A 230,635-nucleotide genomic window follows, 5' to 3' on the forward strand; every position below is an offset into this window, starting at 1 on the left:
TTTTTAATTGGAGACCAAAAATGTTTTATTCAAAGTTAATATTTTGAAGTTACTTGACAGTACGTCGTAAATATCTACGTCAAATAAAAAAAAATGGGTAATTTAAAGCGCAATTGAATTCTATATGAAAAAAACTCGTGTGAATTAATCAAAATACAGGCTACGCCATAATTTTTTATCATTTACATTGGCAAGGTCTTTTTTAATTAGGTAATTCATATATTTCGGACATTATGAAGTTTTCCTTATACATGTACTCGTACGTGACATTGTTATTTTTATGAATTCTTAAATTACGAAAACAATTTGCAATAGCTAGATTGATTTAATAATGTTCCACTTAGGAACTCCAAAGTAAGCTTAATTGTTATAAGACCTAATTGTTTCATTATTTGTCTAATAATGTAATATCTGCTGTATGACCTACATTTTATGTTTGCATTTATTTCGTAAACGCTGCATAAATTACAATAGACTGAAAATGTACTTTTGATGAATAGTTGAATTTATTGAAACCGATTTTTGGCCAATTTTACTGCTAAATAAACATAAATATTTTTTATTTCTCAGAATTCGTAATCGTATATATATTACCATTTACGTACAATTAGATTTCTATAGATACGTGCTAAATATTAATTTTTGAAAATCTTTGACAAATGTGACCTGAAAAAGAGTTTCATACAAAATTTCGTCTAAATAGCACGTACTTAAAATTACGCACTAACATTGCAAATAGTTTATTGGCGTTGCATCCGTATGAACTTGAGTAAGCCTCTGTGAATGTCATCTAGTCTCAGTGCCTTTGCAGTTCTGTGCACGCATGCACGATCTATCCAGCGCGCCATTATATAATCAACCTTTTTGCACGAAGAATTCGAAAATTCAAAATTGACGTTGACGTTTCCCATAAAAAAAATAATTCCCGCGCTAAACGAGCGAGAGGGACGGTCGTGTTGTCGCGCTGCAGTGACGTCGGACGGTGCAAGTGCATAGCGAAATAAAATAATGAAAAGTGGCAGTAATTTCGTTGTGTTTACGCGCGTTGCTAGTTTGTGTCGTTGGGTTTAATACCTTTTTTTCGCATCGACCACCGCGCCCTCTACATTCGAACAGTGAACACATGGCTTATTCACGGAGCTGTCAAAACATGATAGTCAAGTGTGTGTGGGTTAAGTTTTTGGCGCGGTAAAACTGTGCCTAGTTCAGAACGCGGAAAATTGAAGTAGCGGTGTTTTTTTACTAAACTTAACCTACGACAAGATTCAGTTGCGCGCGAGCTGCCCCCGCACGCGCGTCGCTTCTTCGCAATAACAACCCGAAAAATGCGAAAAGACTCAACAAGAGTGAAAATAATCGAATTTTATCACCGAACTGTCGAAATTTTGAATTTCGTGTGCCTTCTTTGACTGATGTTCGATGACCTCGGACGAACATTGTTGCTCAATATTGTGATCTAGACCTTAGACCTAGTGCCTTACGTACAAACTAATTGTGATGTCATAGTGCAAAATTAGATATAAACTAGTTAAGTGTTAGTGAACTATATTTTTGGAGCTATATAGCCTTTTGTGCAAGTGCATATGGACTACGGCTGCATTGCCTCTATAAGGTAAGCTATCCGTCGTATTTCAAACGCGATTTAATTACAGTTATAGGTAATTTATGCTATTGGAACGCCAATCTTAATCTATGAACTTGATTGCACTGTACTGAAGTTTGACGCGAGTCGCTTGCATTCCTAGATTGCGCGTGCACGGTGCATATTAAAGTAGCTAACTTCTGTGCGCTGAGTACTTCGAGCGATTGTCGTCTTTATGATCGTATGTTTTTATTATTTTTATGTGGAAATTTCATTGAACATGTCAATTTCGGGTTGACGAACTAGTTCACTAGTTAGTGATATTTTTGTATTGTTCATTCGTTGTTCTTATGAGGTTTATCGTCTATTTTCATTCAGTTTTCTAGGTTTCAGATAGGAGTTAATATTTCGCTTATTGTTTTCGTCACGCAAATTTATTAAGAAATTTGAACGCTATGCTATTATAGAAGGATAATGTTTTTATGTAATGACTGCAAGTGCTATTAAAGGGAACTATAGTTTATGTCAGTGACTTTACTCGCTATAAATACCTATATACTACCTAGAAGAAGTAGATAAGGTTTTAAACACTACCTTCAGAAAAATTTACTTCTTTTTGAGTTATTTCCAGAGTTAAAGCCATGATCATATAAATTATAACTCTAATTAACATTATATAATTGAATATTTAGTATATCATTACAACAGAGCGTTTTCTTATGATTAACTTGTACATTGTAATTTTAATATTTTTTTATCAACAAGTTACCAAATGATTTATAAAGCTGTCAATCGATATTAATAAAACATCAAGGTATGAAAAGGCATATACCTAACAACATACTTTTCTACCGAGTTGGGTCTGTACTCGTACTAGTCCTTGCACACCTTGGAGGATTCTACTGGAGAATATTATATAATATACACTACTATTATTTTGATGAGACATCCTTAAACGAAGGATTGCTTCGATTTGGGTCTGACTTTCAACCTACCTATACTACCTCTTAGGGTGGCGCAATAAGTTATGAACCTTATCCTGACTTTTTAATAAGAACATATCTCTTTTATAATAATAATAATTTATTATTTAAAATTGATAATAATATTAATGAGAAGGTACGTCCTATAAGGACCCGCTTAGGACTTTCTTAATCATACCCAAAAATTTCTAATTACCGATGCATATACTTTTATGAAATAGTTCGGATATACAGTCAAAATCTGTTATAACGACATCGAAGGGACTACTCATATTTGGTCGTAATAACCGATAGTCGTAACAGCCGATGACGTTGTTATTAAGAACCTAATAAAATAGAATTCAGCCGGGACCTTTGAATTTGGTCAATACAACCGGTATGTTGTTCTAAACGATGTCGTCGTAAACGGTTTTGACTGTAAATATAAGATGTTAAAGATACTGCCACATTGTTAACATAGGATATATGCTATTATCACCTTGATGGCTGGAAATCTTCCACAGTCCTTTTCACAAGGCATTTTCTTTTGCGAACTAGCGAACTGTGTAATCGACTCACGGTGTGGGTCTTCCCTGAGAGATACGACATCCAACTATTAAAAGTAAGAGTGTAGATCCTCCCTCAAAAGCCGGCAACGCACCCACTAAAAATGGATGTCCATGGGCTGCTATGACTGCCCTTTTTGGGCGTCTCGTAGGCTCGTCTGCCCCGCTATTATATAAAAAAAGATATATATCAATTTATACAATATTTAAAAAAAGGCCAGCCCGTCGAATTTTAAGTTTTTTTTTACTAGTTGAATTTAGTCGTAACACAACAACACCAACCCACTGAATATGGGACTATCATCATGGACTTTAGCGTACGACCTGCCTTGCGATTCTGTAACACACTTTAGAACTCTCACACAATAAACTACAAGCTCCCTCATTATCAGAATGCCGAATCATGCCAAATGACTGCTTCACGACTGATTTGAGCGAGACCGCCGCCGAACCGCTGTGAGGGTTCTAAAGTGATTTACAGAATCGAAAGGCTGAGGTGGTGTGTTCGAATCACGGGTATGGGGCCGTTCAAGTATTACGTAGGCAGATTTACTGCAATTTCATAGCAATTCGCAAAGCATAGACAATTCGAATCTCAGTTGTGCACCAATGGACTTTCTTTCTATGTGCGCATTCAACATTCGCTCGAACGACGACTTGCCTTAGACCCAAAAAGTCGCGTGTGTCAGGCAAAGGAAGCTGATCTACTTGCCTATTAGATTGACAAATGATTATGATACAGATATACAAGTGGCCCAGACCTAAAAAGGTTGTGGCACCACTGATTTATTATTATAAACAAAATTACTTCACGCTTCATAAATATTCTTTAGCATCATTTCCTTGTTAGTATCGATCGCTTGTGGAACATTCGGCAGGACATTGGTCGATAGTCACATGACATGCCATTACACGTAATTGCTTTGGGTTTCAATTCACTGCTTCAATTTTTAGAGTTCATGTATAGAAGTATCAAATTGATTAGTTTTTAGATTAAAATATAACTACGTTTACATTCGTATCCAACTTTAATAAGATATTGCCTATCGTCATATTTATCCCCTTTTTTATATGTTAATTTATATAAAAGACAAAATGGTTTTTGGTAAAAAAAATCATTTGCAGGATTGACTAGGTCCCGATTATATTTTCTATTGCCTTCCCAAAATGATAGATGATGCACTGTTTTTCGGCAACGCACTTGATTAAAAAATCTTCAACTCACCGAAACTAGTTAAGTATTAAATGATATGTGAATTTTAATATCAGTAATGGACTTTATAATCTATAATATCAGTCATATGGACAATTAACCGTTGAAGTTTTAAGTTTATTTTTTTAAATTATATTAAATATATTTTTTTTTTTGTTTATGCACTTCTTGCACTTTACCCATCATATATCTTTTAGTTTTTCCTTACTAGGCTTGCCTAGAAGAGATCGCTTGTTCGGCCGCCCGTCGCATCCCGTATAAGTTTTATGCGTTACCTATGTTATTTTATTTTTCTATAAATGTAACGTAAAGTGTAAATAAATGAATTGATTTTTTTTTAATAATCATATTTTTTCTATATACCCCATTATTTATTATACTAGGTTCGATTAGGTAGATATATTTTTAAATTAGTCAGAATCTTCTATTACAAAAATAATAGATAATATATCAATAAGAAAAATGATATTTTTTGATAATCTATTAAATTACTCAAAAACTTCGGATATCCAATAAAGTATAGCTTTATATTATTAAAGTATTTTTGGCTCGAAATTAAACTGTTTATTTTGCACCGTTAAGTTATTTTAAGCATTAAAATTATCAAGGACTTTAGCTATTTCTGTCCGTATGCAAAATTTAAAGGCCAAAACTTAAAATTTCCAGCGGCCGTGATAAAAACAACGATTATTCAAGAATATGGCAGATGAATTTTGCTATAGTATTACACACTATAGCAAAATATATATTGCAGATCAAAAACGGTAAACGAATGGACTGGCCCAAAAGGACTAAAAGAACGATGACGACCACATTGAAAGGGTAGCTGTCAAAAAAGTTGGAGAAGGCTCTTTCTCCCGAAGGCTCTTTTCTTCAGTGGCTGCATCAGTAATAAAGTATATACAGTCAAAACCGTTTACGACGACATCGTTTAGAACAACATACCGGTTATATTGACCAAAATCAAAGGTCCCGGCTGAATTCTATTGTATTAGGTTCTTAATAACAACGTCATCGGCTGTTACGACTATCGGTTATTACGACCAAATATGAGTAGTCCCTTCGATGTCGTTATAACAGATTTTGACTTAGGATAGTATATAAACAAAAGAAATGTTTGGTTTACGAAATTTGTTTAATAGATACAGCCTAATAAAAAAATCAATAGTATTTGCAAACAGCGAACGGTCGGCCATTTTTAATTCGATAACTTAATCACGTCGACTTGTGTTACAGTCTATGACAATGCCCTTAAATTTAATTTACATTTACACTGCGAAAACCTATTTTCCTGGGGATTAGGTTTTAAATAGTGCGTCTAGGTTTTCGTTTTAATCGGCCGGAGACCTTTCACAAATCATATAACATTAATAAAAATGGCGCTTTAGGTCTAATTTCTGAATCAGTTTCGAGAAAAAAAAATCTTAATAGGCAAGTAGGTGATCTGCCTTCAGTGGCTGACATACACCGACGTAAACCGGTTTCTTTACGATATTGTTCTTCGGCGTTCGAGCTAATGTTAAATGCGCACACGAAATTTCATTGGTGCACACCCGAGATTCGAACCTACGACCTCAGATTTGAGATTCGCACGCTGAAGCCACTAGACCAACACTGCTCTTAATAACATTCATACATAAATTATGGAATAAAATATGCATTTGTAGGTAGTATTACAAAATAAAAAGATTTTTTGTAGGTATAATGTAATAAAAGAAGTACCTACCTACCTACCTACCTACTGAAGAGAGCGATTAGGTTCTTATAAAAATATATTATAATTTTTAATCTATATTTGATAAAAAATATACCTACAGTAGCAACTTAATAAACAATTTCGAGAAAACCAAGTTGATTTTCCGATTTTAATTTTATAGCTTTTATTTTAGTCACGTTATCTTATTAGCAATCGTATCACGAATTTGTGACATACATGACTAATTATATATTTATAGTCAACAGTAGCGGCCCACCCAGTATATATATTGTCTGTATGAAAAAACAAAAACTAGCCTGCATTTTTTGTTATCGATTTCAAAAAATTCAAAGAGATTAGTAGGTATTTGTGACATACATCACTCATTATATATTTATAGTCAACAGTAGCGGCCCACCCAGTATATATCGTGTCTGTATGAAAAAACAAAAACTAGCGTGCTTTTTTTTTATCGATTTCAAAAAATTCAAAGAGATTAGTAGGTATTTGTGACATACATCACTCATTATATATTTATAGTCAACAATAGCGGCCCAACGAAAGTATATATCGAACCTTCTAAGAAACCGTTGTATATTCGGTCGCTTGATATGTTTGACAAGACAGTAGGTGAACTGTGGTTCCCGAATGTTTTGGCGACGAATTCTGGCGAAGTAGTAGGTAGCTGTCTCGAATTGGGGAGGACTGAACATCTACCTGTTTGTAGTGAAACTTCTTTAGGCGCATGAGGGTAAAAAATTTAAAAAACGTCACGAAGATGTGCAGCGTTTTTGTTGAAGAAAAGGGAGAGAGCGACTAAGACCGATTGAGAGAGAGTGAGAAGGGTGAATTACCTTATAGAATTCTATTTATAATATTATAATTTCATAAAGAGAATTTATGAATTAGTAGTTTATATTTTATGCAAAATTTATTGAAATCTCAAATGACGAATTGTAAATTAAAATGCCAAGTGTTTTTATTGTCGAAGAAATAAATTTAAAAAATGAAATTTAAAATTTGTTTGAATTTTCGACACTTAATTTTTTAATGACAATTAAATTCATTAAATTCCTAACATATCTTCCTTTTTCAAATTCCCGGAAAACTAAAGTTTTATATTGGTATAAATATGAATAAGAGTTAAAAATTAGTTTGCAAAATAATTTTCACTTCTGACATGTGTAGACTGTAGGTACTTTTTTTTATATTATGAGTCTCTCCTGATGTTCATTTATGCCCGGGTAGGTACACTCACTTAGCCAGGAAGCTTGCAAATGTGTATAATAATTATATTGTCGAATAAGACGAATCTCACCTGTAAATAATAATTATCCCACTTTGATAATTTTTCCAGGAAGCTTACAAGTGTGATGCCGGTCTTTTAAAGTCGAATAAATCGAATCTCATCTGTAAGAAAAAATATCAAAGTGAAGTGAGTCTATACCTATATATGTATATAGTGTAAAATAATACTACACAAATTAAGGAACTTTCCTTATTAAATAATTTTTTATAGTAAGTATGTGTTGTATTGTCTTGTCGATTATATAGCCAATAAACAATAACACAAAAATGCCAAAGCATTTAAAGTTAATTTAATTAACATTTCCTTTGTTTTTTGATATTTGACGTAACATTTTCAAAATATCACCCTTCACTCTGACACGAAGGTGAAACGTGAAAGTACGATTTCAAGTGTTTTTCTAAAATAAATTTCTAAGTTTCAATTGTTTTAATTGTATTATCTGTATTATAACTTATGCTCTGACTAATTTATAAATACAAAGCCACAGTATCAATACAATTTTGACATTTAATGACGAATAAGGAAGGTTTTTGGATTACGATATTGAGGTCAAATATTTAGGTAAGTTATCGAAATTGTTTTCGGGGAAATTAAACTTTATAAAGTTGATTTAGAGTTCTTCAAGAAAAGGGAGAACCAATTCTTATAAGGCCGGCAACGCACTCACGAGTTCTCTGGCATGAGAGAAATTGAGAATTTTTATATGGAAAAAATGTATTAGAATTTCATTTGAACATTGTATTAGTGAAATGGTTTATATTAGTTACAGATTACAATTAGATGCGCGTAAAACTTAAATGCGTCGAAAAGCCTCCTCCAAGTTTTCGTCGGTTAATGAGTCACCGGTATACTCGAATATTAATTCCCCAGCTCTTGGTTAACAAAAGCTTCCGTGACCGAAGCCAATATCAGTTTTAAAAAGCCCCAACGTGTCGCACCGCCGAAACGATAACGAATGTTGCCAGCATGGCATGCCTTTCAAATTATTTTTCCCCGAAATAATGTAAAAATCGCGTTTGTATTAATAGGTTTTTAGTTTGTAACCTAAATGCTATTGTTACGTGATGTGCTAGTATTTATGCGATTTTGTTTGAAGAATTTTGGGATAGAACCTATGTTTGTCTAATAATTCTAATTCAAAGATTTCTCCAACTAGAAAAACGAAAAGCATAATTACCTAGTAAATTTACCTTATGTGGCACCATTATTAAACCAAAATAAAATCAACAAAGACCAAGCAATTTAATATCTGTCATTTCTAAATTTCCCCACCAAGCATTGTCTTTCTAAACTTTCTGTGAAAACTTTCTACTTTACGTTCCAAATTCACAAATTCATTGATCATCTAAACGAACAACGACAATTTATAGCGAATAAGCAGTGAAAACTTCTTACATCACATCCGTGTATTAAAAGCAAGAAAAGTCATCATCCGATGTCCAAGATGGCCGCTATTTTTTGTCTATGCTAACGGCCGAGCGAATGAGAACCAGTTTCTTTGCGTTTCATACTTAACCTTGTCATTAGGCCCGACTAGTCATTTTTGAAATTCGAACGCTCTAACTGATTTTAAATTCAATCTATTCGCGCTCTTATTTACTGATAATAAAGGCGCTTTCCGACTGACGAATGGTTTAACGTTCGACGTTTTGAATTTGGCGGTAATTTTCGTCACAGACTACATTCCCCTATCATAGATAGTCAATGACATCGCGCGAAAGTATGTTCTATTATTTTGCTTTATTACACACATGGAGGTTTAATGTGCTTTCTTTTTACGTAGGTAAATGATTTTTAGAAAATTTCGTTTTGTACGAATTAATACTATGTTTCTAATTGCTTTTTAAGGATTTTAGTAAAATGCCAAATAAATAATGCCAGACGAAGTTTGAGTAATAATGTTCCTTAGTAGCTACCAATACGCGTCTAAATAAATCAAACGTACCCAATCTGATCAATTACACTCCCTATCTCGGTTCACAAGTCATTGTTATCAGCGCACTGTCACGCGGCCAACACAAATTGACCTCTAAACAACTACCAATAGCAACCATTATGTCATATTAAACAGTAACAGCGAGGGAGGCCAATCTGAATTTGTCGATTGCTAGGGCGACCATAATTATTTAATAGAGACATACTTATTTGAATCTAAACAGCCCTTTTTTATTTAACTGTCAAAGGTCAAAAGGCATCATTTATTTCTTTATTTGTTTATCAGTATACCCACAGTTACTTATTATACAACATTTAAACATCATCATTATACACAAAAGCCAAAGTGGAATACACATTCAAACATTAACATAAAACACGGTTAAAAATTATTACCTTTTTAACAAAAAAAATATAATAAAATATATATTAAAGATGCAATGATCATTATAATATATTCAATATAATAGAGGAATAACTAAATCGTTAGATCTACTACAGAATGTTGATATTAAACAAATTTTTCTTACGCTAATGTGATTTTTTTATATTTTTGAACGATTGTATGAAGTGCTTCTTAATTTGAAGATATCAGTATTAATAAAGCAAAAAATCATGTAAATTCTTTATTTGGTAAAACACTTTATATACATTAAACTTGAGAAGATCTAGCAAACTTTTAAATTGTTTTTATTCCAACATAATGTCCAAATATCGTATGCCCTATGCTGGAAATTTAGAAAAGAGATAGTACTTTTAGGTTTATTTTATTATTTTTTTGTGTTTTAGGTATAATAATATACTTTTTGTCAAAATAGGGCATATAAAGTCCGTTAAAAATAGTTTAGGGGGACAACCTACTCAGCGCGCGAATAGACGCGAGAATGCCCGAACGTAACTAATATGGCGTCGTCACGGTTTTGAGGTTAAGGTTTGACATTTACGTTCTAACATCCATCATAATCGGAGCCATACCGACTTTTAATTGCACTTGTATTGGCTCAATTATAAGGTTGTTTATCCCTTGTTACATGGGTCAATGTATTTTGGTTTATAAATGGCGCGCCACTTGTCATTTTCTTCGTAATAAAGGGTCTTGATCTTTACATTGAATTCTGTCTTGTGCGTTTGTGCGTTTTTCTCACGTTTTATTACTTAATGATGGAGGGTCTATGTACTTTGTATTTATATGGTAAGGCTAATCACGTACACGTAGTATTTATGAATAGGTAACCGTAATAGCCAGTATGGAAAGTAACCCACAAATAGCAACAATTTTAGCTTAAAGATTGTTAGATTTATCAATAAAATTTATTAAAAATATATGTATGTACAGTCAAAACCGTTTATAACGACATCGTTTACAACGACCTATCGGTTATTACAACCAGATTGTATGGTCCCGTCCGAATTCCTATTAAACTATTCAGTAAACAAACCGCTTATAACAACATCGGATACAGCGACATATCGCTTACAACGACGAAATTTTATCGATATTCATCGGCTATAACGACCAACCGCTTCTTGTCTCAGCAAAACAAAACAATACAAACGATTTTAAATCTTATTTATAAGCATTGAATGAATATTTAGGCATATTATTACCTACGCACTTTCTCCCAACGAACAGTTTCAGCCAACAACGATTTCCGAGGCTCTTAAAAAAATTTGTTGCCTTTAAGGAACAGTTTGATACTGGTGATACTTATACCTTGAGGAGTATGAAACGTAAAATGTAAAAAATATTTGAGACTGGGCTAAAAAAAACAGAATGACTGATTACTTTTGTACCTAACTATTTCGTAATAAATATGTTTGTTTCTTTTTTGACTCGTTTACATATTAGAATATTAACATACTATATAACCCATACCTACCTATTCTAGATCGATAACTATGATAATATAACTATGTACATACATATGTACTGTACTTGTGTATATGACATTGCTTATAACGACTATCGGATATAACGTCGGCAACTATACGGTCCCTTCAATGTCGTTATAACCGGTTTTGACTGTACTTCTGCTTTTTTAATCTGTGGCCCAGTCCCAAAATTCGTCTGACGTAATCGAAAATCGACACGTCCTAAAACAATGCACTCTTATCACGGCGCTTATGGTGGCAATGTGAGATGGGGGCTTTAAAATGCCGCATTCTTTTAGATGTTCAAAATTTGAAATATTGTTTGTAGCAAAGGCAAATGAGAGGTCTGATAGAATATAGTTAAGTGTGTATAGATATAAAAGAGATAACAGCCACTTAACATAATCTATATTGTCTATATATAATATACCTTATTTGCGAAAAAAATATGATTGAAAAAAAATTATACGATTTTTTATGACTTATCTGAAGATTAATTTTCTAAGATAGAAGTACGTAATTAATTGGGAAACGTTTTCGTTCGAGTTATTTATCTAGATTTATTTATGTATGTACTCTTATAAAATATCATAATAAACAAGTTACTTATGTTTAAAAAAATAAAAAGATTCTAAAAAAATAAGATTAATTTCTTATTAAAAACGCCATTTTAGCGCTGCTACATTTGCTTTCTCAATTTAAAATCCATTCGGGGAAGACGAAAAGATAACAAAAATTTCCGCGCCAGTTCCATAGAAGTCTATTTGAGCTGATGTTTGAATTCAGAATTCATTCTTCGAATACTGGCCACTTCCAAAGCCGAAAAAGTTTTTACTGTGACGGTTCTTAAGTCATTTTTTGAATTACAATTTTGACACATGTCTGTGTTTTATGAATGAAAAAAAAACGCGTCTGTTTTAATTAAACATATTTAAGTAAATGCGTCTACTCAGTACTCACCCTCTGTTTCGCCGGGATGTGTGCACTCTGAGTTTGACTTGATAGCGCTAAGTTTGACTCTCGTACATCAAAAACATATTTGACATTCAGGAGTCTTACTAATCTCTGGACTTACCCTAAGCTATGGAGGCTGACATTTCTATTTAATTGAATAATCCATAAAATATTTTATTTACACAATGCATGCCGTTTGAATAAAACTATTGTTCGTCCCGTCATTGTCCGTTTGTAGGAAATTAAAGTTCCGTACTATTTTAACGTGACGTTTAAGTGACTAAGGTGTTACCGTTCTTTCATTTATGATTTTGTGTATTATAATATTATACCGCAGAAACATTTCATATTAAATATTGATGTCTATCGAACCTACACCAATTGAAATAATGAATTCAGTTTTTGAAAATTCAAATTAAACATTCATAATTTTAAGAATGCGCCAAAACGCTTCTCTAGCTTGATGGCGTCATTGGCTACATACCAGTGGCGTAACAATAGGGTAGCAGGGCTGGCAAAATGCCACGGGCCCCCGACCCAAGAGGGCCCCTGCCCAAGAGATATTATGTTCTATGGATCAATGTGAAGTCTCCAATACGCATTGGGCTAGCGTGGGGACTACAGACCATTCCCTCTCGCCTAAGAGAGGAGGCCTTTGGACATTAGTGGGACATATACAACGTGTAATTGAGTACGCTGAAAATCTCGAAGTTTAGATATTAAAATTAAACTGAGTACAACGTGACGATTTTTACTGATAGGGCCTCATCAAAAGAATTTGCCACGTGCTCCAGATGGTATAGTTACGCCACTGCACTACCATTAAACACAGTTTGTTACGGGTTACATTTTTAAATTACACAAATACATATCTATATTTCGATCAAAAACAGTGTCCGATGAAATCCAAGAGTCCAGACTTTAGGTTATGACAGGTGAAAATATTTACAGGCATGTCGATTGTCGATTTGACAAATCTGTGACCGTTTTGACACTTAAAAATCTACATTTTTAATCATCAATCTTTTGATAATTTTATGATTCTATACAAGTTATTGTAGTATATTGAGTAATTATTTATTCCTTCAGTTTTTGAATTTTACATATTCCATAACAATTATACCTAAGAATATTGATAAGATTTAAAGACACAATACTCCCAGTTAAGAGGAGTCAGGAGTATTGTCTTCTTGTTGAGATACGACCCCCAAGTACCTATATGAAAAAAGATCGTACTGCTCCCTCAAAACTGGCAACACATCCATTATCATGAGTGTCTATGGACGGTTATTGCCATTTATGGCTGTTCAATAATCGTTGATAAAAAAAGTATACAGGTACCTAACAATTGGTAGTAAATTATTATTTTATTACAACAGTTGTTTTTTAAACACAAAAAGGAAAAAACAAAAAATATCCATGTTGACGTAATAATATTCAAACAAAATGTGTATTTTTTTCGGTCACTTCAAGTATTTAAGTTACGTAGCCAAGTGTAGGGTAAACGTACCAATTAACTAATTATAACGTCCCATATTTTAGTTGGTAAAAACTAAAAACTCGCCGTAATAGGTATGCAAACACAAAAGCACGTGAATTTGCGGACAGTGACGTCAAAAGTGGCTCCGACTCGACGGAAACGTGGAGGGTTAGCAACGACAGTTTCATACACATTTATATAAAGTTAAACTAGTATATGCTATCGCTTTGTTTCCCTTAGTAATTTTGGACTCTTGTCTTACGTTTATTAGACACAGGACCACACACTTTTTTATGTATTTTACTTTTTTATACTATTTGACGATTTGCTATTTTAAAAGAGTACCGAGAGTTTTTAACGCCAGCTTTTTCTCTCGGCCTACACCTTCTGTCTCCTTTGCCGATGAGTAGGGATGCCTACAAATTCAAATTTAATGACGTGGAATAAGTGATACCTGTATCTCATATTTCATAATAAACATTTTTATTTTATTTTATACAATGTATTTATAAAATTTAATAATCATGAATACGCTATTTTGGAACTGGTCCGTGGGTTATCTTCTTCTGGTGCCACTATATTCCTAAAGGCTGTTAACAACTTGAATTGCCGGATATCTTGCACTTGTCTAAAAATTTCTTCAGCGAATGTGATGCCGGTCCAATGACGTACGTTCCACAACCTCCTTTCGGTAGAAAGGAGCCCGTCTCTTGCTTTGAATGTGCCCATCATATCAACAGCAACAAGTCTTATCGGACCGTGATTGTCAACAATGAAATTTGCGATTTACAAATGAAAGAGTGATAAATGAACGAATGAATGAATTCAATTGTGCTTTTAGTTACGCGAATGAGGTTTTTCGAGTGACGTCATCTACTATTTATTATATGTACTAAATACGTAATAGAAATGTAAACAAACTGCTGACGCTACGTAAATGTGCGACCGGCGTCTGCAGTCAGCGAAACCTGACGAGATTACACGGAATCGAATCCCAACTAGCCGACACCTTTAGGACATTACTTTTAACTATTACTCTTTATGGATCTCAGTTAGTCACGCGTTGGTTAATTGTTTAACCAATTAATATAACTGAATAAAACATAGTTTACTGAATTTAAATTAAATTTAAAATCATTAAAATGTAATTTTTAACGAACCGAATGGGAAAAGGGGAAAAAATTTTTTGACGTGATAACGTCTTTAAAATCGTTTTAGTCGGGTGACATGTTCAGAAACTTGTGTCACACCAAAACCTCACGAGCGCGATCGCAGGTATAACGAGAGAGAGACGGACCGATCTCCCGTCTCATCTCGAGCGCTGCCAGTCATTCCGTAAATGTATGAAGAAAAATGTATATCATAGTCGAATAAGTAAACTTGTCATTTTACACCCGAAATTTATCATCAAAAGTGTGAATAAAACGAAAGATGTAATTTAAAATTTGAAAAAATTGTTATCTTCATTAATTCCTTACTTCCCAAAAACTTATATCACCAATAAGACGTTATCACGTAAACATCTCGATCGTAAACCTACTTTACAAACAACCAATATTTTTTTTTACATCTCTTATTTTTTTTTTTGTTTTTTTTTGTTTTTTTGTGTGTGTTTTTGTTTGTAATAAATTATATGTCTATGAATTTAAACTTTCGTTTTTTTTTTAATTTTATTAATAATACTCTTCTCTCCATTGTGTTCAGGGACTTTTTCTATCTCACAAATTTTTACAAAAAACAAGATACGTCTCGCGCTTGAAGCTTTCGTATTTCATACATTAATATTACATTTATGAATTAGACAACTTTAAAAGTGTTTCCGAACCAATACGACTTAGCAATGAGCGTAGATAGAGCGTATAAATTCTTAAAACGCCACATTCGCGTGCCCTGAGAGTGAAGAGGCGGCATCGGGTGAGCCTGTTTGTCCCTGTTCTATATAAAAAGAGAAGAAAACGTGACAAATACAGGAGATATAAAACTAAATACGATCAAGTAAAGACCCTTACAGAAACCATTCCAATAACATGTATACTTTGAATGTCAGCGCCGCGTTGCCAGAAAAATACTTCTCGATTATATTATTCATTTTCATATATAATAACGTTTTTCTATCGTTATTAAACATGTTTTATTGAAATATCTTACCCTTTCGTCCAGCCGGGTGTAGGGAAACATTTCGTACAAGCCTGAAATTTTCAGCATAATTACGGATAGTGCAATTTCACAGCGGGTTATATTTAAACGGTAAAAAAGGGCGAAATCGTTGAGGGCCGAAATAGAGCCTCGTCGTGCGTAATGACGCCCGAAATAACCACAGTACTAAATTCTTATAGTGTGTTTAGCGAGAGTAGATTGTGTCATGTGGAACATGGTGTAATGGTTGCAGCTCCGTACAAACATTGTGTAACAAAAAACTTGGCGATTATAAAGAGTAACGGAGAGTTTATTGCCAGTTCTTCTCTTTCGTTCTACGCCCTTTATTGAGAACTGGTAGTAAATATAAAATTAGAAGCATTTAATGTGTATTTCTTTTTTGACGTTCATAGGTGTATACTTATGAATATGTGTGTGTATACATTATGCTACCTATATCAAATAAATGATTTTGATTTTTGATCATAATGTTAAAACTATATTTACCCAATAATTAATAAATAGAAAATAAAAATAATAAAAAGTTTAATGGCGTGTACCTTTAATGCTGGCATTTCCTCGCTGTATTGAGATACTTATTCGTTGAGCGAGGAAAGCACCAGCTCTGGGGTCACCGGTACTATCTTCCAGCCAACTTATACCCCCAAGGCTCAAGAGCCTCTACTCCAACGAAATCAAAGTTGGAGAAAAGACATATTTTTGCCGTAATATTTTCCACCATCTATATGTCATCCTTTGTGCTTGTGATGTGTTATTTATATTATTACTATGTAGCTACTATATTAATTTAAATTCCTTAATATATAAAAGGATAGCTATTGATAAAGCACTATGATTTTCTTATATAAGCCAATTCACAGACCTCTGCGGCCCAAAAAGTGTATCCTTCTAAATGAGAAACAGCCAGCGCTTTTTGTCGTGAGTCCTCCTGCCAATTGATTTCAGCAGGTCCTCCACTTTGTCCATACAGCGGTAACTAGGCCGAGTTAGATAAGCAAATTTTAAGTATTATTTTTGTGAGTTAAAAGTTACAAGCCTAAATCGGTTTATAAAAAAGTTTCTGTAAATAAACAATTAAGTAACGAATTGAACCACTGCATTTCCAATAAACTGTGGTATCAGTACACAAAAAGATTCGGTTGTGGTGTAATTATGCGTGTCTTTAGTGTAGTACCTTTTGCATGTCATTAACATGTTTTTTATATTTTTCCAAAGCTATAAGGTACTTTATAGGATAGGTAACTGACCTGTCTGTCTGGTTAAAGAACTTAAACATTAGTGTTACAAGGTACTTAAAAGGCCGGCAACGCACTCGCGAGCCTTAACATCAGATGAGCCTCTCACCCTGTTCTTTAAAAAAAATAACACATTCATATCTTTGTAACTTAATAAGGCACATTACCATTATTTGGAGGTTGTAGATTCGATTCCCAGTAAATTAAGTAGTAGACCAAATCAGCTTTAAAAAAAAATCATGCGCTTTGAGAAATTCCATTGCTTCTTTAGTAAGGCATTCGTGAAGAATTTTAAATGTCAATATTTAAGGATGTGAACGCAAAAGAACCTTCTAAAAGCCTCAACGGTGAGGCTTAATACCAATGGAATGATAAAATCCCAATAACGGCAGCCACGCGATGTCGTTTTTTCCATCGATTCCATTCTTTTTTGTTCCAGTCTCGTTTTTCGTATTAGCCTTCGTTTTGTTTCCACGAAATTCAACATTTTTCAGCACAACGCGATTTACTGAGTGAAAGACTAGCGGTGGGATAGAGTAGATGTGCTATACTTTTTAAAGGTTTAATGTGTTACTTTTATCGAATATTAAATAGATAATTTTAAAATTCCTTATTTTTTAAGTATAATGTGTAACTAAATAAAACTGAAAGAACAGTGTTGGCCTAGTGGCTTCAGTGTGCGAATCTCAACTCTAAGGTTCGATCCCCGACTGTGCACCAATGGACTTTCTATGTGCGCATTTAACATTCGCTCGAACGGAGACATCCGTGAGGAAACCTTCGAGACTTGTCTTAGACCCAAAAAGTTGATCACCTGCCAATAAGAATGACCATGATCATGAAACAAATACATAAATCTGAGGACCAGACCTAAAAAGGTTGTATATACCGCCACTGATTTATTTTTTATAATGTGTAATCAAAATCATATCACTTATTGAAGTAGGATTAAATTTTTTAATATATTGAAAAATAACTAATTGAATTTTTCTTTTTACAGGTATGTAACACTAGCAAAAGTTAAAATTTAAACAACAATTGACATGGCAAGTAATTTCTTTATTACGTCACATATTTCTAGATACAATAAGATAGATTTCTAGGCTATGGAATCCATGGTAAGATATATTTTATTCATCTGAGTGAACTCCAATAGAAAAACATAAACTATGTAGGCTTATTTGGTTATCCTCTTACTTAAGCATAATATTCACGTGAGGTTCAAGTGCACAGGCGCTAATTAAAGATTTAAGTTGGCACCTGGTAGATGGTGCCGGTGACCACAGAGCTGGTGCTTTCCTCGCTCAACGTATCGCGATCAAACTTTTAAAATTTGTTTTTATTTTCTATTAATCCATGTTTACTTATTATGTCTATGTATATTGTAACTAATTATATATTTGTATTGAATATAAAAGGTTTATATTCAAATGTTACATTAAATATTGGTAGTTCTAACTATCAAGGTATTCCCGAATTATATTGAAAATCCCGACAACTGCTTACGGGACTTTTAGACTCTGCTATACCAAAATAATATCACAAACACGAACATGAGTGTGTCTTCCAATAAAAAAAATAGAAAGGAGTCTCCATAGATATCTCTGTTCGTATCCATTTCGGCTAACTAGCAATAGCGTTGGACACTGCGTGATGTTTTGTTCCAATGACGTCAACGTTTAATAGTCACGTCAAGTGCGATGCTTTTAACCAACTGTGATAAAAGGAGAATGGATTAAAACAAAAATGTGAGCGTATTTCACGTATAATTTTCTTAACAGAGCGTTATAAGGTATTTTCCGCCCACCATGGAGATCCAGCTGCACATTTAAGTATTTTCAAACCAATTCGGATCCTTCAAGAGAAGAGCGTAACGATTCTTAAAGGGCCAGCAACGCATTTAAGTACTTTGTGGCCGTGTCAATATCCCCTAACAGCAGATGAGCCCAATAGATTAATGTTGTCATGGTTACGATATTACTTCCATATAAAAATAACGGTTACCATGGTAACAAGTATTGTACTAACTTAAGTTACTTTAATGAGGCTGAATAGGTGTTTAAACCCGTATTTTTCCAGTTAAAGACATCCCCTCAGTCATAGCAACAGCTAGTAATAGTATAATAAATTTCTTTAAGAATACATCCCCATATGCGACATGATATTGACAATTGTTCCATGTGCCTTGTAGGAACACAAATCATCTACGTAATTCGCCAATGTATCGGGTTTTAGCTAACTACAATACAATTTAAGATTTAGACATTTTCCACCTTACCAGAGAGTATGTGGAAATATTTTGAAGAATTCCCGTTCTTTGACTTAATTTAGCAGTAATAACAATTTCCTTTTTCTTTAAAATATTAAGTTTGTTTTAAATATTTAATTTCAGTCTTCTTTTATCATGTACTTAATTGATGTTTTCTGTTTCGTATATTTTGTTTAACAGAGCAGTGTTGGTCTTGTGTCTTCAGCGTGCGACTCTCATACCTGAGGTCGTAGGTTCGATCCCCGGCTGTGCACCAATGCACTTTGTTTCTATGTGCGCATTTAACATTTGCTCGAACGGTCAAGGAAAACATCGTGAGGAAACCGACATGTCTTAGACCCAAAAAGTCGACGGCGAGTGTCAGGCACTGAAGGTTGATCACCTACTTGCCTATTAGATTTAAAAATGATCATGGAACAGATTCAGAAATCTGAGGCCAAGACCTAAAGAGGTTGTAACGCCACTGATTTATTTTATATTTTGTTTAACAATGTAATCTGTTTTGGCATTGTATACCTATTGTCTAAGTGTTCTTTATAATGTGTAAGAAAACTTATAAATAAATACAACATATTTGAAGCGAATAGTAAAACTAATTTTAACCTTGAATAAATATAATAATCCCCTGAATCGTAGCTGTTAAAATAACTATAAAATATGTTGACTAAAAGATTGTAGCTGATCTGGTATGTCCTTTGATAAGTTGCAGTAAGGTCATCATATCTAGGACAATGTTTTGGTACCAACGTTCTAGGCTAAGCACTTAAATAGAAAATTATTTTAACTTGTAAAATTTTATTATTATGTCATGTCTTATTCATGTTTATAATAATATTCAATAATAAATAAATGAATAAATCGTAAATAGTGAATAAAAATAGGACGTTGTACATTTAAATCGATTAATTATAAAAATCCGCACAATTAGCCATATAAAAATAGGCATGCAAATGTCATATTAATTATCATAATGTCATAATAATAAGTTAACTTATTTATAATTGTTGTCAAACTTATGGTCCAAATACTCGCCCTCTCTCTCTCTAAAGGCACCTGGCCTGTAAAAAAATATCTATTACTTCTGGGAAGGTGATTAAATACATCGTTATTTTTACAATATTTTTACAATAGTTTTTTGAATACATCGTGATGTGGTGGTTTTTAAATGCAGGCACTCAAACCTGTGTTAGATCCCTTGGTATATACAGGCAAGTTTCTTTAAATGTTTTGAACAATTTTGGAATCTGTATTACTAATACGTCAAAGTGGTTAGAATTACCATTTTGTTTATTGTTTAAATAAAACCTCACAATATGAGTAAGGAAGTTGGAACGTATTAAACAAATTAATAATAATTTAAGAGTAATTTGGGTGATATAGTGAAATAATAATTAAAAATATGATAGGAAAGTGAGCGAAATTAAAAAGTTTGATGGCATTGTTTAAATGTACATTTTCTCGCTGTATTGCGATACTTATTTGTTGAGGGAGGAAAGCACCAGCTCTAGGGTTATTGGTACTATCTACCAGGCACCAACTTTAACTACAATTAGCGCATGTGCACTTGAACCCCACGGCTTAAGAGTGTCTCAAAGAAAACAAAATGAAATACTCTTACATGCATAATCATAATTCTGTAACTTTTTTACATTTTGAAAAAAATAATATTAAAAATCAAAGTCAAATTATATTACAAGGAGTTTTATTTACATCAAGAAAGAGATAAAAATAAAATTACGTCTATTCGATAGAAAAACGATTAGTAGCAAATCAAGCAATACAAGCAGAAATTTTAGTACCTAATCATATTATTTTTAATTCGTAGGAATAGTGCGACTATCAAGTACCTAGTAATAAAACCTTGTACATTAGGCACAAGGTTGCACCTGCATGGCGTTTTCGTGAATAAAACCTCTCTTGCCAAGGTCTCCATTGTTTAGTAGTTCACGCAGTGTATGTTATAAAGCTTAGAATACCGGAAATACCATTATTTGTGCAATCAACCCCAATACCAAAATCGTTTGGTAGCTTAACGGTTTCTTCAATTGCCCGGTCATAGGGCATTAATATGTACTTTTTGACCTAATGCAGGCAGTGTTGGCCCAGAGGCTTCAGCGTGGGACTCACATCCCTTGGGTCGAAGGTTCGATCCTGGCCGTGCACCAATGGAATTCCTTTGTGCGCATTTAACATTTGCTCGAAGGAAATCATCGTGAGGAGGCTTGCCTTAGACACAAAAAGTCGACGGCATGTGTCAGGTACAGAAGGCCGATCACCTACTTGCCTATTAGATTGACAAATGATCATGAAATAAATACAGAAATAGATAGACCTAAAAAGGTTGTAGCTCCATTATTTTAATAAATAAAAAACCAAAGATCGTAATATTGCCTTAGCAATTCCCTGGGACCTTTAGTTGGAAGGTCTAGATCAAACCTTGAGAGCTTTTATTATTGAGTAGACTATAATATTCATTTAGAAGCCCTAAGCTCTTAAATAATAAAAAAATGTGTGCGTGTACTAGGTGTACCTACACACGTAAGAAGTGAAACTTCTTTATGACCTTATTTTTCGAAAAATGATCTACTATATGTAACTTAACGAAATTGGTTAAATAAAGTTTAACAAAAGGCTTTTATTATCATAGACATGAATACAAATACAATTATTTCATTGTACCTTATTACTACTAAGATTATTACAGAATTTCATTAATTGTAATAGAATTATTACTATCATTGTTATCGTTATTATATATTTTTGTTATTAATGGCTTCGAATCTTTTCGGATCAACCGTGGTAGGTACAAGAAAAGGATGGCGCGTAACCGAAAAACGTGACGATTTGCTACAAAATTTCTCCCATACGTCGATAAAAAATTCATTCTAACGCCGATAAAGAAGTTTGACTTCAAAAAGCAACATGGCGCGTAACCGAAAAACGTGACGATTTACTACAAAGTTTCTCCCATACGTCGATAAAGAACTTTCATTCCAACGCCGATAAAGAAGTTTGACTTCAAAAAGCAACATGGCGCGTAACCGAAATACGTGACGATTTGCTACAAAATTTCTCCCATACGTCGATAAAGAACTTTCATTCCAACGCCGATAAAGAAGTTTGACTTCAAAAAGCAACATAGCGCGTAACCGAAAAATGTGACGCGTAACGAAAAAATGTTACACTAAATTTTTTTCCAACCCCGATAAAGAAGTTTCACTTCAATAAAAATTAACGTTTTATATATGGAAAGCGAAACAGACAATCTACATTTTAATACATAGAACAAGATCCTCCATATCGTGTTTCATGCGAAATTATTTAGACTACTTTTCTCACGCGGCTCTGCGTTATTTGATTCAAAGGAATTTTGTTTATCTCGAAAAATAAAATGCACGCAATTGCATTATATAATATTGATAAAGAAAATATTTATAGCGCCACGCTACGTATTAAAATTAGTTTTTATGTACATCGAAGTATTTTGGCGTTTTATTTACCATTTTATATATATATATATATATATATATATATATAGCCATATCGAATAAGGAATATCAACTTAGTTCTTGTAAAGTGTTTGTATAGGTCTCAAGTACCCACGTTGTAAGTCAAAATTACCAAAATTGGGATTCTAAGCAAAAAAACACTTTGGTAGTAAGTATAGACACATAAATCTAATAATAAAATAATATACATTGAAATAAATAACTAAACTTAACATAAACTAAAATATATCATTAAAAGGAGTCCCTTTAGGCAAGGTTCCGAAGATACTGGCAGCGTTCCCCCTTTGAATTGCTAGACTAATTCTTTGTCCGAGGTAGCTGCCAGATCTTCGGTCTCCTGTGATGTCGACTAACCTTTTTGAAATTTCTTTAAAAAGCCTTAAAGCGCTAGGACCCCACGGACCAAGGGTCTCGACACCGAATGGGACAAAATCATATTCAGAGCCCAGACCCCTGTATTAAAAAAAAAAAAAAAGATCATTATTATTTTTATTTTTTTTAAGCAAAAAATATGTTTTTAATAGAAATATCTAAATACTCGAATACCGAAAAAATATGTCGTTTATTCTTTACTATTAGCTGCCCCCGCGAACTTCGTTTCGCCTTAATATGATTTTTAGAACATTTTACTATGCTACCTCATGAAGTTTCCAATTTTTCTTTCTACAAAAACTTCCCTCAGAGTTCAAGGAATAATGGAATTGGCCCAGACGTCTTCGAGTTTTACGCTTAGCAACATAATTTGTGATTAATTTTTAAAGTATCGAATTCGAAATTTAAAAAGGTGTTTTAAATTTCGAACACATCTTAGTTTCAAGTTTGCTGCATCCACTTGTTGAGAAAAATTTGACAGGTCCGCAGATATGTCAGCGGTATTAAACTTTTATATATTTGTAGGTCAGTTCGTAATATATGTAAAAAAAATGGGGTGTCCTCGAATGCAGTTTTGTCTAGACGAATATTATGCACTGGATTTAGAATTTGCATCCCAACTCTAAATTCACATAATAAGAAGGCAATGAATTTTGATTTTTGTTATTCCATTATATTATTTTTATCACTTTTTTTTAAAATTTAATCTCCGTATTCGTTAATATAAAGGAAATCTCCCAAGGATCCTAAATGCATCAAAGCCTAACTTTTAACCTTATAATACCCGTTGGGCCAAGGGGCTGGGTCAAAATATAGATATTTATCCGATACCGATATTTTATAAATATATATTTAACTAACGATATATACAAAGCCAAGGTGCTGGACACTGGAAAGTGTGTATAACTGTAGTACAAATCCTAAGTCTTGATAGACACGATTGAAAGAGAGGAGCAGTCTCGATGGAGATTTTGCTCTGAACGTCTAACAGCTCTCAACACATCTGCTCATAGTCTAGCTGACTGATTGCAAGATAAAGACTTATATAAAAAAAAAACTGTAGTCTACGAATTATGAATCAGTTAGGACAAGCAAGTAAGATGAGATTGTTTTAAATTTTTAAATTAATATTAATTTAAGCAATAGAATCCAATAAGTGTGTACAATTTTTTTTACGTTTTTAATGTAATAGATAAATGATGTTACGAGAAGGCCCGTAAGTGCCAGGTTAAAAATTGGTACCTACCCTCATTTCTGGATGGACCCTAAGTCGAGTTACGACTGCCTTTGAAAATGCGAATTCTTTTATAACCATTTTGTAATTAGGAAATTATTTGTTCTTAAAAAAAAACCTAACTGACGGCTAATCTTCAGTAATATAAGGCAACCCCAAGAAAGCACTCTTCCCAAAATAAGTCCGGGTTATTTATCACGGAGCATGACTCCATGCTCATGATCAGTGACCTAATCTAAATAGTACTGTAAATTGGAAACGGTATTATGACGCACATATAAGTCAAGTACGAAATATTTTAAAATAATGATAATTTTATTTCTGTTCACACCTTAGACCAGAAAACCGTTTATAATCTAACCTTGCTTACTTATTCAATAGCTTGACCCAATATTTAACTTCAAAATCAACATATTGAACACCATTTCCTGCATTTAAATTTTGTTAAATGTATTGCCATATTGGCTATAAGAAATCTGCGGCTCAAACGTGAACTCCAGTATTTTTTTTACAATTTTTATTTAAAATCATAAATTAATAAGTAAAATAACGTTTATTTCTCTTCAGTGTTGTAAGGATAACCATTTAATAGCTAATTAAAGTTTATGGTACGTGGAAAATACATAGATACCAAATTAATAGTTAGCTTTTTAATTTAATAAGTAAAGCTATTATAATATATGCTATTAATAAGTAAAATGCTGTTTTCTACTAAAAATAAAATTTTGGTTTTCACACCAGAATAACCCAAAATTCAAATCTATAACCCCTATTGAGAAGAAGTTGGCCCTAGCAACGTTTTCCTGTTCTCTGTCAGCAATTTTGCGCTGATGAAGAGGTAATTGGCGAAACTATAGCCTATTTTAAGGCTAAAGACAACATCGTGCTATAAAAATGGTATCGAAAAATTATATGTAACAACGGTTATAGCGGATAATCAATTGAATCGCATATTGAATAATCAAATCAAATTCTATCAAAAAAAGATTTTTTCTATCAGCCTACGAACTTTTCAGAGTATATCAGTTACATATAAAATACTTCACAATAACCCCAAAATCTATACAAATGACGGATTGTATAATATTTAGATTTAACCTTCCAGTAGTATCCTGAGCCTTATGAATCAAGGGTATGACATAATATTTATAACTTTTGACTATTCAAATGGATATTCTCACAAAGGGTTTTGAAACAAACGGTGACCTTCGTTATAGAATAGGTTATGTTTAGAATACTAAATTCCTATCTATTGTTTTACCATTACAATATGCACTTTACAAAACTCATAATATTTATACATCCGGCGAACAGAATTAGTATTTTTCAATTTAAGTTATTCCTGAATTATACGCTCTCATGTGATGATTCAACTGTACGGGCCAAGGATGTTTGTTCACTCAGCCTTTCTTAGTTTTAAAAGCGTGGTGATTACCTAAATCGTTGAAGTTACACCCCCAGAATATAGCCAGACGCAAGCACTATCTTCAGAATTAATTACGATAGCGTAACATTTAATTTATAATTAATTATCTTAGGATCAACACCATCCCACCCAGGAACCATACAGTAGCGTTTTTCTTTAAAATTATTACGTTATTTAAACATACATTTTCTAATATTTCATAAACAACGAATACATAGTGATGTTAAAATAGGATTTGACTTCTATTGACCAAAGGGAAGCCATTTCGTTCAAATAAAATCCAATAACGTAATAAAACTATTTTAATGCCTTGTTACAATGTGTTTTTATAGAAGTTTGGCCGAAATACTTTAAGCGAGCGTTTTGTTACTCAAAATGGATTATTTGGATAACCTAAATTCTTTATTACATACAAATAGGTAAATTCCTTAGTACATTTGTTTATCTATTAAAATCATTATAAGAATCTGAGAATATTATTTTCCTTTAATAAAGTATTTTAACTTTAAACCTTTATTAATTAATGTATCGCTCGTTTATAAAAGAAATAAGTTTGATTTCCCCAATCATTTAACTTAAATTACGTATCTACGTATCTATGGTATCTACCAAAGACATCCCGTCACCCCAGTTGTCCCTATTTTCAGACGAACGCGTTTTGGTCAAACCTCACTAATATCTAACTTAAGGACCTATCCGGACGCCAAACTCCAAAAAAGTACATTGTTTCTTTCCATTTTTCGTCATCGTTTCTTGAAGTAGGGCGAATGGCAAAAAATCTATGGTGGAGTTGAGTAGTTTATGTATCCATTTTGAAAGATCGATACACGATTTAAATGACTTTGCTCGATAGAAAAAAATATCTAAAATGGCACTTTGAATTCATTTTATGACGAAAATGTATACAGAACATGATTTTGAAATTTACACGATATATTTTATCGCAAGCCAAGTAATCCATTTCAGAAAAAAATTATAAAATTACATTAATTTAATGTTTTACTGAACTAATTATTGTTATTACGCCTCAGTGCTCCAGCTCTCCACTGCGCCCCGCAGTCCACCCCGAGACACTGACACAGCAATTCGTGCTGGGATAGGGCCTTAAGCATCCTCATAACCAAGCTCACAATTTTCCTTTAGTTTATTAATTTAAAATCGTTTTAACTTGTATTATTTTTCTTTATATGTATATCAGTGTGCCAAGCGTTGACTAGCTTTATAAATAAAATAAAAAACAAAACCTTAATGCCTTCATCCCGTCGTTCGATTCGCTGTAACATTACGAATTGATTAAATATCCCCTTTTCAAAAGTTGAGTATTGTTGGCGTAGTGGCTTTAGCGTGCGGCTCTCATCCCTGAGGTCGTGGGTTGGCTTCCTGGATATGCACCAGTGGACTTTCTTTCTATGTGCGCATTTAACATTCGCTCGAACGGTGAAGGAAAACATCGTTAAGAAACCGGCTTGTCTTAGACCCAAAAAGTCGACGGCGTGTGTCAGGCACAGGAGGCTGATCTCTTACATGCCTATAACATTGCTAAATGATCATGAAACAGATACAGAAATCTGAGGCCCAGACCTAAAAAAAGTTGTAGCGCCACAGATTTTTTTTTTCAATAGTTATGTGAATTCACAATTGGAAGCTTACTTAAGTTTGTAAGATACCTTAGAATCACAATACTACACAGTAATATATTATAGGATTATAGAACAATATGAATTTAATATCAATTGGAAGGTCCACGTACGAATGTAGGTTGAAACGAGCCGGAATCAACAAGTAGTCGCACACACCTTTATTATTGTTTTCATGGCAATATGTCTTATACATAGCAACTCACCCCAGTTATATTTGTATAGAATTTATTTCTAATTGCCTACGTAATAGGTAAGGTTATAAACAAATCTTAGGTTTCTTCGCAATAAAATTAACTGGGATATCGATTCGAAGATTTGCTTCCAAAATGAGCAGGGTAGAAATGTATCAACCAATATTAAAAATGTGGTCTATTATAAATTATAAATATGTAGTACCGGTGACCCCAGAGCTGGTGCTTTCCTCGCTCAACGAATAAGTATCGCAATACAGCGAGGAAATGCTGCCAGTGTTAAAGGGACAGAAACTAAACTTTTTAAATTTGTTTTAATTTTTTATTTATTAATTAGTTTTAAGAATATTGTAATACTGTATATTTATGTGTCTATTATAAATTAAATATTATACTTTGTAGACCACGTAAGATTTTTACCACATATAATTATGTTATATCAAAATTCGGGAATCATGCAAATTTTAAAATGAGAAAGAGGAAACTGTTTTATCTAATTTCACAATTACATCAAAATCGATATGTCGTTGCCCGATCGTAGAATTGAACATTTCATTTATGGTTTACTGTTGTTCAGTGTTATCGCTGAGTCCATCGTATGACGATATAATCAACGTTAGGTCACTACATGATACCTGTGGCCAATCTTTAGTGATCAAATTGTAAAATAGTAACATTATTCACCGCTAGAGGGCGTGGATTTCATTATGTTAATTTCCTGAAATTAAAACAGGATATTCAAACAATACAGATCCTACAGATAAACGCGAAAGTGTGGATGGATTTTTGTTACTCTTCCACGTTAAAAGTACTGAATGTATTTTAATTAAACTTTACAGTAATATAACTTATACATCAGAATAACACATAGGCTTCACTTTATAAAGATATTGTGTGAATTGTCCAAAATATCGAGTGAGTAAGAAAAAATCTACCATCTGCGAGCTATTCTGGCGTGCGCTGCCAAAACCGCTATAGTTACACATATGTAATGGATGATGGAAATGTTTATCTTAAATTGTCCTACAAAAGAGCCCGCCAGAGTATATATTTATATCTTATGTGGAAGCCATTATAGCCAAAATAGTGAACCATTATAATAAAAATGTATAATTTATATCAAATGCACATTTGGTAGTAATAAATTGATTCCTAAATGAAAATAGATACTTTTATTGCTTCTGGTATTTAAAGTAGATAAAATATGTCTTTCATTTGGACAAATATTATTTTAATTCTGCACAGACGAAGTCGCGGGCACCAGCTAGTATATAATGAAAATTACGTGTCTCCCGCAACCTAACACCCAAATAACAGTTTTTTTTTTATAAAACAGGGGGCAAACGGGCAGGAGGCTCACCTGATGTTAAGTGATACCGCCGCCCATGGACACTCTCAATGCCAGAGGGCTCGCGAGTGCGTTGCCGGCCTTTCAGGAATTGTTACGCTCTTTTCTTGAATTGCCTAAGTCGAATTGGTTCGGAAATACTTCAGTGGGCAGCTGGTTCCACAAAGTGATGGTGAAATTGTGTAATTTTTAAACTCCATTAAGTGAAACCATTGAGAAACGTATTCATAAACAGACAAATACCCGATGTCCACTTAGAGCCCCCCCTTCGCCTCAAACCCCACCCCGTATTGATTTTCTTCGCCCCACTAACGGCACTTTTGACGAGACAATGCTTGTCCAGTTTTTTTGTAAACTCCTTAATTTCGTCTAGACAAACCAAATATAATTGATTTCTGTTTGATATTAATGAAGATCTTGTTGATGATACAAATTAATCTGTTCGCTTTTTGAATAATTGAGAGTAAAGATTTTATCATGTTATGAAATACAATATATACTAGACCCGGCAAACGTTAGTTTTGCCATGTATATTATTTCTAGGAAACATTTTTTAGTTCAATAAAAGAACTATCTACAATAATAAAAAATAAGGGTTGATCGTAGAGGGGTGAACATAGGGTTGTATGTATTTTTTAATGCCACATAATAAAAAGTTAACCAAAATATTAAAATTGCGGTGGCTATTATCACTTAGGGGTCTGAAAGATGGATAGTAGCCGATTCTCAGATTTACTGAATATGTATAAAAAATTTCATAACAATCGGTCGAGCCGTTTCGGAGGAGTATGGGAACGAACATTGTGTAGATATGATCTACATTTATGACACTTGGTTTTGTATATCTAGTCGTTGATTATTTTATTCATAGGCAAGAACAGCCTTTAGTGCCTGCCACACATCGTCGATTTTAGTTTCCTCACAATAAGAAGTTGTTAGCAATTGCGTCATAAGAGATACTCTACCGAATCAAGGCAGTTTTATAAGAGTAAACACTTAGAGCTAAATAAACTAGAAACAAAATGATGGTGATCTTTTTACAAAAAAATATAAATTCAAATTATATAATAACCTAATTTTTAAATTAAAATTATTCAAAAAATTCATTGTTTTTATTAACTTCAATCATTGTCGTTGCTGTTTCTTTAAATGATTGTGTTTTATTTAATTTCCTATTTTGTCTGATTTGGATATGACGTGCATACTTGTCAATTATGTAAATTTATGTTCCGTCTTCAGTGTAATATATTCTTTGTGTGTATCTGTGTGTGTGCCTAAGAATAAATAAATAAACGGGTCAAGGTTTAAGGAGAGCGCCCTTGACCAAACATGTTTTGTGCGTAGAGCGATTATTCTGATTTATTATGTAACGTACTTCGTCCAGACTGGAGAACTCTTATGAGCAAAAAGGCCGGTACTATCGCTTTTATCTCTTTATTTGCAGTGTCGTTAGATGACGTCATAAATATTGGAATCGGCATTTTGTAGCATCGATTCCAGACAATTATAGAGTTAATCTGTGGAATTAGTAGAGTGTGTGTATTCAAATACGTATTGCCTCAATTATACGAAAGATATTTTTTAGAGATAAAGATAGAGATTATAGAGGTTTTAAAGGCAACTAAAATATCAAGTCAAATGGGAAGATTTGTTCTTTGTTTTAAGAGTCATATAGAGCGGTATTGGCCTAGGGGCTTAAGCGACACTTAACATAGAGGTTGCAAACTAATCACGGCAATTGATTTTTCTTTATGCACAATAACACCTGCCCTGCGATTCTGTAACTCACTTTTCGAACTCACACAGCGGTTTTTGCATCGGCGGTCGCTCTCAAATTAGTCGTGAAGCAGTCATTTTATGATTTGGCATTCTAATAAACAATAAACTACAAGCTCCCACCTTTTCAGAATACCGCTGTGTGAGTTCGAAAAGTGACAGGACATACAGAATCGCAGGGCTGCACCTACACAAGGGAGACGTCGTAGGGAAACTGGCGTGACTGAAAACCCAAATTTATATGTCAGGCATAGATGGCTGATCACCTACTTGTACATAAACGTCTAAGTAACGGACGATATCGACATTATTATTTGTAAGATACATTATCATTTATAAGGATATATTAAAGTAATTTTGTATGCCTCCAGAAATTAGTTAGGAGTCAGTCGGTGGTTAAATCAAATCCCCTAAGATTAAAAACAAAATACTTTAGATACAACTGCAAAGAGGTCTCACTAAATTATGTGAATACTAATATTATTAAGAGGAAAGATTTGTATGCGTTTGTAACGAATTGGCTTAAAAAGTTCTGGACCGTTTTTAAAAATTCTTTCACCATTTGAATGCTACATTATCAATTATTAATATAGCTTTTTAGCTTTTAGTTCCAAGAAAATTCCATCCCATTCCATCGCATCATGATGGCAAACCGCTGCTACTTTGTCCTTCGCAGATATTTCCAATCGCGACTTCTCAGAAAGAATACCAAGGTTGTTTTGTACAAAACTCTGCTGCGACCAGTGCTCACTTATGGTTCTGAAACCTGGCCCCTTAGCAAGAAAGACGAGATCTCTCTCCTTATTTTCGAGCGGAAGATTCTTCGAAGAAACTTCGGTCCTGTTTGCAACGTTTGGCGTATTTGCTACAATGAAGAACTTTATAACATCCTAGACGACGCCAACATCGTCCAATTCATAAGGTGCAACAGGCTCAAGTAGCTGGGACATGTGCACCGAATGGCGAACGACAGAACTCCAAGGTCCTTACTAAACTCACCACCCGGTGGCAAAAGAAAACCCGGTAGACCGAGGCTGCGTTGGTGGGATGGAGTTGTCAAGGGCCTCGAAACAATAGGGGTTCGCAATTACTAGATAGATTGCGATGGCGAAGTATGCTGGGAGGCTAAGCCCCACAAGGGGCTGTATAACCATTGATGATGAGTTCCAAGAAAAAAATGAGTATCCCTACTAAAACTACAATGATGTGTACAAAAATGCCTATAAAATATCTTTCATCGCATGCGCTGCGAAAACTATTGATGATAGAAGAAATTTTTTACCACAATATTAAAGAACTTATACTCTACAAAATAAAAATAAAATGTCCACCCAAGCGAAGATGATATAATTCGTCAATCACGCATTTATTTTTTTTATTTTATTTTAAAAGGCACACTAACGAAACACATACAAACACTTACAGAGAACACATAACATAGAAAACAAGATACATGCATGTGCATCAATAACAAGTGTGCACAACATTTAAAGGAAAACATTACAATGAAGAAGAGAAAATAACTTAAACATTAAAAGTAAAAAAAAAACAAACTAGATTAAAAATAAAATATGCAATTTACAATTATATATAAAAAAAAACAATAATTTTCTACTTGCAATAATCACTATTGGTCACGGATCAACAGTGGCTGCATCTTACGCCTGAAGACATGGAGGCATTAACTATTATTTAACTGACATACATTCCATACTTAGAGTAAACTTTCGACGATGATTCTTAAGACTTATCTCATAGTCAAAGTCGAGACTTAACAAAGCTATTTAGAGAATCAAAACGAATGATTTGACTCAGGCGTTTATCCCAATACATGCGTAACTTAGTGTTAACGGAGATGTAAGAAGCCTTACTAACCGTCTCAGTCGCGATCGAACAAAATCAATACAATACAAGTGTTTTAGTCACGTCTGTCTGCTCCGAGCCCGTGCAACAGTTAGCGTACACTCACGTGCGAAAGTGTACTTCTGAAGCTTTTAACTGATTTAGAGAGGAGTATTTTATAATGACATTACAATCACTTATACATCTAATATATAAAATTCTCGTTCGTTCCCATCCTCCTTCGAAACGGCTCGACCGAGCCCTAAATGTTAAGGGTCGTCCACTCCAATATTTTTTAGACAATTTTTTTATTTTTTTATTTTTTGACGATACAGCATACAAAAATACACACAACCCTTAATTTTGATCTACCCTCTACGATCAACCCCTATTTTTTATTATAGTAGATAGTTATTTTTATTGATCTAAAATTTTTTTCCCTAGTAATAAGCAATATCCGGGTCAGCTAGTTTAAATATATGTTGGTATTTCAGAGCTTAATATAACTGATAGGTGGAAATTGTCACGTTCTCCTGGAATGCGTGGCAGTGGTCGAGGTCTTTCAAATGGCATATGATAGCCCCAGAAGGGTTCTGAACTTCTGGAAGTTTCCAGGTCATCGAAAGTTCAATATTTTTTTTATATTCGCTCCACGTTAAAATCACAAGTCTATTAAAGATCTGTCCTCGTATCTGTGGCCGTTTTGAAATTTAATTAGACCTAGATTCACTTGCATTAGCATTATCTCAATGTGAGCGACAAGGTTGGAGTAAGGACACTATAACCGAATTTCATTGCTCCTAATTAATGGTATATGGTCACCCTGGTGCAGTGGTTAATGGTTTAGTTTTTTTATTCAAGTAGCAACATTAATGATTATATGTATGTGTGCTTACAGATTTCTTTTTTTAAATTTCCAGCGGGATTAAGTAAGCAGATTTACTGCAATGTCCCCCCTCCCCCCCTCCTCTTGTCTTAGTAAGCAAAGCTCTCAAAAATAATAGGTAGGTAGTACAGTACATAAACGAAGTAATTTTTTGTAGGAATCCTCGAAAATGCATTTTGTTTTCAAGCATAGACAATGTGTGGGTAATGTGTCTAAAAAGTAAAAAAATTACTGTTGACGTAATCACCAAACAAGAAAATCAATTCCCCCCCCCCCCCCTCCTTCCCCCAATAGTGCTTACGTAATACTTGAACGCCCCCTGTCTGTCTTGGATGCTGGGAAGCAAAATTTCACTACCAACTTTAAGTTATAGTAAAACGGAATAATACTTGAAGTAGACACATAAAATATTTGTCAAATAAATTTTTAGCCTAGATATCAGAATTATAATCCTAGGTAACCTTGTAACATATAAGAATAGTTTGACTCGCAAATGCTCAAGGCGAATCAAAGGGCAGAATAAGGACAGTTTTTGCATTTACAGTTTATCATTTAAGGACACAGAAGCTTCTAGACAAAGGTCGCATTTGTTTTAAAATACTACCTACATAAACATGTTGACTTCCAAATACACTGGATCATCACATCAGTTCGATAATACTATCGGAAAGCAAATATTCTTCTTCAGTCGCACTCTTCATTTCTGAAGGTCGCGTTTGTGCCCACAATTTCCTCCACTCTCCCCTGACCTCGGCAAGCTTCTGCGCGGGTGATGGTAAACCTGTAAGGATTCAGTACTTGATCTGCTCAGCGAGGTCTGGTACCCTCCACTCTGCCAGTTACGATGGGTTTTTCTGAACTTTCTGAATCCCTTTGACATGTTATTTTTTTTTTACCTGTAACCGTCTTAGTCACACGTTTGTTTCCTTATTACAGCAAGAATACCCTTACCTAAGTTGGCCTATTAAATTTCCAGAATTCCCTCTATTTCCTGTATTATTTAACGACATGTCCAGGCTAATTTCCTAAAGCCATAATGTTGTTAGAAACTAAAAACTTTGCTTTAATTAGTCCTACTCGTTGCCCGAAGAATGACGGGGAAAAAATGTCCTGCCCTGCGATTCTGTAACTCACTTATCGAACTCTCACAGCGGTTTTCGCAGTGTCGGTCTCAAATCAGTCGTGAAGCAGTCATTTTACGATTTGGCCTTCTGATAAACAATAAACTACAAGCACCCTCCGCTTGTCAAGACGTAATGTGAAATTGCTTAACAGAATACCATGAGATTCCAAAAATGAGGTGAGTGACGAAGGGAGCGTTGTTAGTGCGAGGTGAACTCACGGATTAACAGAATCGCACGGCTGGAATGGAGGCCCAACACCAGTCGGTGAAGCATTGGACGGATTACCATTAGTGGTCAGTTGTTCTGGTGAGTGTCGGGTAGGCGTCGAAACTCGTTGTAACAAAATCGTGTTTTGTAATTTTGTAAGAAATAAAATTTTCCTGAAGTAAGAGAATAATTTAAATAAAAGCGCTATAATAAATTGAAAGTTCTATCAATAGCTTATTAAGCATTCATTACAATTAAAAGTACCTAAAAGGAATAAATTCGAAATGCTTTTACATAGTGGGAAAGTGTCACGTGGTTTTAAATAAGTAATATCATCAATAACATCTTTTGTTCATTGAAAGTTGCTTTTTGTTGTTTATATGACCCAGTTAGGCGCGTAATATACAAGTCTAACACCATTTTTCTTAGGAAAAAAATTAAAAACAAATGGGCAGGTTGGGCAGAATGGAATACTGAATAATATAGAATAAGCTCGTGAATGTCATGCCGGCCTTTTTTATATCTATTCCTACTAACAAAGAAAAGATATATGTACCTATTATGTTTGTAACGAATAAACTCAAAAAATATTGGACCAATTTTGATAATGCTTTTAGATACTACAAATCTAACGCCACTTTTCTTAGAAAAATCATCAACAAATGGGCAGGTTGGGCAGGATGCAATACGAATAAGCTCGTGAATGTCATGCCAGCCTTATCTATATATATTCCTACTATCAAAGAAAATATCTATGTTTGTAACGAATAAACTCAAAAAATGTTGGATCAATTTTGATAATGCTTTGAAATACTACAAGTCTAATGCCATTTTTGTTAGAAAAAAATTCAAAACAAATGGGCAGGTTGGACAGGATGCAATACGAAAAAGCTTGTAAATGCGATACCAGCCTTTTCTATATTTATTTACACTTATAAAGAAAATATCTACGTTTGTTGTGTATGTTTGTTCAAATAAACTGAAAATCTATATAAATTTTGCGAAGATAGCAATATTAATATAGATTTTCCTGATACATAGTAGGTTCGCACATAAGTAGGTTCATGTGAATATGTTTTCCCGTCAGATTATCAAATCACGTTTTAATATTAACTTAATTTATACAAATTAAAGTTTTCCAGTAAATAGGAATTACTTTTAGTTAAATATAAACCAATCTCTTCGCTGACTGTACTCGAGGCACACCACCTGTGGCTTCGTAAATTTAGTCTATTCCTTACTCACTCACACACCTACACATCCAATATATCTGTCTCGTTCCAGCATGTTTTCTCAAATAAGTTGCATCCGAAAACAACATACAGAACCTTTTATTAAGAACAAAGGATTTTGAACTCTATTGTTTGTTTATAAAGTTTATTTTTTAGTCAGCTAGCCTCGTCTCTTTGTAGACTATGAAACTTTCAGGAAAATACAGCACGTTTCATTCTCTGTTTGTAATATAACGCGATTTAAAGTAAATAGTGATGCCTGGAATAGTGCTTCATCATATCGATTAATGAAACTATCGATATCGATATAAAGCACCACCTCTATGTCGAACCAGCTGCCCACTGAAGTATTTCCTAAGCAGTTCGACTTCAGGTCCTTAAAGAAATGAGCATACTAATTCATAAAAAACCGGCAACGCATTTTCGAGCCTTCTGGCAATGTGAGTGTCCATGGGCGGTATCAATTAACATCAGATGAGCCTCCTGACCGTTTGCCTCCTGTTACATAAAAAATTTTTTATTCATTTTTAATAATCATTAATATTAGTAGAAAGACAGTATTAAATAAAATACTGTCTTTCTACTATGACAACGTATTTTTCATATAATGTAAAAGCATTATCTCAGTAAACCATATTTATGTACCTACAATTATAATATTTATATACAATTCACTAATCAGAATCAACTTCATAAATATTTAAAATATACCAGAACTATGTCGAACGAGTCAACCATCTTGTCGATTAAAGATCTGAAGGAGCTGTATGGGAGATTGTTTTGTTATTTATTCATATATCTATGATAAATATATTCCTTTTTCTGTCTATAACTTTTTAATGTTTTAGACAATAATCAATATATTAATATAAACTATAATCTTCATCCAGGAGTACTATATTTCTAATTTTGTTTTAGTTTTCCTTATGTTCGAAAAAGTCTATATACAATTTAAAATATTTAACAACTATCGATGTATTTAGCTCAACACTAGTACCCGGGTAAGTTTACCAGTTAACGCAACCGGGCCAAACCGGGTTACAAATTCACTGTCTTGTGTTTTGGCAACGCGATTCAGCGTAAAACATTTAACTTTTCACTTTTTAAACCATTGTATACGCTTAATTTTTATTTAAGTTTAAACATCTTCATTTTGCGGCTGCTTTTCCTTTCTCGTTTTTCAAATTCGCGTAATTATTTTCATTGCCCGACTTCATTTGAAGGCTTAAAGTATTTGAACAACAAATATAGTCACAGAAAACATTTAAAGGATAGAACCTTAATGTTTTAGAGGAGTTGTTCGGATTAATACCGGCTGCTGACTTTTATCATCGGACGTGGCAGAATACGAAATTTTACGCCTTGTCCGTCCGTCCGTCCGTCGCGTCGTTCCTACTAAGCGTTTTTAAGGCAGTTTTTGCCACGCACCACTGCGATATATAAGTATAAGGTCCGATCTCTTTGATTGAAAAAAAAAAAGCTTTGACACTTAGGTCATCTAGTGTGAAATTAAGTGGCGGACGTCAAAAATATTACCACTGCCTTCAAGATTTCCTCACACTTTAAGCTAAAGAATTATTATCCAAAGTGATAACAAATATTTAGTGAATTATATTATTGGTGAATCACTTTAAGTAAGTACATTAGGAAAACGATCTTCCTAATCAAAGTTCTTCCTAACCTATCCCTTTCATATCTTGTCTTATCCAGAACTTTTAAATTAATCAAAAGCCAAATATTTGTCTATTCGTTTGTAGAACTAAAACTCACCGACTTTGAAAATCTTCCACAAGCCAAATTACTCCTCGGTTGCATTTATAATTTAATAAGTAACAGACAAATACAAAATATCATATTGTATACACAAAAAAGTACTAGATTTTAAATGAGTATGGACGAGAACACCCAACTAATATTGTCTAGACAAACACTTATAAGCATTAAATTAAGTAGTATATTGAGAAGATAAATTGAATCGAATCCAAGACCGCAATACTATAAACAAGACGAAACCCTCAATATTCGCTTAATTCCTGTGTACATCCCTAGTGTACATTGGGACATCCCTAACCGGTTAACCGGAACACATTTTATCCGTGCTTACGGAAACCTGCGCGGCTTTAATCGCTTAATGTCTACTGTTTCGAATTTCGAACTCAAATATTCGATATTCAAATTTCAAACTTTGTATGGTAACAACTTGTTGTGAATACCTCTGTAGTGCTGTTAATCGTAATATGTGGGGCATGGGGCAAAAATTTAATCAGTCTGATCTAGTGACCTGTTTTTATATAAATTAATTAATTGCTTTTAATTATAATTACACATTCGCATACGGCTGATTGTGCGGTTTTTTATTTCCTCCATTCTAATATCGCTTTCGTGGCAAATATTAAGTGGCAACATTTATTTATTGATTTATCTACTTAAAACATTGCTTCTGAAATCTAAATAATAATTTTTGAAATGTCAACACTGCCCATTTATTTATTGGCTTTATGAGAGAACATGGTTGCAGCTCCTTAAAACATTTTGTTAAACAAAATACTTATTCTAAAAATTTGCGGAGAGTTTATGGTAGGGGAGCCCAAGAGGGGATTTCGGGATTTACTAAAGCGCGGCAGATTAATATATAGGGGGATACCTTGTACCCGGTTAAGTACCTCCACAAAATATGAGGCCCATATATAAGGCCGCGCGTGAAGGAGACAGGATCAGATTAGTAAAAAAAAATTGACCATCAGAAATTCCCGAGCGCGTCAGATTAAGGTAGGGTGAGTTAATTACATCCTAAAATGTGTATATTCCACTAATCTGACAATTTGAGAGTGACGGAAAAAAAGGGGAGGGCAACAAAGATGTAAAAAAAAAACGTCATCTCGACATTCTCGAGCGTAGCTAATTTTTTTTTTATTTTGAAGGAAATAATTCAAGAATAATGAAAAATATATAATCTGACGATTTCCGCAAGCCGCAAGCAACAAAAATTCGTCGATAAAGTTAAATGCGTGCAGCTGCGTGATGCCTACATTTCCTTAAACCGATCGGAATCTACTAAACGGCGTTCTAAATATTTCCCTCAAAATTACATTTCCTGTGAATTTGAACCGATTCGGACCGATAGATTTTGAGAAATTTTGAAAAATCTTAAAAAAATAAGAAATATTTTTTTTTAAAGTGGTTTCTTTATCGATCAACTTCAAAAACTAATCCGCCTTTGAGCTTGAAAAACCACGTTGATCACCACCAAGCTGGTCAAAAGCGGTTGATTCGTTCGAGAGATATCGTGAACGAAAGAAACCCGAAAAAGTGTTTTTTCGGGATTACTCCGAAATTTGTAGTTCGATCAATTAAAATTGCAAAATTACTTATGAGGATGATAAAACTGCGTCGAATGCCACCCACCGCGTGAAAATTGCTTGATCCATTCAAAAGTAATTGCGGTTTGAAAATTCCAAAAATAGTGTTCTATGAAACTTCTATCAGACTTTCGAGCTGGGAGAGCTCAAATGCATCGAAATGTTATTTCTTTGAACTCAGCGAGCTCAAAATATCAATTTTAAGCGCCAAGGAATGGAATTAGCGGGAAGTTGCAGGGATGGCCCTTTAGGTGAACCGTTTTTCTAAATTTTTTTTGTCAGATCAGGCGAATCCCTCTAGATAATCGTCAGATTATGAGACAGTACGTTTAGAACATAAAGATGAACCACATATATCTTAATCTGACGCGCTTGAGTATTTCAAAATTGCGATTTTTTTTTGCAAATTAAGAAAATGGCTGTGGGTTTGCGTCCCATCGAAATCGTCAGATTAGTGAATGAGAGCTTTTTTTTGGTGCACTTAACACTCCCTTAGAAAATCTGACGCGCTCGATAATTTTTTTTTTTTGTCATTTTCAACCCTTAAATACAACCACCCGCATCATGCAAACGATCAGATTAACATACGTACATTATTAAAAATACGTAGGGCATAGATGCTATCAATATCTGACGCGCTCGAGGATGTCCATGCAACAGTTTTTTTTTACATATTTAACTATTTATAGCCGCTTCCCCCACCGATGAAAAGGAATTTATCATATAACATTTTTTTCTTCTTTTTATCTAAGCTTTGCATTCCAATAGGTCTCTACGACGCTCGAGTAAATCCCCATTTAGCATCGTGGGCTCCCCTACCATTATTGCCAGTTCTTCTCGTCCGTTCTACGCCCTTGATTTGAGAACTCGCAGCAAATGTAAAATTAGAAGCATTTTATATATATTACTTTATTGACGTTCATAATTGTACATTGTGTTACCTAAATTAATAAATGATTTTGAATTTGAAATATACTATCTCCATTTCATCGTAAAATTTAAATAAATGAATTAATAACATAGTAAGATATTTTATATAAAATAAGCAAACATAAAAAGTGATTTATTGAAACAGCGTTTAACGACCCATAAAAAATTACTTAAGAACACATGATGCTATCTAGCTTCTTAATGAGTATTTGAATATATCCTTATATTCTAATAAATCATCAGCTCAGCCATCCGGTTACCAATATATATGAAAGTTAGACTTTTGACCTTAGAAACTTGTGTTTGCTAAAATTGATAGGTACCATATTGAATTGTTGATAGCTTATTTACTTAGACACCTAAATAGGTAAGCCAAAGCTAAAGTTAGAAAGCGTTTCCAATTAGGTTTTCCCTGCCAATAAAAGTGTACATTTTTATTTGCAGGGAAAAAGATAGAACAAAGGTTAAAAAATAAATTATTGATGATTGACACCGTATTTTTGCCGTAGTTAAAACAGATAACAATAATTCCGATATAAGGCCAAAATGATACTTGTTAATTCAAACTTATAGAAAATATGATTACGTAAGAAATATTTAAAATACTTAAAACAAAGAAACTTCTTACAAATAGTTAATATTCTAAAAAAGGACCGGCTCCATCATGGCCGATGCAAATAAATTGCGTTCTAACGAGCTAAATAAATAACCATTCGTTTGAAAAACACACCAAACCGGTCATCTAATTATCAGAAACAATGACATCGTCTGCGCGGGCGACGGCGCCATTTTGGAAATTCGTCCAATCAGCAGCGGCTGTCAAGGTCACCCGCAATGTCAAAACACTTCCTAGTAATTTGTCTAGGCCACGCACGCTGTTTCTATGATAGATAACAGTTTGGAAGCCATTTTGAAGTCCCCGTTTATCTACTATGATAATGTGTATAAATATGAGCTCTAGGAAGGTCAGATAAGTACGAAACTAGTGTTAAATGTTGTTATAATTTAGTTTTATACGTAAGAACAATTAATATCAGTAGCAAATAAGGCAGAAAACATGTAATTTATTGTTTAAATTATTTGCATATTGTATTCGAATTTGCTAATAAATTCAGAGAAAATTGACTTCTTTCCTACAATGTAAAGTCATTTAAGTATAACATTACCGTCTCTATTAGACGTAGGTAGTTACGTAAGCTAGGAGACTAGCCCAGACACAGAACTCTCGTTACCTAGTAAGTTTTAGTTTGCACCGTGTTTAGGTCCCAAGAGTTCATGATAGATAATTATTTGAATATTCTTAGTCTATTTTTTTCTGTAACATGAAAGTAGATAGTAAAATCGTTTAAGAGTAAACAAAAGCAGAAAGTCCGTCGAAAATCTATTTGACTCGTCAGCACTGAATTATTTTTTCTTCTATGACATGGATCAGAAAACTCAGGAACATTGCGTTGCGATCAGCGCTGTGTGAAAAACCGAGTAGCTACTATCGATTATATTACGTGCTAATATGCGTACAACTTCTGTTCTAAGCGAAAATATACTTTAACTATATCCTAAAACTTTAATTATCTAGAGTGTAAACCACTGAATCAACACACTAAAGAACACAATTCAAACGCCAAGAGACACCGAAAAATTGCATACCCAATCTAATTAACTGCACCAACAAAGAATTTCTTTGCAACATCTTACGTCCAGGCCAGAACGAGATCGCGAGAAAAACCCCCTCCACCCCCTGGGAACACCCGCCGGGGCCAAGGGGGGTTGTATACATTTTTTCTTTTCCTTTTCTTAAGACGAAAATTTGTTACGCTTTTTATACTTATGCCCGGGGTGGTTCAAGCGATCGATAGCTTTTCTCCCCACGCCACCCCTATATCAATTTTTGTGCTGTTTTTGTATGCTCGTACATAATTAATTAGGTTTTTAATGTATTCTATATTGATTTTGGTTCGGTTTTACAGTGTTTAATTAAAGAGTTGTGTTTTGTTTGTTGCTCTTTGTATTGGGTGAGATTAGTACCGCATATTAAAGGATAGCTGTTCTGCTGCTGGGCGAAGTAGGTTATGTCTTAAAAGAGAAAAACTATAATCTGTGTACTTGTGTTTAATAAATTAAGTGAAACACAAAGTTCACAGTTCCAGCTAACAATTTGGATGTACCCTTATGTAGTCTGTAAACAAAATATATTTAAAAATAAATGTACCTACCGCTGTTTTAATGAGTCCATGGCTCAGTGGTAGGTAGCTATTGAAAGTCTAAGTTCTCCTCCTGAAACTTTATTATTTTTGGTGAATATTTTTAAAGGATCCCCTATTTTCCCATAAAAACTTAATGAATTATACGCAAAAATGTGTTGCCCATTGCCTCAATTAAGGATAAGCGAATCACATTTGAATCGTAAAATACACAGCATAGCTGACTGTGAAAATAGTAAATTTTCCAAAGTCGGAGCCGATTAAAATCTAGATGTTTTTAATCTAGAATTAAAAGGAAATCAATAGATAATTGCGAAGCGAAATTCTCACGTGCTCTTGTGTAATCAAGGAAATATTACGTAAGCTGACCTTCATAATATATCTTAGCGATAATTAATGTTTGTCACTCAAATACACTTGTTTAAAATCATTTTAGTGGCATTCTAAAGTGGTTAATTAAAGGCTTCAGGCATTTAGTATATACGACAATGTTATAATAATAATATAGACGTGTCTGTAATAGAATACCTCAAAATATGAACAATAATTTAAAACATGTTCTCGTTTGCTATGTGACCTGGTTAACACTCTTCACAAAATGAATTTTAATTTTATTTTTCCATATGTAACAGCTACAATTAACATTTATAGAGGTAACATGTGTAGCGAAGATTCTGGGTAGGTACAAGGACACTGCTACAAGAAAAATAAAATCATTTTTTTTATGTGACAAGCACTTGAAGGAAAATATACAATTTTAAGATCAATGTTTATTATTTTGAAATGTTTTTAATTAGAATTGATTTATTACGTGTAAGGTATATATAACTTTAGGCAACTATTGATTGGGATTTGAACCTAACTCTACATGATCATCAGAACTTGCTAACCACTAAACTTGACAGCTTTGTTCTTTTAAATATAAAGATGTTTTTGTCTATAATTAACGAACGTTTGGAGTGTTCATATATCTTATGATGTACTGATTATTAATTAAATTCATTACAACACGAAACCTACGCACTGTATTAATTGCGCTACAGGTTACCGATCGTATATAGTGAAAGATCTTTGAAGGTTATACAAATTTGTAAGAAAATCCTACTAATATTATAAACGTGAAAGTTTATAAGCATGGATGGATGTTTGTTACTCTTTCACGTAAAAACTACTGGATTTCAATTAAACTTTACAATAATATAGCTTAGGCTAGGCTAGGATATTGTATGAATTGTCCAAAATATCAAGGGAGTAAGAAAAAATCTACCCTTGCGAGCTATTCTGGCGTGCGCTGACAAAACAGTCATACATATGTAATGTATGATGGAAATGTTTATCTTAAATAGTCCTACAAAAAAGCTCGTCACGGTATATATCTATATCTTATGTGTAAGCCATTCCAAAATAGTGAACCATAACTACAATTAAAAATAATCATTTATTTCAAATGCACATTTGGTAGTAATAGAAAATAGATACTTTGATCGCTTCTGGTATTTAAAGTAGATAAATATATCTTCACGCTACATCATTTGCACAAATATTAATTTAATCCTGCGCAGACTGCACTGATAGACTTCTAATTCATACTCATGCTTTTTGCTTGGTGGTCGTAAATGGTCAAAAGCTTGGTGATTTTTAAATTTTTCAATTATTCTTTAAGGAGCAAAAAAACTAATGTCGGAACGTCAATCACAACTTAAATCTAGTTCCAGTAGCTGTAAAACCGTTTCTCTGTTTGAAGTTTGACGTATTTGTTAACGGTCAAAACAACATTGATTTAAATAATATTTAATCATGATTTATAGAATAAAATACAGTTTATATATAACATAACAATAAAACTTAATGAAAACAAAAGAATTAATGAAGATGAATTGTTTGTCCCCGATTTAAATCATTGATTCTATTATTACTTATACAGATAACTATTATTAATTCAAGATGTTATTAATTAGTCACCTCAAATGTGTAAATGACATAAAGTAGATAGTAAAATTACAATTAAAAAAAATCTAAGATACAGAAGTTTATGTCACATACCTACTTCTCTATCTTTGTTTTTTTTTCAATTGCTATAAATATGGGCTAAATTGATAGAGGCAAATTCAACACATATTTATTTAAAAATAAAATGTTAAACATACTCGATAAAATAGTAATAGACAATTCTAAAAACCGAACCTAATATAAATTAAAAAAATAACAACATAATTCGAATAAAAGTCTTTATTTATTTGTACATTGGTTTTACTAAGTGTACCTTAATGATAAGAGTATAAGACAAAATTAATATACCTAGTTTTATCGGCCAGAGCTCAGGCTTACAGAGTTCCTTTACTATGCAGCGCTACAGGTGATCGTATAGTTGAAAGCAACTTAGTGCTAATATTTATGATTCAGTGCTACTGACAGATATATTCATATAATTACGTTCAATCTAATACATCTAAATCTTTGTGATATAAATTACAACCGATAATTCAAACATTATTTAAAATGGTTATATAAAAATAACCATTTTAAGTAGAGCCTGAACGTGTCATTTTCTGGTATGATTAATTCTAGTTTTTATAAAAGATTATAGACCCACAAAATTAGGCAGGAAGATTTTTGTTCTCCTATCAAGCCCTTACCGAGTGATGTATAGCACTAATATCTGATTTCTTTTTGGTTATTTTTTTTTTATGTAATAGGAGGCAAACGGTCGGTAGGCTTACCTGATGTTAAGTGATACCACCGCCCACGGACACTTACATTGCCAGACGGCTCGCTAGTGCGTTGCCGGCCTTTGAGGAATGCGTATAATCATATCGTCTCAGCGTGTTTATATACTACTAGCTGGCCTGGCGAACATCGTACCGCCTAACAGTCGATTCTTTATTTTTTAATACTTATTCTGCAATTCGGGACACCGGTCTAGCTAATAGGATAAAAAAAAGGAAGTTGATAAGACAACAAATACATCATGTCAAAAAATAAAAATTTACGTTCCCGGAACCCCTCCACTAACACTTGAACTTTATGATATGGTATTAGATCAAGGCTTAAGGTACCAACTTAATACATTTTAATATTAATTTATCGGAAAGTAATACCGGATATTAAAACGACAAAAACTTATCTAAAAACTCATGCACACCAAGATACCTAACACACACAAACTAATAATTAATCATCCAGCGTCTTCCACCCCCACCCGACCCCACTTTTTTCCCGAAGCATGTTTTCATTTTGTTCGTCTGGAAGGAGTTCCTACGTGTAAATTGAATTTTGTGGTCTGCGAATATTTTAGAACGTATTGGGTTGCTCTTCTATTTTAATTTGTATCTTTGTGATGGTTTTGTTTTGTCTCTGAAGCTTTGCAGAATCTGCAAAAAAAAACGTGCAATTTTTATTTAAATTTCTCTTGAGGCGCGCATAGCTAGTACACATTCTTCCGTCTGATTTATTGATATTTTTCTAAGGCACATCTAGTAGGCTAGTTTTTTGCTATGTGAGTTGCTACTAAGCCTGTACATTATTAAATTGTCTACACATGTGTTATTAGGCACAAATATTCTTAGTCAAATGGCATAAAAAATTACGAAATCGTTAACTACTGTTTAAATAATATATATAACTTGCGGACCCAACGTTATCCTGAATGATATTTTAAACGATTAGGATATTAAAAAAAGCCGGGCTGATTTGAATCTAAGCCATCTAGGGTGCCACCCAAACGCATACAAAAAATGTATTCAAATCGGTCCAGCCGTTCAGTGTTCAGTGACATACGCACGTACAGTAGAATTTTATATATCAAGATATTGAAGTATTACTTACTATACTGGGCTAATAAAAGCTTTGTAATTGCGTACACTAATTATGTAGAACAAACAAAGACTAACAGGTAGGTCATCATAATTCAAAAATAGAATAATCGGTTTCAATTTTCGTTTCGGAGGCCAAGACATTTCTGGGTTGCAGACTCAAACGAGTGAATAAGTGGGATTAGTTTTTAAAAGCTTTTATAATAGTCAAGAGAGTGCGTATCAGTAAATTAAGCTATTAAAATAAAATGTCAATAAAATAGAAGACAAACAGACTCATAAAAAAGACGTTAAAACAATCAGTTTCATTTGCTACGTTTAGCGGGTTTTGTTCCGTAAGCATCGTTAGGGCTGTCCGGTTGATAAAAAATACACTGAATTTAATTCGGATATGTATATAGTTTTCGAATAATTTATTATAGAATCTTAATTTAAACCGTATGTACTTGAATTGAAAAAAGTTTGGTCCCTGTGGCAGTGTAGCCAATAGCCATACTGCTGGCAACATTCTCTTGCTTTCATATTTATTCATTATGCGAAAGCACCAGCTCTGAGGCTACCTGTACCACCAGGAGCAAATTTAAATCATATATTAGCAATGTTTTTTTTTTTTTGTTTTTTTTTGTTTTTTTTTTGTTTTTTTTTTTTTTGACAATTCACACCAATTGACCTAGTCCCATGCTAAGCTGGTGAAGCTTGTGTTATGGGTACTAGGCAACGGATATACATAGATATTATAGATAGAAAGACATATAAATACATATTTAAACACCCAAGACCTAAGCACAACACCAAATGCTCATCACATCGATGTCCGTCTCAGCCGGGGATCGAACCCGGGACCCATGGATTCGCAGTCAGGGGTACTAACCACTAGACCAATGAGTCGTCAAATGTATCGTACGGCCTAAGAGGTGGCAGTCAAACTTCGATATTTTTATTTATTTAGGCAGTCAACAGCGTATATAATAATAGAATAATAATATAATAAATAAATCATTCATTTCATTCAAGCGTACCAATTCCTAAACCGCTGGCAAGGCACTTACGAGTCTTCTAACAGTGTGGGTCCATGGGCATATCAGGTGAGCCTCCTGCCCTCGCCCGGTTCTATAAAAAAATAAGAAATACCAATAAATTATTTCATTAATGTACTGTCTAATAAGACAAAAGAAAATACGTAAATAATAACTCTAAATAATACTTCCAACCTACCTATAAGTCTTTGATACATGTAATAAATAAAAACAAAAGAAAATTGTGGCAACCCTAGCTCCCAGCGAGTGGGTTAAAAGGCCACCGTATTTCTGTGACAGACAGACGAGACATTTGTATAACTTGTTCCATTTCACCTATATTTAGGGTAGATTGGGTAGATCTTTGTTTTGCGTTATGTTAAGGTTTTTATCATACGCGATAAATTTCAAATTGTTTGATGTGTCAAAAGGAATTTGACAGTAACAGCATTTTAAAATTTTTGACAATATTTTAAATACAGCAACATATTCAAGTTACACCGAAGTTAAAAGTCCGTTTAAAACAGATATTTGAAGACGTAAATTAAAGAAATAATACTCAAATAATGAAAAGGAACTTTGTTAATTAATATTCTTTATACATCAAAATGGCGGATATTTTATGATTAAAATTATAACAAAGTAAAATTCAGAATATAAAGCTCATGTTTAATTTATGGTTATTATTTTAATTTTTCTTGAGCTAGACGTTGTTCTTAGGGGTACTATACACGACTTATTCTGCGTGGTTTGTTGGATATTAATACATTTATTAGTTTGTAATGCGAAGAAGCGTACTTAAAATAAGAAAAATACATAAAAAAGCGAAAAAAAAAAGTCGAAGAACAAAAGTGATAGATGCCTTACATTATGCCCTAAAACAGAAGTGGCAATAGGTGGAACTTAAAGACAACTGTATGAAAAGTACCAAGAGGAAGAAGGAGAAGGTCGCCCAAAAAAAGTTGGATAGAAGAAATAGAAGCGGTAGCAGGAAACGAATAAAGAAAGAGAGCCATAGACAGAGTCAGTTGGAAAAAGCTGGAGGAGGCCTTTACCCGTGAAGGGGTTCCGATCGACGGTACTGAAGGAAGCTATTATTTATTTAAAAACATTACGGTATTCCTACCATAGGAAGACATCACATCAAACTTTAACAACATATATGTGCTACATTATTTAATTATTATCCAATTTTTGTATTAAATAATATATTGTTTTCATGTACAAAGTTTATATTATATGATTAACATTAAATGTATTATTATAATAGTATTTAAAGAAATATAACGTGACAAGTGTACACTCTCCCTACCAACTCCGTCTGCACGTTTTGTCTTTTTCACGGCACCAATTTAAAATTTTATTTCCCGCTTGACCCCAAAGGGGGTGGGGGGTTCTCATTATGACCAATTTTGCCCCACTGTTTTTCCTGCCATTGTCTTGGTGATGGCTCATTTCTATCCACAATTCACTGTTTTGTCGTTCAAGTTGACAATTTTCTTAGTTTCGGCCAAGACTTCGCTGATATTGTTTGAAAATATGCATTTCTGTATTGTCTGCTTTCTTAGTACTTTGTATTACAGTCTCAAGATGCCAAACATTTTTCTATGAAGGTTTTTTGGTCATTTTAGTTATGTTTTTGTATATAGATTGAGCTTATTGTAGATAAAAAACAGAGTAAAAAAACTCACGTATAATCTGGGTCAAATAAAAAAAATTGTATGTAAATTTTTGGCCTATTAGAGTTTATAGGTAATCCGTAAAGATTTAAATGTAAAATTAATAGTTAATATAGTTCGAGTTAAAAAATATTATATGTACCATACCCCAATAACTCTCTAAGATTTTGTAACTGGATTATGATAAGTATTACCATTATATGTTATTGTTGTAATGTATTGAATAAATATTATGTTAAATAAAGCGGATATGAAAATAAATAAATAATATCGAAAAAGTTCATATGCGATTCGTTTATTTATAGCGATTTTCCGAACCAGTCAAGGACAGAATCGAATCGAGATCAAAACAAATTCCGGTGTTATCCAGATAATATTACTCATATTACAGGTCAAATATATAGACTTATAAGGTACAACGTATGTAAGCAAGAATTATGCAAGAACTCTGTAACCCAAGTCGTAAACAAATCTCAAGTTAGTAACAACTTATGAAAATGTTGCTTTGTTTTAAATGCACCTGTTCGAGCTCCCACAGATAATTTTTATTTTCAGTCTATGACTACGCAAAGGGTGCCTTGTCTGTGGGTAGCTTTCAGTAGTAGCTTTTAATTGTAAAATAGCATTGAGTTAACAATGTAGTAGTCATTAAATAAAGGTATCTAAGTCAAAGTCAAAAATCATTTATTCATATAGGTAACACAATGTACATGAACGTCAAAAAAGAAATATAAATTAAATGCTTCTAATTTTACATTTACTGCCAGATCTCAAATCAAGGGCGTAGAACGGAAGAGAAGTACTGGCAATAAACATATAATACGTATTAATAATTTCTTAGGTAATTTATTTATTTATTTAGGTAATTTTCAACGCATTAAATAATCATATCTGAAGTGGACTTGCAAGTGTTTTTCATAAGTAATTATTATATGATTCATCAGGTTTTGTACCTTCCAATTTAAATCAGGACATTTCGACACGTCAGGGAAAGGTCATTCTTGAAGACACAGAAAGATTTTGACTGTATTAGGTACTGTCAAAATCTTTTTCAAGTTTTACTTAATTCCTAGGACTAAGGCTGTAACCATGGTTAACTTTTAAGAATATATATTAAATTGTGTATGTGTGCATTTTATGGCAAATTTCAACAGTTTTTTTATTTGAAACTTTATTACCCTTAAACACTATTACTATGACGACCAGACCACTATTGGCACTTCAACATTTGATCAGTTGTATACATTTCATAGATAATTTAAATTTCTAGATTTCTAGACGCAAGCAGCAATTTTCTTATGTCGTACACACGCCGAGGAATTTTGATTCACGTATGGGCTCCTATCGGAATACCATAGTCGTGTGCCTAATTCTGTTAAAACATCTCCGCAAAAGAGCTTTTGGCAAAAAGCACTAGCGAGCTTTAGATCTCGGCGTTTATACGTAAGGATGATCGATTAATGTGATTAACGCCCCGTTTTAAAAACGAATCGTACATTCTTCAAGTGGATTTTTATTTATTTGACACTACTGAAATCTATTCCACGATTGATTCTCTATAGGAAAAATAAGTAAATATAGAACTACGCAACTGAGAGCCTTCGTTGCTTACACCCATTATCATTCCACCTCCCAGAGTCATTAAGCCATACGCTGGTTGCTACTGCTAGTTGATAGGAATCGTAAAAATTTTCGACGATATATAATTTATAGAAATTACGAATCGAATTTTAATTGCACATGGTGTATATAAATCACAGATTCGCAGAAAAACGTTGTTCTTGAAAAATTATTATTATTAAAGAAACGAGTCGTAACTTCTAACATACGCCTTGACCTGTAGGTCTTTAAGGACCCTAAAACCAATTTTAAACATCAATTATCCCAATTGTTTTTATAACAGTTCAATCAAAATATAATCCCGAAGAAACCCCCCCATAGAGGGGGTTATGAGGAAGCTGGGGCAATTTAACGTGCACCGCTGTATTGATTCCTTGCATTCTTTCACACAGGCGCGGAGGACACCCCTCCCTAACCCCCCCACGACTTGGGATCAACCCCTCCCAATCCCGGAGATTCGGTTATGGGCTAATGAAATCTTTATTTATTAATGAAATTCTTAATATAACAGTGTGCTACGTATGCGTAATTTTAATTCGTTGAGAGAAACTATTTTGGCTGTTGAGTTGATTTTGTGTTATAGTTTTATTAAATAGTTTGTAAAAATTCAAATATTTTTACATTTTTTTCATAGAACAAACGGACAGCAGGCTCATCTGAGGGTAAGTGAATCTGCCCATGGACACTCTCAATGCCAGAGGGCTCGCGAGTGCGTTGCCGGCCTTTTTAAGAATTGGTACTCTCTTTTCTTGAAGGATCTTGAATTTAAAAGGAAATCGTGATTCGGAAAAACTTCGTGGGTAGCTGGTTCGACATGTTTCTATTTCTGAACCATTTCGACTTAGGAGCCTTAAAGCGCGTCACTTTAAAGGTCGGCAACGCATTTTCAAGCTTGTAAGCAAGTATCCATGGTCGTCCTGCGTCCCTTAGAAATTATGACGTTGACTAGATATTTTGTATACATTAAATGTAATCTTCTGTAATCGTATAGCCGGGAATTGAACCTCAGATTGGAGGAATCTACTAAGCCACGAACGCCTATTGCAATAAAAAAATTCTAATACGATAAAGATGGATGGTGGAACTTTGATTTGCTTGAAATCTAGTTGTGGACACTGCTCAAATAATCACAGAGACGTTCATTCTACTGAAATTAAGTTCCACGAACAAGCTAAAACTGCAAAGATATATACACTCTGTATATACAACCTGTTGCGCCGACTGCGCTTTGTTTTCAACTAGTTTCAAACTAACTTCGCTCGTGTTATCACTTTCCTATGAAAAAGTTTGGATTTTTGTTAGTTTTTTCTGTACGAAATACTATTCCATTGTTTCACCTGACGTAATATATGAAATACTTGTACGCATGGCAGATACATTTTCATGTCAGTTTTATATTTTACTACCCACGCGATCTTCGTTTGATGATAAGAATTTACTCAGCCTACCTGTTTAGTACATACCAACATACTGAACATTTTGCTACCCTAGAGACTGTTTGGTTTTCCGGACTAAAGACAAATAAAATAAAATAAAAAAAACAAAAAAATATAAAAAAATAAAATAAGTAAAATTTTTTTTTTAAATTTCTCACATTTTTTTCTCTTCGAGATTTGCACTTAGCAACATACTTTGCGATTCATTTTTATTTGTATACATTCGAACAAGAATCATTCATGTTCCCGACATTCGTAGTTGATTGGGCCCTTGCAATGTTTTGAAGATATACTTCTTTTGGCGTGGGAAAAATGATGAGAGTAAATTTTTACCGTCACAAAAAACCGACACCCTGAAGTTAGTTAGTCAAGATTTTAGTTTTTTCTCCTGTTAGTGTCGTAGGAAAAACGTAGAATAACATTTTTGAAAAGATTTCTATCTTATTACGCCAAAGAAGTATAACTTCTAACGCGTGTACATAAGTAGGTACACACACGTTTTTTCTTTACCTAAAGAGAGACTGAGACTGTTCATATTCCTTTAATGAATTTCTGCATCTGGACTAATCCTACCTGGATCAGAAGGCATACTTACCTACGGTATCATTAAAAATAAAAATAAAGTACTAGCAAAAAAGAAGAATAAAAGCCTATATCCGAATAAATATTAATAAGGCAACGTCGAACTAAGTGTTGTGTTCCGGATTCGAATCCAAGCTTTTACATAATGAGATTACATACCTATCTATACTATAGATTCTATAGTGATAACATTTCCAGACGACTCCAATTTTATTGACGTGTATGTTCTAGACATGACGAAGCTCCGACGAAAGTCAGTCTATGAAAGGAAGAAGGTTTTAATCCCCGCAAAAACAATAATTATAAATATCTTGGATATAAAGATCACGCGTGGAGTATTTATTGAAATTCATATATTAAAAAACCAGAAAGAAAGTCGCAGACATGAGTTAGTATGATACATACATACGAATCTACTTGTCACAAGATTCACATTGAAGATATAACTTAACCAAGATAACCCATGTGAGCGTTGACGCGCACAAACTGCGAACAATGCTGAACTCCGAAAGTTTCCAAATTCAAATCTGACATCTGTCATTTAAAATTTTCAAAATGCCGCGAAAACTTCCATTTCCCGCCTATTGAATGCTCGAACAAAGGCGACTTTGAGCGGGATAGTTTTACATTTTGAGCCAACTTTCGCGAAATTGTTTAACGAAACGTGCATTCAATTAAAGTTCAAAACCATGGCTTGTTCATATTTAAATGGCTTTTGTTGAGCTTTCAACACTAAATTTTTTATAATATTTTTAACACTTAAGTCGTTGACAATGACAATGACAATTACTATTTTCGCCTGCCACTTCTAAAGAGAATGACACGATTTTTTACTTGAAGGGGTAACTTCCATAGACAAAGTACAACTATAGATAAAGAATGGTTGAAATAAAAGTGTTTGTTCATGAAACAACGCGTTTGTCAATATTATTAATATTGATAAATATTTTATATAATTTCAATACCGTCATCATATAATGTCGGCAGAATAATACCAATATGGCAAAATCCATTATAACTTAGGATACAGCAAAAACAGAAACCACATTGAAAATAATAAATATATGCGACAAACCCTTGCGAACTAATTAAAAACATCAATTTCGCCACAAGGGAGCATCAGACACACATAGATACGTCTCACACACACACCGATTAAAAATAAGATCCGGGCCATATCCGCGGGAGAATGGCTCTACACTCCCGACGAATAAGGTAGTAAGTAACATTGCCCTAGGTCATGGCTAGACTAAATGTCAATTGTCAAAATATACACAAAAAGCAGTTTTTTAAGAGATTACAGATATAACAGATTTTCTTTAGTTTGTTGTTATAATGGGCGAAATATGTCGTTCGAGTTACAACAGATCCCAGAAATATTGATTGCTTAGATTAATGTGTAATTTAGTATTCCTATACTTAGTCATAGTTAGAGTAAATACTCTAAAGCACACGAAGGCTAACCCATAAAATACATTATTTCATTATAATTTACAATTTCACATACCGTGTTATTCGCGTAAGCTGTACCAGTTCTAGAAGTTATCCTGGGAGACGGATATAGCCGGGTATCTTAAGGCGGAGCGGGACGGGTATAAATTGATCCGGGGGAAACAGGGAGACCGAAATTTGACAGCGATTGAAATTGCCGGGAAATTATTGGCGATTTTTTGTTATGACGGACTTTTTTGGTGAAATTAGCATTTGTCTGCGTTCGACGATTTGAATTTAGAATTGCATGAAAGTTCGATAATTTAAATTTCGAATTTTATTCTTTCATAAAAACTTTATGAGTAAGAAAGAATCTTTTATTATATCGCTTGTTCATTGTAATACTTTATTAACATTTAGCTGTCAATATTTTACGATGACTTTTTAATTTTTAAGTTTAAGTCTATTTTTAAACCACAAAAAAAATTTTAGGCTCGTTAGAAACGCGGCATTTTGGGACACTTATTTCTACAAATTGAATCAGCTGTCCTCTTGTGAGTTACGGGGTAAACATATTTAATATAGGTTAGTCGGTGAACAGCCTCCTCACTTAGGATTATACGTTAGTAACAAAGCTAAGAATACGATAAGTTGATGTGCATGGTTGATCCCAGTTTGAGTCTCGGGAAAAAAATTCAGTCTGTGTAGAACGATACACGTGCCTTTTAAAAAGTTACAAGACAATGCTGCAATTTTAAAAAAGCTCATAGGACTATAGATGCGTGTTATAAAATCCCAAAAAAAAATTTGGGAGGCAAAATCAAATATCTGGGCAGAGAACCTAGGACCATACCCATATGGTAAGCTTTGTGTGGTGAATGCGTAAAAGCATTGGCTATCAAAAAAGGTGTGGTTACGAGGTTTTTAAATTTTAATATTTCGACATTGAAAAGGCTTTCCTTTACTTCCCATTATTTTCTCACTAAGATTATAAAAAGCGCCATTTAACCCTTTACTAGATACGGGTTATTTTAGTTTAAGCTTTAGTTAATTAACACTACGGGTTTAAGACGAAATTTACTCGAAAATTTTCTCTTGGCTAATTTTCTTATTTCGTAAACGTTAAAAATTAAAATGTTTAATGTCTGTGGCCAAAATTTATAAAAGGATTTTGTTTATAAATATAATTTAGGTAAAACATAGTTTTCTCAGTGAAGAAGTATCTATGGTTTAAACTTCAACTAGGCATTTTTCTAACGAAAGTATAATTAGTATTTAAATCTCTAACATTATAATAATGACACAGGGTATAACAATTTTTTAATAATAAATTAAAGTCGGAATAAATAGCTAGCTGGATTAAGTATTATCAAAATTCAAAGTAGGAATCTGCGTTCAAAGAAACCACCCAATAAATTCAATATCTTGGTCTTAGGACGTGTGTGTAACGTCTCACACACACAGTCTTAACGGAAACCGAACGCCTCGAGCGGTTTTAAAATAAGAATATCATAACTGGCCAGCGCCGGGGGGAGAGGGTGGTCTCCTGTCAAATTTTTAAAAAAGGAACGCAAATGTCATCGATGAGTTGGTCTGGCCGGACCACAGATAATTATATAAAATCTTTGAATTTCAGCTATCTATGGAAGGAAATTATTTGTTATAAAACATAGGTTATTTTTGCGTGGGCAAGAAGTTCAAACATTAGCTTACTTCGACCAAATCAATTTAGCTGGTGCTCTTGACTCTTTGCCCTTAGGTTGAAAATTTCTAGTGTTACCAGATTGCTATTAGTTTTTAAAAGTAAAATACAATTTATTAAAGTACCTAATAAATTCAATTATTATTATGCTGCTGTTCTAGTTCGGTATTTTAGATTAAGTCGTAACAATAAACGGCTCGTTATAACGTTGAAAGTTACAATATCGAAACTTAAATTATCTATTGAAAGGAATGCGACCATCCAAAAGAAAAACCGAACCATATAGAAAAAAATAAATTTAAACTCTATTCATTTCGAATGGCGTTTTTAAATTCGCTCGGCTATGACGTCTTGAATAATAAAATGAAGTAATTGTTGGTGGCCAGCAACGGGTGGATTTCGGAAGCGTTTGCCCCCTCCCCCACTGAATTTAAAAAATAAGAAAATTTCGGTGGAGCGTGATATTTTTAAAATAAGAATCTCCGTGGCATAATTCCGTGGAGATTTTAAAATAAGAATAGTTTCGCGATACCCGCCTCCCCCGTCTGGAGTTTGGGATTGAGGCGCGTTTGGTTGCGCCTTTGCTTGGAATTGACTCGACCGCTGACAGATTCTCTATGAATGCAACCATAGACTATTGTCTGCAATCTTTTCCTACATAGCACCACAGTTAAACGTTTATATGGATTGATTACAAGTGTTTACATCACAATATCAGAGTAATCAATAAAAATACGTTTTTGTATTGATTTCATATATCTACTCATTTATAAGTGCTATATTAATATACTGAAAATTAGCAGTTAATTATCAAGCAAGTAACTCGCCCTTACAAACGGTTCAGCAAGAATTCGGGGGCCAGATTTGGGGGGGTTCGGGTATATTCGGGGGGTGGTTCCTTGATGAGAGAGGTTTTTCGCAGGATTCCGTTAGGTCGGGTCATTGACCGGCGCAGTCGATACTTTCTCAATGTAATTGGATCTTTTAAAATTCCATTAATGGCTATTGACATCGAACGTTTCGGTTTGAATTTAGAATGTGTGTCTTAAGGAGGTCTTAGTATGGCATCGGAACTCTTTAGTTTATAGCAGTTTGTATTTGGAACGATAAAAAAATGATTATGAATATCAAATTAATTAATGGAGGTCAATCAAAATAACAAATAATATTTTATCATCCTGTTGTAGTTGTCTAGCGGAAAGGTCTATGGTTCGACTTCCAGAAAGATATTGAAAATATTAAGTAATGATATCATATACCTAATATGTTATCAATTACAGTTTCAAACCCCAAATTTTTGAAACATATATCTAAACACTATTTTAATTAATTACAGAGGTCCCACTTCAATCGTTTTATATATGAAATCTAAATACTTAAATACACAAACTTTCAGGGTTGCCGTTCTGTCATGGCGGAGTGCTCATTCGCGCGCTGTCAGCAGGAACGACGAGCGATCCGCAAGGAACTGCAACGTTGGACCAAAAACATGGTTTATATACTCGGTGAGTCATATACCTACTACAAAAAATTTGACAACCCTAATTTTGACTTCAAAAATTCTTAAGGATTTTGACAGCCCTGCAGCACGTGTCAATAAGTTTTCTTTGATATAAGGTTTCATAAGGATCTTAAACTGAGCTGTATGAAAATATTAAGATATTATATTCCCAGAATAGATAAAAACAATTCTCAGTACTCATTACTGGCAACTTACAGCCTTTATGAAAAGCCAGGAGTGAAATTATTATATTCTATAGTAATAAGGAAAGGTTTATTTTCGTATGAATGTAACGAACGCACTCTAAAACTAGGTATTCGAAAGATTTGCAAAATTCTTTCAACATTACAATGCTACATTATCACTGATATCACATTTTTTTTGTATCTCCGTACAGCTAAATTAATCATATTAATAATTCCTTCCTATATTATTTATTAACATAATAATAAATACAAAACGATGTTCTTCTTCAGATCCGTATAATAATATAACTTGGTTGGCACACCTTTTTTTTTATTTACACCTTATTACATATTATATGTAACACAAATAAAAAATACGGTGTACACAAAAATACCATAAACCAAACTTTACTACCACACCAAATACAAAATAATTAAAATGACATATTGATAAAATATATAAATTATTACTGCCACTGTCATATCTGAGGTCGGTGTGTACCAATGAATTGTATATCCTCTTAACACGCGCTTGTACGGTGAAGGAAAACATGGCGAGGAAACCTGCATGCCTGAAATCCAAAAATCGACGGCTTGTACAGAATAACGATCGCCTACTAGACAAATAAATCATCAAAGAAGTGCATTCAATCTGAGGCCTAGACCCATAAAAGGTAGCGCCAATGGACGATTATTATTTATTTAAAGACACGTTCGACACACTAATACATTAGTGTTTAGAAAAATAAAATACAATATTTAAGGTGTCAACAAACACGAAAAGAGAAAAAAAAATTAACAAATAAATTAAATTATAAAAAACTATAGGAAATTTGATTTCAAAGTGTGAGGGGAGCTATGGATATCCAGACCTAGTTTATCAGAATGCTCAATCTGGATATCGGTGAGTTTTGGCCAAATCGTGTTCTTCTGAAAGGAGGGACAAATGATATGGGTATGTATAAGGTACCTACACAAAATTTAAATTTAGTTATAAGGCAAAAACCTGATTCTTAAATATAAATGCAAACGATATATCAATTAATAAAAAAACGTAGTTGTATTGAACACAAAATAAAAGTGTCAATACAATACCTTTTCAATAATGTTAGGAGTACAACCTGACGGGCACAGAAATGCGTCCACAGTTAGCGAAAGGCAGGAGTTATTTCATAAATTCATTATGCAGTCTGAATAAACAGCGCTTAGTGTTGAACTTGTTCGAATTATATTTGCGTACAGTTTTAGGGATGATATAAAAGTATTTAAGCCACCTTCATACGGTTTTATTTGTTTTCAAATTTACATACCTATACTATGATTGCATAAGATACTGTAATTTAGTGAATAATGTATATTATGAGTAAATAATAATTTAAATGCTTCAGCGTGTTTGGAACGGAACTGTTCCAATTTAGTTAGTTCTAAAAATGCATGTCAAATGGTATTTATTTCCAACACACTAATAGCCTCTTAATTCAGATACTTTTACATTTAAACGTTTCTATCTCAATCTTCTTGTGCCCTTTTTTGGCAAAGGCCACCTCCAAATCCCACTATTCCTCTCTGCACTGTGCTACTATCTGCCATGTACCACCTGCTGTTTCTTTATCCACCTTCTAAGTTCTCTTCCCCTTTTTCGTTTCCTGTATCTTAGGCACCAGTTTTGTACTTTTTCGCTCCACTTTTCTATTCCTCTTGCCATGTACCCGCCTATTTCCACTTTAATTTATTTCTATATAATAGCGCACCACCTCTATCTGGAACCAGTTCACCACTGAATTATTTCCTAACCAATTACCAACTCTTAAAAGGCCAGCAACGCAATCGCGCGACCTCACAGAGGCACTGAGAGTATTCATGGGTGGTATAACTTAACATCAGGTGAGCCTCCTGCCCCTTTGCCCCGTTCTATAAAAAAACGACATTCATATAGGAGAATAAAATTATATGGTCGTTTCTTACACTCATAATATTTTGTTTTAACATTTAGCCATTGTAAATTGGACTCTAAACTCTACTACATTGAGTCTAGTATAGTTTTTAGGCTTTGTTTAACTTAAAATGGAATTGGACCTAAAAAGTCCACGGTGTGTGTCAGGCACAGGAGGCTGATCACCTAATTGCCTATTAGATTGACAAATGATCATGAAACATATACAGAAATCTGAGGCCCAGACCTAAAAATAACATTAATACCTCTATAACATTAGTTTTCCTGTTTAATGCAGCCCTTAAAGCATATTGCGTAAAGCTGCCCTAGAGTGAAGTTCGGCACTGTCGGCCTGAAGATGGCAATAAAACGTAGTATTACTGTTACAAAGTTGGAGAGCTGGCTTTAATGTCTGATTTAAATAAGTTAATGTTTTTAAATTAAGAATTTCGTATCACGAGGATGTTCTAAAACCAAAAGTTTTTCCTCAACAACTCAGAATTTTTCTCTATGGCGCGATTAGTAGGGTAATAACGTTTTTTTTTATAGAACAGGCCGCAAACGGGCGGGAGGCTCATCTGATGTTAATTTCCGCCGCCCATGGACACTCTCAACGGCTCGCGAGTGCGTTGCCGGCCTTTTAAGAATTGGTACGCTCTTTTCTTGTAGGATCCTAAAGTTGTACATTTTATTGTCTATAGTCTGTACATTTGGTTAATTCAGGCTTTTGTAGTTCTTAAAGCGTGGCAATTACCTAAATCGTCAGAGTTACGCCCCGAGAGTATAGACAGACGCAAACACTCTTTAGCACAGCATGAAATCGAATCATTTAGCATTACTATATACTTGTGTTATGCGCAAGTGATAATAAATAGTGTACATCACATTTCTACATTGTTTGAAGCATGTCCCTAACCCAGGAACATTTTGGTCCTTCGAGCCGGATTTGTATAGTAATCTTAAAATACCAATTACACAATTTGATTAACAATAAGTGTCTCATTTAGGTTCGACTCTGATTCTTTCTCTTAATTGATAGTATTTTGTCCTAAAACTGTAATTACTATAACCTTATTTTATAACATTTAACTCGCTATATATAAATTAAATAAGGGTATTACTATATTAATAACTAAGACACTATTTTTTATGTATTACATTTATTATCTCGTTTTGACATAATTTGTGTAAAATAAAAATAAAACACTATTTATTAATATAAAACATTGTGTTAATAAGTTGAGAAATAACGTTTGGTCTAAGAACATCCTACACTCATTTAAGAGCATTATTAAAAATTTATAATTTTGTGGTCCACTTACGAACGATTAGATCAAAGGCACTGCCAGTGAGACCTTAATTTGATTACTATCGGACTTGTGGTGCCTCCAAAGCCTTTTAAAGGTTTTACGGTAACGACAATATAATATATTAAAGTTTTAAAATGCTCTAATCATGAAATTTAAAGGTCAATTTATTTATTTATTTCGTTGCATTTCAATATAAAAATGGACCAGTATTAAATGAAAACTGGCGGCCCTATAGCTTTCGAACGATATCTTCCAGGCAACCACTGTGAGAAGAAAAATGTATTAAATTAGATATACCTTATCTACAAGAAGTGCAAAAATAATTATTAATTTTTTTTTACATTTGTACTTACATTAAATAGAACATAAAATATTGTTAACATACACTATGCTACGAATCGTTGAGATACAATATTCATTGTGGTTAAGATAGTAGGTACATAAAGTTATAGACGACTCATTGGTCTAGTGGTTAGTACCCCTGCCTGCGAATCCATGGGTCTCGGGTTCGATCCCCGGCTGAGACGAACATCGATGTGATGAGCATTTGGTTTTGTGCTTAGGTTTTGGGTGTTTAAATATGTATTTATAGGTCTATCTATTTATAATATGTATGTATATCCGTTGCCTAGTACCCATAATACTAGCTTCGCCAAATTAGCATGGGACTAGGTCAATTGGTGTGAATTGTCTTTAAAAAAATAAATAGTTATTAAGAAAAAGAACTAAACAGGAACAAAAAACAAACGAAACAGATAAAGGATACATGAAAAATAAAACGTAAAAAAAAAAACTTGATTTACCTGAAAGTGGCCATACATGAGAGGCCTGACTGTATGTGGGGTAAATTTAATTTGTCGTCGTCAGTGCGGTTTCGAGAAGTTTCGGCCGATATCGAAACTTTGGCTTGGAATAATTATCTAGAAATTTCGATGGTCGATTGTTTATATTAGTCATACACATGTTACTTTCTCTTTCTATCAAATTGTATTTACGCTGTGATGGATAGAGACGGTGGTATATACATGAATCTATTATAAAGAAGTGTGTAAATCTCTGGATCTACTGAACCGATTTTGAAAATTCTTTTTTTGAGTCAAGGTTTTTGGCTCGCTGTTTTGATTGTATCATTTGTATATAATTTTAAATATATTAAACACAGAAGTAACCCATTTAAAGTATCATGCACTGGTCCTAGGATTTAATACGATTTTAGATATTATTACCTGAACAGAATGAAGTACTGAATGATTAATATGTATATGAAGTTTATTAAACATAGCTAGATTTAAAAATGGAACAATTAAACCATAGTGTTGTGCTCGTATAATATAATAGTAGTAGTATATATAATAGTTCGATCCGGCAGTTAGGATTGCGTCGCTATCTATGGCTAAGATAAGGCTTGCGACGAACCTAATTCTATACGATTATAGGGCAAAAGATGGCTGTTCTACAATGACCGCAAATGCATTTTCGTTTTACTGTGAAAATATTTATTGTTTGGGCAAATTGTAGCTTGTATCTATAAATGCATACAGTGTATATACAGATATTTTTAACTAAAAGTCATACATTATCTTAATTTTTACTAACTACCTAGATATAGTTATGGAATCACAGTGATGAGGTAGAATAGACCACGTGACCACTACCTACTTCTGTATAAAGTTTCATCAAAATTAATCCATCTCCGCAGTAGTAACATCACAAATGAACATGAAACACGATATAACACTTTTAAAATTAGTAATTCTTGAGCCATTGTTTGTTGTCTTTAGTTAAAAATCTAAATTATATATTTTCTATAATATATAAAAACAGTTTCTTTATAGTATCAATGTATGTATTTTTATTGAACTCCGAACATTAAACGTTACCTCAACATCAATCAACTAACGAAAACTATTTATCTACAAAAGTACTGTATTCCTCTGAAACGCTAAAGTTTTATCGCTTTGGATATTTCGTTGCCCCCACTGTGGCGGAGTGCATCGGTCGGCGCAGCGCGCATGCGGCTCTGCTATCCTCGGCCAAACAACCTGTTGCAACTAGGCCGGCGTGCACTAATGCAACTCCTCCGCTCCTCAATTACTAAATTCTAAATTCAAAATTTCCAATCAATTCACATCCGGTTCGCGATTCGGTCAAATTTTAAAAACGTTCCACCCGTTTACACGCCATTTCCGTTATAATTTTCCACGTTTTCTTACAAGTAACGCTCAAGTGTCCCCGAGTTTTAAGACGTTGGAAGTGCAGTGTTTGATTGTCGAGATCGATATATTTTGTAATTGTTAGTTATTTGATAGTTTTAAACAGTTCCTGTTCATGTTCCGTATAATTGCGTAATTAATTTAGGTTAAGATTCGTAGTGAAGTTTGGGGCTGGCAAGTTGGCGTTCAACAAGTGGTCGACGGATGCTGTTCCCGGTAAACTGTTGTACTTTGCATGCTCGCTTTGCGGGATTATATCATTCTACGTGTCCCGGTCCGGGAAAATTCGAATGAGTTTTGTTTACGCAACGTTTTTTAAATGTCAATGTTTGTTCTGCATTGTTTGAGGATTTAAACTGATTCGAACGTTCTTTTTTATTTTTTTTTTATTTTTAAATAGTGGGTGGGGCCGATCACTTCTTTTGTTTTAAGCTTCCGGTAGCCATCTTAGATCGGCGACAAAAAAAGCTGTCATGGCGGCTTCGTAAAAATTTTCTAGTTTAAGACGCTGCATTGATCTGAAAGTTTTCAGGCGCTTTTTAATTTTTCTTAGCTTTTACCGCTTATGTTTAAATGTTCTTTTAATGTTTTGCATTTATTTAGCGAATGTATAGAGTGTTTTTATCGCTATATTTGAATGTAACGTTTTACAGTGACCTACATTTGAAACAACGATGCTTTTAAGTTTTGTAACTCAATTAAGAACTAAAAATTGTTCTCTTTACAATTTTAATATGTTTGTTTCATTTTAAAACGGATTTCTAAGCTATATTATACTAGTTTTCAACATTTTAGCTAGATATTAGTCATACAAGTGTTTTTTTTAATAATAATGTTTTTACTGTTAATGGTAGTTTTGCAATAAATATTTTAGTGCTCATTTAAAAAAACCTAATTTGTATATGAGAAAACCCATTTGAATTTTTAATTTCGAACGACGTAAAATTAAATCTTATAAAAACTATTTTGTAAAAATACCAGTTGCATAGACAATAATCCAAAGCTATACCGATTTCCAACTATCCGAAAAAAAAGAAAAAACAGGCTGTTACAATCGTGGACGAAAATAAAGCGGATTTAACATTTACGGGCGCTAGCCGTGTCATATTTTACCTTTTTCCAACCGGAAAACGATTTAGTAGCAATACAAGCTTTTAGGTGCCGAATAAAATTCGATCGGCCTAGTCGATTTTTACATCGTAACCCAGAACTGAATACGTTTGCGTATAATATATGTATGTATAGATTTGAAATTTCGCATAATATTGTCATCGTACAATAAAGTAAACTTCAATAGAAATTTTTGCGGATCAAAAAGTGAATACTCAAATTATTGTAGAATGACGTGTACTCTACTTATACCGAAATGAAGCACCCGTGACGTCTTTCCTAGTTGGTTAAGGGAATTTCTTAGGTGTAGGTGTAATATCGATTTTTAGGTTAATACGTAAATAGAATCTGTTATATCGGATCATAAATCTATGGCCAGCTATCGATCATATTATAGGTTACGTTCTTATATTGCAAGTAAACCAACGAAACAGACCCAAATAAAATATATCTCTTTTAGGATTTCGAACCTTCAAACTAAAAAAAAAATAGATAATTATTAACCAGAATAATGTGTATTTTAAAAATCTACATTATGTGTATTTAAAAAAATTAAATGATTCAAAATTTAACTATTTTGTAAAAATTTATGTATTATATTTGTATATAATTAAATATTATATATAACATCAAATAGTATAACGTCAAATGTAACTTCCGGATAATTCGTAGCGCTTGTAGACCTACCGTAGCACATCTACGTATAATTAGATTTTAGGTCCTATACATCGCTGGCATGCCTTCGCCTCTTCATTTTTGAATATAGAAATTCATACATACACCATTGTTTATTATATTCTGAGCTATAATATAACGTATATATATTAAGAATACCTTACTTCTGTTCACACATACACACTATCTATTGTTCTAATTTATATGAAGTGTCAATGCTAGTTGCTTTTTATAATAACTGGTTTTTTGTTCTCATATTTTTATTAAGTTTTTGTTTCGTGTTGTAGTTTTTATCTGTTGTTATTACATCATCATTTTCCAATATTAGAGGTAAAGGGGGTAACGGGTTTAAATACCTTTTATAACAAATTGTTCCATTGATACTGTGAAGATTAAAAATCATACTAAAACTTCTAAATCTAATCTTCTAATCTTTTTTTACCCTTTTTCTCTCAATGCCAGAGGGCTCGCGAGTGCGTTGCCGGCCTTTTAAGAATTGGTACGTTCATTTGTAGATACTCCTTTGTTTTTTTGTTGAAATATATATGACATAAGGTGTTTGTTTCACAAATTTCATAATCACCTCGTGGTATAATTGATGTTAAATTAAGAGTAATATAAAATGTGGCCAAAAAATCTATAATATTATCTTAATGGGAAGGTGGGATGTATATTTGATAATAAATCAAATGTATTTTCAATGTATAATAATTATTATAGCTTGAGCTTTAAGAGAATAAGTCTGAGTAATCCAAGAATAGGCAATATCCCGCTGGGGGACATGACTGTGTACTTAGACTCAACAGTCAATTTTTAAATCTTATATCACGTAAATACATAAATATATGTTTTTGAAAGACATCTTCGGAATGACCTGTATTAAAGGTCGATCCTACATCATTGTTATTATGTTAAATAAGTCAAACAACTTTTAATCAAATTAATTTCTCATTCATAGACCTGAACCTGAGCCTAAATCAATAACTTGTTTATAAAATTACAAATTTCTATAACAGAACACCGGCCAACCCTAAAATTAAATAAAAAAAGACTATAGAAAAATATTGACTGTGCCTGACATGTTCACTCGACCGGAAACTAAACTCAACTGAAATATATTTGGATATGACGTAGTGACGTTCTTTTTTTGAATTATATTCGACATTTATAATATTTTATTAAGATTCGAATTCTACCTGTTTTTACACGCTTTATATTAGCTTCACCTGTATATATGTATGTATGTAATCGACTCCTTCGGACTCGATTTTGACCCACTTTAAACAGATTTAATTCAAACTTTGTACACTTATAAAGAATCAGCGACAATATAATAATTTCATAGGTTTATCTCGAAAAAACAATTAAATTTTTTTAAGTCCACAAAGCAATACGATTATATTGCTGCTAGGACTAAAAAGTGGAAAATAAATATAGTTTAAAAAAACTATAAAACACGCTTTTAAAGCACATCAAACTAAAAAGTGAAAAATAATTCCTAATTTAGGCTGAAAATGGTAATGAACAAAAAATACTGGTATAATTGTGAAAAAGCGTGGGTTGCTCGATAGCTCGATGTAACTTGTAAGTATTGACTCTCATATATAAGGTCGTAGGTTCGACTCCCGGCTGAGCACCAATGGACTTTCGACTGATGTGCATATTACCACACGTTTGCTTAAGACTCAAAATACGTCGGTATTTAAGGCAAATAAGTGATCGATAATCACTTATTCTCTTTTAAGAAAAAAACTAATGATCACAAAATAGATACATAAATACATTTAAAACTGTATATCTAAGTTCTATGTAATAAAATGAATAAAATAAATCAGTAGTACCTCTTTAGGTCTAGGCCTCAGATTTCTGTATCCGTTTCATGATCATTTGTCAACCTAACAGGCAAGTAAGTGCCTGACACACGCCGTCGACTTTTGGGTCTAATGCAAGATAGTTTCACGATGTTTCCCTTCACCATTCGAGCGAACGTTAATTCGCACATAGAATGTCCCGTGCACAGCCGGGATCGAACCTACGACCTCAGGGATGAGAGTCGCACGCTGAAGCCACTAGGCCAACACTGCTCTGAGTTATATGTAATTATGTAGTCAAAATTTCAACGAACTAACTATTAATCTTAAGAAGTCTTAAGGCGGCCTTATCACTGACTTGCGATTTCTTCCAGGCAACCCTAGTATGGAATAATTAAAAAAGAAACACCTACAGAAGGTAGAGTACAAGAAGTACATAAATAATTAACAAAAACAACATAAAATAACATCTATGATTTTTTGCATATGTGTCTTAATTAATACTCAGTTCATTACACCCATCATACGTAAGCCTCCATGGATTAGTGGTTACCGCACGCGCGTGTACCCGAGACGGTTCGATCACCGGCGAAACAATAATTGTTAAAATCAAAGACAGAGAAAATTGATCGAACAGTTATCTTACTAACTTAGTAATATCTGCCCCATTTGGGGAGTGTCGAACTTCAGACAGTCGTAACTCCTTTTTTTTTTAATTTTTATTGATCACTTAGTAAAGAGACCAAAAGCGGAAAAAAAATTTTTTTTTACTAATCTTCAAGCATCACCAAATTTGGTTCAGTAGTTTAACAGTAAAAGCCTTTAATTTGTAAAATAATAACAATCAATAGAGAATATAGAACCAAACAAAATATCAAATGTATGAAAACTCATCATAATTACCTAATTCATCAATTTATAAGTCGTAAATGCTGACATACTCTAAAGCGTCTCTTTGTTAGCAATATATAATTTAATTAAATTGTTTTTATAGCTAAACAAAGAATGATAAACTTTGCTAGATAAAACGAAGGTCAAACACTATTATTTTTTATTTCCTGAATCAATAATAAAACTAGTTTTAACGTTACTAGCAATGAAACATTTTCTAATGTAAGTCTAAACAACACCGATGGGGCATGGAGCGAACCTAGTTTTGAGACTGTTTAACAGGTACTACAATTAGACAAGCGATCAGTCTTTTGTCTTAAAACCTTAGGAAATCGAATTCAGGACCTTCAAGTTCACGGCACAAGACAATAATAATAATAATAATAATTTATTTTTTGCAAGAATATGGTACAAAATGTTAAGGTGATACAATTATTATTATTATTATTTAATGTAAATTATTCTTATACTATCTAGTCTATTATATTATATACATTATATCACGGCAAGTAATGTTCAAGACTTAATAATAAAAACCGTTCCGAAACCCGCAAAAGTTACAGGACAAACAGTCAATAAAAGTTATTTTTATACTTTGTTATTTGCGTTTGATAATGACGACATAAAAATTGCGAAACACAAATCTTTCACACCAATTTAGCTCTGAAATTGTCGTAAATAATGGTTACACTTCTCTAATTCAAATTCTCCGTCACAGCGCCATCTATATGAATTCGGACAAAATTTTTCACCAAACCTTTTCTTACAAGAACGGCGCACACATACAGCACACACCCTCACCTCGACACAATCGAACGCACTCACACCACAAGAAAAAAACGATAAAAAAGCACACCACAAAATTACTTTGCACACACGCGCGGTGACGATACGAAAAAAGCATCACTTTTAATTTTTCCCAAGATTTTCGTGAATTTATAGCTGACTAAAATTGAATTAAGAAGTTCGGATAAATACAAAGGATAAGTAAGTAGAACTAAATGCTCAAGGTTCATACAACACACACAGCGATGCACTTCGTGAATGACGTGCATTCTGCGCATGTGTGCATTTTACTGCATTCGATTAGTATTGATACTTAGGCTTACGCTCTTAGGAACTTCGACGAAACATACCAATTAAATTCAAAATAATTATTTGGAATTAGTTTTAATAACTGATCATTTGTATTATTATAAATTTGGTTTGTTTAATTATATATACTTCCGACCTTTTATCATTCGGGAAAACTACTTAACAAATATTAATCGCCTTTATAAGAGACTGAGGTGAAGTTAATCATTAATATATCAAATATCGAGATAAATGATGAATTCTTGAAGAGTTTAATAAAATTTTAGTGATATTTTGTATGAATTTTCGTTCGACGCTCGGAGCGTCGTGAAATACACAAAGTATCAAGGCGATGCAGTCCGCTGCACTCGGCAGTAAATACAAGGTAATGGCTAAGTACGCACGCGGTCTAGTAGTACTGTGTGCGCCGTCGGTGCAGTCCCGTCTATGCACAATCGGCAGAGAGTCGCATTTCCGCTCCCTACCATCACAACACGCGGCAACCGCTAAAAACCTCCAAAAACACGTATACTAAATAATAAAAGAAATATTTTTTTGTATAAAAAATTTTTTACTCATATCGCGCGACATATTTTGGGATTATAGTGATTTTACTGTGCGAAATGTACACATATCATATCGAAACATAGGACCCGAAACTATTTTAGAAAAGTTATATATTTTTGTGAGAATATGTGCGTCAAGTGACAGTGCGAAAGCTGTGTTGATGAGGTGACCGAGATACGAAATTGGAACCCTTTTTGTTTTTTTTTTTTTGCGAATTTTCGTTTTACTTTTTCAAAAATTACCACCGAAGTGTCAAACTGGACCGAGGAGGAACAGGCCACCTCTGACGCATGTGAGTACAAAATAAATCAAAATATGTTTCGACCCTTCGTATTGTGCCCTTAATCTTGTACTAGTATGTTGGTGTGCGTGTGTGTACACGATCGTAGTGTGCGTAGGGTTCACGCACATTTTTTGCGTTTTTCTCACTAACCCCCACCATTTCGCCCCACCTTATATTATCTGTCCCACTCTTTTTCTATAACGAAGTTTATGTGTATGCGTGGTTTGCGCGTGTATGCGTTAATAAATTGCAACCTATATTTTGTTCGAAGGCCAATGGCGATAGAAATATTCAATAACGTATTAGAATTGCAATTTTAAAAGAATGTTTCACATATTTGAATTTAGAACTTTTATTTGCATAACTTTTTGAAAACAACTTTCATTCATTCCATCATTTAAATTCGAAATTAGAATAAAATTTGAATTTTATTTCACAAAAACTTGTTACTTCAACACTTGTCACTCTACACGATGTATTATTTATGGTATTATTCTAATTTTGATTAAAACTTGGAATTTTTCTGATAATTTTGTCATGGCCGCTACGTTTTTGTAGAGTCGTAGGCTAAAACTTACCGACGGAACTTTTTACGGCAACGAATTTTTTCAATAATTTTACTGTTAATTGCATACGTCGTAATAAAAACGTATTACTTTAATAAATCATTTATTTCGATTTCGTCAACGTGACAGTAGGAATGCGAAATAATTTGTTATGTTTAAATTGTTAAAATTGTAACTTAAGGTTTTTCAATAAAAAAATAATTACTGTAATTAATTTCGATTTGGTTTTTAAAATGAGATTTATAATGAGGTTAGTGATAAAATTATACTGATTTATTGATAATTACAACCTAATTTATTTTATAATTCAAGCACAAGTGAATTATAAGTACATACAGTACCTACCTATTTGACTCATAATTTTAATGTCCTAATCAAAAAGACTTTAAGGAAATTCCTATTGATATTATAAATGAATAATTTTATACAAATATTTATTGTAACAGAAAAAAACAAGTTATGGTTATTTTTAACTTTTTATTTTAATATTGACGAAGTGTAATTCTGATAATGAATATATCCGGAAGATATCAGTTTAAAAACATTAATATTTTCCAGAAATAAAAGAGATTGTAGGAATTTGAATAATTAATTTATTATTAACATTTTTGTAATTGATAAATATATTTCATGACCGTATTGACGTCACAATGTAGCTATGATAAATATAATATTTTCCTTTAAACAAGGAAAATCTTTAAAAGGAATTAATGTTTAACCACTTTAAACAAATTAATGAAACGTTTTATAATTGATATATTTCATGTTTCAAACTATATTTGTTGTTCCTGTCAACAGGAAATTATAAAATTTATTTCAAAATAAGAAAATTTTATCTTACTAATGAAAACTTTTAACAACGTAAGATATCTATTTCCAATACACAAATATATAGTATTTACAATATTCTTAAAGTTATGTACGTTACGTAATAAATTTAATAATGAAAAATTAATAAATAGAAAATTAAAACAAATCGAAAAAGTTTGGTCCCTGTGGCAGTGTACCTTTAACGCATAGCCTTATTGAAAGATAATTTTCATCCATTTTGTTTTATAAAACATATTAAAATGATATATAGAAGAAAAGCCTAATTATTCTTATTTCATATGTGTTTTAGCGTATTTATGATACGAAGAGACTTTTCGCGGTCGCTAAGTAGATATTACTTAATTGAACAAACTTGTGTAGAGGTTGCTAGCAAGCATACTAAGTTCAAGTTTCAAGTTTGCGCGTGATTGCACAGTGCACTAGACACAGAGTCCTTGCGCGTGCGCCGGCCAAGGCGACGCGACTGTCAATGTTACTATCTGTCAGTCCGCCATCTTGGTTTTTAGAAGCACGTTCTAATGTTGAGGTTATTTTTAGTTTGTAGTTTAATATTATATTTTAGTGTTTCTAATAAATGATATTTGCTTATTATAACTGTTTCTTTTAATATAATTAAGTTTTAATAAAATTCATATTATTTAAAGCTCACTCAGTAGTAATTTATCTAATAGAACTTGCTAATAGTTTAAATCATTTGAGTTTTTGTAATTAATAACCTTTTAACCACTACTATGTGGAACCAGCTGCCCACTGAAGTATTTTCGAAGCAATTCGACTTATAATTCTTCAAGACAAGAGCGTAACAAATCTTAAAATGCCGGCATCTCACTTGCAAGCTTTCTGGCAATGAGAGTGTCCATGGGTGGTGGTATCACTTAACATCAGATGAGCCTCCTGCCCGTTTGCCCCCAATAGGAGGCATGTAATAAGATAAAAAATTCTTCTAAACCCAATGCAATTTCAAAATCACCCGGATTTTATCCATATATACCTACTTATAATATTTGCGGCAACTTTATCCATATATTATATAAAGCTTTAAAACCGGTTTAAAACAGGCTCGTACATCTAAGCCATCGCTGCACACAATTGCCAATCTTTGTAACTTAATCTTCTCTTAGTTGTACATATACTATCGACACGCCCTGACTTTGTCCCGGTCTCTTCACATTTAATATTTGTTTAGCAACCGAATTTAATTAATTTAGACATTATATATCTATTTTTTCGTTTAAGATAGTCAAAATAGGCTCCGTTAAAAGCATATTTCCTTAATAAAAAAGAACTCAAGGATTTTCTCAACATACAAAATATTACACAATATTACTTACAATAGGGAATATATTCATAGATAACAAATTCTATAGCTTCGTTCGGTCAATGCTAGGGCCGCCATTTTGTATTCTGGTTTACAGATCAGATCAATCGTTCAGTGAAACACCTGTTCTTTAACTGTTCTACATTGTTCCTTTCACGCCTTTACTAACTGTGTTAAAAGGAGTTATGATTTTAATCCTTAGATTGAAAGTTAGTTATATAAAGTTGACTCGCTAATATAGGATTTCCTTTTTAGCATATTCTGTTTATTTGATTCAGAGATATTTGTATGTATTTTAATTTCGGGTTTGTAAGAAATTTCCGCTCATACGTATTATTTCGTACCTTGTACTATAATAATAACAAAATGTGTTTTGTTTATAATAACCATGTGTACTTGGGAACCCGTTTAAGTAAAATAATAAAAATTTAACTATAATAATATAGCTATGACTGTATTATTCTGTACAATAATGTTCTCAATACTTAAAACACTCAAATTTGTGTTCTTAAAATTAAAAAAAAAAACAAAAGTTGTTCTTTGTGTGAGTAAATAACCGGCTAAAATTAGGTCGCTCTGATTCATGCCAAAAATGACTCAAGGATATGTTCAATTGACATCCGCTTAAAATCTCTTTACATATTCATTTTGGACTTTGAACCCACAAATTTTTAATTTTTTGTGAATTACTAAGTAAATATAAGAACTACAGTTGCATATTTTTAACAAATACTTATCTAAAGCTTATATATTTTAAATTATTAAAGATTTTCGATTCACCGATTTTTTTTTACCATTTGACTGTATTTCCGGAACGGCTTAGTATGAAAGTGAATGTGTTTAATAATGATGTACTAATAGTCCACATAATAGGTGTGTGTTGATAAATTAACGACATTTGTATAATAATATATATGTACTAGGAAATTCAAATAGTTTCGTCTTAAAAGAAGTACGCAACATGTTGAATATTTATTATTAAACAAACGTTTTTTACATAAACAGTTGAAGAACGTTTTGATGTCTCATTTGTAATAAATTTGTGCTAAAATTTGATAATTTCTATGGATGTATTAAGACATATTTAGTCAATAATAGCTCGCCCACAATCTAGACACAACATGTGGAACAAAGTCTAAAATTTAATGATACAAATCGAAAAAATTAAAAGTAACCCCACCGTTCCTTATTACCGCTTTTCGTCAAAATAAAACAAGGAAGAAACCGAAATGAGGTCAGTCAATTTCGGCGGGAGACGAGACGGCGAAAGTTGTTTTTTTTTATTCATTACTTTCGTCTGGAGGCCGCGGTCAATGTATTGTCCTTGGTAAAGGCCTGTTCTTAATGGTGTGTATTGATTGCAACTTCAAGATACGTTTTGCGTATTAAACACTAAGTCATATTAGTCACATTCTGAATAAATGTTGTCTTTATGAAATAATATCTTGAGACTAAGGATGACATTCAGAAACGACACTAAGTGCGAACTATGATATGAGTCAAAGTCCTTAACATTTTTGACGTACGGGAGTCTTGACTTAACATTAAGTCTCATTTCGGAATCTTACGCTAAGTAAAGGCGTAAGAAACCAGTATAATATCACTTTGACTTGAGTATATTTATAAAATATATTCTTTCTAAGAGATTGTAGGTTCACGTAATTTTTTTTGATTAAACACAATTTATTTCTCAATCTATATTATGACTATATGAATCTATATATGACAGTTCTAATTCTAAAAGAAACCATACAAAATAATGATCGCAAAAGGCTTTAATTAGGTACAATGAGGTTTTATGAACCTAGTTTATCTGCTTTATCTTTCATTGTTAAGACAATGCGATTTTTATCAAAGCGTTGGATGAATTAGTCGCAAAGTCGTATACCATGCTAAACACAACTTAACGGGATGTTGGGAGGCAGATGTTTTCATTATAAATTGAGTTATGAGACGAACACACACACGCACATTACGCTTTTGATTTAAAATTCGGTTACGTGACGTCACAGGCCTTCAGGCGAGGTTCCCATACCTTATTGTTTTCTGGTCTGTGGTTTATGACTGTTGTTTTAAATAATTTTTGTAAGAGATGTTTTTTCGAAATTTCAAAGGTAAAAAACCGACTTTACCTGTATAGATAATATTCTAACGCCGAAGGAAGACTATCACTTGCCTATAAACAGACACAGAAATGTGTGCAGCATGTCTCACGGGACAATCTTCATACAACCTTCAAATAAACTACAAGGTATGGCTGGTAGCCTAAGTCCGCACTTAGATTTATAATCAGTCCGTTGAAGAAAAAACTAGATGGTATATAAAGTTAATAATATGCCTTGTATATGTTCTTAATATCTTCTTAAAACACAAATAATTTACGATGACTAATGATAATATAAACAAAATGTGTGTCGCATAGTACGAGAATGTTGCTTCCGTGTCAATTTGTTTATTTCACCAATTTTAAACAATCGTGACTAAATATTTATTGTTTTACAATTTTTAATGATTAACAATTATTTTATAATGTGTCATATGTATTAATAGATAACAGTATTTTATATTTATAATTGTCGAAAATGTATTTACCTCATAACATAAAAAGGAATGAAACCAAAGAATCTTTCAGGTTATAAGACAAAAAACAAAAGATTGTATAGTATTACCTAATACAGAGCAGTGTTGGCCTAGTGCGACCCTCACCCCTGGGGTCGTAGGTTCGATCCCCAGCTGTGCACCAATGAACTTTCTGTCTATCTACTCATTTAACAGTTGCTCGTACGGTGAAGGAAGATGTCGTGCGGAAACCGGCATGCCTTAGACCCAAAAATCGACTTTGTGTGTCAGGCACATCACCTCATTGCCATGATCACCTTCTTGCCTATTAGAAATGATCACGAAACAGATCTGAGGCCCAGACCTAATAGTAATGACAAAGTCATCCCAGTGGTGCTTGTAATAATAATAATTATTATCAATCTGTTGAGTTTTCTTTAATAAATGACACTACTTCTTAAAACAAAACACAGTATGAGTATTATATTTTATTAAAGTATTTGTCATGTAACCGGTTTCGTTATCTGTGGAATTAGAAATAAAATTCCCCCTATGATATTATACATGATTCATACAGTTGAATAGGCAATATTGTTATTTACTCTTAAAATGCAGATTACCTACTTAAATGACACTAATTTAAATAAAATTAATTAGCAATAATTTTATAATCTGTGCCTTACGCCTTGTTTATGATTGTCTACTTAAATAGAAAAATAAATGATTATTATTTTAATTGAAAGCCCAGAATCTCCGAGTTCTCCATGCACTCCGAGCAAAGCTTATCGTATGCTATACATGGATATGTAATATCATTTTGTTTGCCCTTAGAAACTGATGATACAAACTATAATTCCAAGTTGCTGAGCCAAAATGGCGTAGATCAGGTTGAGGGCAAATAAATTCCACAGAGTAAAAAGTGATGCAACTCATCCGTCTAGAGGTTAAAACGAGAAATAAGACGCGACAAAAACCCGCCATTTCTAAGGCTGGCCATTTGTTGCCACCATTTTGTTTTGTCTATGCTCCGTTTTTATTTTTTAATTTCCTTTTGATAGAGTGGCTGCGGTTTTTGTTGCAAGATTTACGACTTGGATTCTAATGAAACTTTTTTGTTTTTTTTCTATGACAGTCGTTTTTCAATTACAATATGTGATTTAAAGTTCGAATTTCTTCTACGTTTTAATATTTAAATTCAATTGGAAGAAGGACGAATACTATGAGCTTTTCTGTTCTAGAGATAAAATTGTTCATGCTATTTTAAAGACATGTTATTTCCAAAATAATCAGTACCATTTTAGCAACAGTATTTAAGACGAAAACATGCAATAAGATTGTTTATTTGTCGATTACAATAATAAGATAATAATCTACACACAATCTAACAATAAAGTTGGCGATAGCTATCTCGTTTTTAAATCTTTATGTAAAGACCAATTCAAAACTTGAATTCATTGGTCCAAAACGCTGACCCTTAGAATCTAATTCACACATCATTGGTTCAAATTATGCAAAAAACATAAACGTGGGAACAGAAAAGGTTTTACATAATGTAAAAATTGCTTAGGTTTTTTTCTAAACTCGCCCCAAAGCTACCGAACCCGAGGAATCCTGTTACGGACCCGTTTGAGACGTCAGATGCGAAAGTTATGCTTTATATATTATTCAGGGTTGACTCTTTATAATTATGAACACTTCGTAATTCACAGTAGCTATGAGTTTAATAACGAGTTATATGGTATTATGGAAAGTTTGCAAATATAAGTGCAAGTATTATATAAAATTTTATCGGATTCTAATGCTATTTGCCATTGTTAAAATTTCAAATTAGGCATTAATTGTCATTATATAAAACGTGCTATACAGTCACTGTTATTGAATGTTTAAAGGACTATAATTGATAAGTTATATATGTATCGTGATATCTGCTGTCGAGATTTTGAATCGATTGTAAATGTATCTTAATTTAATATAATATCTCATTCATCATAGATTTTCTATTATGCGTCGTTGTGTGTTATTAATCGTATTTAGAGTTAATGTCTGCCTAAAGTTGTAATTGTCGTTTTAAAATATAATTTTGACAGTGACAGCCCTGAGTTATATCTACGCACTTGTGTGCATTTAGTTTGTATGCGGGCAAAAAACAAAATAAATGTCCGGTTAACGACCCCACGCTGGCCGCGGTTGAGGCAGGGCAGGTTTCGCGGGCTGTCAAACGGCTTTGAGGCGTTCTCCTTTTGAATTGCTGTCATTTTTTTGCGATTACCATAGATAATGTTCAGGCAGATAAGAAATTGGCTTGATGACTCGCTTTGCGTGATTGAACTTTAATGTTGTTAAATTAATAACGCGAGGAATGTTTTGAAAGGTTATTACATTATGTTGTATGTTTGAATATAACAAATATTCTCCCAGGCGAATTAAATAGTGTCTTAAACAAATACATCACACACACATACACATTAAGTTACAACCCCCAATGTGCTAGTGTCAGCCAAGGAGGTGATTAATTTTGCCGGAAATTAAGCCCTGGACCACTGGTTTTCACACCATGACAGAAAGCCCAAGGGTAATAAGTAGTCTCTAGGGCATTTTTTAAATTCATAATTTTTCTTGACAAAACGGTAGATAATTGTGATAGTAGAGTAATAACATAGGTACATGCGTACATAGTTTGAATGTATTTATTATGAAGTTATAAGGATTTTTGCCTTATATATTCAACGTGCTAAGTAATAAACGTGTTAAAAATTCTAGTAAGTACCTACTTCAATACAGCATTTTCAATTTAATTCGAATACAAAATACGTAAAACCTATTTAACTCTAAAAGGCGTATATTAGAGCTAGGGACAATTAAATTTCAAGACGATATTGTCGATGTGTCAATCTTTGAAAATTGTTTGCTTCTGACAGCCCTATTAGGTTTTTTAGAGCAAAACTTAAAAATATACTTTATTATATTCGATTAACCGAGCGGATCTTTCGTGCTCGATTGATCTATCACCATGAAAATATGGCTAGCAATTCGGAATTTAAACTATTACTGTACAGGCAATAAAAACATTAATTGGATAGAAGACCAATAAAATTATTGAATTCTATTTTCAAATAATGTTTGCAGTACAGTTACATATCATAGATTAAAAATAAACATAATGTCACAGTCGCCTAAACTACAGATTATAGAAATCGAATACAGATTTTGTTTTACATTTTAAAGATACTTTAATGCACAACGAACTGATTATATTAGACTTGAAATTGGTTCAGATAATATATTCAACAGATAAAAATTAATTTGGGAATATTGTATTAATCAGAACTGGTTAATTACTTAAGGAGAATTTATTGAAATTACATTTTAGCAATACATGTCGAAATAAATCAAGCTCAATAAAATAAACAGATCAATAAAACAAATAAAAATTATTTATATAAATTTCGCCATTTGTGATATGTTATCGGGTCATTATACTTTAACTTTTGCAATAGAAAAAAATATTGAGGTCTTTGCACTTGTGTTTATCATTAAATTGCTTCCTAATATCATTTAAATTGGACTTTTGACTTATTTATTGCATTATTTGTAATATATAGTTTATTATTATTGTTTATATAAAGGATTTTACGGTTATTAAAAAAATAATATAGTATATTATTATATATGTATACATAGAAAATTTACATTTAGTTTGCATCAAAGAATAATTTTTTTAAATGGTTTTATTCATCACCTTTGTATTAAACAAAGATTCTCTGACGTAAGTCATTATCCCTATAATACAAGTCGTTAATAGATATTCAATTATACTTTGAATTTGGCAACAGAAAATACATTGTATAAACTCTGTCTGGACATCCAGGGCGACGACCTTAAGTTTTTATTGACAACCAATCTATTACCAGAGTTCATTGACCTTGCTGTTCTATTTTCAAATATCAAGACACCCACCTCGATTTAAATGATTTATAAAATTTCCACGAATATTAAAGAAGCTTAATATTATTTTGTAAAATTTTCCACGAATATTAGAGAAGCTTAATATGTTTAGAAGTTTATTGAATTAATAGATAAGGTCAGTGAACCAAAAAGTATTCTATTTTCGAAATAATTATGCATTGACAGCTCATAACGGTGCATTGTTTGTAAGTAGGTCCTTGTACCTACTAACCATGTTCGTTGGTTCAAGGTAAAAGCCAATGACTCAATATACTTGTGATAATAAAGTATAAACAATTGTATAACAGCCATTATGAAGTATTAACTTGCTGGTCCTTTCAAAACGTTGGTATTCAAGGTTTATGCATTGCGTTTCCTTACTAAAATATTTGGTATTGCAAATATATAATGTGACAAATTTGTCTTAATCGAGATATAAATTTAAAAAAAGAATTTTGTTTTTCCGTCTCCGATTTTATTCAAATATCGAAAGTTTATGACATTTTGTTTTTTAAGGACACACACGCGCAAAGGTTTTATATATTATTTTAGTTTCTAGCATTAGTTTTCGTCAGTAATATTTTCATTACATTAGATAGATAGTATGAATAAGATGTGTCATAATGTTACCTATCCGTTAGTTACGTATAAGAACCCAAACCAATGTATCGTGAACCCGGCGGGATGAAGTTTTTAAATAGGTTATCGGTGTTTTTAAGACAAAGAGCGGTTCGGGAGGGATCGATAGAGACGTAGAGTGGACGTCGCCACGACCTATAAAACTGCCAAGACGGGGGCAACGCATGTACTAAGCAATGGACAAGGCGTCTTCAAACTTATACTAGCGACCTCTCTCGGCTTTAAACGCCTGGCCTTTTTTATAGTAATATTGGAAATAAAACCTATATTACTTAAAGTCTTAGAATTAATAAGTTATAGATAAAACTAAAAAGGCACTATTGTCATAATGATTATAGGTCCTGGATATATGAAAATATGAGCTATTATACAAATCTGGGTTTTACGTCGAATACTTATACATGTCATTTTGAGATATCATTTTGACTCTATGACAAAATTATGACTTTTAGACTAAGTCTAACTGAACACTGAACTAAAGGAGTTTTCCGTCTCTGTCTGTCATTTGTATTTACGCTGTGGTAGATAGAGACTGAACAGTTATTGTCTTGATCTTAGTAAAAACGTAATAATTAGACTCATTGATTACCGTAATTATAAAATAATCATTTGTGATGCTGCTTATATTTCTGAAGCTATATTTTTTGTTACTTAATTGTGCAATCCCTGAGAGTTGTAGGAGTATGGTATGAGTGGAGTGTGAGGAAACCGATATGTCTTAGACCCAAAAAGTCGACGTGTGTCAGGCACATTAGGGTGATCATGTACTTGTATATTAGATTCACAAGTGATCTTGAAACAGATACAGAAATCTGAGGCCCGACCTAAAAAGGTGTAAGTGATTTGTAAAATATTCACTTTAAAATGTTACTAGTCACTAAGGAAGGAAGGAAATTATGACTCGTTTTGACCGCGAAAACTTGTCTTATTCACTGCTTTACGTTTAAAAATCTACAGCGTAGTTGTACCTATACTAGAAAACTCGAAGGAAAATCAAAAATATAATTCGCACTGAAAGACTTTATAGCAATTGCCTTGTGATGAAATTGAAACAAAACAAATTTATTTACTTTTTTATTCCGTCATCATAGCTAACAAATAACAAAAAACAATTACATTAAAGATATATAAAGATGGTATGCATAAAATACAAAAAGGTTTCAAAATTTACGAAAGGAACAATCAATAACTATTACAAACATTTAATTAAGTATTACCTAATTTGGCTGTGTATGTGGAGAGACTTAGATTGAGATTAACTTTAACATTGTTCCTTAAATTTAATATGAATATACCACATCCAATATTATGAAATCCTATCGTAGACGGTCAAACATCCCTTCGGGAAAATAACCGGAGCGATGCTGCACGCGTATAAGATAAATAGATTGAAGATTTTCAACCTTATTACGTCACATTTTCCCATGACGTTGTTCTTATAACCTAAAGATGCATTGATGTTCCACAATTTGCTAGAGCTCTTATAAAATGCTAAGTTTTTTGTAAACCCTCAATGTTTAGTTGTAGCGCAAAGTAAAATAATTTTACTATAATTGTTGAAAAACATCGATTTTTTTTTCTATGTAACAAGGAGTAAACGGGCAGGAGGCTTAACTGATGTCAAGTCGCCGCCTATAGACACTTACAATGCCAGAGGACTCGCAAGTGCGTTGCTGGCCTTTTAAGAATTGGTATCTACGGTATTGGTACTTTTCTTGAAGGACTCTCAGTCGAATCGGTCCGAAAATACGTCGGTGGGCCAAAAGGTCGATGTCATTGTAATTTTTTTTTACATAAACGTGCATACGGGACGCCTAACAAGGGCAGTCATTGCAGCCCATAGACACCCATTTTTAGTGGGTGCGTTGCCGGCCTTTGAGGGAAGAGTACACTTCAATTTTGAATAGTTGGAGGTCGTATCTCTCAGAGAAGACCCCCACCGGGAGTCGATTCCACAGTTCGGCAAAAAACTATCTCTTGTCTTTACCTAATTGAAATGAGTCTATCAATAAATTATCATTTTATATTTTATCCTAATAAGTAGGGTTAAAATATCTCTACGCATTACTTAGACATGTGCTCTTTTGTGTGTTGAAAACTCAGTTTTAAATAGCACTTTACTGTTTTGCCATAGCTGAAATTCTTAATTAAAAATTCAACTATTTTAAATCGTACAGGTGTTAATAAGTATAAAACATAGTATCAAATACACCTTGGCCAGTGGAGCAAAAAGACGCAAACGCGTTTCTCACAGATCGTGGCTCCATTCATATAACTGTACAAGCGATAAAATTCATCTCAGTTTCACTCTCGACTTGGCGACGATCCAAGTAGGTATATGTTTGTTTCTTTTAGTTTTGCACCTGGTATTCAAGAAGGTAGAGATATTTAAGATATCGCCTTAGTTTGTCAAGCGACATAGTATGTTTATTCATACTAAAAATTAGCGAAGAAAGTTCGACACTAATTCGACTTAAGGTTCTTCAAGAAAAGAGCGTACCAATTATTAAAAGGCCGACAACGCACAAGTGTCCATGGGCTGTGGTATCATCAGATGAGCCTCCTGCCCATTTCCCCCCTGTTCTACATAAAAACTTTTCTTTATCATTTTTATCACATAGGTAGGTTATAAATTTCCACTTTTTAGAAAAGAAATCCAATATAAACCGACTAAAGTATTTGAATTGTTCTCTTTTCGGGCTTTCTTAAAAGTATTAAATCAAAATACCAAAAATTTTGGACATATAATATGTACCTATTTAAAACACATTTTTATATAGTTACCCCTTCTCGAACTTTGCATAACAGTCATTAAAATAAAGCGACTTTTCCCGGCGTCGTAAGTCATTATTTTTAAATGTTTTTGGAAAAACTATAGCCTAGATCTTTCGAAATTGGTAGAGTAATATTTGAGTTCATAGATTACAAATAAGTACACATTCTAGACAAGTTGCTATTTATTTTTATAACACTGATAGATTACAGTTAAATATATTTTTATTAAATTCACTAGATCTCAATCAAAGAGGCAGGTGAGATACCCGTGAGAGAGGAAGTTCCTGAAGGCATAGCGGTATTTTATTAATTTGAACCAGTTTTTTAATGACCATACTAGTTTAGTCCCGTAACTGGGCAAATGTCTTAGTCAATATGTATTGGCAGTCCTGGATTCGGAACTCGGGGAGTAAAATAAATAGAAGGCTGTTAAAATACTTTCTATTCAATTTTATTTTTTAAATAATATATTTAACAGTTAACTATTACTTATTCTATAATGGTGAAAAATTATTAATTTTATATTATGGATTTTTAAAAATCCTGTAGCCTTTCTGTATATAATCTACAAATCAAATTATGGCATTTGGTATAAATCCCAATGTGTATTATCTTAATGATGAGTCCTTACATTATAAATAAGTCTTAAAAATAAATATACTAAAGTAAGCAAAGACAAAGTACTTTATATTACACTCTATCATTGAAACGACATCAGTCATCATCATCAACATTCCGGAAGAACCAAAACCGAAATTACACGGAAGTCATCGAATGTCGAAAAAAAACAAAAAGTCATTGTCTACATCAAGTCAGTGGAATTGACAGGCTCCGCCCGCGCGCGCCATTGGAGGGCCGCGGTTCGAAATTTGAACAAAAACCCCAACCTAGTTCCGCCTTCTAAAATGTTTTTAACGAACCAAAATGGCCGACCGCTCTATTTGTTTATAGAACGCTAGATTCGCGCGCTCATTGTTCGTTTACTCGGATTTTATTCATCGAAATTGAAATTTTTCATTTATCGACGCGCAGTTTTGCGTTTGAAATTGGAACGTATGGGATGTTAACAGATAACAAATTGTTTTGGCCAATCAGGAAGTCGTACTGAGGTCGTTAAATTTATCGCTGAAATATATGTGGGATTATAAGCACAGATAACGATGTGAATTGGTTGATAATGAAAAACTAGGAATAGATAAGTAACTATGTTTTCAGTAGGTTAGTCTATGGACTCTTGTGTATATATGTGAAATCTTAACTCAATAAATAAATAGCAAAAGAAAATCTTATTGTAAAATATGTAGAGAATTTTGATTGAAACTCAGTTTTCATGCTATTTTAACATATTCAAAATGCATTTTATAGCCCGAATTTCGATACAAAATGTAATTTTAAGGTGAATTTAATTTTTGTAAGGACTGGTCAGTCCTTAAATGATGAATGTTAAAAAAAGCTTTTATTTAGAAATAACGAACGTGAAAAGCATCACCAATTTTTATTTAAAACTAAAACTTAATTACGTTTGCAATTTGCATCAATAAAATCTCACTACATTCGTACGTACTTGCACGTTCCAAAAGTTTCTTAAAAACGAAACTAGATGGCGCTACATGCACCATGGTTGTGATTTTTGTTAGTCCAATATATCCAATCCATAATTTAAATAATAACTAACATAAGTTTAAAAAAAGGAATTCTTTTTCGTTGTTTATAAATAAATAAAATCCTCGTAAGGAATTGTATATTGAATAGCACCTTTCATTAGACTTTCATTAGCAAATCAAGTACTAACATTGATCTAAGCTGTAAAGCCTTAGAAAGCTCCATAATGAGATTAAGTACTCAATGAATCAAAGAAATCTGAAACACCTTTAATGCTTTCATGTTAAACTAAATGTTTTTAAAAGATATTTTTTTTATTACACATTTTTTTTCTATTCAAATAAACAAGGTTTAAATAAGAATCGTCAATGAAACATACATATGAGTAGGTATGTCTCTTACCCGATTGCTGAAGTTCTGTTTTACATTAGATAATAAAAAGCTTAAATCTGTGTTCAATTTTAAAAAGCAATATCAATTTCGTACAAATAATTATCAAAGCAATCAACAATTAATTCAACTTTTAAATATTTTTCCTGATTATCATTATGTTTAACCCAAATTGAACTGACGATGAATTGAATCTAAAAATTAACACCAAAAAATATAGAAATATTATAAAATAAAATAAAAAATATAATTTGAATTACATAATTATAATCGTTTCTTTAATAACCTTATCAGCCAATAAAACCCTTGGGTTTTCCTTTCAGATTCTGCATCTATTTCTTGACCTTATTAGGTTAGTAGAAGAACAGGCCCACGTGCCTGACATACGCCGACAATAATATACATAGAAATAAAGGTCCATAGGTGCATAGCCGTAAATCGAACGCATGACCTGAGGGTTAAAAGCCTTAAGCCTCTTAGGCAACACTTAACAATTAGCCAATCTTCAAAATCTCATACTAAATTTGTATGAAAATAGTTGCGTGACAATCGTGGGACAAAGTCATTACCTTTTTGCGTGACAGTGGGCCATGCTTGGGAAAATATGTTTCTGGTCTAAGATGAACAAGCACAGGAAGTGGTTTGAATTTTCAATATTTAAAAAGTCTTACTAAGAATTATCTTTATATATATAATTCTTCTGTGAGTGTGTATGTCACTGAACTTCTCTCAAACTACTGGACCGATTTTGATGAAATTTTTTGTGTGTGTTCAAGGGGATCTGGGAATGGCTCAGATTCACAAATCAGCCCGCCAGATGGCGCTGCAGTCGGTACTTTCATACTTTGCTTTACTAATCGCTTGAAATATCATACAGGACGTCTGTCGGGTCCACTAGTAATATTATATATACATAGTGAAAGAATCATCAAATGATGGTTCAGTCATTCCAGAGATTCCTGAAAACATTATAATTTATAATATGTATACGTTAAACTTTAATAGCGATATTGAATAAGGAAAAGTAACCCATGAGACCCAATAATCACACAATTTTATCTGTGCAGAAAAATCCACGATCCGTAGCACTTACGCCTGGTATTTTAAATAGCAACCCAGCGTTGAAAAGTCTACAAAAAGTCAGTATAAAATGGGTGTATAATTGAATTCTAAAAGCTATAGCTCGTTCACACGGGTGTGGTCCCACAACGCCTATATTTACCTTGTGTTTGTCATGTGGCCTTTATCTTAATTGACACGATTAATGCTGCATTAGATTTTTAATTTAACCTTATCTAATGTACATATTTTGTACAGTGAAGACTTCAAAGAAACTTTGGAGTTCCGAGTTAGAATACGGTGACAAATTGTCGCTGTCGATAAATCGTTTCTTCGTGTAAATTTTATCACCTAAAAAGAACATTTTAGATGGCATTTGTTTCATTAAGAAACTATGATACCGATGTTTTGTCTGCTTTATAAGGGTCACAGTTTGACAGTCAACCAGTCAATATGACATTTCATAACATATTTGAAAACATTGAGTACTATTTCTCTGTTTGTCAGCACCAAGCTTCAAGTAATTTCAACCACACACAGAGAAAATGATAGAACAAATACCCGCAATTTCTCTAATCTAGCAATTCGTCAAACAAAAGAGAATCCACAAACCGTATCGAAAAGCGTCATTATATCGAATTACTTTTAAAAAAGACGGCAATTTCGAGCCGGCGTAATGACAAAATTAAGAAGCATGTGTAACGCATTACGCACACAGAGACGCACAATGCGTACATGCGTGCACGTATACACACGCACGTATTCGTTGCGAAGGACACGCGGCGAGGTCGTTAACCTCATGGTTTTTTTGCGAACGGTCGCTCAGTACTGCGTAGGGTATTGGACGGCGATTATTTTTTTTTCCTCAAAGATCGTTCACTCTTGTATCAAGCTGTTTCGTGGGATAGGGATGATAGCGTTTTTCTTAGAGCTATCTAGAGTTATAATCGAAGTACTAGTTTTTTTTAAAATCTATTAAGAATATTAATTTATGAGTAGTTAATATTTCAATATTTTTCTATGCTTATAAGATAACGTTGACGCTAACAACTGTACTCATGGTCGTTCATTAAGAGTTAACAATTTCCTAAGCAATTAAGTAAAAATTACAAGTAATTATTAAAGAATTTTCACTACCTTTCACAGTACTAGGCTACCTTACATCGTCAGTAACTATTCGCAACGCACTTTAAGTAAATATAATACCTATTGCTATATTGTATATATGTGGTTATTGTATATATATTTTTTTACCTACAATAAAGTTATGACGATATTTCTACAATAATAATGAATTGCTTAAACTAAGGTAATGTTCATAAAACGTCTTAGTATTCTATAATGTTTTGACTATGTTCGTGTGTCCGAACCATGTGTAAACGTTATAATAAATATGGAATTAAATTTATAATAATTAATAATCAATTTTATATTTCATTTTTCAGCACCGATAACTAATAAGATTCTACTCGGGTATATTTAAATTTACCCGACTTATGTCAATTTGACATATAATTTAAATGTCAAATTGACATAAGTCATATTATGCATATTTAATAAAAAAGAGGTTTGTTTTGGGATTGTAAAGCTTTCTGGCTAAAAAAACTAAATTTAATTAATAGTTGACTTTCGCATAGGGTAACTTATTACCGCAAGTTCAAATATTAGCTCTTTACAAAGATTTGTATTCGTTTCGACAAGTAATTAGATATGGGAAGACAAGAACACTAGGAGTCAACTAACAATTTAATAGATCACATTTAGATGCCCACCGTACATAGCGGTAAATAAAAAGTAGATGTAAACCAGTTTGAACTGGTTAAAACAGAACAAGGTTGCGCCTTAAAGTGTTAGTTGGCATTGACTTGAGATTAAATCAAGTTAAACGTTACATAGATTTGTCAACTATTATATAACCTGTAGCACTAAAGTAGTATTAGCTTATTACGCGCGACTGCGTTGGAACTCCAACGGCAATATTGTTATCTATGGTTTACGTTTTTGGCAAACAGAAGTCATACTTCGCCCTAAGTCCTTGTATTTTTATGTAATAGGAGGCATGATATACTTGACTCAAGAGCAGTGTTGGCCTATTGGCTTCAGCGTGCGACTCTCATCCCTGAGGTCGTAGGTTCGATCCCCGGCTGTGCATCACTTGGACACTTTAGGACACTTAGGGTGACGGCGTGTATCAGGCACAGGAGATAAGAAAAGGCCTCAGGTTTCTGAAATAGATACAGAAATCTGAGGTGATCTTAGACCTAAAAAGGTGGTAGTGCCAATGATTTTTTTAATAAGCGTCATTTTAAATGCATTTCATCGATTTCCAAATCCCTATCCAATATTATTTTCATCTAATTTATTTAAAATATATCATAATGTTTGCCTTAAATCTACTTGCCATTTCAAGAGAAAATAATAATTAAATGATTACGTAGGTATGTCTTAAGCTGGATGCTGTTAAACAGTGAGCTATTAAGAAAAATCTATAATCCTTTCTAGCTATAATCTAAATATACATTTGACCTTTGATCTATAAAATGGAGTTAGTTTTAGCTAGTTTATTTACATTCCGAAAGTTTCATTGCCAACGTGAATTAGCATTGGCATTTGTGGCCGTGATGTAATTGAGATTTTACATAATATTGCTTGTACTACGGAGATTATATTATATTGTTTTTATAAGACAATTCACACCAATTGACCTAGCCCTAGGTACTAGGCAACGGATATACATACATATTATAGATAGATATACATATAAATACATATTTAAACACCCCAGACCTAAGCACAACACTAAATACTCAGCCGTGGATCGAACCCGGGACCCATGGATTCGCAGTCCGGGGTACTAACCACTAGACCAATGAGTCGTCGTATTGCCGCCATAGAAACAAACAAAGCTTCGTTGTCGATATCTCCTGATGCTGCACTGCACGATTTGGTTCGTTGTTGCTTATAAAAACAGCAATAGAGACTAGAGTGGAACTCTTTGCCCCCTTCCCTACGCAGTATGATATGGGTTTATTCGAGCGGTGGTTAAACAGTAATCTCCTGGCCCCCATTAGGCTACATCTCACTTTACCTCTTTCCAGTTCTGCCTTGCGATTCTGTAACTCACTTTTCGAACTCTTACAGCGGTCGCGCTCAAATCAGTCGTGAAGCAGTCATTTTATGATTTGGCATTCTGATAAACAATAAACTACAAGCTCCCTCCTTATGCTCCTAACCGCGGTGAGAGTTCGAAAAGTGAGTTACAGAATCGCAAGGCTGTATAAAAATCTAAACGTACATCGTATTAGTCATGGTTTCACGAAACCCATAACCCTTTAGACTTATTTAATCATACAATTTTACATGTCTTAATAATTACGCACAGCATTCATGTATATCGATGATTGAAATTTCTATTTTTCATTGTGTATAATACTTATATAACAAAAGCGTAAATAAAGGAGAAAAGATGTGTACAATACAATCCGACAATGTCCCGGACCTAACTCAACATTCGGCCACCCCAATTCTGCCCAGACCTACCCCAATCTCACGCACAATAGCATCTGTGTGTGTAATACAAGAGTGTGCGTGCTTTGAATTGAGACGTTCGATTTGACGTGTGTGCGTCGAACTTTTAAATTTCGAACGTTTCATTATACATTTTGTTTTGTTTAGTTGGTTTTTTATGACGTAATTATTGCAAATACGATTTCATATAAAAATAGTTCCGTAGCCACATGTGGGGTGACGAACTCTTTATTCTGTCAACAGAGTAGACTTTTTGGTGACCATTCTTCATTTACGACACAGAAGAATAGAGGCAATTATATAAATAAATGTTCAAGAAAGTATTTTTAATTTCACATCTCAAATTAAATTATAGTTATATATAGCTTGTAAGATTACATTTAAAATGAACCAGCACTTGTAAGATCTCGTACGATTGCTGCGGTATTATGTTTATTGCTAATTTCCTAGTACTTCATGCCTTCATAAACAAATTCGTATTACATACATGGGGCTTGTAAATCTATAATCCGATTTAAATATACAGGATGTTTCGTGACAATCCTTTAAGTATTAAAGTTTTACATCTTGTATGCATGGAATTGCAATTTTTTGGATAATCTTTATTTTTTTATGTGTTATAAAAAACCTGTTAAGCTAAATGAAATAAAATATTGATTATCGAATATATAAATATGTATATTTTCGGAAGGTTTGGAGACATCATAGACAAGCCAAATGACGGTTAGCCAAGCAATGGTTTGTTTGGTTGGTAGCCCTGAATAATCCGATTTAAATATATTGTCTTCAAACGACTTTATGAAAGCGTTCTTTGTGTTTGTGAGCCGACCCATATAAGGTGTGTATGTGTGTGGCCCACAAATACAAAATATTCAATTGGTGTGCGTTTTGTGTGTGTGCGTGGCTTCTTCGCGCGGAATTCCAAGTTTGAAATTGGAATGAATGACGGGTGGGTCACTGACCTACCGCAATGCTTTTTCGATTACGCCTTTTCTTACTTATAGGTTTGGACTTAAGTATCAATGTCCCGTAGCTCGTGGATTTGAATAAAAAATTTGTATTCCATTTTTAAATCGCTTTCACAAACGAACTAAAACCAAACAATGTAGACAATATATTTTAGTGTTGAATTTTAACTTTAATTTTTTTAATGAAACATTGCTTACGTTTGGAAGAAGAAAAATTATTTCCAGTAAAATGATGACGTAGACAAGGCCTATAACTAGTTTAATGATAGGCTTTGATTCATTATACTCGGGGTTTTAGATTTTTTTTTGAACAAAAGTTTATTTGTCATTCGGAAAACATCGTGCATCGTTTTTCAAGTTTTCTTTTATATTGTATAAATTTTGCGAGAGACATTTGTTGGGAAGATGCTTTGTTTAAAAATGGATGAGAGAGAACGGTTTATTTTCCGTTTTTAAGCTTTAAGAGTTAATTTTATACAGTTGTTTAAGTTTGTTTTTATAGTTAAATGTTTTTAAAAATATAATTTAGTAAGTACCTACTATAAATTCTCGATATGAGTTACGGAGAAATTTTTGAACAAACATACATAGGAAACTTAGCAGGCGCGATTGAAAGCCTTTATTTGAAATCAATTAATGACGTCGTTAGTTGTATTATGACAATTTAAAATTGGTAATGTTGGCAACCGTATTGACTGCGTGACGTCGTGACATAATTTTCAGTTTTAAATATTCGTCCGAAACTGAGTTTTTTAAAATAAAAAATATTGTGATTAAATAAAGAAGAAATTATTATTAAGTATAAAAACATGTTAGTCAATTGACTATCTAATATATTCATTTAAAAACATGTAGGTACTTACATTTTTAATTTACTGCGGTTTTAATGGGTGTCTCATAAATAAACATTAGTACCCTTTCGATTTCTAATATTTTCTATTGGCCCCTAATTTGCTGATCTCAAAGGGGCTTCCCCTAACTAGCTAAGTTTCGCCCTATGCCCCATGGGACATAAGGTGTTATATTGGAAATAGTTTTGATATTACATGCTGCAATTACTGTAGATATGTAAATTCTGATTAATTGAAAAGAGAATTTTTGTTAATTATCTAATATGTGGGTATTTCGAAATTATTTTGTTAAAAATTACATTTAATTAAAATTTTTAGGTTGAATTAACATCGAAATTTAAAAAAAGCTTGTTACATGTAAAAACCGACTTCTTAATAAGCAGTGTAATTAAGGCTAAATTATTTTTTTATCTTAATTAAAAAATATTAAAAATATCTATCGTTGGACGAAAACCAAATTGGTATATTATAATTTGTGTTAGATTTGCAATGAAATGTAAATTATACGGGCATTTGACGCATGAGTAAACTACAAAACCCCGGGTTCGTCTCCCTTGCGAAATAGACAAAAACAAAAAGGCATCTAAAAATAGGAATAGATTTATACCTTTCCGAGTGAACCCCAAAACTAATCACCATTTCGGTCGCCCCTCATTTTGTTAATTAAAAAAACCTCCCGGAAAAACATTGTTTCCAAAAAAATACGACTTCCGGTAATTATTACAGAAAAAAATCAGATGGCTTCCTTTACCTTCCGGAGGCGGTTCCCCATCGTGCGAGCGAGACGGAGGGTGCGTGTGCCTAATGAGTGATGAGGACGGATAGAGGGCGATGACCTCTAAAACAAATCGTTGGTAGAGAGGGTTCGGTTTTGGTAGGGACAGCAAATTAATTATAGTCTTTTTGGTATCGAAGTTGTCTGTCTATATACGACGGAATTTCGTTAAGTTTTATGTTGGATTTAAAGGATTACTTTTGGTTGCTCTATAGTTTATGGTCTATCATTAATAAATTTATAAAAATACAGTTTTAGAACATGTTTATGGTTTAAACAAAACATTTTATATTTTATAAAATTATGCAAATTTTATATATGTAAGGATATAATCTCATTTCTTATATATAATTAATAATGCCTAATAATGGATGCTGCTTTTTGCTGTAGTTTTTATATGTAATAACATAGTATTGAAAATAACACCATGCTTTCTTACTCATTTTAGAAGATTAGCAGCCCTAAATTAAAAAAAAAACAAAGTTCATAGTACAATTCCATAAAAATTACTTATTCCTCAGTCAGTAAATGTAATTAAAAATGTATTGTTCTGCTGACCCTACATGATCTAGGCGCACCCTAGGTTCGTTACAAACCTAGACAGGGACCTAGGCGAAAAATCGCAAGGGTCTATCGCGTAGATAAAGTATTTACATATGTGCGTAAGTGCGTGGGTGTGGGTGTAGAATTTCGCATGTGTGCCCAAGTGTCAATGTGTGCCGAAAAGATTTGAATTACGAACGTGCGTTTTTCTAGAACCCTTTTTTAATCGATACGCGTGACAAAATTTAAGCGTGCGTGATTGACAGCGCACAGATTATATCTGTTCTGTTTACGCGCGTTATTTGTGGCTTTATAGTTTCTGGTTTGGGATATTAGTTCATTATAAGGACATTCGTTGTTCATTATAAATAAGACTTGATTTCTTACAAACCCTTATACTAAGAACGTTATAACAGTGTTGGCCTAGTGGCTGCAGCGTTCATTCTTGAGATAGTAGGTTCATTCCAACTGCATCTATCTAACTATGTGGCATTTAACATTCGTACGGTGAAGTAAAATATCGTGAGGTGAAACTTAGGTACATATATTAAACTCAAAAAGTCGACTGGACAGCTTTGCATATAAAAAAACAAGGCTAATTTTTTTTTATTCGTTATCTCTTTATAACAAGGGCCTTACGCAACCTTTATGAATATAACTTAATGCAAAAAGAAATCTCTAGAATTCTATCTTAATATACATATATAAATTACGTGTCACGTTGTTTGTCCGCTATGGTCTCCTAAACTACCGAACCGATATCAATCAAATTTGCACACCGTGTGTAGTTTTATCCAACTTAAAAGATAGGATAGCTTACATCTCAATTTATACCCGCAATATTATTTTTTACAAAATATTTGTTAATTATTTGATAGTCACAATTCTAACAGATGGCGCTGTGTTGAAAGTACCAATGTTCACATAACCTACAATTTAATGGTGGTAATAAAGCATGGTGGTCCCCATGACTGGTGTTCTCCTACTGTTTCCCTTGAATAGTTTGCTACTATTAATATAACAAAAACCTTAGCCACAGCAACGCTTGACCGGTCTGCTAGTAGATATATATAGAACAAAAATTAGTAATATTACTTAATAAATCATGCATAGCCTTCCTCGATAAATGGACCAATACCCGTATCACCTTGACGTCCGCCGTTCCATAACTGAGCGTTTTTTAAGACAGTTTCTGCCGCGCACCACCATTATGTGGAACCAGCGCACTGAAGTATTTCCGAACCAATTCGAGTTAGGGTCCTTTAAGAAGAGAGCGTACAAATTCTTAAAAGGCCAGCAACGTACTCGCGAGCCCTTTGACAATGTGCGGCGAGATCACTTAACATCCGATATGCTTGCTGCCCGTTTTTTTTGTTCTATAAATTTTTTTTTTTAATCGGAACCAGTAGTTTCTGAGCTCGTCGAACAAAATCTTCAGCGTATTAGTATATCACCCAAGAATAGTGCTAGCCAGTTGGTGCATTGTTCCAAATGGCCTCTGAGCAAAATATATTGTTATTTTTATTGGATTTTCGTATTTATTTTATACATATCGTCTATGGAAATTATACAAAAAATAAACATTTCCGCGTGTGTGTTGACACAACGTGTCCATAGCATATCTATTAAAGATCAATGTATTATGTTATTACAGAACTATAATTGTTTTAAATGAAGGCTGTTTTAGATCTGTAATTTTTACTTTCAGAAAGTTATTCATAATAAGCTTAACTTAGCAATTTATTCAAAGTGACAAAGATTCATTTCTTTAATATTAAGTTTATGGTAACTTTATGAAGGGTGTACTACACGGGACTATATTTATTTAATATGAAAGGTAAATGATAATTTATAGATATCTAAGCTATATAATAAGCAAAAATACACAAATTTTTTGTTAAATCTTTAAAATGCAATTATTAAATGAATTCCCGATAAAAATTCACGATATTTCCAAATTAAATAAATACAAAATTAAAGACACTTTCTAAGCCCAGAAGAATAGAATTAAAACTGTTGTAGATACGATGGGTCATGCATATCGATTTTTGAATAATGTTTAAAAATCGAGTGTACTCCTCCCTCAAAGGCCGGCAACGCACCCACTAATAATGGGTGTCTATGGGCTGCGAAGACTGCCCTTTTTGGTCGTCCCGCAAGCTCGTTTGCCCCCCTATTTTATATTTAAAAAAAAAACTTTAATAAGCGCCTGTGTGAACCCCACGGCCCAAGAGTCTCTACTCCAAAGGGAAAAAAAAAAGTTGGAGGAAAGACTATATTTGTTCAAAAACAAGCAAGTTAATATTGGTGGACTGGGTGACTATGCAGCAAACATTAAGACAGTGATATAATTTCATTTAAATCAAGTATCAATAATAAATGAATTTTTCGTTATAGATAGTTTTTGTGTAGGTATTCTATTGTGTGAGATTTTTTAGAATTGCTATTTATTGAATAATTATTGTAGTAAATGTTTTAATAATAATGAATAGTAATGATGATTCATCATTAAATAACATCCTTAAACTAGTAAATAACTAGGAATGTTCTAATGACTCGTTCCTAGAATTATTTGATGGAAAATTAACTTTTTGATTCATCGGACTTAATGATTTCCTTTAATGAATGAGTTTGTCATTAATTTTCGTCTGCGGTTTTGTCTATTCGATCATTGTTTTTCCGAAGCTTAGTGCATCTGAAATATAATATTAATACTGATATAACTGTATTTAATTCAAAACGACAGAATAATTCTTGCGGATATTTGTTGGATTTTTTTAAATAAAGTATATTAAAATAAAAGCATGCTAAAGATTGACTGATACAACTGATAGAATTAAAACAATTCTATAAAAAATGTATAGCAAGAATTTGACCTGTTGTAGAAAAGCAGTTGAATCTTTATAGAAAAAATAAAAGGTCAGTATTTTTTTAAATTTAAAATCGTTGCTTTCACATAAGCATTAAATATAATTAATTAAATATTAGTAATTTAAATCGATTCACTAATAGTTATTTTAAGATGTATGTAAGTATTTTTGGAGGGCTTTTTTTTATACCAGGGGTCAAACGGGCTTGAGGCTCACCTGATGTTAAGTGATACCGCCCATAGACTCACATTGCACGAGGGCTCGCAAGTGCGTTGCCGGCATTTCAAGAATTGGTACGCTTTTTTCTTGAAGGACACTTGTAGTCGAATTGGTTCGGAAATACTTCAGTGGGCAGCTGGTTGCACCTTAAATAACGCTCAGTGATACGGGTGGAATTTCGTATTCTGCCGCCCGATGATGAAACTCTGTCTCTCTGTCTGTCTGACCATCAATAAATTTAGAAGTTAGATTTAAAGAGCTGATGCAGCAGAGAGGGCTGTATTAGTTTTCACCGTCTTTAGTCCAGCCTAAATAATCCGAGCTTGTAAGAAATACGCTCGAAAAAGCACAAAGCTCCTTTATCTTACAAAATTGGACTCCTTTGATACAGTTTTCGTCGCGGCACAAAAGAAAATTAAGACATTTTTACTAATTTCGCGTTTTGTGCGGCTACATAAGACTAGCCTTTTCATTATCCAGCGTCTTACATTTAAAGGTTACATTTTTATTACAAACTTCACTGAACAGAGAGGAGACAAATCACAAAATTCTTTTGTGTCTGAGGTTCTGTATTTTGGAGGAATTTTGCCGAATTTATAATGCCCAGCTTTGTTTCTTGGAGATTTTATTTGTACTATAAGATCTTATTTTGTAGTTATTTGTGTTTCATTACAATTTTATTATTATTAACTGTAAAAACAAATTTGTATTATGAACACATGCTTAAACTATATATTTACCTGTACCATTTTTATTTTCTTGGATCGTCTTGAAAAGATAAACTATTTAAATATTGGAAAGATCCATATTATATAAAATAAAACAACGACATTTGCTTCGACATTTTCCTAACGCCATAGACAAGAATAAGTGTAAGATGCCATAGACAACTTTTTGAGTCTACTACTAGGTAGGAGGCTCACCTGATGTTACACTCACATTGCCAGAAAGCTCGCTAGTGCGTTGCAGCCTCTTTAGAATTGGTAAAGTCTTTCCTCCAACTTTGATTTTGTTCCCTTTGGAGTACAGTTTCTTCGTGGGGTTCAAGGCCACAGCTAATAAAAGATTTAAGGCGACGTCTGACAGTACCTGTGACCTCAGAGCTGGTGCTTTCCTCGCTCAACGAACAAATATCGCAATACAGTGATAAATGCTGTCAGCATTAAAAGTACACGTTAACCAAATTTTTTAATATTTATTACTATATAGGTTAAGAATACTGTATATTTGTGTGATGGAAATAAATATTTATTACAGCCATTCAAATCACTAAAAAAATATCATTGTTCTATTACATATGACTTATGCAACCGAACCACAATTAGAACCCTTATTTAGACCAATTTTATTAAATGTGCGAAATCTGCGCTGATCGGTTTCGTATCTTGCATTTAAATCGTTGCATTATACCCCGTCCCGTGCTCGACTCTATAGAATTTGCATTGATTGCCTGTTTAGCGGTAACGTGTGGTAATGATTGTATTATTCTTTACATGTTTAACGCATATAGAGCTGTTTTTATTGATTTGTTATGAGGTTTCATTTGAAAGGCATTTTTATATATTATATATTTTTTATGTAACAGAGGCAAATGGGCAGCGGTTCACCTGATGTTAAGTGATACCGCCGCCCATAGACACTCACATTGCCAGAGGGGTCGCAAGTACGTTGCCGGCCTTTAAAAAAAGGCTTTATAGCTAGACCCCGGTGTATCAAAGGTAGAGGTAGGAAAACTAAGACTTACCTTAGAGTAATTTAAAAAAAATCGTCTCATCGCTGAGGTCGTTGGTTCGATCCTCGGCTGTAAACCAATGAACTTCTTACGTGCACATTTGACATTCGCTCGAACGGTGAAGGAATACTTGAGAAAAATCTTAACCTTAGACCCAAAAAGCTGAGAGTGGGTGTCAGGCACCTATGACTGTTACATTGACAAATAAGCATGAAATACACAAATCTGAAGCTCAGACCTAAAAGGTTGTAGCGCCACTGATTTAATAATTCTGGACTATTATAAGAAAATAAAAAAAAATAAAAAAAATGTTATGACATAAAGCGAGCTATACAACCGTGTCAACCGTTTTTGACATGTGGAAGTCATACTTAGCGAAGTCTTGGCTTTGAAAGTTGACGTTTAAATTATGTCCAAATTGATAAACTATAATCTAAGATATAATCTACCGTAACGTTAATGAGGCAAGATACATTTTGTTTGAGTTTTGTCGTCTACCGAAATTCAGTTTTTCACCAGAAATCAAACCCAGGAACAGTACTAAACAGTATATAAAATAAATGATATCCGTAAAGTTGTACAAATTAGTTTTGTGTCGGTTAATTCGAAAGCGCTAAAAAGCGAAGTGAGGAAACTTTGCTTTTTGCCCCAACATCGAGATATATAAAAATGTCTGAAGAAAATGAACTTTCTTAAAAACTAAAAGTCGGACCTACGAAATTACTTCCCGCGGACACTGCAATAAAACTCTTTGGGGATCATGTGGGGCTGTTACATCCGCGATTCAAGCAATTAGTAATTTTATTGTGGTATGGAAATCGTATTATTTAAATTAGAATAAAAAATATTATAAATACATTATTAATTGTTTATTGGTTTCTATAACTTCAACGTTCAATTAATTAATATAATTTATTTTATTATATTCCTAACCTACAATGTAAAAATAATAAATTAAAAATAGAAAATTAAAACAAATTTAAAAAGTTTGAGATAAATAATATGTGATAGAATTATAGAAAAAGATCCCTGTGGCAGCGTACTTTTAACGCGAGTAGCATTTCCTCGCTGTATTGCGATACTTATTCCATGAGCGAGGTCAACACCAGCTCTGGGGTCACCGGTACTATCTACCAGATGCCAACTTAAATCTTTAATTACTTGAACCCCACGCCCCAAGAGTCTGTATTTAAATTAATGTTTACAGCACTATACTTTATTGTATAGTGCTGTAAACATTAATTAAAAAAGTAAGTTAACAATAATAAAAAAGTTCAACACTATTTGTATGCAACGAAAACTTTTTCAAATACATATAATTAATGTTAGCCGAATATTGGTTCTTATTAACTTAATACAACCATAATCCAAAAATATCCAAGAACATAAATGTAAATTTGAAAGTGATTATACAATATCTGTTTACGATTTGACCTTAATTTTGTATCGCCATTTTTGGACAATTATTACTTAATTTAATAGCCGTAAGAAATATGATTTCTGATAAAATTTTAATCTTTATAATCATTTGTATTTACGGATCGATAAAAAAATTCCAATCAAAAATAGTATTTCGTCATATTTCAATGATTTTAATGGAATAAAGTTGTATTTTCTACTATTGATTATACTTTTAATTATTTGTTATTTTAATAAAAGGTATTTAATTATTTTTAATTTAGTATTGGTTATTCGAAATTACATTGCTAGACTAGTTAGTTCTAATACGCGAAATACGAAACCGCTCTTTCGCTGGCCACACAATGTGAGGGTGGCAAGGAGTAGGAAGGCGAACGAGGGTCAGGCGGAGGTGGGGGAGGGGGGAAACGTAATTGGGACTTTTTCTTTGGACTTTAGCCTTTTGTTTTGCAAAGTGACTCCTTTCTTGTCTCGCTGGCAATCGATTGAGGAAAATGAACTTCTTTTCCACAAAATTGTACTTTTAATTAAACTTTTAATAGGACACGTGGGTAAAGGTGATTTTCTACAAATTGACAAGAGATGGCGGTGTTCTAAAGGTTGTCATAATCGACAATACTCTCTCTATTTCCAGCTATCATAGATTATGTATAAATAGAGTCGGATAAAACCGTAGTAATTACTTGTAATATTATTATAGTTTATCGTAATTCTAAATGTGATTTACATTTAAATGCAAAGATTTTTTAAATATAGGGCAAGTATTGGCAAAAATGTCATTAAAATCTTTCACCTATAAGTCTGTGGCCTATTTTATATTTCTATAATATTTTTACACATACGTAGATAAAATATTATTGTAATATATACAATACTGTTCTTGATTGTAAATATGAAATATGTTTCATGAAGACATTATATTATAGATGTTTTAATTATAATATTATCTCATTGTAATATAAAACGTTTTCATGAATATTTTAACACTATTATACAAAGTTTATTTAAATATAGTTATGGACAAAATTGTCATTGAAATCTTTCACTTATAAGTCGGTGGCCTCCTACTAATATTTTTTGACAGTTTCGTAGATATAATATACATTTGTCTTAAAATAAAGGCCATAGATAAATTTTCCCTACTGCTACTATTGACGTTCTGTACACTGTGGTATTAAACAAAATAATATGTGAGCTTCATTAGGCATTATCATACAACATTAGACGTCGCTCATAAACCGGCTTATCAGTTATGATAACAGTCAAGTGCAGTTTTGTCTAAACCCAAAATGCACAAACACTCTTTGAAATTAAACGGTGACTATACTTTTATAGGGAACGGGATAAAATAAAAATAAATGTATTTTTGCAATTGCATTATGATTTGTGAGCGGAGTTGGCCTAGTGGCTTCAGCGTGCGACTCTCATCCCAGAGGTCGCAGGTTCGAACCCCGGCTGTGCACCAATGGACTTTATTTCTATGTGCGCATTTAACATTCGCTCGAACGGTGATGGGAATCATTGTGAGGAAACCGGCTTGTCTAAGACCCAAAAGTTCGACGGCATGCGTCAGACACAGGTGGCTGATCACCTACTTGCCTATTAAGTTAACAAATGATCATGAAACAGATATATAAATCTGACGCCCAGACCTAAAAAAGGTTGTAGCGCCACTGATTTATTTTTATCATTATTATTTGAATAATATATTAAGTGTTTTATTAACGATACGAAATAAATATTGTATCGTTAACCAGTGAAACGCAGTTCCGTTAGGTAATTGTCGCGACTATTAATAATATTTATTAATGGTATTGAAACAATTTACGACATGATTAATCGTTACGTGATTAACTTATAATTTACTGTTATTGGACCTGATCAATTTTATACTTCCATATTTAACTGAATATAATATATACATATAAAAGGAAGGTGGTATAAGTTTGTTAGGAATCGTTGTCAAACCACGCATTTTTTTAATGTTTAATAATAATTTATTGAATGAAGTATCGCACGAGAAATACTTGAAATCCAATAGTTATAGTCATCGTAAGACATTTTTGACTGACTATTAGTATTAGTTAAAATTAATTATTCTTAAATACTTGACATATATGAAGAACATAAATTGTAGGAAATAATAAAAATATTATAGTTTTGATTATTTACCAGATGGACGATTAACAACGCTTTTTTTTAATTGACCTGCCCACTACCGATTATATCCAGTACGTAATAAGTAGTAATAGCAGTAATTTATATGTTATTTTTATATAGGAACTAAATTAGCATACATTATTCAAATAACATTCGTATATACAAATTGTATATCAAAAATATTTATCCCTAATAAAATAGATATATGGTCACCATCCCTCAGCGATAAAAAGCTTACATTTGTAGTGCATTGATAACAAGTGAGGTCGGTTTGCAAGGTTAAATAATTTCATTTATTTATTTAATTTTTCAATTATACATTTCCCACTTTGCCAGCACTTTTCTTAATATTGTGTTTTTTTATTGCGAAAGCAGTAACGAAAACGTTGGTGGATAGCTAGTCTGGCTATCTGAGTAGCAAAGAGGTTTTTATGTGTGAGTTGAGTACCATAAACCTTCGTAGCTTTCGGCAAGGGATGTGGAAATAAAACCTCCTTTCCGAACATAAAAAAAAAGAATGAAAAACGATTGTATGTCATTTAAATTAAGAACTCCTTCATGTCATAGACTAAAATATAAATAGATACATCCCAAACTTGAAAAATGTCATAATAAGTAATATATCTGTCAGACAGCTCTATAAACCCAATTAAATTCCACATGAGTGTCGTGTTTCTATTAGAAACGCGCACAATTCAGTAGAAAATAATTGGAGCGTGTACTGTCGCCAAACTAAGTGGCTTTGTGAAAGGTACCTACGCTCGCCACCAAACTGGTCATTTTGAACTTACGGTTAAAATAATTACAGCGAATTAAAACGATTCTAACGTTTGTTTAATACATGGACGCGACTGTGTGAAATTAAATGAAGAGCCTTAAGAATATTTTTAATTTGAAACTTTAGTATAAATATACTAAAGTCCTTATAAATCGTTTTCTTGACTGTATATAGAAAGTTATTTTAAAGCTATTGGATAAATTTTAGAACATACTTTTGCAGAAAAATCAAACACATGCCCTTCAAGCAATAAAATATTCCGAGAATAACACAGCATTCGAATGATCGGCGCAACTATTTGCTAACCTCTACCTAAAACACTGTGCCAATTCCTTAGAAGCCTTCGAACAACTAGCAATGACCTACTCACGAGCAGAGCTCAACTTATACTGGTCAATGATCTAGCTTATAATTTTTAAGTAATTACATACATTTTATATGCATTCGATTAAGTTTAGGTTACACTGAATTTATTACTATGGTTTAATACTAAGAATTATTGTTTTAAATATTTATAACATCTTATTAAGGTTTTTAATAAATTGAAAAATCTATCTTACATTTACATGTGCATGAATGAATTATTTAATGTCGAACTGAAACTTTTTATAATAAAAAATTAAATATAAAATAATACGAACGCTATTTTGCAAACAAACTGAAGCGATCTGAAGGGCATCTGCAATATTAGGTTTTTTGTGACAAAATTGTCCATCCAAAATTAATTTTACAGTGACAGCGCCGTAAATACATTATCTTCTTTCAACGCCATCTAGTGAGCAGAAGCGGAATTAGTGCTCACGCTCATGGTAATTAGCGTGGTGTGTTAGTGTAACGGTTCATTGGTTCAAATCCCGACGCGAGCAGGCGTGGTTAATTGAAACATGTTTGATCATTGCGTTCAAGCTAGGTTGATTACAAGAGAATTTTGCTCAGTCATGGCTTAAATCGTGTTAAAACGATTATCACTGTAGGGTTTATTGTTTTTTATCTATCTAATGACGTTTAGCGCGTCTGTATTTTTTTACTCTGTGGCGTTTGCTTTTTAATTTATAATAATCTGTGTCTAAGCGCGGGAAATCTTTGACACGTTTATCTTGTAGGTTGAATGACAGCGACAATATCGAGCAACGTCATACTAAACTTTCAAATAAACGTATTCAAAAATCATAACTGTTTATGTCTTGTTGAACTTTAAATAATTAGAAATGGTGGACGAAAGTCAAATTGATAGTAGCTGAATTTGTGTTTTTCAAATAATAAAATAGGGATCGTAAACATGCTTTGAAATACTAAATTTACTTCTGATATTGGCAAGTTTAATTGTTTTATTCATGAAACAAATGACAACTTTACCTTCCCTTGCAACTTAGCCAGTCTAGAAATTAGACAAAAAGCTGTATAAATGAAATTATACCAAAAAAGCAGCTCTTTAATTAAATTCGTTATACTGTTGTTTTACAACTTTGTTTTACTTAGCCTACCTTTTTAGTAGCTACATATGGAATATTTTGCTATGCTACCCCAAAGAGACTGTTCGCTTTTCTGGAATAAAAACCTAGTAAAACTATATCTTTCCAATTTTTCTCGCCATAAAATTCCTCAAAATTCAAGGAATAAATAAAAAAAGGTATTACGAATTTGTCCAGCCGTCTTTGAGTTTTGCGCTTATCAACATATTTTGCGATTAATTTTTGTAAGGAACAGGTACTTAAATAATTTTGTAAACATGTTCACCTTTTGAAAATATTTATAAATTTGATTACTCTTAATCACTTTATTAATAAACTGATGTAATTAAGCGTACATAATTACGAGGTGACATAAAATTATGTTAATAAATGTAACTTTATTTATTGAGGGTATTTGTTTTTGGATCTACCTACTCTTTAAATTTCAATGTTAATTATAATTTGAATAAATATTAACTGAATGTCACAAAGTATAAATAGTGTGGTTAAAATATTTCTTTACGTTTAATATAAGAACTAGTAGCTTCATGAAGATTTTAGGATTTTGTTTAAACAAATTAAATAAAATGGGTAATAATAATCTCTACAGAATACATTACATACGACAGAGATTTTTTCTTTCTATGAAGGCAATCTTGGATCTCACAGAAGATTTTTTCTAAAGGAAGAGATTTTTGCTCAAGACATAAACGTATCAATTCTAAAATGGCCGGCAACAATTTTATTCAACTGAGTCCAAACGGGCAGGAGGCTCACTTAATGTTAATGATACCACTGCACATGGACACATTATCAAAAGGCTCGCAAGTGCGTTGCCGGCCTTTTAAGAATTGGTACGCTCTTTTCTTTAAGAAGTAAGTCGATAGTTCGGAAATACTTCAGCGGGCGGCTGGTTTCACATAGTGGTGGTGCGCGGCAATTAACCTTACCGAACCTTCTGGCAGTGTGTGTCCATGAGCGACGGTATCACTTAAAATCAGGCCTCTTGCCCATTTGTTCTATAAGAAAAAAATAACAAATCATTTGCCTTATAACAAAATAGGTTGTTATTTCAACATGTTTACATAAAATTGCTATTTTCCTTAAAATAATCGGTTTACAAAGGTTTTAACGTGTACTTAGCTATTATTCGTTTCCTCGTCTGCCGTTTGACTTGGTACTTTAATAGGGTTATAACAATTTATTCTTAAAGAAAAATACGAGTTATAATTGATATCATTTTGATGGTACTCTATACCATCAAAATGATATTATCTTGATTTGTGTTTTGTTTAGTTTACCTGCTCCAAACCTCAATGTTTTATTTTAATCATAAATTAACTTACACAATAAGTAAAGCAAAGAACGCGTATATTTTTAAGTTAATTTTAGTCTGTACCTATTCTATTTTTAAGTATATATTAATAATTAATCGAAACAAGTGTTTTTGCGGAAATCATAACTCGACATCGAATAACTAAAATAAATCATACTCTTTTAATATTAAAAGTGTTCAACTGCTTTTGCAATGCTTTGGAAACACATTCTTAGTAATAATGTTAAAATAAGTGCAATTAGATAATTATTACTACAATTATTTTGAAAGAAGATGTTTTTTTATTATTTGGTTGAAATTAAGCAATACAAAACAACCACGTCAAACAAAAATATGGTAAATTTTCATTACAAAAAATAGGCTCAATAACTTTGCTTTCTTAATTTGACTATTTTACAACGAAATCATTTAAAATAAATTATTAAAACGCATTATTATGTTTATGTATTATAAACGTAATAATTCATATTTCAAATTATTGTTTAACAATTTACACAAATTTTACTTTTAAAATATATACACTAAAATTATCCTTTTGCAACGAAAGCAAACGATTTGCTTCATCTATATTCAGATGCCATTTACGATATTTACCTATGTTTATATACTAAAACAGAGTAAATTTCCAACTTTAATCAAAATGCCAAACAGATCTGCGGAAAAATGAGAGATCTAAGGAAAATCTAATATTCTACCCATATACAAGGTGACGTACAAGGCTACATTTCCGCTTGTATTTTATTTATTTGCGGAAATTGTTTTGTATATTTTACAAGTAGGAAATCTTTCAAAATTTAAATTTGTAACTTAATTAGATCCGGGAAATGACACAAACTGAATCTGGAGTTAAAGGTTTAATAGGTTTTATAATAGATTTATTCAGGAATTTTCGGATATCTATATATATCTATATCAGTATATATATTGTGTTTCGCTGTCTTCCTAATTAATTAAATAATGCTTATTAAACATTCTTGCGTCTGTTTTTCTAATAAGAATTAATTATACGCAGTCTCTCAATTGAAACAATTACTTTATGTTCAAAACTAAAACCTCGAGCGTGATAAAATACGAGCGAACTAAGTAAATTTTTATAATTGTTCTAAATGTGTTCGATATTTGAATTCACATATTATCTACTTGCGTTGACTGTACCCAAAGTCACAAGTATTTCGCAAAGTGTTATCACAAAGCAAACAGATATGGCAAAATTATCGCGTTATAAAACTTATATCAAACATTTATTGTATGGATGTATGTCGGATTATGCTAAATATTGTTAGACATAAGTACTGTTAAATAAGCCTTTGTAACTCGTGTACAATTATGACCTTCAAACCTATGCAACACATGTCGTGGTCACAATTTTGATAGGGATTATAAGTAGTTGATTTGAAATAGATGGCGTTAGCTGTCAGTCATGACATGACATTTATTACCACAGTCAATAAATACCGTGTTTACAATCTCTAAACACGAATTTATTTATTCAAAATGTAATGATTACACGGATTTAATTGTGAAAAGCAACCCAGTATTAGCTGATCGGTGTATCTGTGATCAATAGGGATTTAGAAGATCCTGGCAATGCATTGGCTGCGATGACTGGTCTTTTTAGGCGTCCTATAGACTCGTTTGCCCCCCTATACCTACTATAAAAAAAGATGAGGTTGTATTTGTAATTAAAAGGCCTACCAAGTTACCCGGATGTGGTCCGTATCCATTTGGGGTGTCATTGGCGAAACTTTAGTCGCTGTCGGTACTCTTAATAAAAATCATATTATTCTCATTCGCAAACGATATTTAACTATCATAAAATATAGCGCTCTCGGACTGGTTTTAACGGAAGCAGGTGTTTTCATAATTAACATATCTTTAGCTATACGTAGCGATAACCAATCTGTTTTTCTAATAAAACAAAAAACTAATTAGCGACCGGATGTGGGTACGCTAATCTAGAAATTTGTTTTTTATTACAATCATTTATTTTTACTATTTTAACAAATAATTTGATTTGAAACTGAGAAATCCGTGTAATAATAGGTCTCTTGGTAGAACTAGAGTTTTTGTGGGTTTTTTTTTTAATACTATCTAGCTTATAGGTATCCCTTTGAGTTTGAGTATTTATTATGATCTTATTTTAATAAAGCACTAATATAGGAGATTGGAGTATGACAAATATGGAGCGTTCTATTCTTCGGTTGAAACTTAAAGACAAAGTTAAAAACAGGCAAGTGGAAATGGTATTTCCACATTGTCCGTATTTGTGATAGCAGATGAGTCAAAGAGACCCTTTAATGCCTAGTGGGAAGAAAAAAAAGAGAAAGGAATAAAAGGGATAGCGGGGAAGGATTGGAAAATGGTAGAGAGGGTGAGAGACAAGTTGAAGAGTTTGGAGGAGGCTTTCCCTCCGTTGGAGGTCGTGTACCTACTTATGTACATGGACTTAATGTAATCCTGATAATGTAGTACTCGAATACGGGCTATTTTAATTTAATGTTATTATGCTTTTTGTTATATTTGTGTAAAAAGGCATCTAACCCAAAAATGATTATGTGACATAACGTAAGGATTCAATTAAGATTTAATCTTTGATATCTAAGTAATATAACGAGTAATACTGAAACTCAAACTCAAAATAACTTTATTCATATACGTAACGAAGTACACTTATGAACTTCAACAGAAAATATGTTAAATTAATTCTAAATTTACATTTACTATATGTTCGCACGTCAATGGCGTAGAGCGGGCAAGAAGAACTGGCAAGAAACTCTACGCCACTCTTTAATAAAGTCTTCACTTGCTAGTTGCGACTTACCGAAACAGAGAGAGAAAGAGCAGGCATTGATAATAGCATACCTAATAAGGTTACATTATTATAAAGGCCTCTTTAGGCTTCATGGAAGAGATGTTGAGACACCGCATATCTCTGATGTTACACTGAGTTAGGTAAACTTAAAATGTACCGTTTGTAGAACATAGATACTAATCAGTCAATACTGTTATTAAAACCAATTACAGATTTTAATTGCAAGTACAGAAATTGTTTCAAACTACGGAATTGTCGCCAATTTAAAATGTTTTAAATAATTCATAGAGACTAAAATCGTGTGCATTCGCTACAACAGGTCCCGAGTATCAAATAAATGGCATCGTTGTCTAGGCCGCGCTAGCAAGGTCACTGTTGAGTGGTAGCCATGATTTGGATACTTTAAGATAAGACTTTTGTCTGAAAATTTTGTAGCTCGAAACTTTCTCTTTAAAGTTGTTTCTTTAGATTGCATTCGATTATTTTTTGTTCTTTTGATTATTGTTATTCTTTCTGTTCAAAGATTTCGCCAAAGCCATATTTCGAAATCTGATTTATTTGTATTAGAAACGATCAGATGATATCATCTAAGAGTGAACTCATTCAAGCGTTTGATAGACTGCGAAGTCAGATAGCTGGGTATATATGATAATGAAAACTTTTTTTACCTCTATACACTGAACGCATATGTATTTGATAAATTTCAATCAAGTTTCGTTTCTACCAAAATCATTGTCACCAACTGCGCCCGCGCATGTTCTAACCTAGAAACAAGCTAGATTTCGTGACATTGGCGCTGTGTATGTGTGCGTGAGTTGGCTAGTGTAATTGAAGCTCTATGCCAATGGAATAGAGATGTTCACGTAATTCTAACCCGCGTATGGCATTGGTCGTTTTCGTATACAAATATGTTTGTATGGGCGTAGCAGAAGACTAATTTGTGGCTTGTTTGTGTGCGTTTTAAAAATATTCAATGTGGATCAAGGTTTTGCACATGTTTATGTCAAGTATATACTTAGAATTTCAGTAATTATCGCTTATGCAGTTTTATAACTATTTTGTAAGTAGGTTTTAGTAGAGTTGATTTTGCAGGTTTTAAATGCAACGTTACATTTTGTGATAGTACGAAAAGTGAAAATGTATAAGTAAATTTAAAGAACAGCTTAAGATTTTTTATGTAACAGGGGGCAAACGGGCGAAGGCTCATCTGATGTTAAGTCATAATGGACACTTACATTGCCAGAAGACTCGCAAGTGCGTTGCCGGTCTTTTCAGAACCGGTACGCTGTTTGCTTGAAGGACCCTAAATTGGTTCGGAAATAAATAAGAATATCTCAAAAATTTATTTAAGTGGTTAAAAATTAATAACCTAAATGACAGTCTGATCATATGTACCTAAGTTAGCAGGTACTTTTACCACTGCGTATCAGCTACCTACGCCTTACATCTCCAAGACTCAAATTCACCTGGGCCTTGATTCACGAGATTGGTGCCCCGATTAGTCCAAATCTCAAAACAGTGGAAGATTTTCTAAAGAAAAACTTGTGTGATTTAGGGAAAACATTGCGTACATACAATGAAAAATTTGTTGAGCATCGCCGTGATTTACAGTCTCTTACATACTCGTATAGTTCGCTCAAATTCAGTTTATGTCACTGTCACCGTAAAATTGTAAACACCGTTAGATTGTAATCTATCTCGCGAGATTATAAACCGTCGAAAGATTGTGAACCTCAACGAACTGCTTACAATTTAACGTATTATTATTCGGTTGTTATATGAAATTGTTGGAAAGTAAAATTAATCTGTAATTGACCAAAGAAGTTTGAATGATAACTAAGTTAGTGTAGTACAATCTACCGAATAATAATACGTTAAATTGTAAGCAGTAAGCTGAGGTTCACAATCTTTCGACAGTTTATAATCTCGCGAGATAGATTACAATCTAACGGTGTTTACAATTTTACGTTAACATCACCACACTAAATACTGTACTAAATCTTTGTAGTCCGACGAATATGAAAACAATTCTCCCCGCTAAACCTTTTTTCCCCTTTTGAGTTCACTTGTTGAGTCCTCTATAAAATCACAGGAAACCGTGTTATGTATTATGTTTGTTTAGATAAAACAACCAGTTAAGTAGGTGCTAAACGCGGCGTGAAGGCCACGCATTTGTTAGAAATAACACTCCACTGTGTCAATTTGTATAGAAGTTCTGACTGTCGACTAAATACTAACGAGCCAAGGTTAACATATATTAGTTCAATTTCAAAGCTTTTGCATAATATTGTGTTTATTATTTAAACTTTTGTTCTGAAGTTTTATTATTTTGTTTTTTTTATTTGATGTCATGTGATACACACATTGCCAGAAGGCTCGCTAATGCGTTCCCGACCTTTTAATAATTCGGACGCTCTTTACTTGATGGACCTTTAGTCGAATTGCATTTGTAGTTGTATTTTGTTTGTATTTTAATTTATCTAATGCTTAAAATACCCGGGGTAGCACAGCTACATCACGGCATTGCTGGCAATACCCGAAGTGGTTTAGTGGCTATCACTCACCCTGACTACCTCGAAATTCCAGAAGAACTCTTCATGCCTTGAAAAGTACAGCGATATAAAACTTCTCGTCTTCTTGGGCATTACAATAAATCAGACAGATTGTTTTGGACAATCGTAAATTGTTTTTTATAATCATATTTACGTGACTATAGCAAAGCTTGTGATTTTGTTTGCAAACAGGTCAAATTCGGTTCATAAGTTTCGGAATGTTCCATTTATTTCTAACGAGACATCGCTTTTGTATTGACCCAATTACAAATGTCAACCCTAACGAGCCCGCGTGATTAATGCCCACTAATTGTCCCGGCAACAAAAATATTAAAAATATGACATGACATATTGTGGGGTTAATAATACTAAGGGTTAGATGAGTGGATGGGGCTGACAGGGGTAAATATTACAATTATTAAGGACCTTAATATGGTCCAATCCATCAAGGTACATATTTATGTCAATTGGTTTCGATAAAGGTGATTTTTGTGGGACTAAAATGTTCTAAAATTAATATAAAAAAGAAATCAGTGACGCTACAACCTCTTTAGGGCTTGGCTTCAGATTTCTGAATCCGTTTCATGATCATTTTTAAATCTAATAGGCAAGTAGGTGATCAGCCTCCAGTTTCTGACACTCGACTTTTTGGATCTAAGACATGTCGGTTCCCTCACGATGTTTTCCTTCACCATTCGAGCAAATATTAAATGCGCACATAGAAAGAAAGTCCATTGGTGCACAGCCGGGGATCGAACCTACGATCTCTGGTATGAGAGTCGCAAGCTGAGCCAGTAAGGAAACCACTAGGCCAACACTGCTTTAAATAATTATAATATACCTAATCAATCAAATTAAAATTATGACAAATAATTCGAATTAATTTGCTAATATAGCAAGCACTATTTACTATCAAATTATTTTTTAGATTTATAATGTAGATGTTCTTTACTGAATTGCAATATGTTGTGCGGAGGAACCGCTACCTCTGGTGTATCTGACACTGACGATCAGATGCCTGCCTGCTTAGTGCTTTGAACTCCGAAATAAAGCACTATAGGGCTTCCAATTCTGTCCTAAACAAATAGTCAAGTGTGAATAGTTTAATTACAATAAACATTGTAATGTAACCGAAGCTGGCAAGGCCGCGGCCTTGCTCCAATATTAATGTCCACCGAACGACAATAATATCTTCCGATGTATGAAATTACAGATAACAGATTTATATTTTTAAACATGTCTATTTATTTAAGTCTTATGAAATTTCCATTAAAAAATTAAGTCTTTGGTTACGTAATTTAGAAATAAGTTTCTATAGTGGTGTTATGACTCACACCATAGACTAAACAACACAGATCATAAACTGCTAAATCGGGATGGTTGCACAGACGATAATTAAGTGTTATAGTCTATTCGATTTTCAAATTTGGGCTTCCTTTTTTTATTGAGTAATTTGTCAGTGTGTTATAACTTGAGTAAAACATGGAACTGTTATTCAAAATGTGACTATTGAAATAGGTAGTGTTTCGAATACCGGAAAATCGGTGTGACCTTGTATGACCACACGATTTAGGATGACGCACCGAATGATGCGGTTAACGCCCATTCTGAATACTTCGCGTGCTATTGGTCAAAATTTTCGACCAGATAACGTTAATGTGTGATAAATGTTGTTCGGTAAATATCGTTTCTAATACCACTGCGATATGTTGTCTCGCATGTTTAATTTATCTAAATAATACCTAAATTGAAAATAGTATGAAGCGAGAACAATATTGCTTTTAGTGTTAAATGTGTCTATTTATCTATACCTAATAAGGAAAAAGTATTGTTTAATAGAAATTACAATTATTTTGTTCTAGAATACGTATCTTTATAAATGTTTTTGTCAATTATCCTTGTAGTTGGTAAACGCGTATTTTTTACGGTATAACAAATTCTTTAAAACAATTGGTGAACGTGTGTGACTTGTAGTGACGCCATCTAGTTACGCGACATAGAAATTAATCATAGAGTATTGTCCCGCACTTTTCCATAAACAACGTAGACATAATTTGATTTTTAAATTTGGATTGTTTTTAAATTGAATTACAAAGATAAAGACAATGTATTTTTCACAGATAATAAATTACACAGACTACACTAAACTGCGCTTCTCACCAATGCAATGCGTAATTCCACTGTTTAGGTAGAAAGTTGACCTTTGTGACCTCAAATTCTAGCATCTGACATATTATTATCCTATAGCTAGGTAATTTATCAAAGTAAAGTGGTATTTTACGAATGACAAAGTGAAGAATGTTCGTCAATTAGGTACAACATTATAGTATTTATTTAACTGCGTATTTCTATAATGACTTGTTTATATATTAACTATGACATCGTGTATTTTGTCTATTAATGTGTATAATTTAAAAGCAAATTCACTTATCCTCATCCATAAAATAGCGGTTATTTAAGCATTGATTAAATTATTTACATCAGTTTTAATTTTTTGATGATTATTTGTTTACGGCCTGGTATTAAGCGCATTTAATTTGGTTTTAATTAATGTTGTCCTTTCTTGTTCGGTATATTTAAGATGACAGAACTACTTGACCGTCCTTTGGTAGCTTAAATATGTGTTTGTTTAAATTCCTATAAAATTTCCCCCTGCCGCTTTGCCATTTTTGTTTGCGCGCTAAACTGTCATTAGCCAGTGATGGCAACATTACGAAATTACAAGTTATGCTCGAATTATTAAATTATAGGCACTTGTTGTTTTGTACTCTGATTGTAGACATTTAAAAAGCCATTTGGTCTGTGAAATGTTTTTCCTACTGAATTGTTATTAATAGAAATTGGTGGTTTCTTTTTAATCTACGAAGTTGACAATGATGCTCAAAATTATATGTAATTATGCTATCGAGTGGTATGGGATATTTTGCTTTTTCACTGTGGCTTAGTGGTCATCGTATGTGACCGTATCCGAAGCTACTGGGTTCGATAAAAAATGTTTCCGGTTTATAGATACAGAACGTTGATCGCCTCTTTGTCGCAAATAAATATGTACCTACCTAATTCAATATTTTGTATATTTTAGCGATGCTTTTTTAACGTTTATTAAATTTAAATATAATATACAAATTTACCATCCTATATAATAATGATTTTAATTTATTTGAAAGTCCTAAACGCTCAAATTTATTCACTATACATATTCAAGAATATTAAAAACATCCTTAAAGCACGTAAAAGCTTTTAAATGATACAAAATTATTATAGTTTTATTTACAAAGAGAGTTCGTGACAATAGTTTAACTATTTCAATCAATTCTGTTTTACATAGTTTTGCCTGGAGCACACAAAAGTTACACAAAATGTCCACTTTATTAAAATAGTTCGATCAGTCTGGCGATTCAGTACATAGTTTAGTAAACAACGTATCAAATATCAACTAAAGTTTTATAATCTGTGGTGAAACAGATTAAGTATACATAATTTAGGAAAATCAAAGAGGCAGTGGCGGCCAGAGGTAATATGTTGGCTCGTAGATTTGCTCGTTGTAGTAAACAAGTGAAAATCATCAAGGCGTTTTGTCAAAACTTTTACACGAGTAGTCTATGGGTCAACTGTACTGTCAGGTCGCTAACTGCCATGCGTGTTCAATACAATCATGCGTTTAGGATGCTCTTGGGACTGCCTCGTTTCTGTAGTGAGATGTTCACCCAAGCCCGTACAAATGACTTCTGACTATTATTAGAATTAAAACAAGAGCTCTGTTAAGCCGGGTACGAGGCTGTCGGAACAGCATCTTGAAAACTGTGGCATATAACCTGCCTTCGCCTATCATGAAGCATTTTGTGCGTACACTTGTCGGTTCAGGGGGCCTACCATGAACTTTCTTAAAACGATCCAGTTGAGATGCAGTTGAGTTTAGGTACCTAAAGTGAATAGCATTTTTTCGTACCATGACCGCCTATAAGCTGAAACGCATTTGCATCGCAAGACCGAATGAAAGAACGATAATTTTGTTTGTGGTTTCTATGTAAGTTTAGAAATTTAACTGTCAAACTTACTTCGACTGATGTTTCTATAAAAATAAATAAAATATAAAATTATTTTAAATAATTCATCAATTACAATAAGCTATTATGTCTTAATAAATATATTTATTTAATATAAAACTATTCTTTTGATATATTTTAAATGTAAAGTTTTCTGGTGCTGTGCAGTTGACACTTATTATTTTTAAACGTTTCCTTCAAATTTTGATAGGAGCTTTCAATATATTTGGTGTTTACAAAATTTCGGTTTAATAAATATAGTTTTACAAATTGTTTAACTTATAAAATAATATGATGGGGTAAGTATTGTTCAAAAATTGGTTTATTAAAAATAAATATCTATATCGAAGTGAATTCCTGATATTAAACTCTTTGCATAAGATATTACAATCAACCTATTACTCGAAAATTATAAGTAAATAATGATAAAAATTGATTCCTTAAAATTGTACAAATTCAGTTTATACGTTAACAAATTCATATAATATAAATAATTATATTTTCTTTACAGCTTAAACCTGACAAACTCGCTAAATTGAGAGAATGAAATATATAAATGAATATATGTTTATATCCAATTGAACATTTCCTGATTCAAGACAAGACAAGACAAGACATCTTTTTCTATCTTGATGGCTTATTATTTACACATTATAAATTTGAGAAACACCTCTGTTTTTTTAAAGAAAAAGCAGAGGAGAATAATACAATTCATGAACATAATGAGGAAAAATTTAATTATAATAAATATCTACTAGTGATATGGCATTATTATTTATTGTAAATATGATATATTGGGAAATTATGTTTTTGTTAGACATGCCTAAATAATTAATTGAATATTATTGAACCATGTGCAATTATTTGTAGGTACACTGAAATCTTCAATGAGTCAAAGTAGTTAATCTATAATAAATTAAAACTCAATATCTACGAAGTCGGTAGAAGGGCATTGCCGTCTTGTTTTTCATCTCCGTCGATATTTTAATAATTTATTTATTATCACTCTCTAAACTCAAAATACCCCAAAATATAAAAATTATATTTTTTTTCATATATTAGCCATATAACAAGTTTTAATACAAATATTGAATTTTATAAGTTCTAAACTATTATTTGGACATTTCGATACAAAAAAGTTGAACAAAAAGTAACTTTTTTAGAATCGCTTATTCTGTCATAGTTGGAAGGCGCAACTGTCAAATTTCGGTTCAGCCGAGCGGTCATGAGTAGTATGGATTCCCGGGCACTGCCTCACCCACTGCTTCGGTAAAAAAAGCTGTTTCGGAGGCAGCGCCCGCCTAAAAAAAAAAAAAAAAAAAAAAAAGTTTGTACTCTAACCCCACTAAACAGGACGTGCGGAGTCGAATGCACTCACTCCTGAACTGATAGCTCTAACCGTTCCAGAGATAGCTTTCCCAAAACCTTGCTAATTACTTACTAATCACCACCTTATCAGTTACTATTTCCTGCACGAAATCCCCACTCATTATCTAATTACTTAATGACTCAGTACGAATGCATCGTTATCTACTTTCCTACATTCACTAACCCGATCTATGGCTCTAAAAGAAAAATAGAATAATATAATATAATAAACTATATCTAACCTAACCTTACCTACGGGTCTAAGCAAACAACAATAAATATACCTACATTAACACCATTATCTATAATAAAATTAGATGTAAGGGTTACATATTTAAATAAAACATTTTTATTCCAGGTATTATTCTTTTATTTATATGTCCATTATATTTCTATACAAATTTACTAGCACCGTATCATTGTTCTCTGAGTCACACGTAAAATTTCTAAGGAAGTCTTCTAATCTCATCCCCCTGAACTTGTAATATATGTATACCAAACAGTACTCTCCGCACACCGCCGATAGGTAATCCTGAACCGTAAGGTTATTGTATCTCCACATGCAACAATTCCTCCTTAAAAATCCTTCTATTGCTTCAATAGGTTTACGTCCAAACGAATCAAAGTATTCCCCAACTCTTTCGACGTTTATATGAATAGCCACCCAATGAGACCCCGGCTGTGAATCAGGGTCAAGATTGCATATGATAAGTGCTGGCACCTGAGCATACATCGGCAATCGATTTGAAGGATATACGTTGCTCTGGAGGCTGGGATGTATTCTACGAAGACTCATTTGCACTTCTAGTGTGTTCATACTTTAATACGCGTTTACTCCCCTACTCTTTCACTCTTTTACTGACTACATTTATTACTATCAATTCATATTTATACCAATGTATTTAAACACACATAATATGATCTCAACATAAGTAATGAGTCTCTTTGTAAAAAAAGTAATGAAGGTAAATAAAAACCATGTCATATTTGATTACATTATATTTTATTATTCTTAATATCATAATAATTACATAAGTGATTGCTTAACTACTATAATCCACACATACATTTCTGTTCTTATCTATTTCTATAATATTTGAAAACTCTGCGTAAACTACACAGTTAATTGTTTCAGTCAATGCGCTCTCGAATCTTACTTCCATTCTTACACTACCATGGCGTACAAGATTCCAATGCACATTAGAGTTAGCCGACAAGTCAGGTGTTAAATCAAAAGCTAGTAAACAGTATCCATTTGAATATTGTTCCCTCGATATTCCATTACCTTCGTTAAGAAAATGTATACCGGTGCCTGAGTACAGGGTGTGGTATGCGCTAGTAAATACATCGTTTGGAAATGATGGTTGTAACGATTTTGAAGGTATCTGTTGACCATCTATATATAGGCTAAATGAGCAAATACCAAAATTTTCAAAGTTGAAAGGATTTTTGACATAACTACCGTTGAATGCTGTATTATTCACAAAACCTATAATACATCTCTTAGGAACCTGTCCTAAAAATATATTGTCCAGTGTTTTACCCTGCACACCAGCTGGTATGGTCAGGACTTTCACTTCACCTCTTGTAATAGGATATTTAGCCGTAGTAGTGGCAAGAACCTTTTGATGAGCTATTAGTATTGATGGATTAATTTTTGCTCTGCGTATTATTAAAGTTGCATCTGTTATACAGACTTTGTATTTATTATCTGCATTCTGTGACATGAGGTTAAATGTTTCTCTCGATCTAACTAATTTTATAGATAATTCGACCCCGTTCATGAGGAATTTATCTTGATTGAATATATCCCCATGTAAATGCCCAATCATTTCAACATCCTTTCCATCCTTTGAAAGTTGTTGTCTTTTGTAAAAGCCCTTGTTTGCCTCATTAGTTTCATTCATTTTACCAGCTGTATCCTCGTACCACAAACCACATGTCAAATGTGATTGTTTGGCGGATGATGAATAATTTAATAGAGTTTCTATGAAAGCGCGATATGCATAAGTATTATTTGGGGGTGACACAAGTTTTTGGTTTAGGTAAACATCCAATTGGTTAAATAAAGAATGTAACCAATTATTGACTGGTGCCACTACATTAGCTGCATTAACTGCAGAACCGTCTTGATTTTTAATTTGAGCCTTGAGATGGAGTAGTGTATGCGAAAGGTCTATGTAGTCATCTCCTGTACCAGGTACTTGGAATTCGATAGGTCCATCATCACTTAATGAAGAAATTGGTTTGTAATGTATCCAGTGTCCATATTCGATACTTGTTTGTGTGGAAGGAAGAGCAAACAGATCCAATTCAGATTTAACGCACTCACATGAATGATTATGAATAAATGACATTATGATTAGTTTGAAAATATATCCTTGGAAATATTAATATTTTTGTTCCTTGTTTTCTTTGAAGCGCCTTTCACTTTGAGGGGTGAAACTCGAATGAGCTCATTACAATATTTTCGTCTCTTATTAACACCCGATCCAGTCATAAGTTTATCAATTTTGGTATCAACTTTGCGTTTAAGGTTAGAACTAGCCTCTTTCAATCGATTTTTAATGGATTCTTTAATAGGACGACTAGCTACAACATCTGACAAAAGCCCAATACCGCTGTTAAGTGCTTCTTTTCCAATCACCTTAGCACCACTAGTGAGTAAAGGTAGCACACTTCGAAATAAACCCCCAAGAAAACTTCCGATACCATGACCACGTTGATGTAAGGCTCCTTTGTAGATTACATTTATACCAGACCCAGCTTGTTGCGAATAATAATGTTCATAAGGACATATAAAAGTTTCTTGAGGTGTATACATTTTAAAAAGGAAATATAGATTATATTTTTTTAAAATGAAGTTTCACACACGATGTACCGTATTGAAATGGTACCGCATTTCCCGTGGTTGTTCTTATATCTATCTCAATAACATCAAATTCTCTTCTCATTACCGGTAAATAATGTGGTGGTGAAAATATATGCATTTTATTTGAACCATATATGTATTTAGCAGGATCTAAGGGTATAATTCTCAATAGGGGTGTCATGACATCACCAACAATTTGTGGTTCTATAATATCGCAATACACAAATAATTGTGATGGTAACCCCAAATGTAGATTAGCAGGGCGTTTACCGATATTATGATTTACTAAATTGGTATCTGGCTCAAATCCAAGTTGAAAGCTCAAATTAGGTGATAGAGATAGTGAAATTATTGATGGATCCTTTATTGCAACAGAGACAAACTTTGATACGGTGTCCTGACGAAAACTAACTTTCTCTTTCGAATTTAAAGCAATAAGAATATTTTGTATATTATCATAGTTGGTGGCTGGTATATGGTTCTTATACATTAGTGTGGTCTCTTCATTATTGATGGTAGTTTTTTTACTTATGTATATGATATTTTCATGTTCTTGCACGGAGAACATAGTAGAGGGATATTGAAACTCAACTATACCTACCATCCATTCTCCTTCTAATGTAATGGCTTTAGGTAGTTTTGTAGAAAAATTTGATGTCATATTTCCCGGGAAATATTGTGTGGAACTATTGCTGAGTAAAGTTAAATAGAAACTTTCCTTCATTGTAGATTTTTAATATTCGACAGTAAGACCCAAGAATTAAATTTGTTAGGATATCCTTTCCATTTAACTAATACTTCCTTTCTAATACCGCTTTTACGTGATCTGATGATTTTATCAATTTTATATTCGGAAGTGGGGGAAAAAGTTATTTTTTGTAATTCTTTTTCATAAAAAGTTCCTGTTATTGCTTCATTTTCTAAGTCGTTTAAAGTGTATACAACCCACGGGGAACGATCTATAATCGAAGTAATGATAAAAATTTCATTACTCCAATTACTTTCATAACCTTTTTGAAAAACATGTTTGTATTTTGTAATTCTTACATAGTCACCAACGTTAAACTTAGGTACTTTGTTTAAACTTGAAATATAAGTCTTTTCATCATAATATAAATTCCGCCAAACTTCCATAATGTTTTCCATTTTAACATCACATGGTTTCATCTTGATACTAGAGTGCACACTGTGATTATAAGAACTAACCAAATCTTGTAAAATATCTATATAGCGATAAGTATTCTTATGTGTAAAATAACGCCACATTTTCATTTTCAATGTTCTCTGAAATCGTTCTACTATACTTGCCTTTATATCTGGATTATTTGTAGTGTAATAATTTATATTTTTACGTTTTAAATAAGTTTGGACATCCTTAGATACAAATTCCGTACCTTTATCTGATTGAATATGTCTAGGAACAGTTTTAGCTTCATCAAAGATGCTAGTAAAACACGTTTTTATTGTGCATGAATCCTTCTTTTTCATTGCTCTAACATAAGCATACTTACTAAAGGCGTCAATAACACACAAAATATATTTATATCCATCATTATATTCTATGTAAGTTCTTAAATCACTTAAATCAGCTTGCCACAATTCATTAATATTTGATAAAATATATTTATTACGTGGGAATTTTTTTATAACCGGTTTATGTAATGTATATGTTTCTTGAGACTGCAACCATTTTGAAACGTCACTTTTTGAGATTTTTCCATTCATTGCCTTTGTTAACTTATTGACACTGCTGTAACCAGCTGGATGTGAAATATCATAATAGATGCGATGTAACTCTAATACGGGGTCCATTTCTCCCAATCACTTTTGTTTCTCAATTTATTGATGTGTTTAGATTGTGTTGGAGTTGGGGAAACCTCAGTTTGTGATTCTTGAATCAATGTTTTATCTTTACTATTAAGGTCAGATATATATTTGATTCTTTTCAGATTACCAATGTATGTTAGCGGTGTATTTATATCATTTAAAAACTTGGCGAATATTTCCCAACCGATTGGATCAGATCTCTTCGAGGGTCGTAAGATGTCATTCACTAAATCTATAATATTACTCCCTGGTATTTCTTGTCCACTAATGAAAACTGTTCCATTTTTATTCCATTGCAATTGATCTGTTTTATTTACTATTGTATCCATCAATAATTCACCCCTCCTCATATAAGTTTTGGGAATTAATTTTAATATTTCTTTTGGTTGTAACCCATATGCGATGTCTTCACCCGTTGGGAGTTGTTTAACATTTAGCATTTTTTCATTTTCACTAGTAGTTATATTATTGATGTTCCGGTTTTCATTAGTATTATCATTTATTACCTTTTCAGTTATTGTTATTTCTTGAGGTTGACGTTCTTCCATGGAGTAATGTAAGTATCTTTGTAAAATTTGTAGATAAAGCGCCCATTTTTCGCGATCATCCAATTTACTTGATATAATTTTTTCCATTTCTAAATCCAATCTACTTTGCGGTGTTGCTTTATTTTCATTCTGATGTTTAAGTTTATCAATAAAGTCTTGCTCAACAAGAAGCATTTTTTTTGTGTTCATTGTGATTTATTAAAACAACTTACAAGGGTACTTAGAATTGTACCCAAAATTATGGGAAGAAAGGACCCTCCTTTTTGTATTAATATATTTTTCCTGTATTCAAAACTTTTTCCTTTACTGATCAGATTACGTAAGAGATTTTTAATTTTTTTTAATTTTGTTTTTGTATTCTCTTTTAAAGGTACTTTTCCTTGTAAAACATTGTGAATACATTCACATATACAGTTAATTTCTTGATTATTACAAGACTTCAGTAATATCCTACGATGTTTGGGTTTTAATTTATGTAAAGCTGATAACAATTCCTTATGCGTTGTTATTCGTTGATACATGGTTCATTACTGACTTAGAGTGGCTGATTACAAAGATACTTATACCTTTTCATAGGAACATATATTGTACAAAAATTACTAGATTCAAATATTTTAGATTTTATGCGGCGAGCATCATCAGTGTTTTGTTTCAAATCAATCATTAAATAACCATGAGCTTCTTTAGTAGCATCGGTATATGAATCTTCAATAAACTTCGTGTCTTCCGGTGAAACTTGTCTAGCTAGAAATCGTATTTGAGTTTTGTCACGGGGATTTTTAAAATAAATAATATAACTTGAATTAAGTGAAATGTCGCGCTGTCCTCTTCCTTGATGAAATAAGTTTTGGGTTATGTAAAAAACACTCAAATTTCTATGGTGACTACCTTTTGTAAATATATCAACAACTCGACCATCAGATTCCCTCATTAAGTCATCTATTATAATCAAATGTGGATTTTTACCATCAAACATATGCAATTCCGGTAGTCCTTGGTGGTAATTTACTCCAGGTATATTATATAGCGGCTGCATTTCATCATAACACCATGTTATTTCTAAAAAAATCTCATTACATATACTACTTTTATGCTTAATGAAATTTGCAACAAAGTTAGATTTTCCACATCCACTAGGTCCTGCTACGATGGCAGCAAAGGGATGAATAAAATGAATCATTATTTTTTGACTTCTGTCTTCTTCAGGGAAAGGAATAAAACTAAGTTGATATTTTAAAAACAATTTATTTATATGAAATATACAAAAAATGTAAGTGTTATATCACAATATTAATGTACAGTACACGTTTATACATTATACATGTACAAAACAAATTTATTTTACATAAAAATTTACAATTTGTTATATTTATAATACTTAATTACATACTATTGATTTGGTAATGACCTATAGGTAACGTATCGATTTTGTTTGGTAAAATGTACCGCTTTGTGTCATTAAAAGATAAACACACCTTATTTATTTCCTGTGTAAAAATTGTATGTTTTAATGATCTAAACCGATACATTTTACAATGCTGTACGTTTTTATTAAACAAACATGACTTATAATTATCCAACGTTAATTTTTTAGTGACACATTTGTTAACACCCTTCGCCTTAGTAATAATTTTATCATCTACCTGTAATGCATACATTTTTGATCGCAAACCCACAAATTCTGTAAAGATTTTACCACAATTTTCATCTTTGAAATAACCTAATTTTTTCTTATTTACTTGAGGAAAATTAAAAACATTGTTTGGATTATAATCTGATGTATCGAAATGTGTACAAATGTCTGGCTTTATATCATTATAAAAGTTACTAGTAAATATTTGATAAATTAGACTGTCAGTATCTGTATACAGTAGTTTCAGATTTGAGGTAAATTTCTCTTTCATGTAATTATAGTGGAAATCATACATCAGCGTTTTAGATATATCTAATATACAAAATCCGAGATAAATAGGTTTATTATAAATTAATTTCATTTTGTTTAATTGAATTGCAACAAGACTATCAGAAAATATTGAAACACTGTGAAAATGTGGTTGAGCAATTAGATCCCCAGCCCCCAATACTTTGCCCCTATTTTCCCAGTGGGTTAACAGTTTAACGTTAACTCGTTTCTCAATATTTTCCATAGTCTTACCAAAAACTGCGTTGTTCATGAGTTTATAGAAATCTTTCTCAAAATCAGAATTAGCTCGAGTTCTTAATTGTGTATTAAGGTCTATATAGTTCTTTAACCATGGACTCTGCTTAAATTTTAATATTCTATAAACTTTTAATAATTTTAAACCCATTTTCAAACATTGAATTAAATTTCGATAATGAATAATATATTTGGATTTATTTTTTAAGTTTGGAATCAATCTAATTTCCTTAGCGTCCCCAACTGGTATATTTTCTGGACAAAGAGGTAAATCTGAATGTTTATCATGTAAATCCACCGGATACTCCAGATCTACTTCTAAGATAAAACCTATATCTGATGAACAACTAACATTAAAATCTGTATCAGCACTAACCCACTCAAAACCACCTGTAGGTAGATATTGTGACATTGCCCAACCATATAGATTATTGGCATCGAAATACATTAAGAATGACTCTTTATCTTTCGCATTATAGTCAGACATGTAAACATTATTTGCTTTTGCATAGCGAGTGCTACATTGCGAAACACCACCACGAATTCCTGATTTAATAAAAGCAATCATATCTATATCAGAAAGTAATTCAATCTCTGTTTTAGTATGTTTTAACATAGCATCCCAACTTAATCCAGGTGCTGTATAGTAATGAGCCGGGTCTAAATCGTACGTTTTAATGCAAACACGCCTAAAATTTTCAAAAATATCTGCTAACAATAAAACATCAGTTTTTAAATAAAGATTTGAATAATCCAACATATTTTTACAATTGAAATGATTCCAAACATCTTTGGCATGGTTGTAATCTTCATTAGAAATAATGGAATCTGTGAGACTACTGTAAAAGTGTGGAAGATCTGGAAGTTGATTGTAGTTTAATGTATCAAAATCTTTAATAAATTCATATGGAAATACACCTTTTTTAGTCAGCCGTTTAAAGTCTTCTGAATTGGGAAAGCATTTTGATAATTCATTAAAATTATTTTTTGTTAAATTTTTTGCTAAAGTATCTAAGCTACTGGGTAAAAATTTTAGGGAATCCACAAAACGTAAAGTTACATTACTGTTATTGATTTTAAGAACCTTTGAAAATGATATGTATTTTTCTTTGTTTTGTGGGAGAACTTCTACCTGACCTTCATCAAAGTTTAAGGCATGTACGATAAAATGTGCATCATAATGGCTTAAATTGTGCAAGAAGACTGGTATAGTGTAAGGTACTCTAAATTTTTCTGAACAAACTTTATGTATGACCCCAACAAATTCCCCAGTAAACCAATCGTGGTAAATCATTGAATTCCCACACAAAATTTTATTACAAATATAACAATGAATAGATTTGCTAACTATATCTTGCTGAATTGGTGATATTTTATTAGCAACTTTTTGGAAACCAATTTTTTTAACAATTGTTGTCAAATTATCTTTCAGGGTTTCCATAAATTTTAAAGCACAGTTTTCACCAGTATATGTTACATATTTAGACAATTTATCATCGTATGAGCATTTAATGTAGTACCCAAAACTATACACATTATGTTTTTGTACATTTATTGTATGTGATTTTGAAGGATCGTTTGAACATGATGCTAAGGGACTTAAAAAAGCCTCAAAATCCGCATATATAACAAAAGGTAACATCAATTTACGTTGAAATTTATCAAAACTTAATTTATTTTCAGATACAATATCGCCCCACCAATTTTTTTTATTTTTATCTACGCTTGGTATTTGTGTACAAATATGTCTGCAATCATTTTTTTGATGGTTATTTAAACGTTCAGATGTTGAAAAATATTGTAAACAAAAGTCACATAGATATATAGCTTCCTTGGATTTCGAAACTTGACTACTTATTAATCGTGACATATTTTTTATATAACAATAATGACCGATTTTACCCTGTGTCAAATATAGTAAATTTATATGAGTCTGCATTTTATTCTTTGTAAAATACAATGGCCCAACAATACAATGCTTTTTTCTTTGTTCATTATATTCTAACCCAAAAACATTAATGCTTACATTATTAAGACTTTCAATTTTGTGTATATCCTTTAATTTGACTGGAAATTTAATATTACCGAACTTTAATTTATGACTGTATTTGGTGTATGATGATACTCTATCCGAATTTTTATGAATTGGAAATAAAGCAGATAACAGTGCCCACTTAAAACAGGCGTCATCAGTGTTTTTAACATTTATCACAGCTTTTTTTATTTTTATATCATGTGGTAACTCAATAAAGGATTTTCCTCTTAAAGGGTTAAATTGATTTAAATTCATATCCAAATGTAAAATTTTTTTCAGACTCCACCCACTATCCTTTCTCTCGAATGAATTTATATAGTTTATTAGAGATTTCGTGAGAGTTGTATAAAATATATTTAAATCATCACCAATACAAACAATAAAATTCATTGATTGGAAATCAAAAGTGTTCTTAATGTTTTTTGTCTCCTGAACAAAGTCACCATATAAAATGAAATTTATTTTTAAAATTGTATGATCTTCTATAGATTTATTTATTATTGTAAATATTGTATCTTTGACAGATGCAAGAAATAACTCTGGTGTCTCAAACTGTAAATCATTTTGATTTTCTGAAGTTACTCTATAGGTTATTATTCTATTACCGAACGCAGTCTCAATTATCTTAACATTGGGTTTTATTGAATGTTGTTTTTTATTTACATTATTTTTATGTGCATTGCTCCTTAGATGATTAGCGAAATATTTTTTGGAAACATTTCTATTACAAATACAGCAAAATTTCATGTTAAAATTATTACCTTCATTCGATGTTGATTGCTCTTGTGAAGACCGTGAAAGATCCATGTTCGATCCAGATTTTATTCTTTTGATGTCAGCAGAGTTAATATCAACAGCTGCTTTCCTTTTAGTTCCACGACCCATTTGATCAACCCTGTCGAATAAAATTTTATTATATTTAACTGTTAGAAATGCGAATAGAGAAATAAAAAAAAAATTAAATATACATAGAAAATATGATTATTAAATATACTCACAGTTTCCCATCGAGTTCATCACATAGCACCATCATTCTTTGATCATAAAATGGGTGATTTAAATCATTTCTTTCTATTTCCTCACAAACGTTGAAAAGTTCAATTGTATCAATGGATAAGCTTTCAAATTCATGATCCATTTCATCAAAAAAAAACACTAACACATTCTTGAGACATTGTATATATGTATTCGTTTCACAACTGTTTTTTGTCTCACACTTTTAACCTTAATGCGCAAAGGTCTTCAACAAAAAGCACAATGATTGACTTTGTACAATGCAACATAGTATTTATACTAGTGGAAAACTGAAACATTACTTAATTATATAAACATATGGTATTAAAATCTGAAGCATGAAGAAACTAAATGAAACTAATTTTTAAAACTGTAACGTTTTACACTATCTTCCTCGGATATCCCCTTTGTTATGTTGTATACAATATCCTTTATCTGAACATCAATGTTGGAATCGTTTTTCATATAATATTTAACACGAATATCTGCATTTTTCCAATGTTGTGCCACTGGGATTTCTTTTAACTTTTTTAAACTATATAATTCCATTTTCACAAGTATGTCAGCGTCCATTCCATCATCTTTATCAGTCGATATATATGAAATGCTTCCCTCCTTCCCTGCACGGCCAACACTTGAAGAAAGTTTAGTTTTTTTCTTCTTCCGGTCAGGTTCTTGAAGAAAAAAGTCATCTAAACGATTGGTCTTCTTATTTTTATTTTCTGTTATGTTTAAAACCTCTTCTTCATCATCAGATAAATTATAATAATTATATGGTCTGAAACATTTATCCACATCTTTCAGGTTGTATGAAGACTGAAATATAACATAAACAAATCAAAATGCGTTTCAAAAAATAAATAGGAATTATTAAAGAATTTACTGAAACCAAATTTATAAAATTTAAATAACTTACCTCCATTGTTGTTTATTATTTCAAACTTTCAACCACTTCACTTTTGTCGAACTTAGAGCACAATACTAAATCTTTCTACAAGTATCGGGTTATATAGACTGGTAATGGATATCATTATCTAGTTACGATATTCAACTCGACTGCATGTTTGAACAAGTATCCATACCTATCAGTAAAATGTGGATAAGAAATACAAAGGGCACTCTAAATACCCTTTGCAATCTTAATAGTCATTGCATTTTTAAAATATTTTTGAAATAGATAATAACAGAAATGTGTGTATCTAGTAGTTTAGCAACCACATATCCGTATAATTATTATAATATTAAGAACAATAAAATATATTTACGAATATGAAAATATAAACGAATAACCTTATCAGGTTTTTATTAACCTTCATTACTTTTGAAGTATATTTTAGGACAGGTTCCTAAGAGATGTATTATAGGTTTTGTGAATAATACAGCATTCAACGGTAGTTATGTTAAAAATCCTTTCAACTTTGAAAATTTTGGTATTTGCTCATTTAGCCTATATATAGATGGTCAACAGATACCTTCAAAATCGTTACAACCATCATTTCCAAACGATGTATTTACTAGCGCATACCACACCCTGTACTCAGGCACCGGTATACATTTTCTTAACGAAGGTAATGGAATATCGAGGGAACAATATTCAAATGGATACTGTTTACTAGCTTTTGATTTAACACCTGACTTGTCGGCTAACTCTAATGTGCATTGGAATCTTGTACGCCATGGTAGTGTAAGAATGGAAGTAAGATTCGAGAGCGCATTGACTGAAACAATTAACTGTGTAGTTTACGCAGAGTTTTCAAATATTATAGAAATAGATAAGAACAGAAATGTATGTGTGGATTATAGTAGTTAAGCAATCACTTATGTAATTATTATGATATTAAGAATAATAAAATATAATGTAATCAAATATGACATGGTTTTTATTTACCTTCATTACTTTTTTTACAAAGAGACTCATTACTTATGTTGAGATCATATTATGTGTGTTTAAATACATTGGTATAAATATGAATTGATAGTAATAAATGTAGTCAGTAAAAGAGTGAAAGAGTAGGGGAGTAAACGCGTATTAAAGTATGAACACACTAGAAGTGCAAATGAGTCTTCGTAGAATACATCCCAGCCTCCAGAGCAACGTATATCCTTCAAATCGATTGCCGATGTATGCTCAGGTGCCAGCACTTATCATATGCAATCTTGACCCTGATTCACAGCCGGGGTCTCATTGGGTGGCTATTCATATAAACGTCGAAAGAGTTGGGGAATACTTTGATTCGTTTGGACGTAAACCTATTGAAGCAATAGAAGGATTTTTAAGGAGGAATTGTTGCATGTGGAGATACAATAACCTTACGGTTCAGGATTACCTATCGGCGGTGTGCGGAGAGTACTGTTTGGTATACATATATTACAAGTTCAGGGGGATGAGATTAGAAGACTTCCTTAGAAATTTTACGTGTGACTCAGAGAACAATGATACGGTGCTAGTAAATTTGTATAGAAATATAATGGACATATAAATAAAAGAATAATACCTGGAATAAAAATGTTTTATTTAAATATGTAACCCTTACATCTAATTTTATTATAGATAATGGTGTTAATGTAGGTATATTTATTGTTGTTTGCTTAGACCCGTAGGTAAGGTTAGGTTAGATATAGTTTATTATATTATATTATTCTATTTTTCTTTTAGAGCCATAGATCGGGTTAGTGAATGTAGGAAAGTAGATAACGATGCATTCGTACTGAGTCATTAAGTAATTAGATAATGAGTGGGGATTTCGTGCAGGAAATAGTAACTGATAAGGTGGTGATTAGTAAGTAATTAGCAAGGTTTTGGGAAAGCTATCTCTGGAACGGTTAGAGCTATCAGTTCAGGAGTGAGTGCATTCGACTCCGCACGTCCTGTTTAGTGGGGTTAGAGTACAAACTTTTTTTTTTTTTTTTTTTTTTTTAGGCGGGCGCTGCCTCCGAAACAGCTTTTTTTACCGAAGCAGTGGGTGAGGCAGTGCCCGGGAATCCATACTACTGTCATGGTACGGATTTTCATACAAATTGAACGAACGAAATCTGATAATCGCTAAGGTCACGTGGGAACCTAAACTGTCTCGTTTTTTCGATGTCATGGTACGAATTAGCGATGCATCTCAGTTGTAGGTTGTCAATAGGCTCGCAATAAGAGCTCATGGTAGGCCCCCAGATCGACGAGGGAGCTAGTAGTTGATTGTTTATCAGAATGCCAAATCGTAAAATGACTGCTTCACGACTGATTTGAGCGCGACCGCCGCTGCGAAAACCGCTGTGTGAGTTCGAAAAGTGAGTTACAGAATCGCAAGGCTGACCTTTGCTCGCTCACCTTATGTTAGATGCGGCCTATTGGAGCACAAGGAGGCTATTGAGCCCACGTTTGAAAGAGTTCATTCTGACTCTAGGCTTCCCCAGAAAGGGATTCTTTATAACGAAAACAAACGGGCAGGAGGCATATCTGATGTTATGTGATACCGCTCATGGACACTCAATGCCAGAGGGCTCGCAAACGCGTGTGTTTTAAGAATTGGTTCTTTCCTTAAGGACTCTAAGTCGAATTCATCAATACCCTTGTGGGTCTAAGCCTCTTCAATTACACTTTGCCATCGCAATCTATCTAGTCCCCGTGTCCAATTGCGAACCCCTATTGTTTCGAAGTCCGTGACAACTCCATCCCACCAACGCAGCCTCGGTCTACCGGGTTTTCTCTTGCCACCGGGTTGTGAGTTCAGTAAGGACCTTGGGGTTCTGTCGTTCGCCATTCGCCATTCGGCGCACATCGATATATCTAAGTCGCATTGGGTTCGGAAATACTTCAGTGGGCAGCTGGTTCCACACACTCCTCTTTTGCTATTTAACAAGAAATTATCGAAATAGCTATTATCGCTTAATAGCATGGTTATTTACTAACTGCTATAGGTACTTAATCATGGTGACATTACGCAATCGACACCTGTTCATTATTCATTCATTCACCTATGTTTATGATTTCAATTCAATATTTTTAATAGGTCATAGATAACATTCATGAATTTATTATACATAGTGATTCACCTGATTGAGACCAGTTTATTTCAAAACCGTGTATAGTTTTTAGAAATCAAACAGTAACTGTTACAAATCGTTTTTCAGAATACAATCTAGTTAAATGTATAATATCGGTTTGTCTTTGTACAGTTTTGGGAAAGATATTTGTACTATTACTGAATCGAAGGTAATTTTATCTTTAAACATGCTTATGCGTGTTTTCCCAGCATAAGCTTAGAATTAATAAGCGCTGCCCTGCGATTCTGTAACTCACTTTTCGAACTCACACAGCGGTTTTTGCATCGGCGGTCGCTCTGAAATGAGTCGTGAAGCAGTCATTTTATGATTTGGCATTCTAATAAACAATAAACTAAAAGCTCCCACCTTTTCAGAATGCCAAATCATAAAATGACTGCTTCACGACTGATTTGAGAGCGACCGCCGATGCAAAAACCGCTGTGTGAGTTCGAAAAGTGAGTTACAGAATCGCAGGGCAGCTTAAAATAAATAATTCTAAAATTACGTTCATTAGGTAAGTGCCTTGTAATCCGGTAAACTGTACTACATGTAGTGCATGTAATCATTGTTAATAATTATACTAAAAACTGTTTTATTACTGCTATAAATATTTACTAAATGTTAGTTGATAAAAACGACACTGTTTAGTTTTAAAAGGTTTTTTTTAATTAATACTTTAACAAGAATTAATAATAAACCTAACACATTTGCAACGGGCGAGTTACTACTAAGCTATCCACGCAAGCCTTAAACCCCTAACTCCCTCAAAGGCCGGCAACGCACCCACTAAAAATGGGTGTCTATGGGCTGCGTGGACTGCCCTTTTTGGTCGTCCCGCAAGCTCGTTTGCGTTTGCGTTTGCGTATTATAAAAAATAAAAAAAACTAAACTTGGCGCTATAGCTTTTCGGTCTGGGCCTCAGATTTCTGTATCTGTTTCATTTGTCAAACTAATAGGCAAGTAACCAGCTTGGGCCTGACACACGCCGTCGACTTTTTGGGTCTAAGGTTTCGGTTTCCATACGTTTTCCTTCAGAGATGAGAGCCACACACTGAATCCACTAGAGCAACATGCCAGGCAAGCATAATCAAAGAAAATATTGAACTAAGAATATGAAACTAACCTCAAACTGTTGGTATCGAAAGAAAATATTCATTTCTTTCACAAATATATCTTCGTTATGCTACTGTAACTATGATGTTATTAAAAGCCGTTATGACAATCTATCAATAAATCAAGTATCAATACAAGAACAAAAACGTATCCGCTGCTTGAGTAAAAACACAGCCTTATTGGGTATGACGCGTCATTGATCGCTGTGAGATTTTAATGTACTATTCTATGTTTAGTGGTTAAGATCATGTGTTCGAGGCTCAGTTGTGTACTAGAGGTATGCCTATAAAATATGTAATGAGGGAATTAGGGTGAGATTTAGAAATGAAACGCGTAGTATTCGGGTGAGAATTAGGGTGAGATTTAGAAATGGAACGCGTAGTATTCCGTATTATATATTAGCCGTCTAAAATTCGTAATATTAGCGCGTTTAACCAATTCAAAAGGGCATTGAAGATACATATCAGAATGAGTCTGGTAGACTAAAATTAGGACGGCTAATGGCGACGTGTATCTCGTATATATTAAGTTTCTCATGTAAATATATTCATTTTTTTGTAATGAGAAATAAAGTTCATTAAACATTGTATTAGAATTCCAGAAATATAATACGAGGGATAAGATACTATTGATGAATATTCATTTGGTCTATTGGATACTTAGCGCTCAATTTAAGGGAATGAAGAAAATTTTATTAAAAAGAATTTTGTCATTATAATGAGATTTTTGAGACTGGTCTTTATAAAGGGACTTTGGTTCTATGTTGCACCGATTATCGTAACAAATCAAAAAATTTTCATACAAAATTTATATTTATATAATACCTATAGAGATAATTTTAGTACTATTAAGATACACTATTTTTGTATCGGGTATTTATAGATTTGTCTTTGTTTTCTTTAAAATACAGTTGTTATTATTTCTTTGAAAATTATTAGATCATCATGGCTTAGTGGTGTCTCAGCCGGCTTGTTAACTTTCAACCAATAGAAATTTACGTTAAGTTTTTGGACGTCAAAAACTGACCTTTTAGCTTGGGAGATGGGTAAAAAAAAAATACTAACAGGTTACAACGAACTCTGTGTAAAAACATCCTAACCGACACATAATTTAACTTGCAAATTACGTTCTATACCAATAATCTAAAGTACACATTCAAACAACCATCGACCCAGCAGATGTTAGCGATACAAATATTAGGGGAACTAAGGCATAAAAACTGGTCAGCCAATCACAAAGCTCGATTATAGGCTATCTCATTCCCGCATCGATCGCACTGTTCTTCTAATGCTTTTTTTGTCATCTTATTCTAATTCCTCATTCAAATGGTTTGAGTCGGATTCCAGAGGCGCGTAACCTTTAATTATTTATTTTCATTTATGGCAATGCTATGCAGTTGTGAATAATCAGTGTCGGTAATGGTTCTATGTTCTCATGTGATTATTTTGTACAATTATTGCTCTTAATTGTGGTAATAAGAGGTACGTGCTTTAATTACGAGCGGTTTGGTGTGATTAAAAATTACTGACTTTGGATATAAATAGTCAGTGCTTTTTCTTAGTATTTTAATTAACCTTTTTATTTTATTTAAATTGTGAAAATTTACATACAACGTAATTAATTGCACTCATGAGTAACGTAGTATATGTAGTCATCAAGGCGATGTTTACTTTTTAGAAAAAGCATATAGATAAATATGTAAATGGTAATAATTCTTAAAATCAAAAAACGTTATCGAATAGTCAGTCAGGTGTAAAAAACAAACATGCATTCAAAACACTTCATTAGTGATATCAGAATAAATGCATCTCTTAATTATCGAAAACAATTATTTTGACAGCTAAAAAATATTTATCTCAAAAAATAATTTAATTATTAAGTTTTTAATTAGTTAATATTATTTGTTACTTAAACGTCTATGGTTGGTATACACACATTACACATTGAATAGAGGTAACGTTATTTAATGTTCTACTTTAAGGCATTAGACATTTTATACCATTTATTAGACATTTTATTTATAACACTTATTTATACGTACTAGGATTGATTTTTTTTTCTTTATTTGCTCAATCTCAAGGCACTTTCTCTTGCGAACTAACAAACTGTGGAATCGACTTCCGGCGGGGATCTTCCCTGAGAGATACGACCTCCAACTATTGAAAGGTCGCTAAGGTCGGCAACGCACCCGCTAAAAATGGGTATCTATCGACTGCGTTGACTGCCCTTTTTGGGCGTCCCATAGACTCGTTTGCCCCCTATTACAAAAAAATCAGAGAGAAAGAGAGTTACATATATTGTTTTTTCTATGTCTAGTCTAAAATATTGAATATTTACTGCGGTATGGCTCTTCAGGCACCAAGGTTTCTCATTGATATATTGGACCATGTATTTTTACGTATAAGTTTTTTTTAAATGCAAATTTTGGACACTTGACTGATTACAGTGACAATCAATGACAATTTGACTAGACGCCTTAAGACTATTTAATAATTTGTCTGTAATATGGAAAAGTCTATATCAAAATGTCACATCGAAACAATTACGCGGGCAAGTCGACAGATGACATTGCCATTTCTCAGTAATTACAAAGGTTGATGATCTCTGTAACCGTTATCACACGTACTGAGGGCGAACAGCTGATATTACAAAATGGCGGCCGTAAGACGTCGCATCCGGCCGGCCTTGGCTTTGATTTAACTGATTCTGTGCGTGGGTATTCATTTAATATGTGGACACAAGGTATTAACATCCAGAAACAAAAAATAATCGCAAACAATGTCACAAACACTACCAGATGTATTAAATTCAAGATTAAAAAATAGTCACCCAAAGTATAAAACTTTGATAGCTTAGAACATTAATTCAATTGATATTGATTAAGTAATTCCAGTTCTACTCTTCCGTTCTACGCCCTTGATTTGAGAACTGGCAGTAAATGTATATTTCTTTTTTCACGTTCATAAGTGTACATTGTGTTACCTACATGAAGAAATGATTTTTGACTTTTTAATGGAAGAAATCCTGATGAAACTTTTTAATGACCATCGCTATACTATACCACACTTAGGTCCATATTCTTTGTATCTCAAATCACAGTCTTGAGCGCTGTCAAATATCTTGAAAGACATTCAGAAAAAATAGTTTAACATCTCTTAAAACTAGTCATGTTTGAGTAACGTCCTGCAATATGGCAACTAAAAACTATTGGGAACGGGTAATAACGAAGTTTTTACTATTGGATTGGAAGTCCTACCGAAAAGTTCTTGCCATATAATAAAATTTACTAAAAATGGTGTCTTGATGACGTACTGACGTGATTGGTCGATTTTTAGAAACAAAAATCTTTTATTACGGTACATTTTACAATGTATAAGAGTGGGGCGTTTCTAATAACCATAATGGTATATTCAATTATTATAATTCGATATTTTAAATGCAAATTAGTTTGTGTTTCCTGTATAAAAACTGCAATTTCGTAATAAAGCAAATATTTTCTCATAGCCAAGAATGGAGTCAGGCCATAAATCTAAAAAATCGCCTCAGAAGGGCATTACTTAATAATGATAATTAAACGCTAATAACACTGGCAATTCTATGCGCATATTTGAGATGTGCCAAACAAGGACACGGGTGTTTCCGTATTGAATCATAGTTGTGTGGGGTAACTGATACGCGGTCGGCGTTTTAAAACTTCAGTGTAAAAATGTCCTGTGTGTTCTGACCGTTTGGATACTTTAAGCAATCTGTCTGTTAACTTTTGCATAAAAATATATATACTAACCTTAAAATTACTTGCTATGTTACTGACTTAGCAAGTGATGAAACATTTGCAAAAATGTAAAGTAAAGAATCAATACGTGTAACGAAACGTTTAAGTAGGTATATATATTATGACTGAGTCAAATAAAACGTTTCTTATCAAGTGTTTTAATTAATATTATAATAAAGTGAGCAAAATTAAAGGAAGAGTGCCTGACGTGTCTGACATGACTGGCGTAAGTGTCTGACGATACTCTCGGGGTGACGATTTAAGTAATCACCAGCTTATAAAACTAAAAAAAGCCTGAGTGAGCAATATGTACAGCCTTGGCTCGTAGTCTTGCTTGATAATGTATAAAATGTAAAATACAATCGTAACGATAATTACGCAGTTATTCTCATTTCCAATTGAACTTTAATTACACTTAAAATTGCTGTAAAAGCTACAATAGAGCGTTAAACTTTAGCATTTCAAAGGGATATTAATATCGCAAAAACTAAAGGACAATACAACAAAAATTATACAGTAAAATACTACTTAATGTGTACAAAAGAGGATGAATCCACGTCTCTCTGGAGGTGCCGAGTTTCGCGGCTCGACTGACAAGAGCTCTTTGAGAACAAAAGATTAGCTTATCGCGACACTGAGTGAGTAATTTAAAAACCGTGTGTTGTGCCAAATGATTTCATTTATTTTATATATTTTAATGAATGATAAACAAATTATATACAAAATTTTATTACAACCATTATTGATCTCAGTGGTGATGAAATACATATTCAATCAAAATGTGGCGCAGACACTGGTTTACATTAAACATTAAAATTGTCTTTTGATTATAAAAAATATTTATTTTTACCCTAATGGTTTAAGGCATTGCTTATAATATATACTTCTTCAATTGGAATTTCGTTTCTGTAATTGGTTATATATAGACATTTTTAATTTAATTAACTTAATAAACATAAATTATTTAATAATGCTCTGGATACAGAGTTTTCTGTTACAATGTAATTTTTTATGATAATATCGTCTTCAATATTCACTCGGTCTTCACAATATCCATATACTGAGAAGGACACAGGTTTCTATATATTACGAATACTTTAATGGACAATAACTACAGCCCTTAAATCGCTTAAGTCTATAACTTGTTAACCGTTAGTTTGAGTCAGCGGCCTTGACGCAGTCTAATCGCAGTTTCAGCCAATCAGTAGGCAGCGCACGTACGTCCTTTGTATACTGTTGTTATGTTATTTTGACAATAAATTATTCAACTAGTATATGTTACTTCTATTGCGGTAGCCAATCAGCTTCGAACTCGGAAGTTCGATGTTTGAATTTGACATGTTAGAACTAAAACTTCCTTCATAGACAATGTCATCTGTCAGTTTAACTGGCGTTGGATTTTGATAGCATTTTGTTTATAACTTATTTTCGATAAATCAAGTGGAGTTTATATTATGACTGCCAGTATAATTGGAGATATAAGTTAAAGCTTTACGAATTGAATTTATTTAACAATTTCCGCGTAATAAGTTCAACAGTCGAGGTGTTCGGGTTAATTTCCTACACATTGACAGATGAATTATCACCGTTTCCCGAAATGAAACCTTGACTTGTGACCACTTCCGTAGAGTCAATTTTGAGCCAAAAACGTGTGGTGAAATTTAGCTGTCAGACTTAACGACTACGCTTCCTTACTTTTAATCATTAAATGCCTATATTTATTTCTTCTATAGATTAAGCTCGCGCAACTTCTTAAATATGGTAGCGTAATAAACATTTTTGTTTTAGTGTGTAAAGACTTGAATCCTTCAAGAAAATAGGGTACCAATTCTTAAAAGGCCGGTAACGCACTCGCCTTCTGCGGTTTGACCCCGTCGACAAAAAAAGTTATTAGATAATATACACATCGCTACTGTGAACTCACTCTCGGAACATATAAAGATGTATGACGTATGACGATAACGTCTTTGTTAGCGGACTTTGTTGCAACAGACTGTTTTGGCCTTTGGTATCGCAAACAACCTTGGTCTTCACCGTCGCACATATCCCATAGGTACAAAACCAAATTCTTGGAGAGCACTTGGGTTGCTCACCGTTAAATATAATATTTATAACTGTAAGTCCCATGTAAAATATAAAGGTGTTGTCAATTGGCTGTCAGCGAGACTAAATTCTTATTTGTAGCCGTTAAGATAAAAATGGAAAGGTTGGTCACCTCTGACAAGCCATTAACAAGAAAGCACAGTTAACGCTCTTCAATGCGACTACGAATACGTAATGTGTAATTATTTTTTTATTACAGCGTGTAGGTTCGTTGGCACTAATTATAATATTGAACCAGCGGGTGTTTTGCTTCAGTTACTTCTTGATCATTTTAATATTCTACGCTTTTTGGTAACGAATCTTTTAAATTACTAGCATTTGAACCAATACGACTTAGAGTCCTTTAAGATAAGAGCGTACCAATTCTTAAAAGGCTGGCAACGTACTTGCGAGTCCTTTGCCAGTGTGACTGTCCTTGGCTTGAGCGTACCAATTCTTTAAAGGCCACGTACTTGCCAGTCTTTTAACAGTGCGAGTATCCATGGTATGAGCGTACCAATTCTTAAAAGGCCAACAACGTACTTGCGAGTCTTTTGAAAGTATGAATGTCCATGGTATGAGCGTACCAATTCTTAAAAGGCCGACAACGTACTTGCGAGTCTTTTGAAAGTATGAATGTCCATGGTATGAGCGTACCAATTCTTAAAAGGCCGACAACGTACTTGCGAGTCTTTTGACAGTGTGAATGTCCAGTGGCGGCAGTTTGACATAACAGACGAGCAGGAGGCCGGTTTATTTGTATAAACTACTTTTTTAGTAATAAATAAATTGATCCCATAATTTAACTTAAAGTAGATACTTATTGTCAAAGCCAAACCCATAGAAATTATACTTCCATATATTTCTTTATATTCCTTCTTCATTAACTACCATTATTTATTCAACACCTTCCAAGAAAAATTTAAATGGCAACAAATTAACGACTAAAATTAATTAAAATAGTAAATTCCAGAGGTAACCAACCTAAACGCTTGCGCAGCTGCGAAATTAGCCTTTTTACAAACATAGATGGCGCTGATGACATTTACCGACATAGGAAATATTGTAATTGATCTGCAATCATCACATCACCTGCACCTATATGATTATACCTTCACGTTTTATTATTACATAGTGTTTTAAATACACATAAATGAAAAAGAGGTTTTAGGGGGTTATTTTACTATGGTGGAAATGCAATGCAAAGATGAAAAAAAAATGCTTTGTACAGGAACATTATTAAAAAATCCTGTTTCCATTATTTTCAACAAATACTAAAAAGTCTAATGGAGGCGATATAAGTTAAATTAACTAAAATACATTGTGTTTATTATTCACTTACAGCATAGAGATGCAATCAAAATTTACCTATATCGACAAACTTTTTTCACCTTTGAATATATAAAACTGGTCATTCAAAATAGTTGACTAATATCCAAGATAGGAATTGCGCATGTATTTTAGAGTGAATTTCATGTGTTTTGGCATTTTTTTACAGCTCTTACAGTAGTATTCGTTATATTTCAGTCAATTCTTATAATTAATTATAATTATACACCATAAGAATCACACTATTGGTTGGTATAAAGAATAAATTGCATACATTTTGAATTGCATCGAGACATTCAATCGTCACCCGTCAGCGATATCTTCGAACTTATCTCCATAAGAACCTTGACCGTTGGGCATTAATTACGAATATAGTACGCAACTTATATTAATAAATATTAGTAGGTACATAACTTGGCTACCAGAGTTCACCCTGTGCTATAAATTTAATCAGTTTTTTACTTTTTAAATATAAATAAACAAGCAATTGATAATATAAGATAGTCTATTGGCTTTTGTTGATAATAAACTACGCTTTTCCAGGTTTACAAAGCTCACTCATTGCATGTTTCAATTATTAAAAAATTGAAAATTTCAGCAAATTTTAAGAATGAAAACTACCATTTTTATCAATAAAAAATGATGTCACTGTGTTCTTTTGTTTTAGATTATTTATGATTGAAATTTAATTATGTAAACAAAAATCTTTTATATCACTTGTTTTTACAGGTCTAGAACGGGTGGCAGAGGAGTTGATGGGTCGAAGAAAATGGAAACTGTATCAAGACGCATTGATTCCAAAGCAGCTAGAGGGCGAGCAGTCAAGCGGAGACGAATCCATGCCTGCCACAGACCACCCGCCCGCTCTCAAGATAAAGACCATAGAGCAGATCAACGAGTCAGAGGAGGCCGACGAACCGGTCAGAAAGGTTCGTTCTTTTTTCAAATTTATCAAGAAACACTACAGTTGATGCACGTGTATGTTGAAGCCTAAAGAAAGAATGAAATTAAACAGTACCAGAAATGTTCTTATTATCACTGTTTTTGCTATTAGACATGGCAGAAAATAATTTTCTCCTTTTTAGTTTTGATGGTATATTTCCTACTAAAAACTTGAACAAGGTACGCAGTAGCTACTTACCAGCTAAGAAGCTCTTTAGCTCAACAGAGCAAATTTGATGCTAACAACAGGTTTACAATGTAGGTCAAAATTGCTTTAAATTTTTCTTCAAGAAAGTCAAGAATATAAGAGTTCAATACTTGGTTAGATTAAAATATATTTTTACATAAACATTGCTTTGTAATATCTGTAGAAGGCTTTACTATTTTTACGGCTTTTGGCAGGCGTTAAACTTAGGTAAACAGTTGGAAACACAAGAGAAATTATCACTTGACTGATTTCAGTCAGAAAATGTTTCTGACTGAAATCAGTCATAGTTATAACTGTCGTATAGTTTTTTTTTCTTTTTCTAGCCAACCTTGTTCAGATGAGGTTTAATTTAAATTACAAGCTTTTTCTTAAAGTGTATCGTATATTAAGCACGAGGCGATCAACCAATAGATTAGTCCTTTTTTATAGGTAGATATTATTCTATTAAAACAGCTAGGTAGGTACCTAGCTGTTTATTCGTGAATTAAACCTGTGTGCCAGGATATTCCATACTAGATTGATTTGAATATTGTTCGATTGGAGTTTTCTAATTGCAGAGTTTATATATAAATATTTAATATAGAGTGTATATAAAAAACCGATAGAAATCAGAAACGTTTTAAAATTACAGGACTCAATCCTCGAAAGTCTTATCAAACGTCCAGCGACGGCACCCAAGGTAGAGCCTCAGGAGCCAGCAGACTGGAAACCAGCAGACAAGTGCTACTTCTGCGTCGACGAGCGTGGAGAACGGACGGACAGGGCGGAAGGGGCGGACGCCAGGGCGGACGCTAGGGCGGACGTGAGGGCGGGCGGCGCAAACGTAAGTAACGCCTCGGAAATTCGGTTCGCATTTTCGGTGACCTAATTAATCTGATTGATGTTGAGGTCGTTATACTACCGTGAATGTGAAAGTCGGTTCGTGTTTCGTTAAACAGATAGTGCAACCAAATTTCTAGATTTTATATCACTAGAAATTCCTGTGACTTTATGGTATAGGATAGATAAAGAAAAAACAAAACCCTTTTGATTGACTATAATTTTTATCGTCTCATACTTGTAATGAAGATATTAAAATAATCACTGGAACAATTAAAGTAGGGCGGTTGATATATCTCGTTATTTTATTTATATCTTTTATTATAATATAACTACCAGATTAAATCCATAACAGCAGTAGAAAATCAAGTAATTCGACAATTGAAAATATGCTAGAACTAAACCATTAAGGTATTTTAAAGTATTAAGCCACGTTAAACTTTCAAAAATATAGGGAATTAAAAATATATTTGATAGCAATACTAACGAAACAGAGGGCACACCAATATTATTATATCAGTCACTGTCATGGAAGCTTACGTTTATAGCGAATAAGAATTAGTTTTTGGATTTATTATTTATAAACAAAATTATTGGTGTAAAACTATCAACACTATTCTAATTATTCCAGCATGCTATACTATGCTAGTTTGATTAAAAAAAATAACGAAGCAACTTTGTGGTATAAAAGTTTTAATAAACACATATGTCTGCAGGCAATTTAAATACATTTAATACGAAGTAAAACCTTGAAATTAACAACCACAATAAACCCATTCTTACGCAGCCATTTAGATTACTAAGCAACAAGTAATTTCTTTTTTTCCTATTTCAGCAACATTTCTAAACATACCATTGTCTAAATGTTTTCATTGAATGAAGTTTTCTAACGAAGAATGCCGGGGGCACGCGTAGTTAATAGCCTGGGTAGGAATTTTAGAAACAAAAGAGAAAAAAATGGAAGAATGCAAAAAAATTGTTTTACCTCAAACAAAACACACGTTAGGGTTAGGGTTAGGGTAGAAGGACTCCTTTTTCCGCAATTAGACTCGTGGTTGGTCCGTTGTGCGTACGAGTCCTGGCTAATTTAGCCAGCCTAGCTCCTTCCAGAAGCACAGAAGTCTCCTGGGCACTTCACAGGCTTCCCGGAGCGACCTCACCGTTCCGAGGATTTTTTCACGTTGATTAGCCACAGCCTCGCATTCCAGGACTACGTGGGTGACTGTTTCTTCTGCGCTGAAACAGCCTCTGCACAGGGGGCTGTCTGTCGCGCCTAGGATAAAAAGATGTTTATTTAGGAGGCAATGACCCGTTATTGTCCCTAACAACAAAACACACGTGAAATAGACAAAAGATTTGCTCAGAACTGTACGCCATTGTTTGGTGGTTAGTAACTTGTCATTATAATCTCAGAGGACATATGTGTTTATTGTATAAGGTTGAAAATCTATACCCCACAGCTATTATAGATCACACAAAGCTGAAAATACGGCGCCAATATTTGAAACAATATTTCGTTTATTCCTTAGTTATACAATACTATTCATAAGGTATCAACCCTCTCCGTACTGGTTTTAAAACACTGTGTTACGGTAGGAAGGTTGTAGGTTTACCCAACAAACCACCAAAAATATTATTTTGACAATACAAAAACCAATAAACTAAGTCATAAATGACTCCTTTTTTCTTTATCTAAGCCTAATAAAAAATATTTAAGCTTGCCACAGCTTATACTTTATATAGGAAAGTTTTTTCAACTGGCTATTTTATAATTGAATAAAAGTAGTGCCAAGTATGTAATAACTCTTCTAGCGAATGCTGCAAAAAGCGTGTATTGTGAAGTTTTATTGCGAGTATAATTTTTTATGCCTCGATTGAATCTTTAACTTAGCTTATATACTTAGAAATAGAACATTCATCTACGATTAACTATTCTCATCTTCAAACTTAAGTAATAAACTTAATTTAGATTTTCTAATATAAGTAAAGTTTAACTCAAATTAAAAAACAAAATCGCAAATGCACACAATAAGCGGTTATGAACGAAATTATAAAAGTAGGTTCATAAAATATGTTAAAAGCATGATGATACAGTGTGAGGATTTTCGTCTAACATCAGAGCTTAGTTTTCTAAGTATTCGATAAATTAACATCTTTTTACTAAAAGATTGTAAGTAAATAGTTTTAATATACCAAAAAGCCTGACCATAAATAACAAGCATGTGTATGCCTTAGTATAAATGTATAAAATATAGTGTTCTGAAAATAATAATAATCAGTGGCGCTACAACCTCTTTAGGTCAGGGCCTCAGATTTCTGAATCTGTTTCATGATCATTTTTCAATCTAATAGGCAAGTAGGTGATAAGCCTCCTGTGCCTGACACACGCCGACAACGTATTGGCAAGCCAAGCCGGTTTCCTCACTATGTTTTCCTTCACCGTTCGAGCGAATGTTAAATGCGCACATAGAAAGAGAGTCCATTGGTGCCCATCCGAGGGTTAAACCTACGACCTCAAGGATGAGAGACCGCAGGCTGAAGCCACTAGGCCAACAGTGCTCGTTCTGAAAATATTCCTCTAAAATGACTAAGTTACGTCTTAATGGAATAATTCGAAATCAAAAATGACCATAACAAATTTAATTGCAGTCATTTATCATTATGATTCAGAATTCTTAGATTTTAAACTTTATTATTATTTTTCAATCATTCGATGATTCAAAATGATAATTGTGTCCTTGGCCTTTTGTTCTCGTGTTAAATCATTATTAACGATTATATCATCACAAGAACAATGGCTAACTATTGTTTTATTAAATTCGCGCAATTTGATATACGCAGAGCAGAGTTGGCTTGCTTGCTGATGCCAGCAGGTTAACACTGGGTACAACGCTCATCCCTGAGGTTGTAGGTACTCTAGATGGACCAATACCAAGCACCAATTTCGACTATGTGTTTGCGTGTTGTTCCCACGAGAATGTAAGTGTGTGCTCCTATTTCACCATGCCTCCTGCTGATAGAGGACAAATCTTTCTTTTTAATTTATGTTATTATTATTAATTACTTAAAATGTCACTTGGGACATGGTGTGATGGTTGCAGCTCCTTACAAACATTTTGTAAAACAAAAAAATGGCGATTAAAAAGAGTGGCGGAGAGTTTATTGCCAGTTCTTCTCTCCCGTTCTACGCCCTTGATTTGAGAACTGGCAGTAAATGTAAAATTAGAAGCATTAATATATATTTCTTTACTGTCAAGTCATAAGTGTACATTATGTTACCTATATGATTAAATGATTTTTTACATTTTTACAATGGACTTCCTGTCTATGTGCACTTTTTACACTCAAACGTACGTTGAAGGAAAAAATCCTATTAGAAAATTCAAATATTCACGAAACAGATACGGAAATCTGAGGCTCTCGGAGGAATCTTTAGAAGGCTGTAGCGTGATTCAATTCAATATAAAACGTCACATATCAATCTGAATTTGCATAATTATCATAGAATAACATAATGAGACTGTGACACATAGACTTTTGATTATATTTTAAATATTCATTTGTAGCATGAATGCATGCCTTCAAATAACAAAACGATTTAAATTTTCGTAAATCCCAACCTTAGTTAAAACGATAATTGTGACATACCTATCCGTCAGTCATTAAATAGCTTTGCTCACATACTCCTATATGATATCATCATCGCGGTGACACTTTTTCGATGCTGAATTTGTTTTTTATAAAATACTTTTCCGTACACGAGAATGCGGTTAACAAGATATCGCAACCTAGGGACACCTAATTTATAAACGTTGCTCGCTAAGGGAGAAGTGATCTTCCTTTTAAACAGTTGAAAGTTTGAATCTCCTTGGGAAAACCTCCATTGGTAGCCGATTCAATAGCTTCCTTGTAAACCTTATTGTGAAGAATTTAGAATATGTTTAAACTATATTTTATGTTAACAAATTTCAGCTTAGTTCGAATGAACAAGAATATAAATTTACATATGTTACTGACAAATTAAAAAAAAACTTGCTTATCATAACAATAAGTGATTAATTATATATTCATTTATGACTACAGTAAACGATATTTTAAATCAAACAAAAAAACACATTATAAACGTCAAGTGACCCTGTTTTTAAAAACAGTGTTAAAAAGGGCAAAAAACTTTCAAGTTTTGAAAATATGTAAAAAGCTATATAAAAGCGAAGTGTGAATTTTATGATAGCATAAATAAACGATATCTAGACTTTTTGATCTTATTTATTGTGACGGCATAATTATGCACAATACAATTTGGTCACGAACTATGTAAAAACGCAATTATTAAAAAAACAATGAATATTTGACTATTGGGGCATCATTATGACTGTATTTTTTAATTTAACTGCAATATAGAAAGGATATCTCTTAATAAATAAAATCGAACATTCTTTTGCCGCCATTGTGATGTGTTGGTATAAAATTTGATAAACCCTTTGATTTATCTTCGTGGTTAAATGCCAATTGTTATTTTGATATAATCTGTTGATTTTATCATAGTTGTTTCAAAAAGTGTTTGAGTCTCCCAGCGCTCCGTCCTGTACCTCCTTAGTCCTTCCGCTAATTGTTAGCTTAAAGCTGCAGCAGGTCCTCCTGAACTCTGTTAATCCAGCGGTACCTATTGCTCTTCGACCATTACACCAGCTTATGTAAACCTCCTTCACCGCCTGATCTTGACCCATGCGCGCAATGTGCCTTGACAGATGGGCCTTGTATTCGCCTATAATGTTGGGCTGGTCTTCTATTCCATTTTTGCGGACTCTCTATGACCCATCCTCCCTCCTTGTCGGCTCCTACATTTTACGCTGTAGTTAGCGATCCGTCACCAATAACTTTTGCTCCACTTTCACGGTTAGCTTATACTAAGACCTTGTGCACATAAAAAGATAAAGAAAGAGGTAAAAGAAAGTATGAAAAACAAAGACTGTTTACAGTTTTTTAGATTTCATAAAAACAATAAGAAACAGAAGGTATTCTTTATTTAGTTTTAATACAACCGTTCTTTACAGTTCGCTTTTCATTTTAGTCTTCCAAAAGAGAGAATGAGATATTTTTACTTTGTATCAACTGTCTTCATAGGCCGAAGCGTTTGCTTTTTTGTCCCGATCGGGTTGATATATTTTTAATATATTTAACCAATAAATTGTATTAAAAACTCCCTGGACACTCCCGTAACATAACCTTTTTATCTATTTTAACTTTAAGTCTTTAGAATATTTTTCAGCATTACATATTAGCTTTGATCTTAATAAGCTTTGATATATAATATATAAAATTCTGAATACCTTATTTACTAAAATATACATAAATCTCTTATGTATTTATAGGATAGTTTCAAATATTGTTTAAATATTGCTAATTTTGACAGCCGTCACACAGACAACATTGTCTGTGGTTCAAATGAAAAATAAGATGGAAGTTTTGCTTTTTAATTTGTCATTGTTGATGATTAATCAGGGAAAAATGACATCACAATTCTACTGTTTTGCTTAATAAATATTCGATCCTTAAACGGAATATTCTCTATCAGTGTTTAATAGCATTAAATAGTTTTTATTTAATGATGCAGGTGCGTAAATTATTGATTGATTGTATGTTTATTACGTCGTTAAGTCAATAAAACAAGATATATTTTTTTATAGCTTTTTTATTACATTTAAAGACAAAACATTCTAAATTCAAAAATGTGTCTTTATCTGTGCGTATTTATTGCAATTAAAGGCGTAATTAAGTTAATTACGCTGTTCATTAATTATTATCAAAGCTTACTTTGTCTAGAGCGCCATCTATCGATAAAAGAGTTAATGTCATAGAAAGCTCTTTGAAAAAAAAACGTTGACGTAAGGTTTTATTGCAAACTTAAGCTTTGTACACATATTTGCTCTCGAATCTTCAGTAAACCTCCCGGGGATCGATGTGTAGCAGCCGTTCAGTTTGTACGCGGTATTTTATAATTGCACCCAAAGTAAATAAGGGTTCATTATAAAATATTGAAGCATTCTTATAATTAATAACGACAGTGCATCCGTATCAACATTTCTAATCATTGTCTGGCCATAATTACAGTTTATTGTAAAACCCTTACAATTGCAATTATGTAGGTACCTTGTCTAAACCAAGAAGAAGAACAACCAGCCGGGTTGACCCTCGCGATTTCATACAAATCAGTGATCCGAACGCGATCGCTCGTATCGAGGGGGCTGTCGCAGATCCGGGTACGTTGGTCGGTAGCTAACCATAGTTTCAATTTTCAAAACAATGCCTTATCCATTTGCTGCGATTCCACGTCAAAGTAGAGAGTTGTATTTTGATTAATACGCGGGAAAGAGATGGGGTGCGTTTGATTTTTGTTCTGCTTTATTTTGAACCGTGTAGTTTAGGTATAAAGTTGACTTTCGCGAGCGCTAGTTCTGAAATAGTAAGCGTAGGCGTATAGTATAAAAGTAGGCAGTGGTCGGACAGAGAATTGAGTAGAGTGGATATTGTATAATTGTTCTTTTTTGAGTCGAGTGCCGCTTTGTGTTTGTGATAATTTTTAACTGCTATAAATTTCCTCATTTACGTATATCATGCGTTAATTTTATTATTGAACGAGAATGGCTCTGGTTCATGTACGCACATTACTTTAACAATTTTATTTCGTTATTTTTTGAACAGTTTTAATAAGAGTTTTGTTTGGTACCTACTTAAATTTGTTTGTTGCGTTCATTATTATGAAAATTGTTGCAAAGAAAAAACAATTGAATGCTACATAAAAGATATAATTTTATCGCTAGGTTTAGTTTTATCGTTTTATTAAGGGAATGTAATGTGTAATTACACAGCAAGACCACTTCAACCGTAAAATTAATTCAGTTCTCTTCATTTTTGTGATCTTAAATTTTCGTGTTATAACACCATTGCATGTTGTAATGATTTACTGGTGTAATTGTATGTTTTATAGCTTCGTATTAAAATTTTAATTGTACAAAAAGTGGCTTTATCGCGTCTATAAAATCATACTAAACTCTAATTGGTATAAATTAAGATGTACCTATGTCTGCGCAATTATATTTCCGTAAGCTCTCGTCGGGTAAATGATGCGAAAAAAAGTATAATAAATTAATTAACAGATTGAGCGACTCCTGTGCACTTAATATCCGATCGGTTAAACAGCATAGGCCGGACAGAAAAGCCTACAGGGGCGGTCCGCTAGGGGTGGAAACGGAGGAAAATTCACGTGTCAGACCCTCCCCTCGGCCGTACACGTGCGGCCAAATAGCCTCAGTGTACGCACGCCTTTACTAATCATTACCGCTCGTAAAAAAGAAAAATGAGCGCGCGCTTTTGACATTTCGGACTTTTTCGAAAAGAGAACGTCTAAGTGTTTTTCTTTTTTTTTAAATGGCGCGGTTTCGTGTTTAAGTGCCGGAAATGTTGTAATGAAAACAAAGTCAGTACATTGAGAGTGTTTCGTTTTTCTTAGTTTTTTTAGTGTGAAATGGATGGGAACAGAACATGAGGCGATTTCATGGTTAGTTTCATCTAATGTTCGATAGTATTTAATGGTATGAATTGTCAAAATGTATAAACAATTTATTTTTTCATAATGGAGATTTGCATGTGATAATTATGAAAATAATACTTCTATAATCTTAATATTATCTACTATTATCTTTAATAGGATTAACCGCAAAATTTAGGATACTTTAAGTACATATATCAAATGTCAGATGAAAACTCTCTTAGATAAATTAAATAAAAATCTATATGGTAACATTTAAGTCAAATACAGGTACATAAAAATAATAAACAAGTAGTATACATAAAAGGTCGTTTAAAAAAGAAAATGTTAGGTACTCTAAAAATGTAAGACATTTATGTATAAACAATGCTAATAATTTATTCACAATATATTCTGTAAAATATTTTTTTGGTTCCTAAGGTATTTAATAAATAATACTTATTTATTCATATTAGAATATATACTTAAATCGTTTATAGAGTAAAGAAAAGTCACTTTGACAACATACCTACATCCATAGATAAAATCTAATGCTAACATAAATTAATATAACGAAAAACAATAACAAACCTTAAAAAATAACAACTGGAAATAATAATAATAAAATATTAGAAAATTAAGTTGGAAAAACATGACTATAATTTCCAGCACTAAAGTGTTATTTATTTAAATCATACTAAACAATCTATTATTTAATATTCAAGGTTGAACCGGCTTAGCTCAGTGTTATTCACAAATTAAACATGTCCATGTATCTGTTAATAAATATTTTATTATTACCTTTTATTTAAGTAATTCCAAAGCAACCAAAAGCCTTATTTCCATTTTGGGTTTGTCCTTAAATTTAGTGACAGATTTTTTAGAAAAGTCCAGCAAATAAATAAAACTTTAACGTCAATCTAGACTAGTTTTAAGGCCATGAGGCCAGAAGGATTGCCTTTCGAAAAGCTATTAAATTAATACGCTCGATATATATACTTACTATAGATAATAACAATACCACAGATAATAAATGTACATTTTTAGATGGATGGGAAGTTATCCCTATTTATCTAAGCAATGGTTATGAGCAGTGTTGCCTTGTTGGACTCTCATCCCTGAGGTCTTAGATTCGATCTACGTGCACCAATGGACTTTCTTTCTATGTGCGCATTTAACATTCGCTGAAATGGTGAAGGAAAACATCGTGAGGAAACGTGGCTTACTAAAAAGTTGACGCCGTGTGTGAGGCACAGGTGGATCACCTACTTGTAGATTGTAGATTGACAATTGATCATGAAACATTCAGAAATCTGAGGCACAGGCCCTGAAAAGGTTGTAGCGCCACTGATTTATTTAATTTAAATATCGTCCATATTTATCAATCATACAAAACAAACTGTTTCTTATTTTATGTTCTTTGAAAATTACGTAGGAAATATTATTATCTTAGTTGGTATAAAGATTTCATTAATTAATAATAATATAATTCTCAACTATAAGAATTTAAATCAAGCTATGTAACGTTTCATATACATTCTACGTATAGCTATGTAAATGACATATATGTCAGTCAAAAACAAAATGTATTAATACAATTATCATTACTATTCTGTTATTTTTAAATTGGTAGGTTACTTTTATACGCTTATTAAAGGCTGTGAAAACATATTTGACCAACTAAAAACCACTGAACATTTCAAATGCTTTCTGACATTAAGTACCTACTAGGAAATAATAATTGTTTGATCTGTCAAAGTATACTCTCTAGTTGATCTATGAATCTTTATCGTTAAGGCTCATATTTTAAATCTTGTAATTTATCCTTACAAATGCAGTCTGAACAGGTTTCTTTATTTATCTAACAAATAGGGGTCTAGGACCGGTTAAATAGAAAAAAGTAGAATCATAGATTATACAATACGTAATGCGCCATCTGCTTAGAATAGCGCTAAACGGCAGCTGTTTGAACTCCATTATTTGAACTTGGAACGTAAAAAACTGGCCACACATAATTTACCGCTCGCCAAATGGTGGGGTTCACATTCTAATTCTAAACTCACGGCCTCGACCAATGACGGTCGAGGACGAGTCAAAATGGCGGTCGTGAGAACCGGTTAATGGGTTTGAATTTAGAATAGTATTTTTATTAATGCGTTCGTAACGTCAAGGCACAATTGCCCTTTTTTTCTAACCGTCGAATATCCTGATACATATAATTTACGTATCTAACTATTGATTGGTCGGGGCTAACGCTAATTATACTATTCAGGTTTATTTTTCCGTTAGACTACCCGGCAATTCTTGAATAACTGATGAAATACCTGAACTATAGGTCTGGTTGCTTTTAAATCAGTCATAAATTATTTCTTGTAATTGTTAGTATTAAATAAAATAGCTTCGCAAAAATATAATAATAAAATATACGTCATATTTCCTTGTAAGGGCAAACAATAATTTCGTAATAAGCGGAAAATCATCTTAAATCATGACAGGAAAATTAGATCTAACGCAATCATTTTAAAAACATCCGTGAGAATGGAATTTAATGTAATAAATCTTACAAGATACGCAATTAAATGTTTGTTTTGGATAACTATTATTTAATGAATTTATCTCTACAATAAATTTACACATAGTTGTAGAAATATCCTATGAATTTTTAAAAAATAATGTAGCTACTAACTAATGTTTCGCTGATATTTTTTCTAAGCCTGCAAAAAGGTTTACATTTTAAACGACTCTATATTTTATTGAAGTCAAAACTATCACACATAATTATTAAAAAACAGAGCTAAATTGTAAATATCATCTTTCAAGAAGAAAACTTTAAGGGTACTTAGTTGTAAAATTGTAATTACGTATAGGAATATTATGAGCAACACTGGTTAATAAAAATATAATATTTTTATATACTAGTTATTCCGTATTGCGTGTTGTTTATAAAGACATTGAGTCGGGTTAAAAAACGAATCATGGGAAAAATAACCTTAAAACTAGGAACAATTTTAACAGTGTTTGAGGGATACAGTTCTTCTATTGTTTTAAATTATTACCTGTTGTCGCCGCTTTAACCTACGAAAATAAACATTTCTGTAATAAATGATAATATTATGTAAATCATCAATTAACAAGTGTCAAAATTCATGTAATATTAACAATTCAGCATAACTACTAATATTTATGGCCAATATTTATTTTTTCATCATTTAAATCATGTTAATTATATTAAAAACATTTCTGTTTTGTATAGTGGCTGATGTAACGATTATTATTTACGTTTATATTATTTAAATATTATGTATTTAGCCTACTGTGACTGACACATTATAGAATTTAAAGCCAAGAATATGCCACACACAGTTTTTCTTGAGAGTACGAACAAGTGTTAATTACGATTGAAAGACACATTGATAGTAATGAACTGTTGGGGACCGAACATGTGATCCCAGGGTTTAGTCAATCGCCCAATTTGGTTTAGCTAGCTTTACCTATATGACGAAATAGCATAATTACCAACATACATCCATTCCATTCGCTCGTAAAACGTAAAAATATCGGTTTTTGTATTACCGATTTTTCCTATTAATTAAGCACTAAATGAACGCTCGAATGGAACGTTATAAAATAATTAACACAATAGGAAAATAAATACGCCAAACTATAATTAAAAATAATTTGCATTTACGTCAATCTAATTATATTGCATTATTTTTAATCGAATTTTCGCCTTTTGTATTAATGATTTGGTTTTTATGAAGGTTAATTTAATAATTAAATCTATTAAATACGATTGGTAATCATTGTTTTAAATCATTAAACAATGGAATTAAATTAAAGGTAGGTTCTGGTAAATATAGGTGATATTAATTTTATTTCTTCTTACAACTAGGTAAAGCTACAAAATCCGTTTTTAAGAGCCCAAAATTAATGGAAAATACTCACCAATATTGCAATGTTAATAAAAATATTAAGATTTGTCTAAATGTTTTTAAATATTACAAATTTGCTTCTTTCTAGCTTCGTGCCCAAGAGGCACATTCAAAACTTTACAAGTTTCAAAACGAAATACAAACATAATGCTTACATAAGCTAGTCTAACTTAATAATTATTCTTATTTTTCAACATTTACCGTGCCATTAATGTAAATCCTAAGATTTACCAACGGAATGGTGGTAAGAGTTCGAATCGCAAACCTTTTGGGACATTTACCATTAGGAATTGGTAGATCTTAGGTTTTTCTGGAATATCTTAGGATTTACTGCAGTTCGAGCTTTTACAGTAACATATCTACATGAATAATTGTATTTTAGTCTAGAATGTGATAAATATGTATAATCTATGTTCTCTCTTCCAGAGTCCCGAATCGGAATCGGATAGCAGTTCCTTGTCGGGAGCAAAAAGTCCCGCTGGCGGGCCACTACTGCTGCAGCAGTTGCTGCAGTTGCAGCTGCAGGGGCAGAACCCGCAAGCGATAGCACAGGTATGCTGCAAATCATGTAAAGGAATATAGGGAGCGGCTCAGTAACATAAAAGTAGTTACAAAATCTTATTTATTATTGGTAAACTAAAGCACTGTACACTTTTACAACAGCCTAAAGTAAACTCACTGAAAAAAACGAAGGCTGCAAGACTGTAAAAGTGTAAAAAGACAGATTTCGTTTTTGAAATGAGGGTAGATTAGATAATTTATTACCTAAAATAGTGATAAACCTCGTGGTACAAACGTATTTCCTACACTATTAGTGCATTTATATTTTGATTAGATATAAAAAAAAATATAGATATTTATTGTATTTTTATTTTATTTAAATACATTAAATGGTTAATCGACACAAAATATCTAAACTGTTAAATTTATCTCGCATTTTTTAATTTGGTCCGATAATTGTTATATATATTTAATTTAACAAGCTAAACTAATGCCTCATATATTGTTCTGACCCCATGAATTAGAAGGCATCCTTTGAAGTAGTCCTTAATATCGTCATTTAAATTTGATAAAAAATATGTTCGATTCATGTTTCTAAATACATAATAGATATATCTACTCTTAGAACTCTATCAACATTCACAATAGATATTCACTTATTTTTAATGGTTGTTACCATAATCTGTAGCCCCTTGAATCCTTTGACGTCTAAGACCCCTTTTGACCTAGATAAGACCATGCTTTTTATATCCCCCATGCGCCATAAGTTTTCTAAGGTGCGTTTACCTTCGTTTTAATTATTATGGTCTTTTGAAGGGAGGACTAACATTCTATTATGATTGCTATCGGGAATTGTGGTAGAAGGGTATATTTTTATGTTTGAATGTGGTATACTGAATCTTTGAATCAATATTTTCTGTATCACAATATGTTTGCTCCTGTAATTTATGAAGCATTATTCTCTTTATCTAATTTTTCTAAAAGAACGAAATGCATTTGCCACTGACTTCGATTAATTATTGATTCATATAATTTGATTAAGAGAAGAAAATGATAAAATAAAATATCTTTCGGGACAATTTCTAAACCATTTTCGTTTGCATTATATTTAGTTATACCCAAATCTTTCGGCATTTTTTATAACAAGGGTAAGTGATGCCCATGGACTGATAGTGAACGAACACTCGCGGCAAAAGCAGCCATATAGATCATAAAGGGTATTTATGGTTTAATGCAAGGGTATACCTATCAGGCTTACATGGAGATGTGTGTGCAGTTCCAACAGATGATTGCTGCGTTGGCTGCCCTCGGCTCGGGGCTGGTTCCGCCGGCACTGCCGCAGGCCTGGATGATGCAGAGGCTTCCAAGACCACCGCTCGATAGGTAAGTTTGTGTTTGGATAATCGTTGTTAAGAATATACTATAACAATTGCCTTTATTCAGCAATTTATTCATTCATTTTTAATTTTTCACAATAGTATTATTATTTTTAACGAAATACAGTATTTTCGTCGGGATTTCCCTTGATATCGGCCTCCGCTAGTGCCTTCTTATATCGTTCTAACTCATTATAACCTTTGCTGTCCCTTTGGTAAATCATCTTCCCAACTCTTAAATCTTCGTGCTCTTCCATTTGTAATAGTAGGTAGGTAGTAGGTAGTATCTACTTTTGTGTAGAGATCATACATTCCTACACTATACTTAGGAACTATCTTCAGTTCTTTAATAGGCAAATGTTATTCGAACACTGTATGTTCCTAGGTTTGTCTGTTGGAAACACTCACACGAAGAGCTGTTTTCCCGTAATGTTTTCGCGAAAGGTTCTATACTAGTAAAACTATGTAGAAAGGTTTTATAATTTTTGTATTTACTATAACGTTTAATCAGTAACACACTGAATATTTAATTCCATTATCCAAATTAATTAAAGAATTAATAAACACAAGTGTGACCTACTTAGATCCACTATAAAATATCAATATTTTAAAAATTATAAAGCCAGGCCACAGTAATCTTAAATCTTAATGAATGACGTATGACCTAATTTCTTTGATGCGGTTGCATTTAAAAATTTAAGCTGTTTTAATAGTGTTAAAGCTGACTTATCTAAAACGTTTAAAGGCGTTTTATAAAGCACTTTTAACAAGATGTAAATTACTCGGTGGCGTATCAAGATATTTTTTATAGATAAGGATAAAATTTGTTCGGAATTTAAAAGTGCATTCAAAAATGTTTTTATTCGTCGTAGCCTTTGGCATACAATTGTTGAAGTTCGTAATATATAAGGCAAGCACAGATATTATCTGTTTCGTTGATAGGACTGGTGCTAATTAATAATTTGAATATTTGGCTACGAACACACGACATTCAAGTGACTAAAGTAAACTTTATTAATTAATAACCTTAAAATACAGTATTTAAAATTTTCTTAACCTACAAAGTAATAATAAAAATAATTAAACATAAATAAAATGAAAATAACAAATTTAAAAAGTTTGGTCCCTGTGGCAGTGTACCTTTAACGCTGGCAGCATTTCCTCGCTGTATTGCGATACTTATTCGTTAAGCCAGGAAAGTACCAGCTCTGGGGTCACCGGTACTATCTACTAGGCGCCAACTTTAATTTAATAAGCGCCTGTGCACTTGAAGCCCACGGCCCAAGAGTCTCTACTCCAAAGGGAACAAAATCGAAGTTGGAGGAAAGACTCTTATATTTGTGCCGTTTATTAGAAATATGCGTTACTAGCAATGCTTTAACTTTTAAATTTGTAATTTACCCGCGTTAATAAATCTCTAACAACCCACTTAAAAACAAAGCAAAAAGAAAGCTTAAAGACAAAACATTCAGGACATAATCGTTTCTTTTTTTTAAAACTTACAATAATATCTAGATAGAACTAATAGAATAACAAGAGAAGTTGGTTTGTTGATAAATTTTCTAATAAAATATCATAGTAAATAATATTTGTGGGTTTAATCCATAAAAACACGAAGTTCATATTTTTTGCAATAGATTTCGGAGAAGTCAGACTACTTCTATGTTAATAACGTCTCTGATTAATAATTTATTACCTGAATACATACAAATATACTTGTTAGATAAAAGATATTTTGATTAACAAATGGTTGTTTACGATGGAATATTGTAGCCCTTCTAATGGCATTGAAATGTTTAATATCAACTTGTTTCAATATAAATTAATGGTAAGTCCAAAAGATTTTGTCTTCAAGACCTGAATTATTGTCTTATTAATATTACATCAAATTAGAATTATTATTCAGAACGCCATATACCACAGCACGCAAAAGATAAGTGTTTCCTTGTGGTAAAACTTAAAAATTCATTCTTTCATTCTTAAAAAGTTTATATTTACAGAAATTTTCTCGTATTTCTAGTACCTATTATTAATAAATCTTTAAAACTTGTTTAAAAATAGTTTCAGTATATTTTCCTTGGTTTAACCATGTGATGCAATCTTAACTCCGTTGAAATGAACTACGAATCCTTGACTAGTTACTTAATACGGAAGAGCAGGTTTTTCTTTAGTTAAACTTGATTTTAATCCGTTAATACACGTTTATCGTTAACAAGGGCAAACTAGCTTTAATCTGATTATGGCTTTTCATTATCTTTACTATTGCGTGATAAAATAATAATTTAAACAGACAATAGAATCGCTTATTTAAAAATCGATGTTTGACAGATAACAGGTGACAGATGACACATGAAAACTATTAGTGAACCGCGTTTTGTTTTTTACAGACATATATATTTAAGAGTTAAGAAATGCTTCTTTTTCCAATATAACCTTTGCGCATTAACGCATAGGTTAATACTTAATACAGACAACAATAAAACAACAAATAATCTTGGAAGTAGATAGCCAAGATGTCTTTGACCCTAAGCCCCTTTCGACTGGGTTGCGATTAAATATTTTGTTTTGCAAATCGTTTAATGGCGACGTTATAGAGACGTAAAAAAAAGGTTAAAGGTTGGTGGACTCAGTTTCCGTACTTAGACTCCCATTAGGTCCGTTGTGCGTAAGTTCTGGCTAACTAAGCCAGCCTAGCTCCTTCCAGAAGCACAGAAGTCTCTTGGGCACTTCGCAGACTTCACGGATTCCGTGATTTCTGTACGTTGGTTAGCATTTCAGGATTACGTGGGTGACTGATTCCTCTGAATCAGCCTCTTATAGAGACGTAAAATCATTAATAAACAATCCTGTCACATCTCATCACGACTTGTTTTTGGCCTTAAAGTAGGTTTTGACTATGGCATTAGGACTCTTTAATAACGACTATAGGTTTTCAAGCTGTGCTAGCGATATAGTTTAGGTATTTGTCAATGTCAAACAGCTTGTTTGGTTTAATATTAACGAGTGTTTATGTAAGGTTTATTTTGAATATTAAATAGTGTAAAATTTATTGCTGGTCGCTAAAGGTCAATCGTTACACTGACGGTTTAATCGATCATTTATTTAGATTATTATATAAATTTACAGTACTGCAGTTTATCTAGTGTCTTATGAATTTTTATTACAAACGAAAGAAAAAGGAATATCAACCCTTGATCCTGAATGTTGTATATTTTGTTTTCTTTAGTTCTTGATATCACCATTATTATTATTATGAGTAAGTAGACTGCCTTTTCATTGTTCGCAAATACCGTATAAGTAGGTATTAATTTTGAACTTCGATTGGCGCATCGCCGTTTCGAACCCCACGATTTGGATATACGAGTAACTGAATATTATTAGTGTTTTTATTAGACAAATTATAAGACGCCGGGATAGATTATAGGTGTAGGACGCGGATGTAACACTTTATCCTATTTGAATGCTATTATCATACTATCACGATTTTATGGAAAGGAATTGTTAAATTTTTAAGCACACTGCTTAAAAATGAAAAATGTCTCTTTCTTCAGTCGGTAACTCGTGTCTGACCGTCATGGTCAGCAAGGAAACATCTCAATCTGTTTCCACCGGTTTCTGTACAGCGCCTCTCTTATTACAGTGTACATTTTTGAGGACGATGAGTCTGTCACTGGATCGTTCCATCTGGTTGGTGAACGCCCACGTGATCTTTTGCCCTAAGTGTTACCAACCACGATTAGTTTCTCCAAGTTCATACCACCTCAGCGCATTGTATGGCCGAAATATGAGATAATTCGTTGTCGGCATATGGTAGACAAGTTTTATAGCGATATAGAATATAAAACACCATCCGTATCACCTTGACGTCCGTCGTTCCACAACTGAGCGTTTCTTAAGGCAGTTTTTGCCGCGCTCCACCACCATGTGGCAAGCTGCCCACTGAAGTATTTCCTAACCAATTTGCCTTAGGGTCCTTCAAGAAAAGAGCGTTACAATTCTTAAAAGGCCGGCAACGCACTTGCTAGCCTTCTGGCAATGTGAGTCCATGGGCGGCGGTATCACTTAACATCAGGTGAGCCTCCTGCCCGTTTGTCTCCTATTACATAAAAAATATTGATAAGTGGCTAATAATTACCAGTTCTTGTATGGTTGTAAAGCTTTAATGTATGCCAGAATACTCTCAATAAATCTTTTGTGAAAACTCTTTGCTTATAACAGTTTCACTAAAAGTTGTTTCTATATACGTGATCATTGTATCTAAAAACAGTGGCGTTACGTCTGGGCCTGAGATTCAATCAAACTTTTAGGCATTACCTCTGCCAGTTTCCTCAAAATGTTACCTTCACTGTTAGAAAGTCCAATGGTGCAGAGCCGGGAATGGAACCGCAGACATAAGAGTCACATACTGAAATCACTAAGCCAATCATTGTATCTACCGTCATTATTTTATGACGAAAAGTAATCTCCTAAAAGTCCATAAAAGTGGTGTAAAAATGACATTTGGGAAAACGGATACCGATACCGGATCGTTAACGGTTTATGACTCAACTTTTGATATAATTGGATTGTTGGCAACTCGAATGTAACGAGCAAAATTTCAGAATTATAATTATTCAGTTTCAATTTATATTCGATTTTTATTGACTCGTTAGGAGACATTAGTTTGTGGGTAAAATGTAAAATAAAAATATGATTAATTTCGTTTTTCGTTTATATATTTTTTGCTCTCAAACATAACACTTGTAGAATAATCAGATACTTCTGAAAATATGTTATAGAATGGATATAAAGGCACAGCCAGATCCAAGATCAACTGCAATGCAACTTCCTCGCAATCGATGAATGATTATAATTTTTACATAATCTTATACCTTCATTAGCAAAGGAAGTTTTAGTACAATATAATAAATGTATAATAATATAATTAGGAAATAAATCAACACAGTATTTTTATTTACCAACTCTGATCAACTATTCGTCGTAAAAATATCAAAATTTTAACCTCGCAAAGTGTCAAGTTGTTTTTTGTTTATTAAACCTTTTTACTTTTTAAACTATTTATTAAACGTTTAGCATTTTAGAACAAAATGCCTCAGTAACATTACGTAAACATTAAGTCGACAATACGAATAAATTAACAAAGAATCAATTTGAGACGGAGCTCTCCAAGGTTGAATATTTAGTCCCATTTGTTATGTAAATGTTAAAGGTATTGTCTACCTTGCAACTGTGCCACTAATTATAATAACACTGATTTTAACTTAACCGTATCTTTTGGTTCATATAAGGGAATACTAGCTTTATATAGAGATTTATTGAATACTGACAACGATAATACAAGACTTCAGGAAATAGCTATATATAGCTAATATATCTTAGTTATTTATTTACTGGTCAATCAGTAATTAATATTACATAGTAGAAGACTTTAAGAAGAGTTTTCTCCTGCCACCAGGTTGGTACTTCAGGGGGGCCTTGGGTATTCCGCCATTAAATTTAATTACATAAACTTAATGTAATTTTTTTAATATAGTACAGGGATTTTTTTTTATTAAGTTATACTTATGGCATTCCGAATCTTACCCTTAGATTACCTGCGCAACAAATGCTTTATTAAAAGACAGGTAGATTCATAAGGAAGGTTTACGAGTATATGTGTAATATAATCTTTATACAGTAATCAACCGTATATAAACCACGCTTTTCTCTTTCTATGCGAAAGTAGCGCGGGAAATAGCCAGTAATCTATAAAACATAGTTTTTGGCGTGGATTAAGATGCTATCAGAAAAATGCGCCTAGGCATATTCTTATCCTATTTTAATGCTTTTGGCATACTTGTAATAATAATGTCAAAATAACAACCATTTAGACTATCGTCAAATATAGGTACTCTCTTCAAAGCTATATCGGTCAAAACGATTATTAAATCTTTTTCATTCATTTTGCTTTTACTATTTTCGGTTCTTCAATAATATTTTTGCTTTAGTGTATAAATGCTTGAATGCCTTAAGAAAGCATCGAAATGAGCACATGTGAATCGATTCCGTCGGATGTGTGACAATCTCAGCCGGTTTCGGATAAATATCGACGATCCTATTCATACTTCACAATACGCGTCTTAAGCTTCCTGGTGGAACGTATTCCAAAAGCTGTGAAGCGATAACAGATACATGTATTGGAGAACTTTCAAAATAAGAATATTCTTGAAAATATAAATCGTTGCCACTATATTGTTAGTAAGAAATAAGACTCAGTTATATTATAGTTAGCAAAATTCCTATCAACGAGATAGCAACTCAAGAAAGCTAGAAATAAGTGAATAATTATCCTTTGAGACTTGCTTTTGGAAACTTAACAGGTTTAAGTTTTAATTAAGTAACTGCGATCATAACTTGTTTACAAAAACTGCCTTTTGCGCAGTAGCATTCTACTTTTCACCGTTTGCTAAATAATGTCAACGTAACCTAAATACAAACAAAAGAGGCCTACGTCAGCTGAACATCGAATAATTTCAATATTCCTCAAGAAACATCAGAACTATTGACAACAACACCGCTTTGTTGCCACACACTCAATGCAGCATTCAACGTTTCAGGTCTATTGTGTATCAGTTGTATCAGTTTTGATTAGTTCTATTTTTGAATATTTCGTATTGATACGTCCTACCGCGATGGATGGTGAATATGAAATGGGATTTTTATGTTTATTTTTTTGTTGGTCTACCCTTTATTTCCAATATTTATGTACTTGCATAAAATACAAAGGCTGTGTCCATGGCCGGTGATACTTAACGTGAAGTGAACTCATTTGCCCCGTTCAATCAAAAAACATACATTTCCTAGTGACAATGTTACAAAACAATTATAAGATTTGAATCGGTTTAAGCTTGAATTAAAATATGAGCTCAAATATTAAATAATCAACTTTATAAAAACCGAAAAACATTTAAATAACCTATTTCCCTAGTTACCGTTAAACCTAACCTAGAATGTTATTAATTAAATTAATCTATAGGATGTCGTGATCATTTTAGCAGGAAAATATTCAGTGTAAATTAATTAAGTTTTAAAATTATTTATGCATAAACGTGCTAAGTGTAAAACGATATAATTAAAGTTTTTGCGACACAATGTTTTGTGTTGCTATAATCGACTTTTACATCGAAGGAGGTTACTAATTCGACGTGGAATTTAATCAGTTAACACATATGTAAACTAGATGCTAAAACTATAACATATTTCTGCTTTTTTTAAAATATATTTTGGCATCTTCATTAAAACATTTTCTGTTATGTACGTTTATTATTTAGCTATGTACGTATATATTAAGCGTTTAACTAACGAATAAAACACATAATAAATAATCATGACCATCTCCGTGTGTCACGGTCTTATGTTCAATATCTAGAGAAATAATATTGTTTAGGTTTGAGTAAACACCACATTTGCAGAAAATATTTAGTGATACTTACGCAGAAGTGTTATTGTCGTTGGCGGATAAAAATCGGTTAAGAAAACTAAAAGCCAGTTAAAAATATGGCAATTAGCAAATGAAATAGTATTAATGTTTTCTAATAATTGTGATGAGAAAGGTGAGATCCCTTATGGATATATAATCGTTTCTCAAGAGATATTAGAAAGTCGTAAAATTTTAATTTTTAACCTTACGATCCCTTGAGTTTTTCATTTATGGGAAATTGGCTACTAATTGAGCTTCGTGGCTCTTGAAATTACTGTTTATTTGTTCTAAAACAACAAGTATTTCCTAACCAATTCAACTGAGGGTCTTTCAAGAAAAGAGCGAATGAAATCTTAAAAGGCCGGCAACTCACATACGAACCTTCTGACAATGTGTGCCATGTATGTCATCTTGAAATCTGCGCCAAATTGGTTCGGAAATACTTCAATTAATTTGAATTTTCAAATTTTATTAGATATTTGTACGTTTAATATAACTATAACTATGAAATCAGTAACATTTTTTGGTTGCGTTATCAAGTAGGTACTTTTAACAATTTTCATGGAACGAATTAAGAATTCTTCGTGTTTAGAATTTCAGTGCAAGTTTTGATAAATTTTTATATTTGGTATGGCATTTGACGTAATACGTGCTACTTAGCATACAAATCCAAACTCAAGGAAAGCGAAAGAGGAACGAGATCTAACTATCCCAAGCGGAAGCTAAAAATAATATAATATCAATAGGCTTAATGTATTAATAGGAAGCTTTCTTAAGAATTATTAATTATAGCCGTATATGATTAAGTATCTTTTTGAAGCTTTAAATGATTCCTTGAATCACTGTTTACGTTATTAGTTACTTAATTGAGTGGCCAAAAAACTGTTTTAGATAAATAAAAAAAAATATTGTTGCAATAACGTAATCTAGGACGATTTTTACAAAATCTTTTTAACCCAAACTATGTGTAATGTTTATGTCATAACTGTCCGTTTTCGGCTTTCCGTATGCTCGTTTCCCCCCCCCCCCCATACAATAAAAAGGGGGACAGCTCAGTATTTATTAAATATAACCCTATTATCCTTAAACATAAATGCGCTATGATTAAATTTAAAACGTATTTAATATTTTATTAATAAACAAAACTAACTAACGTTATATAACTTAGTATATTAAATCCTTGTTACATACGAAAATTCGTTTATAGAATTTAAAGAGGTGCTTTACTGTGATAACATTATGTTTTAGGCTAGACGCAGAGAAGGTGGGTGCAGGAAGTGCCTCTCCCACCATAGCGGAGCAACCCCTGGACTTAAGCGCCAAGTCTACTTCCAGCACCAGCGGCACACCGCCGCCGGAAAACAAAGGACAGGATAATGCGAGGTAAGCTTTAATTTATATTTTTTGTTCTATGTTTATTTCCGAGCGTTAATTTGTAAGGTAAACATTTTTAAGTTTTCAAGGATTATCGGTTATTCACAAGGTCTGTTTACTCAAAGAATATAGAGAGTGGGCACTATATGATTACCAAATTGAAATACAACAAAGACAACAATTCTACAGCGAAATCATTTAAATGGATAAATTTTTGTTATACTTTTGACTGCGTAAAAAAAATTCATTGTGGCTTAGTTAAAACGGCATGGGTTAACCCACTCCTTACATGGAAATTGTATTTGTTTTTCCAACAAACTCCGACCCTATTTTCACTGAATAAATTCAAAATTTAGTAGCAGGTCATTAAATGGCATGTAAGCAATGTTAGACATTACAAACATAAAATATGTTTATTATGGAACATAAGATACAAGTAACTTATTCCACGTCATTTAATTTGAATCGGTAGACAACCCTACTCATAGGCAAAGAAGACAGAGGGTGTAGGCTGAGAGAAGAAGCCGGCGTAAAAAACTCTTGGTACTCTTTTAAAATAGCATTATTTTATTTTCATTTATCATTAATCTTAATTAATTATCAGTAAGCATTAGCAACTAAAACCATATGTCAAATGGAAAACAGCAACTAGCTGCCCACGAGATAGGGAATCTTAGGGTGGCTAGTCCACTTCCTCTTTTAACTATACATAATTTTTTATTATGTGTAAAATTTAAATATAAATGAAGCAATTTGAATCACTTAACCTAAAACTATCAAGTGTGATAGTTATCTGTATTAAAGGCGCGGTCACGACTCGAGTGGTTATAGTCGATCAAACGGTATATTTTTAAGATCGATTTTCTTTGACACCTTACGAGAGTGCTCGTATTATCTTGATATCGAATATCGTATGTGAGCTAACTTTTTTAACATTAAAGCGTCCTTGTATGTGTCTAAGAATTCGCTTAGAAGGTTCATATATATCGTCCAACTTATGTTTAGTTACAAGTTCTTTCAAAGCATTTTTTCTGCATGAAGTTCAAGACACTGAAGATACGATTTTGAATATGACAGCTAAATCGAGCCTTAAAGATTTATTAGTGACCAGCACAGCTGATCAATAAAAACATTTATTTCATTAATTATAAAGTATTTACAATATTCTTAACCTACTTAATAATAATAATCTTAAAATATATTTTTTTTTATTTTTAACACTTAATTGCATTAACATAATAAAATTGACATTATTAAATCAAAATGAGGGAAAATATTATATACCTTGATGGCTAGGTAGATGGAAGTCTTCCACGGTCGAGACCCATTGGGGGTCTTCCCTAGGAAATACCACCTCCTATTGTTTAAGGAAAGAGTATTTCTTATCCCACAAAGGCCGGCAACGCATCTACTAAAATGTGTGTTGGGGCTGCGATAACTGCCGTTTTTGGGCGTCCCATAGGCTCGTTTGTTATACTACAAAATTACTTTTTTATATAATTCTATAGAATTTAATAAAAAAGTTTAGTTTCTGTGTCCGTGTACCAAACTGTATTTGTATTTATAATACTATTATATATTATTGCCAGCATAAACATATTTTCCTTCGGTTTAATAAAGAAAAACATTAATTTTTAATAACAAAAAATGTTCCGTACACTTAAATTGGTTGCAAATTTGACACGTGATGTAAAATAATATATTTAACACCACTCCAACTTTGCAGAACTTTTGGAATTTTGGTCTCAAGAACTGAGCAAATTATCATTTATTGCATTTTTAACAATGTTCCGGACCGCAGAGCAGGTTGCAAAATTTTATAGTTTGTTTTAATACCACTCCCGACCTTACATCAAAATTTGAAAACTTTTGGAATTATAATGTATTAATTGTCTTGACTGACTGGACTAGCACGGTAGCATTGGTTAAACGTTCAAAACCGGGCTGTGCAACTATTTTTCTTTCTTTATAATTTGTAAACTATTTTCACATCTCAGAATGTAGTTCAACTAAAAGCAAAGGTACTAAAACTAGTACTAACAGCACCCACATAATCAATTTACTACAAACCTTGAATGTTGGAAATAAAATTAGGAGATCGACAGAACGATAGCATTTGCATTAAGGTCAAACTAAATGTAATCCATTTAACTTGATTAGGTGTTAAAATATTTGAATGCCTAGGGAAATGTGGCAATTTGTTTTAAAAAGTTACAGCAATTATCAATTAAACTGTTATTCTTGTCATACTAAGTTTTATAAATAAATTAGAGGCGCTACAACCTTTTTAGGGTTTATCTATGTATTATGATCGTGTCAATCTATTAGGCAAGTAGGTGATCATCCTGTGCCTGACACTCACCGTCGGTTTCCTCACCTGAACCTACGACCTGAAATGAGAGCCACTAAATAAGTATATTTAGTAAGTCTCGGTAAGTCTCTAGGTTCGATTCCCAAGTAAGTTAAATTATGTATGCATGTTACACTTGTGTCTAATACAAGTTATAGATATACGACTGTGAATGTGTAGTTTACTTGACATTTCCTTGGCATTAAACCCAAAGGTTGAATCCAAACTGATATTTTATAAAATCTTTAGAAAAATGGAAGGTGGAAATCTACTTCGAATCCTTTAGACTTTTCTTTTAATAAGTAATAAAAATCGGACTTTGTACCGTGTAGACGTATCAAGTATTAATTTAAATGAAAGGTTCTTGACCTAAGCTACAATGCAAGAAATAATTGAACCAACAAACTTGTCGGTGAAACGATACGAATTTGACACGGTCAACTACATTATACGCAACTCATATTGAACATTATTTACTAAGGCTTCTTATACACTGAGCCTTTTATAATACGTTTAGTAAGCGGAAGTGCTGATATGGCGTTTCGGCTTCAGTTTATAAACAGAAAAATACAGTGTATGATTTATATAATCTGATAGTCGTACACTGTTACAGTTTTCTGACAATGTCTATGACATGTTTGTCAGTTTTCTGACAATGTCTATGACATGTTTGACAGTTTTCTGACAATGTCTATGACATGTTTGACAGTTTTCTGACAATGTCTATGACATGGGCCGGGTCACGGATATATTTCGATCGTTTCCGTTTGGAAATTAATCTGTAATATATTAGTTTTAATGCGTTCGGTTTAAAATGTTATTACGCGAAACATTAGGTAGATAAATATAAAACTGGCTGCGCCTGATTCGTAAGTTCTCATTCTTATACATGTATAACTTTGTCTCCGTTACATCTTTCTCATCTCTGCGATGTGCGATATTAGAAAGCATAGATTTAGATTAGGACATTGACATGTCACCTGTCATTTCAAACTTTCCGTTTGTTCTAATTTTAAATTAATCCCTTTTTTTAAATCTACTGTGTATAAATTACAAAATCTAATTAGACGCGTTTTTCCCATCTTTGGCCCAGTGTGATACAGTCTTAAATTCACCATGTCGTTTCCTATTGAAACATTGCACCCGGATCGCACAAACAATGCCATGTGAATGTACCCATTAAACTATGAAACTGATGAGGTTCATCAACCTGCTGGACGCTCGAATATTTTTAAAGGAAAATTAAAAAGTATTGCCAGCGCTATGCTAGAAAAAGAAAGATTAATTCGCATTGTATTTCCCATTTGAATCTTGCCAGTAATTAATATTATTGTCTCTTTTAAGTATTCAAATCGATGATGTATATTTCATTCGTATAATCTATGGATATTTTTAAGTATACAATATGACAGAGGATAGCAGAAGTAAGGTGTGCTTGTTATAATGTGCAAGTAATATGTTGTTGTTAAGACCCTAAAAAGTAAAGTTATGCAGGTAATCGTTGAGTTGTTTTAATTCATTTTTAAAAAGTTTTATCATTTGACGTTTATAATCCAATCAATTATTTCAATTAGGCCTATTAAAAAGGCACCTATTTGAAAGTCAAAAACATAAGTAAAAAATATTTAAAAGTGGCCCCTTCGGATTTTTACAATAAAGTTTTAAAACTAAAAATTTAGTTTCATAATTTTTCCCTAACGCGCCAAAATAAGGATAACTTCAAAAATACTAGGTACCTACAGGCTGTTCGAGGCAGTTATATGGACTTATATAATTTACTACGCGTCATACACAACATTTTTTTATATGAGGTATCAAGATTGTCAAACTATGACGTAACAGTGTTAACATAACCAAAACGTAAGCAGCTCCAAATCCGACGACAGTTCTCTTTCAGACTCTAGAATACACCAAATTGTCCTCGAACAGTTCCATATCAAGATGGCCCTTTATCAGGCCCAGAAGCACTCTTTAGTATTTATATTGAATATCGTCTACGTGGGTGCAGTACAAAATTTCTTTGAATATAAATAAACATTGAATATTTTTATGAAATCGCATAAAATGCATCGTTATCAAAAACATCGGAACGTATGTAGGGAAATTGGCACGGAAGCCAGGCTTGTCGCCAAAAGTAGGGGGTGGGGGGAAAGTTGTTACGAGAAATAACATCACGTAAATTGAGGCGTTATGAGGCGTTGAGTGTTTCGAATCGCTTTAATGCGAATGTTTTTACGTAGTCAAATTTTTTTGTGTTTTCAGTAAAAATTGGACTTAATTAATTTATTATTTCGATTTAGTATTTGTGCTGAATATATATAAAATAACATAATTTACAATTAGCATTCGCATTCATTTATTTTCTATCGATTGATATGGCTAAATAATTAAATCAGAAACGCTTAGATATGTATGAACATGCAAAATTACATTAACGAGGAACATTAAAGATATAAATCAGACTTATACATCAATTCATCAAAGAGCAGTGTTTGCCTAGTGGCTTCAGCGTGCGACTCTCATATCTGAGGTTGTAGGTGCGATCCCCGGCTGTGCACCAATCGACTTTCTTTCTATGTGACGGTGAAGGAAAACATCGTGAGGAAACCGACATGTTTTAGACCTATAAAGTCGACGGCGTGTGTCAGGCACTGGAGGCTGATCACCTACTTGCATATTTGATTTAAAAATGATCATGAAACATGTTCAGAAATCTGAGGCCAAGACCTAAAGAGGTTGTAGTGCCACTGATTTTTTTAAATCTTTTTATACACAATATAAACACGACGACGAAAATATTGAACACTTTAATATCTGATAATAATGATTATTGCTTTACAACTTCTATTCTATGGACTAAAATGTCACTGAATATTTAGCAATGCCTGTGTTTTATTTGCCCAAGGAATCGATCCAAGAACCGCTCTGTTGACCAGTTGAACCCTAGCAACGTGTGGTTAACCTAAGTTTAAAAATGGCCGCGGCGCAGTTCAAAGATCTTTAAGAATATTCATAAAACGTCAAAGATGATTTCAAGTGAATATTGAGTGAAAGAACCGGTGTCGTGTCAGTGGCCTGTAATGGATGACGAAAGAAATTGCTTATCGTATGGACGGGTTATTTATTTTGATTAATTCTGTTTTTCTAAGATTGGATTTTTGAAGTGAACTGAACTTCTGTAGACGCATGAGGGTAATTTTTTTACGGATGAAACGCAATAATAATAATATTAGCGTCACGAAGATTTGCAGCGTTTTTGTCGAAGAAAAGGAAGAGACCGATTGAGAGAGAGTGAGAAAGGGCGAACGAAAATTAAAATTTCGTAAAGAGAATTTATGAATTTGTTTTTTTTATTTCTTTCTTTTTCTATTCACAAATATAGATTGATTAATATATTGTAGAATACAAGAAGTGATCATAATATACTGGTACATGCTCATCTATTGGGGCTTTTACCTTAGTAATAATTAACTTACAAAGAAGTTTCACTTCTGACATGTGTAGGTACTTTTTACGAACGCACTTTTTTTACCTACTCGAAATTTGCTTATGTTGAAATAACAATTTATAACCTTGATTCAGTAAAAGTGGTATTTTTTTTAGATTTTTTAGTTTAAGTTCCAAAAGTTTCGTTTTCTTTACTAAAACTTTTTCTTTAAAATAACTTATAATTTTTCCTCCTAATATCCTTTGATACAGAGATATACTTAATCCTGTAAAGTTCCGGATCTTTTACAACAAAACCTATTTGCACCTGAAATCATTAAAGCGTATTTAGACTCAATTTTAATAATAAATCATATTGTAGTTAGAAAAACTGTGACAGGAAGAAATAAAAAGTGCTGATGGCAGCATCATATAAATAAGCATAACACCTTCCAGTTTCTTGACAGTTGGTTAATCGCGTGACAAAACTAGACATTACAAGACACAAGTACGAACTATGAACTAACAATGGCCCTCTTGACGAGGCACGTAAAAAAATTTCTCGCCTTCACAAGAAATGGGGTGTCACGGAAATTCTGAATTTTCTTGACATTCTTCATTGTTGGGATATAAAAATATATTTTCAAACAGTGGTTTCACTATTAGAAAGTATCCCAAATCGAAATAACTGTTTTATTAACTAAATACTTCTCGATTTTGCATTCTGTGTAGTGATTACTTATATTACAATCACTATTAGTTATTAGTAGAAATCAATTCTGAATTTAATAAACTTATAAAGTTTTTTGAATATTAATGTTCCGTACTAAAGGCCAAGATGTTATTCATACTATATCATCTTTGAGTTCCCTTTGAATTTTCTAGTATAATAGAATTCATAAAATTACTCATCCGACAACAAGGGCACAAAAGCAGTATCATTATGTTACATGCATCAACGGACCACGGTCTCTCGTTATAAGACAACTAAATTCATCTCAAAGAATCTCGAATCAAATGAAGACGTCTCGATTTCAGCTTCGATATTATGCGCAATATCAAATCGATACTTGAATAAATTCATTCGGGGACCGCGATGTGGGTCGTATGACTCGCCAAAACAAATAAAAATCCAGTGATAGTCGACGGTGCATCGACCTTGTATCCTCACTGCACAGGCGACGGCGACAAGGGAAAAAATGACCCAAATACATCATAATAAGGTCCGATATTCCGTGACAACGGTGGCGAAAAATAAGAAAGTAAAATGCAAGATGAAACCGAAGACTGTCGATTTAAAGCGAACGAATTTATACCGTATAATCGGGGTTCAGCGTTCAATTTCGATGGGGATCAAATCGGAAATAAAAGACGAATGGAAAAAGATAAAGATGCATTCATAGTAGACCGTTATCGGATGGACAAGTAAATATTTCGCATTTCGCGTTATCTCGGTTTAACAGGGAATGTTTTGAAATATTGAATTATGTTTTAAAATGAGAGATTGCCGGCCGTTGACCAGCTGTTGACCCATATAGTTTGTGATTCATTTACCTCCTGGATTCTTTTTGTTTTGAATTTAATCAACACGTCCGTGTTACAAATGAATTAAGCAAATACACGTATTCAAACATCGTAAAGGCTTTGTCATATTACAATGCGTCATTTTGTCACTTTCGTTGTTTTAACAAAGATTTTGAAACGAGGTCGAAATTATTTGGAATTTAAATAATTTAATAAACACTTTTATTGTTACAGATTAAAGCGAGCTGTTCTTGAGGGCAAAAGCAATAGCACTCGGCGGAACTACACCGAGGATGATCTCCAATCTGCATTGAGGGATATCCAATCTGGGTTGGGCACACGAAGGGCCGCAGCACTATACGGCATCCCACGGTCCACGCTACGAAACAAGGTCAACAAACATGGTCTTACTCCAGAAGCGCCCGAGTCCGAGGACAGTGACCCCGAGAAGCCAGACACGCCATCATCTGTTATCCTCAAAATTCCCTCCTTCCCTCCTCCAGAGGACAAGAGCCCATCACCAGCCACGTCCGTCACGACCCCTGTGACGCCCATCACGCCGATATTACCTCCACAGTCGTCCCTAAATCACCCTTCACCTTTGCTACTTCCGGCTTCCGTGTACGCCGACCCACCCGCGGCTTCACAACACTTATTCACGTCTATGAGTGACGTCATAGCTAAGAGCATATGCCAAAAGTTCCAACAGCCCCTGGATAGGCCGCTTCAGCCTGACCTGTCTTACATGAGGGCGCCCGATCGACACGTCTCGGTCATAAAAACGCCACCGGATAATCAAAGAAATTACGCCGTACCCAGCAACTCCAAAGCGACAAATAACGGTCAGCCCGCCCAGGGTGGCAAAGGCACGAGACCAAAACGAGGTAAATACAGAAACTATGATCGAGACAGCCTCGTCGAGGCTGTGAAAGCGGTCCAGAGGGGCGAGATGTCCGTGCATCGGGCTGGCTCCTACTACGGTGTACCTCATTCCACTCTAGAATACAAAGTCAAAGAGCGGCATTTGATGCGGCCCCGAAAGAGGGAGCCTAAGCCGCCGCAGGAAACGAAGCCGCAGCCACCTAAACCGCCCCCTAAACCGACGAAGCCATTCACGAACGGAATGAACGGCCCCGAGGCGCCGGGCTACCCGGCCAACTATCCGTTCTGGGCGGGAGCCCGGTTCGCGCCGCCCGCGTCCGACCTCTACACGTCGCATATGATGCGGCGATTACACGGCGAGGCCCCACCGGCCAACGGGTTTCTCGAGGGCATCATCCGGTCGAGCCTGGAGGCACGGCCGGGCGCGGCGCTGCTGCAGCGGCTGACGGCGGAGCCGCGCGCGGAGGCACCGAGCCTGGCGCGGCGGTTGGCTGGAGAGGTGGACGATGAGCCGGCGGCCCGGCGCCCTCGCCTGGACTCCGACCTGGCGTTGGCGGCCGAGATGCGCGAGGCGGTGCAGCGGCTTCGCGCCGACAAGCTGCGTCCGCGCAACGGTACGCCGACGCCGCCGCGTGCGCTATCGCCCGCCGCTCCTCCCGCCGCGCCGCCACACTCCGCCTAGCCGCCGTCGCCTCACCGCTTGTGATAGTAATGTAAAGTACATTCCGTAGCCGACTCGCGGCGCCCGCGTATACTACTCTACTGTTGTAGTGACAATAAAGTTTTTTTACGGGATTAGTTTGTGCATTTATGCGTTAGTAGTTCCGCTTCCCCCCGCCCGGCGTTCACATGTATCACCAAATATCACAATAGTTACCTAAAGTCACAACCAGTTCAATATAACACAGCTTTACTAATGCAATATCACAATTAAATAGTGTTAGACAGACGCCCGAGACGGATAGGTCTTCGGGCGAGGATGTGTGGCGCGCAGTGTTATTCTGACTTCTTGCGATTGCTACGCCCGACTATTATTTATAATCGTCAGGCCGGTCTGGTTATTTGCATTTGTTTTTTTTTTGTGAAATCTTAACGCTCAGAATAACACTGCGTATTACGAAGACAGGTTGTCCAAAATTCACCCAAATCCAAAAACCTCGATTTTTGAAATTGTTTTAAGTAAAGACAACCAAAAGTTAATGTTATGAAATCAACTATTTAAATATTTTTAAGTAATAAATCATGTAACAAATTAATTATAAAGCTAGCTATGAGTGTAAATGTTATTAAGTAAATTAAATCGCAGATTTTGTGCGGTGTTTTTATAATTAGATAGGTAATATATTGAATGAAATTATTAGCTATGGCGGGAACGGTCACACTATCTCTCTCTATCCAACGGGCTCGTATCGGTACGAGAGGGACAGACGTACTTTTGTGAGCTTCGAGAAAGCTAAGTTCGGACTTATGTGCAATTATTATTTTGTAAAAAATAGTAATTTTAACTGTGTCTAAGCTAGCACGTGGATTTCCATATTACTGAATGTGATATTTAGGTATTACGAATGCGGTTTGCGTCGTATCAATACGCGTACATAAATACATACTAGTGAACTTATATATATATTTTATGTACTATTATCGTATCTTAAGGAGATATATTCTTATTTTTCATGGTCCAAGTTTTAAATGTTTTATCGACTATACAAAAATATGAATAATCATTAATATATTCTTGTCAACTTTAAAAATTAGCGCAAAAATCTCAAAAAAATTGATATCTTCAAATTTGTGACATTTTTTGGTGTTCAATCGAAAGTATATTATGGAGGTATGAAATGTGAAATGTATACGCTCTCCCGAGATAAAATTAGGTAAATAATATTTGGATATAAATTATCATACGACTACTTTGTAAGTTATGTGTAAATGTGAGCCTCAACAAAATTAAGAAATCTTTGTATTGTGTATGTAACTAAATTATACATATATTATATACAAGTTAAAAATTATTGTCGTACATTTTTCTTGACCACGATTGTAAAAATAGAATAAGGAGTTTGTAATCGACATTTCGACATAGACTAGGTTTTCTTTTGAGGGGACGAAATTATTATTTTAATTTGAAACGTCAAAATATCCGAATCGCCATACATATCCAATGCCGAGATGTCGAACAAGGCTCTGTAGGAAAATAACAAGAAATTTTTATAATCAAAATTTTACTAGTCGAGAGCATGTTTATCAACCCCTTTTGTTTCTGACTACCCTTTTTTTGTAAGAAATGAACAACCGTCATTTGCATTTATCGTTTATTACAACTCCACCAGACCGCATTTCACGAAAATGTTTGAATAAAAATTGCGCGAAAATGGCGCGAAATCATCGCCGAAACCGGAAGTAGATGGCCGTTTTTATGCTGTTCCATTTTTAAATTTCGAATTCCAATAATGTGCGACGCTAGACATTTGTTATTAGCCTAGAATGTTATTTTGTATAAGTTTGTACAGAAATAGGAAGGGACACATTGCAAAGAGAATGTAGATTAAAACAGACATTCCGTTTAGAATGTTAATAGATTTTTTAATTATTTTCGTGCATCGGGAACAAATCATTATGTTGTTTAATCTTATTTTGTAACGTTAGTTAATTTTTAAGTGGCTTTATTTCTAAATAACCTTATATTATATAATTATATTGAGATGTTATATGTAATTGTTTTGTGCAGGTTCGCCTTCGCGAGTAAAGAGAGTTGCGACTGATATGAACTAGAAAAATGCCTAGTGCTTAGCGCGGGTCTATCTGTACATTGTACAAATAAACACCGCCTTTATTAACAGTGATCTTCGCTAACCCACAACAATCCATCATAATTGGTCATTCCAAATATCCTAGAGGTCACTGGGTTAATAGTGAATCGTTTTTATTGTATATTGTTCATTTTCCACATAGTTAAGAATTTTAGTTATAACGTAACATTTGATTAAGAGTTAGGCGGTAGAAGTTTATTTTGTTAATTTTTTTCATAAATTCAATAAGGAATAGGTTTAGTCTAGGGGCCGACGCTCCAGGAACAAAAGACAATGAAAGGAAGATGCATTTTTTATTCAAATTTAATTGATAGAGGTGAGGTGGTGTCTGTGTGCAATCTTATACTAATACAGTCAAAACCGGTTATAACGACATTGAAGGGACCGTATAGTTGCCGACGTTATATCCGATAGTCGTTATAAGCAATGTCATATACACAAGTACAGTACATGTGTATGTATATAGTTATCGATCTCGAATAGGTAGGTATGGGTTATAATATGGTATGTTAATATTATAAAATGTAAACGAGTCAAAAAAGAAACAAAAATATTTATTACGAAATAATTAGGTACAAAAGTAATCAGTCATTTTGGTCTGGTTTTTTTAGCCCAGTCTCAAATATTTTTTGCATTTTACGTTTCATACTCCTCAAGGTATAAGTATCACCAATATCAAACTGTTCGTTAATGGCAACAATTTTTTTTAAGAACTTCGGAAATCGTTGTTGGCTGAAACTGTTCGTTGGGAGAAAGTGCGTAAGTAATAATATGCCTAAATATTCATTCATTGCTTATACATAACATTTAAAATCGTTTGTATTGTTTTGTTTTGCTGAGACAAGAAGCGGTTGGTCGTTATAGCCGATGAATATCGATAAAATTTCGTCGTTGTAAGCGATATGTCGCTGTATCCGATGTTGTTATAAGCGGTTTGTTTACTGAATAGTTTAATAGGGATTCGGACGGGACCATACAATCTGGTTGTAATAACCGATAGGTCGTTGTAAACGATGTCGTTATAAACGGTTTTGACTGTATATGCATTTTAAGAGAGCTTCGTTCGCGATGTGACAATTTGCAGACGCAAACTTGGTCCTAAATCGCAACGAAGTCCTTCAACTTAAAAGACATTGCCAGCTCTTAAGCATTCGTAAACACATGTTGTTTGTTTGTGTGACTGTACCTTGTAAATAGATGTCATTTTTCAACCGCAGATGTTGGCAATCTCTGGTTGCAGAATGGCGTAAGTTACGTTCTTTTCTAATTGTAAGCTTCACTAATTGTTTTCCATTTATATGTATTTCTAGACAGTTAATTTTAAACAAAAAATATTGTATTACAATACTTTATACATAGAATAATCGTGCGAAAGGGTTTTGCAACGGGACGTGTAACTACGTTTAAAAATTATGTACAACACAAAGCATTTAATTTTAGACATATTAAATATAATGTTAACTTTATTGAACTTATAGTGTAAATTCATATTTTCAAGGTATTTATTTAAACGATTGGATCACATCACATTGCTGAGGAACTTCTCTTAATGCGATAAATGAGTTACGCAATGGACCAATTAAACTGGAAATGTTTGGGAAACTAAGATCAAATTATTATTGTTGTTCGATTGACAAGTTTTAATTAAATATTATTTTCAATATACATAACGTCTTTGTTAATTTTTTTATTGTTTTATCGCTATTTATATTATACTTCCTCAGTAAAAAGTGGTTTTCATTTCTACGAATTGGCAGAAAAATGTGATTGGCATAAAATTGTATTCTAGTCAAATTTTTAGAGGTCTTTGGAAAGCTAAGCTTATTCGACTGACGTTTTTTTTTTTTAAATTGTATTGACGTCCAAAAACCGTCGCTTGGCGACGCAAAAATTGATTTGAATGTGGAATTGTACACACATGTGTATGCTTTTTTTACGTATAATGTATCTTGTAATTTCGAAGTGGAGAAATGTTTTTTCATATTAATATTATGTAATACCTACCTTAAGACGTTTATATTTTACGTTATAATCTTAATGAAATGGCTGGTTAGGCAGGTACGAATGTGCAAGGATGTTTAAACCTGTATACAATAAATTTCTTTCATTTGTTGATGTGTTTTGTTTTATTTGTTTTGTGGTTTACCTCCGTTCTATGCCAAAAATCAAGTCACTTCTTTACAAAATTGTTTAATTCAAATGGTAACTACAGCTATTAAAAAACTAAGTTTGTTTATTTGTTGGAGCTTACCTCAGAAACTGTTACTTCGAATTTTAAAAAAAATATATTTTTGGATGGTCTATTTACTGGTGAACCTGCAGGGCATAGTTACAACAAATATACATATACATAGGCATAGCAAAATTATCAAAAATATCCAAAAAATGATGATAATGTTATCAAAACGGCATTTAAACTATAATTTCATGCATTTGATTACTTGGAAAGCATGGGTCCATGCAAAACAAAAACTTCTACAATTCCCACGTGCATAAAAATATTTCATGCATCTCAAAAACTTGTGTTATAAAATATGTTTGCCACATGTACCACTAGTCACAAAACTTTCTGTAGGTATTTTTTTATCTAGTAGATATTTACGTAGTTTAGAGAGTCAGAGTCAGTAATCACACTCTAAACTGAGAGTAAAAACCTACAAAAAAACTTCTCCACTCTATTGGAGATGAAATAAACAAAAATAGTTAAAGTTATAAATAGGTAGGTACTTTAATTACCTATATCTGAATAAAATATTATTATATCCATTGGTTTTTACAGAAGCCGCAAGATCTCGTTAATGATCATTTAAACTTCCGACCTATTATTTGTTAACCCCAAAACCCAGTTTTGAATGAAATGTTATGACAAAAGTTACGCGATAATTTGACAGCACATCGGCCAACTGTCATTGCGTACAAAAAAACAAAACACATAACCACAAAGTACAAAGTATTGGAATAATTTCGTTTTTAAATTTTCGTAGCTCCGGGCGGTGCCACTTGCGTTCAAGGCTGAGGTTTTAAAAAAAGAACACAAAATGTTAAAATTCAAAATGGCGCACGTGATCCACGAATGCCGCCAAAACCCGTCTTGAGCCGGCCTCAATTTTGTGGATATATTTGTCGAGAGTAAAAAGCGAAACACTGAACACGACAATATACGATTTTTGTTTAATTTTATTGTTTAAGGAGTAAACAAAGATTATCGGTGTTCCAAACCAATACCTACCTACCTACAATTAATGAAATCAAACGACGTTTTGAATAAGCTTTGTCGATGAGATAATGTATCGTAACTGTAAATTAGTTGGTATTTAGGAGAATAATATGTAAGAAAGGTTTTTTATTTTTTTTTATTTTATAAGTTTTATTATAATTTATTATTATTATAATATAAGTTTAAAAACTACATTTCGATGCCAAATGATAGATAAAAATCAGGCTGAAGCGAGTAATTAAAATAGATGTAAAGTTTATTTATACTCTTTTCCAAGTAGGTAGGTAGGTACATTAATCATAAAATTATTCTAATACAAAATTATCACCATTTACATAACGAATACGCTAAATAATTTTAATAGGGTAAATAATTTTTATAATTCATAATAACAATATTATAACGACAAAATGTAAGTAATTAATAGAATAAAAACACGCTGTCCAAGACTAATAGGTAAGAACAGTGTTGGCCTAGTGGCTTCAGCGTGCGACTCTCATCCCTGAGGTCGTAGGTTCGATCCCCGGCTGTGCACCAATGAACTTTCTTTCTATTTGCGTATTTAACATTCGCTCAAACGGTGAATACAATAGAAGAAAAGCATCGTGAAGAAACCGGCTTGCCTTAGACCCAAAAAGTCAACGGCGTGCGTCAGGCACTGAAGGCTGATCACCTACTTGCCTATTAGATTTATAAATGATCATGAAACAGATACAGAAATCTGAGGCCCAGATCTAAAATGGTTGACGTAGCGCCATTGATTTATTTTTATTTTTTTACTTGTAGGTAAATACCTAATATCATTAACTTAAAATCCCAAAAATAATTATATTATTTTGGGATACCTACTACATATTGTGTGGACACGTTTGCCCCGTCTCACCTCCTTCGGACAAGCAAAGAAGCTAGGGCGGCCGCGGAGCAGGCAGAAAATAATATACGGCACAAATATAAGAGTCTTCCCTCCAACTTCGATTTCGTTCCCTTTAGAGTAGATACTCTTGGGCCGTGGGGTTCAAGTGCACAGGCGCTTATTAAAGATTTAAGTTGGCGCCTGGTAGATAGTAGGTTCTGGTGACGCCAGAGCTGGTGCTGTAATGGCTCAACGAATAAGTATCGCAATACAGCGAGGAAATGCTGCCAGCGTTAAAGGTACACTGCCACAGGGACCAAACTTTTTAAATTTGTCTTAAATTTCTTTAAAAAAAAATTAATTATAAATATATAAATTGTAAATACAAATTATACGTATGTAGCCTGATTAAATGATAATAACCTATGTAACATATTATATACGTTTTTTGTAAAGATTGGGTAGTTAATTTTTTATGATAACATCGAGACTACATCAATATTGTAAAAAACAGGTAGGTTTAAAAAATAATAAATATAGATGCAAATACTTACATTACTTATGCACTATTCAAGGACATTTTTGTTTGGTAATAAGAAATATAACCAAACAAAAAAACCAAAAAAAAACATATTAAATCACTTTTAATATACTACTAGGACAGAAGAGAATAAAAAACAAATAAGACACAGCAGTACCTACCTACCTATAAATCATCAGCCAACCGAAAAAAAAATACTTTAAATCTTGTGTAACAAGTGTAGAACCCAAAGATCAAAGTGGGAATCCTTTCTCTATGGTTAAAACAAACCAAAAAATATTTGTTTTAATAATTATGACCAATACAAATTGCAATAAAATAAAACGAAAACAATGTATTTCAACGAATTTATTTCTACAATGCGATATATATAAATCTAACCAATTAGAAAAAATGTAGGTGTGTCACTTCTAACTCTGCCCCTAAAGTACATAATAAAAACACTACAAAAAGAAAACATGCCCAGACGCAGGCGAACGAAACCGAAAACGGCCGAATGTCAAAAGCGTAACCATGACCTTACTCTTGACTTACTTGTGGTATGTATGTGTGCAATTCGGGACTGCATTTATTGTTTTATTTTCAAGGGCAGAGATTATGTAGAGACAGAGGGAGCAATCGATGAAAGTATCGTTAGGGGAACAAATATTACATACTTAGGTTGAATATTATTAGTTTTTAATTCTGAAGGAAATTCATATATAATTGAAGTCATAGATTAATTCGTGGCACATAAGAAGTTCCTACATAAAGGGATTTTATGTATCTAGATATAATATCTCGTATAGGAATATGTTTTTATTTTACATTCGTGATGTTCAGATTTAGTTTATCAGTTAACAGCAAGAAATCTCAGAATAATATAGGTATCTGTTTGAATAATCTTTGCCGCGCAATTCGGTTACTTTTTATGGTAGCACACACGCGCAAGTAATTCTGGCCCGCGTGTGCGCACACGTAGGTTTGTGTGCGTTAGTTTCGTGCACTTTGGGCAATGCACTCAACACTGACCTTGGATACGCAGCTGCATTCGTGGGGGGACAGCCCGCCAATTCGGTATTTGCACAAGAAATTGGCGGTTTTTTTGACGTTTTCTTTTTTTATGCTTAGGGTAGAACATACTATAGCTATAGAGTATCTACCAATATATTGAGTTTGTTGTGAGGTTGTTGAACATAATAAAAGCTTTATTTGTTTTGTATTTGTTCGTTGTGAAATCTAGTTTTTGTATTAAGTTGTACGATTGTATCAAGAATAGGTGTTTATTATAATGAGATATTATATCTTTACATAGTAAGTATATTGTATTTTATAATTATTGTAAATTTAAAAAAAAAGGTCGTTAAAGTGCAAGAGTGAATCTTATTAATAATTGTTAGGATGTCAAACTCTTTTAAATACAGTAATTTTCATAGTGCCAATAACAATTTTCTACTCTTGTAACAATGACGTGACGAGGGAGGCACCGAAGTAAAAACTAATTCCCAACAAAAGAAAACACGCTTTAATTTTTGTGATCGTCCATTTTCTTTTATAAAACATTTTTCGTTAAATAAAAAACAAAGAGATGTTTTCTTCGACTTAGAATTTCCGACCTCCTAATGGATGTGCTAATAATGGAAATGATGAGGGAGAGAATTTTTTTTTGTATCTAGCCGGTTAGAAAACAACCTTGGCTTTTAATCTAATTAAATTTTCTTTTATGTATTTTTTTTAAATCGGCTACTGTAAGACTAATTATTAACGGATTATTCTCAAGATTATAGAAATATAAAACGTAAAATAAGCTTACGAATGCAAAGCAACTACATTTTTGGTAGACACTTATAATATGTAAATTAAAAAGTTGTGGTAGGGGAGCCCACGATGCTAAATGGGGATTTACTCGAGCGTCGTAGAGACCTATTGGGATGCAAAGCTTAGATAAAAAGAAGAAAAAAATGTTATATGATAAATTCCTTTTCATCGGTGGGGGAAGCGGCTATAGATAGTTAAATATGTAAAAAAAAACTGTTGCATGGACATCCTCGAGCGCGTCAGATATTGATAGCATCTATGCCCTACGTATTTTTAATAATGTACGTATGTTAATCTGATCGTTTGCATGATGCGGGTGGTTGTATTTAAGGGTTGAAAATTAAAAAAAAAAATTTTTTATCGAGCGCGTCAGATTTTCTAAGGGAGTGTTAAGTGCACCAAAAAAAAGCTCTCATTCACTAATCTGACGATTTCGATGGGACGCAAACCCACAGCCATTTTCTTAATTTGCAAAAAAAAATCGCAATTTTGAAATACTCAAGCGCGTCAGATTAAGATATATGTGGTTCATCTTTATGTTCTAAACGTACTGTCTCATAATCTGACGATTATCTAGAGGGATTCGCCTGATCTGCCAAAAAAAAAATAGAAAAACGGTTCACCTAAAGGGCCATCCCTGCAACTTCCCGCTAATTCCATTCCTGGGCGCTTAAAATTGATATTTTGAGCTCACTGAGTTCAAAGAAATAACATTTCTATGCATTTGAGCTCTCCCAGCTCGAAAGTCTGATAGAAGTTTCATAGAACACTATTTTTGGAATTTTCAAACCGCAATAACTTTTGAATGGATCAAGCAATTTTCACGCGGTTGGCGGCATTCGACGCAGTTTTATTATCCTCATAAATAATTTTGCAATTTTAATTGATCGAACCACAAATTTCGGAGTAATCCCGAAGAACACTTTTTCGGGTTTCTTTCGTGTACGATATCTCTCGAACGAATCAACCGCTTTTGACCAGCTTGGTGGCGATCGACGTGGTTTTTCAAGCTCAAAGGCGGATTAGTTTTTGAAGTTGATCGATAAAGAAACCACTTTAAAAAAAAATATTTCTTATTTTTTTAAGATTTTTCAAAATTTCTCAAAATCTATCGGTCCGAATCGGTTCAAATTCACAGGAAATGTAATTTTGAGGGAAATATTGAGAACGCCGTTTAGTAAATTCCGATCGGTTTAAGGAAATGTAGGCATCACGCAGCTGCACGCATTTAACTTTATCGACGAATTTTTGTTATTTCGGCTTGCGGAAATCGTCAGATTATATATTTTTCATTATTCTTGAATTATTTCCTTCAAAATAAAAAAAAAATTAGCTACGCTCGAGAATGTCGAGATGACGTTTTTTTTTTACAACTTTGTAGCCCTCCCCTTTTTTTCCGACACTCTCAAATTGTCAGATTAGTGGAATATACACTTTTTAGGATGTAATTAACTCACCCTACCTTAATCTGACGCGCTCGGGAATTTCTGATGGTCAATTTTTTTTTACTAAACTGATCCTGTCTCCTTCACGTGCGGCTTTATATATGGGCCTCATATTTTGTGGAGGTACTTAACCGGGTACAAGGTATCCCCCTATATATTAATCTGCCGCGCTTTAGTAAATCCCGAAATCCCCTCTTGGGCTCCCCTACCATTGGGTCAGAATGTAGTTTTTAAAAAATTTAAAAATTATAATTAAAAAAAAAAATTAATTTTTAATATTTATACAGTTTCATGAGTAATAATTTTAAAATATCAGTACAAACACCTAGAAAATTCAAGTAACATCAAAAGCATAGCCGATCTTATTTCACTGATTTTGGATAAGACAAGAACTTACGGTAACGTTTACTATCTACACAACGTACGCCATCTATGATCACTGCCGACATTTGTGCAATGACAGTTTGGACTACTGTATCCGGCAAAGTAGATAATTATTTTATATTGATTGCAGTTCCAAAATATATCACTAGATGTCATAAAGGCAGATTATTATGGTTGTTTGCATAAGGTTAAAGTATCAAAATTATAAAACCTAAAATATTAAATATCTATTTAGATGTCAATTTAATCTTAGTATTTTTTTTTGTTTTGATATATTTATTTGAAGTTTAATGATGTATAGTTATCCGTCTATGTTTCGTTGTTGTCAACTTATAAGAGTCAATTGTCAAAGATAATGACATATTATGGGTATGTTCCGATATACACTGCGAGTACTGTATAGTGCTCCCACTGTTCAAAAATTTGTTCCGCTATGGACTGCAGTATACAGCCGCAGCGTCCTAGGAAATATATGACGTCACAAATCCCCGCTATACTTCTACTGCGAGCACTGGCGTTTTCGAGGTAAGGTACTCGCAGTGCTTTGATCACGTGATCAATCAAAACCACTTGAATGCCTAACGGCTGATATAACTTACAGTTTAATAACAAACATTTAAAATTCTAACTTACTTTCTTTGTAGTATAAATTCAATTGACAGTTAATATTAATATAGATTTTTTTAATGCGATAATACTCCAATAATAGTTTTTCTTGTTGAATTGAAAAACTTTGATGCACTCATTTGAAAACTGTGTCGAAAAACGAAGCTGACTAGTATACTGGACTGCGTTCCGTTTTAAATTGTAACCAGTATAGCTGGCTATAGAGAAACGGTTTCACAGTATACTAAATTGACGGTACTCTGTACAGTGGTCGCAGTGTATTTCGGAACATACCCTATATCAAATATCTAATAAATGTTGCTGTTCCAATAAAATGGTAAGAAAGTATTGGTATAAGACAAGCTGACGATATTATATTTAGTAAGTTTTAATTCATTATTTATAAAAAAGTATTAAAGTTTTGAGGTTTCGCAAATACAATTTTTTGGCAAAATTTTAATGTAAATCTTGTTAAAATATTTCAAAAAAATTAAATTTTGCATCAGTTTCGGACATTGGAAGTTGTTTTACTTATATTGGGAAATTTTTGTTTTAGTCTTGTCACCCTGACAACTATACCGTACGGATTCTACACGACGCACCACTATTTTCTCAATTCCTTAAAAGTTAATAAAACCCGTTGAAAATGCATTCATCAAAATGGTAGAGTCATTACAGATGTTTTTATTTCTTTTCAAATCAAAATACAGACGAAAATGTTCTTGGTTCTCGCCATTTCTGTGTTCAGTCTTGATCGTGTTATTGTTTTGTAATGGTGTTCTTACTAAGTGTAGTGATCACAATTGTGTGAAAGGTGTGTGTAAAAATGATACTTGCGTGTGTAATGAAGGGTGGCAGGGACCCGAGTGCCAGCACTGCGGCGGTAAAATAAAGTAAGTTCTACTTTTACTCGAAATTTTCAACTAGTTCAGTGACCCTATTTGACATCCAGCATTCAGCATGTCACCTAAGTAATTGCAAAAACATCGATGTAGGATCATCCAATTATATACTTTGGCTTCGTTATTTCCTTCTGAGTGAATAAATGAAGGTCGTTTTAACTTTCTAGGTTACGTGTTTAATGTGTAAGGGTTTTATAACATAAATTTGTGTTGATACTATTTCCTATTGGAAAAGCTTTTATGTCTTCTTATAATAAGTCAAAACTTTAAAATACATGTTGTGAGTAATTAATGCAGACTTTCCACCTCTATGGAGAATCATATAAGGCCTATGCTCTTTTAATTTTCCCCCTTATCCTACATACTTATATTACCAAAATCAATTTTCAAATGTCTAGTTTATTGTAATGCATGCAATTTTTATTCATTAACTTCAGAAAGATAAGTAACAGAGGGAAACATCTGTTTTTTAGTGTCCTTCTTTGCACTTGTTCTATACAAATATTAAAAGTAAGGTTTCCTAAATAGGCTTAATGTTATAATTTCTAAAATGCTTGCTCAACAAAATGTCTATAATGTTTCTTGTAAGATATGATAAGTTATATACACATTTAACTTTATGGATCCTGAAAATTTTGATTAAATTTAAATATAGGAATTGAACTTCTAAACTTTTTGTAAACCCTGTGTTTAACTTGAAAATGTTTATAACTATACTATAATATACTGTGCTTTAAATTAAATCTAAAAAGAAAAAATAAATATTAGATGCGGTGTGTCATAGTGAAATTAATACCACTAGAAAGTTTGTTCATAGACTTATAATGTGTATAAATATATTGTATTTTCAACTGGTGCATAAACAAAAGTATGCTAGTTTAAATTCATTATTTAATGTATTTTTTTTTTATTTGAAAAAGTTAAGTTGTAATATAATTATTATTAGCAGATATTACTTTCACTATAAAATTTGTATATAAATTTATAATTATATAAACAAAATATGTTTGCAGTAGATCAGATTATGTATATTACAGGTCACATTGATCGGCTTTACAATAAAGATACAATGTCTGTATCGTTTCAATAGACATGACATACTTAGTTGACTTATGTATGACTTCATAAAGGGAATTTATTATGACAAGGTTACTAAATGAGTCTGATATTTAAATTTTTTTGACTAAATATAGAAACAGATATAAATGATGACCATTAAAAAATATACAACATTCCTCTTACTCCAATTAGCAATTATTGATTATTCAAACTTTTTATTTCTATACTAGTTATGAGCATGGTAACAATTAATTATCAACAGAATCTGTTCCATTTTCAATTATATTGTTGGTATCATTGCTTTTACACGGTCATGGGTACAGGATATGCAAATTCATTACCTTTGATAACATTGTATGTTAAAATTATAACAATGTTACACTCAAACTTGTTTTTATAAAAGCTTGATATTTATGTGATTCTAAATATGTTATGGAATTTTTATTTTACCAAGCTATATTTTTCCCTTATATATTAGTAAGATAATATTAGTTAAGATGTGGCGTCTAACACATAACTGATGTACTATTATATTATATAATTTCCTATAGTAATATTTGACATAGAATTATACATTTTTATTTAGTATTTATACTAAATATTATATATACAGTTTTGATAACTTTTAATTTTTTTAACTAATAAACTGTTTGATGTTTCAGATTAACAGAACTATCAGGCATCATAACAGATGGTGCCGGTAATTACAGTGTAAGCACACAATGCTCTTGGCTTATATCACCTCCGGTTGTGCCTTCGCCTTCCCCTATAAGGATACGGTTAGAATCATTTGCAACTGAGTGTGGTTGGGACCACATGTATGTCTATGATGGTGATAGTGTAAGGGCTGAGAAATTATTGGCTGTGTTTAGGTAAGGAATTAGATATTTCTATATTTTTTTTAATAATAAAGTACTATATTCTTTTGGAGAGGTTTTTTATACCTTACAAATCAAATCATCTCACTTTCAAAGCATAAATCTAAAACAGCAATTTTAGCGTTCAATGTTTTGATTTCTATTAATCACAACTCATATTATTACAGTGGTGTACTTGAAGAAGGGGAGTCTGGTTGGACGAGCCAAGTGATAGCGCGCTCTGGCAGTGCACTTATACATTTCTTCTCTGATGATGCATACGCGATGGAAGGGTTCAACGTTACGTACGCAACGTATTCGTGCCCGTCAAATGATCATAGGACGAATTGCTCTAGTATGTACAGTGATAAAAAGTTTCTTAATATAAAATAAAGTATTCTAAACTGTAAAAAAAAAATTAAGAGAAATTGTTTAATTGTTAAATTAATTAATTGTCTTCGGCACATAACTCTGACTTTTACTTTTATTGACATCAGACATATACACATATTCATTTATGGGCCTAATTGGCCAGAAAGTCAAACTTAAATCTAGTTTCATGAGAAGTCAAACCATTTTTATTTATGAAGTTTGACATATTGACAGTTTGACATATTTGACACTGAAAATGGACCAGTATTTTGTAGTGTCACCAGGAAAGTTGTATCAAAGTATATTTTTTTCCATCAATCATAAGATATCAACAAATATACAAAATAAAATAAATATGTCTGACAAAGATTTTAAATTTCCGTGTATACTTAACTTTACTCTTCTACGTAAAATAAATACATATTAACAGAAAGTACTGTACTTTAGTTAAATGAATTTTAGTTTAAAATAAAAAAAATCATGATTTTCATGCTTGTATTTTTACCTTCCAGATCATGGCGAATGTGAAGAAGGCACATGTAGATGCGAGCCTGACTGGATAGGGGTAGCCTGTGATCATCCTCTTTGTCCTGACAACTGCAATGCTGAATATGGATCAGGGCAATGCACCTCACATGGCTGCGAATGTACACCTTCAAGAACTGGATCAGATTGCAGTAAGGATAGTTCTCAGGGATCTTGGGGATGGGAGTGGAAGGAAGAAGGAGAAGGAGGAGACAGGCCAGGAAATACCCCACCAGCAGCAGCAGGACATTCACTATTAGTGTATGGAGATGACTTGTTAAGGATCGGTGGGGAGACTTTCTCGCAGGCGGAGTTTGTGTTCAGGTGGGTAATAAATTGAGTGAAACGTTTATGCAAAAATGGTTTGCACTATGGCAAAAGTATGTTAAATTTAATCCTTTTAGTGTCCACAATTTATTCAGTACGCATAAAGTTAAGGTTTTATGCGTATTGGACTACAATGTTTAGGATGTTTTTACTATATTAATAAAGACAGTTTTTAAAATATTAGATAAACATCATCAATAATACACCCATTATTATTTAGGATGGATTTTTAACTTGCTTGAGAACATTGGTTTTATTGAAACGTTAATTAATTTTTGGATATTAGGAGATTATTTGAACATTTGAAATCATTATACTTTTTGGCTTCAGATATAATACAGCGAAACGTGGATGGACTACAATGGAGGCTCGCGGGGAAACACTGGCCCCAAGATTCGCACACTCCTCCATAATCTATGGCAACGAGATTATTGTCTATGGAGGTGTTGTCGCGTCAGACGAGCCTGATAGGGGGTAAGATACATTAGTTGGATAAATTTATTGTAGTTTTGACTACAATAAGATGTTATTACTTAGCTGTTTAGATACCATATGCAAAAATTTACTTCCAACGAGAGCTTCTTATACAACTTTAATAATTTTGAATAATTAGCTAATTTTAATGAATAATTTATTAATTGCATGTTAATTAAAATATTTATACCCTATATTTATACTCTAGCTCGTAATTGTTTGTCAGGTATCTGTTATTAGCTCCGTTCGTATATTAGCGATACATTTTCTAACATTAAGGAAGTTTAGAATAAACAACCTTTATTTCAAATTTTGGTTTAATAATTTATTTTTTCAGTGGTGGTCTAGCAGGCGTAGAAGGCCGTGGTGGCGAAGTGACCAACGAAGTATGGCGGGGAATGATTGACGCGGAATCCGTTCAATGGCGGAATGTCACACCCACAGCTTGCTCTCCGCATTACAGACCGCCGCTAGGACATTGTGGTACGTTTCGAAGGACCAAAAGCGATTAAGTATTTTTCTTATGGTGTCTCAGTTGGTTGGTCCTTTCTGGTTTCTTCTATCTGTTTGCCATATTGATTTTGTATGATGATTTGATATTTTAAAAGAGTATCGAGAGTTTTTTTCGCCAGCTTTTTCTCTCGGTCTACACCCTGTCTTTTTTGCCAATCAGTAGGGATGTCTACCGATATAAATTTAATGACGTGGAATAAGTGATACCTGTATCTTATATTCCATAATAAACACATTTGGCTTTGCTTGTCAAATAAACTTAAAATACGTTTCAAAAATTCCTATAATATTTAAAATCTGCGCTCAGTGATTTAGGCCCGTATTCTGGAACGTCAATTAAACTTCTAGTTTTAATAGCTGTCAACCAATTCTTTCTTATAAAGTTTAACATATTTGACAGCGTTCAAGATGAGATTGTCACTTGAGATACGAACTAGAATATGATTGATGAAAAGGACACTCCTTTGTATTTACATCACTGTCGATCGATTTTTTTTTACCATTATTTTCACAAACTAAAAATATTATAAATTTGTACAACGTATGAGTAAACATGCTTTCAGGTGGACTCCATTTATCGGGTCACACGGCGGTTTTAGTACATTTGGGTAAAACCAAGAAACCAGTGATGTTGGTGTTCTTCGGGCATTCCCCGCACTACGGTTACATGCATTTGGTACAGGTGAGGCAGACCATAATGTTGGAAATAAAATTTTTCATTTCAAATAAGCTTATTAAGGTGCTAAACACTAGCAGCTACATATAATAATAATAATTATTTTATTTATTAGATTTTTTTAAAGATTAAATTCGCTGTTTAGTTATTTACGATAGGAGATATCTTTTAAAATTTAAAATTTCTCTCAAATGTATACGGTTTACCAGTTTTTGTCGCATTGCCAGGTCCTCGAAGCTGGTTGTCTAATCTAGGAGATATTTTCGGCTTTACATTAGAACATCTCTGCCTCTTCCTCTTTTGTTAGTTTGTTTTATGTTTTAGTTGAATCCATATAAAAAAAAGGAAAAAAGGTGCGTGTACTCATGTACGCGCGTAAAAAGATATACTTCTTTGGCATTATTAAAAATAATTTTTGATTGCATGCAAATAATTAATTACAATTAAATAATCAAAGACTGGTAAAGGAGTCATTATAGTCAAAAAAGTTCAGTTTACATTTGAAAAATTAATTATTCTCTTACATTAAATGTAACATAAATTCTATTATTATTCGAATGTTGTTTTTAAATTATGTCCAATGCTGTAGTATCTTCCGTGGGCAACTTCATTCTGTTAATTTTGTGTCACGGTGCGCGCGCATCGTAAAATTTCACTCTCATCAATTTTTCATAACGCGCCTAAAGAAGTATAACTTCAAAAAGGCATCTTTAAGATTTAATATTAAACGTTTTGGTTTTACAGGAGTACTACATAGACGAAGGTATATGGTCAGTCGCAGTCACCCGTGGGTGGCCAGCTCGTGCGGGCTTCGGTCACACGGCCGCGTACGACGATTTATCACGTAGAGTGTACGTGCACGCGGGATTAGTATCGGAGTCTGAGGCTACTCAGGTTAGTTTTTAATTTTTCAATACACATCTAAATATCTCATTATACCCGTCGCTCACGCGCTCAAAAATTGTCTCTGGATTCGATCTTTGGTGAAACAATTAATAAACACTGCTATAAATAGTATAATTTTCGTATAATAAAGATAATTAATAAAACAGATATGTATTTGTCCCTTGCCCCATTGGCAGGTAATGGATTTTATGACTTTGCATATGGGTTGAATAAGTTTTTTAAGTAAGCTCATATCAAATAACTACGATATTCATAGTAAGTAGATAAAACTTAACAATAACTCGTTTCGATATAGTTACACAACTTTTTATTTTACCTTTTAGGGAGCGTTCAAGTATTACGTCACGCAATTTTTGGAGATTATTGACCCCCGTATTGAAAAACGTTACCATTACATGCCTCCCCACCCCACACCGCCGTATCGTTTTTCTGTACCCAAGTATAGTAAAACGTTTCGTGACCCAGTAAAAATAATATTAACAATAATGGCTTAATTCAATCCCCGCCCTGCATCGTAACGTTGTACAAAAGGCGCCCCCCCCCCCCCCAATTCGTTACATAATACTTGAACGCTCCTTAACGTATACGTAACGTAACGTATAACGTATAGTGTATTCGTGGTATAATTACGTATACGTACCGTGTAAACAATTTTAGTTATTTAAATTCGTTTATGTAATTTCAGGCTCCGTCAGCGGCGCTGTACGAATACGAAATTGAGACGCGCATTTGGAGGCCACTACCTTCCGCTCCCACGCCCCGATATTTACATTCAGCTGTATTTGTGGCACCAGGTTAATTTATGATTTAATTATCAAATATATACATTATATTGTGCATTATATAAAACAAATTATTACAATTGGCTAGTTGGCTGATTCATTTGACAACAGAATTAGCAATTAGGCAAAAATATAATGATTGAATACAATGAGGAGCAAAAATTCTTAATCCTTTTCACTGTTTCACTAATTTGTGTTTTGGACATTTGTTTATTTGTTTTAGACTGGCCTTTTTTATTATGATAACTTTTAACTGTTTCATGGGTGTCATGGGCTAATATGTATTCGAAAATCAAAAAGTTATTTAACCATAATTAACTATTATAACTGAAGAGCAATGTTAGCCCAGTGGCATCAGCGTGCGAATCTCATCTCTGAGGTCGTAGGTTCGATCCCCAGCTGTGCACCAATGGAAATTCTTTCTATGTTCATTTAACATTCGCTCGAACGGTGAAGGAAAACATCGTGAGGAAACCGGCTTGCCTTAGAGCCAAAAAGTCGAAGGTGTCAGGCACAGGAGGCCGATCACCTACTTGCCTATTAGATTGACAAATGATCATGAATCTGAGGCCCCGACCTAAAAAGTTAGCATCACTGATTTATTTTATTTTAAGCTATTATAACTAACTTCATACAAGGTACTAAGTACTTGATTTTCGAATTATTTATCTCTTTAAATATGTATGATCTCTCTATCTATTGCTTTCAGGTGTAATGTTAGTGTACGGTGGTAATTCACACAACGACAGCGCAGTCGCAACTGTATCGAATCCTGCGACTGCTAAATGCTTCTCTGGGGCTGCTCTTTTATATGATGTTAGGTAAGACAGAATTTTATTTAGTTATAATTTAGGTAGTAGAAACAAATTTCATTTAAATAATAGACTTAATTATTTATTTATAGTTATTAGATCAAGAACTTGTACATTACTCCGTGTTCCATATTTGGAACTAAACGGAATAACCAACATAATAATTCAAATATACGTGTAGTGACAAATTTCATTATGGAAAATTGACGTTTCACTAACCATGATTGCTGGAAGGAATTATAATTATTTATTTGTGACTATAGTACCTACACAAATTGTTATTTATTATTTTGTTTAAAAATTCTAGCATAAAAAAATTCATAATTTCTAATATAATAATCTAATCTTCTGTCGATCTGTGTTTTGTGTCACGTGACGTATAAAAACATATTAATTGATTTTGTGATAATTTAATGATGACAAGTTATTTCACTGTAAAGCTTTTTAAAGTCATGTTTTCGAGTCACGTGGGTCAAACATACTATTAAAGTTATACATTCGCTTACCCATATATTTTTTTGGGTATTTTTAATGGGTTTTTTAATGATTTTAGCGCCCTTTAAGCTGTTTTTTTTTTCGGACACTAACTTTCACTTATTTTTTTAAATTATTAAATGTGTTACGTTATAATCTATAATTGGATATTTTTTCTATACCTTACAGATGTCAGCAATGGCTGCCTGCACCCATCGGCCCTTTATCTGCTAGAATAGGTAGCGCAGCATCAGTCTTACCCTTACAGGATCGTCGAACCGCTATCATATACGCTGGGTAATCCTTTTATTTACATACTAACATATAGAATATTTGTCTATGCTACCTCATAGACTGTTCGCTTTTCCGGAATAAGCCAATTCCTCAGAATTCTTAAAGAAATAAAAAAAATGCTTGAATTCGTCCAGCCGTCTTCGAGTTTTGAGCTTAGCTACATATTTTGCATAGCTTTTGCGATTATGTTTATTTATTTTTATAGTTTAACGTTAAACTCGTGATGTCTTTCTATAAAACGCCCGAAATTACATAGAGTTTGACTGAACGAATTAAATTTTGATATATTGTATCTAGTGTTATAAAAATATTTTTTTTAAGCAAGGATCAGCAGAGTACTGTTGCTATATGTGCTCAAAAACTTTAGAATGGGTTTTATAAGTTACTAGCAGACCGGCCAAGCGTTGCTGTAGGTTTTTGTTATATTACATAGTAGCAAACTATTCAAGGGAAACGGTAGGAGAACACCAGTCATGGGAACCACCATGCTTTTTTGGTGGTTATGTCATTAAATTGTAGCTTATGTAAAACGTTGGTACTTTCAACACAGCGCCATCATATAGAAGACTATCAAATAATAAACAAATATTCTGCAATAAAATAATATTGCGGGTATAAACTGATATGTAAGCTATCCTATCTTTTTTTTTTGTTATCGTTTAATATTATGTTTTGAGAAAATAAATTTTATATTCAGGTTTGACGGCCGTCTTCGTTCAGATGCCCTAAAATTTACTGTTGGTGATAAGTGTTCCTCGCGCTCAGACGAAGCCGCTTGCCTGAATACAGCGCAGTATGGACTTGCCTGTGTGTGGAAGCAGGATAGCTGTATTGCGGTAATTTGTTTATCTATTAGTGTAAAAGAGAGAGGTTATGAGAGTTTATTGTTAGGCAAATACGTGAAGGAAAAATGTGATATACAAATTAAACTATCAATATTAATGAAGAAAATAATTATGTGAAAGTTCAGACGAAAGACTGGCTTAAGATATGCTTCCAGAAGTTTCGATATGTTAACACATTGTTTAGTCGTTATAATATTTTTTTTAGATTGAAGAAATTGGTTGGAAGGACTCATTTGATAGTTCTGTAAAGGCTTGCGTGGCACCACCGGTTTTTGGTAAGTATTTAATAATTATTAAATTGTGTTTTAATTGTATTTATTGACTGTATAGTTAAGAAAAATATTTGAAATTGTAATAAGTTGCAAATATAATAATTAAACTATATTAAAAAAACGTGGAGTAAATTTCATATAATATGAAAAAAAAAACTCACTGTAGTCATAGCAACAACATACCTGATTTGTAACATAAGACCATAACCGTCTTATTATAAAACGTAGACTAAATTGTGACAAATACAGTATTACCATGGTTACCATTCTTAATCGTAACCATGGTTACAAATACGGTACTTATCTTATTAAGCTCTACATATTAAGGATAACTTAAATCTATAGTGAAACAGTTTGAAATTATGTAGAATATATCATAATTTTTTTCATAGATGACCGTCGATGCGCAAGCGCAGAATATTGTGAGTCGTGCGCAGCAGCCAATTGCGCATGGTGCGGTGCGTGCATGGCTTCCTCGCATCACTGTGTCAGACATTCGCATCAGGTAGTATTTTAATCCAACAAATGCGGAAAAAACAATATTTCTGTGAGAGGTTTTACGCACATAGAAAATAAAGAGAATAGACGTAATATTAAGGCCCGTATTCTAGAACGTCAATCCAATATAAATCTAATTTGACTTTTTACCATGATCTCAGTATGAAGTTTGACACCTTTGACAGCGTTCAAGACGAGACTGACTTGAGATAAGAATTATATGGATCTAAGATTCTATTTACCGAATATTTGTTAATGAAAAAGTGTGGCTGATCTCGGTAGTAAACAAAAGAACATTGTTACATAGATTTTTTTATATTAATAGCTTGAAGCAGTGATAAGTGTAATAATCCAATAATGTAAATATAATTCATTTAGAGAGAGAAAATTCTAAAAAAATAAGAAATTATTTCTAAAATAGACACAAAATTATTGGTAAAATGTTAAATTCTTCATTTGTTGCGACCACAAATCCACTTTATTTTAAAATTTAATGAATAAATTATTGTTTTATTTTTATGTGTATATATAATTTCTTTTTAAATACTTAGTTTAATTTATTGTTACTTGAAATATTTCCATTTTCTCAAAAAGATAAATATCTCCTTTTTTTTCAGATTGCAGTGAGTGTAGAAGAGTGCGGGTCAGGCGGGTCTGGCGGTGAGATGTGTGCGCGGTACCACTCCTGCGCAGCCTGTCACGCCCATCTTCACAGACATCCCCATGTTAGTGTACAATGTTATAATTTAGAATAGTTTGTTAATGTAGAGCACTATATAATAATGAATTATTTAAAGTTACAGTCACAAAACACTATAGTAAACTGAGAATACAGTTAAGAAAAGACAGCTAAGCAAAAATAATTCAACGTAAAAGAATATAGGAGCAAAAATCTTAGCGCGAACACAGCATCCACGTTTGGAAGACTTTTTTATGTAACAGGAGGCTCACCTGATGTTAAGTGATATCGCCGCTCATGGACACTCGCATAGCCAGAAGGCCCGCAAGTGCGTTGCCGGCCTTTTAAGAATTGGTACGCTCTTTTATTGAAGGACCCTAAGTCGAATTGGTTCGGAAATACTTCAGTGGGCAGCTGGTTCCACACTGCCTTAAGAATCGCTCAGTTGTGGAACGACGGACGTCGTGGTGATACGGATGGTATTGCTGCTCGCGCTGAGAATGGCAGACTCCGTCCACCACGCCTTTGTCGGTGTAAAAAAGGAATTACAGTGTAACAAATCTGAATTTTCAGGGTTCAGAGGAGTTGAGCCAACGAGCTTGTTATTGGGACTATGATTCAGTCAAATGTCGTCCAGCTAATACTACTACGGATATAAGGTAAGAAGTATATTTTTAAGTGCCAACGCCCATTTTTATTGCATTTGCATTTTTAAATGTTTTTGTAATGTATATGTCGCAGCCAACTAGCTTAATAAGCCGATAAATTAACAACCTAGCCTCTTAACTAAATAGCGCCGTTCAACTAGCGGCCTGTATGATATTCAGCCAGTTGATCAAACAGCTAGGCAAATATTATAATAACTTGGATCGATGAAATTTTATTGCATGCCTATACCAATGCCAATTCTGACAGCTATCATTTTTTGATATGTCAGATGTGACAAACCTTTTGGCCAGGCACATTTTTCAATTTCAATACGAGTCTGAACATCTGAGTCTATTCATACATTTTATTTAATAGTGAATGTATCCATTTTATTAAGTGCGACATATATATAATGATTTTGTTATACTTAAAACATATCTAAAAATATATATAATATTTTTCATGTCCAGAATCACTATTATCATTTGCCATACAATACATAGTTATGGGGTTTTCGATTTTGAGTTCCATTTCGTATCTCAAGTCACAATCTCGTCTTGAGCGCAGTCAAATATGACAAACTTCATACAGAAAATATTTTGACAGCTCTTGAGACTACGACTTGACTCCCGTTAGTTCGGGACGTTCTCGTTTTCATTCATAGACCCGGTATTTCTGTTGTTATTTTTCTTAGAATTTACTTTATTTTATTTTAGTTATAGTAACGTGTTATTTTGAGTTTTTTTTGTTAATTATTTTTGCATTTCTTGTACTCTACCCTCTGTACGTGTTTCTTTTTCATTGTTCCACATTAGGGTTGCCTGGAAGAAATCGCTTGTTAGCGATAAGGCCGCCCGTTGCCTTATAACTTTTGTATCCTGCTTTTTTTTTATTTTTGTTATGTGTATGTTTTTGAGCAAGGTAATAAAGTATAAATAAATATTTCAATCAAAGAGTGATAAATTTATGTAATTTCAGAAGCGTGGCCGCAGCTAGTGGTTGTAACGCAGCGTGTGCGACGTTAACAACGTGCGCTAATTGCACGGCCGAGGAGTGTATTTGGTGTGCTTCTACGGGACGGTGTGTTGATAAGGTAAGGTAAAATATGTACCGGATTTTCAGTAACGGAAATTTTAATATACATTCTCCTAGTTACAAATTTACGAAGGGAAAATCAAAGACTGAATTTTTTGAGTTTTAACACCGCTTTGTAAGTTAGCGGTTCATCGTGAAAAGTGATACATTAATAAAGTTTCCCCCCACCTACCTTCCACTCATAGATTCGCAGATCTATTTTTTCCAATATTTTGCCATTATTTACCATTTATCTCTCGCATTTTAGATCACATTTTTCTAGTCTGTTAGCAATAGTTATTAATAATAATAAGTATTTTCCTATAAAAGGGTATACAATAGTTTTAATTACAAGAATTCTAGATGTAAGCCCATTGATTTAAGTTTTTTCAATAAATAAATAAAGAGTTTCGTACTTTTCGCCAATATAGCATAACATTTTTTGAGTTTTTAAATGGAAGTTGATAGATACATTAATGTATACTATATAAAAACTGTTTTATTAAAATAATATATTCACAAAAAATACAAAATAATTTCTATAATTTCTATTCTTCTGTTGATGAACAGAATGCTTATGGTGCCTCATTTCCACTTGGTGGATGCCGTGCCTGGTCGACCAACGGGTGTACTTCCAATCACGTAACCGGATGTGCTGCTCACGTATCCTGTGCATCATGCAGAGCAGAACCAGCATGTGGCTGGTGTGATGATGGAGCTGGGGGAGGACGGGGCATATGTCTTCCGGGAGGGGAGAGACGTCCACATCATCCACATGTTTGTCCGCACCGACGGTGAGATTTTTTTGGAGCATATATATATTTTTCTCTTAAACTCAAGTTACGTTAAGGAATCACTTAATAAAAGGTACGAACAATGCCTAAAATCGAATAGCTATCGTAATAGAAAATAACGATATTTTTTCTATGGAAACTGTTAAATATATATCAAAATAATGATTCTGTTCTACTAGCGACATCTAGTTGTATGTAAAGAAAGGACTGCTTTGTGGGTCTATGTATGATTGAATTAAACTAGTCTGCCAACGTCAACCATTGTTTCATTATTATAGGGCTCCGCAGATATTAAACTAAAGTGCGGTGTCGAAGAAGAAAGAGTTTCGTACGTACGCGTATATATGTCACACTACCGTGTAAGTGTGTACGTTACGTTCGTAATGACCGCGGTCCAAAGAAACCCTTTACCTGTTAAATTAAGGTGGTTTGTCTTACTGGTCACATTGACCTCAAATATCTCCTCTTTGGTTAGGAATTCCAAATTAAATTGTACAGTTATTTACTCTTATGTACATACTTTAATTAATTAAATATATACAACGCCAATTTCATATGTACCTAATATTCAATCATTCTCCCAAAATCTGTTTTTAACGAATAACATTAACTCAAAATCTTTATACAACTGTCGATTGTAAAAGAGTTCAATGTACGAAATTCTTCCTTGTCCAACCATACTTTAAAGGAAAGCTTAAACATGCATCGTGTTTATACAAATTGTATGGAAAGCTAAAAGTTATTATATAGATTGATTTTTGGACCGTCATCCAAAAATTAACTATATTAATAATTAATATATATTACTAGCTGACCTGGCAAAGTTCGTGTTGCCATGTATATCATTTATAATAAAAAATAAGGGTTGATCGTAGAGGGGTGAAAATTAGGGGTTGTATGTATGTTTTAATGCTGTATCATAAATTTTTTATTTTTTTTATCTAATAATTAAAAAATAATAATTTAGGGGTGGACTACCCTTAAAATTTAGGGAGACATACCCAACATACCCAATATGCACACAAAAATTCATGAGAATCGGTCAAGCCGTTTCGGAGGAGTTTAACTACAAACACCGCGACACGAGAATTTTATATATTAGATATAATAGGATGACTTCTTCGAAAAAATACTTGTTTATAAACCTCCTCCTTGGAACTTTTTAAGTCGCATTAAAGCGGAGTTCCATGGGAAATGGAGCGAAAATTGAGAGCAACTTTGAGAGTTGCTAAAATTGTTGAGTGTTCATAAAAATACAGCATTTGATTGGAGTTATTTCATAGTTAACCCATCTTCTAGTTAAGGTATTAATCTTTTTGACAGATGGCACTTCACCCACTGCCCCGCATGTCAGTGTAATGGCCATGCGATATGTGACAGTGAGAATCGTTGTATTCAGCCGTGTGCCGCGCGAGCTGTGGGAGACCATTGCGATGTCTGTGCGCCTGCGCATTGGGGATCGCCACTTAACGGGGGAGTGTGTCAACGTAAGTATAAGAATTATTATAAAAATAACTCGAATATAATCTGTTGTATAATTAAAACTTATAACCATTTTAGCTCATGATAAAAGTATTTAAGAGTTTGAAAAACATATGCTTGTCTTTCACTCGAAATCTGCACTAGACAATGATATTTTTTGTTAGTAATTTTTTGGTCATAAGGTGTCTTTAGTGCCAACAGAAGAAAACCATTAGAACTAGTGAATTTGTGTTACTGCACGTTATTCTTAAATGGAAAAAAATTGTACACCAGAGAATAGTAGTGTTTGTTATTGGACACTTTCTTATGTTAAATATAATTTTGATTATATTAGCTTAGTTTTAAATTAAATATTAGTTAAGTTACGCTAAATCGTAATGTTAAAAAGTTACGTACTAATTGTAATTATCTAATATTATAAAATCATCGTATTATAACGAAAATTTTAAAATATATGGTTACCTTTCTCCGCCGCCATTCACCGCAATGGTGGATTACCGTCCGTGGATTTTCTATTTAGCAATGTTTTGTTAAAAAAAGGTTTAAATTAAAAAGTCGGTAACTCCGTTTCGCTAATTTCAGTTCTTTTATAATTATAGTTAAAAAAGTAAATCATGAATAGATAAATATGGTTTTGAGTAATGTTCTAACATTGATTGTATACCCTTGAAGTTAACTCTTACCTGTAGTTATTTTATTTCAAAGGAATTTTTAAATATCTTTATATTTCAGCATGTGAATGTAACGCGCAAGCCGTCTCATGCGCAGCGGATACTGGTCGATGCTATTGCAGTACCAAGGGATTGGCCGGAGATCGTTGCGATAAGTGTGATAATACTAACCATTATCACGCCGATTTATATAACAAGGGGTGTTATTGTGAGTTAAGATTCACGATATTTTGCCTACTTTAAGCATGTTTTTTAAAATCACTTATCAAAATTATTTTTCATATAGGTAACACAATGTACACTTATGAACGTCAAAAAAGAAATACACATTAAATTTTACATTTACTGCCAAATCATTTGCGTGTAATTTATGTTAACTCCATCATAATAAAATTATACGATTCAATATTGGAAAAGTATCTATAATTATGACAATTTAATTAGAATAATAAGTCAATTCAAAATAATAGTAATTATCTAATTTGCATAGATTATAAAACATCTGTTATATAAGTTAATACTTATTATATCACAAAAACATCGTTTGCGGAATAGTGATAAATAAGTGTTTAATTAAAATTTAATAATATCAGACGACCTAGCCGTCGACTACCAATTCACCTTCAACTTATCGAAGAAAGAGGACCGCCACCTATCCGCGATCAACTTTCGGAATGCGCCCGTCAAACCTGATGTAGACGCGGACTTCAGTATAACGTGCTCCGCCCACGCACGTATGAACCTCACTGTGCGTACGCGTACGGACCCGGCAGAGAGAACGCTCTTCAGCGATGTTAATTGCACCAATTTTAGATATAAGTGAGTATTACAAAATTCTTACTAATTGGGACATGAGGCAAGCATTTCTGTGTGTGTATCGAAGTGAAACTTCTTTATCGACGTATGGGAGAAATTTTGTAGCAATGTAAAAAATCGTCACGTTTTTCGGTTACGCGCCATGTTCCTTTTTTTTAATACCAACTACAAATTGCTTGATCGATCGCAGGTTGAATCCGATATTTTATTGAAAGTTTTGAAATGGAATGGCCATTTCAAAACTTTCAAATAAAATCGGCGGCAAATCTCGCGATTCAAAACCTTGAAATTAGTCGGATTACTTCAAGTAAATGCAATTAATGAAATTCTGTAATAATCTTAGTAAGGTTGTAATGAAATGTAATAAATAAATGTAATAATTGCATTATTTGAATTCATGTCTATGATAATAAAAGCTTTTTGTTAAACTTTATCTAATTTAACTTTATTTAACCAATTTCTGTAAAGTTGCATATAGTAGATCATTTTTCGAAAAATAAGGTCATAAAGAAGTTTCACTTCTTACGTGTGTACACTAGTACACGCACATTTTTTTTTTGGGTTCCTGTCACGTAACACGAATCAATATTTGACCCAAGAATGTGACGTAGTACTTAATATGCGCAATAGATTTATTAAAAACCAGTTTTTCATACTAACCAATTAATAAATTATTTAATCTTGGACAGAACAGTTGAATTTTTTGCTTCGTAGTTTTTGTGTTTTACTAGATATGTTTATTCATCGCCATTTTCACCGATTGCATAATTCTTTTTTCTTCTATGACCTTAAAAAGTGGTATAAAATACTACTACTACATTTGCTGCTTGATAACATTTTTTTTATACGGAAACACATCGCGGCCATAGCAAGAAATACGCTAATTTAATTATAATACGGATGCTTATGAGAAGAACCAGCGACTTGAATAAAAATGTCTATTAACTAACTAAACACAGTTCCTCTTTTTTTATTACAATAAAGTTCACAAAAGAGTGTGACTTTACATGAATTACAATCCCGTACAGTTATTATATAATTATTATGATATTTTATTATTACCATGAACAACTGATATAATACACACTGGCACATACAGAATCTTAAGATAGCGTAGTTATCAACTAAATAACTGACTTAGCAAAATTTTCTTTATACTAACAGAAGTAAATTACGAAACAATTTATCTCATGTCTGATTTATCATTTGGAATAAATAAATACCTTTTTAGGTCTGAGGCTCAGATTTCTGTATCTGTTACATGATCATTTGTCAATGTTATTGGCAAGTAGGTCATCTGCCTCTTGTGCCTGACACACGCCGACGACTTTTTGGGTTTAACGTTGGTTTGCTCACGATGTTTTCCTTCACCGTTCGAACGAATGTTTTTTTTTTCATGTAATGGGAGGCAAACGGACAGGAGGCTCACCTGATGTTAAGTGATACCGCCGCCCATGGACACTCACAATGCCAGAAGGCTCGCAAGTGCTTTTCCGGCCTTTCAAGAATCGGTACGCTCTTTTCTTGAAGGAAGGACCCTAAGTCGAATTCGTTCGGAACTACTTCAGTGGGCAGCTTGTTCCACATAGTGGTGGTGCGCGGCAAAAACTGCCTTTGAAAAAATGTTTAATACGCACATAGAAAGAAAGTACCTTGGTGCACAGCCGGGGATAGAACCTATGACCTCGGAAATGAGAGTCGCACTCTGAAGCCACTAGGGCGACATCGCTCATTCATTTGTTTAGTGTGAGAAAATAAAATACAAATAGTTCTAAAAATAATCAAAGTAAAGGCCCTTCCTATACAGGTTTGCGAAATCGGAACACGCATTCGGGGTCGAGGATAACGTTACGTTAACAACGTTCTTCGTATACGTATACGACTTCCGACCTCCGCTATGGATACAGATCTCGTTCTCGCAGTATCCAAAACTAAACCTGCAGCAGTTTTTCATCACGTTTTCGTCGTGCTTCCTACTGCTGCTGCTAGTTGCTGCCGCTCTGTGGAAGATTAAGCAGGTATGCGGTTTGGATAAGCGTGTTTTTTTTATTTTGATTTAGAATGCCGCTGACGTCTTTTGTAATTTAATTATTAGGGGTTTTCTTTCAATCGATGAAAATAGAGTTGCTTGCAATGAAACATTTTTTTACAGGACATATTGATCAGTTTCTGTGCCATATGAAATAAAAAGGGTGCGTGTACTTATGTACGCGCGTAAGAAGTTATACTTCTTTCGCATTATTAAAAATAGTTTTTGATTGCATGCAAATAATTAATTACAATTAAATATTCAAAGACTGGAAAAAGAGTCATTATAGTCAATTAAGTTCAGTTTACATTTGAAAAATTAAATAAATAAATATTTATTATTATTCTCTTACATTAAGTGTAACATAAATTCTATTATTATTCGAATGTTGTTTTTAAATTATGTCCAATGCCGTAGCATCTTCCGTGGGCAACTTCTGATAATTTTGTGTAACGGTGCGCGCGCATCGTAAAATTTCACTCTCATCAGTTTTTCATAACGCGCCTAAAGAAGTATAACTTCAAAAATAGTTTGCCACGAAACGCAGTCGGAACTAAGTTGAACAAATTCGCCAATCAAGCGAATATGTTTATTATAAAGGCCCATTTAGATGGAGAGAGATTCTCGCACGTTTTGGTGCGAGAAATCGTACGCGATCACCAGCATAATCGCCATACCATTATCGTAAAATGTTTACATACAGGCACCTAAATTCTCACCCACGATTATGTCATACGAGATTCGCCATTGATTTATCGCTAGGCGATAATTTCCACACACGATATTTTAGTAAGAAGATTCTTACTTACGGGAATCTCGACTAGTATAAACACGATCTCGTATGACTTTTTTTATGTTCATATGAGTCTCGTACAAATCGGTTTGAACCGTTTTGAGCGCGACATGTTTCATTCGAGTTTAGTGATTACTAGGATATTGTTCACAAAAATCCTTATAATTTTGGGGCTACCGATAATATTAAGTTAATTGAACTTTATAGAAGTTACGAGTGTTTGTGGAACATTAAAAAGAAAATTGTAAAACCCATTTTTTAACCCAAAATCTTTTTTTTCGTTTCCGTTTAATTAGCTATAATAATTAATAATTAAAACACCCTCACGCACTGCACTCATGATAACAATTGGCACAAAACCTCGAAATACGATTATTGCTTTAAACGGACACAATAAATTTTCCATTGCAAAGCAATTCTCGCCAAAGTGGATGAGCAAGAGGTGTGAATGTTTAGACGAAATTTTTTTTATATTATTTCGATAGTCGTACCTTGGAGACGAGAAACTCTCTCCATCTAAATGGGCCTTAAATCGGTTGAGACAATTTTTATATTAATACTAGCTGACCGGGCAAACGTCGTTTTGCCATATACATATATCATTTAGAATAAAAAAAAATAGGTGTTGATCGTAGAGGGGTGCGAATTAGGGGTTGTATGTATTTTTTAATGCTGTATCATAAAAAAATTAAAACAGAAAAAATATCTAAAAATAAAAAATAAATATTTAGGTGTGGACTACCCTTAACATTTAGAGGAATGAAAAATAGATGTTGTCCGATTCTCAGACATACCCAATATGCACACAAAATTTCATGAGAATCGGTCGAGCCGTGTCGGAGGAGTTTAACCACAAACAACGTGACACGAGAATTTTATATATTAGATAGTTAAAGTGGAATTATCAACTAATTTAAATTTAAAATTGTATGTGTTTACAGAAATACGACTTATACAGAAGAAGGCAGCGTTTATTTGTAGAAATGGAACAAATGGCTTCGCGGCCTTTTAGTCAAGTTTGTGTTGAGCTTGAGAGGGGCGGGGCAGGTAAGATTCGTCAAATATACACCTGTACATTTTTAAACCATTATGATACGTATTCACATGAACACAACCTGTATCTTTTTGTACAAACCATTTATTAATTAATATTTAAATGTATATCTATTTGATGTAAGACGCTTTTTAGTTTAAATGCATCCTGATTAGGTATGTAATATCCTCAACGTGGATATTTGAAGCAGATATCTAGCAAAAAACGGCATAATTATCGGTTAAAGTTAATTCACAGTCATGTCACACACATCCTGGGAATTTCTTACCACCCTAGGCTTCTACGCTCTCGAAACCGACGCGAATGACGATTAGTTCGCAGCTCTCACCACTATCAAAATTTCTTTGGCAAATTATATGATATTTCTATATAAAAATTTGTTAATAATTTTATTATTGTATGTAATTGGTAATACATATTAACAATATAGAAATAATAAATCACGAATTTTGATCAAACTCTTATTTACTTGAGTGTCACCCCCAACAAGTAAGATTAGTATTATAAAACTTAATGATATAAAGTCTATGTAAATATTTCAGGTGCAGGAGTCCCCGCCCCAGTAGCGTTGGAGCCCTGCAAGTGGGGCAGAGCGGCAGTGCTATCTCTTCTCGTAAGGCTACCTACAGGAGGCACGGGTAGGGCTCCGCCCCTGGGCGGACTCGCAGTGGCCTCAGCCCTTGTCACTTTGGGACACCATCATCATGACCGAGCTGATAGGTATACTTTTTTAAGTGAAACATCTATAGCCGCACGTAAAACCGATTTCTGGCGTGGCGACGCATACCATGGCGACACGTCGCCACGCTATATGATGGTGTATATATATACAGTCTATATGCAGTAGTGTGTACGGTGTGAGTATTTCGAAGTCACTAATTAAACAAATTAAGTAGTCACGATTTGAAATAAATTCGTAAATTTTTGTATTTAATGAAAATAAATGTTTATTCAATAAATAGTCATAGTTATCTGGAAAAAAATCGTCATATTTTATTTTCTCATTATGACATATTTATTTAGTTCCTATCACAATCTGTTCTTTTCTGCATATTACTTTTACAAAATAATGTCGATGTTTCACATCTGCCAGGCGTCCCGTGACGGCTCACATTTTTTTATTATGTGTATGATTGTTTTTTATTTCCTGTGTACTTTAATCAACATTTTACACTTTAAGATATTAGAAAAACTAAGAAACGAATATTTTGTATTGCTATTTTCGCTTAGATGACAGATATTATCCACGAAAATTATATTATTAAACTAAAAAAAAATTTATATATTAAATTAATTGAATAATATTTATGTTGTTCCAGACCTCGGAATCACAACCAGTGTAAATAACAAATGTAAGTGTACATATTAGGGCTCGAACACGTTCCGGATAATACTCATATGTGTATAAACTGTGCCAGTCCAGTGTAAAGTTTATCTTTTCTGGTTAAGCCATTCTGAGTTAGTTTCCGTCATATTGGTGCCAATTGACACGGACTATTGCTATCTTGCTCATACATGCCGTGTAGAGGACAGCTATAGTTGTGTTTTGCTATAGAATGCTAAATACGTATTTAGTTGAGCGTAAAGCAGCTATATTTATTATTTTACAATATTTATTTAATCATGGTTAAGATTTATTGAAATTAAATATTCTAAGATTTATCATCTAAAGAGAAAATCCGGACTGAAAGACCACAATTAATTTTGGTCCTTCGATACGGATTCTCTGATGCAATATTTTATCAAATCAAATACGAAATAGATATTTATACGGTTGCTTATATTGTGAAGTCTGATATCCAACAATTTATTTAAGCAATAATAGCAAGTAATTATATGAAATTAAATAAATTTAATTATACTTTATTATGAATTCAACAGCCTATGAAGTATTTTTATCTAGTATCGTATTGATTATGTACAATAAAATTTTATTTTCTGATTGGTAGGATTTTTATATTTTACAGTAGTAAGTTTCAATATGTTTGGATATAAAATGTATATTCGATAAGGATGTATATATCGCATCGACTATTATATTTTTATGACTGAAGTGTAAATCGTGTATAAAAGGCTTAATGAATGCATTTAATTGTAGCTCAAGTATTAGGTTTTCCGTTGGCGAAATTGATCCTTTCATTTTTCTATTTGAATCCCGTAAAATCAAACACCTGTTTGAGTTATAAAACTAAGGATTTTGATCCTTTATGTAGCATTTTGAATGTTTAAAAAGATTTAAAAAAATCAGAAGCTTATAAAATAAAAGCTTCAAAATATGTCTAGTAAAATGGAATCTTTGACAATCTGTTTTAGTGTTAATACCACCGTAAAATTGTTCATCACCCTTATCACTCAATGTGCTTTTATCTTTAAGCAAAAGTAATACATAACTCATTCTGTTATTTCGTAATAATTAGCAGTGATAAATAGTCCCATGAATCATTGTTAAATTGAATCATAAATGCAATATTTTTCATAATTTTCTGAAATTTTACTTAACATCGTTTGTTCAGTAAAACGGACATTTCTGAATTCAATGTCCAAGGAAAAATACCCGAAGATACCTTGTTAAAATGGCTCAATTCACAGTGAAATTTTTCAAAAATATAAATTTTCTTCAAAATTAAAATGTAACTTACCGCTTTTCATGGGACAATTTGAAATAAGAATACAATTTTGCATTTATGTTCAAATTAAAACAGTTAATGTCTGGATTTTTATGTTCATACATTTGAGTGGCCTTTCACATTTGGATAGCAATTATTTGTTGTAGTCATAGATTATAGTTTAAGTCTATTCGCGTTTATTAATAAATTTAGCTTTACGTTTTTATATTTTTCCCTACATTAGATACTGCCAGTGTACATCACATTACTATTTAACGTTCAAATATCTCGAACACTAGTTATTGATAAGTTTTTAATGGTATTAAAATTTCTAAAAATTGATTAGAATTTTACAACGCCTGCCGACTGACAAAGATCTTTGAAATATATTACAAAAAAAGAAATGCAAAAAGTCGACAATTTTTCATTTTGACATTTTATGATGATCGCAAAGCATATTATGGCAATATTCCTGAACAAATGGCATAGTAGATATTATGATTCGAAAATAAAATACTAATAAATATGTTTATAATCAAAATAATTGTGATATGAAAATAATATGAAAACTAATAACTAGTGCTTGAGTATACGGTATTCTCATCTGGAATATACGTAAGTACCTTTTATTTTCGCAAAAATAGGAAAAATAAGAAAAAAGTTCAGCTATGCCTCTGGATGTGGATATTCTAGAAAAGAATACCTTTAAATACCTTCTTCATCAATACTCCATGTGTCAAAAAATCTAAGAACTTTTTTATAATATCACCCTTCATAAAAATGTTATTATTTTTTAAAAACCTTATTTTTCACTAAAGAAGCAAGGGCTCGTCTTTAAAAAAATAACTGAACCTTTCTATGATCTCGTTTCTTTCCTCTAGTTTGCAGATTTGAGATAAAATTTATAAAAAATGACGTTTTAATAAAACTGTTATTTCGAAAAATTAAATAAAATCAAATTAGGTTTTTAGCCCATACAAAATTATATTTGCATGTCTGGTTAGTCTATACATAGTTGCCAAATTAATTTTGTGTTCAAATATATATATTTTTATATAAAATTATTGTATTTAGATATATGAAAGTAGCTTGTTTTGATAATCGCTTCGAATTTTTATATAAATTGTCTTGTTATAAAAATAACGTATTTATATTTCACACCTTAAATAATACACCAATTTTGTATAGAAACTTTAAGTTACAGTGTTTGTAGTCACTTTCCTAATTTAGTCTTAAACTAGATGGCGTTGTAAACAAAGGTTTTGGTAGCAGCGAGCTAGTGGCGCCATCTTTTGATGGTTGTCTGTAAATGCGTACCCCACTCTTATGTAAAATACGTACCATTTTCAAAATAGACGTGTAATTTTGTTGAAATTAAAATAAAATATAATGTATAGTTGTAAGCGTGTAACGTTGTAAATATCCTGATATAAATTATTGTATTTCATAATAAAATTTACCGAACATTTATTGTAGTTTCTATTGTTTACTTTTGATGTGAAACATCTATAGCCGCACGTAAAACCGATTTCTGGCATGGCGACGCATGCCGTGGCGACGCCACGCTATATGATATATATATACAGTCTATATGCAGTAGCGTGTACGGTATGTGTATTTCGAAGTCACTGATTAAAAGAATTAAGTAGTCACGATTTGAAATAAATTCGTAAATTTTTGTATTTAATGAAAATAAATGTTTATTCAATAAATAGTCATCGTTATCTGGAAAAAAATCGTTATATTTTATTTTATCATTATGACATATTTAGTTCCCATAACAATCTGTTCTTTTCTGCATATTACTTTTACAAAATAATGTCGATGATTCACATCTGCCAGGCGTCCCGTGACGGCTCACATTTTTTTCTTATAGGAGAAATAATTCTTGTATATATATTCCTCCTCGAGATTTGTTCTCATAATACTGTGAGTAATATTATCAGACTTGTGCAACAGATGGCAGGGAAATAAATTTGGATCATTGATAATGAACTTTGATAAAAATTCTCTTGACGCCTGCCATTGTCAATATTTTAGTTTCATACATAATTTTTCTAACGTGTTTTCAGTTTAAATATTATTTTTACATTCATTATTTTACAATGCAAAGAAATGCTGCCTAATATCGTAGGAGGTAAGTATAATTTTATATTCTGAAAAATTCCATTCTACGTACATTAAGTTTGTTATCAAATGTTTAATTTTTATTAATCCTTTAGTAGATATAATTGATTCCTTCTAGACAAGCCTTACAAGGAAAATAATATAAATTAAGAATGTTCGTTATGGATTTCCATAATTCAGTATTTTGCTGCAGCAAGATAAGCATAGATATGCAACGGACTAATTCGTAGTTTTTTCAGTCTCCAAATGTATGCTAAAGCTGTTTCTTGCCTATTCCTGACACTAACAGTGGCAACATCTCTCGTGGATGACCAGCCGTATTGCTCGTTACGGTATAGGCGACTGTGTCAGGGTAAAGGTCGTCATGTAGCTTGTCAGTTTCCTGTTGTAAGTGATTTTAATTTTCTGATAACTTAAGTTATTACTTTGCTTTTTAGTTTAGTATATCAGTTACCAGGGCCGCGCCGACCCCCGGCAGCGCCTGTGTGCGAAACCCATGAAGCGCCTCCTTTTTTTTATAGGGGGCAAACGAGCCTGAGCGACGGACAAAAAGGGAATTAATGGCAGCCCATAGACATTTTCAGCGGGTGTGTTGCAGGCCTTTGAGGGAACTATTTATATTTTTCGGCCTATTTTTTACGAATCTTCAAGTTTCAATATATTTTTTATAATTTTTTTTAAATTACCGAAAGAAAATTTTTTTTTAGTTTAATATCCCTACTTAAATATTATTTTTTTAAATAGGTAAAACGTCCGCTTGCCAATTGCCGTGAAAAATAAAACGCGAATTAAATTGTTACATAGTTTATTTACGATGTTATATCTAACCGTTTTTAAGGTCAGATGTATGATATATCTTTGTAATAAATCCCATATTTTAGTAGAGGACGAAAAATATTTATATAATTGCACAATATTAAAAAATCCAGTCGTGTATGAGATTGGCGTCGTTTACTATTAAATTTAAACTATGGCTAGCGCACGGTAGGTACATAAAAAGCGCGGAGATTTAGATCCCGCAATATTCTTACCGCGGATATTTGAGCCATTATCATAGCCTTGTCCCCTTAAGTTGTTTATGTCCAAATTAATGTCATTTAGTTTTTCTATTATAAATGACCTTACTCCAGCGCCAGTTGTATCTATGATTGACAGAAAGCTAGGAAATGCTGTCTTATTTCCAACTTTCTAGTTTCCATGTTAAAGTTAACAAATATTATTATCATACTAATTTGCTCTTCGTGTGAAACGTCAGGAGTACAATCCAGTATTGAAATTGAAAAATATTTATTAATTAGACATAAATTTAAAATAAAATGTTGAATTTGGTTACCGAGTATAAAAATTAGTTCATTTTGGATTCTATCAAGGTATGTCGGCATATTATTGAAATCATAAGACATAAACACACTCAATCACGGCGCAGCGGCCTTTCTTTTGATTCGCTAAGCTCTGAGTAATTAATGTAAACTAAAACCCAAAGCGTAAAATGAAACTTCAATTGTACGTAAGAATATTGTAGTATAAATAATTTCGGTGGCGGCGCCCTTATTGTCTTAGCGCCTGTGTGCATCGCACACTTCGCACACATGGGCGGCGCGGCCCTGTCAGTTACTAAAACATTTCAGCCGGGCCCTAATCCATACTGTGTGAATTATACCAAAATTAAATTCACCGGGGACTTAAGAAATTTTATAACCCACTACATCAACAGGTTTGTTTCTTAAACATAATTAATTCCCTTCTAAGATGTTTCGGGTCGGTAAACAATAATTGTAATGTTACCTGGATTTGATAATCGGTTTCCTTACCCTGTTAATCTTCTCCGCACGACCAAGTAATTAAAGTAAACGTAAAAAAAATCCATTGGTGGACAGTTGTGTTTAAACGCCAAACTTTGGGTTGATAGCCGCACGTTTAAACAACACTGCTTTCATAGTAAGTTAGGTATTAAAATGGATCACACAACACATTCTTAATTAGATAGTTTTTAAATATTTAAGTTATATCACATGGTTCTCCTCATAGTCATCGTGTTATTAAGGCGTAGACAGCGGATAGCAACGGGCAACGAACGCGTGCGTGGCGGCGCACATATACCCAAACCAGAGATTATGATGTGGGTTGTAAGTAATTATCAGAATACCTAATTGTATCTTTACAAAGTAGGAATACAGACTCTTATTTTGAAATTTATAAGTTTTCTAAGGGTCAATTTATACTAGCAGAGTCGAAGCGTCAAATTCTTCACAAGTAAAGCGAAGCCGCACGAATACGCGTACGGTTTTTACGTGTAGGCATGAACAGTAGTGCTATTGAATCACTTGTCAGTAAATTTTTGGCTTTTGGATTAAATAGGCATTCATATTTTTGCACCATGTAAATTAATTTTACATCCGATTCCATCGTGATCAACACAGGCCAACTTTAGACTTATGACGCGTAGATTCACGATAATGTGCGCGCACCAATCAGCGTCTTTTTGAAATCTCAGAAGAAATGTATGCGTGCGTTACACTTTACAGTTAAGGTTGAATTTGTTATGTTCGATACGGTTCGGTATTATAAATTGACCCTAATTTGGTAAGTTTTTGAAGTTAAAATAATAATTTGATTCTAGAGCTGGGACCGTGAGTTAGCCCATTTGGCTCAACGCCTTGCAGACCAATGTCGCTTTGTGCACGATGACTGTAGAGCTACTGGTAAGTTGTCGATATAAAGATTACCTAAAGTAGGTGGACTATAAATACCAAAAGGTACTATTGCCAAAATTCCATCGTCGGACGTCTAGGCATAATGCAAAATTCCAACATTTTTGTCTCGACGCCTGGCATTGCTTAACACAGCACTTTTTAAGGATCTTTTTGTAGAACCAGCTGCCAGTAGAGGTGTTTCCAAATTGATACGACTTAGGGGCCTTCAAGAAAAGAGCGTACCAATCCCTGAAAGGCCGGTAACACACCCGCTAGTCCTAGGCGTTGCAGGTTTCTCTGTGGGTTTCGAAACAAACGAAGTCGCAGACCATTAGGCCCGTACCTTACCTCATAACTTCGTCATAACTCTTTTAAATATATTAATCTAGTAGAAACTTGACACCTCTTGAAACTAGTTTTTAAAAAGAAGAAAAAAGCTGCTTAATTTTTTAAGAAAAAGTATTCAAAACTAGTAAATAGTTTTGTCCAGTTCGCTATCCGTACGCGGGCCAAACAGTGGGTGAGGTGCGATGGCGACGTTCCAGTGATTCGGAAGAGCTAAGCGCTCAGCGAGCCATACGCAGGGTATTCGATGCCTGGTGGGGAGAAAGACGGCGGGTGCAGCCCAAACAGCTTATTGCGCCGTTTAGATTAACTCCCAAGTAAGTTTATATGTAGAAAATATTAATCAGAAACATAAGTATTCATTTCTCGCTTCCTCTCAAAGTCGCTAAGACTACCTACTGCAAGCCGTGAATTATCGTGTTGAGTATATCTCAAAGCTAACGGGTGAGCTTTGAGATAATCCCAAAGGGCTCAGTCTGTTACCTTAGGTCTCTTGGTGCTGCCGTATTTATTTATAAATTCACTATTTATGTGTTAGGGTCCGTCTGTAGGGCTTAGGGATCCGTAGGTTAGGTAGGTTGTTAGGGTCTTACATCTCACCCTCTCATATATTTAGTTAGTGCTGCTTGCTCACACATACATTACATATACTATACAGATACTCCTGACATTCAATACATATAAATTTTAAATACACATTTCACAGTCCACTGGCTAGCAAGCTGTACATCAAGAACATTGGCTGCTTAGTCACTGCGTTCACGGAACATAAATATTAATATTGTATCTCGATTGTACATCTCGATGTTAATAATTTTAAAGGGAATAACTTAATTTACCTCATATAAAATCCTCATAATAAGAAATCTATGTAGACGTTTCATACCAATATCACCTAATGAATAAACTAGTGATAAATCTCCTAATAATATCAAGTCCAGGCTGTACCTATTGGTGAGACAGGGTGAGACTGAAGGGAGAGGATTTGATTTTAACTACATTTCAAGCTATGCAAACATAACTATTTTCAAATATTTATAATAGAGGCAGCGTTTGGGGCCACTTCAGTCAATTAGCAGTGTGGACCCTAAGAGCTGTTGGTTGTGGGGCGGTGACCCACGGCGATGCGCAGACGCGTATGTTGCTCGTATGTGACTTCTCACACACGAACATGCTTGGAGAGAGAACCATCAATCCCGGTCCATTAGCCGCGTGTCCTGCTCATACGGCGAGGAAGATACGCACTTCATATCCTTTGCTGTGTGCTCCGGTAATTTTTTGAAGTTATACTTTTTTAGGTGCGCTATGAAAAATTGATGAGAGTGAAATTTTACGATGCGCGCGCACCGTTACACAAAATTAACAGAATGAAGTTAGTTCTAGGCATGAAATCGATAATAACTATGTTCAAGTTGTATATTCTAGTATTTTTATATTTAGAACACGTGTTTCGTAACTACAATTAAGCAGTGTGAATAAATAAATATTATTTTGGTGTTTTTATTAAATCAATTTTATATACGACGGTGATAGTATCTACTAATAATAATTTTATTAATTTTAATATTTATCGTAAATCACTACTGCATTTTAGTTATTTTTTTTCCATACGCCAAAGAAGTATAACTTAAAACGCGTGTTCATAAGTACACACACTCTTTTTTTGCCATTGCTACCACTGATTTTCTTGTCTAATATTGCGTTTTTAGGTATATACCTAAAGAAAATTTTAATGGATATAAACGCAAAATAATGTCATAATTTAAAATTACTATTAGCTTCAAGTGTCTGCAATTATGTTAACAATTGTGAACCACCTTTACTTATTTTAGTACACTTGATTGATCAAGGGTTGGAAACTGGAAATTAAAATAAGGCACAAATTAGATAGTAGATAATAGCTACTACTTTATAGATGAGACAAACCACCGAGTCGAGTCATGAAGAGTACGACGGCTATGCAAGTGATGAAGACGATGAGGCAGAGTTGGAGGAAGTCGATAAAGAAAAGCTGCCACGGAAGCACCTGGATATTGGCTATCTCAGTAAGTAAAACAGGGAAATATGGATTAAGTGAGTAATAGGAATATAGTATCAAACTACCCAAGATAAAATAGAACGAAACAGATCAGCCAAAGTACTATTTACATTATGGAGGAAGAATATTTTCAATTAAAATATACAAGGCGAATAATAATATTCGGGACTATTGAAGAATATTAAAGATATTTGACATTAGATAGCCACAGCCTAATTAGGTATTACTTAGTTTAATTGTATTGAATATTTTTTTTATTAATATTTGAGCCCTTTTTGTTTATATTACGTATTCTATCTTGGCTATATGTTTAGTATAATTGGTTTTAATTAATCTTAATATATATAAATTACGTGTCACGTTGTTTGTCCGCTATGGACTCCTAAACTACCGAACCGATATCAATCAAATTTGCACACCGTGTGCAGTTTGATCTAACTTAAATGATAAGATAGCTTACATCTCAATTTATACCCGAAATATTATTTTATTGCATTTGTTTATTATTTGATAGTCACAATTCTAACAGACAATTTAATGGCATAACCACCAAAAAATCATGGTGGTCCAATGACTGCTGTTCTCCTGCCGTTTCCCTTGAATTCTTTACCACTATGTGATATAACAAAAACCTTAGCCACAGCAACGCTTGGCCGGTCTGCTAGTATAATATATGTTAGCTGTAAGAGTACGAAATAAATAAATAGATAAAAAATCCAGGAATACACACTACAGGTGAATGAATTTTAGTTTTTTGATATATTTTTCAGCAACGCGAAAGACGACTAGGGCATTAGATATTTTGGAACAGGAATTAGAAAAACCGCGGAGTAAGACCCAACTTAAGGCATGGCCTACCAGACCACGATTAGAAGTTCATGGACTGGATAATAGGTAATAAGTGAAATGCTAAATTAAATATGTTTACCATTTTAATTCGCTTCGAATTTGGAAATCTCGTCCCGTGTATAAAATTTTCCGTATGTATGTTTCCTGTATGTTTGATACCTGCGTGTATAACGTACCGCAATACAGTGACTTGTTCTAAGTTCTTATCCCGTCGGATCAATAAATTTATCGAGTATTAAGACTTATTTAAAAATACGTTGTGGTTTATGACATTTTCCTTTGAATAATTGTAATGTAGATGGAGGGTAATACTTGCTGAGTTTCTTGCCCGTTCTTCTCAGAACAAGGCCTCCTGGTAGTTTTGCGAAAGGATGGCGTAGTCTTGCTCTTTCGCGAATTTTGTAAACGTTTTTGACATTCATAAGCATGCGCTAAGACGCATCTAAATTGAATAAACTTATTTTGATTTTGTTTTTTTTTTGATTTTATAAATTAAGACGCAGACGCAGTGGTACGTCCGATTGATTAAAACAATTACTTACAGAGAATCAGATGAAAAAAAATTTGCTGATAAGTTACAACATTTGTACAGAAGTCAGACGAAAGAAGATGTGTTTGTTGATAAAGGTTTTATGGAACCACCACAAATTCGTCAAGATCCAGTTCATAAGGTGAAACATTTATTTCACTGTTAATTTTAACGTGAAAAAATAATCTACTAAAGCTATATACTATAATGTAGACTCTCAGCCATCTTTCTAAAACGAATAAAAAAACAAAAGAAAGAATGTTGTTCATTCTCCATATTAGAATATTCTTGTATCAAAAAGATACACCACGTTATTTAATTGTAATTTTTATGCGATTATAACACGTTCAATTGTCACATTTATATTGAAGTTTTTTATATAGTAGCATCGAGCATAGAGCTATGAACTGAACATAGATTTTCGTAGAATAATAAACATAGATCTATTTGCATTTTCAAGGTCGTATTTTCAGGAGCAAGTGATCAGGCAAAGATGGAAACAAACAAGATTTAGACCACGAAGGTATGAATTGTATCGTTAATTCGTTGAATGAATAGGTCATGACAATTTGAATGAAATTAAGTATTACGCGAATGAAATTATATTTATTTATTTGTACAAATGATATACTCTGGCGTCTTCGAAGAAAAAATCCAGTATCTTCACAAAACACATTGTGACTGTAAAATATCGAGAAAAAAATACAATTTATAAAAATACAAAAGAAAACATAAATATAAATGATAATATCTTTCAGGCCGGGTGCAAAAGCTTTATTCAATAAACCGGAGAACCAATATGAGAGATCTTCATTGGTATGTACTTCGGTTTGACTGAAATCCGAAATGGTCTTGTTGTAAAAGTAGTAATTAGTTTTAATAGTTGTACTATAGAGCCCAATATATCACAGGCATTCAAACGTGGTACAGGCAGGTAGTTTTCCTCAAAAATGCTAAAAATAATCCACAGATTTAAAAAAAAAACCACTTACTTACTCTAAAATTATGGTTATATTTTTATGTAGGTACGTCAGACTCATATATGGGAAAAGATCGCTTTTATTATAAAAAAAACAGATGCTTTTTTATTTTCCAAAAAAATTGTTTTTGTCAAATAGTGTTACGAAGAAGCTTAAGGTTTTAGCACTTTTCAAGTACCAAGCTCTTAAGTCTTTTCGGCAATTAGAAAGATTTACATATATATATATTTAAGTTCCTTCAATAGAGCAGTCAAATTTCGGTTGTTTCATTTTACTCCTACAGTAATAATGTTATTTACGTTAAATATGATCATTATAAAAATAAGTAAGTCGTTTAGATAAGATACAAAACCTAGATAATGCGATAGTTCCCGTAAAAGCTAATCTTAAATTGATTAAGATTTATGTGTAAATAATAGCGTTATTTGACTTTATTTCATCCTTGAACGAATTTTGATAATTGTATACATTTCTGAGAACCTAATCTCAAGCAACTCCGATAGCTAGACTATCCAACACAAATATGTTATTTCGATTTTAAACAATATCTACTCCTTGAGATTATCGCGTTAAATTAGTATAAAAACATCGGATATACAGGGTGGCCAAAAAGTCGTGGATCAAACGCAAATAGGGGATAGATGAGGTCATGAGCGGCAAAAAATTGTTCTACGGGAGGTCTCTAAGGTCAACCCCTGCAGAGTTATGATTTATTTTGGTTTTTATATGAAAATTGACTTTTTTTACTCATTTTTATTAAAATTCGAAAAAATGTACATTCTGTATCTTTTTCATAATATACACTAGATTGGTACTGATGAGTTCTTGCGTTAGACATACTATTTTTAGTTGTTTATTGAGTGTATTGAAGATAATATTAAGTTATACGATATAATTTTTTTTCAAATCAAAACTTTTTGTTTATTTCGGACCCCACTGTGAAAAAAAATTACTCTACCGAAAAGTGACCCTGTATTACAAGTTTTGGCGCATTTAATATGGATTCTGAAAAGGTATTACAAATGGCCATTAGTCGCTCTAATATCTTTCTAGGACGAAAAAACAACAACGATTCGGACTTATGATAGATTATTTACCTACCTGTGACCAGTACTGTGTGAATCGGACTAGATTCAACAAATTGGACAGATGGCTGGAGGTTTACGTAGGAATTTGATTAGACGGTGCAGATTAAGTATTATGGTCAGAGTCAGGAATTTTGAGCATATTTTATTGTAAAATATTTTGTTTCCTACAAACAACCATTGAGAAATAATTGTTTTAATACAATTATTATTTCACAATCGTTGTTTGTTATTCTTCCTAGAAAGATATTAGAGCAACTCATGGCCACGTGTAATACCTTTTCAGAATCCCTATTAAATGCGCCAAAACTTGTAGTACAGGGACACTTTTCGGTGGAGTAATTTTTTTTCACAGTGGGGTCCAAAGTAAAGAAAAATTTATGATTTGAAAAAATGTTATATCGTATCACTTAATATTATCTTGAATATACTCAATAAACAACTATAAATAGTATGTCTAACGCAAGAACTCATCCGTACCAATCTAGTGGATATTATGAGAAAGATACAGGATGTAGATATTTTCGAATTTTAAGAAGAATTAGTAAAAAAAGTCAATTTTCATATAAAAACCAAAATAAATCATAACTCTGCAGGGGTTGACCTTAGAGACCTCCCGTAGAACAATTTTTTGCCGCTGATGACCTCATCTATCCCCTATTTGCGTTTGATCCACGACTTTTTGGCCACCCTGTATACTTAGAATAAAATTTAATTACAGTTTATAGAATAAAAGTCAGGTATTTTAAATGAATAAAAATATAAAGGCATCCGTAATTATGATTGCTTGTTTTAGCCATCTCTGATGATCGATAAAGATGATATGGACCAATTGTTTCGTGACACAGGCTTCAAGATTTCCGGACGAAAAAGATAACAAATACATTTTTGTTTTCAATTTGCTTTTTTATTTTTATTTTTGCTTCCTTTAGAAATCATCGTTTTTCAAACATTTATTTACTTTAATGAAGACTGCATAAAAATACCAAGGTTTAGTATCATTTAAGAATTACCATTACCTACTTTAAGAACAGATAAAAAAAAAATATTATTATAACCTCTAACATGGAATGTCAAATTCTTTCATATCGTCAGGAACTGTCAAACAAGACAATAGTGTCAGATTACGAAAGTACAGCACCTTTAAACACAATTTTATATTAAAAATGCTATTTATACCATAGTGTGAATTTAAATAAAAATTCTAATCAACCCAATCGTGAAATTAATAATTTATAGTAAATGGCAAAAATATGTGTTGCTGTTGTTCAAATTGTTGTAGATGTTTAAGATGTGCATGTTGTCTCGCGTTGTGCGCTGCCCTGTTCTCTCTCTGTGGACTGCATTGCTGTGAAAGCTGCGAAGATGATGAGGAATATTAAAAAACTAAAGTTGTGATTTGATTGATTTTTGTAAGGTATTACATATTATATTAAACGCTGAAATACTTTCCAGGTTTTGTGTAGATAGCATGTGGACACAATCGTAATAGATTAATTTAAGTCACTTTTAAAATATACACATTTTGGTTATTAAAAAAAAAAACTATATAAATGTGTACCTTACTTCGTCAATACTAGTGTTACCTTTAAAAGTCAGTCCTAGATGTCTGCCTTTTTGATATTTTTTGCATTTTGACAAGGTTTCTAAACATCAGCCAAGGCAGACACGAGCAAATGATACAGTATAACTGTTTTTTTACATTTTTTATCTGTTGTGATAATGCAGAGGCCTGGATAATGGATATTCGTCTTACAGATTTTCTTCGTTATCTAAATGAGATATGAGAAAGGGTGTCTCTCTGGGGTGTCCCAGAGGCAGACACGAGCAAATGATTTAATATAGATTTTTTACAGGCCCCTGTAGCTTAAAAACGCGGCAACTTACGACCTTAATTCGTTAAGAAAATTTTATCGTATTGGTCCGAACTTTAATTTCTATCATTATGAAATTCGAGCAAACCATATACTTAAACGCTCGCCAGCTTCCTAGTTATCACCATTTCTGAACAAATTGGTTTTGTGGGTCACGATTGTCTCACTTGTGTCAAACAGAACAAAACTTGCCTTTAAAAAATATCACCAAAGGAACAGGTGTATTTTGAAGCCAGGCCCATTGATATACATTACCTATTTATTAATATCTCGTGGTTAAATACCTTAAAAATATACTTGTGCTCTACGTAAAATACATTCAAACTGCAAAGCATTGACGCAATTGTGATAGTTTTCGTGGAAATAAAGATTATTTTTAGTGATAAGTTTTACCTTGTAAAACACCTATAGTATATAATATATATATATCCCACTGCCTTCCCACTATATACCCCTTCTGCAGCAATCTATTTTTTTGATATAAATTATTTGAAATTAATGGGAGTAGGCGATGGGATAGCGATATGTTGCTATTGATAATATCTCCCCCTACGCTGTGGTCAACTATTTTATAAGGCTTTCATTTTTAAAGGATCTTCGAATGTCAAATATCATCTGACATCCAAACCACGCGAGCCTTCTGACTTTTTATGTGGAATATACCTACTAATTACTATAGATGTTTGAGCTCGCCTTTGGTCAAACGTAAAATCGAATAGTAAGTTAACGTAAACGAAAATCAAAGAGAGAGAAAACGCGTCAGCGCAACTAAACGGAAGAATGTACCTCGCATCGCAAACCCATCATTAATGTAGTAAAAAATCATACAAAATGTATGGAACTAATACTTAAAGCCTATTGTAATCTTGCATAGATAGTCTGTAACACAATAATAGTAGATTCTCTTAGCTATTTGGCATTGATACTGATTATTATCTAAGGACGATTAGTTTTCTTACTTGATTTAATCGTAAATGCTTTTTAATAACCGTCTTCATATATTTATTTAAAATGAATAGTCCTTAACATTACTTTCAAACCAAGAATTAGTAATAATTTTAATAACAATTTTTCCTACGGCAACCACGACAGGTAAGTAGATATAAATACAAAGATACAAAAATAAATGACGTATATAAAGAAATATTATCATTGAAACAGGCAAATATGTATCTGCTGACTACTTTGTCCTCTTGGGCAATTACAGGACGGCATTACAATAGGACGCGTCAGTTTTGGTATTATCCATATTTTTGTATGGATTAGAGTCCTGGTCAATTCGTGAGCGGACTAAAAAAAGATAGAGGAATTCGAGATGTGGTTTTGGAGCAGAATGTAGCGAATGCAAACAAGACTGCGAAGATGCAATAGAAAATGTTGTGAACGTACGACAACAAATAGATTTCACTAATACACCAACACAGTACTAGGTAATCGTTTAACGTTATCTTAACGATATCCTAATGGTTATCTAAATACTTAAGAAATTAGAATTTGGAAATAACTATAACGCCACATTTGAATCATATCCATATACGACCATTCACTATCACTAAATACATATCGATAAAAATACGATAAGATATGAATCAGTAGAAGTGGTATACCTACAGTATAAATAAAAATGTCGTGGCAATAACGAACCAACAAATAGTTTACTCTAACCATTTCAATTTGGAAATATTTGAAGACTCGAGGATTTCGAAGCAATCTTGTGCGAAAGGAATATATGTAATTTAACATAAAGATAACAATTACACGGATTTCCACGGAGTTTTTAAGTGTGAAATTTGAGATTTTCTGTGTTTCTCCCAATAAATAATTTCAAGTGCTCCTTAGCAGATTCCGGAACCATAACGATATTACGTTTTTGGATTAGTTGAAAATGTGTTGCTGCGGTGGCTGTTGTAGGGCGTGTTGTAAAGTTCTTCAGTGCCTTCTATGTATTACTTGTATCGTACAGTTGTTACGTTGTTGCGGCATGGAAATCGACGAAGACCAATGTAATTGTGGAGCTGATGATGATTGATTAAGAAGTAAAAGAGTAGAAGTAGTATGTTAGTATATAATATTTTTGTATTAATTTGAAGCAAACTCTTTGTTATAAACAAGCCTTAAAAAATCAAATGACAGTAATATTTTGATAATAATGCAACAAAACACTTGGGTGATTTTATATATTTCAAAAATTACCTCAAAGTGTACTGAAGAAAAACGAAATAATTTTATATATTTATAAAAATTTAAAATATACACAAATTATTCTTGTATAACGTTTGTGTGAATAACCTGAAGGGAAATTAATAAAAAATAAAAAATGTGAATACCATTTATTTAATATGTAATAAAATTTTACAATAAATTAAAATGTGTTTAATTCTTCCATTTGATGGACTGAAACAAAAATGGTAACAGTTATTCAGAGTCAACTTACATTTGATATATATATATGTCAAAATCTGTTATAACGACATCGAAGGGACTACTCATATTTGGTCGTAAAAACCGATAGTCGTAACAGCCGATGACGTTGTTATTAAGTATCTAATACAATAGAATTGAGCCGGGACCTTTGATTTTGGTCAATATAACCGGTATGTTGTTCTAAACGATGTCGTCGTAAACGGTTTTGACTGTATATATATGTAATCGAAACATATACATATATATTTATTATATATATTAAAAGAAACATATTTAAAGTAGAATTTGAGCGAATATTACAATATCCAACCGCGTCTTCAAAAAAAAATCTGTATATTTGCACCGATTTAGCTAAACTCATCTGTCTTTTTTCATGACACCTTAAATACAATTTAACAGAAAGAGACGGAAACCGTACTTTAAAAAAGTGTACACCTTTTTATCAATTAGGAGGTAACACGTTTTCAAAAGATTTTTTTCATTTCTAATAATAAACCTCAATCTTATGAATAAATGTCTAATAGCTACTATCCGCTGATACTATAAACAGTGATCAACGAATATGAGTTATAGCTCGAAGTTACTAAATTTAATTTCCAACTAAACGATTATTGTTAAGTAAATTGAGTCATCATTGTGGGGTTATAAAACTTTCCGTCCCTTGACCTAGTTTCCCTTTGAAGCAAACTGTTCTCGATAAACACATCCTCTGCACGGATTTTCATGCGGTCACATATACATAGTTAGTGATTTATTAGGAAGGTTTATATAACATGAATAGAATTTTATAAATACTAGCTGACTCGGCAAACATTTGTTTTTTTAGTTCAATAAAAATAACTAACTACACTAATAAAAAAAATAGGGGTTGATCGTAGAGGGGTGAAAATTTAGGGTTGTATGTATTTTTTAATGGCACATTATAAACAAAATTAAAATTAAAATTTTGTCCAAAAAATAATATGTTAGGGGTGGACAACCCTTATTACTTAGGGGTATGAAAAATAGAAAGTAGCCGATTCTCAGACCTACTTAATATGCATATAAAATTTGATTAAAATCGGTCAAGCCTTTTCGGAGGAGTATGGTACATTGTGACACGAGAATTTTATATATAAGATATACAACATCGATAGTTAAATTATAATAACTCCAAAATATTATTATTACATTTTTAAATTTAATTTGTTTATATATACATATAATAACGATAGATAATTAGAGAAATACTCACAGGTTCCCTCAAAGTGTTTTCAGCAAGTATATATTCTTCTGACTGGGGGCTGAGTGTCATCTTATAATTAGTGAGAGCCGTTCGGTCTTTTTGCTTTAATAGAGATTCTATCACTACTGAATGTATCTAAAAAATATGATTGTATGATTTTGTTACATTATTAAAAGAGCAGTAATTAAAAGCAAAGTTTTACAGTTGAAGTTAAAAAACTACAAAACGCATATTTGAGAAATTATAATAAAAACTACAAAGGCACTACAACCTTTTTAGGTCTGGGCCTCAGATTTCTAATAGGTAGGTTCTAAGTAGGTGATCAGATCCTGTGCCTGACTCACGCCGTCGACTTTTTGAGTCTAAGACATGTCGGTTTCCTCACGATGTTTTTCTTCACCGTTCGAGCGAATGTTAAATACGAACATAGACAGAAAGTGCATTGGTACAGAGCCAGGGATCGAACCTACGACCTCAGGGATGAGAGTCACACGCTGAAGCCACTAGGCCAACACTGCTATACAGGGGCAAAAAACAGGCATATGACCATTAACGTATCGTTATTCAAATGCGCATAACAAAGAGAGCGCGGCCACAAAATGCTTTTTTAAAGAAATTATGGCGTCCACAGATAAGTAATAAATTGCCATAGACTATAGAAATTGAGCACCTGCTACAAAAAATAATAATATAAACTTCTTGGTGAGGCAAGAACGAACATTGTGTGATTGAGCACTTTTTTCAGAAATAGTTTTGTTTTAAATTTCTTAGTCTGTGTAAAGCATCTTATCATAAAATCATTTTGATGTTCCATATTCAAATATTACTAGAAACAAAACATTTACTCTCTAATACCTTATATTTATAAGCCAGCCGTAATTTTTCATCGCCGTTCTGTATTTTGTTAAGACAAGTCGCCATCATTCGTTTGCTCGCTTGAAGTTCATTCAACTGTGACAATAAGGTTTCTATTGGAATATGTGAAGATACAGTTGTACGGCCGAGCCAGTCCTGCGAAACATTAGTCAATTTAAATTTTGTCAGTAATAGTCATTGATATACAAAAAACCCAAGATGCACACTCAACGTCAAAAAATGAGCGCAACATTCTAAATTGTGCGCTCATTTCAAATAGTCTCGCGTCTACAAGTGGAGTCGATGTTATTTATTTGTGTTTTTTTTAATAAATAAATTTATGTACTCTTGAACTTTTTTGTGTGTAGTTTTTGACAAATATATTTACGCTATATAAAGTGTGGGTCAGGAGGTAGCCAATTTAACATTTTTTTTTAATTTAAAGAAAAAACTTTTTAACCGGATTAAAGTTATGTATTATTATAAATTTACAACTATTTAACATCCAACACCTTTTGTCTTCAGTCACCGTGACCACTCACGCTGTAAAGCACCCGAAAAGACGGATAAATTTAAAATTATGTTAAATAGTTGTAAATAAAAAAGTCATGTTCGACTCCACTCAATACCTTGTCCTACCGACCACGGTCGATCGTAAAATTTTATTGCTTTAAGTACGTATACACTGCGTTGTAATAACAACTTTAAGCAATTCACGTAAGGTTGATTTTGCAATAATATATGCTTGTATTATATACTGTTATGGACAGAAATAGTGTTACTTTTATATGAGACTGTGCATCTTGGGTTTTTTGTATATCAATGGTAATAGTTCAAGATTTCATACGGTCAATTCTTAGCGATAAACATTACTAGTAACATCTAAAATTGGAAGTGGAACATTTATATTTACTATTGACATATATTTTAGAAAAGATAGCTTGTAACATATGCTATATATTATGAGGTGAACTTTAATATAGAAATAAAAAATCATTATTTTTATCATGTGTATTTGATAGATTGATAACTAATAAAGAAATTAAAAGAATGAATGACTACAGGAGTCATCAATTCTTTAGAAAAAAGTACTGTTTAAGGATACATAGTATAGATAACATAGTCTAACACTAATCAGTGTTGCCATGGATACTATGAGCCAGCTTCCAGCTCTATGGATATTAAAGTAAAAATACTTTACATGTTTTTGTGGAACTGTGCAACAATGTGAGGTACTCTTTTGTTTATAATCTATTGAAGACACACTTCAAAATGGCATATAGCATAACGCAATTTAACAGTTTACAATGTCAGAAAACAGATTATATATGATATTTACAGTCGCATAGTGACATCACATCCGGTCATTTAGGTACTTACCTTTTTCGTAAATAATGATTCCACTATGTCCCATTTATTGGAATTCGCGTGAACATTTAACACAACCCAGTCATATTGAAGTGGTGTAATCTGGAAAAGAATATTTAAAAGCCTTGATTAGCTTGAACTTAATCCAAGAAGTGTATGAACGTAATCTAACAACGCTTTGCGGTATACGCGAACGCTCAGTCTATACCTTGTCTAAGATAAACCAACCTGTTGTCTTTGACACAATGTCAAAGGTGCTTTGCGGTATACGCGAACGCTGTCTAAACCTTGTCTAACATAAACCAACCTGTTGTCTTTGACACAATGTCAAAGGTGCTTTGCGGTATACGCGAACGCTGTCTAAACCTTTTCTAACATAAACCAACCTGTTGTCTTTGACACAATGTCAAAGGTGACATCATGTTCCCAGCCCCTTCGTGCCAGTGCAACTGACAGCAATGCGTTAGACATTCTAGCACTGATTTATTATTAAGTTCAGTTTTGTTTACGTATTTCTGCCATTCTGAAATAATATATAGCTTGTGCTAATATAATGGAGATAAAACATTCATAAACAGATCCACAGAACAGTATATCTCAATTTTATTGTGATGTGTAAATTAATGTATTGTCAATTATGTCGATTTTTGAAGTTATACTTCTTTAGGCGCGTTATGAAAAATTTATGAGAGTGAAATTTTACGATGCGCGCGCATCGTGACACAAAATTAACAGAATGAAGTTGCCCACGGAAGATGCTACGGCATTGTACATAATTTAAAAACAACATTCGAATAATAATAGAATTTATGTTACACTTAATGTAAGAGAATAATCATAAATATTTATTTATTGAATTTTTCAAATGTAAACTGAACTTTATTGACTATAATGACTCCTTTTCCAGTCTTTGATTATTTAATTGTAATTAATTATTTGAATGCAATCAAAAACTATTTTTAATAATGCCAAAGAAATATAACTTCTTACGCGCGACCCTTTTTTTGTCTGTGTAGCCATAGTTATTTTAACTAATAAAGAATCATTTCCATCCATCTTTCTTTTAAAACAACAAAGAGGTCTACTTTCAGTGAATTATTTTTCTACTTTCTTATTAGGTATTCTAACACGTGAACATTTTCTGTAAACAACTAGTTAAATTTGTAATATTTCCTGTAAATATTTAAATAATATTTTCTGACTTAGAAAGGGTTTTTTTTGTAAATATTGTCATTGTTATTATGAAGTGATAAAGTATAAGAGATAGGTAAAAAAATCTTACCCAATAACTTTATGTAATCCGTTAACATTTTAGTACTATGAGTATCTATACCAGGTTGATTAAAATGATTTGATAAGATATTATTTAGTTTGCGTAATAGGCCGTCTACGCTGTTTCCTTGTGTCTTTACTATATGTTGGAATTGGTACACCTAAAAAATCATAATATGTTTTCAATGAAAATGTTTGGCCCCCAAGACAATATGGCAGACCTAGTACATATTTCGTTGATAATTGTCTTTATAAGCAAGTATTACATACAATATAAAACATAGGTCTTCTGTGCCGACCACTGAGAAACAATAATTTAGTTAAGACCTCCTTGAATATTGACAATACGAATTTATATAATTCATTATCTATATAAGCGTATAGACTATTGTAGTATAATTTAAATTACTGACCGCAGCTTCAGGACTTCTGCCTAGCATTCTGAAATTAATAAAAAATAAATGATTTTTTTAAAAATATGAATAAAAAAATGTTTAATATAATAATTATATATTATAATCTCCATATCATATGTCTTGTTCAATTTGATCAAAAAATTAAGCAATAGTTCATGTGGCTCGTTGGTCTAGGGGTATGATTCTCGCTTTGGGTGCGAGAGGTCCCGGGTTCAAATCCCGGACGAGCCCACACAATATTTTTTTTAAATATTTTTACTATTTAAATCAAATATCTTGACGGAGTTAAAGCATACATTTCCTACATAATTATTTTAATTATCTACTTTTTTTTCCACTTACGTAAGTAGATCTGTGAGTTCCGTTATTTTGCATTCGCTCCGCAAATAGCTAATGTAGTGATTCAGTGCCAGTGGTCTTGACGATAATAATTCATGAACAACCTTTTTGTTTAATGTCTGAATTAGAAAAAGTACTACCTAGAAATAAATATTAAACATTATTTTAATAGTATATGATGTCACACTTTTTTTTAAACATAAACAACTTCCAAACTTATCCATTATTTTGAGCTTATAAAGATCCAATCAGCATATTTTTTGTATTTTAATCATGGGAATCACACAAGAGCCAATATAGTCAGCAGTGAATTACCACTGCATGATTGACGTAGATAATAAATATAACCAACTACTAAGCGGTTACAAATTTATTACTTACACTTAAAATAGCATTTCCATCACCCAAAGCTACTGCCCCATCAAGTAATTCAGTCTTACTCTTTAAGCTTCTGTGGACATGTAAAAAACAACTTCGACCTAAAATTAATCTTTTCAATGTTGCCACTGTGGTGTCAATATTTTCTGGAATTTTATCTTTAGGATCTTTTCCTGATTGGGCCAAGACAACTGAAATAATAAAGTAGTTTTAATTAAGTTATATTAATATGCAATTGATTTATAGTTTCAGTTATTTATTGATTTGTATAACATGTTACAAAATGAATTTTTATTCACAAGTTCAGAAGTAAAAACTCATCTAGCCAACCATCAGAAATAAATATTATTTATTCAATATTAATAATAAATTTTATATAGTTGATTAACAGCCTTGCTTGCATCATCAATGTAAATTACCATAACTTGTTATTTAAAATATTAATTCCATAGAAAGAAAAGTCAAAAAAATAATTGTTATGTTATTTAACTTTGTTATGTTATTCTCACACTTATTTAAGTAGTATTATGTATCTGGAGTCCTTCTTCAGTCGCACTCTTCATTTCTGAAGGTCGAACGAATGGCGCCGCACAACTTTCTCTACTCTCACCTGTCTAAGTCAAAAATCATATATTTTTGGCAATCCTCTGCCCCTGGGTGATAGTAAGACCTGTAAGAGCCTTTACTTGATCGGTCCAGCGAGTTGGGGATCAGCCTTGAGGTCTAGTCTGCCCTCTATTCTGCCAGTCACAATGACTCTTTCTAGACTTACAAGATCTCTGCGTGTGACATGTCCAAATATATTGAGTATTAAAAACAAAATTGCTACTTACTTAAGTCAAGAACTTTAGGAGAAATAAGGGTGTTCAGTGGGATGAGATTGCGCTTGGTATTATTAACAATTGTAGAACTGAATGGCACATCATTTGATTGTCCGGAATATGGCTTTTGACCAATAGCAAGGATTTCCTGAGTTGATAACTGAAATATAATTTGTGCAATTTAAGTTTGTATGTTACAATGATCAATTGCTGAAAAGAGAAACGGATTTATAACAGTAAAATAATATAGATGTATATTTCCTTATTATCATTATATGAACTCTTGTTTATTTAAAAACAATATTAATCCCTGTAGCATTAAAACTATTACATAGTTAAAAATAGGTTGTCCACATATAATAATTGGGAAATTGTACTTACAACATCGTCATCAAAACTAAATGCTTTTGCTTTGGTTTCACTATTATTCCAGTAGTCATCATCATCCATAATTTAATTTTCGATCAAGTTCAGGCCGTTCAGGTTAAATTTAGAGAAACTTTAAAAAATATTGTACAAATTGTTATTTGTTTACGAAACAAATTGTTTTTTTTTTAAATTCGAGTCTCACTTGTCAAATATTAATGGTAGTACTACAGTGTACACAGGAGTCAGGACGTTAAGAACCATAGATAACGTCTTATAAGTTAGAGGTTGCAATTTTGCCCCAATAGATAATTTAAATTTAAAATATCTTAAACTAGACATTATTCATGTACTGACAAAGTTTTGGTTTAGAGATAAATCTTATAAGTTTGCTGAAAAATTTTAGGTTAAGTTTGCATCATAGGAATTGTGGAATGTTAGTAAAAATTAAGCATGGCCTTTTTATTAATAAAACTTAATATAAAAATACAAGGTGTAGCGTTTGTGTAGTATAGGTCTACCAGAATCTGATGGCAAAAAAAAAATTAAAAATTAGCGATTTACATATGGCAATAAAAGAAAAATTTCATCTGTCAACTAAAATTTCGAGGAATTGTTTTTGGTTTGGCTTCAAATTTCCTTTAAAAAGTGATGAAAATGTCGAAGAAAACTCTTCGATCGCAAGCAAGACATATTGTTTTCAATGTTTATCAAAGAATACTTGGTCAACAAGATGCAGAACATACACAATCATCGATATTGAGCCATGTGCAAGCGTTGACTGGTTAGTAGGAATGACACGTCTTGATAGTTTGGTTTATGGGATTTTTCGTGTGTATTATATTATGTACTTATACTAAACGTTGGTTTATTTCAGGGGTTTCTTATACTACAAATAAACTTGGATAGTTTTGATTTATAATTGATCAGAAACAAGATAAATGAGTTGTACACTGTTTATTTCTCTCAAATAGGGATCGATGAATGGCGAAAATCTTGTGAACATGTTATAAAAATTGAAAATCAGTTCATAGAACAAGATCGGTTAATTAAGATGCAGGAGGAAAGGTTTATTATAAATACTTCGTTGAAGACTTTTATATGGATGTGCAGTATTTGGAACCATTTTCAAGTTCTTAATTAATTAATAAACTCATGAACAGAGTAATTGGAGTTTTCATCTAAATTTCAAACCCCACATTGGATAAATTTTTATATTTGCATGTATCACACACAGAATCAGCCGCTATAAGGAAAAAAAAGTATCAAAACGTGTTACTCCAATTTCCCCAGTATTGCTAGCGTCAATTTCTTTTTTCCCTTTTTGCCATCAGATCCTGGTCGACCTATACTTTCTTTCATATTTTGATGTATGTGGCAACACAAATACCGGCGGTTAATAAAAGAAGAAAACGAATGTCACTCAAGACAGACTTCAGAGGAGTGAGATATGTATATTTTTTCCATGGGTTTTTCTATAAGAATATAAATTAACGACTCTTGTTTTGTGAAGAATAAACCAATGAACAAAGTTAAATATGGGTTATGATTTATTATAAGATAGAACATCCCATAATTGGTGACCCCGACGTGATGTGAAGTTTCCGACGTGACGTGACCACTTTTTGGACTCGCACTCCCAGTTGAGCACGGGCGACGAGGGCGCAACGACGAGGTGCGGCCCCCAATCGTGTCGCTCCAGGGCCAGGTGCGCCAGCAGCGCGATCGTCTGGATGGTTTTTCCTTTCACGAGTCATTTGTCGCATTTACAAAACGCTTCAACTAAATTATTGTGCATATATTGTTATTTGTTATATTTATATCTATTTGATATGACAACTTATATGTTTACTGTTTAGCTTACCTGTATACTAACCGTGTGATCTGCCACTGCACCTCTCTCACAGCTACAATTTTTTTTTATTATTTCATCTTGCTTGGTCGTGTGGTATAATGGCTGATAGGGAATTAGAACAACGATTACAACAGCTGACACTGAAGAATGCAGCTCTGCAGCAGAAACTGACTGATATTGGATCTACATCAGAATCAACACTCAAGTCTGAAGAGCAAGCGGTGTGCAAGGTAGCTGTCAAATTACCACCTTTCTGGCCTGACAAACCAGCAGTATGGTTTGGGCAGGTAGAAGCTCAGTTTGATATAGCGGGTATTGTTGGTGATAATACCAAATATAATTATGTAATAGGTAGATTAGACCAAAAGTTAGCTGGGGAGATTGAGGATATCATTACCAGACCCCCACCCATAGGCCAACGGTATAAAAAGGTAAAAGATGAGTTAGTACGGCGTCTTTCAATGTCAGAGGAACAGCGGGTACGCCAGCTTATTAGTGTAGAGGAGCTTGGAGACAGGCGACCTTCGCAGTTTCTGCGTCATCTGCGTTCGTTAGCGGGTAACACCCTTACAGATGAAAATATTTTGCGCCAGCTTTGGATGCGCCGTCTTCCTCAAAATATTCAGGCTATTTTAGCTTCGCAAACTGAACTGAGTCTGGACAAAATAGCAGACCTCGCAGACAAGATCACAGAGATATCAGGACCCAGCCACCAGGTGTACTCCTGTGCGATGCCAGCGCCTGCACCATCGGTACTGGATTCTTTAGTAAAGACAGTGGAAGATTTAAGCAAGCAAGTTGCATCTCTTACCAACTCGCATCCTCGCGGTCGCTCACGCAGCAAATCAATATCTAGACAGCGTTCTCGCGGTGCCTCACCTAGAAATCCAGATATGTGTTGGTACCATAGAAGGTTCAATAGCAGGGCAACCAAATGTACCAAACCCTGCAACTGGCAACCCGACACCTCGCCGTCGGAAAACAGGAAACACAGTCAGTAGACGCGGCGACTGATTGTTCTCATCAAAGCCGCCGTATTTTTGTTACAGATAAACATTCGAAACTCCAGTATTTAGTGGATACTGGCTCGGATCTCTGTTGTTTTCCTAAGCGTCTTGCAAAAAACCGTCGTGCTTCTGCAGATTTTGATCTAAGCGCTGCGAATGGGAGTTCTATTAAAACCTATGGCAACATATTTTTGCATCTTAACCTAGGTTTACGCAGGGATTTCCACTGGAATTTCGTCATTGCGGATGTTGACACACCGATTATCGGCTCCGATTTTTTAAGTCATTACAATTTATTATCGGACAGCCGAAGCAAATGTCTCTTAGATGGTAGCACTGGGTTATCTATCCCCACTTCCATTGCATCCTCCAGTCAATCCAGTGTCAAGACCGTTATTTCTAATAACTCTAGTTTAACACACATACTTACTGAGTTTCCTGATGTCACGCGTCCACCTGGTCTACCTAGAATCATCAAGCACAGCACCGTGCATTATATTAAAACTATTGAAGGTCCTCCTGTGTCGTGTCGTCCCCGTCGCCTGGCACCTCAAAAACTTACTGCTGCCAAAAAAAAATTTGAAGACATGGTTCAATGCGGCACAGCAAGACCCTCTAAAAGCGCTTGGTCGTCACCATTGCACATGACACCCAAAAAAGACAACACATGGCGTCCTTGTGGCGATTATCGCGCATTAAACGCTAGGACCATACCCCAGATAGATACCCCGCTCGTCATATCAATGATTTTGCCTGCAGCCTCGCTGGAGCTACTATTTTCAGCACTATTGACTTAGTGAAAGCGTACCATCAAATTCCTGTTTTTGAAGAAGATATCGCGAAGACCACCATCGTTACCCCGTTTGGCCTCTTCGAGTTTCCTTTCATGACCTTTGGGCTGCGCAATGCTGTCCAAACCTTTCAGCGTTTTATCGACGAGGTCACGCGGGGTCTCGATTTCTGCTTTCTTTATATCGATGACGTGCTTGTTTTTTCAGTGGACGAGAGCAGCCACAGAGAGCATCTGCGCGTCCTTTTTAAGCGCCTACAAGATTACGGGGTGGTGATCAATCCATCTAAGTGCATTCTTGGTGCCAGCGAGGTTGTATTTCTCGGATATCTCATTAACGCTAATGGTACGCGGCCTCCTCTGGACCGCGTTCAAAAGCTATTAGATTTTCCCCCTCCTGACACCGTGCAAGGCGTGAGGCGTTTTCTCGGTATGATTAATTTTTATCGCCGTTTCATCCCTCATGCCGCCAAGTTTCAAGCGCAGTTAGTAGACGCTTTAGTCGAGATTAATGGCAAAGGCTCTAAACCGTATCCATGGACGCCCGAGCTGTTGAGAGTTTTCGAAGACTGCAAG

At 33.1% G+C, this 230,635-nt stretch overlaps 4 protein-coding genes and 1 non-coding gene across 8 annotated transcripts; 4 read left to right on the forward strand and 1 right to left on the reverse strand.

Moving 5' to 3' along the window:
• The first annotated feature begins 814 nt into the window (after positions 1-814).
• On the forward strand, positions 815-172,693 carry LOC125063154 (mushroom body large-type Kenyon cell-specific protein 1). 2 transcript variants are annotated; one of them, XM_047669411.1, is made up of 8 exons: positions 815-1,612; positions 57,182-57,290; positions 137,945-138,144; positions 138,997-139,188; positions 151,071-151,196; positions 152,422-152,528; positions 161,229-161,363; positions 168,889-172,693. In XM_047669411.1, exons 2-8 carry the CDS (start codon positions 57,197-57,199, stop codon positions 170,216-170,218), a joined length of 2,184 nt encoding a protein of 727 aa, XP_047525367.1. In that variant the 5' UTR covers positions 815-1,612; positions 57,182-57,196; the 3' UTR covers positions 170,219-172,693. The 2 variants fall into 2 exon arrangements, with proteins under 2 accessions (XP_047525367.1, XP_047525369.1); XM_047669413.1 differs by lacking the exons at positions 815-1,612; positions 57,182-57,290 and adding an exon at positions 68,879-69,347.
• An 8,860-nt stretch (positions 172,694-181,553) lies between these two features.
• LOC125063466 (attractin-like protein 1) lies at positions 181,554-205,891 on the forward strand. Of its 2 annotated transcripts, none has more exons than XM_047669920.1 (26): positions 181,554-181,570; positions 181,746-182,082; positions 183,813-184,022; positions 184,196-184,362; positions 184,892-185,228; positions 185,562-185,705; positions 186,043-186,188; positions 186,782-186,900; positions 187,639-187,788; positions 188,486-188,594; positions 189,292-189,403; positions 190,058-190,165; positions 190,860-190,998; positions 191,213-191,282; positions 191,672-191,784; positions 192,395-192,502; positions 193,030-193,115; positions 194,083-194,197; positions 194,749-194,972; positions 196,296-196,459; positions 197,187-197,333; positions 197,719-197,944; positions 199,734-199,959; positions 201,705-201,810; positions 202,360-202,537; positions 203,137-205,891. In XM_047669920.1, the coding sequence occupies exons 2-26, from the start codon at positions 181,850-181,852 to the stop codon at positions 203,162-203,164; spliced, it is 3,765 nt and encodes a 1,254-aa protein (XP_047525876.1). In that variant the 5' UTR covers positions 181,554-181,570; positions 181,746-181,849; the 3' UTR covers positions 203,165-205,891. The 2 variants fall into 2 exon arrangements, with proteins under 2 accessions (XP_047525876.1, XP_047525877.1); XM_047669921.1 differs by having other exon boundaries at positions 199,749-199,959.
• Positions 205,892-206,456: 565 nt separating this feature from the next.
• On the forward strand, positions 206,457-215,967 carry LOC125063639 (allergen Tab y 5.0101-like). 2 transcript variants are annotated; one of them, XR_007119546.1, is made up of 13 exons: positions 206,457-206,560; positions 206,790-206,937; positions 208,179-208,264; positions 208,595-208,676; positions 209,171-209,252; positions 209,734-209,905; positions 210,633-210,858; positions 211,504-211,633; positions 212,397-212,520; positions 213,020-213,146; positions 213,465-213,527; positions 213,763-213,820; positions 215,866-215,967. XR_007119546.1 is itself a non-coding variant. In XM_047670177.1 (13 exons), exons 2-13 carry the CDS (start codon positions 206,797-206,799, stop codon positions 215,944-215,946), a joined length of 1,359 nt encoding a protein of 452 aa, XP_047526133.1. In that variant the 5' UTR covers positions 206,457-206,560; positions 206,790-206,796; the 3' UTR covers positions 215,947-215,967. The 2 variants fall into 2 exon arrangements, 1 of the variants encoding a protein (XP_047526133.1); XM_047670177.1 differs by having other exon boundaries at positions 213,478-213,527.
• A 3,320-nt stretch (positions 215,968-219,287) lies between these two features.
• On the reverse strand, positions 219,288-226,620 carry LOC125063640 (vacuolar protein sorting-associated protein 16B). The gene is made up of 11 exons (XM_047670178.1): positions 226,423-226,620; positions 226,054-226,201; positions 225,224-225,411; positions 224,846-224,982; positions 224,501-224,528; positions 224,098-224,248; positions 223,202-223,338; positions 222,828-222,917; positions 221,448-221,603; positions 220,602-220,727; positions 219,288-219,337 (listed from the first exon to the last, which is right to left on the reverse strand). Exons 1-11 carry the CDS (start codon positions 226,489-226,491, stop codon positions 219,317-219,319), a joined length of 1,251 nt encoding a protein of 416 aa, XP_047526134.1. The 5' UTR covers positions 226,492-226,620; the 3' UTR covers positions 219,288-219,316.
• Trnap-ugg lies at positions 224,663-224,734 on the forward strand. Its single transcript has one exon. It is a non-coding gene; the product is annotated as a tRNA-Pro (tRNA).
• Positions 226,621-230,635: the final 4,015 nt, after the last annotated feature.

Source organism: Pieris napi, chromosome 3 (genome assembly GCF_905475465.1).
Source record: "Pieris napi chromosome 3, ilPieNapi1.2, whole genome shotgun sequence".
NCBI lineage: Eukaryota > Metazoa > Arthropoda > Insecta > Lepidoptera > Pieridae > Pieris > Pieris napi.

What these genes read in the sequence shown, in the direction of transcription:
- LOC125063466 (XM_047669920.1), top strand. Translation starts at nt 181,850, where the DNA reads ATGGTAGAGTCATTACAGATGTTTTTATTTCTTTTCAAATCAAAATAC. An exon ending in CACTGCGGCGGTAAAATAAA is followed by an intron (nt 182,083 to 183,812) that starts GTAAGTTCTACT and finishes TTGATGTTTCAG; the next exon opens with ATTAACAGAACTATCAGGCA. An exon ending in CAGGCGGAGTTTGTGTTCAG is followed by an intron (nt 185,229 to 185,561) that starts GTGGGTAATAAA and finishes TTTTGGCTTCAG; the next exon opens with ATATAATACAGCGAAACGTG.
- LOC125063639 (XM_047670177.1), top strand. Translation starts at nt 206,797, where the DNA reads ATGTATGCTAAAGCTGTTTCTTGCCTATTCCTGACACTAACAGTGGCA. An exon ending in CGATGACTGTAGAGCTACTG is followed by an intron (nt 209,253 to 209,733) that starts GTAAGTTGTCGA and finishes AGTTTTGTCCAG; the next exon opens with TTCGCTATCCGTACGCGGGC. An exon ending in GTTCATGGACTGGATAATAG is followed by an intron (nt 212,521 to 213,019) that starts GTAATAAGTGAA and finishes AATTACTTACAG; the next exon opens with AGAATCAGATGAAAAAAAAT.
- LOC125063640 (XM_047670178.1), bottom strand. Translation starts at nt 226,491, where the DNA reads ATGGATGATGATGACTACTGGAATAATAGTGAAACCAAAGCAAAAGCA. An exon ending in TCCTAAAGTTCTTGACTTAA is followed by an intron (nt 225,412 to 226,053) that starts GTAAGTAGCAAT and finishes TTATTATTTCAG; the next exon opens with TTGTCTTGGCCCAATCAGGA. An exon ending in GGCTGGCTTATAAATATAAG is followed by an intron (nt 220,728 to 221,447) that starts GTATTAGAGAGT and finishes CATATTTTTTAG; the next exon opens with ATACATTCAGTAGTGATAGA.
- LOC125063154 (XM_047669411.1), top strand. Translation starts at nt 57,197, where the DNA reads ATGGCGGAGTGCTCATTCGCGCGCTGTCAGCAGGAACGACGAGCGATC. An exon ending in CCGACGAACCGGTCAGAAAG is followed by an intron (nt 138,145 to 138,996) that starts GTTCGTTCTTTT and finishes TTAAAATTACAG; the next exon opens with GACTCAATCCTCGAAAGTCT. An exon ending in AAAGGACAGGATAATGCGAG is followed by an intron (nt 161,364 to 168,888) that starts GTAAGCTTTAAT and finishes TTATTGTTACAG; the next exon opens with ATTAAAGCGAGCTGTTCTTG.